The 245105-nt window shown below is 37.5% G+C and overlaps 1 protein-coding gene and 1 non-coding gene across 2 annotated transcripts; one reads left to right on the top strand and one right to left on the bottom strand.

The window, feature by feature from the left end:
* The first annotated feature begins 57253 nt into the window (after positions 1-57253).
* On the top strand, positions 57254-202511 carry SEMA3E (semaphorin 3E). Its single transcript, XM_037390243.1, has 17 exons — positions 57254-58075; positions 129647-129807; positions 139163-139222; positions 144181-144300; positions 162236-162329; positions 169607-169726; positions 171731-171873; positions 174588-174702; positions 175061-175130; positions 176410-176554; positions 181570-181792; positions 184490-184581; positions 185739-185780; positions 188939-189105; positions 194982-195049; positions 196571-196710; positions 199328-202511. Exons 1-17 carry the CDS (start codon positions 57961-57963, stop codon positions 199778-199780), a joined length of 2328 nt encoding a protein of 775 aa, XP_037246140.1. The 5' UTR covers positions 57254-57960; the 3' UTR covers positions 199781-202511.
* A 382-nt stretch (positions 202512-202893) lies between these two features.
* Positions 202894-203064, bottom strand: LOC119149488. Its single transcript, XR_005104721.1, has one exon. It is a non-coding gene; the product is annotated as a U1 spliceosomal RNA (small nuclear RNA).
* Between the last annotated feature and the right edge of the window lie 42041 nt (positions 203065-245105).

Raw genomic sequence — 245105 nt, forward strand, 5'->3', positions numbered from 1 at the left:
GTTTCCAAGAGGAAAAAGTAAAGATCAAATCCTTGACAAGACACAATTTTCTTCTTACACTGAGTGTTTAGAGAACTTTCTGATAGTGAAGCTGAGGCTGAAATCCTTTATTAAAGGGAAAACGCTCCCATGTATGTTATTTTTGTCACCTAACTTCACTAGCATCCCTAAGCAGCTTTTACTGGGAAAAAAAAGAATGAATCACATAAAGAACCTAGTTACATATTTACCCAGTTATTGATAGCAATTTTGCAATCTCTTTATGAGAAAAATCAAGCTCCTGAAAGAAAAATAACCCAAACCATGAGTGCTCTATCAAACAATACTCACTTAAATAATCCCTAGGACAAAATTTTAGTTCTCCATCAAACACGAGGCTTGACTTTTTTAGAACAAAGTAATTCAACAGAAGCTCAAGGTATCAGTCATGCTTTTTCTGTCAATCTAAACCCTATCACCAGAACCAGCCCACCTACTCACCACTCCCCCTCAGCCAACCTTCTAGGAGGATTTTATGAGGACCAGGTGATCATCAAGCTATGATTTGATCCCCTGTCTCACATGTACCATTGGGAGGCAGCTGATTAGTTGCAGATGGAGCCAGCTTAAATTTTAAGAACTTTTAAGGACTACCACCATTTATAGTACCTAATGCCAGATTTCAGCTAAGTGCCAGAGCTCTGATCATTTGTTTGATCTCCAGATGTGCACGCATTCAGAAACTGTTAATTTCATAGTTTCCAACTGTCTCATAAAGCTTTCCTGAACTTGGGCAGGGTCCAAAGCCCCATATAGCTTTCAGTTAGCTCAATTATGCCATGGTGACAAGAATCATGACGACAAAAGATAAAACAGACTCCAGCTTTGAATGTTACTGAATTTCAGGAATTTCAATTGTCAAACAAGATTCTCAGCAGAAGGAACTAATCACATAATTCTCTCACTGCAGCTTAGCACAAATAAGAAAGAAGAGGTTTTGTCTTGCTATTATCAGTGAACCGCTTTTAAAAGGAAAACTGAATGTATTAGAATTTGCAGATACCAAATTTCTGGCTGTGCCCAAAGAGAAGGATTGTATTAGGACTGCTTTAGACATGTATATTTGACAGGTGGCATCTGTTATTTTGTAAAAACAAGAAAGTAGTAAAACTGATGAAACCTGAATGTCTTCTTTCTTTCAAAAGGTTGGGGGTTTTGTTTTTGGTTTTATGTCTTTTTTTTTTTTTTTTTTTTTTCCAGAAATTGTGTTGCTGCAGCTAGAAATTATGTTGTTTGCTATAAATTAACAATTATATTTAAAGGATTCTCCTACATTTTTCATTCCTGGGAAACAAGAACAGAAATACTTATGAACAAGAATATACTGATAAATTCAAGCAGACATCTCAGTATTCTAAATAATTTATTGATGCTTAGAAAAGAACAGATAAATATGCAGGTGGCTAATTTTTAATGTGAGCCTCTCAATGATTTACTAAGAACATCTGCCAGTTGGTTTATGTGTGTTCTGTTCAGTACTCAGACTCTCATAAAGAAGTTGTCCTAAAGGAATGGGAACTGCTTCAGAGCAGGCGTGATGTATACAGCACAACGCACATGCCAGTGCTGATAGAGAGATTAAGTTTCTCTCAAGGATTGTCAAGTACAAATGGACTTTTTTTTTTTTTTTCCTTCTTCTTTTAGTCATGCTAAATTTTAGTCAGAGGGTGAAAAATACAAAGAAAGGATTCAGTGGAGATTTTGAGCAGGCATAAATTGTATGGCTCACCTTGAACACATGGATGAAAAGTTTTTTATGAGCTGGTAAAACTTTCTTCAAGAAGCTGTTACAATTTCAGCAAGGTAGCTTTAGTATAAGGTTTACTTTGACTGTATGTGTGGTTCCACTTTGGATGGACTTAAAAACTCATGAATGAATCTAATCTATGATGGAAATCAAATAAGATTGCAATGCTAAGTATATGTGGCAAGGATAGTTATTACCAAAATAACTTGTGCGCACTAATGTGAGTATAATAGAGGAGAACTGAGCCTTTGGCAAATTCATGTGTCAAAGTCTGTCTTCATCCTGAAACAGATGATCTTGCAGTGGATTACAGCTGTCACATGCCAATATCTCCAAACAGGACATTATTAAAGCTGAATCAGGGAGCAAGTGCTCCCTGAAATGCAGTTGCCTGATGGAGGAGCCCAGGAATACGAGCCGTACCCAGTACAATGGCAGGCCCTATAGCAACACACTCAAACACCTCTAACTAAAGCAAACAGTGCAGTCCCCCTAACTTTCAATGGCGTTCTCCCACACCTTAAAGGAAGCCCTGATTTCACCACTTTGGTGTTCCAGGCAAGAATACCCAAGTTTAAGCTTTGGATATTTAAAATAAATTAAGCTTCCCGCTTCCCCCGCCCCACCCCCCACCCCCCACCCCCACACTGTTACTATTCTTTGGATGATTATTTCCAACAGGCAGCCCATTACAAATCCAGGTACTGTACACAATTATTCAACTAATTCATTTGATATCTTTGCACAACTAAGAAATAACAGCATTTCTCTACTAATATTCCTGTGCTGAAACCCTCAAAGGATACTGCAGTAAAGAATGTATTTACACTTAAAATAACTGAAAAGTCCCAAATAAATGAGTTTATTACTACTTAATTACTTCAATAATTTCCATTAATTTGTTCTGAGCGAAAGAACATATCACTTGGCCTGGATACAAAATGAAGATTTTTATCTTGTGGTACCAAAACCACCAGTGTACCACTATTCTTTATAAAACTGCACACTAAACAAAAGAGTGCTTTTCTCGATGACTTACAAGGCAGGACTGAATTCATCTCACTCTTCTGTTTCTTTTGCCAAGCTAACATGAGTTAAAAAAAGATAGATTTATTTTTATCATTACATCAAGTAGATTTCTCTAGGTACAGACTGGGAATCTGAAATCTTTGAAACTGAAGATGAAGAACTTACGCAGTTCTCAGGATCCAGAGCATTGACCTCATCTGCGTAACTATCTCTTGCTTTAAAAAGTTGAGCTACCTCTCAACACCTTGAAAACAGCAGGGAAACCAAGTAAACAATAAACTAATCCACCCACCCACAAGATTCTTCTTCCCTCCTCCCTCAGAGAATCCTCCCCAAATCTCCCAAATAAAGAGGAACTACAGAAGTGGTAGGTTGGAAGAAAGAAAAAAACAATCAAAAAACTAACTAAACCCAAATGGAAGCTGTTTGTGCTTAGTATGTCTTTGTCAGTTAATCCTACAACTATTTATTTGACTAAAAGGAAGCAAAGCTACAATGTTTATCTTCCTATCTTCTCATAAGTGTTCTTTAGGAAGATATTCCAAGCAAAATCATTCACAGCTAACTGGGGCTGAAAGGTTGATATAAATAGGACATAGTGACCTTGCTTTTGCTCTATAAGATTCTGCGTATTCTATTCCATGTTCACTTAGTATCCACCTGGCCCATTGTCTTTAGATCTTTCACATTTTTTGGCCACATTTAAAGTCATCCTGAAAAAAAGAAAGCCATCTCAGGCATTATAGTCAGGATGGTGGAACAAAGGGAAAAATACAGTTTCAGTAATGGAAATCAACACTGACTAAAAATACTGTGACCCTGTATAAACAAACCAGGGCAAAAAAAGTTTAAGCTCTACATCTGCCCTGGACAGATATTTTTTGTCTGCAGCAGGTGTAACATTTTAAAAATTTCTTTAACATTCCTGGTAAGAAAGCCTTCAATAAAGCAGGCCTCTCCATCTCTCAAGCTGAGTTAAATAAATAAAAAGCCATTCAAAGGTAGTTCTTAATGCATGTTGACATAGTATGTAATGGCTGATTCAACATTAAGAACCTAATGAAAATCAATGTAAGGATGATGCATGATCTGGAAAATACACCTCTGACTTTCTACTGTATAACTTTGTATTACGAAAACCTGAGAAGCTCTTATCTGTCAATAATTTTTGGTGAAAAAAAAGATTAACGAGATTGTTTTGACTTTAATACTTTGTCATTTGTCTTTACTGTCTAGTTAGAGTTTGTGTCATCAAAGCACTTAGTCAAACCCTAACTTTAAGCATAACAGCGTTAAGCAGATGTTTCAAAGCAAGCCAGACTGCCATTGTGTTTTGTCAAATTGGAAATGGATTACCAGGTAGCATCATATGATATATCATGATCCTTTAGTTAAGGCACACAGTATGAGACACCTGTACCTTTGCTGTTGTGGTGGTAAACAGCTGTCCCAGACAGTCTTTGCAGCAGTTGCATCCCCTGGCAAAAGTGCCCATAGCTGGGGAGACAACTTACACACTCTGCTTCAGCCAAGGTCTTCCTTCATCTAAGTGACCTCTACAGATACAACCACCGGGTTGAGCCAAGCCTCAGCACTTTTGGCCTGTCCACCCTGCAGTCAAGGGGGTCATTTCAGCACATGGATCCATGTTGGAAGTGTTATAAACCAGCTGCCCCATGTACTAATAGCCATGACCCTGTAAGTGGCACAAAATGGCAAAAGCGTTGCATGGCACAAAACCAGCATTGCATAACTGAACAGATGCTGCAGGTGTCGGGGCGCAACATTCCACATCCTGGCTGTATGGTAAAAAAAAAATTAGAAGTAGTTTTACCTATGTTTCAGTACACATCCAAGCCACCGAGCAGACATACCCTAAGCATATAGCATTGAAAAAGATTAGGGAACAAAGTACTCCCAAGAAGGTGATAAACATGAGATGCAGTAATGAAAATCGTAGGTTAAATAAAACCAAGCTGCCCAGCATCCTTTCTCTACAAATAGCCCATGCCAAAGTCAGTGGGAGAGCTTGCCCTTACAAATATGGAAAGAGCATGTCAATTCCTTCCAATAATAGTCATTACTCTTCAAAAATATGTAAGGAGCAATAAAAAAGCAAACAGTGTTTGAAAGCTAGTGTTACTTTTACCTCCAGAGTAGGAAATTTGAATGTTGTCTATTTCTTCAAATAATAAAATTCATCATTTTCTCACTCTATAAAATAATCAAATCATTTGGTAAACTTTCATATTTGTTTTCTTTATTCTTGTTTCTAACCTGAAAATCTACAAGCCCTTTGATTGAAAAGCCCCACAACATTCTTTCACATATTCTTCCATTACTGTGAATCCAGGCACAACAACTTTGTGTTATTTCAACATCCAACAAGATGGATACATGTATGTGTCTGCCAGTGGGTCAGGGTACAGGTCCTGCCCAGGCTGTCACAGATGAAGATGGAAACATAACATGTACGGTAATCCCATTTCCCCAGGCCTTGAACCTCCACCTTATTTTCCACCTTTTAAAAGAAAAATGGTTTCTACTTCCTCATGTTTTTAATGGTCTCAGTTTTCTTTTATTAATATGTACCTAAAATCTACTGAGTACTTCAGACCTCTAAAGCTTTCCTAAAAGGGTTATTTTATTTAACTTTCCAATCCGTTTACATTTCTGTTCATAAAATTGTTAGGTCTAAATCTTGGACTTTTTCAAGACACTGTCAAAATTTGCAATGAGTACATTTACAGCTGGCACGTCAACCTATTCTAATATTTGAAAAATATTTCATGAATAACATTTTATTGAGCAAAAGTTGAGATATTCTAACATGTTGGTACATACTCTTGATCGTCCGTTTTTGGTTTTGACCACTTTGCCTTCCAGAGGTGCAAAGCTGCTATCTCAAACATGCGTTACAGCAGCTGATTCACATACTGTACACATTTCTAGCACTAGCAGGTATATGTGTTTCAACTTCCTCTTACTTGGATCCTTTCAGTCATGTTATATTTAGTAGTATAACTTCAAAGTATGATTGCAAATAAAAGTTGTGTACTACTGAAGTCTCATTCAAATTTGATTATCTGTGAAATGCCGACTGTGAAAAAGGTGGTTTTCATGATCTGTCGATATATACGGACTGTGCATCATAATATATGTCCCATGCTAATAGTCTTGAAATGTCATTTATGCATAGGTGACTATCAGAATGCTTTTTGAACATGTATCACTCAGATTGCATTTACCATTTTTTACAGTCACTGACAAGACAAGGTAGACAAATCTTACTGCCCGCTTTTCTGGCTTTAACAAATGAGGGGAGAAATGAATGTAAATATCATAATTTCATTACACAATGCCAGATGAAGGCATAAAATAATGATAACGTTAATTTCTTAACCTGAGCATCATAATTTAATTCTTTCCATAAACATTAAAAGAAGCAGAAAATTTTTATACACCAAAATTGCAGGGCCCCTGTACATTTCCTTTGGGTTTTTGTTGTTATTTTTTGTTTGGGTTGTTTCTTGGTTTTTTTTTGTAAGATGGCAATGCTTTATCCTTTACATCAGCGAGATTAGCCCCAGGTGTCTTCTAGATTTTGCTTGATCCTGAGTATCTGAACTGAAGCACTTAGTCTGGGACTGGAAAGTGGAGTGTCATATGGCCTCAGTAGTCTCTGCTTCCTTTTTTTGTTGTCTGGACCAAACAACCTAATGGAGTGAAACACTTCGGGATGAAGTTTTACTCTAATAAGGTTTTACTTAGCTTACATAGTTACTAGACCATTCCTAGTAATTGAAGAGTCAGTAAGTGTGACTGTCATCAATTCTGTGCTTTCACTTATGTTATTTTCCAGCTTTAAAGCTTGAGCTGCTATTGTCTGAGAAGTTTTAATAATTTGGCTTGCTGTATTTACTGCTATAAATGTTTTGATACAGTATGATAATTAAAATAATATTTTAGGTGCTATTATTGAACATAGTGAGAACAGAGAGGTTAATGTAAATAGTACTGCATAAAGCTAAACAGAATAAGAAGGGAAAAAAAGCTTCACTAGTGGTTGACACCTCAAGCATGGAATTTTCCTTATATATGTTATTATGAATCTTTTCCTCAATTAGTTTTTGCTTTCAGTCCGTCTGGAACTGTTACCAGACAAATAAAAAAATGTCCTTACGCACAGACTATACATAATTCTTTGCCAATGTGGAATTACTATGGTGTGGATTTATGCAGATTATTGTTTACTTTGTCACTTTTTCCCTTTTTGACATTTTCCCACTGCTTGTTGAATGTATCTTCTTTTTGACAACTACCATAACTTAGGTCCAAAGGTAAGAGATGCTCCAGCTCTGAAACTTAGAAGAGAAAAAATGACCAGGAGTTCATTATAATTTCATTAACTTGTTCCATACATGTGGGATGTTGGTGGCAGGTTAATATGCTTGGGTTCAGGTCTTTACTGTTGGATTAAATTAAAGATTATTTTTCTTATATTTTCTGCATCCCCTTTTTGACATTAGTATATATTTTCAAACTACATAAATAGAATATAACTCATTAAATACTATGTATATGTTCTTGTTGACCAAGGACACATCATTGCTTTAAAGAAGTTATGTTTAAAGAACTCTTGGAGAGCTCTATCAAATTGTGTGGCTTTAATTAAGAAATGGATCACCAGTAGTGGGTTTTGTCTTTCAATTTTTTTACAAGCTCAAACCTGAAACTTTAAAAATGGAGTTTATATATTCCCATATAGGTTTTCCTTTTACCAAAGTCAGGAAGTTCATAATGATGGTTTCCACAACAACTGTGGCTTGGCCTCAAACACATATTTAGTTAGGTTATTGGATATATTATTAAATTTCTATGCTCATACAAAGTAAAAGCTGTATATAAAAGATAATTTCCTGTAATTTCAGCCCAGTATTTTCAATCATATTGTTAGACTGTTAGATTCTTGCTATTTATTTCCCAGTAACTTTCAAGATATTGAATAAAAAAATGTACAAGATATGCTTACACATCTGTCTTTCCAGAGCCTTAGATATGGGGGTCACACCTATATCAATTAGCTTCAGCACCATAAAACTCAGTCTGGCTGAAAGAATATATTAAATGAGGTAATCATCCCCTCCCATATAACTCGTTATTCTCAGACATAAGAATATGGTTGATGCATATGTTGACTCTTTCCATTAGTGATAATCTTTTGTTAGCTAGTCGATTATTGATTATTGAGCATATGAAGGAAGATTTTGGTCCACAATGTTTAAGCATATTATGAATTCTAGCGAAAAAATCACAGCTTTTACATTGCCTAGGAAGCTGAAGAATGCTCTGTCTTGGTAAATCCATGGACAGAAAAAGCTGATGGCCTCATCCCTCTTTAGGCTACACAGTGAGGTATGGGCTATGATCTTTCTGGCACTACTAGCTGTTGAGTGACCTGCTGTCACCCAGTATAATTTTCAGGCAACCTTTGGGGATAACTGGATGTTTGCTGAGCCTGGATGTGAGGCTGAACACAGTTCAATGGAAACTTAAGAAATGGGGCCATCGTTTGCACCTAGATGGCACTGTATCAATCATAATCTGGTAAAAAACTGTGGGGCTAATGTCTATGATTAGGGATTTTCCCACTTCTCTGCCGAAAGTGTCATACAACAGCAAAAGTGCCATCATCTTCAGGTGAAACTTTGCATTCCCTATTTAAGTCTCAGGAATTTGATAAAGGTAAGAAATCAGAGTTGTTCAGTGTTTATGTAGGAACGTTTTTCAACGAATCCAAAGATTCCTTGTAGTAGTACATGAGCAAAATAAAACATCAGACCATTTGTATCAGTTTGGTAGGAATGGCCAACAGTAAACACAACATAACACAACATAACACCACCACCACCACCACCCAAAAAAAAAAAAAAAAAAAAAAAAAAAGGAAATGCTAAAGTGTTTTTTCCTCTCTCACATTTTGCATTTTGAGGCACCCTTTCTACTTCCAACAATCTTTGGGGATCACCAGCAACACAACACACTAACCCCTGATCCCTCTCCAACATTTCCCTCTCCAACATTTCTGTTCTACTATTACAACATACCAGCTTTACATCCTTTCAGGAAAATTGTGCAAGATAAAATTGACGACTTCTGATAGAAGATGTGTCATATTGCTCAGAGGATTTCCAAGGGATTCCTTTAATTATATTATGTGTGTGGAGGGCAAGAGTGGGTCTTGCTAAAATAAAATGGACTACATGATTCTTAATGTGGGGCCTGCTAGAAAAATAATGTGCTGGTGGGTCATTGTTTCAAGCTGTAAGGATTTAGGAATACTTTATTTTAAGAGGCTGCTGAATCCAATAGCTCAATGAATGCAAGGCTGTTGTGATTCCATGCTCCAAGGTTCAGCAAGGCTAAGCATGAATGTGTCCTTGGCTCTCAGTGGGCTTCTCACCTGGGACAAAGGTCTCACCATTCTCCTTGGATAGCCTCAAAGGAAGTGTTTCCAGGTGTCCAATTCACACTAATTTATACTGGGGTTTCTCAGCCTGACATTGTTCCTCTGCATGCTGCTGGGCCTCTGTGTTTATGGTGATTAGCTTTCAATCCTACAATCTAACATGCATTTTACACGCATTTTTTCCCTCATATCATAGTTAATTGAATTTACAAAGTAATAATTACCCTTCATGGTCAACAGCAGAATATAAATGCACATTTCATTGCAAACATTTAGAAGGTTTGATTTGTAGGGGTGTAAAAACTGTTCCAAGCATATCTGGCTACAGCTTTTATATCCAATAGTACGTTTTCTTGCCTGTTTAATCTTTTTCATTTCTATACTCCACTTATGAATAGTAGGGTTTATTTACATATAGTCATGCTGCAATACCTTTATGTAAAAAATAAAGATTTTTTTTCCTGTGGACTCAACATAAGAGATAATGAGAATGATGGTGAGTTATGTTCTGTAGGATTTGCTCCCAGATTTCTCTTTTATCCTTTGATAAACCCTGATGTTCTAAGGAGAAAATCGATACTTTTGTATGGATATACACTTACTTGAGTAATGGAAGTTTTTCCAACACATTAATCATCTGCCACCTTTTAGACTAATCTGACTGTTTTGAATGACATAAAAATAATGACTGGGGCCAAGAATATTATTTCCTAGTCTTTTAAGATGCCAGATTAAAAAGTCAACAGACGTAATATGCTCCTGATAGTCTGTTACTTAGGAAATACACTTCAGCTTTTAAGAGTATTTTGAACCTTGTGTACACTGAAGGTTTCATGTCCTGCTGATTTTCTGTTGTATCATTGTTACATCATGGCGTTTGTTTCTGACCTTTGGGATGATGAATTATATCCTGTTGAGACACTTATCTTAAGGTACCTTTGTTAGGAGACTCATATCCATCAAGAGAGGCATGGGGAGATTTAGTTTATACTGACCATAGTTCAGAAAATCAGTATCAGAAACCGAACACAAAGTTAAGTTTTTATATTCTTACTTCATTGCAGACTTTTTATTTATTTATTTATTTAAGTGTTAATAATAATTCTGAATCTTGAGGTTTAGGACAAAAACGCAAGGTTGGGTCTCATTTGTGTACTGCAGAATAGTTATCTGAATTGTTTTTTTCAAGAAGTCTCCTTCTGGTCCAAGGCAAGATAGAATTTAGTAGTAAGTTCAATGGGCCTCACAGGGGACTTACTGACCCTCGGGTCTTCTTTTCAACTGAAGACAAATCTTCAAACCACAAACCATACTGTCTGCAGCAATGAGTTAATTTCTCACAGAGAAATATTTCTCTTTCACCCCATACAATTAAGTTTTATGAAATGCTATGAAGCAGTATGATTAAAATCTAAGGGCAAGATCTTTATTTTACTTTGCATATGAATGAAGGATATAATTTAGTCTTCAGAGGATGAGATAGCTTCTAATATTTTTGTGGTTGGTTGTTGGGTTCTTTCCCCCTACATGAAATGACATTTTCTTGTGGTGAGACCCTATTGGTCTTAATAAACTCTGGAAGGAAAAAATCTTAATTAGGTAGGTAATATGGGACTCTCCCTCAAGCCTGAATGTAAGTTCACTGTCCTGTGACATAGGTACAATGGCAAGATTGTCAGCTTGTACAGTAAAATCCACTAACAGTAGCTTGTTAGCTTTCTCTTTGTATTTCAGCACTCATTACACATTTATTAAGCAGTAGACTTCCCGACATAGGTCATTTTGACATGGACTACAGCATTAACATTTTCATTACACAGTAATCTATAAAAATAGTGCATCACTATGTGTTGTTTTAAATACTTCATGAAGAACTTGTGCTTTGGGAACTTCCTTTATTTTTCACTGTGTAGCATTCAGTCTACATATTACTGTATAACATACATGTGTTTCATTTAAAGTGTATATGGATTCAGGGCACTTTGTGCCAGAACATGAATTATAAACCAAGTAGCACCTCATAAGTTTGAGAAACTGAAAATGTTGCAAAAGCTGTATGCTTTCTGGGGAGTATATAGGAACTTCTTTACGTGAATTCTTTTTTGTCCTTAAAAACACTTAAGAAGAGGACACAGTGATTTTCATTTGTAATTGTGTCCCTTTTTCTTGCAATAAACAGGCCAAAGTGAAAAAATCTGGTAAGGTCTGCTAGAATGAGAGTTTTCCGACTCAAGGGGATTCTATATTGATGTAACGGCTGCAGTGAGTCCTAATAACGACCTGCAAGAGAGGCAGAGAAGAAACTAAAAAAAAATAACACCTATAAACTTGTTCTAAAATATGAGCCGAAGCATATCAGTAAATAATTTCTGAGGAAGAGAGTATATAATGTAGAATATAGAGAGAATAGGAATGTCATCAGAGCAAAAGGGGAACCAGCAATTTTGTGATGTGAGAAACTAAGGGATTCCTGAAGCAAAGAAATGTGTGAAAAAAGGAAAGATCATAAAGCAACTGCCTATAGGAACGACTTGGAAAGCTATAGATAATTTAGAAGAGCAGGTGAATGTAGAAAATAAAATTAATTAAATGCAGAAAATAAACTATACCTAGACAAAGTATGAAAGAACAAGTTAATAGCTAAGCAAGAAATAACCTTGGAGGGGAGACTGATTAATCAGATAGATTTGAGTCCACCTGATTTTCCAGTATACAATAATACATGGACAGATTTGGAATGAAACAAGATGCTTCTTCTGAGCTTAAAATACTTCTTGCTTTTGAGAAGACTGAGATTAGTTTTTATCTGAGAGATGCAGCAATGCCCTTGCCTCCAATTGACACTGAGCATTGTCAAAATCTTGAAACCAATGATACAAAATTTGAGAAAAGATTAATTGTTGTGCAGGTGCCTTTTGTGGATTTTTTTCAGCTATAGAAAAAAACATACTGTTTTATTCTTGCTTATTTTCTTTAATATTTCCCCTGGAGAGCTGGCAAAAACAGCATTCCTAATTATCTTTTTTTGGCCAAAATGTTGAGACAGGCTTGCCCAGACTTAGAGAGCTGCAGAGAGGTGTGTAGAAACATAGAATAAATTAAAAATACTGCTAGTCAAAGAGTTTCAGCAGAAGCTGTGAAAACTGAATCAACAGCCAAAATTACGCAGGGTTTGAAAGACAAAAGGGTTGGGATCCACACTGCAGTGAGATTATTTAGAAAGTTTTATTTTCTATTCTTTCTGTAGAAAAGAGCAGAGTTTTGGAAAGGAAGGGGTTTTAATTTTCCTGTGTGTTTTCTTCCATCCTCAGTGATAAAGAATTCTCATCTGGGAAATTATACATCAAAAATACACATTTAAATAAAAGTATTAATAATCCTTGCAGCGATATTTGGTAGCCAACATTTCCTCATGAAAAGGAGACAGCAAAGAACAAACAAAGAAAACACTGATATAAGAATTACTACTACAGAGAAGTATTTTGGTTGAATGAGGAATTTAACTCAAGCACAAATTTTCAAAAGTATGTAATTCCTGAGTTTGGACGATTTATAAGCCTTTAGTACTTTAACTACATCTCTGTAGCAGGCTCTGAACGGGCTCTAAGATCAGTCAGATGTTAAAGACTAAAGAATTAGTGTCTTTCACAACTAGAGTTACTGACCCTTCATGTGCTGTATGCTCATCGTTAACATGAGAATAAGTGTGTTGAAAATATTTAAGTTAAAGTGCTTCCCCTCACACTTGTGAATGGATTTGTACTTTTCATCAGCACAGGGTTTGAGCCCTGTGTCTGTAAGGCAGTGTAGCACAGGATGCATCTCTAAGGGCAGCCATTGCATTGAAATCCACCGTTGAACATCCAAGACTGACTTGTCCCCTTCTGAAACAGGAGTCTTAGACTAGTGAAACCCATTGCAGCCTGCTGGTACGTTCTCCCTCACCCCTCGGTGCTGGGCGACCCTGGCCAATGATAATGAAAGCTCAGTGAGATTTATGTTACCATCAAGCATTTGCTGAATTCTTTGCATCATGTTTAGCATGGGGCTCTGGGAAAAGTAAAGAAAGAACTTCTGGTTTCTGCCCTTGGCCAGGTAGAATAGCTCACCGCCAGAGCTCGTGGCAGCAGACAGGACAGCTTGCTAAGTTCGGTGTGAAGCACCATCTGAAAAAGCACAGCAACTACTTTGCACTTGTGGGGGGATCACACAGCCACTCTTCCCTGACAGGCTTTCCGGACCTTCCATCCAGCGCAGAGCTGACCAAGCAGTGTCCTCTGGTGAGAACCAGTAAATGCAAATAAATTCGTAATATTTCAAGTCATTAAGGTAGTGGTCATTTCTGTATTGTATGGTTACTGAATACATAAGTCTATGTTAAAATAAGATTATTAAAACAGCCTCTGACAATTAAGGGGATATCAAGGTTAAATTTATTTGTGTAAAGATAAATAACCATCTTAGGCAAATATATATGTGATAGGCCCTTTGACAGAAGAAAAATTAGCTGTATGTTTAAAGACTACATCATATTTCAAATGAAAAAGAATGTCTTTTATTTCCTGATTTTGAGAGTTCATAATTTACAGAGATTTTTGGATGTGTAGCATCAACATTCCATAAACCAAACTTATTAAAATAGCAACTTTATTACATTATCACTCTCTCGGCCACTAACGAGTTTGAACTGTAGATTCATTGTTCAGCCATGTCTACCAGTGCAGGCAACCACCTATTAACTGTCTGCAATCGCAGGTTGTTATTCTTTGTGTGGGTGAGATAAATGAATGCTCATACATTTTGCCACTGGGTTCCGCTGCAGAAGATGACAAAGCACAAACACAGAGCTCAAGCCATGTTCATTTCTTCTCCAATCTTCTTATCTCCTTCAAGGTTCAAGTGGCACCATTCAGGTCCTGCTAATTCCGCTTTACCTTCTCCCAGTTTTTCTTCTCACCAGAGACCCCCTTGCCTCTTTCTCCCCTGCATTTAGGTGTGGTGGCTTTGCTCCCACAGCTCACTCAGCGCAAAATAACAAAGGCCATATTCCATTTTTTTTCCTACCACATAAAGCACTTAAGGCAAGACCTTCTCAAAGAAAGGGATAATAATAATTTAACAGAGTCACACAGTGTTATCCTCAGACTTAATCTCAGCTTGTTACAGGTTTTCCTTTTGCTTGGACATTTTGGTGTGGCTGAAAGCTTCAGAGAAAAGGCACAAGCTATAGCAGACTTGGGGAAGTTCACCCTAAGATACTAGTTTGGTCAAAACTGTAAATGACTAAATGCAGAGCTTTAGGATGGAAATTACTGGGGGCTCTTAATAACAAGAACTGATATGCCAGCCCCTGAATGTGAAAGGGTATGAACTGCTTTGCAAGCACACTTCCTGAGGGAGCTGTGAAACAAATCTGTTCCCAGGTCACCCAGCCCACCTCTGCTTTATTTGGTGCTGAAATTGCTCTGATGGGTTTCCAACACCCATGTTTCCCTTTCACCTGCCTTCCCAAAACATGCTAGTCTTGCAGCCAGGACTCTCTGGCCGCACAAGACTTGAGATTTACTGCTGTGAGATTTTGATGCCAAGGCCAGGAATGCGTTTTTCCACCAAGAATAGCACACGGCATGTGGCAAGCTGCCTGCCTGCTCTCACTGCTTTTGTCATTTTGGACAGGCATAAGAGGCCCCTGTAGAAAGGTTCTGCTCATGAGCTGTCTTTTGTCCTGCTGCCATTTTCCTTTGACTGACTTCCATCTGAAAAACTTGTTTCATTCTGAATGGTTTATTACCAACCAGGGTTTACAAAAATAGCATAAAGAGACTATTTTATGCAAGGAACATACACTTATGCTTCTAATGTGCTCTTGATCTACTTTTTAAGTCAATAAGCAGGTTGTGAAACTTGAATTTGTTATTGTAAATGGCAAAATTGTTGTTTCTTGAAACTATTCAGAGAACAAATAGATTCTTTTCACAAAAATTGCTGCAGCAATTTGTCTTCACATACCTAACATATAATGGTGCAGCAGACACTGTGCTACACAGAGAACTGGCCTGAAAATTTTACCTAGATCTTACTCTACCTTCAGGTTGCTAGATAACTTTAGAGAAGAAATTTTCCATTTCTGTGCTTTAATTTGTCTTCAGGGTCACCGTGAAGAAGCTTTAAACAAAACCTGAAAAAGTTGAATGGTCAAGCTGTGAGTTTCGAGTCCCACAGATGGTACGTCCCATGTTAAGTGTGTGATTTATCACATGATCATATTTGCAAATGGAAGCATCTTTAGCTGGCAACAGTCCTGTGTTTTTATCTGTGTGAGTGAGCCAAGAAAAATAGGTACTATTTATTTAACTTCCTTTATTCATATAGGAGAAGTAGTTTCAACAAAAAAGTCACTTATAATGAGACCTCCTTGGGCCTGATGAATTTACAATCATCTAAGATGAAAAAGAGAAAGAAGCACTGTTATCTCATCTCAAGAGGTAGACAGTTATGGGTCTAGACACATGGACAAGTTCCCACAGAGATAACAAGTTAGCGAAGAGGCAACCAACGTGTTGTAACTGTCCTTTGGTGTACTCTTTGTGGCAAATGGGAAGTAATTCAAATAAACCTTATCCTCTTTCATCACGTATTTTGTTGAGGACCAAAGAAATGTAAATCACTTCACACTTTTCACAGGCTAAGAGATTGAAGATGAACATTGTTGCAGATCAACTATATTGGGTAACTCATTATGGCACCGTGACTTTCCACGTGTCTGTGACTTGAGACCTAGATTGACTTTCTGTGCCAAACACTGAATCTACACTTTCATGAGCCTTACTCCCATGTCTAACCTAAAGACAAAATCAGTCCCACTTTTATTAATTTTGGTGCCAGCCATGACAACAGTAACTCAAGAAAGCCTGGCCCTAGAGTATAGCTGGCCTGACAGGGGAAACAGAAGATATCAAATGTTTTGAAAGAACTAGATTTCCAGCGGTCATTTGTACACTCAAGAAGCTTGGGTATTCAGATAAGCAACTAACGTTCAGAATACTTATTTAGTGAAAGTAACATTGAAACTTTTGGAGTCTAGCCGGTTCTCCAACACTATTCATGATTATTAACATGGTGTTATTCCAAACAACAACCCTTTAGTTGATGAGATTATGATGGCACCTAATAATGTATCTTGAGGACAAGAGAAAAATTCTAGCAATGCATCTGCAGCAGCTGCTCAGTTTTAGTATGGTCACTGTGATTTTTAAATCGTTACTCCCACATGCCTTGTGTTTATATTTTGATTGGTGGGGAATAAAGGTTTTAGTTTGTGGGGGTTTTTTTAGGGTGGTTTTTTTTTTCTTCATAAATATCAGAATGGAGTTTAACCGTGGGAAGAGAAACTGGAATCATTACTGCTCAGTCAGAACACTATAATGAATTACAATTTTTCTTTTTCCAACATACTACCAGTTGTTTGGGCTCAGAAGAAAGAGGTCATCAGCTGTTAATTTCTGTAGCATTTTGCCAGTAGTAATAGCATTTGCATTTCAAAAAAAGGGGTGGGATTTTTTGTTAAAAAAATATAATAAGCCAACTTTGATGAAAGTAAGTTCATAATTTATTCTTTCCTTAAAAATGTATCAGTGTCACTCAGTGAAAATCTTGCAGTCTGGTCCTTCCAGTTGCTTAAAAAATAGAGGAGTGTTAAAATCCATAGTGTCCATGACTAATCTGTTGCCCATTTTCTGCTAAAGTAAACTGGAAGTATATGTAACAGCATTAACAGCTCCTCATAAGGAATAAGGAGCCAACACAGACAGTCCACTGACTACAGAAGGTGTATTATGCAGTCTATCCACCACATTGTCTAATCTAAGCTAAACTCAGTGCCTGGAAATAACTCCATTTAATTGCCTCTGAAAAAACTGTCTGGAAGAAGATTTAATAGTGTGCGAGAGAGAATATCATCTTCTTATGGGTGAATAGAAGAGTTTATTTCAGCACTTGCTTGGTTGTGCTTCAGAACTTTCTGGAGTTATTTAAGGTCCTTTCCCCTCTTCCCCAAAAATCTATCCTCCAAACCACTATCTTTTACACATTTTAGTCTTTATGATGACTAAGATTTGTGCCATATTTGTTCTTGGTCATATATTTTCCTCTGTCAAGAAGATTAGGTGGGATGGAATTACCTGGGGGCAAAAAGAGAAAATATTAGAGACTTCAAGGGGTGACAGTCAAAAACTTGTAAATGTTGGACTGGGGAAATGCAGCTCAGCGGTGATGGAGGTGTTATGAAAAGCAGGAACTGATCAGCCAAGGTTTAGACGAAACAAAATGAGGTGCTCCCTAGGGATTAGAGTGCGTACAAAGTTTACTGCCTTTCAAAGATCATTGAGTTAACTATAACATCATATGAAAGCAAATTTCTGCCTGCAAGGATGCATGGGGAAAGGGGAAGTTGGTGCATAAATATTTCTTATTTGTTTTCTGTACTCCTTGGAGGAAAAGAGCTCTAAAATATTTTTCTGTACAAAAAACCCCACAATCTTACAGATTCTAGTTTTCTTTCCTATAAAAATGTAACTTTTATTGATTTTAATAAGCCTTGTGGTCTTCTTGAGGGAGCTCATTACAAGGGAAAGGTCCAGATAAGTTTACTTCAAAGTAACAGTTAACTTGGAATCCTATCAACACTTATCGAAGACAGTAATCTGAAGTCTGTGCACTATCACTTTTCTCTTTCTCTGTCATTCTCTCTGTATGTGTCTGCATGTGTACATATATATCTCAGAATTGCAACTGTACATTTGTGTGCATGTATATACATGTATATATGTGTAAACATACATGAAGATAATAAATATTCTTATATATCCTCATTCATCAGAAAGTTGCTTAAGAGAGCCTCATTTTAGTTAATTTATTATTTACAAAACATTAGTGAAAACACATTTCACATTTAAATGCATATCATGGTACCATAGAATCACAGACTGGTTTGGGTTGGAAGGGACCTTAAAGGTCACATAGTTCCACCCCCTCTGCCATGGCCAGGTGTACAGCAATGAAGGCAGGTTAATTAACATTGATAATATACAGCTGTGGGCTGGCTTCAGGGGCGGTGGGCTGGCTGATGTGGATAAGGTGCAGCTGTGGCTGGTTCCTGCTAAGTAGTTAAATAGCTCTAAGGCGCATGAAAGGGAAGCAGCTAATGAAGAGAAACCTGGAAGAAGCAGAGGGAGGAGAGTGTGTGCTCTGAAGGGAGGTAGGCGAAACAAGGAGCAGGGTAGACTGCTCTGAAGAGGATGAAGAAACAGCATGCATGGTAGATGAACTGTTGAAACCTTGTGGGGGGGTTGGTGGCTATGCTATGGCAAGGCACAGGAACTACTTACTGAAGTTAACCTGGTATGGTAAAAGCCTTGCTGCAGCCAACTAGTTTTGATAGTGTTGCAACAGGCAGGAACACCTTCCACCAGCTCAGGTGGCTCCCAGCCCCATCCAACCTGGCCTTGAGCATTGCTAGGGATGGAGTATCCACAGCTTCTCCAGGCAGCCTGTGCCAGTGCCGCACTGCCCTCGCAGCACAGAATTTCTTCCTAATATCTAATCTAAATCTCCCTTCTTTTGGGTCAAAGCGGTTCTCCCTTGCCCTATCGCTACATGCTTTTGTAAAATGTCCCTCCCCAGCTTTCTTGTTGCCCCTTTAGGTACTGGGAGCTGCCCTAAGGTCTCCCCAGAACCTTCTCTGCTCCAGGCTGAACCACCCCAACTCCCTCAGCCTATGTCCACCATAGGAGAGGTGTTCCAGCCCTCTGATCATCCTTGTGGCCTCCTCTGGACTCATTGCAACAGGTCCATGTCCTTTCTGTGTTGCAAGCTCCAGAGCTGGATGCTGGTGGGGGTCTTACAAGAGCAGAGTGAAGGGGAAGAATCCCCTCCCTCAACCTGCTGGCAACGCTTCTTGTGGTGTAGCCCAGGATATGGTTGGCTTTCTGGGCTGCAAGCGCACATTGCCAAGTCATGTTATATTTATTTAGGCAAAACAAAGCCAGTTAATTGATCCCAGTTGCAATAAATAGAATTTCTCTCCCACCATTCCATTCTTGCTTTTGGAGGCACCTTCTGAAGTTAAAACTGCACATGTGGCATAGACCTGTATTTCAGCAAACAAGTACTGTTAGCATAGCCGTTAGGGTTAAATTTATGTGAACAGGAGACCAGGAGCAGTCTACTAGTCCCAGTGGATTCCTTCAGTTTGGATTCACAATTTGTGTAAGTTATGATAACAGTCTAATTAGTGCTTTGGACATACAGTTTTCCACTTGGCAGATAGACTACAATAGCTCTTTCAGAAATTCTACTAATTATGTCTTATTAGTATCAGGCAAGACAATATAAATCTCATTTCACAAGAGATTTATAAGAACTCCTACTGGGAAGTGTTCCTTTTACAAATGACCCCTAGTTTCTTTTTCTGTGTGTCAGCTGGATATTTCCAGAATACAGTCTTTAATATACAGTATAGTACATAACTGTATTATGTCTGGGAAAGTAGGTAGCATTTCTTCAAGCTAAAACTGCTTTGGGGAAAAAAAAATGCTAATGTTAGTATTTCACCAAATGACCGTATGGAAATCAAAAAGGTTTTAGCATATATTTCCTAATCAAACTCTGAAAAATTCTAAAGGGCGTAACTAATTAATTTTCTTTCATACATGAAGCTGAACACTGATTCTGGATAGGAATTTGGGGTTTAGGTCAAAAGAATGTTTTTTGTCTCATTCAAAAAGGTTCTCAATATTATTTTTTTTAACTGGAAATTCATTAATCACCAAAGCTTTAGAAATCTGATCTGTTTAGAGAAGTGGTTTTTGACTTTTTACTTGTCCTAGAATTAATGGTATTCATTTTAATTGTTTTTTATAGGAATACAGCATGTCTAATTAAAACATTAAGAAAGTATTACAATTCTTAAGGTATCTCTGACTTGTATAGTGAAAAAAGAAGTTGGGAAATACTATTAATTCTGCTTCTTGTAGAGTCTGAGTAGTTGTCCTATAATCACAAGTTTCCCATCCCACAAAATAAGTCAGCTCCTTCCAAACCACAGCCAGAGGGCGACCCAGCATGGAGTTGATGTTCAGTGTCAGGAATTGGAACCTGAAATCGGAGACATGACTTGGTAGAAATCCCATAGCTAGATCTGGAATCCAACCAGTTGGATCTGGGATAAGCAGTATTGAGAGCAATTTCAGTATATGGTATGGTAATAGTTCATTTATTGCAATTTTCTACACCATTACTGTGTTTTTTGCCACCATAGATGAGCAAGTTGGCATTAATTACACTGTGTATGCTGCCATTTGAATGGGGCTTGTGTGAATAAGAACTCATGGCCCTCTGTGTCTTACACTGCACTGACAGCAAAGTGCACATGATTTGGCAAGTTTGGTATCCCATGACGCATATTCTATATTCAGTGAGAATTATACAAGTGTCCAAAGTTCCTATGCAGTTACAAATCCTGCAGAAAGTATCTGGTATTTGGTTTTTTTAGGAGCAAACACCATTCCTGTTGCACTGTCAAAGATTGTGTGTCTTGATTGTAGTTCACATTTTTGTCAGCTAAACAATATATTTCTCTGTATGGAAACAGAGAGGCTAAGATGCCTTCACTTACATCCGCGTGGGCCGATGACTCATGCTGTATTTCAGGAACAGGCCAATTTTCAGTCTTTGATCACTATCAGCTAAATAATGATTTGAAAAGCCAAAAAAAGTTTTAACACATGAAGTCACTTTTTTCTTCTAAGTACAGTGTACTTGGTAACAATGAAAAATAAATGTATGGAGCCAAATTCTAGCTACATGCAACAAACCTGAATTGTAAGAAACTCTTTGAATGTATTTATGGTAAAGTACATATAAGCAAATGCATTTCCCAGTTGCTCTGAAAGTAAAGTCTCTAAAGTTAATGGACTGTTCGTTTCACCTGAACATAGGTGATTCAAACCAAAGACCTCAATATTATATCTTGGATACCTTTTACCTACATCTTGCTTTTAGCTTCTTATTTGTTGAATCTGGTTGCTTTTTACTTTCCTGTTGTATATACAGGAATCACTCTGAGTCAATTCAAATACATGACTTTCTGTATCTTTTTCTAAAGGGATTGTCTTAGGTTACAAAACCTATCTTTCATATTTCTGTCATATGCTATGGAAGAGATAATAAAACAGTATGCATAAAGCAATTAAGTAAATCACCAATCTTGGATATTAGGTATTTTTATTTCCTACTTATTTTTATTCTTGCAACCTGTGAATGAATTATTTTGAACCTGATACAGCTTTATGTAAGATACATGAGAAATGCCTGTAATATATTTAAGTCTTTAGGCTTTATAAGGGAGATTTTTTCTTTCAAGTTAACAAAAAATAATCTATTTCTAGGGTCTTTCTTCTTCCCATCCCCCCAAGATCTTTTAGAACAAAGAAATCCAATGTAAATTCGATGTCAGTGTCCAAATCTGAACTAGTTATTTTGGGTTACGTGTAAGAGATCCTAGCCACAGTGAAATTGGAAAGCCATAGAGTCACAGACTGGTTTGGGTTGGAAGGGACCTTTAAAGGTCACCTAGTCCAACTCCCTCTGCAGTGAGCAGGGACATCTTCAACCAGGTCAGGTTGCTCGATGCTCTATCCAACCTGACCTTCCAAGGATGGGGCATCTACAACCTTTCTGGGCAACATGTCCCAATGTCTCAGCACCCTTATTGTAAAATGTTCTTCCTTCTGTCCAATTTAAATCTACTCTTTGCAGATTAAAACCGTTGCCCCTTGTCCTGCCACTACAGATCCCATCTCTGTCATTCTTATAAACTCCCTTTAAGTATTGACAGGCTGCAATAAGGTCTCCCCAGAGCTGCCTCCCTCTCCAGGCTGAACAACCCCAGCTCTCTCAGCTTGTTTCCATAGGAGACATGCTCCAGCCCTCTGACCATTTTTGTGCTGATTCCTCAAGACTTGGTTAAAAATCAACACACACACTTGCAAGGCACACATAAGGTACTTTCCTTATTTAACAGTAAACAGACTTAGCAATTGTAGAGGACCAGAGGCACCATGTTTTATGACAAAACAGATATAGTAATGTTTTTTTTGGGGGGGGGTGTAAGGGAACTTTCCAGTTTCAAAGCAAAACCCAGCTGAAAGCATTTCTTTGAAAATTAAAATTTCTTTTCATCTTAAAAAAATAGGTTGTATTTGGAACTTCTCCCAGCATAATTGCACTGATTCTCTGCAGAAACCATCACTGTTCACACCTTGGAGTTTTTCCTAGCCAGTCAGGTGGGTTATGAATTATAAGTACTATCACAGTAGTAGAGTAGAAAGTACAACAAAACACTCATGGGCTTGCAGCTTGCATTGCCCGGGCTTTGGGATGTCTGTGTCTGCAGTGACAGTCGCTCTGCAGGAAGAGAAGCTAAACAAATACTACTACCAGTCTACCTTACATTAAAAGGTAGGAGCATTCTACTCTGCTCCCAGGTCTTATCCTGAGTGCCCGCAGATTGTTGCCTGGCTCTGTACCCCAGCATTTCTGGATTTCCTTTCAAAGGAAGGGAAGGAAACCAGCACTCATTCCAATACATCTGCTGATGGGCACAACATGGTGGCCCGGTGCAGAGTATAGCTGTCCCACAGATGCATAGCTATGCATATTGTACAATGTGGCCTGATATTACTTGTGAGCAATAATGGAGACAGAAAACGGGCAATGTTTTTGCAGTGAGATTTTTATGACTGTACAGAGCTCTGTTGACTTTGGGGCTCTGTTTGGGTGCAGAAATCTGGCTTATAAGGGATCAAAGTCATATAGAGTTATAAAGGAAAGGGAAAAGATTTTCCCTTGTTTTTTCAACTGCCTGCAACGCCTGCTGATTCTATGCATACTGAACACAAAATGTCACCTTCTTTTTAATTGCAAAGCCAAGAATCAAACTATGCTTAGCAAAATATAAAAATAGAAATCTGTGCAGACAAGATACCATTACCCAATGTCTTGTTAGCAATTCATTTGTTTTAAAAGGAATTGCCAAGAACAAGTCAATGTTAATTGTACAGCAGGTTATATTTACCTTTCACAAGAATGTCAGATGGAACTGCATTTTCAGAGCACTTTCTATGAGTAAATCTCAAACTTTCCTGTCTTGTCTGCAAAGGGAAGTTAGTGTTCAGCAAGGTAGGATGTGGTTTTACAGAACGCTAGCTATACCACATTAACTCCCGATGTGAACAGTCCAACTCTAGAAGTAGGTCATGTGCCACATATTTCCATACTATCTTTACACACAAAAACTTTCCTGTGAAGACAAAGCCTCAGGCACCTTTTATTCAACAAACTCCTTCCGTTTTTTTTCAGCAAAGCCCTATTTTACTGAGACATAGCCTTATTTTACTGCAACATTACTATGTCTATGTGGTACAAACTCAATTTACTGGAGCAGTTGCAAAGAAAACCGTAATGAACAGGGAAGCATCTTAACTTTACATCTTGAACAGGTATTGGGAATGCAACACCTCAGCCCCCACTGGAGCCCAGTATGTGGCTCTCAAAATGGTATAGAGACAGGGAGAGCAAAGCAAGCCATCCTCAAGGAATTATATGCGCCACCATGAGATCTTACCTCTACCAACTATGGCAGCTTAGTTAATCCTCAGAGAGCACCCACCTTTCCAGGAATGACCAGCAACCTTAATCAAGGAACTAAAGCAGTTATGGTGGCAGCATGGGTGAGATGCTAATGCTACAGAGAAATATTGCACTTAAATAATCTCCATCACACTTCAAATGAATAAATACATAGTGTTATGTAACAATTAACATCACTCAATTTATTCATCCAAAATCAAATCCCCTTGAGGCACACACTGAACTTCCCCACCTTCCCACATTACCCACCAAGTACTCCCAGGCCCTTGAGCAAAAGCAATCCCACAAATGGGTTTGCCTTTGCCTGAGGCAGGAATGACCCAGACTGTTTCCCCAATTTACTTTTGCTCAGTAAATTCATTACAGTTGTGAATATGCCTCATCCTAATTATCTTCTGTGTATCCTTAGGCATTATAAGCATGCCTTCATACACCATTCATAGCAATTGTTGGGTTGCACAACATCATTGCACGTGTACTAAGTAAGGTACCCTAAGTTCTTTGAAACTGAAGGTTATGTTTACATATCAATATAACTCTCATTACAGCTACAATGAACTCCCCCCCCACCAGCCTAAAAAAAAACCCCAAACCATAAGTTTGAGACAAATCTACAAATTTTATGGTGACAACTCAGCCCTTTATGTACAGATTTGTAGTAGAGTAGATCTCAAAGACCTTTTTGATTTTTGTTAGTGTCATTATGCCCTCTTTAGGCATGGAAACTGAGACTCACGATTGAATTTTTTCCTCCAAATGTTGCCCAGCAGAAGTTGAAACTGCATTAGCTTATGTGATAAGCTAGTAAACCACGCTTATCTCAGAAACTTAGAGTTTTGTGGTCAAAAACTGCCTATTCAGTAAAATCGTTACTGACCCTGTGTAGTTCCCTCGAGTAGCAACTTCATATTTTCAAAGCATTCAACATGCACTGCTAATTTCTTCCTCTTGCAGCCCACAATATTATTTTTTTTATTATTATTTTTACTGGAGGAAGAAAGTGAGGCAAAGAAATGAGGACTTTTCTCCAAGCCTAAACAAAATTTTCTGGAAGAAACAGGATTACCCTTGAAGAGTTCTGGTTTCCTGGACTGTGCTCAGGCCACTTTCTCACTTCCATTCCTTCAAATAGTACAAATATAAGTGATCATCTCTCTGCTTAGTATATTTTTTCTAGGTTTTAATCTATGGTGTTAACATCACAGCATTACTAACCTTTTTTTCCCTTTTTTTATTTCAGCATTAAACTCCAAGACTTTACAGTAATGCTTCAGGACAGAAGGAGGCCATGTAGTCCATTCCAGTCATTCCCAGTAACACATCGCTAATGTTTTCATTTCTTCAAAGTGCTTGTCTAACACTTTTTGAATGATCACAGCTGTGGTTTTTGGTGCCATCTCAGATCATCCTTTCTCCGTGTTAATTACCCCTTTGCATTCTGCTGATTGTCATAGTGCCTGCTCTTCTCTTGTTTGACCTTGTGTCTGTCAGCACTAAAACTTCCAAAGTTTTATGTAACACTATCATATTTCTTCATTGTGTCTTTTCTCTTGAATATTTGCTGTGCACAGAGAAGCATGAAAAGGGGTAACACCCCTGTGTATTAAAGTCTGACTCTCTGCACATGAGCTTAAGATAGATGGAGATGAGAATCCTGGGTTCAGATCCTGTACCTTGTTACTTGACAATGCCTAGTAAGAACTGCTATTCTATATTTCTCTGCTGAGGCAAGGAAAAATTATTATCTTTTCCTGGGATACTAGAAGCCATATATTAAAATCCAGAAGCTAAATTCATGCTATATCTCTCACAGACTTTGAAACAAATTTCTTCTGAATGCAGAAAGCTGGTTGATAGAACATTTCTTTCCAGCCAGTTGCACCTCAGCAGTGACCCTTTCAATTATAATAATGCTCTAAGTTTAGGGCTCACACCCACATGTCATGTTTCACTTTACATGGTCAGTGAAGATAGTGGTTACGGCCAACCACTATACACTATAATTTGAGATGAGACCGTCTAGTGTAGGACCCCAGCAGGGCTGTACTGAAGTGCTGCAACACTACACTAAAGGACAGCAACACTTAACAGTTGATGGAAATTCTTACTGAAGTCTGGAGTACCAGTGACCCTAAGAATAAAAGAGCTCCCAGAGATGATTATAAGGATTGGGAAGGCACCCTGTGACCTTGCTCCACCAGTACTATGCAGATGTAATGAGGTGACTTGTGGCATATGAAGGCAAGGACCCCAAGTCAGTAAAGAAATGAGATCCTTTATTGCATACATAAATACTGATTATATACAATTGCTTATCCACCTAAGTTCTGCCCTGGAATGTACCTATGTGCAGCAAAGCACCTTGGCAGCCAGGTCACACCCCACCAAGCTGTTTACTCCCCCCTGCTCACCTGAGGAGGTCTCTTCTTCCCAGCTCAGGGTTTAAGCTGTGGGGACTTTGGGCAGCCCCTCATTGCAGACGGGTGAGAACAGAACTGATGTGCAGGTGAGCTCAGGGAGCCAGATTTAACACGAGTTGCTCCCTTACTACATTTTCAGACAGAATCACTCTGCAGCCCGGCACCCAGACAACGGGCAAAGCCTTTTCTCAGAAAGGGCCCTTACAGTGACTTGCGTTCACGTTTTCAGTATTTTTGATTCATGATGGTAATTTGGGAGAACAAGTCCAAATGTAGAAACTTCAGGAACTCAGCAGAATCCCATGTGAAAGTAAGCATCAGCCAATTACCTGCCCCTCCTGAGTCATCTGCTCTGGTTCCCAGTGCATTCCTATAAATACTATTGAGACGGCTATTTGGGGAAACATTGTCTGTCACACAGGCAAAACACCAGCAACCGTGTCTGTGGCTCCCTAGACTCTGGCTCCCAGATGCTCTCAGCCCTGAGCCAGGAGTTTACAACTCTTGTAGAGGCAGTATCTCTGTGAGAGGCAGTGGACATAAACCACAAACGCTTATATCATGAAAAGTATTTTCTGCATTCACTTCCTGTTCATTTTTCCTAAAGATTTAGTATTTACTATTCACTAAATATTAATAGCACAGCTATTACTCAAACATGTTTCTCTAGGTATTTTTAGAATACTTTGTGGTGTACTACATACATACTGTCCCAAAATTATTCTTTTTTCAGACTTCTTGAATCCTTTCTCCTTAATTTTCAATATCCTCCTTATCTGTTCTGTTCTTTTAAAATATATGTGTAAGATTCTCCCTTCTATTTCAACAGCTTTTCACTCTTTCCTTACTTGCATCTCTAGACGTTTTGTGTGCTTCAGAAATGAATTTCAATCTCTATGGACTGTCTTTTACTTTGGCTACTTAGTAGACCTTTGGCACCAGGGAAATTAATGAAGTTCAAGGAAAAATAAAATTCATTCAAGTATGTATTTCTTGCTCCTCTCCCTACTCAATTCTTTGTTCTAATTAGGATATAAAAAGACACCTTGTGAACTGAAAAGTACAGAACAGTTAGTCTAGTATTACGTCTCTGTTTTGCAACTTTCAGTATTGCCCTGTTGAGCTTCATAATCATGTTTTGTTGTTCCCTTGTTTGTAATCTGCAAACTGCAGAATTCTCTCCCAGCTGTGATCTAATCACTCAATCATAGTGAGATGACTTTGCCAGCTTCTGTTTGTTTTTCCTGATTAATGGTTTCTTCATCTCTCAGAGGTTTATGTGCTTTGCAGATGCTGTGGAACAGCTTTCAGATGACCTTTTTTTTGATCATGCAGTTTTCAAAATTTCTCCTTTCGTGGTTGGATTCAGCTTGGCTTCTAACATATCTTGCCCATGCCTTCAAAGGCCACAATGAGCACATTTAGATGGTATTTGACATACATGTCTAGATGGCATTTACCTCTAAATGGCAGAGGTAAGCAAGCTCAGCCTCTGGGGCTGTCCCTCCCTGTGCTCCAAGCTAGCCCACAGCCATGCAAAATCCAACAATCCAAAACGCAGGATTCAGGAGGTCAAGCTTGGGAGAATTTATCTACACTCCTATCGCTCCCCTCTTACTGTGTGTGTGGGCAGGCTTCTCTTTGCCTGCTCACAAAAGACCGTACTTGTAGGTCCTTTACGAACCAGGTCCTTGCTCTGCCACCATGCTCAAGACAATAGTGAGCCTGTGACACGGTACACCAACATTACTGATAGTTAACTTGGCAATGCATGATGGTGATCCCATTAAAAATGTGGAGGTCCCTCTGATCCCTCAGAAAATTAGCTCTTAATATTGCCTTCTATAACATATTCACATTCGCCTTTCTTTGAAGACTTTGACTCCAATGCATTTGAATATCCCTAACATGCTGGTTAGCTTCCAGGCAATGTTCAGTCATTCTCAAGAAGTTAGATTGCACAAATATCTGTTACTTCTTGACAAATAGTAAGTCTCTTAGCCATCTCTGACAAAACAGTAAATTGTGCCCTCCTGACTTAAGGCTGCAAGTGTGTCCAAAGATAACTTTTCCTGGTTTGTATCACATTCAGATAACCACTAAATTTTATATATATATATATATATGTATATATACACACACATACATATAACCAAGCAGTAGTTAACTATGTGTCAGTTTTGAGCAGTCTGATTTGTGTCTTTCCTATAACAACTATTACATCTCTTACAATTTATTCAATGTGGTTGTAGCTATTTATCTCTTTTAACTGTGGTTAAAAATTAGTGGCTTTATACAGGTCCACATTCTGTGCTTTATAATAGTCATTTACCAGTAGGTGAGCCTGAGTGTGACTCATTTTGATGAAAATGAAAATGCCTTCTTCCCCTTGGCAGTAGCTGTGGCTGGGGGATTGCGCTCTTCCTTCACTTTTTTTCATTAGTTAAGAGCTTTGAGTTGTGTTCAGCTTAGCTGGAAACCTCCATGAAAGGCATTCCTGTTCTCATTTTGCACTGTAACTCAGTAGAGCACTTGGTGTTCGTTCACCTTTTTTTAAAAAAAACTGTATAATTTGAACATGGTTCTCATTGCTGGTCTTTTACCCTGAGCCTGTTTCCACAGCATGCCTCTCTGTTGCTGCATAATGTAACTTTTCCCATGGACTCATAAGCAGCTGAAGAGTCAAAGATAAATAAAATGGAGAGAAAGGCTGTTACATATGATGTAAATAGATGTGACCTAGCAATTTAATATTGCCCTTTCATTTTTCCGTACTGTATAGGACTGTGAGAGACGAATCTGGCAGAAGCTATGCAGTGTTCACAACTAACAAGTAAGCCTTGAATTTGAACGTATTAAGTCATGTGGGTGCAAGTGGATGCCTGTGAGTGAGATTTAGTCTAATGGCAGCACAATCTCTGATTTGGATAAGTTTAAGACTCAGATTTGTAACCACTGAAATGCAAAGCAACATATGCTTCACCAATGGATTAATGAACTAAAATAAGCTTTAGCCAAAGATCTAGATAAAGTACTAGTAATATCCATACAGATATTCTCTGTTATAAATATTGTTTCAATGATAAAGTGAAACCACTGGTGAAAAATTAAAATGAGACCTGTACAGTTTTAAACTGCTCTTAAAATACAACATCCTGTTACTAGATGGTTTACAGACAAATTATTGGACTCAGTAGAGGGGAAATTCTTTTGCCTGTGTTATACAGGAGGTCAGGTTTGATGATCGAATGGTCCCTTTGGCCTTAAAAGTTATGAATCTACTCCTTTTCTACAATGTGCACATAAAAGGTCAAATTTCCAAGGCTGGAATATTTCACTGAAGGACCAGAAGCTCTCTAAGATATTTAAAGATATTTAAAATAACAAAAAGGGTAAAAAAAAAATGAAATAAGGGCAAGAAGAGGAGTACAAAATCAGCTAAACTAAGGAGTTTCTTTCTTTCACCCTCCAAATGGGAATAAAATATTACATATCAGAGCATGCCATGTGCTTCCAGAAGTACTTAAGTGGCGATGCTTAAAAACAGCTCTAGCACATAGCTCAGACTAGTCTGTTTTGCAAGGGGTGATTATGCATAATCTCTCACCTAACAAGAAACTGAAATTCTTTACGTGGGGGAAAAATATTTTGCAAACTGAACATGTACATGTCACCCCAGGTAAATACATGAACATAATTAAGGAGCTGCAGTGAGAAATACCAGGATTAAAACAGCTACTAACTACCTGACAACATTGCCACAGTCCTGGTATTAGCATCCACCCTCCCATACCATCCTGACAGTGACGTATGTACAGAACAATATTTTAATTGTTGGAGTTTATGCTCTGATTTCAGTAGGGATTTCAGTGTTTAGAAGTCTCAGTGATGGTCACTCAAAAAAAGGGGTACATGCTTTTGAGACACCTTTTAGACTTTGTTTCTAACTGTGCCTTATTTTATAAAGATATTGTACACTAAAAATGTTGTTCTACTATTTTAACTCTAAATAGTCATTTGGTGGCACTGTGGAAAACCACCCCCACTCAACAGCAAACAGTACAAGCCTATATTCTCTTAACAATCAGTACATAATTCAGGTTTCTCTAAATATTTGCATTTCTCATAGATGAGTTATCAAATACAAACAGTAATGAACATTCCTTTTCCTCCATCTTGATGAGCTCAGCTTCTTTGCAACGTTGACTCCTTTATAATGAAGTGTTTCTAAACTGTAATAAAAAAGGGATATATTAAAATAACACACATGCTACATTTTAATAACTTCCGTCCATATGATCTTTATTTTGCGTCCCATTAACATGCACCACCTAACAAGAGATTAATTTCTAATCCATACAACTGTTTTCTGACCAACTATGTCTGCAGATAAGGCAAAAGTAGTAAGACATGATATTTGGAAATAAAAATGCTGAGCTGGAGAGCACAGTGAAAGGTGTTTCATTTAACTGACAGTCTTGCATATAGCAGCTCTTATCCAAAGACCCAAGGGAACTCAGATTTTGCAGCCTATATGTTAGATCACTTTATCTATTACTGAAATTCAGCTATGGCTGGGAAAAGCACGGATCACCCTTGTGAACCTACATCAAGACAATAGAGAAGGATGGAGAGTAATAAGGAATCCTCATACCAGTGTAAGAAATATAGATAGAGGAGCAATTAGTTAAATGAAATTTAGTCAAGATCCAAGGATTATGGCTGTATGTCACTTAAATCTAGCTTCATTACATTTACATGTTACTCAAAGAATAATGTCTCAGAATTTCTGAAATAATACGATACGGTACTTCTATTTAGTATAATATACTTTGTGTTCCTATACTTTATAATTATTAATAGCAACTAATTACTGCAGATAAATTCCCTGATGTAAGTGGGTCAGTTTTACTTGCAGTGCAATGATTTCTGAAATTTTTTTGCAGGACTAGTAGTTTTATTTTTAAATCTAAAAAATAAGATTTTTTTTGTGAACTGCTTATACTCAGAAAGCAATCAGAAACAATACCTTAAATCTCCTTGTTTTCCAAGGTACCTGAGCTAAATCTGTTTGGGCTCCTTTTATGCAACGTTTCAAAAATAAGATGAAGAATGGAACTCTCATTCCGTTTGAATAGAATTCTTATTTTAGAACTAGCTGTGATAACATCATAAAATTTCTTGCTGAGTCCCTTTCTGTAAAAACACAAAGCAGGTTTTATACAACTTCTCTTCCCTATACGCCACACACATCCACCTCCCCCTGCCCCCCCCCCCCCCCCCCCCCCCCCCCCCCCCTCCGCTACTTAGGAAAGGGAAATTCTTGACAGCAAGCCCTGGCTGGCAATGACCATCTGTCTCTGTGTTCACTGGTAGGTGCTAATTGGCACGGGTGAAAGGAGGTGGTAATAAACACTTCGCCCAGTGTAGCCAGCCCTGTTTGGCTGAAAAAGAAAATTCTTTGAACTTTACCCGATCTTCAACAAGTAGAGCTTTTCAGAGTCACAAATGCTTAGATTTTTACCAATGTTAAGAACACAGGAGTTGTGTCTATAGTGATATGGAAAAACACACAGGCCTGACTCCATGATCGGTTTTATAGCAAAGTAAAAAGAATTTAACTACTGCTACATTTTCAGCCCCTAACACAGCTTTTGTTTCAACACTTGCTGCCCGTAGGAACAGTTTTGGTGCTTGTAGCCTACAAGCAGAATGACATCTTGGAGAACAGAGGCTTCGGTGTACCCTCCACCTTTGTGCCATGCCCTGATTTCACTGGAAGCTTCGGTTTAAGAGTAAGGTTGAAATGTGCAAAAGGAAGGGGAAAATCACAATGTCACTCTGCACATGTGTTTTGTATATGAATTTCACAACACGGCAGTTATGCTCAATGTATATGCTCGAGAGCACGTTTCTTTCCCCAGATTTGAAATGAGTATCACTGGATTCAAAAAACTAACTCAGAGCAGGGAGCAATTGGCAGAATCAAATTTATCTGATATGGTTCTGATGTTCAGATGTAATTGAAGGGAAGTTTCTAATTTCAAGTGTGCAAAGTTTAAACAGTGCATTTCTGCAACTATTTCACTGGTTTTATTCAAGAAGTCACATGTATCTTTAAATATTTTAATTTTGCCAAACTTGAAAGCTAATCTGTGCCTTTTTAGGTATGAGTTTTACAAAATAAATTTGAAAATCCTTCAAAAAAAGTCTCTGCAGTAAAATAGACTATGCTGAAAAATTGTAGTATGCTCTTTTGAAACTGTTAAATAACAGAGCTATATTGCAGCAGTATTTAGTACTGCTACATACTAAAGCCAACAAAAAATTTTAGAACTTAACAAAAAAAGAAATATTAACTCATTTTGACTGCTGATTGTCTTTGTGTCTGTGATTTTTAAGTTATCCTTGTTGGACTGATCAGTGTTCAGCAGACATGTTGGGATTTCAGATTAGAAGTCTAACTTTTACATGCAAAAACACAAATGAGACAAAATACATCTCTAGCTTCTGTTTGCAGTAATGCTGTTACTTCTCTATCCCTGATAAATCCATTCCCGCCTTATGCTTATCTTTCCCCATGCCAGTTCAAGCCATAAATAAATTAATAGATGAAAATTACCTTTTCCTTCTTTCAGTTCTTTTGCAAATTTCAGTCATTACTGGGACAGTATTTCACTAAATATCTGTGAAACACATAGCATAATTAGGACTATACCTTGGCTGGTAAATCAAGAAAAAAAGACTGTATCATTAATATCTTATGCCATGATGGATCTGATCCCAAACACCTAGAATTCTCAGCTACATCTTGGTTCTAGAAGATTAGAGAAAGAGAATAAATTTCTAAATTTGTATGTTTGCAGAGTGACACTTGCTAGTAAAGTTGTCAGAATCTTACTATATTTCTTCAGTTGGAAGGTTTATAAAACTGCTTCATCCATATTAAATTCTAAAGTGAAATAGATTTATGTGGGAGAGAACTTAATCTCAGTTTAACATCAGTACAGTACCCCAAAGGATCACAGTTCATGTCTAATTGAGCTTTTGCAGCACAGTCCCAATCACCTACATGAGGAGATAAAAAAGATGCCGTAACTCTAAAAGAAAAAATACTTTGTTCTGCTTACTCCTTCCCTCTTGCTTTTCTCTCCTTCCCCTTCCACCTCCTTTAGAGCAGTAACACACTGCATTTTAAACTTTCCCATAACAGATAATCATAGACACATTTTTCCTAGTGATGACCTTGTTTATCAGTACTTGAAAAATTTAAAATTATGTCTACCCTTAGTTTTATGACAAAAATGAGCCTGGATTTTCCTATTCTTAAGAAATTCTCAGTTCTGGAAGCTGGGAAGAGCACTATACACTGAATAGTTGGATAGTTACCACTGTGGCTGCCACAAAATTTAAAGACCTCTGTAGCTGAGCATATGGACTTCTCCAACTTTAAGTATGAAAATCTACCTCCACTGGTCAGTTCATAATACCCTCTTGTCTTCTCTGGAATGGATAAAGAATGAGGATCCTTAGCACCCAGTTTCTAGTACCCTGCTTTACATTGCCCTGCTACCAAAAATACTGCAGGACAACTTTTTTAGCATTGCTAGCTTACCAAGAATGAGCAGGGTTGTTGGAGGAGCTTCAGCATATTTTCTTTCCCTCTTGCACAGATCAATAGGAATATCTTATGGTAATGTGAAAGATATCTATTAAAAGATATCTATTATGCACTACGAAAATATGGTATAATGCTTTCCATTGAATTCCTGGAAACCGGGTGCTCACACTATCTCTGTCAAAAGCACTGCTTTCAGTCTCAGTGTAATAATTTCTCTCGACCTTCTCATCTGTTCCAAACTCCCTGCAGAAAACTGATCACATATAAAGCTGTCAAATGGAAACGATGGCTGTGTATTTTAGGTAGGAAATGTTTTGCAAGTCCATTTATTACAGTGTAGAAAAGTCAGTGGTGTGTGTTTTGCCCAAAAGCCTCACATTTCGTACCTGAAATTACTTGCTGTGTCTTTCTGCAATACAAGAAAAACCCACACTTGTTATTTCTCCTCATGTCTTCTTGCATCTTCTTTCAATGAATGTATTGAACCAATACGACTGTTATAGGGTGACGGAAGAAGTTCAATCAGATAGCTTTTGAGATGGAAACAACCAGGGATTAACACTGACAAGCAAGAATCAATGCCCAAAACCAAGAAGAGAGTTCAGATTAAGTAGGCACAAAGGGCACATTTTTTTGTCAGGTGTAATGCAGCATTTCCTTCCCAGATCCGGAGCTTAATTTTTTGGTAATAGTTTTACAAAGAATAACTGAACAGGCCTTATTATATAATATTTATGGATCTTGGCTCTCTACTTATTTTCATTAGTTTTTTTAACTCATTAAAAGATTATACTGGGGGACAGTGAATATCTTCCCATGCCAAGAACCGTAGCTAGTTTCCAGCTGATTTTATCAGTCACGAATAACTCGAATTAACCCAGTCAGTAAATCGCAGTCTTAATGCGAAGCTGGTACTTTTAAAACAAACATATAGTTTCTTAAATAGAGTGAAATATTTTCAGTTTTCTAACCCCACAATCAACCTTGACCATGATTATCACACTTATATGTCAACACTTTACTGACTGACTTGGCCTTAGTTTGTGAGCTAATGGTAGCATATAAAGATTTTACTTAATGCCTTTCATAGAGAATGTAAATGGGGCAAACCCAAGTCATCTGAATAGAAGGCGGCGGCTGCTACATGGCACTCCATAGAGTGTTGCCGTAATGCTTTCCTGCTAAAACCTTTTTTCATGTCAAAAGTAATCTAACTGATGCTGAACAGGGACATTGGGGAGCCTTCCTTCTACAGAGAGTGGTTATACACTAGTTTGATGGGACTTTGAGCAATTTGCAAGTGTGACAAAATATTTTTTTCCTAGATTTCGAGGGAGCTTTTAGAGAAACAAAGAGTACTACAACTGCTTGAGAAAGGAAATAAGAAAAATCTGAAACACCAATGTATTTACAAGGGGGAAAAAATCTTCCGGCTTTCAACTGCCACAACACTGGTAACTTTGTGATTGATATTCAGTAGGCATAGTCCTAAAAATAAATCAAAGCACATTTTGAATGCTATCTGTTTGGGTACACATCATTGTACATTTTTAAGCTTTTAAGTCCTGATAGCAGATCTTGTATTCTGATGTTACAATTATAATGTGATTCATAGCTATAAAGTCATTAGGATTAATACCAGTAAAACCAGTTAAGATGCATATTCTGAATCAAATAAAAAATAGGGGGGTGGAAAAAAAAGGAAAAAAAAAAGAAGTTTTGTCTGGAGTAGAGATGTGCCTTGAGTCTGTAATCATTTTTTTCTATTTTCCATCTGACTTACAGTCTATTATTACATGTTGCTGGTAGCAACCTTAAAGCCAAAGAATGGCTTTGTATTCCATAATCCTTTTGGAAGTTAAGCTCCTCAGAAGGATGGTTGACTGTTACATAAATCAGATTTTACATAAATTAGTCTTAATAAAAGGACCATTATAACTGTACTCTGTTTGGGGGTATGCTACCATTAGGAAACAAACGTTTTTTTCCAGCCACATGTAAGGAAGTGCCAGCCTGTCCCCAGAGCCTCAACAACTGTTTCTAGGGGATTGGGTAGTTATAATGCATGATGCTTGCCAAGTGCACCCAAGTCTCCTGGAAAGTAGCTACAGCAATGAAAAAATATGTCAGATAAGCCAAAGTCAACTGTCATTGCAAACATCAGGAATGTTGCACTGGATAATGGCCACTGTTAGACAGAGCAGAGCCTTAGCCGAAATCCTCTGGGGTGATTAAAGGAAAAAAACCCAGCCTAGAAGTAGGTTCAAATATTGATTTATATCTCATGGGCAGCATCAACAGGATTTAACATCCTGGATAATAGCTGAAGAATAAAAGCCTGACACCAGCCTCCATGCATGAAACTGCTTCCAGCTTGGTGAGTATTGACATGTTCCTGAAAGAGAACAAACGTATGCTGTATCAGACCCTGTTACAGGTCTCTGATGAGAATGTCACTCATAAATGCTGGATCATTAACTCATATAGTCTAACTCCTGCATAATTCAGAGTATGTTTAATTCAGGTGTAATCCAATATAAATGTGATCTAGTTTTTCCTATGTGGAAGCTAATAACTCCATGTGACTAAAGCACAGTTTCTAAAATGCACTTAGTTTTATTTTACGAGTTTAGAGGTGGGGAATACAACATGTTCTCCTAACCTGTAGCACAGTTGTGTTAAGAAAGAATAGGGACATTAGCTTTATTTAAATTTTTCTGCCAAATTTGTTGTCATGGATTCTCATTGTGCCTTTTACCACAAGATTAAAGTATCCTTGATACTTTTATTCTCATTTTGCAAAGGTTTGGTAATAACACTGGAAATTCTATTGATAAATGCCCATCATTTATATGAATCTGTCTTTTTATTCTGTTTTCATTCATTGCTTATGATGGTAGTAAAGAAATAACAACCTTTGCTGACATCTTAACTTTGGAAGTATAAGAGCAACCACTTGAAGTCTCTCCTTGCATTAATAGTACGTGATTCAACTTTCATAGTATAGGTCGAGGAACTGAAGGAACCATGCAGCCAATAGGACTCTTTTTTGAGACCTGTGTTTTCTAACATAAGATGTGTGCAATCATTAAATACCATTTCACGCTCACTTTATTTGGATTTTCTTAAAAACAGATGAATGACTTAAATTAGACTGAGTATCACCTGTGTCCAGGAATAGTCTCAGGGAAATAAATGAGACTACTTGTGAACTAAGGATCTAATTTAGCTCAGGGTGAGGTGACATAGCTTGATACTTTGCCAGTTTTAGCAGGCAATGTATTTTGGGACTGTTTATGGGAAAGTTTAAAAGTTTCTATCTACACCCAAAGGTTGTACAGTCCTTTTTAAGACTGATCAACAGACCAAAACTGCCTAAGAATGTAAATTCACAGTCAAGTACAATCATTAATATAATCAAAATAAATGCAAAGATCTTTCTTGTCAGCAGTTTATTAATCTTTTATTTCTTCTGCTGTCTGAAACATCCCTTTCCTGATCCTGACAGAATAGCAATATAGGTACCGATATATATCAGGAATATCAAGGAAATATCAGCACATTTGAGCTATCAGAAGATGCACTATAAGCCAAAAGCAATTTCAATCTTTTGCGTATAAGCAACATAGACAGGACTATCAGTTTCTGACTGACTTTTCCTCTTTGATAAGAGAATATAGATTTCTAGTAACTTTTTTTTCTGGCTGGTAATTCTCAGCAGAGAAGAAGCCAGGAATATTATCCTGTGAAAAGTTACTCCATGCTTCCTATTAGTTTTCTTATATCTTTCTCTGAATTATTTGTTTCCCACCACTGTAGAGGAAAAAATTGTAGACTTGACAAGTGTGATTCACTGTAATAGTTGCTGTGATTTTAGGAAGCGTATTAGTCATTGACAGAAAATAAAAATGTTCATGATCTTGCACAGCAATGCTCTTGCATTCTCTAGAAAGTAGTTATTTCTATGTAAGTTGAGGCTGCTGCTTAATCATTTTATCAGCAACTTTCTATAACTAGAGGGGCCATATTCACACCACTGTACCCTCTAGGGGCACCAATGTGATTCTGCCTTTTTCTAACTCTTTCCTTAAAAGGTCACTTCTTACTTCTGTACCTGAAACAAATGATCAGATTGTCCTGAAGACCCAAGTAATCCAACCATATTTTATTTCACTGTAAGTAATTTTAAAAACTGTATTTTTATTTTCTAAAAGTAAACAAGGGTCATTGTAAAGTATACAGGTCCTATTACCTCCAGTTTCCTCCACTATACTATTTACTATGCTAACTGTCTGCACAACCATTTTTCCTTTTTTTTTTTTTTTTTTTAAGTATTATTCTGAGCAACCATCTCTAATATCTATGCATAGAAATTAGAACATCATATTAGGCTGCTCCTTCTAACTCAAGACTGTAGGGAGAAAGATCTTGACAAATCAAGGCTCAACTGCCTCTAAATACCCAGTGATTATCAGCTGCAAATAGACACTCCTCCTGCTGCTTCCCTCTTTAACCTGTTCATCTAGTCTGCAAAGTTCTTGGGAGGGCTGGTTGAGAAGATTGGGGCTGGTGGTGGGGGATCTACACTGCAGAGGAAACGCCCTCTTCTGTTGGCAAGAACCACATGCAACTGCCAATCTTTTGTGCTGTTGATTAAATTGCTGGCCCAAGAAGAGAGACGGAAGGCAACAGGGCATTGCTGCTAGTGTTTTATACAGCATAAAAAGCAAAGAAACACAGTCCTATTAAATGATGCTGATGAAGCAGAAATAAAAAGCAGAAAATGTTGTGACACTGAATAAATAGCACAGTGGCATTTACAAAAAAACAAGGGTAAATATTCCATATAACTCTAAATACATTCTTAAAAAATTATTCCCATAGCCTAAGAAAATACTGGACTAAAATAAATATCAAAAGTTGACACACATAGACCAAAAATCTGGAGTCCACCTGAGCTAAAAGATGTGGTCCAGAAAGTTGGAAATTAAACTAGTCATTCTGCTTTTAAGGGTCTTCAACATGAAAGTTGAGAAATTTTGAATGACCATGTGGAAATTTTCCACCTGCTTAGAAACAGGTTTTCTGCTTTCTAAACATGGAAATGATCAGAAATAAAAGAAAGCTCTTTATGGTTTTTTTACTGTAAGCAGTGCTGATCCATAACAGAAAAAATTATTTTTTAACTTGATTGTTTCTCAGACTTTTCATCTTATTAACATCATGTTTCATTCCAAGGTAGATGGGTGTCTACTTCAGCGTGGTATAAGAAGAAAGAAAGTACAGAACTATTACTGAACTACGTTTGCCACACTCCTGGCTGCACGCTACAGATTGTGTGAAAAGGAGACAGCAACCTTGCCAAGCAGAGCTCTTGCTAGCTGAAGCTCCACAAGGCAATGTGATTTCACACTGTCTTTACAGAAAGGAGCTCTCAAAAGCCCTACCAAGTCAGCCCCTGGGTCGGGTGCGTGACTGTCATTAGGAAAGAGCCCAACACAAAATAATTTAAAGAAATTTGTCCCCAACCAGTTGATTACTCTCTTTACATTAAAAACAAAAAACAAACAAACAAAAAAACCCAAACCAAAACAAAACCAAAAAAACAAAACCACAAACCACCAAAAAACTCCTTCCCATGTTGCAGTTTCCTGTACAAAGAGTGTATGATATAGCTTAGGGAAACTGTAAATATAATGTTAACTCAGATACAGATTTTTTTAATTTTTTTCTTATTTTTCTTCTTATTTTTAAATGGAATTAGAGAGCACTGTGGTCTATCTATGTAACCAGGAAAAAGCAGGTTTCACATCTGCAAGGGAAAAAAATAGATTGAGAACAATATTTTTTTTTCTTTTAATTACAGGTAGGGCATTTGAAACCTGTGAAATTTCATCTGCAAGTCTGTAAAATTTGATGGGCTTATTGGATAAAAGGTCTATATTCCATCTCCTCCCTATTTAAATGCTTCTCAATTACTATAAATGTCTAACTTAAGTTGAATAGATATTTTATAAAATAATTTTTAAAGATTAAATAATTGATTTCTATTGCTCATTAGTTTCTTACCTATCTACATAAGGACAATAGAATCATTATTCCATGGACTATGTAACTAGAAGACTTATGTAAAGCCCAGATACAAGTGATTACATGAGCAAAGATTCATGTGAGCAATGTTAAATTGTGTGCAGTATTAAAGAAGTTAATGCATCTACTCATGTGGCTTATAATTTCTCATGCGATAATTTTAGATTTAAATCTTCAATTATAAATGCTGAAGATCATCTTTGAACTAAATGGTCTTGTAGGAAAAAAGTAAAGAGCTATATGAGGGAATCATTAAGAAAAATTAAAACATATGGTAATATAATTTATTCCAAATACGAGTAACTCTCAGCTAAAGAGTGAAAGTTTCCAATTTGGAAAAGTGAATTCTGTGAAAAATCAAAGGCAATGTCAGTAGCAAAAAAGCTGTATTAGTTTGACTTTAGTATTTAGCTGGTTGTATATTTTTTTCTCTGTATTTATCAGAAAATACTTGGTTTTCTATAGAAATTAATAAAAGAAGATCACAAAAGTTCTGTGCTGTGAAACATGGGTTATTATGACAGTTATTTTTCTGGTATACCTACAAAATTTTAAACCTTGCAGCATCCTTGTACTAAGGGTCAAAATCTAATACAAAAATAAGTGTCGAAGTCAAATTTATCCCATGATAAAGTCAAATTTATTCCATGATGTATTTGTACATTATGATGATTATATCCCTTGATTGCAAGTGTAAAGGAGTACTGGTTGGTTTCAGAAATGTATCTTCCTTTGTTTGTACAAGGCACTGGGAGAAGGGATAACACTATTTGATTTCAATACATTTGATATTTGGGGAGTCCTGGAGATAAATGAGTGCAAAAGAAAATAAGAAAAAATGGCTTCTGTCTACTTTTATGTCAGCATTTGAGGTTGGGGGCACTAGTCCACACTCAGGTGCATTGTAAAAAATGCTCTGCCAAACAGTTGAAAAAAGAGGGGAAAGAAGGATAAAATAGTGACCTTTTCAGGTCATTCAGATTAATGTAGGAAGCCAGTGAAGCAGAACCACATCACTTTGACTTCAACAAGTGCTACAATTTGTTACTCCATTCTAGCACAAACTTTATCGGTTTTGTTCTATTATAAAAGTAGAAATCAATGCAAAGGAAAAAGTCTTTCAGCTGAACAGTACCGACAGATTCACGCGGAGATTTCTCCTGTAACATTTTTTAAAGGAAAAAGCAACATTCCTTCCTACCAAATATGATGTTAGTTTCACCACCTCTAGCAAAAATAACACATTGTAATTTTATGGTTCACTTACAGTGCTACTACACTTTCTGTGCTGTTGTGCAATATGAGCGTGATCTCTACTTTGATAATTAATAACGTCTGCTTTCCTTACATGACAAACAATGTTTATTAACCCAAGTTGCCTCATTTCCACAAGTTTTGCATGAGACTTCTAGGAAAAGTTTTAAAATATTTAGTTTTGTGCAACTTTCTGAAGGGCTTCAAGCTGCTGGGAAAGCAGATTATCTTAGCTTTTGAATCTGAATAAGCACAGCTTATTTAAAATTCAACTTGTTTCTGTTGTGGATGCTTAAGTAGGGAATATACGGATAAGAAGGATTACTCTTACAGTGTGATGTGCAAAGTATTTTTAGGTTAAAAATGTATACGCTTTTATAAAGTGATTGAATATCTAAAAGATGTTTGTATTCCAGACTCTATATCTTTAGACTCCATCAATATTTGAAGAAATATCTTTGCTGTGTACTTTTGACATGAAAAGTAATACCTCTGTTTCTAATTATGGGGAATCTCAGACATGAAGAAATGAAGCAACCTGAAGAACTATCACAAAAGCAGAGCCAGGAATTGAATCTGGATCTCCTGAATGCTAATTCTGTGTGTTTTTATTTGCTGAATTAACCTTTTAGGAAAGAAATAATGTGTGTTGTTCAACATCTTTCATTTGACATTCTTACAGTCATTCTTTCAGCTCCCAATAAAGCAGCCATGTGATTTAGCAAGCAGCAAAAAGTTGCATATTCATTTCAGCAACTGTGAAAGAAAGCAGGTTAAATAAATTCAGTTTTTCTGGACCTTGAAACTAACTTTTATAGCCAGCTGATGAAATAAGAAAAAAGATGTGCATGATTCATGGTGCTGTGTAATGGTTGCCAATTGGAAGAAATGGGCTTGTAATTAAGAATCACATTTTCTGTTGAAAAATGCAATATGTTTTTTCAGTATTATAGGAAGACTGATTACATTCTTGATAAACCTGAGTGATTCAGGTAGGTTTTCACTCAGCTAGATTTACCTGCTTAAATATCATTAGACATCTAACCTATGTTATAGATCATAGATATCTAAACATCCTCTACAGTCAGTAAAGAGATGTATCTGCACTATAGCCCGAGATATAATGCAAGCAGTTGACTAATACTCAGGTGAAAAGAACTCTGTGTTTAGTGTTCGTGCAAGGGCTATTTAAGCTTCATGACCAAGACACCAGTTACAACCCAAGAACTCCAGAGGGGAGAGGAAGCCACAAGAGAAAGACGTGCCTTGTCACTGGGTGGAGCAAAGAGGTAAAAAATGAAAAGGATAAATAGAGAGATCTAAGACATAGCTGGTTTTCTATGTGTTACATTTCAGAGGCAGTTATTTTTGAAAAAATTGTGTCCCTGGAGAAAAAGACTGCTAAGCACTTATATTTGACCTCTAGGAATCATGTTGTTGTTGCTCTGTTTATCTACCTGCTATAGTATGCTCTTTTCTTCCTTGGATGAAAATTTTGGTTATTAAACAAGGTTTATTAAGCCTTGTTTTCTGTCGGGTTAGAAAATTACCTTATTGAGCAGCAGATGTGTTTGTATAATTTTTCCAGGTTTCTGGATGCAGCCAGTGTTTTTTCAGTGGTCCCTACAGAATTTAAACCCAGCTCTTGATGCTACCAGTCAGATTTTGGCAAAAGGAAATACTGTACCAATATCTCATGATCCTCACACCAAAGATTCAAAATCATAAGCCTGTTTTCCAAAACAGAAACAAACTGTACAAATAAAATCCCTTTCCTTTTTTCTTTTTTCCCAATTTGATGGTTATTTAACTGTAGAAATTATCTGTATGAATAAATGTTATAGAAAGGAAAGTAAATGGTGGGGAAGGTCTGAGGGAGACTGGAATGCATGCCTAAATGCAAGTCTGTAGCGAAAGGGAAATAATTATTAATTAGTCCAAAGACTTCACATTTTATTTTTATTATGCCTTTATTATAAGGAAATTTAAACCAAAATATCCAGTGAATGTTGGAATCACATTCCACTCTCTGGTGTTAATAAAAATATTATATTTAATGGAATGAACTGAGACCTAAATGTTATATGTTATTTATAAGGTGGAAAGAAATGAGGAATTTCAACCTGAAAAAGAATTGCATTTTGGTCAATGCAGCACCACAAGTGCTGCTATGAGCCTTTACAGTAAACTAAAGAGGAGGAAATGTAAATGACCTTTTTGCTATCAAGGGGTCAGTTAAATGTGGACAGCTGTAGAACCCCCTAGGGATGAAGGGCAGCCTGAGTTAAGGAGAAGATGCAAATTAAAACCAGTTCTCAAAACTGTTACTGATTATTATTTTTTATTCTTCCTAAATGCTTTATATTCTCCATGTTCTAACACAGTAAAATTACAAATTTATGAAGAACACAGTTCCAAAACTGATATAGTCCACAGAATAAAGCTTCTGATTCAAATTCATAACTTGCAGAGTACCGAGCATTTTAGGGTTTTGTTCCAGGCCAGATCCAGTCCGGAACATGAACAGCTACAACAGGCTACTTTTATTGTCCAGCAGTCAGTGTGAAATATTTGGGCTAAGCCCTATTTTCAGCTAGGTTTAATACCCTCAAATGACACGTGACAGCTTGTGGTGGCCTCAGCAAAAAGGGACAAAGATAGATCTGATTGTATAAAATCTAACAAACAAGATTGATAATGTGTTTTTTCCCTCATCAGTACTGAGGTACACTTGGACATGAACATGTACGCTGTCCCCCTCTGTGTGGTGTGGCTTCTAAAATTAAATGAAGATACTTAGGCCCAAAAGTTGACAAAGCAACTCCTTTTTGAACTGATGGCTTCTCCCACTGCTGTGGCTGTGCAGGCAAAGTTGAAGTCATCTGTAGACATGAACTATCTGTGCCCATCCTTTCCATAGCCATAGTCATTGGGACCTTCCTGCTGTGGCAGTTCCTATGTTCTTTATAGCTCCTTTGAAACCTCTTTTTGTAGTTTTGCCTTCATTTTTCTCACACACTATCCTAAAAACAAGTTATTGGAGGTATTTCTCAATTTCACTATACATCTATCTTCACCTCTTTGCATTGGCTCTCTTTTTCAGAGAGCCAGGTTTTGGTACCAAGGCTCTCTCTTTCCCTCCTTTGTCTAAAGGAATGTAGACTAATTTCTGCTGAATTCTATTTTCATTTCTTGTTTCTTTCAAATAGGACAGCACTCTTCCTAAGTACTAATTTCTCCCACCCCCCCAAAAAAACCAAAAACAAAAAACCCAAAACCAAATACAACAACTGAGAAAGATTAATAATGCTAGTGAAAAACTGCCTGATAAAAGTCTAAAATTACCAAATTGAGAAAACATAGTTGGTTAGTATATTTCTCAGATCATAGGTTTTAGGAGTCAAGACTGTGGGTCTTCTGCAGAAATTATAAGAGAAAAATCATAAGATCCTGAGAGCATTAAAATCTGGAGGGAAACATTCAAAGACATCTTTATGCTAAGACAAATTCCCGAGAATATCTGTGGAAAGAACTAGTTCAATGACACAAACTTAGAATTAAGTCTTTCCAAAAGTTAAGTGCCAGTGAAAGACGTGTGAGTATACAATTTTAATTTTAGGGAGATAATTTAAAGATATTTTAAAAGCAGGATATTAGCCGTGGAAAATTACTGTCCCTTGAACTGAAATAAATAAAATATGACCTTCAGTATAAAATAATTCCTCCCATCTTACAGCTATTCAAACAGTGAAGTCAATTGGTCATTTGTTGGGTGTTCAGCCCACAGGGAAATAAGCTCCCAGCTATGGCTGATCAAGATTTATGTATTTATAAATATGTACTTCTAGTTGGCAGACTTTCTTGATCAAGCACACCCCTTTTTTAGAAGAAGATGGCACATTTCCATAAAAGTGACAAGTAATAGTAATCTTTCTCAGACATGCTTCCATTCTGCTGAGTGTTTTAGTCTGATGATCTGAACATGGGAACCGAGTGCCAGATCTGCTGAGGTCCTGTGAATAGTGCTATGTGAGTAATGGTATTTCAGTAGTTTAAAACTGAAGATGAAGTTTCAAGGTGAATAGAATGTGAAAACATTTTCCTCTTTCTCTCAAAAGGAAAAAAATATGTTTCTTCTGAATGTACAATTACATTTATAGTGAACCTCAGAGGAAAGGTCCCAGTAGATCTACGTCAGATAATCTGGTCTGAGGTAGGCATGCAAAAATATTGGACTATGGGTCAACTTTATGCACTGCCTCATTAAAAAAAAAAAAAAAAAAAAAAAAAAAAAAAAGGACTTTACATTCATGGGTTTTAATCAAACTGTGACATAGCTTAAAATTGGATGTCTCACATCTGAATGTCTAATCGCTGCTCTATTTGATCAACATAGGTAAGATGCACACTCTTGTTTTAACAGTTTTATGAGACTAATCATTTCCTTGCTATTTCCATGAAAAGTATTTGTATCTGAAATTGTACAATCGATTCAATGTGAATTTGTCAGCAGCCAGGATACAACAGTCATTTTGATCAGTTCGTATGCGATTAACAAGACCTGACATCTATGCTATATGAGTTCCAGGAGTTTAATTTTGGATTAGTTCTAGTCTGATTCCCTGGACTGGTGCCCAGTAACAGTAGAAGCATGTTGGGTGCAATCCTGGAATGTATCTTCCAGTTTAGTTTCATCAGAAAGGAATCCAGTTTGCTTGCGTCTTCTCCCACTGCTCTGCAACACAGTCGAGGAGTGGTATGTGAATCAGATAATTCACTACAAAGCCATAGTCCTGACCAGAACAAAAGCATTCATGTAGGCAGAAGCACCCTTAGTCTGCTAACCTGTTTCTCCTCAGGCAAAGTGTTAGTGCAGTCAAAATGGGGTATAAATTCTGCAGGTTATCCTTCATTTCCTTCTATCACAAGTAATTCATACTACTCTTTTCTTTGGATTCATAACAACCACTTTAACATAGGCTGCAAGTGAATCTTCTCAAACTTGAGCATCCTTTGAACTTGATACCAACAATAACCTCTGGTGATTGTTTATTATGGCACCAAGTATGAAATAAGAAGGGGGGCAAATGAAGTCCCAAACATTTCCAAGGGGAAAGCAATAATTTCAGTTACAAACAAGTCATTTTGCTTCCACTGACACAGTTAGAAAAAGGGCAGAAAAGTCCCTTGAGTAAGGCATGTTCAAGAAACTTCAGAAGAGGTACAGAGAAACTGTACAGGTTACCAAGATTTCGTCAGAAATTGAAAAACAGCTAGAGCTGTGTGATGACAGAAAGGGCTAATCCAACCTCCTAAATTTCCTATTTATTTCCAGCAAGATGAAATAGCTGACAGGCGCTGATTAGAATTTGTTCTCGCAATACAGAATCTGACTGTTAAAAGCTTGCAGAGCATAAGCAGACGGGCAACTGCCTACCAGTGTGCCCTGAAAGAGGTAATAGGCAGTGCCCTTCACCTGCAGCTGGGATGGGAAGGAGACTTCGAGCTTGAATGTTTCATATTTATCGATTCATGCACAGGCCAGGGGAGAGAGGAACACTTCTTATGCAGCAGAAGTTTCTGGATCCATGCTGACCCTAACCTTATGAAGAGGAAGAAGCTGATCCGCCCTCATTCCATACAGAAGAAGCTCAGTCTTCATGTCAGCCTAAGATACATGGAAAGGTACATAGGAGGGATGTGAGTGGCAAGGGAAAAGGGAGGGTGCTTATCCAGCAGTAGGAGCATCGAGTGCCGCCAAAGGCTGCTGCAATAGGGAAGGTAGAGGGGTCTGCAGGTATGGGGACAAATGGGTCCTGTCCCACAGATGAAAAGAAACAACAAAGAGAAAGGCCCCTGCCCTCACTCCTGTCCCTCTAAAATTTCTTGGCGTCCATCTCAGTCTCCTTGCATTGAGCCAGCTCAGGACTAATTAATATTTAATTTGGTCCCTGACTCTTTCAGGCTCTCTCCATTCCAGGAGACAATTGGCTCCAGGGATACCTCTTGGTAGGTGGCACAGAAAGGTGGCACCCCTCTTTGTCCTACACAGCCCTTCAACACTATCTCTGTAGGCTTTGCATCCTCAGAAAACCTCGCAAGCCTTCATAACGCACCTGATGGCATGCAATCACAAAACCTTGATTTTGTTTCATAAAAATGTAAAATTAGTGAACTGTAATGCAACCTTTGAGGTGTTATTAGGCCGTTTGAAACTAATAAAATGCACAGGGTGATAATCACTCCTCAGAAGCTCAGGATCACAGGGAAAGAAACCTTTGGTCCATACTTTATGTAAGTGGATGTGGCCAGTCTGCGCTGCAGTGCATTAACCCTAAGCTGTATGGACACTGGTCACTTTGTGCCACTTGCTCCTGTAACCAGAAAGAAAAAATCCCCAAGCCCAGCACTGGAGAGGTACCCTCAGCCCCACTCCCACCCCTGGCACACTTTGCCTGCCCTCACTTCCCCGGAACCAGCTCTGCCCAACTTCACCTGTAAACCCTCACTTTTTCACCACCTCAGAACTGAATTATTTATTGTACAGATAAAAAGAATGTGATCTCTATCCAGAATCAGTTTCACAGAAATTATTACCTGTTTGGGGGCAATTCCTGAAATGGGAAAAACAAGTGTAAAACTAAGGAGTTGTTTGTCCTTTTCTAACACTGTTAATAGAAACATTTTTTTTTTTGTTTGCTTTATTTCCTATTTTTCTATTACTAAAATAAAATCAGGATTTTGAACCCTGACCCAGGAAATTGTTTAACTGCATGCTTAACTTAAAGCACACGAATGCCACTGGTGAAGTCAGTGGGACTGTTTATAATCTGAAGGATAACTCTGAGGTATTGCCCTGAATTACTGGAACAGATGTGCTTTTTGTTTATTGTGTTTTCAGTTCTCACAAATGGTGCTGCAGCTAACTTGATGCAAATCTGAAAATTCAGTTTTGGGAATTTAACTCATAAAATAGGGAGTTTTTTGAATTAATGTTTTTAGCATCTTCACATTTCTCACCAATAAAGTTATAATTTCAGGTTATTTGGTGTTCCTAGCTGTCCCTATTAATAGAATTTGAATCAAGTCATTTTGCACAACCAGAAAATGAAGCCAACCTGTTTCTGGCCTTTTTGGTGACGTAATAATTTGTCTGGGAAACCTTAGGAAAATATAACTGAAGGAATAAGACCTACACAGACTGCAGAAGTGATGCCCAGCAATACAAATGAGAGGGTTCTGCATTTCACAGACCACTTTTGTATTCCAGATGATTTAACAACTCCTTAATTTTTTAATTATTTTTATTTTTAAAACTTTATCATAGTAACTGCTATGGTAATTATGCTGAGCATCAACTAGCCCAGCAACAACAGACTGTATAACTTGCTGTACTGTAAATCAGGGCTTCCCCTGGGCAGCCATAATTTGTAAGTCATTCTGGTTTTGCCTGCTTTAACTTTTCTATTTTAGGGAATACACATGTGCTTTGTGTTAGAACAGGGAAGTCATAGCAGACTAAACTACAGTCTATGGTCACTTTGCCTTTTGGGTCATGCCCTCCTTTGCTGTTGGAGGAAGACGGTCACTTATATAAAAACAAATTATGATTCAAAGAATCCCTGCAGAGAGATTAACCAGAGACGTGTGGTTTTCACTGTGCCCTCACCAAGTGTACAAAGTCCCTGTATAAATAGTCTTGTACTCGCCCAATTAGTCATCTCTAATCCTTGCCTTGCCCATTACATACAGCTTGGTTTTGTAAATTCAAAATAGACATGGTCCTGAGCCACAACATTTATAAGATCATGGCATCTAGGGGTGGAAAACAACTGATACATCATCTGGTACACCTCCCCAGCAGGGCAGGGTGGCCTAGTTAAAAATGCCCCAAATAACATGAATTTGACCACATCCTGAGCCAGCTAGTCCGCTGCCTAAGTCATCCTGCTGCCACGATGCTTTCCTTGATTTTTTTTTCTTGATACCTTGTTTCATAGATCCAGCCTCTCCCTTTGAATTCAGCTCAGCTATGGCAAGGGAATGAACCTCCTTTGCCTGAGGACTGCTTCTCCCATTCGTACAATTGCTCGCCTCCTGTTTGTTTCTATCTCATTGCTGTTCTATTGAATAGGGAAATTTGTGTATGTGAAATTTCTGCATCAGCCAACACAGCCTTAGGATTTTATTTTTGTTGTTTTTCTCACACCTGGCAGCAACACTACTGCACTTTTGCCACACAGATGTAAAACTGGATTTCTGAGTAGTTATTTTGATGACTGTCACCATTGATTTTGTTACTGGAACAACATTAAATGACTATGGAGATGGCAGTATCTTAGCAGATGAGGGTAATAGTTGTGCATCCTTAATAATGATGCAAATGATCTTAACGTGCAGACAACAGACTTCACTGAGATAAAGTATTTACTTATCTAGCAAAACAGACCGGCACTCCTCTCTCATTTCCTCAAGGTTGTAATTTAAAGTATTAACTTAATGCTGTTTGATATGCTGTCCAGTGACCTTTTGAAACATGAAGGTGTTGGCTCTTCAATAAAGAAAATGTTTTAAAGCCTCTGGTTTAGGGTTTTGTGCGGGTTTTCTTTCTTTCTTTCCTTCTTTCTTTCCTTCTTTCTTTCCTTCTTTCTTTCCTTCTTTCTTTCCTTCTTTCTTTCCTTCTTTCTTTCCTTCTTTCTTTCCTTCTTTCTTTCCTTCTTTCTTTCCTTCTTTCTTTCCTTCTTTCCTTCTTTCTTTCCTTCTTTCTTTCCTTCTTTCCTTCTTTCTTTCCTTCTTTCTTTCTTTCTTTCCTTCTTTCTTTCTTTCTTTCTTTCTTTCTTTCTTTCTTTCTTTCTTTTTTTTTTCTTTAAGTGAGTTTGTTGATGGTTCCAAAAAGTATCTGCCTACATGGATGTCAAAAGTGAAATCCAATGATAACAACTTTCTTCCTGATAATAATAAAGCAGATAAAAAAAAAAAAAAAAAAAAAAAAAACACCAAAAAAACCCCAAACCAACCAAGAAAAGGTGTTTATGGTGTAAGGAACACCCAACTTCTGAACGCCAAGCCATACTTTTTGTTTCAACTACCACACAGCAAAGGGCAGTAAGTCAATCAGACAAGAAGTTCTCTTGCATAGGGACATCACTGGCTAGGAGGCAGTGCAGGTGCATGTGTGTGTGTGTGTGGGGGATAAAGCAGTTAGAAATATAGAAATGGATTTCTTTGGGTTTTCTCCTTTGCAAGTGATGATCTGGTTAGTGTTGAGGTTTCTAAAGACCTCAAAGGAAACAGACTGTTCAGTTCCCACCACAGTAGGCACCTCATTCCTTTGAGATGTTTGGACAGAACTGGAAATGTTCGAGATCTCCCACACTTCTTCAAGCTGTCTATGGCTACAGTGAGATCGGCCACTGCTCACTAGGAATTGCTGCAACATATTGGGGATTTGTGTGCTTCAGTACTCAGTGCCACAGTACCTAAATGCCTGACAACTCTAGAGGGGTTCAAAGCAGGATATATACCTAAAAACATCTTTACACCAAGGAGAGAGTCAATGATTTAACCACTGTGACGCAGAAGCATGTCAGCTAAGCTTCTTTCTGTATTGTGGTTGAATACAAACAGCGCACTTCCAAGCATGCTCCATTTTAAATGCCCAAAAGTGTGTCTTTAGATTTCCTTCATCTTTCCTTCAGTTTTTGGACCCACGTTGCTGTCACAAGAAATCTAATTCATTCCTGAAAGCAGATTATGTCCCACTGAAGCAAATCACAGCATATACCAGTTCCTGCTCTCTGCTTTTGAGATCTGTTATGGTGTATGTCTTCCACTAATAGGTATAAGTAAAAATACAAACTAAGTGTAGCCCAGGACTTGGGTTCGGACTGATGATGTCATCAACTTGCTCAAGTTGGAATGTGGAACCCATTAGTGGGTAATAAAACTGGAACTGATTTTCAAATATTTGCATCAAAATGCATTTACAGCTTTAAAACCTGCAATTGATTTTTGGTCAAAATGGTTTATTTTATTTGCAAATGCTTTCCATTTCACCTTTAAGACAATAATTACATTTTAAAATAGCCATAGGTTCCATATAGAAAACTTGTAGTTTATATCTTCATGTGTCTGATCAAGGAAAGTAAACTTCTGTTTACAGCTGTCTCTGGTGATGGCCAGACCACTTCATTCTTGTGTAGAGAAATTAACAGCGAGGAACCAAGGCAAGTAAATGATGCCTTTAAGGCATATAATATTGTTCTTATATAAGTGGTGTATTGTTTCTTTTTTAAATAGTGAAGGATCAAGAAGCAATCAGTTGGAAGCAAAATCATTTCAAGAGAGAACTACACAGTATTTACATTGTTCATTGGAAATTCAAAAGTGCATCATTAATTTATAATAAAATACATTCCTCATTCTGAGTTAATAGGAAATATCTGATAGCCATAATTACTTAATATTAGACTTTTGACCATTACATTTTTATTTCCCACTCAGTGATTAGTGGAAAATGTGACATGCCATATTTCATCTTGATCTTCAACAACTAACTGTTTTGGGTTTGGTTTCTTTTTTTTTAGACACTTCAGTAATTATTTAGTAGCAAAAATATCATCAAAAATACATTCCCCTAGAGAAAACAGTAATTTGATTTTCATCCATAACTAACCATACAGATTGCTGTGACCCATGTACTAATCATAAGTCAAGCACATGGAGTTGATTTCAGGAATAAGATACTCTGATATGCCATTTTTTTTTAGTACAACCTATAAAGAAATCCCTTTAGAGGTCTGCATTTGAAGAAAGAAACATTTATTCCACCTGGTTTTTATAGGTTAACTGAAGTATGTGACCTATGTCCTGAGTAGTATTTTCACCTGTAATTTAGTCATAGAAATGACGTTACTGCTAATAACAATGTTCCAAGGGCAGGATGTTTCCATATTTACCTGTCAAAACCCAATCTTTCTGGAATTAAGAGGAACGTAATTTAATTGAGATTTTTTTTTCTTCCTCCAGAGCATTAATCTACCATGTAATTATGTGGCTAGTTTGAAGTACAGGTTCATGTTCAGTCAAACTCTTTTGCTTAATGAATATTGTCTAAATTTGATCTTGGATCAAAGAGAGAGTGCACTGTGTATAAAACAAGAGAAATAACAGTTCCCCATCCTGGAGACATTACATATAAACATATCTACTTTCAGGCAGGGTTAGGATCCAGCTTTTGCAGACAAAAGTGAAGACCTAAAACATTTCTAATGTGAAAACTCCATAGGAGGACCAAGTTTTATTATTATTTCCTGTTATTTCCTTGTATCAAACCGGATCTAGCAACATTCTTCTGCTATCAGTCAGCGTATCCTCCCGAAGGTCAGTGGGGTCATCTGAGCTGTGGTTCTGCTCCTTTCATTGAGAGAGATCCCAGAAGATATTATTGAGCGATTACTCACCTGTTGAACTAGCTTTTTCATGTTCTCATTGTTTCTTGTCAGCACTCTTACTTAATGTGCCCACAGATTTTTTTATGGGTTGATGGGGAGTGACGAGGTTGCAGTACCTGCACCATGCTGATGGCACGCTGTTTTGTGCTACCATTTCTTCCAGTACTGCTGACACAAGACAGCCAGTCACCAGTTTGTAACGGAGACCGGAGACCGGAGCAGACACGAATTCCCACCTCAAAGGCAGAGATAAGACAGAGATAACAATTACATGATATATAGATCTTTCCTTCATCTTTTGCATCTGTTGTGAGGATTTCTGGATGGTAGAATTTGAAGGCTGATGTGTCAATAAGAACTACAATGCTCAGTGGATAAGTAGTGACATAAAAGAAGTTTTACAGATGAAGTACTGTAAGAGAAGTTCTGGAAGTGTCTTCTAAAACTTTGTCTACTAAATAAATGAAGATGCAATTACCTATGCAATACAGCTACCACAGGTTACAGTACCAATGCAGAAACAGGCACTGTCACCTGCACTGAAGGTCACACAGCAGCTCTCGGGGCTGCACACCTTCCTTCCATCTGCAGGCACAGTTCTGTAAAGAAAGAGGACTCCTGCCATGGCTCACCGTATTGTAATCAGAAGGAGGAGGCAGCCTTGTAACTTTTAAACCTGGTTTTAATCTATCTGTTACAGTAACACATGGACCACCCCAGCTTTAAATTTTCTAAACACTTCATTTTACTTTATAGTTATAATGTTTAGAATTTGTTACTGGTGGTAGTAGCTGCAGATCTACTTATTTATATTGTGCTCCTGCGTTTACATTTCACTCTATCAGTTAAACTTAAACCAGTTCACACAATATGTCAGAAGCATTTTAGATAGAGTGTTTAGATTTACAGGCTCAAGGACTTCATTAGAATTGCTCTGGATCTGCAGTGGCTGTAGCAAATCAAGACTATGGGTCACAGACTTTACATAGCAATTCACAATTAATTTGTAGTTCTTTTAATGGACTCCTTTACTGTACATCAAGAATGTAGATGTACACAAGAAACATTTTTTTTTTCCATTTCTATTAAGAAAACTTGTACTCCTCTTTAGGACAGTGTAACTATGGGGATTCTACCCCAGCCATCAAATACAGGGATTGCATCTGAATTTTCAAATACTCTTTACTTAAAAGTTTCCAGGTATATGTGGTTTTTTACTTATCTGTCAGCACTTACTTAACTGGAGATTTTACTACCGGAGTAAATTCAGGTTTGACAGAAATCTGTTGTATTTGCCTTATTAACAGAAAATAAGCAGCAAATCCACCTTTGTTTACTCTCCAGAGACCCAGCCCTCTGCTATATACAGGCTCCGCAGCCCTGGGGCATCTGTGTTTGTACTCATCTAAGACTGAATCCTAATATTTGAACGCCTTTGTTGCCATCCTTCCACCTACTGCTTAAAATCCTTTAGGAAGAAGCCTCTCAGAGCACCCCTTGAGGCGAGACCTATGCCTATTTAAATGAAAAGATGCTGAGGCAAAGAGCTTGACTGCCTTGCCTGAGGCCACACGTTTTTCATGACTTGAAATTGTTTGTACCTTTCCACTACTTGCTTTGCATCAAAACTTGTGTAAGGCTGCAAGGCTTGCAATCATTATACAGAAATTTGAGGAAAATAAAGTGAGGATTCACCCTGTGAGAACATTAATTTTTCTTAGGGGAAAAAACCCAAACAAATCAGCTTCCTGCATACACCAATACGTGAATGTGAATTTTCCCTTTCTCTTCTGTTCTGCTCCATCTCTTCCCAGCACAGGCGTCTTTCCCCATGCTCAGCAGCCTTTCCCAGCTTTCCCATGCTGGCACCTCTTGCTGACAGTCAAAGCCTTAACATCGAGTGGCAGCTCCAGCTTCTGCTTCTGTGCCTTTTGCTCCACCGCCCTTCCCTCTGCAGGCAGGGAAGGAGCCTGAGGCACCCACACAGCCCACCCTGCTTGAGAATCAGATTTCAGACAAAAAAGCTTTGTCCTTGGGCACAAATATGAAAATCATCTTGTTCGGGTATTTCTGACTCTACTGGAGCTCCAGCACTGGGTCACGTTGGGTTTGTGGGGAGCCAGGATCTGTGTAATGGCTGGGGATGTGTGGGATTAGAAATGCGTGTGAGTGCATGTAAGCTCACGTTGGCAGGGAATTTTACCCTTATTTGTGTGTCTGTCTTGTTTGAATAGGCCCGCTGCATCCTACATCTTACCTAAATACAAAATAAGGCCCTTAGTTTCCAGCAGCTCCCTTGTCCCTTCCACCCCCCCAGTTCCCATTCCCCAACCGGAAAATGAAAACAGAACTTTACAGTTGGGGAAACTGCGTTGAACTTGTCATGCTAACTTTGTGGTACCACCTCAGGATGCCTGAAGTCTAACTATTCCGTCTGTTGAGCATCTACAGTCTTAGCTGCAGGCTGGGAAAATTAATGAATAACACCCTACTACAGTCCGGAGGTGTGTTCTAGGGAGGCAAGATTTTGGGGTTTGCACCAATGTTTGCTTTATTCATTGAACATGGTTTTAGCTCACATTTGGATTTTTTTGTCCTTTTTGAAAATACATACATTCAATTAGGAGGAGTGTGAAGTTTTCCTTATCAGGATCCTCCAAAGAAAAAAGTCCATTTAGACTATCTCAGAATGGGAAGTGGTTTTAAGTTTTGCAGACTTATGTTGAGAAAGAATGAGTCTTTGACAATTGTAATAATTGTCAAATTAATATTAATAAAGAACTTTTTAAAATGGTGGTGGTTTTTTTTATATATAAAAATGCAAATATTTCATTTAGAACTCACAGAACCACACCCAAAGGGAAACTAAAATTTTCAGAGACTCTTCACTAAACCTCAACAGGCACCAGATCATGCTTGTTTACAGCAGATTTTAAGTCAAATGCAGAACATTTGTATGCCTCAGTACTACAGAGAGGTGCTAATAATAATAACCCCACTGGGTAGATGACAAACTCATCCACGCTGAGGTCAGTGCTTGGAGGCAGAGCCTTCTCCACTGACGATGGCTCAAGCACACATGCTGAGCCACTGCCAGGCAGCTGACACATCAGCATAAAATTCAGTGCAACCTGCAGTGGTGTGCAAGAAATGGAGCAAATATCTGTGTGATTTACCTCTTGCTCCTGTGGTTTAACTGCTGTTGGCACGGTTTCCAGCTGATTTAAAGCCAGCCCAGGTATGTGTATGTGACCTGCTGTTGGAGAACTAACAGGTAGACATGACCTCCTCCCCGCTCCTGGTTATACAGCCTGCAGGAATCCTCGGGCACTCCCATGATTTGCTTCTGTCTTTCCAGCAAAGCTGCCTTTTTTTTTTTTTTTTTTTTCCCTCTGTCCTAGCAGTTCATATGTTTTGTTCTTCTTGAACACATCTGTCTTCTCCCAGAAGACAGCTTCCTTCTGTCCTGCTATTACAGTTATTAGCATTTCACGATACTAATGTGCTGGGTTCTTTTCAATTTGATGACATTCAGAAAGTTTTTATTAAATCTTTCTCTCCAGATACCATTATCTTGTGTTGGCTACCAAATTTGTTTGAATGCATTATTGTCAAATGCATATATTTTCTTTTCTTTGTGGTTCTTTGTCTGGATAAAACAATGAGACGTATAAAGACTTAACATGACTTTAATGCTCCATTCCATTAAAAAAAGTGCAATTGTCAATGACTAAAGTGCACCTCACAAAATTCTAAATGATTCTGTGAAGTGTTAATTCTTTAATAAAGGTATTCCATACATAGTTTTATAGTCTTCATTTATAAAAATTCACTTCTTGCTACAGGTATATTTTTAAGTTACAAATGACCTGAAAAAGAGATGTATTTGGTATTTGTTAGTTGCAATATAAGAGGCAGCTGCTTGACACTTGTAAATCTGATGCTGTTTATCTTGCTATAACAGTGCTCAGTGCTTTGCTCAGGCTTTTTTTTTTTTTCTTTTCCTTTTTTTTTTCTTTTCCTTTTTTTTTGAAATACTGCCCAATCCTACAGGCATCTAGTCAAATAAGTAATTTTCCTGACGTGTATAGATGAGCTAACATTCCAGACTTACAGACAGTTAAAATGTAATGGGGAGAAGCCACTGTGTAAAACCACATTGGAAGGGGGGGGTGGGAGTCGTGGTGGACCAAAAAAAGCTGAACCTTTTCCTTTAAAGTAAGAAAGGCTATACAACTGGAATCTTTTTATTCTGATCCACTTAGTAGCATGCTGTTTAATAACTCTAAGTGATAATGCACTTAAACAGTTAATTCAGGGGTTGATCCTCCTCTAAAACTGAGCTGGGAACAAAAGCTGATATGACTTTTGGAAATGCAGGGAGGGGAGGAATTCTGACCCTTCTCCCGATGCTTTATGACGTGAAACCACCAAGCAATTGAGGAATCGGTGCACGGCACGTGGATCAAAACGCTTCCTACAAGCAGCCAGCACTGTACATTGCCTCAACCCTCCCTGAACTTTCTCAGTAAATACAGCAGCCTGACAGCCCGGCTTCCCCGCTGGGTGGATCCTGCAACTCCAGGAGGGAATGGCACTTCTTGTTTTTAATTAGCGAAGGTGAAAGGTGAATTAAAACTAGCTGTTTGGCAAGTCAGAGCAAGGGGCTGGGTTCTGAAGAGCACCAAAGAGGAGGGTGCTTTCTTCTTTTTTTTTTTTTTTCTCCCTCCTCTGAATGAATTGCCTTGCAGGAGGGACTGAAAATACAGCTTCTTCCTGAATCCACTGGCAGAGTTACTAAAGAGAGCTCAAGACACAACACTGCAGAGTAACGCCTCGGAATGTCCTCGCACTTTATAAACAATTGTCCTAGGGAGGGAATATTTTTACATGACATTTGCACAGCTTGAGAAATGGCTAGCCGAGGCTGTGTGCTTCTCTGATGAACATTGAATTTCCCGTAGAGATACCCCACAAAGTGACCAAAGACAGAGATCCAACTGCACTGGGAAAGTAGAAGTGGAACTTGGAGCCTTAAAAAAAAAACAAACAAACAACAAACCACCACCAAAACAAGAAACAAACAGCAGCAGTTAAGTGAAGAGAGCAAGAATTTGATCTTGGGCAGGATGGCATGTACCCAGGACCTTTTAATCCTGGCACTATATGGCTTGTTACTAGAGCTACCGACTGGATGTCATGCAACAGATACGAGGCAGCCAAGGTTACGTCTGTCACATAAAGGTAGGTCAGTGTGTCAGGTTTTTAAAGACTTTATGCTAATGCAAGTTCATTGGCTTCATTGAATGTATCACATCGGGATTCAATTATGGTCCTTTGACAGAGTAAAATATTCCTGTTCAGAAATATTGTAAATTGTTTCCTTGTACTAAACTACATCCATAATTAAATTTACTGAATTCAGAAAGATCCAAGGCACTTACAGGAATGATTTTGAGCTACTGAAATATTCTTCTACCTGAAAGTGTGTTAGATTAGCTTGTCATTCTGTTTTATCCTCCATGCTGTAAGAGGGATGTCTGGTCTCTAAGGGGGAAAGAAATGGAGCAGATAACCTGAAACTATTGCTGATTAAATACTTTTATGCATCAAGTAACCCTTAAACAATTAAATGTCTGTTTCACTTTTAGAATTCTTTCTGTCTATAAATATAGCTAAGGCAAAAAGACTGAATTCCTGTGCAACCATATGATTCATTTTCTAAACTAGCAAGTGTCATCACACTATAATTAAAATGACTAACTGCCAATGTAAGTCTGCTTGCAGTTGAACTGAGTTACCCAAAGAAAAAAAAATGTTATTTTTTCTGACATATGTTTGTAGAGCACTTATCACTTGTTTTCAGTTTTCTTTTAAATTTTTTAAGTTTCGGTTTACCTGAAGCCTGAACCATTCTTCCTTAGCTCCTTCAGAGTATCACCTTGTTCAGTTCCCAGTTGCATGTGATTTAAACTATTCCCTATGATTTGGCTTTTTTTAATCCTGTGTATATATAAAAAAAACCTGCACACAACCATGACACTTCAGTTCTCTGCAGCAGTACATACCACTGTAGATTGTGTACTTAAAAATATATGACAGGCAGTTTTTGCAGAAGGAGTGAAGAAAATCTAAGTGTGCAAGCTAAATTGATGATTGGCCAGTCAGTAATGTTTTCATATTACCTCTTATGCAAAGATGAAAAGAAAATGCTTTTTTGCTGACATAGTTGGGAATGAGCAAATGCTAATTTACCCAAGAATATTTCTATGGTTATGAAAGTGATAACTAAGCTGCATCAGTGTGAAGTACATTTGAATACCTATTTTAAGCATGGCTAAGATTTAAGAATTAGCATCAGGTACAGCTCCATGTGTAGACAGCTTTAGTCTAAACAAGGTATAATTGTGTTTTATACAGCAAGCTAAATTACCAATTATAAAGAAAGGAGAAGCTGAATAGAATAATTGGTCTGAATGTCTTGCTATTAAGCTATAAGAAGTGGGGTTTGCTTTTATAGGGCATTGAATCATGTTTTAAAGATAAAATGATGTGTCATGGAAAGATGTCTTGTAAGTAAACAACTAATTGCTCCCAATGAAATGAATTGTATCACCACTTTTAATATAGAAACCCCTTTCATTTTTAGCCCGTGGTTTCCGACTGCGGTAGGGATGAGTGACAAATGCTGATTATATAATCCTTTCACATCTCGTACTGTCGCAAATGTGCATTTGAACCTTGATTTATTGCTAGGTGTAATTACTCAGGCTATCATTATTACTGATATTTGTTTGCTTGTGGTGGGGTAAGGGAGATGAGAAAAGCACAGTACATGAGACAAACAGACCTACTGCTATGTTGGTTCAGGGCTCTGGCTTAGCTGCCAGTTTTGGCAGGCTCCCCACTACGGGGCTGCAACTATTAACTGCTTCTGTGCTCCCTTGCAGGAGTAATTGTTTTTCCGCCGGTTGGAGTCAGCGTGCGTTTCACTGTATACCACTTCCATTTTCAGCAGGGAGCCAGTAATTTGGCCATAACACATCATACTTCTGATATTTTCAAGGAGATTTTAAAACATCCCTTTCTCACAGAGGGCCAAACCTTTCCTGCCTGATGTCACTTGACTCGGCTCCAATGACACAGAAAGATCTGTCCCAAGTAAATTCCCCACCACGAACACACACATTACCAGCTTATATTTTGCCTTGCACAATGCCCTCTTGCATTTTTCACACTTATGAAATGTGACTGGTTTTACAAGCCTCGTTGCAGGCAGGCAGTTCCTGAGCACATATCCTGAGCCAAAGGTTAGGAAAGGCATACCTGCCTCTACCCTGGGAACAGCTACTGCCTCCTCCCAGCCAAAAGAATGTAGCGACCAAGCATGACGACAATGAGTAAATGTCGTTGCTGTTTTCACTAATCAAACAGGAACAGCAGGAGGGTCACTTGTCTTAATTGCATTTACCCCAGAAAAAGACTGCTGTGCCTACCAGCTAGGCATGGGGCAGTTACAAAGAGGCAGTCGTACACTCTCTTTACAAAGCTATGCCAGTGAGTTGCCGTGTAGTATAGATGATGGAGCCCGTATGTGTAAATTTTCAGTGTAGAGTAGCTGTAAATCCAGTTAAAAATTTCCCTGCAAAGACCCTGAAACTTGCAAGCAATCAGTCCTGCCCGCTGCCTCCCCTTGTAACCGCGGATGCTGGTGCTTGACTGGGATTCAGGCCACTGCAAGGTAGGCTGGCACCCACTGGTAAGTTAAACGCTTTTAAGACAAATATGGTGAGGTTTACAGACACGAGATCTTTTTTGTTATGGAAGAAGTATTTAAAACCAGCTTGTTTCAAAATCTTGTTACTTTAAAAAGCTAAGAGAAGGCTTCCACAAGTTAGAAACAGAGACTCTTTGATTTTTATAAATTCACAAATACTCTTCTTTTTTTTTTCTTTAAAAGTGATACCCAGTGGACGTGTAGCAAACTGACAGTGAATGAGAACCTTTTGCTCTCACAGCAAACCAGGGTTCACCTGCAGCGCACACATGCCTCCAAACCCACTGCAACAAGATCAGGTCCTAACCCTTGCGCAGACGGGTCACCTGATGAATAGGAATACCACAATCCCCTTGCCAATTAAGGGATATATTGTGCAACCCCTGTTTGACACTATGGCCATTTACTCAGCTTCAGTGGGAGTTAATGAAAGTCCTGCATTCTTGAACTACTGTTAAACCTGTCAAGTTAACGCAAACTGTAATGGTGATTTTTAGTAAGGTAGAGGATGGTGTTACTCACAGTAAACTCAAGCACAAGAATTCCGCCGTTCCTTTATATGGGATTAGAATAAATCCTATAACCACCTAACATCAGTTTAGGGTTCTAACTTCCTTTTTAGTAATCTGAACTATATTTATATCCAAGACTTGGTGTTTTCCTCCAACCGTCAGCTTGTGTCCATCAGAAAATTTACACTGCAATTAGTACCACTTATGGTATTAGCGGTACAGTTGCACTAAAGGTCAGTGTTTGATGATGACCAATGAAGATCTTGCTTGGGGTAAATAATCTCTTCCAACAGCTTCATGTTGATTTGTAGAGGTAAAAATGTGCTATAGGTTGCTCTGTATTACAGAGAAATATATTTCTACATTATTAAGTTATAGGTTGACAACTACATTTAAAAATCATTAGCTCATTTTACATACAGTACAGGCTCTGTCTAATGAGGTGTTAATGGAAGCCAAGCTTCAGCCCCTATTCTTTATAGGCTGCTGGTTAAATTCTTTCCCAGTATCCCAGAGTTTGAATTCTCGCAATGGGAAATATATAATTAAGGTGAAATCAGCACACACTACATGTTAAAAAGAAACTATTTACATTACAGATTGAAATGGATTGGGTTTCCAGGGGACAGGAGGGATATATTTATACAAGCCTAACAGAGCTACACTAGAAGCATGTAGGCCTGAAGAGCCCATGAAGGATGTAATTGTATAATTCAAGCACTACACATGGTTTACAGTGTATTTCTAACTGGGTTTTTTTCCCCCTAGTTTGTGAATATGGTAAAGAGCAAAGGTAATGTAGCATGAAACCGAGATGCAGAGCCCTTAGAGCAGTCTGTATGATTTTGTTGGTGCAATGGGATCTGGTATAGTCAGGTATGTGCAGACACTTGCAGATCTTGAGGGATCTGTTTTCTGTTTTAACCCGTTCATGTTGCTTTTGAGTGACTTTGGGGGATTTTGGCATTACCTGGTCTCAGGTTGCGTAGCTTGTCTGGAAAAGGTATGGTTAAGTAGCAGTTGTGCCTGCCTTATCCATCCAGATATCTCCCTTTTACCTGCCCTGGAACCACTTGCTACTTTCCATAGTAGAGTCGAGCTGCAGAAGGAGCAGAATGAATTTAGAAGGAAATAATCTGGATTAGAAAATTTATTCACCAAGCATAAATATTTCAAAAAACGGCAGCAGACAACTAAGAAAGGGAGAGCTGAAATGCTGCAGAAGAAAAGTGATGCTCTCCATGTTCATATACAGATTTTAGTATGTAGAATGTGTAATACAGAACATTTAATATATAAGGATTCATGTTTTTTAGGACTGGTTAATCATCTTTGAGGGCTGCTGAGGTCTGTTACAGCAGAAAAAAAATGTGTCATTGCCACTTGGAGCACACCTACTTCATGTTTCTTGATAACTAATTCAGAATTCATTTTAATTAACACTGAGAGTTTCATCATGCTTATCCATGATACCTTATTGTGTCTGTTCTCTAGCTAGGTGGCAGCAAAATTTACTCAGAGACTAATGACTAAATTGGATAACAAAAATGTAGGGAATCTTTACACAGATGGTTTTGAATTCTTGAGTAAGTAAATATATTTAATGCAAGTATAATATTTTCAGTTAGGAATTACCTGGCCACGTAAATCATAGCTAATTAATGACTAGTCACATAACCCATAACTGAATCATGACTGATTCAATTTCATGCACAAAAATGTTTTCTATTTTTAACAGCTTTCACTGTAATAAAATTTTGGCTTTGAATGACTAGGAAAATCTAATTTTCCTACCAAGGCAAATTCAAGTTTGAGAATGATATTAATTCATATTAGATATTAACCACTTTGAATTTGTACCAGAATAAGGATCTTGCTTGCGGTCTATGCTTACATATAGTCCAAAGAAATCTGTATAGAAAAAAGATAGATGATTATCTGTATGTATATACACATTTATATACATGTATCTATAAAACATATGTGTATATATAGCAGATGGAAGTATGGATTTTTCTTACAGTGAATTGAAGAGCAATATAATTTCAAGGGTTTAGGAACTGGAGACCTGTATTAATTGTCCTGTATCATAGCTCCACATCTAAATGTGTTTGGGTATAAAGGATGATAACCAGAATTACAAGTGTTTGGAAAAAACACGTGACATGCAATCTCTTCTTCTTACCCAAATTCTCAAGGCTGCATGGAACTCAATGGCAGCTTAGAATTGTCTTAGGGAAAGATACATGAAAATCTCTGGACCACTTGTGGGATAGAGAGGAGCACTAGAGAGCTTTTGTGCTGCTTCTCCCACTGGACAGACAACTGGTTCTTTACCAACCATTAGGACAAGCTTTACGTTTATTATTCATCCATATCACAAGAGGTGACTGGCAGCAAGTTCAGGAGTGTTTCCAAGTAATCCCAGAGGGACTTTCTCACTGAGACAGGATTTTTTTGGCAGACAATCCATGCTAGTTCCTTTCATAACTGCATTTTGTTGACAAAGGCTTCCGTAAGGATTGCTGTAGCAGAACTCTGAAGCGATAAACGCCACCACCAGGGATGCAAGCAGCAGACTGTTTGCTGCGTAACATCAATCATTTTCTTGCTTTTACTTGAACGAACTAAGTGCCATCTGAAGGTGCAAGACCAGAATATCCTGCATGCTGCTGCTTCTGTGCAGCTCCTTCTCTGCTTTCAAAGTGGTAACTCTATCCACTATTTTAGACTTTTCATCAAACATTGTGCTTGTCATTATTTCACTGAAAACAAGTGTTGCATTTTACTCACATGAAAACAGGATTAATGCTATTAGTATGATTTACAGGGTGTTGTGCAAGGGTGAGCATCTGTGTCAGGCCTTTGGAGAAACTTTCGGTCAATGAGTATTCTGAAAGTGTGCAACGGGAATACTGGATATTATTAAAACTGCTGCCTACATTTTCTTCATGTAGCCAGGCAAATATGATGAAGTTATAGCATGCAGCCAGTGTTAATTAGAAAAATCTTCATTTCTGAAAGAAATTCATAGCCTGCAGGAATACAGATAATAATCTTTGTTTTACAGAAAAAAAGCCTTCTTGAGTACACTATTTAAAATGTTTTGTGTTGGTTAGTTAATGTTTGGCATTTAAATAATCAGTTAAGGATTCATGATTAAACATGAAAATAAATGTTAAAAGAGAAAAAGAATGAAAATATCGCATTATGAAAAAATCCGTAGTGTAATTTAGTTATAATCCCAAACTCCTGTAAAGAAAGGACATTAATAACTTTGAAGAAACAATATTTGAGAAGCTTTTAAAAATAAACTCCATCTTTATATTGATGAAAAAAGTATTATGTCGTCACTGAGATTCAGTTTGAGGAACTGAATGAGTTTACTACATACATTAAACTAAACAAAATCATCATGATACTTTCAGAGCAGTTTCAAAACCAAACATTACCAGCCTATGGTTTCCCCACTTTTATTGTCTCACATTAGCAGATTCCTTTTCCCCTTGATCTTAGTTCTTCTGGTCATCCTCAGGGCTACAAATTCTTATTTTGGAAGAGAGATTTCACCTTGTTAATGAATTCAGTTGAAGGCTGACTTCACTGTGTTTCTCTTCTAAGCATCTTCTGTTAGTTTTGATGAAGCTATAAACTGATTCATTTTTACCCATGCTGCATCCCTTTGGCAAACTGTTTTATAGCAGTCTGAAGACTTTCATTTTTTCCCTTCAAAACAATGTAAAACAGGAATGTTTCATTATGTATTCAGTTTTTGCTTACCCTGTGCTGATTTTCATGCCTATAGAACTTAAGTAAAAGTGTTTTGAGATTTTATTTTTTTTTAAGAAACAACATTACAAACACAAAGGAGCATTTTTTTTTTCCCCCCCAAGGTTTCTCTGTGACGTTTCTTGATACTAGACCTCAGAGGATTTGTAAATTGCAGCACATTACCATCAGGCATCTGGATACCCTGTTTAACCATGCTGCTCTAGGTGCATACATCATCTTAGTGATGAATCCTTGTTTCTCTGGTAGTCTGCTCTCCTTATTTTACCTGTAATTTTCAGGACCTCCAGAATATAGTAGCATGTCAAAGGTTCCTTTTACAGTTTCTGTGCAAGTATCTACAGGAGGTCTGTAACCACAAAGATGTCAACAAAATTATGCCTGCCAAACATCTTGGACCTGGCATGACACACAGACGTTGTGTGTAGCCAATAGCTGCAAAACTTGGATCAGTCATTTAGCTGAAAAATAATTTTTGATGGAATAAAAGTTGAATCTCATCTTTAAATTACTTTTTATTAGTCTCAGGTGAAAGCAGATAATTGGTAGTTGTTTATGTCATGTCTTGTTACCCTGTCTCAATATAGTACTTGCTATGCTTTATTACCTCTTCTGTCAATCATGATCTGCTCAACTCTTATTAAAAGTCAACAAGAGTCTTTCAGTTATATATAATGACTTAAGATTTGTCCTTGAATGCAGTGCAACGTTTCAGACTGAAACTTCATTTGCCTGATGGAAGTACCATCCATTTACTTCCTACACTTCACAGTATGAAATCAGTGAAGTTTACCAGGGAACACCAATACTCTCTGAGATGTTGCCTTGCTGTCTTTCGTGAAGAATCTTGGTGCCACAGCACTTTCTGTAACTCTCCTGGCTGTTGCTAGTTGACTCTTGGTACTTAGATCTCCAGTATCAAGGGAAGGTTAAAACCTGAAGTTTTCAATGCTTTTGCAGGTTAAAAAGTCACCACAAAGGAAACCCTGTAACAGCCTAATGGCAAAGACTAATTTGCCTTACACATGCAACATCTAACTTCTACTATTATATTACTGCTTTTAGTTGCATTTGCTTGATACAAGCTTTCACAACAGTAACCTACTTGTGAAGAATATGTTCCAGTCAAGGAAGGTTGTATGACAGATGTGAGGCTCTTGTGCTTTCTGTGATCTATTACAATATTACAATATAGGATTCAAAGGATCACTATGAATATTAAATGTCAAAATACAAAAGAAATAATAGGCAAAAAAAAATCATGAAAAATAATAATAAAAAAAAACCAACATCAAACTCATCAAATTCTGATAGCCAAAAAGAGGGGAAAAAAATATCACTGACAGCTTCTCATATCCCTTTGGCCTGAGCAGATGATGTTCATTATTTATAAGAATTTGATGACAGGCAATATATAGCTCTCTTTAGACTGTGATTTGGCAGTTAATAATAATAAAAAAAAGTTTATTATCCTTGTGAAATCATGTTGTTAACATTCCTACTTCATTAGTACTGAAGAATTTCAGATTTTAGGAAATCCACTCCTTCAGTGCAGCATGTGAAGTTTATCCCCAAAAATATCTTTACTATCTTTACATACAAATTTAAAAGGTCCTCAACTTTGATCCCTCTAGTATGACTATGTGGGGGATTTTTTGCAAACTATTTGCAAAATAATTCTCTAAACCAAGGAACCAGTGCTTGGAAGACAGGCATTCAGCAAAAGAAAACTTCACTGCTCTTAACATCTTTAATGTATCTATTCTCTACTTCTTCTGTGTTTATTTTTATCTAAAGGATTCCTGACTTCATACTGTGAAGCAATTGAAGCTTCTGTGGGGAGTCAGACAATGGGCTTTTTACTGTTGCTAAGTTTGCTTTATAGGCTTTTTCTTACAACACATTTGTTTAATAGGCCTAGTAAAATAGCGAATGCAGCTGTAAATATATCTTTTATTTGTTGATGTGCAATAAACATCACAGGGATGCTGGCCTTTTCTTATTCTGATCTTCCTGACACTGGTGAAAGGAAATTGTACAAAATGAATGAAAAGTGCCCTGAACTGATTGCAGAAAACAACAGTCCCCAAATACTTAAGGGTCAGTACCTTGTTTCTCTTTTAACAAATGGTTCTTCCCAGCAGTGTTACTAAAACTTAATAATAGTAAAATAATAGGTTGCTCAATGTGAGGGAATTATTCCAGATAGCACTATTGGCTGGGGTCATCACTGAAGGTCATTTTTCAGCCAGAAAGCTAAAGGTTAGCAAGTGTTGCTCAATTCCATGAGCTCCCGCAACCCTTTATTTATGATTAAGCTGAGTGCTTTCCTGTGGGTGTGTGGTAAAAGCCAAGAGTAAAAGAAAATAAATCCATTTCTTTACGTATTAAATGTTTCATCTCAGTTGACTGAGAATGGTATGATGCAAAGCTTGAAAATGTATGTTGTCTGGGACCCCAGAAAGACGTAAGCTGTGTTAGAGATCTTGCTCTTACTAACCTTGTTGCTGAAAAAATGTCTTGTATTTATGTGCCTGTGTTTACATGCAGTAAGTAACTATTTTCCCTTCTCTGCTTATCTTAGGTATGCCCATGTCCTTCTGCATATTTACAGGTTACACAAGCACTGGGATAGGTGTAATTTCTAAACACACTGTTGAGGAGGCATTGAAGTATTCAGCAGGTTGAGCATTTATTATAGCTCAGGACCAGGCTGCAAACAGTCCCAAGCTCTTTATTGTTTCCACAGTATTCCTTCTTGAGTGACTGCAGCTTCTGTGGGTCAACAATCACTGCAATAGGTTATTTAATTTCTAAAATACTTCAATTCTTGTAAATAAAATGCTTCAAGTTTAGAAGATAAAATAAAGAGTTACAGTAAAGAGCGGTTCCAACAACAGCTTTGAAAGCAGCACACTGTCCTTTAAATTCTACTGCTAAATAGATGGAAACTTTAAGAAAAAAATATGAGAGGCCTTATTTCACTATTACTAAGGACAATGTCGAACATCCCAAAAACTTCTATGACTAAAGAGCTGACTTTACTTTTTGGAAGAGGTGATCCATTCAGTTGTTGCACTTAGCCTGGAAGTATTTCTGTCTCTCCTGAGTATAGAGGAGAATATCAGTCAGCTTAAACCAGAAGCCTAGTTGGCTTAGGGTCAGATAAAAGTAGGTGAGATGGCTTTGGGATGAATGTCTGATGGTAGATCTAGGATGCTACGCATCCAAGGGTAAAACCTTTGAAATGAGAATGACTTACTGCAGAGCTTACAAGCTGCAGTGCTAGTTTCTTGCCAAAGAGTAAGTGAAGATATTATTAATAAGTAGGGTTTCTTTGATCTAATAATGGTCAGGAAGATGAGGACAAAGATGTAGTCTGTTGAGTAGTGACTTGTGCAATATGTGGTTATCATAGTAGCTGGACACAGCTGTCTGTGGACCACGGTAATGACTCAGATGTGTTCTGCACCTGCTTCAGTGCACAATATACTTTGTTTTAGCACAATATGTTGATTTAGGTTAAGCATGATATGCGGACTTAGGTTCAGCAGCTCTCAAGTTTAAACTTGAAAAGTTTAAACTAAATTGATATACTATCATATCAAGACAGGTGAGCCTCTCGCAGCTGCCTGCCAGAGCTCAGCTACTCTCTAGCGAATAAACGGTAATAAACAGAGGTTACATACAAGCTGTTTACGTTATTTCCACTGCACGCAAAGTGGACTTATAGACTGTATCCTAAAAGTTTCATGCTGTACATACTGGATCAGGTGTGTCCCTTTAATCAGAAAAATGACTCCATTGATTAGAAGTTAAGTTGGGGGTTGTCTGCAAGATCAAACTCTAAGGCACAGATTCTTCGCGGACATCCCTGTAGTTGGGATGGTGGTTGATTAAAACCCGTCATGACAAAGGTTGTTCTATTTTGCTCATACCCTAGGCATTACAAAGCAACATGAAATTCTGACAATTTTGATTTATGTGTATAATTCCACTTTCCATTTTATTCTTTGGTTAAAACAGTTATGAAAATGCTTGAGAAAACTTGCCATGCTCCTTCGTTATAAGTAAAAAATTATTTTCAGAAAATATTACTGTGAGGATTTTATAGAGCACTGTAGTATGTATGGGTACTTGCCATTTAGAATTGTGAAATAGATGTTGCAAGTGCTATATGCAGTCTCTGTAATTCTCTTGACATGGAACAACCCTTTACTTTGTTAGAAAACACAACAAAGTACTTCATAATATCAGGTTAATGGATTGGATTTTTTTGTTGTTGTTGTGGTTTCACATTTACTACTTTAATGTGTAATAGCACTAAAACCCTTGAGCTGTAAAATTAGATCTGAGCTGTTGAAAACTCCTTGTACTCTTAATTCAAAAGTAAAACAAACCAAAAAACTTACAGCATGGAGATTTGAAAATTATAATAACTGATGTTTATACATTCTTGTGAAACAGCTCCTGAAGTGTGCTGTGAATTTGATAGCAGCTTAGAAATGCTCTACCTTGGGACTGCTGAAAGGTAACAGACATATTGACACATACAGATACCTGATACTATTGCCTGGGAGTATTGCAGGACCCACGGGGAATATCTGAGAGTTTGAGTTGTCATGTCTTGGCATGGTTTGTATTTTAAATGGTGTAAACTATAACTTAACACAAAGAAAGTAGATTTCTAATCTATGACAAAAAGACTCTTCAGAGTTTTTCTGAATTAGTCATACATTATATCCATGACTGTAGTCCTGCTACAGCCTTGTTGGCGTGGTTGGGCTTCTGTGTTTAACTGTTCACAACATGACGGTAAGTTTCTACAGATGTTGATTTCTGTGCACTCTTGTCCCAGTTCTTCTGCTTTATAAGTGCTTGGTCCTTCAGCCTGTAAGGTTTGCTCTTGTCAGACATTGTAATTTTGATGGCAGAGGTTAGCTGTTGCCTCATCCACCTGAGTCCCGTAATTATGGTTGTAACTGCGTTACAGTAGCACAGGGTAATAACGTGTTTCTGGTGGTATCTTGAAGTTCTGCGCTTGCTTTCACAGGGATTGTAATAAAGCTGATACTACTTAGTCACTGCAGGATTGTTTACAGGCTTATAGAAACACAAGAGAGCACTGAAGGGGGGGTAGATCCTGAGAGCTGCTAGCATAGTTGGATTAGAAAGCCTTTAGGCTGACCTTAAACAGACAAGACTTGGTTTTAACCGATCAGTTCCTATTCTAAGCAGTTACTGATGTTTACCCTTGTAAAGACTTCACACCTGCTGAAAACATTGATGGTGAACCTCAATAAAAGCCTCCCAACTGCTGGTAGCTATCTCAGATTGTGAACTCCAGAGATTTCAAGTTATGCCTATAGAAGCTGTAGTACCCATAAAACACTCTGTGTGCAATCTTAAACCAAATATTTTTATAATTAAACTATTATTTTGGGGAAAGTAGAGTTACAGTCCTTTTCTTTCATTGAGAGGTTTTGGGTGGGTTTGTTGTTCTTTTTTTTCTTTCTTGGCCTGATTGGATTACCAATAATGTGTTAATAATTATTAGATTTGAGAAATCTGGATTCACTTTGAAGTTCTATGAAAATCTTTCAACAAACTCCTGGGATCTTCAACTGTTTAAGTCTTGCTAAACCTCACTCTCCCCCCGCCCCCCCCCAGTAGAATTATCTAACCCACATGAGAGAATACAACTTCCTTCCAGCTACCTATTGTTTTGCCTAGTGAGACTGAGATACCTTTGAGCAGCTTGACACCAGCAATAAGAAATATTAACAAGGACATGCCTCAATAGCTGGTAATCATTAAAGCAGAAAATAAACAAGAAATGTGAAAGAAATTAATTCTGGTCTCCTATATGCTTATATTTCATGACCCTTGGACTTACTCTGTTCTTTCCCCTACTGAAATAGCCTGAATTCCGCTTCTATCACTAGCTTTTTTAGTAACTCCACTTCTTAACAAATCATTTAATCCTTCCAAAGCCATTCTCACCTTTCCTCATCCTTAATGTTTTCCTACTGCAGGGCACAAAATGCATTCCAGGCACTAAGGTCTCCCTTATAGCAACTGTCTCCTTCTTATATAACTTTCTGCAGTATGCCTGGAACTCTTTATATTCATTAACCGTTCTTTTGGCTCCCTAAGTGGACAAAGAGTTGCAGATGTACGATTGCTTCTGCATGTGCTTCTTGTCCATTCAGTTTGTATGTGCTAATTGACTGGTTGCTCACTAATTGGGTTAATTGGGTAATATTTTTTTCTCCTTTTTAGTTAAGGAACTAATGGAGTGCTTCCATTTCTTAACCACTGACTTTCATGAAACTTGAAAAAACTTCATGTTTCTTAGACTGCCCTTACTTGTCACCCTTTTCCCAAGAAAACTGAAATTGGTCAGGAGGATCTCATGCCATAGGCAACAAACTGATAAATAGATTGTGTCAGCAGTGAGCAGAGTGATCAAGAAAGCCTCATTTTCATAGGAAATCAGACTTGTTTTCATCACAAGAAAATCAAATAATCATTACCATGACAGATCATCATCCTTTCTTTTAGTTCTTCCAGACTGGTATTTGTGCAGTGAAGTCAGATAACCTACTGTCAGGTCAGTGGTACACAGGTATTTTTTCCAGTAGTTCCTGTGGAAATTTCAGTTTTCTGCTGTGTTGCTTCTTAGGAAATGCAGATGATCAACAAGCACAATTTGGGCTGAAGATATTTTCTTATTACATGAGTTAAAAGCACTAGGTCTACATTATTAAGGATTAAAATGATTAAAAATAGTACATATGTGGTATTTGGTTCTTAATTTCTTGTCCTATATCTGTCACTGGGGACAGTGCAATAAATGGGTATTTGGAAAAATTTTCTGTGATACCTCCTGCTTTCAGATGGGTTAGGATTATTATCCCAGCTCTTTCCTGTAGTATTTTGACATGATCTCATTCCCAGGGGAGTCTTGGAGATGTACACACTAGAGAGAGAATATTAAAGCAAGAAGCCAAGGAATGAAGACAACGGCTCAGGTCAATATAGTTAAAGAAAAAGAACTTATGGAAGAAAAGATCATGTAAGGTCTATATGATTGTGGAAGATTGAAGTGTCCCTACTAGAAAAAACATATGGACCTGGAATTTTAGAGAAGACTAGATAGCTACCTTGGTGAGACAGGGTTTTCTCTAACCTAAATCAAACCCACTATATCAGTATCAGCTGGTTTTCACAAAAAGACTTGGTAATATGAACAATTTTTTCTAAAAAAGAAAAACCAAACCAAAAAAAACCAACAACCAAAAACAAACAACCAAACCTTTATCAAGCTAGCTGCTGACAAATGTGTAGACAAGCAAGCTTAAAAATAAAATCTATGGCTATCTGAGCATATTCTAATTTGGGAATAATAACAAAAAATATTTCTGTGTTTACTTTGTATTATCTCAGTGTCACTCTCAGCTCCGAGTGATAAACCAGTAATAAATTGTTTAACGTTGTGCTAACAAGCTGTTTTATTTATCAGTAACCTCCAAAGTACTTAAGTAGAGCAGCATTTTAAAGCTTTGAGATACTAAGTCAGATAAATTAACCTTTTCCTTTGCATTGATTGTGCTGTAGATACATTCCAAAAATTCTAGTGTGCTGATGAAACCACATTTCTCCTTAAGCTGCTGCCATTTATTCTTTTGTAATGTTTATCTACATACTGTTAATTAACTTCAGTTTTGCAGGTAGGTTAGGAATGTTAAAACAAGCGTTGTTGTCTCTCAATTCCCAGGAACACTAGGAACACTTCTAAAGAGAAAATGACAGGTGTTGTGATTTAATCCTAGTCTCCACAAGAATACAAGATTTTTGCTAGCAGTTAAGTATTTAATTCAAAAATTCCATATGAACTGTCTTAGCAGTGCTGAGAGCCATGTTACTAAACTGAGGTACAGCATTTTTCTTTGACGTCCTAGGTTCTAAAATTTAAAGATTTTTAAGAATAATCATTATTTTTGTAAAAAATTAGTCTTCAACATTGCAAAGAAATCTCGGAAATAATATTTTTCCAGTAAATGCTCTGTAAATTGGAAGAGGTTTGCATTTATTCTTTGAAATGCTACATGCTTTTTTGGAAAGTCTGATCCTCATTTTAAGAGTGCCCAAGTCTGGCAAAATTGTTACTTTATGAATGTCAGAAATTGCTAATAACTCCTTAATACATTATCAGTGAGTTTAAGTGTACTTTTTCTCTAGGACAGAGTCTTATCATTATTACTTGAAACAAGTATGTCTGAAACAGCTATTGCTTAAATTATTGTGGTGAAGAACAACTGCAAGGAAACATTCAGTTGCTCGTGTATTCCAAGGTGGTCCAAGTGACACATATCGTTCTGATGATTATTTGTCTTTCCGAAGTTTGAGTACTCATTCTTCAGAATTCACTGTAGCTTTGCAATTGGCAAAAGCAGAGCTCAGGAACACAGTTTGCAATGGTTTAGCAAGTCATGTGGCATCTGGGTGCACATTCACAGCCTGCTGCAAATATAAATTAAAGCAAATTCACAGAACCATTTGGAGCCAAAATTACTTTGATACTGAGGTATCCATTTTCATGTCAGCTGCTGCATGTTAACTTGTCATCTCATCCCAACTTGGTCATGTATCAAATCCCCATCAGTTCCTGTGTCATGATTGGTCTTTTCTGCTGGCCTCAGTGGGCTGTTCTTTATTTCGAATGGTTTCTGCTTGATGCAAAAAACCCCACAACCTTCTAAGACTTACTGCTTTGCTTTGTGGGTTTTTAAAAATTCATTTTCCTGATTCTTCGTGGTGCAGAAATACATATGATTGGTTTCATATGTGTATGTAACTGCCAGCTAGTAATACAAGGATTTAAATTAACTTTAAATTATTTTGGTCCTTTCCATTTTATTTTTGTATATGTTTTGGTTTTGAATCTTTTCTGAAATTTCATATCATAAGGTTGATTTTTCTCTTTTTTTAATATTATTCCCCCTCTAAGAGAGCTAAATTTAATTCTGATGTGGTCATTGTTATTTAATGGCTCAAGTATAACTATTTTCAATTTTTGACCAACATTTCCTTTGATAGGTTCCAAAACAAGCCATTCTAAGAAAGAATCATTTAACATGCAAAACAAAACTTCCTTAAATGTTTTCTTTATTATGCCAGATAATCTGTTTACAAAAAGGATGTCCAAAACATTTTCTAATGTAATATTATTCCTTTGTGTGGCCTCATAGATCTCAGCCAAGACTGTGTCATTAACATTCTCTCCAGTAGAAGTGGTACCACATCTTTATGGTACTCTCCATGCTCTCTACAGACATCAGTTTAAGAAAGAAATAAACTTCTCATATTTTAGAATAAATTTACTTTGTTTCCGCAGTTGTATTTATTATGTACAGTTCTTGTTTGTAGACTATACAATACTATACTACGTTACACTATAGTGTTTCTACCCATTCTTTTGTGGTATACATCTCTTGCTCAGTTTTGGGACAGAGAATGATGGATGCCTGGATGAAGAAAAGCTTCTAACTTTTTATAAACAGAGGAATTTATGCCCTGCCTGACTTTCTTGAATGGACCTTCCTTTCACTATATTTGAATATTAATTTGAGAATGTGGAAAGCAACCATTAAATTTTCAACTCAAAATAGTGGATTTACTTTGGCTTACTAAACCCCTTTAGTGCAAAAGTAATCAGTTAATTGCAATGAATTATCATGTTTTAATTGCAGATGCTTAAAATTTCTAGGAACTAGCACATTTGATTTAGGGTAACTTTTATTTAAAGTCTAGATAAGGAGCAGGTTTACAAAAATGAGTTGTTTAGTTTTAGAAAATGTTGGTTGTTGACAGTGCAATGACTGAAGCCCAGCACTGAGGAGGTGCTGGATAAGTATTCCTGGTATCTTGACTGACAAAACCTATCAGTATTTAAAGACCTTTTATTTCTGTACAGTATTAAACATTTTGTTTCCCTGTAGAGATTTTTTAAGGAAGATTACAGAAGATAATTATGTTGTTTTTAAATAGAACTGGATTGGTTTTGAAAAATATTTATGCAACCAAAGAGAAGATAACAGTGGAAATAAGTAATTATGGTTTTGATTACTAGTCCTTGCACATCTTATGTAGTGATACATAGGCAGCGTTGCGGGCTGGGGGCAGGGGGCTGGGAACTGCCCGGGGGAAAGGGCCGGGGGGGCTGGGCACAGCCGCTGGGCAGGAGCCCCCAGCGTGCCCAGGTGGCCAAGGGGGCCAGCAGCGCCCTGGCCGCTGTCAGAAGCGCTGTGGCCGGCAGGGCCGGGGCAGTGCCCGTCCCCCTGTGCTGGGCACCGGTGCGGCCGCCCCTCGGGGCCTGGGCTCAGGGTCGGGCCCCTCAGGGCAGGGGGGACGCAGAGGGGCTGGAGCGTGTCCAGAGCCGGGCTGGGGCTGGGGCAGGGGCTGGGGCAGGGGCTGGGGCAGGGGCTGGGGGGGGGCGGCGGGGGGAGCTGGGGGGGTCAGCCTGCAGAGGGGGGGCTCAGGGGCACCTGGTGGCTCCCTACAGCTGCCTGGCAGGGGCTGTAGGCAGGGGGGGTCGGTCTCTGCTCCCAGGGAACAAGCGCCAGGGCACGGGGAACCGGCCTCACCTTGTGCCGGGGGAGGCTTAAATTGAATATTAGGAAACATTTCTTCACTGGAAGGGTGGTCAATCATTGGGACATTCTGCCCAGGGAGGTGGTGGAATCACCATCCCTGGAGGTGTTTGAAGAACATGTAGAAGTGGCACTTAGGGACATAATTTAGTGGTGGGCTTGGCAGTATTACATTAACAGTTGGACTCAATGTTCTTAGGAGTCTTTTCCAACCTAATGGGTTCTATGGGTCTGTATTTTGTGGCGTCTGAAAAGACACAGAAGACACAGGGCCACCCTATGTTTCAGCCCTTTCTGCATGGCCCTAATCCCATGCTTCAGACCCTAGACTACAATGCATAGGTGAGAAAAGATTTGGCATTTTTATCTCTTGATTGATAATTTTGATTAGAGTTTTAAGGTTTTGGTTGTTTTGGGGTTTTTTTTCCTTCTAAAAAGCACTGGGGAACAGCAACAAATAGAGGCAGGTTTCATGCTCTTATTGGCATGAAATTTTCAGGTACCTGTTTATGTCCTCCTGAGATAATCAGGATTAAACTGACAACCAGATTTGGTATCAAAACGTATACTCTCTTCCCCAATTTTCTCCTCCTCCTTTGTGATGCTGCCAGCTCTTCAGATCAGCTATAAGTTTAATTTAACAAAGTCTGCTAAGGCAATCATAGGTAGTATGCTTGGAGTACCTTCCTTTGACACTTTTTATTTACAGCTTTGTCTGTGGTGTTCAGATTGTTATATAGGAAGTTGGAATTTGTGTTGTGTTCTGGAGCCCGTACTGGTATTAGTAACTCTTGGGAGTCCTCCTAAACAGCACACTTGCTTCAGGGTTACCTTTAGATGCGTGGAGTTGGACTTCATAGCCCTCATACCTCTTTCCAAATTTTCATGACATTAATTGTTAAGATTTGTCAATGGCAATGAGAACAGACATCAAATTGTTGGTCAAATGTAGAAGATATCAATAACTGTATCTGGTGCACATTTCAGACCAGTAGTAGTTATAATGCTGTTAACCTAGTCAGATAAGGATAAACCCCTACAGCTTTTCTGACAAATTACTTATTGTTTTAAACATTTAATCTGGGAATAGAGTATATTTGTTGGTAGTGGTTTTGACTAAGTTTTGGCTCCCAAAAGCTGTTGACTTTTTTCAGAAATAAGCTTTATTTTGTATTTGTTCCTTTAAACTCCCACTGCAACCTGAAAACAGTCTACAGAATTCCAGTAGCAGTAAGTCCCATTTTGACTCTGAGACATGGACAAACACAAAGTGAAATCGTAGTTAAAATGATTAAACTTTTGAACCAAGACAAATATAAGCTCTCAATCTGCAAAAAATTCCTGGGTAAAATTTATATGGCTAAATTAATGCACTTTATTTATGATGTACTTTCCAAGCAATCCAGAGTGTTACAGCAGATGAAAACTTTTTTCTGTCCTTGGACAGTCTGAAAAGAAAGTGGCATAGTTGAACAGAACAATAGATCATTCATTACTACTGAATAAGTGGCATGTTTTTGTTGTGGCAAGCTGAGAATTTTTAAGTTGAATACTCTTTTGTGTCTGTTTCTGTGATAAAAGCATACATGCCTTTGGATAAGGATTTTGTAATGATGACCAATGATATAAGAATATGTGGGATTTGTTCTGAGTTGTAAAATACAGTGTTCATAAAAATAAATTCAGAATTATCTGATGAATAATGCATTGCATTCTATGTAATTTCAAGATTGTCTTTCAGCAGATGACCAGATAGTTCTAGAAAAAATATTCTGTAAGGAAAGAGGAAAAGAAAAGGACAAGATCTCCCTACTTCATATACATCACATTTGTATTAATTTTTGTATGCATTAAGGTCAGTTGGACAAGATTTGAGCTATATATCACATGCTGAAGCTCAAGTTCAGCATATCCTCTGAACATGTGTTTGGGACTTCTGTGAACATACCCTCTGACTTTTCTGTGCTTTCGTTGGCCGAGTCTTTTCTGATCTTTTCCAAATTTTGAGGAAACTTGTGGTTTTGGAAGATTAACTAATTTTGTTTTCACCGCATCCTTACTGCAAAATCAGAACAGAACTGGCTCATATATCACAGCCCAAGCTGGGCTTTTTACTTTGTTTGAAGTGCTCCTAAGCTTAGCCTGAGGTTTCTTATAAGAATGAGAACTGAGTAAAAGCCCAAATTAAGAGTGTAGTGGAGAAGTGTGAAGATGTGTGATCCTTTCAAACATTACTTCTTTCTTTCCATTCATAGCTAACTAAATCTCCTTGAGGTATTAGAAACACTGATGAATTTGTACTGTTGGCAAAGTAACATTGAGTCTAGGCCCTTGTGGTTACTAACCATATTCAGGCAGAGTATTCCCTTCTGATTCATGAAATAGTATGACTAAGTAATTTCTCTGGATTTTTGTGAATCCACACCCAGTTTCTGGTTGTTTATGATTCTACAACCCATATGAGCTATCCCTGTAGTTACGTGCGCTTGGGATTCTCTGGTTGGACCTGTACTAGAAAATAAATAGTCTGTGAGCATCCTGTGGAACAATTTCAGGGGGGCAGAAGGGAAGAAAAGGGAGGAAGTAATTCCTTGATGCCTCTTCCACCTCCAACCCTCCTCTCTGCCCCCCCCCCCCAAAAAAAAAAAAAAAAAAAAAAAAGGGCAAACCAAAAAGCCCCAAACCATCCACATCTAAAAAACCACTGGAGCTGGCTTCGTGATGATACGGATTTATGTATTGGAATTGGGTAAGGCTGTGCCACTCTGACACATTTCCTCTGGCATGATTTCTTAAAATTGCCTCAGCAGGCTTTGTGCCTATACATACATACTCCTATTGCCCGCATGCTACAACCAGAAGCATAATGGCTATATTATTCACATCTTGTCGTGAGAGTCCACAGCCTTCTCATTATGGGGTCCAGGTCATCACATCAGAAAGTCAGAGACTAGCTACTGAAGAGTTTCATCTGAACTGATAGATCAATATCAGCTTAACCTTGCCTTCTGTTAGTTGCATTTTAAAATGCTGTCCCATGTTGCAGAGTTAAACACACATATCCACTGAAAAAATGGGAGGTCTTCTAATCTTTCAGATCTGTAATCAGTGGGGCAGCTGGGTCATCTTCCTCAGGAGGGCACTCTTAATCTAACTAAAATGCCAATTGTCATTCTGTGAGATCACAATCCTACATTTGAGGTGGGAATAGAATCATAGAATTGTTTAAGCTGGAAAAAACCTTAATGCTTGGACTTGACGATGTAACGTCTGAGGGACCTGCAGAAAAGAACTCGTGTCCGAAAGCTTGTTGCTTTTTCCAGCTGTTTTCGCCTTAACAGCTGTAGCCTCTTTGTTTTCCTTACCAACATTCTAGGAAAATCATAAACACACTTTACAGCTTAAACATAGGAAGTGATTGATTTATTTTAAAACTAGTCATTAGCAAGTTTCATGTAATGGCACACTCCAAAATAATTACTTTGTTTAAATGAAAACCAAAACAACGAAGAGCAATGTTGTGGGATATTAAATATTTAGGCAATTTATCTAAATATCCCTGGTAATTCCCTTGTGCTTTGTTTCTATCCTTTGTGGTTATAACTAGGATCAGAAATGGAAGTGTGACAATATTCTAGGGGAAGATATAGAATTACAAATAGGTCCCTGAGATATTATTTCCTTTGTATATTCATCCCATCTTAAAACAGGTTAATAACTCTGAACTTCTTACATTGCTAGTTCTGCACTGGGAATACCATATGAGGTAAGCAATTTTAGGACAAATAGGCTGTTTGGAACTGCTGAAATGAAAATCAGTGTCACCTTTCTCCATCTACTGTTGGTCATCTCAGGCTGGTGTGCACAAGCACATTGAAAACATATTTGAACTGAAGAACTATGTTGCATTATCCTGCATTATGCTTTGACAGGATCTGACACAACCCTCAATGCCAAGTTCTCATTTGTCATGATAAATACAAAATAGCTCTTTTTACTGCTTCACATTTGATAAGGAAAGGAGGGTTTCTCTTTGCTTGAAATATTGTGATATTATTGTTCTACTTATTATTATCTCAAATAATAGCAATAGTGCAGAAAATTTTCAGTCTGGTCCCAGGCAGATATAAAGTGGATGAAGTGGATTGTATGTATGTTTATATATCTGCACATTTTTTCTCCTTATACATATACAGCTCAGCCTATGGAAAATAACTGTGAACAACAAGGTAGATCTCATTAACTTTTTACACATAATATTGCAAAAGTTATACCCTTGCTCAAATGAAAACATAAATTTTGGTATAAATTAATACTGCTTCTTTTTGAAAGATGTAAAAATAATAAATACAGATAAAAATAATCTTATCATAATAACCAGTCTCACTTTTCAGTTTATGTGAATGATCTTTAGAGACAAAGTCATATCCTGCCTATGTCCTGATTCAAATACGGGGTCATTTATTATTTGGTTCTTGTCGTGCTTTGGATTTCATAATTAATTAAATACAATGTTTCCTGTCTTTATTAAATATTGTATTTGCAGTGTGTTATTTTGCTACTTATACAGCTGATTTCCTGTTCTTCCCAGTAAGTAGCTTTATAAATGGCTTGCCGATTTTGTGACTGTGCTCTGAGATGCAACACTTGACTATTTGTAGTCCTTGTATGGCTAAATACAGTATTTCAATACCGTACCTTGGTGTTTAAAGAAGGCTTCCTTGTCATTTTAATACCACTTGAAGTTCTAAATGCAGATTCCCTAATCCCATGGGACTGTCTGGAAAATAGATGAAGTGTTATAGTATGAAGGTTAGCATATCTTAGCGGAGTAACCTTTGTAGTTCACCCTGGCAGGAAGAACCATTAACCACTTTGTCCTTCTCCCATCACTAAATCCAGGCTTTTAAAAGATGCTGCAGACCACTCTGCAACTTAAGCAACAAATCTCATGTTTTCAATTTTCTCTTCAAGACTTCAATTTTGAGTAGCCTGCGGGACACTGAAATCTTGCACGGGGTGTAACAATTGCCTTTCACCACATGTAATTGAGAAGCAGAGATCCCTGGTGTTTCAGCTTACTAGCAAGTAGATCCATGGAGTATAGCCAGTTTCCTGGACTATTAATTAAGTCAAGGATAGAGTTTTCTGCTTCACTATGGATCAGTCAGACAGTTTATCATTCCTACGTATAAAAAAAACCCCACATCTGTCCACATCTCATGGAGCAATATTTTTTTCACCCTATATATTGAAATAACATGTCTTTCACCAGCAGGATGTCCTGTTGTTCCCTTGCAGCAATAAGTAGCTGCACTTATTCAGAGAGAATGTGATGTTCACAGTTTAAAAAAGCTGTCCATTTTCCTTTCTCCTACTCAGCAAATGCAGTTGTGTAGCTGAATTGTGGTTTAACAAAAGGAAATGTAATGCCTGCAATCTCCAAAACAGTCATCCAAAAGTGGGGCCTCCACAGCAGAAAGGCAGTATCAGTGTTGGAAGAGTTTGCTTAGGAGATTGCACAACTTGGTTTGCAGCAGTATGTCTCGCCTCAACCTGTACATCTTGAAGGGACTGATTGTAAAAAGATGTTTGGACAACTGTGCAATGATAACCCCTGAGTTAATTTTGTCACACCTGGCTGTTTCTAACCTTTCTACATAAGAGAAACCTGAAGAGTCTGAGACAAATTGTGTGATCTGGCTTAACTATTTGTGTTAAGTATTGGTACAAACACAATTTCACAACTTTTGTGTGATAAATCAATGTAAAGCTTGTCGCTGTACAGTAGGAGTGAGGGCTGACGATGACAATGATGATAATTTTATTTTTTAATGAATGCTATTATGTAAAATTACTCTAGTCTACACCTGGCATTTCAATCATCATACTTCCAACACCTTTTTTCCTGGAGTCATTACACACTTATTTATGAAACAAATATTTCAACAGCACCATACTTTTCTTGTTTCTGAAAGAATAGTTTTCGAGCTTGAGATACTGAGTAATCCAGGAATTAATATTTTGCTTGTTATGCTACATGTGCATAAGTTTCTACTTATACTTTCTCTGCTTATGCCAGGTACTGGGATTTCACAGTACTCAGTTTTAATATAATCAGACTAACTACCATTGCCACTCAGCACAAATTAAATTGCATCCAAATTGCAAATCCATTGCAATTTCCATTACATTTAATGCAAATGAACGTATCATCCATGACATTAGTGGATCTACATTGATTTTACAGTTTTACATCAGTGCAGGTTCAGTATACCTATTGCTTCCCTAGATTTACAGAGATGTGCTAGGCCAGCCCACATGTGCAGTGGTGGATGATAATTGTGGAAGACCATTTGCAAATAAAAGCAAAACCATTACAGTATTTTGTTTTAAAAAGAAGATCTTCATAAATAATCAACTGAACGTGGGTGCGGCAGGTGGTGGTTTTTTTCTGTATCAAAGTGAAAATAGTTCTTATAAAAAATGCCTGACTTTTACAAGACCAGTTGGAAGAAAAAACAGTTGGAAGCAAGCTCCCATTCACATTAATTCCTCTTGAGATTTAATTCCTAGAGAAAGTTCTAGTCACTCTCTCTTTAACTACAAAACAGGTGTACAAAGGAAGGGCTGCAATAAAGCAAGTCATCCTACATGTGACAGTATGGATTAATAACCTTTTTTTTTTTTTTTTTTTTACCCCAGCAAAGCATATATCTATCTGGAAAGTTGGAAGGGAATAGGGTGGTAGGTATACAATACTGATACTCTGGATTAGCTAAGTAGGCTCTAACGAGGTTTTGCAAGAGCCAGTGGAGGCCTTTGTTCTCTCTGGGACATGGTATACTATTAAGAGCAACCTCTCTTAATGGTTGGTATCAGCTTGGCATTTTCAGACTCTTGCACCAAGGTAATCATCGTAACTGGCTACCAAGTGCAGTGGGGTGCTTAGAATTTCCTCTGAATCTTTGGCCTCACTCATGAATCCAACAGGGAATGATTTATTCGCTAAGTTTACTAATAACTTGAGTCAGCAAAGTTAAACTCCCCATTGTGAGAGATATTGCACACATATGTATTTTAAAAAAGGAATAAAATAAAAGAAAGGGTTGTAAACTCCCCTTTCTCCCAGTTTAGATGAAAGTGCCTAAATATCAGTTAGGAAATTCTACTATCTACCCGGAAGATCATTTTAACAGCTACTGGAGCCAAATTAAAGGCATAAATATTAAAAGCCTCATAACCTAGACTTTCCTGTTGTCTCCCTAGTTATTGATGTGTAATTTTACATGGCTGTCTGTGTCTAGGTAGATGTTGAAAATTGACTTCACTAACCGATATATGTGGAAGTATTATATGTCTATTCAGCTGTTAGTTAATCTTTGTTAACTGCTAAGATAACATCATTCTGTCTTTGGGGTTTCATTATATATATTGGTTAAATAATATTATGTACATATATATTATATATGTAGGTTAAATAACATTAAAGTTTTCTCAATAAACATATATGCCTAAATACAAGTATTTGTTTAGCAGCACCTATAATGTGGCATTTCCTATGAGATTATCTCCAGTACAAGAAAGGGTCTTTTCATATCTCTGACTATTGAAACAGGACAGCCTGTACTGTGCATACAGGGTCTGAATAGATTGTTATAATGTTCTTTTATATCCTTCAGATTTCTGGGACATTTCTTATTTGGCATCATTCAGTCCAGCTCTGTTGAATGCATAGGCATGTGCAGGCTTAGTACAATTTCACTGTCAATAGCGTCCTAATTTATAAGGGCAGTTCTGATACCCTTTCATCATTAATGTTTGGCTTTCATCTAATGTACTTTTTTTTTTCCATTAGACTTTGAGAAAACATATAAAATATATCACTTTAGCTGCTACCACATGCCTGAATTTAAAAAGAAAGAAGAAAATGTAGGAAGTTTTATCCTGTTTAACCACAGCATATTTTTTCCATCCTTAGGGAAAAAACATAATTCTGGTTGAAAAGGATACTCTGTTATGTATATCATAATGTTTTCTCTGACTTTAATGGATTTCACTGTTTTAGAAATGGAAACCTTTAGACACTAACAAAAAAAATCACATCTCATTGCTTTTATTAAAAGCAAAAAAGCATTAGAGAGTAGAGAGTATTATAGATTCAGCAGTGTTCCTTTCTTTGAAAAGAAACTTCCAGGATATGCTTTCTTTAGAAACATACGTAAGTATGCTTAGTTAACATACTCAGACAGAGATATTTAATAACAAACAATTGGTTTTTTAATTGAGAGAAGCAACTGTCACTTTAATATTAGTTTGGATAAAACTAGGGACTCTGCACACATTCTGTTTTCATAAAGAATTAATGTGACTTAGTATTTGATATAGCAACTGAAGAACTTTCAGGGATCCATCCAGCTAGGCTTTAAGATTTTTAGCACCATTCCCGATTATGTTCTAAACAAATGTCTTACATATACAGACACACAACTGCAAGTACAATGGTTAAGATGCCATGTCTAGAATATCACAGAATTTTAACAAGAGATTCCACTCAATCCATTTGCATTACTGATAACAGTAACAGAGGCATCCCTACTGATTTACTGCTTCTTAAAAAGTAAATATGAATGTGAATTTATTTTGGAATTATTTGTGGAAAAGATTTTTTGATGGAAGTACCTGAGAAGTGGAACTCTTCAGAGAAATTTTTTACTTCATAAAAGATCAAAAATGTCATTTCCACAAAGAAACTGAATCAACCTGTTACTTTTCAGGCAAAAGCAACCTGAAAACCAAGTATACTATTCTTTAACTTAGCCATTATATTTTCAGTTAGACACTGGGTTACTCCTATTGCTGACTTGCATTTTTAAAGAAGTTTCTGTTCAAATGCTCAGATTCTTGTTTGGCTCGAGTACATTACAACTATATACAACATAACCATAAATCAGTGACTGTGCATGTGTGACTTTATTACTGAAACATTCATGTTAGCTGACATTTTCAATGAACGTTGTGGATTTCAATGACCAAGTCCTTATCTAATCCACTTAAAACCCTTTGAAAATCCTACCATTAACTACTGAATTGTCCTAATGAATAATTTCTGAAAGTACCCATGTACTTCTCAAATAGTATGCAATGTAGCCCTTTGAAATGCACTTGTCTTTGAGAAGATGATTTTGAAGTGATAATTAACTATTCAAATCAGCTAGTTGATCATTTTATTAAAGTACAATTCTAACTTTTTGCTACACATGTAACAGTTTAATAACATATTGAATGATCATCTTTTGAGAAATTTTTTTTAAAATTCTTTATAAGAAAAATGAATTCTTGAAAGACAGCTATAAAAATGTCTGTACTTATATCTGGCAATATCATCTAGCACAGCTTCTTTTTATCATTCTTCCTATAATGTTTAATATCTATTTAAAATTATATATTATATTTTTTATTCATAAACATACCAATTTAAAGAACAACCAATTCTTTTCTAAGATTAGTTGAATTATAATGGTCCCACATATCTATATGTCTTCAGTTATTAACATTTTTAATGTCCGTATTGCCTTTATCTATTATGGATGTAAGCGAGATTAGGGTGACATTTGTACACATCTGTAGCAAGATTATTCTGTTCCCAGGGAGCACAATGTGGCTTTTGTCTAAAAATATCTGGAGTATCAAGCTCAGTTTTGGTTGCATATCCATATACTGCCTGTTCTTGCTGGAAAAATAAGCATTAGAGCAATTTACTACTGTTCTGGCAACATCCCTAGGATTTAATGAGATAGCTCTCATTTATGTAATCCCTGTAATCTAGTAAAACCTGACTTTAAAATATTATTCTTCTGAGCATTTAATTCAGTTTTTATATGCATAGATCAAATTCCTTACTTATATTGGTCTAATCATACTGAAAAAAAATTATTTGTCTGCAGCGTATACTATCGCACAGACATGAATGATAGCGTATGTGATTTGCACAGACAAAATAGGGTTCAAAATCTATCCTATGAATTTATAATTTCACAGCACAGAAGGCCAAACACAATCACTTGTATGGTTGTCTACAATTTCTTGGAGGCAGCCATTTGACATCACCCACATTGACTTCTGAGCGATTCATTTTTAACAAGATATATCCTGTTTTCTCATTACCTTTGTAATCAGATCTGTAAAGTTACTTTTTCTGTTTGACTGAAAATGAGCATGGGGACCCCACATCCAGTCAGCAACTAACTCTTAAAGCTTTTCTTGCTACCAAGAAACACAATCTAATTTTAGAAGCAGTTCATAATCTGATTTTACAACCCCTAATCATGATGTTATTGTTGGGTGGTCAAAACCATACATAGTTTGTTAGTGTTTAACTGAACTGAGTTTAATTTCCATGGAAACCAGAATGATATGGAAGCAAAGCTAGCAGATTATTCACTTAGTTTGAACATAGCGAATTATAACATTTCTAAGGGAAGTTGTCATATTCTTGCTTGGTTCTCAAATATAACATCATTTTTTTTGTAAATAAGAATCTCGTTTAAATTTTATTTCACTGTTTGCAACAGAATCATGGATTGGCAAGGGTACTAGAAATGTATGTTTTTTACATCAGTCTATATATTAATCTGATGAATCTATTCCTACATTTTATCCTTCAATTCCCTTCAGACATTTTCTGATGTCTTGTAAAGCAAAAGACATTTAAACTTGCACTTTCAAAAGAAGAAAGAGAAACATTCTCTAGAGGTGAGAAAATGGTCTGGCTACCCACTATTCATTTTTTGGTTTTCTCTTGGTCTTTTAGCATAACCAGAACACTATGATTTATGAAAATGGGAATATGTGTATTCTTTTCCTAGATAATTCAATCTTCATCTTATCTGAGGCCTAACTTTACCTGAGGGTTTGGTTTTGCAAGTGTCAGAAACTCTTCACAACATGTTAATGAGTGTGGTGAGTTGTTCATAGCAGTGAAGAATTCTTGACAACTTTTCAGTTATTGTTTTTTTTATATGCTGACTTTATGCCTGTGTTAAACACTGATTTCTGTGAGATCTCTGAATAATGACATTTAAGTGTAGCCCTGGAGTCAAATGGCTCCATGTAAGGTCTTGGACTTAGGAGTTCTTGTCATCAATTTAAAAATATCTTCTTGCTTTGTTTAAAATTTAATTTAAAAAAAATTGTCATAATTTAAAAATATTAATTTAGAGAACTGCTCATCTGACTAATGAGTACATTGGAAAAGATCACCTACATTCAACATTGGAAAGATCACCAACATGTAATTTCTCTTTTATTGATCTTCTCTCTAATTGTTGCAGCATTCTAGCTACCAACCTTACCTAGTTTTGGAGATCTTTGGGTTCCTTAGAACTAGAAATTCCATTTTGGTAGCAGCCACAATAAAAGATTTCATTTTTTCACTGTACTGATAAAGGCACCTGCTGTTGAAAGTGTTATTAACAAATAACTGTGAGTGCAGTTCTTCTCAGGTATTCATTACTGTTTGGTGTTCTCCTAAGGAAAACAGGTACTCTATTCAGTGCACTCTATGCATCATCTGCTGAAATTTTTTTGACTTTCCATAGACAGATCGCTTCCATTACTTTTTCCTAACTTATTTTTATATTGTTGTGAGCTCTGACGGGGTTTTTTCTTGCTCTTGAGCCTTGCTTTAGCTTTACTTTAGACCTTTAACTTCAGTACCTGGCCATTAACTACTGGGAAGTACTTCACCAGGTGAGCATCATTGCTAAATATTCACACAGCTTCAGAGGGCAAAGCTAAGATCATTGAGGTGAATACAAGAAGCCAGGTTAAAGATATACAATGATCAGAAAACATAAGGGGGAAAAAAACAATCCAAGAAATGAAAAGAATCCAGACTTTTAGCCATTAAGATGTTACCTGGATACCTACCATGCAATCCACTGAACACTCATGGGAATTACTCTCCTCAGTGAAATAGGTATGCTAATTCATCAGATTCAGGTAATATCTTTATTATCTCTTCTATATCAATTAATTTTAATTATAAAAAGCTTTTCAAAGGTAAAATAGGCCCCTTTTAATTTTCTTGGGGGTGGGTGGTATTTTAAATATTGGTTTCACAAGACATCGTGAACATGGAACATGGAAAATACAGAAGGGAATAAAACTTGTCTACTGATTGGAAAATATTTCAAGCTCCTTTGCTTATCTCCTAAAGAAACACAGCATATTAGAAATATCATAAAAAAGGAGTAAAATATTTAAAATACTGAAGGGTTTTAGACTTTATTATATGCTGTGTTTAAAAGCTAGTTAGAATGGAAATACAGTTGGTATGAAAAGTGAAGATACAAAATGAATGTTTAAAGTAATACATAAATAGCCTTTTTCAAGCAAGAGAAAAATTTGCAGTTCTGTTGTCAGAAAGACAACATGACATGAAAGTATATCAGCAATTTAACATAAAAATGAACATGGAAAATATTTGGAAAAATTATATTTTATTTGTATATTTATTTATTTTGTTTATTTATGTAGCTTACCTTCTCATCAGCTTCGTATAAGAATCAGACAGAATTTACAGTTGAGGAGAGATAAACTGTGGAAAAATTTGTCGTAATAGGCATAATCTTGGAATGCAACTGGCTAGAAAGTAATAAAGTGGAAATATTCTACAGTAAGGAGCACTTTCACTAAATAACTACATGATTATTTTTCTTCTGTCTATCCTCTCTTGCATGAGCAAATGTCTCATTAATGTCAGCAACCACTAGAAGCCTGATTTTAGAAGGTATTTAGACAAATATGAGACAATATGAGAAGAACAGAGAAATTAAATCCTGCTTCTCTGTTTTATTCCATTTTTGTTTGATTTAGATTAAATTATGTATACTGCTATCTCCCCAGTGTGAGATATGAGAATGAACCAGAATAAAAAAGAGGAAATCTCAAGATATTGGCTTATTCAATACAAATACTACTTAATTGAAGCTCTTGTCCTCTCCAGTGAAGACTAAGGCCCTGCATCAGCACACACTCTCCCTTTACAGATGTAAATTATGTACCTCTGTAGACTGAAAACAGCTGGCACACTGCCAAACATACTATTTAAAGTCAGAAACGAACCAAGGAATTGCACTCTGCTAGTCAATAGGGAAAAAAGGCCCACAATATAGTATTAGTCCTGCAGTATCAAATCAAAATAGTATCAAAAATAATAGTATCAATAGTAAAAATTATAGTATCAAAATCATTTTGTTGACAAATGAAAAAAAAAAAACCCAACCCCCAACCAAAAAGCCACCAGCAATGCATAAATGTATTAAATAAAACAATGTCTGGACTCTAAATTTTTCTTCAGTCTGCATCCCTATTAGCCAATGTCAGTCCCTAGGAGACTTGCTGCCAGTAGCTAGCTATATTTTTTTTATTTATATATCAGTATAGTTTTTACTTCTTGAATGACTGAAAAGCATGTGCAGTTTTCTTCTGGACTCTCTATCTCGGGCCTTAATGAGAATGGTTAGATTAAAAATAAGAATTAAATGCCCACGCAAAAGGGTGAAAAAGAGGACAACTCACAACTTGTTGTATTCCTTTGTGAGCATCCCAGGCTGGCAGGGCTGCCTGGAGCGCTGAGCTGGCTCTGCTGCCTGCCCAGGCCAGGTAACAAGGTACAGACAGGGCATTACTACCACCTTTGGCTCGGTTTTTCCACTTGCTGGCCAATGTAGCTGAGCTGGCGTGGACCTGGGACAGCGATTCATTGCTGGAAAAGGCCATAAGCAAATGGAAACGCTGTGGATGCAAAGAGGAAGCAAGGGAGGAATTATGACTCAGAGGGATGTCTGTGAGTCACAGTGTTTCCCGGGGCTGCCCAGGAGTTATAGGCAGCCTCCTATTTGGCATGAACTTAAAGGTATGGTTGAGTTCAACAGCAAAGCAAGCATGAGAACTTGAGTGTAGAAGTACGGGTTTACAAACAGTGGAGGGCATCTGAAGTAACCCTGGTGAGGTCATTAGCAAATCTGAGGTCATGTTTCTGCTTCATCCCTTCCACTGTGTTCATTATGGATCTCGCAGTGAGAAGCACAACTGTACGCATCACAAATAGAAACATAAATATGTGGTTTCCCGCTCTAGAAGGTGTAGAGCCTTACTGATGGACTCCTGCCAGCTGAGACTGAGTTTTAAACACCCGTTTAGGGATGGTGCAGCTAGGTGTTCCTGAGGAGCAGGGATACCTCATTTTGCAGCTTCACCCTGCTCTAGTGGAGACTGTCAAGAGTCGCTGTATTTCAGGGTATGTTGAAATGCATTCATGCTCAAAAGTTAACTAAACTGTGAATGTTAAGAACCAAAATGTTAATGCTTCTGTGAATATAGTTACAGCAGAAATACACTTTTCTCCCACAGTTATCTGTGATAAATCTCTTCAGCTCAATATTAATCCATTCCTCCTTAGGATGGTAATTATGCTTAACTACTGTTCTGAATAAGGATGCTCGTATGAATCAGAGCATACACCTACAAAAGACCAGTGGCAACCTTTTTCTTTCCCTTAGATGCCTTGGTAAAAGAAGCAAAATATGGAACAGCTTGTGCCTCTCAGTTCCAGTGCCTTATTCTTAAAATCCGAAAAAGAATTTGTTCTTTCGTACACCTGATTTCCTGCTTTTACCTCAAGACAGGGGAAAGGCATCTTGCCCTTTGCTCTCTCCATAACCAGTTTGAGCAGCACAAGAACTGGACCTAGCAGACTTTCAAGCATTAAAACTTGAGTAATTTTCTGGAAGAATCTCTATAGCTTCTATTGTTTCTAGTAAAATAGGAGAAAGTGTATCCTTGAACTGATAAAATCCAGCATTAGTTAATAATTTGGTGTTCTTGAAGTTCAGTGAGAACTTTGCCAGCACCAAGTGAGATGCTGGGCTCCAGGTGCACGTTAAAAAAACATATCTTGGCATTAGATAAAGGTGAAAGACTTGGCAGCTTAATTTTTCTGTTTTCTTATCTTTTTCTGATACAGTGTGATGAAGATATTAGTGTGTGCATTTGTTTATGTGTTTGTATGTATATTGATGTAGTGTATTATATATTTAAGTGTATATATACACAAATTTCTTTAATGTGTGTATATATACATAGATACACACGTAGATATTAATACACACATATCTCCATACTTCTGGTTTACAAAATTTCTTTCTTGTTCAAACATCATAAAAGCCCCTGCAGTAATTTTTCCCATGCTGTGGGTTAGCATTGTACTGTATTTGCTTAGAGTTTTAATCCTGTGCACAAGTTTTACAGTTTTTAATTCACTAATAAGCGCACAGTAGGTATTCAGTATTTAATACCTTTTCTATCTACTTTATTATAAATGTATATTTTTATAATCCACTGAAGAAAAGTAGCAACTATGTGGCAAAATTCTTATTCACATATGGAACAGAAATCTAACATCAGTTATTTCTTTATATATGTTATTTAAATTATGTATGTTTCCCATATCTTTAAGTATCAGAACTTCATAGCAAGAAATTTACATTTCTATAAGGAAGTTTTCCATTAAACCACAGTTCTGTTGCCCAGCACTGAGGTTTCAGCCAGCTTTGCTGTGTAAGTGACCATACTCTTCCAAGAGAGAAAATTCCTCTTTAGGGAATTAATACATGCATTCATAGTCTAAAGTCTGTGTTGTATGCTTCAGGTTTAACTTTCAGTTTCCTTAATAAAGTAGAAAGACACTTCTGTTTGTGATATAAATACACATTAAAATATTTCCAAAAGAGAAAGGCTTTCCACCCTGCCTGAAACTAGAGCAGATGTGATCCCATGCATTTAGGAACAGTTTCTGAATCTCTTTTGTATTATGATTTACTAGGACAAAATTGCCAGGTTTACATTTTTCATTTACATTAATGCAAAGATAAATTTTTATCAACCTTCAAGATGTAAAATGAAAAACAACTTTTTTTTTTAACTTTTTTTTCCCTTTATTTTGGTGTAAGAAAGAATCTGACCCACACTGACACTAACAGGAGAAAAGCATCAGGAGTTATTGTGTAGCAAAACTTGACATAATCTTTTCATCTCTTCCCCACATTTTGCTGTAGTCAGGTACCAGCCATAGCCCATGTAAGTCAGTGTCCCTGTAGTGTGGGCTACACATGCCAGTGCTGCAAACTATTAAAACTTTTGAAAAACCTTTGTTTTAAGGAATTTTAATTACGGCTCACAAGGTCATTCATGTTGAGACTTTATATCATGGGCCAAACTTCAGATCTTCGTGAATGAGGCAAGAGGTTAGTATGTGTAACTTTATCCCCACTATAGAGTTCATATGCTGCTGATTATAAGCTTGTAAACAAATCCTTCATATCTCTCCTGTCTGAAACAGCTTTATAAGGAATTTATTTTTTAGAAAATAAGGACAGGTGACAAGAAAAAATTGTCCTGAAGTATGTGCAAGAAAGTTAAGCCCCCAGTTTCTAATGAAAAAGATATTATAATCAGAAATATCAGGTCTCTTTAGACTATTCTGGGTGTACTTAAGTTATGTCACGGTTTTACTCTCAAGGAACACTAGTACTTGGCTCCAGTGAGATACAGGATGACTTCCCTTTTCATTTCTTTCAGCATCTGGTTTCCTATTTTACCCTCTCTCTCCATGCAGACATACTTTTTATAGACTAGAGTTGAAAGCCCTGAATTAAAGTCCTTGCTCACCAATGTATTTGTGCATAACTCCTAAATGCATTTGGCAATTTGAGCAAAACATTTGTGAATGCTACCATCTTTCAAGGGATTTAAGCAAGGTATAGAAAAAATTTAATCCAGGTTCTCCTTTGGATATTATTAATTTGCATGCAGTAGAAATCACAGTGATGTTTCTGCTACGTATTCTACCCTTTATATTTTATAGGCATCCATGCGTGAAGTTTGTTTGGTCAGTGCAGCAGTACCAGATTTATCTTGTGTGGTGCTTTTATAGTTGAAAAGACACAGTTCTTTTTTCTTTCTTTTCCTGAAAAGAGCCACTCTGGCTTGTCTGCCTCTTTCTTTATTTGAAATACACGACTTGTCTTATGCCTTAAGAATTAATTCGTCTCACTTGTGTAATTTGCTCTTTTAGCCTGCTTTTATCATCTTTGCTTCAGAAAGCAGTTATGTCTTCAACTGAGACTGAATTGCATTAATTAGGAAAATATCTAATGGCATCTTGCCCATCACCATGCCTGAATGGCCATGTAAAATTACAAGAAAACCCTACAAAAAAACCCTGCAAAAAAACCCATCCAGTGTTTCTCTTGAATTTATATGAACTTCTTCCAAACTGAGTATTGAGTAATTTATCCCTTTTAGACACAGGCAATATAATAGACACATAATAAGACAGATTTGGCTGGGAAATTATGTAGGCACTTTTTCTTTTTTTTAATGATGAGAATAATTAATTGTTGGGAGAATTTTCTAGCCAAAGTGATAGAGTAGCTATAGCTGAGTGTCTTTCTAAGTCATGTACTTGAGCTCATTCTAAATCATGTACTTGAGGAAGTTATTAGGCTTGATGCAGAAACTACTTCATTAAATTTTATGCCCTGTGTAATGAAAGAGGTCAAAATAAATACTCATAATAATGCTTTTTGGTCCTCACCTGCAGGTGAAATTATAACCAAGTGAATCCAGGGCCTAACTCCTATTGAGATCAATAAGAAAATTACTTCATCCAATAAACTTATGAAAAAAACTTTCACTTACGTTAGGTGAAGACAGAAACAGAAAGTATTTTAGGTAATTTATTTTTAATCTATTGTGTTATGTAATCAAGCACTATGAAGAGTATGAGATGTAGATACAATGATATACACCTATTTATGTTTTTGCCATGGCAATAAGAAGTTATATTCTTATTTCTCCTTTGTACCAAAGGATTTGGAAGTGCTTCGTAAACTGATAAACCAAGTTCATAATTTCACTCAGTAATGAAATGAAGCTGCCGCTTCAGTAAAACCGCATTGTATGGCTATTTTGATAGATTTGTGCACTGCTGTTTCTGTCATAGTGGCAGGGTCATGTTGTAGTAATTGGAAAATGGAATGTTGCCTGATAGCTTAAAAGGAAAAGTTCTGCTTGTAAGATATCTACTCATAGATATTTCTTTTTAATCATATGAATTTGATATGAAATTAAAGCCCTTCAGGGTAAAACGTGGAGCATGGCAGCAGTAGTTGTGAAACATTCAGAAAAGCCCCAAAATTTACTTGCATGTCTTCTGCTGATCTGTTACTGTCAGCAACAGTTCTGGATGCGGGGCAGTTCTGCACCTACACAGAAAAAATTGAAAGTAAAACAAAGAGGCATCCCAGTGGGAACTGCAGCAGCTTTAATACAGAGGGAACAACTCAGTTTTCTTGTGATAGCAATGAGGTGTCTCCAGAAGTTTCAGATAAACTATGTGCTCCTGCTGACTGTAGCAGCCTCTGTTTCAGCTTATTTTGGTTTGGCTTTAGTTTTTCCACTTTACAGAACTGTTTTTCTTGGTATAAGTACCCTGTTTTCAACTATGATTAATGATTTGGGATGGTTTAGTTTAGACCCAGGTAACATTTGCACAACTGGAAGGATATCTGTTTCCCAGGCTGTATGCTAAGAGTTTCATGGAGTTATAAATCATTATATCAATATATATCATTATAAATCATTAAATCAGTAATTTACCCCCCAAAATGGGTATTGAACTAGGGGAGAGGGGAGAGGGAGAGGGGAGAGGGAGAGGAGAGACTTCAGTTGGCAGGGATCTGCAACAACCATCTAGTCCAACTACCTGACCACTTCAGGGCTGATCAACAGTGACTAAGTGTTAATATCTTCATAGTAATATATTTTGTAATTTGTTCGGCCATTAGCTTCATTCTCACTGAATTAATTACATAAGCTTTTAGGTACAGTGTTAGTGTTAGCTGTGTACTGAGTTAATGTGCAGTTGTACTCTGAGGAGATGGACTCAATGATGTAAAATATTTTATTATCATTATGTTGTGTGCCTTTACCAAGGGACAAAAATGATAGAGTATCCCCTTTATCGTGTTCAGAAAACAGCTGAATGACCTTATGGAAGTTTAGCATCATTCCATCTGCCTTAGAGCATTATGACTAAGAAAACTTCCAATTAATATTGGGCTATGATATTTACTATATTGGATACTATGGTTGTGTGTTAGACACACACACATTGTATATGTTATGTGCTGAGAAGCAGGTCTTAAACCCCTTCTAGTCAATTAAAGAGCTTTTTGACTTCCCTGAGACACAGGTTTAGCTCCCTGCTGCTTTTTTCTTTTACAAGTTAATGCCTGTATTTTTAGCTCCTTCATATAATGTAGTAGAGAGACCCATGTAATTTAGAATCTAAAGGGGGTCAGTCTGCTTTTGTGACCCCCAATTGCTTCTGTCTTAAAACATTTCAGTATTTCTAAGACATGGGTTTTTTTTTTTTCCCTTTCAGTGCACATGAAAAGGGATAATGTTAGCATTTTGCAGTTAATTCAATTACTTTCCACTTGTGAAAATGCTGACAGGATTTCCGACCACTGGAAGAAGTGCCCTGACTGTTAGATGTGATTGGCAGCCCAGACATAACTTATAAATTGCAGCTAAAATTAAAGCATTTTATCTTCGCTCATATATATCCTTCATGACAAGCCGTTCAGCAATATTTTTAAGCCATTATTTCAGTGAATTGATTTTCAACAGCAATTAATGACCAATTTGTTAGATAATGTTCTCAGTCAAATCACAGAAGACTCAGGATCTGCTTCAGTAATGGACAAGACTTTTATGCACTTGTGATCATAAGTGTTGGTTTTTAAATGATATAGATTTTTTTTTTCAGATTACACCATCTGCAATGTCACTGTTATTAGAAAACTGCCCTGTGAGTTTCATATTAACTAAAAATATGAAAGAAAGAAATCTTATTTAAAAAGAAAAGTGCCATTGTCTGCATGCTGGAGAAAATGTCTTTCCGTATTATAAAACATTATTTAAAAAAAATATTACTCAAAGATAATAGTAAAAATTTGCCAATAGTATAATGATAAAGTAATTTAGAAAATAAAGCATGCCAAAAGCGATTCTGAAACACATATAAGAAAAAAAGACCTACTTTAAAATATGCTTAAGTAAGGTTTATAGTCATCACATGTAACTTCACTTAGAGTCTGGTTACCACAGATTTTCTCTATGATCTGTGGAAAGAAAGAGGTGTTTCCAAAGACAATTCATGTAGTAGGTGGGCTGCATTTCCTTCTCCAAGTGGCCACCGTTTGTGCTTACGCATACAGAGCTGCAGAATCCTTCTGTACCTGTTTAGACTGGACACCAGATTTTTGGACAGCTATCGTTAAGGGACATGAGCCTCTATTAACTCACCAGCTGATTATATTAGCATGAGTTTATTACTAAAAAATGCACAAGAACAGAGAAGAAACTAGGAAGAGTGAAAATGCCATGATGGCAAATCAAAGATGTAAACCCTTACGGAGTTTGCAGACATGTGCATGAACCCTACGTTAAAACCTAGTAGAATAAATAATAGCCACTTATTGGAGTCATATTTAAAATTTTTACAAAGACATAAAAGGGAGGAAACTTAAAGGATAGGAGAAAATTTTAAAAGTATGAAGACAAGTAATGGCCTAAAGGAGAAAATGATACATTCTAGTATTATGGGGAAGAATATTTATTTTTCTTTTATTTCAGTTGTTGTGGGGGTTTTGGTTGGTTTTGTTTTGTTTGTTTTTAATTTGACGTATCCATCCTGAGCAGCCAGAATAGCAAAAATTAATCTTCTGTACATCAGCCAATGGTGAGGGCTTTCTTAAAGATCTGTCTGGGCTCTGTTGGTGCAGCCAGCTGCATGCACAAAGGGTCTGTCTGGGACCATCCTGACCTCTCCTGAGCTATAGTGTTTCATGGTTTGCAGAGCAGATTTTTCCATCTATTCATTCTCCGAGTCTCTGTGCAGGAGAAATGAACAGTTGCTTCTCCAATCAACTGAGGTCTCCTTGTTGACTTATTCCTCCTCAAGGAAGACCGATGTATGTCCCAAAATTTGGAAAGCATGGATGTGGTTGAGTTGCCAGTCCCCTTGCCTTGACACAGTACGAATATTGGTTGAAATACCTTAGATATGTAGGAGGTAGATTTATGTTTTCAGCAGTGACCATCCAAAATATTATTACAACTGATTTTGAAGTAAAAAATAGTGGCCTAAAGATGTGAAAAGAATGATTAAATCATATTAAATCTATATACAGTTAAACATAGTCAATGCACATGCTGTTCTAATTTGCTTGTTTGGGTTTTTTTAAACATAAATAGAACCTCAGTTGTATTCAAATACAAGTTAATTAGAGATATGAGGATTAAAAGTTATTAGGGACAATTAAGGGAAAGAACTATGTTCATAGGTAATTTAAACCTCCCTTGGTATCATGAAAAATGAGATGTTTTTTGTACATTTTTAACCAAATTCACTTTTGCACTCTGCTTCACTTAATAATTTGGCGGGGGGGGGGGGCGGGGGGGGTTGCTGTTTGGTGGGGGGGGGGTTCAGTTTCTTAACTTGTAGAATGATAATCAAACATACAGAATAGTCATCCCCTTAGAAAGGAATCAAAATATTTCATTCCTTTGAGAAAAATCTTAATTGTTAAAGAACCATTTGTAGTCCAATAGCTAATATGCTCTTAAGACATAAAGTCGAACATTTGTTACATATCTTGCCGGGTTATTTTGCAATATCCACTTTAACTAGCAAACAGTTGCCAAGTATATAATGTAATTGCTTTTGTCATTTTAGTGCCTACAAGCCAATAAAAGTAAGTATTTTTATAAATGTTTCTTTGTTATGTCTGTATTTAATTAAATTTAGAGATATGATTTTCCCCATCATCATGTGCTTCTGATTACAGTGATACCTCCATTAGCCTTTATTTTGGAGGATTTAAGTCTTAAATATTCACCATCTGTTAATAAAAGAGATTATCTCACTGCATTTTCTAACAGGTATAGACTAATTAGAACCAATTGGTGGTTTTGGTTTTTTTCTTCCTTGTAAAAGAACTCTTCAACATAGGAGTTACACAGTCAGAAATGCATCTTCTGCCTGAGTGTGGTTTTATTGGATCATTACTTAATCCATCAAAGATGTCAATTTATCTTTTAATAACTAGAACAGTCAAGACCCAAAGAAGAGATTGATTTAATGATATGGCAGTTTGAGCACAAAGCAGGCATTTTAAAGCTAAGATGTTGCCTGAAAGAGGAGAAAGAAATTGCCTGAAGGCTTTGGAGAAAGCATTATGGTATTTCAGTGACATATTTCCTTACTGCTACTTCAGCACAGTTTACAGCTGGTTGCTTCTGTTTGTGCTTGCAGAATCTTATAAGAATTATGACATTATTTATGTTGGCTAAAATAAAAAAAAAGAGAAGCTTGAGATTTATGTACAAACTTAGTATTGCTAAAATTACATAGATTATTCCTATGACTATGTCTATACCAGTAATTAGTGGATTCCACTGCCTTAGTGATACTAGTTTTGAAATGAAGATAATGATATAAAAAGACTGTGTGAAGCAGCCCCAAAACAAACCTGTCTGAAATAAAGGCATTCTGCCAGGAAGAACAGGAAAATATCAATATAAATTTTGATGAAGAAGTTATGGAGACAATTTATAATTACTAATCTCTTGGTCACATCTAAACAATTATAAAGTCCACTCAAAAAGTCCTTTTCAAATGTTACTAGACAGCCAGATAAATTTTGTGAATTTATCATAATCTCTTTGGTGTAAACTAATAAGGTGTTTGGTGGAAACCAGCTAGTACATAGAAGTTAGCACTTGTAGAGTAAAATTACATTGGCCATAAATCCAAAAATTACCATGATACCATAAATACAGATTTGCTTTGATTGAAAAAGAAATAAAATAAATTTATTTCAGGGACAAACAGTTCAATAAAAGGAATGGTTAGAACTGATATTTTAACTTTTCTTGTGGAACAGTTGAAAGCATTCTGCATTAAGAGGCCATAACGTCTTAGATGAGAATGGGTGTGGTGTGGTTATTTGCTTGCTTATTTCTTAAGATTCCACGTACAAGAATTTATTTTTTTCCAAGGCAGGTTTCATTATTTTAAACCAGGCACAGACATATAGGGTGCCTCAGTACAGAATATGCAGTTTCATCTGGACTTTTCTCATAGATAATTGTAGATTATTTAATAAGGCTAGGTAAAAGAAAAGTCTTGTGAAATCCGCCAGATGGCTCAGAAGTGATGGTTTTCATTCTGAATGATGTGAGAACATTTTTATACATTGACTAATTTCTGAAGCTTTGGGAAATTGTAATCTAAGACCATAAGAGTTGCATGAATTTTTGCGATCTGTTCCTCTTTGATATTAGGGTTTCCACAGGCTTTGGGTGAAAGTGGAGTTTTAACCAATTATTTTCTATAAGCAGCCAAACTTAAAAGTTTTAATAACATTTCCTTTGCTGTCTGTGCACCAGTTATGGGCAGACCTCAAGACACTGTGATTTTGGCAGGAGCTGTGGCTGTCAGATGAATTTCACTATTCAGTGTGACAGGCTTAGCTTTGGCCTCAATGATTTCTTTCACCCCTAGTAACTGCTGAACCAAGAGAATGTTATATTATTTACCCTGATGAGATCTGAGATGCTGAAGGTGATCTGAAGAGCCAACAACAACTGGATTTTTAAGATCACAACATGAAGTCATCAGACATGTTTGTTATGTTCACTAGTGTATTTTTAACATGAATATTGTGCCCTGGGAATTTTGAAATACACTCTATAGAAAATGATCTGCAATAGCCTTTCAAACACTTTCTTGGAATATTAACCTATAATCAGAGAAAGAGCTGAGAAATACTGAACAAAAAAAAGTTTTCAGCTCAGCTTTAACAAGGAGGTTGTCCCTCTTCGCATTGTTTTCTTGGATAAAAAAACTGAAAAGACAACTGAAGACTGAAAGTATGAATGTTAAATTTTGCCTCCTAAGGCTCTGGTTCTAGTACCAGCAGATTGATATTTATTGTTTTATTTCAGTCTCCTTGTTTTCAGACCTTTTGATGACCTGATAACCTAATTAAACTTAACTTCCAGGAAAACATGGAAGTAAAACATCGTTCTTAGAGAGATTGTGCCAAATATTTTAACGGAGTAACTGAAAGGCATCTGGACATTCTGCTTTAAATGCTGCAGAGGAGGTGGTACTGGAGCTCAGCTATGCACGAATAGGTGATAGCGGACATTTAGGTAAAACTTCAAATTTAATCTATATGTAGCAGGGCAACATACTTCTCATCACAGAATCATACTGGAGATATTTCAGATGCTTTATAGCTTTTTTTATATGTTGACTTGATGATGTAAGCAATCTGAAAGGACTAGAGAGAAAAACCTATATGCTAACAGACAGTTCCCAGGAGAAAAAATGTCAAAAATATAGTCTGTGTACCAGAATGACAATGGTTCTATCCACGAGTTGTGAGCAGATTCTGAAATCCAAAGATATTAAAGACAGGTGGACCAACACTATTAGATAAAGAGTCTTTAAAAGTCAGTTTTTTGTAGAATCAATCATAGAATTAATTAACTAATTAATTAATTTAACTTTGGAACTACAAGTGAATTGGATGGATGGGGATAATGAAATCTATCACATCAATAATACGCTTATAAATAGGACTACCAAATTCTTGTGCCAACAGCTATACCTGAGTTTGACATACAAGCATCCTTTATAACCAATGAAGAGAAATAAGCACTTTCTAGAATGACTGACTTCTCTGTTGTAGAGAGATTGGGCAGAACATACCTACTTGCCAGAGTTCTGTAGCTGGATGTCCTACCTTTAACATCAGATTTTGTAAGGTGTTAGACATATATCTACATCTTTAGGGAAAAAAAATATGTTTCTAGGCCCAAATGATTTTAGGCTGTGGTGCAATGACAATGTCATTAACCTGTCCTCTAAATGTGGTTCTGAGATCTAATTTGAGAAGTGCTGTGAATGAAAGTATTATGTAAATGCAAAAGTGAAAGCAGAGCCTAGTCTTCTGAGTTCTTTGGCTGTGGAAGTATTGCCAAATGCCTGCTCCCCAGGAACCCCTAACAGCAACCCTTAGGGTTTTTAATGCACTTGACTGAAAACAATTGAAATTGCAAGTGAATTGCAATTGCTACAAAGCTTGAGTTACCACTGCAATTTCTTATGGCAATTTCCTTGGCACTTAGTGAGGTTTTGAAAAGTACTTTAGTTGCAATTAATAGAAATAATGGTGTATCTGTAATTTCCTTTGGACTAAAACCAAAATAGTTGTGACTGTGATTGGCATATATTCTAATAACATTCTCATGAATGTTAACTACTGCTTTTTTCTTTTTTTTTTTTTTTCTCTTTTTAAATTAAGTAGATAGGGTTGACTGTCTTTATTAGTACAAGACATGAAGCATGCAATTATTTGGTTAGCGAGTAAGTAGTAACTGGCAAACTGTGTAGACAATCTGGAGCTCAGATATTTGGACCTTCCTGGTGATCCCAGCGTCTGCAGTGAAGACTGCATGGCATAGGGACTGAACTATTCTTGCAGCCGAGTAGGTGGTTCTCTGCAGTTCAGAGCTAAGACAAAATATTTACTGCCACTACCCACTGCACATACTGCTACCATACATAATGTACTGGGATTATGACTGAAAATAACTTCCCTGGCTCAAAGACTATCAAAGTATAACATTCTCAACCAATAATACGAGATGTTTGTAGACCAAACAGCATGGAAACATCTCATATAACATCATAGACACATCTGTGTCACCACATTCATTGTAGGAGTCAGAGCATAAGTTCATCTTATCTAAATTCAGGCACCTGTAATGCCTCAATTACTATTATGGTCTTATTAAGCTGCTCATGCAGTCAGTGGAAAAGCATGGCAATGCTGATCTTAAGTAGGCTAAATTACTCTTTGGAGGGGCACGTTTCTCTCCATTAACTATTAGGGAAATTAGTTACTGGGTAGGTAGCTTGGTGTCTCTGATAAGTTCTTACTTGGGGTGGAATGACTCTGAAGCCACATGACTCAAGAAATTATTGAGAAGGGTGTAAGTGAAATGAAAAAACATCCAGGATCTGGAGGACTGAATTGGTCTGCTATATTCAGGTTATTGAAGAGAAGCGGTCAGAAAAAATTACTTTTCTTTTTTTTTTTCTCCTTGAGGTACCTCTGAAATTCAATCCAGTATTAGCGCTGAGTATGACAAACTTGAGCCAGCAAAACATGCCATGTTTATCCTACAGCACCTGATTTTTCCTAGTAACTGAATTATTAAATTTTATCATTAAACAACCATTTTTCTGTTATAGGTGATCGTATGTGAAATAATAATTAGTGTCTAATCTACAGAAACAATCCAAATCAAGCAATATTCAACCAATCTTCACTGTCTTCCTTTCTGATGGAAAAAATATCTCAGTGGACATAGCAAGTCAGACAATAGTGTTTAGCCATTCCTGTTTTTCCTTCTGACCTTTTAAAATGATATCAAGTCTGTCTCAATCATACATATATTGGCCTTTAGAAGCCCTGTAACTCATCTAAATTCCAAACAATGAATCAGTGATTATTCAGTTATCAAGAAATGTCATCAGATCCTATACCTGAAAGTTATGTGCAATCTTTGGATTTAAAAAGTCAAAATTGTCCTGGGAAGCAGGAACCAGAACCTTAGCCTTCTCTCCAGAACAATGAACTAACTGTTTAGGGTCAAACGTATTTGTTTGTTGGGCTGCAGAAACCCTCTCCGCCTTCACAGATGTACCTTTTTAAGCCTACTGAATTGCACCCTGCCTCATAAAAAAACTTCACACTGATTTCACCGAAGCCTCTTAATAAACAGCTAATGATAGATAAGGATGACAGTCCAAATAAGGGAAAATAAGAGCTGAATTTTAGGTATGTGTCTTCATTTTATAAATATATATAAAAATAATACAATTCTAAAATTATAGAATAGTTTTGATGAAGACCACTGCTAAAGGTTCCAAATCTCCTGTGCTGGAGCATCCGACTAGCTGCTACAGTTACTGACATTTAAGGACTTTGTGGTCTTCATTTTGAAACACAAGTATATATTTATGTATTTACACCCTTGAGCTACACTATCAAAGGCATCTTTGTAAGCTACAATTTTTAGTAAAAATAAATTAAAATTGTTCTGAATGCTACTGAAATAACAAACTGGGGCATCCATCTGGAATTCATTTTACTTCATGTTACAGGCTTTGTGTCACTGCTGTCCAATTTGACATCGAAAAGCACAAAAAATAACATTGACATAAGGATATAGTTATGTTTATACATACAGAAGCGGGGTTTTTTTCAGTTATTTTCAGAGTAGTATCCTTAGAATTGGCACTCTCCGCTGGCTTTCAGGAAAAAATATCTGTAGCAGGCATGTTAAAAAGCAGCAGCAAAAGCCTATGAAATGAAAAATCTGTCAGTTCAGCTACTGTTCTTAGTCAAGTACTTCCGTTGCACCCAATAGGAGGCTGAGAGGCTGGAACTGAGAGACATACTTTCCCAGACGTGCTTTGAGCAAAAAGGTAGAATATCTGCCTGCTGGCTGTGTCAATGCTTTTTTTCTTAGGCTCTGTTAAGTCGTGCCCATTCAAGTCAGTAGAGACTTTTTCCTTTAATATGATTGTCTCCATCAAAGCAGAATAAAATATGGTTTTTTTCTATTTTATTTCCTGACACCACTTTCAATATGCTTATACAATACACATTTTTAAGAACATCTAGGAGACTTAGCCTCCACAGTGGCTGCAGCTGTAAGATCTTCTGTAAGCTGTAAGGTATGTGAAGGAAAGAACTTAAAGGAGAAGCCAATTAGATCACTTTCCAGTAAGGTTTGGGCAGAACTTAGAGATGATCTGAGTGTAACCCAAAGCTAAATGGAAATTTGCTTTCAGTAAAGATAATAATATTGAATATGGGAATAAAAGATTATTAATAACAATAGATTTGTACAGGGAAGTGTGTTTTACTTGATTTAGGAAAAAAAAACACATGAGTTTGATAGCCTTAAATCAGAAAACACAATCTTCTTCAACCCAAACTATAGACTTATCCAGCTATCTAAAAGTATGGCTCCCAGTTTGTTCAAGAGAGAAAATAATTATCTCATTTAATTCCAAAGATGTCTGTGTATATATATGAGTATGTAAGTATGTAGTGTTTTACTCTTTACATATGCTTGTGTCTTCCTACTGATTATTTGGAATATAAAAGGCTACTTTAAACTAGGTGCTTACGTTATGTTTTGCTAAATTTAGGTGGGGAATTTTTTCAACTTAAAGGAAAAAAAACAGTCCTTAAAACATGGAATTAAATCAACAGCATGATGACACTGAAGACTGCTTCATCAAATATAAATGCATTTACTTGTACTAATTTATTGTTATTTAATATATGATTCATTTCTTCAGACAGATGAAATGTAGTAGAGCAAATGTGTCTAGACTTCAGTAAAATATTTAATATAGTGCTATAAGATGCTATTAGTCAGCTAAAGGGTTAGGGCTGGATGGGTATTATAGCATCATAGAAATATAGAACATTTTTGGTTGGAAGGGATCTTTAAAGGCCATCTAGATCCACCACGCTGCCATGGGCAGGGACACCTCCCACCAGCCCAGGTTGCTCACAGCCCCGTCCAACCTGGCCTTGAGCACCCCCAGGGATGGGGCACCCACAGCTGCTCTGGGCAGCCTCTGCCAGCGCCTCACCACCATCACAGTAAACAATTCCTTCCTCATCTGTAATCTAATTCTATCCTCTTCCGTCTTAAAGCCATTACCTCTTATAAAATAAATGAAGAAAGGAGACTAACTGGGCTTGAGGAAGGGCTTTTTCTCAAATTCAAGAAAAGTTATTCATGTAATGCAGCTTATTTAATAGATTCATTTATGGACTTGGCATAAAAACAAGCAATATGCTAATGAAATTAGCAGATAATGCACAAAATAGATGACCTTAACAAAAAAGTGTTAAACTGAAATAAATTGAATGACATTTTAATAGTACTGAATGCTTGGTTGTGAAGATAAAGGTCCATAAGAAATTACTCCATTAAAATCTTCAGCCAAGATTTCTGGGACCCACAGGGAAGGAGAAAACAGAAGTCACCCTTTAGGGTGATCATGGAAAGATTATTAGCTAGACTATTAGCCACGAAAAGAAAAAGAGGCTCCTAAAATCTATTAAGCAAATTATTTCCAGTTTAATTGGGAAATACTGTTAAATGGGTAAGACCTCTAATGGATGCCAGCCCAAGGCCAGTGAGGATGCTGGGCACTGCTTTCCCATACCAAGCATTAAGACAAGCTTCTTCATTACCCACCATGGACTGGGACTCCAAGTGACAAGGCAGAAATTTTGTGCAGCTCTAAAACTTCTCCAGCTTCCTACTTCTGATGCCAGAACCTACAGTAAAGCTCCGTGAACGCATGGTGTCCCTGCTGCAGCTCAGGGGCCACAGTTACTGATTTTTGCTTGGGGAAAAAAGCCAAGGCAGCATGATGTGAAAGAAGTCTCAGGCTGGTGGTGCGCCTGGCTCATGGAGCTCAGCACAAGTGCGTGGGGTGATGTCCTCTCCTTCCATACAGGTATCTCCCACTCATCACAGCTCATGCCATAGAGAAGTCCTGTTTGAGTTGCATAGTAGTAGCCAGACAGTAGTAAGCAGCTGCAAAAATGTAAATGTAGAAATATGGCCTCAGCTAAACAGCATAAGCAGCAAGAGAAAATGAACTTGGGTGGGCAAAGATACGATTTTTGTACAAATGTATCCAGGAATAAGGCAAGGAGGAAAGCAAAACAGCAAACGTTCTATTACAACAGCATTTCCCCTGAATAAACTTGGCTACAGAGCTTTCCATGTGACATCAGCAGGTCTCACAAATGGAACAGACTGAACATGCCACTAAAGTGTGACCAGAATGGAATACAGCCACATTTCTGCTGATAGAACATATTTCTGTGCAAACTACGGTTAGGTATGAACAGCAGGGAGTCCATTTATATGTTTATCTAGTTTGTGAGTTACTGTGCACTAATGAGCAGCACATGAGATAGATTCTTTGTATTCTTTATTTGTTGTTGTTGGTTGTTCTCTGTGGCTTTTTTTTTTTTTTTAAGTGTCTTTTGCCTCTAGAGAGACTTCTCTTGTATAATTTACCTGGTTTGATGTGTAATAAGTTTAAAGTGTCTTAACATATGCTTTCCTATGTATCTACAATTTCTTTTCTGCTTTATAGAATTGCATGAATGCATTCTTAAGGGGAAATGTTAGTGTAAAGGAGTATGTATAGCAGCCTTAGATGAGTATTCCACACCCCGCCTCTTTGTTTGCACTTCGAGCAAGGTTAGAGTTTAATGCAATGAAGGGCAGGTGAAGATAATAAAAGGCAAACAACAGACCTCTACAGAATACTATCTTATTTACATTCTAAATATTGTATTTTTGTGATTAATTTCTTTGATATGTTTTTCCTCAGAGAATGGTCTTCAATTATATTAAAGTAAATAAAAGAAACACTAGTTTAAGGTTTCTAGGTTATTTACACCTTTCCCTGAGAGGTATAACAATTTTTCAGCCTTCTGACAAGTTTCAGTGATGAGGAAGTGGGACTGTTACAATATATGGAGACAATTTTATTTGTCAAATGATACTTATCATTTTTATAAAGTTCTAATCCAAGAATGTTGAATAATGAAAAAAATATGAATTTTTAAATTCTGCATTTAGAAACAAAGTAAATGCTATATTAACATGTCTAATCCATACATATATCTGTACTTACCATCGACAGGAAAAGAAAAAAAGCATTTGAAAAAAAGAAAGTTGGATATGTCTTATGTCCTTACATTGAGCTTCTTGTAAACACAAGAGAACGTGCCCAGAGGTCAGTGACAGTGTTTTCCACCACAAATAGTTGTATTTTCAAAGGTATTTAGGTGCTTGAAAATAGATCAAAGTGATTTTCTGAGGTAGGTAGATTGGAAATAATGGGACTCATTGTTGCTTAGTGTGTATAGGCACTTTTGAAAACTTCAGTAAACTCTCAGTTTCTAAATAATTCTGAAAAAAATTACCATGCTCTGTCTTTTTCAACAAAAACTGTGTTACTTAGCACTGAACAGAAACATCATGCTTTATTAATTTAAATATCTTCATAAGCTAATTGCTTAAAGTTTTATATTGTTGGTATTCAGGTCATTTTTATGTTTTATGCTTTGATACTGCTAATGAAAAGCTGATTCTAGTGTCACATATTTCACAATACTAGTAAATTGAGAAAAAGGCAAATATTTTCTCGAAGAGGAGTATTCAATCTTTAACTGCTGGAAGTGTGCAGTGGGAATATGTGTGGTTTATTAATAGTTAAGAATATTGAAGAAAATGCTATCTTGGAGCTAATATTCAGCCCAGACCACTAATGTCATCTTCTTACTTGAGTTTAATTACTGTGGCTTTTTATTTGTCCTAATCTTATCTGAATGAATTTAAATGTGATCTAGTTATCAAAGACGTAATTGAATGTAACACTTAACAGAGTTGGGGAAGATTTTGTGTTCTCAAATGCTATGAGTAAGTGAATATGAAGACAAATATACAATATTGTTTAAAATTATGTCCATATAAGTTGAAAGCACATTAAAAGATTATGTGCTTTCAGCAACCTACAGGACTGAATGTTTTACTAACACAACTGAATACATTAACAGAATTAGCTACAAGCTATTAATGTTATTGGCATTAGTACTTATTAATGAATGATAATAACAATCTATTTTCATGCTTCTAGATGTGTGTTATATACCAGAAGACTCTGGGGAACACATGTACTATGTCACCTGGTCAGTATTAGAATTATTCATAGTTCCAAAAGCATCAGATATTTCCCAGGGTTGGCAGAAAAATTCCAGTCAAAATAAGCAAATTATTTAACTTAAACCTGATCTTGCATTCTCTTTTTAGTATCAGAAAGATGTTTCAGAACAATTAGCTAAATGGACTCGAGGCAGTAAAAAACATATCTGCAATCCTCTCGTGGGGCTAATTAACTCTTTTGTGATACTTTGATGTGATTTTGTAGTTTAGATTGTTTAATTTTGGATTATGCATTTCAGCATGTCTACATTATAAAGTGGAAAATGTAGCACTGTGCCTACAGCAAAAAGTGAGCGAGGATATATTGTCACGTCAGGCTTGATCCCATAGTGCACTCAAGCTTATTATTAATTTCTTAAATGAGAAAGGTTGGCTTTTGTAGAGACGATGGTGATTTATCACATAGTTGAAATGAGAAGGCAAAGGTTAGCAGAGGCGTATGAAAAAGAATCTCTGTAAGTAAGAGGTCAGCAAAGCTATACTATTATGGTTTATAATGTATATTAAATTAATATAAACAAAAAAGAGAGAAGCTTGAAATTCTAAATAATTAATTAATAATCACAGCAATCAATTGTAGATTACTCCTTAAGGTGACATAGTGTACAGCTCCCTCCCTACGCTGAGTAGTGTATCTGAAGGTCTACTCTAAGCTGGAATCCCCACATTAGTTGTACATAACCCTAACAATTCTGAGTGTGAGGGGCACTGATGACAGAAGGAAAAAAACATTGAAGCAAAATTCTGACTGCAGCCTTAAGATTCTGTTCCTGTCTCTAGAACAAGTCACGGTTGCTAAGTTACTTATAAAAAATAACATATTTTTCATGCAACTGTACTGTTTTCCCTAAGGACCAGAGTTTGTGCCCATGCACAATATCATACGTTTTATGAATATATACCTACTGTAGAATATGCATTAATCGGATGAGGAGACCATGCTGGGTAAAAGCGACCTATATGATTTTGCTGTCTTCACTGTAATTACAATTGCCATGATATGAAGCAATCATTTCACGTATCATCGCTGTAAATTAGCCTGTTTTGTTAGATCCTAGAACCTTTCCCATGATACATATTTTGGGGACTGGACATGCCCTTGTAATGAGATTTGGATTAATTCAAAGAATAGACATTTCTTAATTCTGCATTTCGTACTGCAGTGCTTCCTGGATTAAACAAGATTATTATTGAATTATGCGATCAGCCCAGGTATGTCAAAGCATATAGCAGTGAACAGATTACAGGTATGCTTTTCTTAAGCTGTTGCTGATGATAACTGAAGTTACCACTGTTTATTAACATCACTGTGGTAGTATAACTTGTTTGAAGAAGTAGTAGGGAAACATTCACTTGCTGCAAACTCAAAGGCAAAGAACTGGGCCCTTGATTGTACACGAGATGCTTAGGATAACTGAAACTCTTCTCAGTTCCCTCACGTCTGCTGTAATATATCAGCTAAATAATAATTATTCTTTTCTGGAATAGAGCAGACTTACAATAAAAGAAGAAAGTATCCAAATTAAAACAAACCTAGCAGGGATAGATTTGGTAAAGGTTACATACACTTTTAAGAAGCAAATCCAGAGCACAAGCACCCACTGAATCACTGACCTGTGATTATCCTAGTATTTAAATTTTTGATGTTTTTCTTGGCAACTGTGAAAACTAGCACTCTTCCAAATAATATTTGGACATGGTTCAGGAGACAGTACAACAAGGATCGTTCCACATAGGTAGGCTGGATGACATTATGTTGCTTGGAGATTAAGGCAGTGGAACAGTTTAGCTTTATGGATGTATGCCACATGGCCTCTGAGCCATGAAATGGTTTTATTTTACTAAATAGATACTCATGCATCCAAGGGAATCATAGTCTTTCACACTATCAATCATACTTTTTCACACTATCAAGGCCTATGACAGCATTAATACTTTTCAAATAAAAAAGGTGGCCACACTTTCACAGCTGTCCAGGTTGTATTTTAAATACATCAGCTACAGCTTTGTTGTAGATGATGTTATCTTATTTGAGAAAAAAGAGTGGCTAAATGCAATTTAGATAAAACTGACAAGTGCAAATATAATTTGTTAGTTTTCTTCTATAATGACTGCTAACATAGAGTTGTTCACTATGCTCACTTTTTAGTACAAATGAATTTTGATTCAGTCTCTGAAAACTATCTCTTGGTTTGTTAATTTGTTTCATAATTTAATGGGATACAGAATAGAGAAAACATTATTCAGAGTGACTTTCTTACATAAATTTCTGTTAAATATCATAAACATTTTTGCCAAGAGGATTAAAGTCATCCTTGATTCTATACATTGCATTTTATTGTGCTATAGTTTCTTGCATTCATCAGCCTGCAACAGAAATAACACCATTTTGAGCTTTTTGATCATGTGAAAACATTTGTCAAGCTGACATTGTGGCTACTTCACAAAAATGCATCAAGTCCATCAACAGTGCATGAATAAAGGTATAAAGTAAAACTCTTTTTATGCCAGTTTGAGATATATGATTAATGGGATATAGCCTCATTTGATTAATCTGTGCATTCATAGTATCTCATATTTGACATTTGTAGCTAGTTACTTCTCTTATGAGAATTTTTCTTACAGCATTTGTATACAAAAGGGAATTATGCATCCTCCCAGTTGAATCACCTTTTCTGTCACTCACCCACCAAAAAGCCTTGGCTTTCCAGGGGAGTGTTTCCACTAAACAGTCTTGCTGCCATAATATTTGGTTTCTCCACCACACACTCAGTTTTCATCTCTCTTGGTCAAACTGTTTTCATTCTATCAGCTTCTATGGAGTGTAATGTTAACAAAGTATTTGAAGAGAAAAAGCCATTACTACTCTTATTTTCCATTTCACATGTAATGAAAACAATCTGAATTTGAGTTAACACATATGTGCTAACAGTGTTTGTGCAAGGGAAAAAATAAATAGAAACAAGCATCAGCAGTGCTGGAATCCTGTACTGCCAACAACTTCAGTGTTTAGTGACAGAGTATATGGCTTGAGTTTATGCCTGGAAGCAGCAAAGAGTGAAAGAAGTGAATTAAACTAGAGTGAGTGAGAGTATCAACTTATACAGAAGCCAAATGGTCACCTTTAAACTGTTATTTTACTTCTCCATTAACTGTGCATAATCTCACACACACCCCAAAAAACAAAAAAGTGCTCACAAGGAAGAGTAGGGGCAAAAGAACCAGCAAAGACCTGTGACCCCCTCTGAAGCTCTCACTGAGACTTCTTCAGCTTCTGACTCTGCTCCTACTCCGGTACTGCAAGTTATGCTCTTTGCACTCTATCAACTATCGCTGGTGTTGGCTCACATGGAAGAACAATGAGAAGCTGCTGCATGGTGTGCAGTGGGCCACATTCATAGAATGAAAGAAAAAAGGCAGATTTTTTCAAAATCTCTTATAAAACTGAGCTGAGAAAATTAATATGTAGCTCACTACCTAGTTCAGAGGGAAAGAGATCTTTACAGAAACAGTAAGCAAATTAACTGTTAGTTTTAAGTTTCATGAGAAAAGACATTAAACACCTGAGTGTTGTGGGGGAGCAAGAGTATTTGTAACTATGAAGTGAGCTCATTAAAAATCTGCCACTGAATCTGTCTCTTAAAACGTGACCTCGTAGCTATAAGTGAGGATGCTTGTTAGTAATAGCAATTATTGCTCACAGCACTAATAATTGATGCTTTCCCAGTAGTCAGTGCATGTTCTTTTCCAATGTTTAAAAAGTTCTAGTCTCAGTCATCTTCTCGCCTCGTTCTCCTTGCTTTTTCAAAGGCAACTTCCCTCTCCCTGCCTTCAAGCTCAGAGCCTCATATCTTTTGAACTTGTAGGGGAATAAAATACCTGGCAAGCAATGTGCCAACCATAGATCAGCCTCCAGTTTAAAGGCAGATGTTTAAATAAGCTGGAATCACTTTTCAGAGTTTGTTAGCTCACCAAGTCTAAACGACAGATTCCTGTGTGCTGAGCACTGTCAGCCTGTGTAATTATCTAGCACAGCAACCTTATTGTTGCCATATTATTAATTTATTTTATAGGCAGTGCTGCTGGCACCCATTTAACATATTTCTGCTACTTGTCTGAAATAAATATTATCAATTTTTTTTATTATTTTAGTGCTTTTTCCTCAAGTAAGTCAGTGGAAAACTGGAGATTCTCAGCAGCTCTGAAAGTACAACCTGCTACCCCCCCCCCCCCAAGTATAGACTGAACTGCCAAAACGTGAAAGATCAGTTTTAAAATGCCAGAGGTTTTGCAGCTCAGGTGCCACTGTCCACACCATTAGCGACTATATCATTCCCTGTTCACACATAATCAAGCAAACCCGAATAAGCTCTTAACAGTAACAGAAAAGAGACCTTACTGAAGCTATGGCAGTGTGTATTTTAATGCTATTATTGAATTTTTCACTGAAATTGGTTTTCCCTTAACATGCCACGCTTAACCTCTAGGTGCAGTGTACAAGAGATTTGAGGTGGTTGCACATTAAAGGTGTGTAGTTAGGCACAAAGCCAAAGCTAAGTGCTCCTATCTCCTGTGGAGAAGAATATCCTCCAAGGAATGCAAATATTTATATTCAGAAGGTATCCTTGGTAGCAAGTGATTCAGCCTTCAACAATTTCCAATTCTTCAGAAGAATGAAGTAGATTATTTTATAATGTTAATGAACTGTTTGTATTCAATTTTACAAATTTGTGTGCACAAGTAAATAAATAATCACTCTAGAAGCACTGTCTTTCCTGGTCTATAATACATTAAACTATATGAAACTGGTATTTAGAAATCCTTGGGCTTGACATGGATTTCCTATTACCTAATTTGTGCTCCAAACCATGTGATGTGTATAGATCTGTTTGTTGTTCACTATTTGCCATTTAAAAAAGTGATAAACGACAAAAAAAAAGGAAATCCCAGTTTTCACACTTTCTTAGCAATGGTGGAAGCAACCAAAAAATGTACTCTCTTTCAACAGTTCAAAAATTTTGTTTGATTGAGGTTTGCTGGTCATCAACAAGCTTCCAGATGTCTCCAGCCTCTTCTATGTAAGTTTTCCTTCTGTCAGAAACAAACTTTGCATATAAATAATCATAACTTTAGTTGCTTATGTCAAAATCAATTTATGAAAGGAACAAAAACTAATATACTGTGTAACTAAGCACTGCCTAACTTAAATAGTCAAATGTATGTGTCAAATCATGGAGTCAGCTTAAAAATCAGAAGCACTTACCTAGAAGTATTTTGGAAATAATGAAATGAAATGAAATGAAATTAAATTGGATTGTTTATTTTTCAATATTTTTTTTATTCAAGGTCTTCATGCTTCTGTCACATGTTCTACACAATCTGCTGGTCAGCATTTTCTCCACAATCACAAGAGAAACTAGGAGTTTAAAAACATTAGCTTCTCACATACACTCAACACTCCAGTTGTAAGGGCTTTCAGTAAAGTCCTTGCTGTAACAGGCACCTCAAAATGATGGAAGCTGATGAAGTTGTAAAACAGATTATAAACTGTGTATAAGAAATATATTGCACCTGTATTGGGACTTTTAGTCTGTGTGCATTCAACAACTCATAAGACTTTCCTAACATAAGGTTCATAAAATTATGAATGTCTGGTTTTATGGAAAGAATAAGACAGCCTTCACGTCACTTTATAAATTGTGACTAGTCCCTGGTTACATAAAATAAGAGATACAACCATTAAAAAAAAAAAAAAGGTTAAATATATTTCTTGTTCAATTAAAGAATTTTTGCATTATAAACATTCCATTAGGTCCTTCTAAAAATGAAAATACAGATATCCTATATCTGGCTGGTTGTCTTAACAGCTGCAAAACAACAGAAATTTTCGGTTTTGAAAAGAAACTGAAGTATTGACACACCCAAATATATTATTTTTCTAATCCATATGTATCAGAAATGTATTGAAATAACATGGAGTAAATCATTACAGTTCCATTACACCATGAGTCACAACTTAGTGCTATGCCTTAATATAACTATTTACGTTAATTCTCTGACTAGACATACTTCAAAGTGAAATGTATTCTTTAATATTACTGTCCTTCTTTGCATCTTTCTTGTTCTGAATGCTACGTGGCTGGTTTGTCAAGGAATTAAAGGTATTTAACAGGAGTGATGATAAGGATAGGTAAAAACCAATTCTATTATGTCAGAAATAATTTTAACAGTGGTGCTGATGGTGTATTCAACCAATGCTTCTATTGAACCATTATTTAAATTTGTAAGATACTGTTCACTATTAAGGACACAAAGAAAAATCCCGTACATCTACAGCAGAAAAGCTTCAGCAATTAATAAGGAAAGACATAAAGCAGGCATTGTTTTTCTCTTAGTTCTGTATGTCATTTTTAATAACGATTGAATAATGAAATCCATGCTAAAACTAATCTTTTCTTTACAATAAGAAGGCTCTATAGTGCAGGAAAAATTAAAAACTTTTTCAGTCTGGCTGCTTCTCAATCAAAGGACATATCAGTTACTGTATATTACTGCAACATTCCAAGCATTAAATTAAATTATAGACAATAGAATCAAATACAGTTTGCATCTGTGGGGCATTAAAAAATGAGGCACGTTCAGCAGTTTATTCCCAGTAGAAATATCCCTGCTGAAATAGTGCTTCTTAAAACATTCTTTCCTTCCAGACTCGGCTGTTTCAAATGCATTCCTCAGGCGATATACATATTTGGTTTTTAAATGTGACATGTAGAAATCAACCTTGATTTTCTTGGATGCCTTGACTTTCTTTAGTTGATTTACGCTTTGGGTAACCTTATCGCTCCCAAGTTCTAACCCTGCTACTGGACCTGTACAAACAGCCCCAAGCGTGCTTATTCAGCAGGGCTGCAAGCAAGCACCAAAGGTCCACCTGTTTTAATATGTTTTGAGGGCTTCTGCCGCTCATTACACATGATTAATGTGTAAGGAGAGGCCAGATAACTGCAGAGACTGAACCTGTGCTCTTTAGTCCAAACACATGGATCTGTGCCATCTGAATTGAAAATTAGTTAGTTCAGTGTCATTAGAGCTCACTGCAGTCATAAAAGAAAGGTCTGCAGACATTACCGGTAAGTTTGGATGCATATGTTATAATTTATCTTAAAATTGTTTGGTAAATCAGAAGTATTTTGGACTTTGATAGTAGCCATCGTATCTTCTTGTTCTTACCACAGGAAAATTCTTTCTAATTTAGATCAGCAGAGTGTATAAAACAGAAACAGAAATATGGTGCATCAAGGGTCAGATTCTACACAGGTATAAGTAAGTGAAACTTTATTCATGCCAGTTAAAATAACTGAAATAAGCTTCACCCCTACATCTCTGGCCCTCAGCATCTGCTTCAGCAGTGCAAAACTACTTGTGATTTATGTTATCTTTTGCACAATATTCATGGCATCTTCTTTGGCTGCTATGGCCTTTTGCTTGGAGACAGTAAGGCTGAATGGCACGTTTAAGTTGAATCCCTAACTACATTGGATCCATCCATTTCAGGAGTTGTTACAGTACACTCTAACTACATACATTTCTGTTCCTTTTTTTTTTTTCCCCAAAGACTCACTGGATCTCAAGAAAAAAGTGTTGGTACCTGCACAGAGTTTGTACCCTGATGTGAAATTTAGTGTTTATAACTGTGTGTTGAGTTCTGTGACTAAAAGCCCAAACTGGCTGATACTGGAAGACAAATGAAGGTGATTAAGCATAATTTAATCTAATTTTCCTAGAACTCTTGTCTAGTAAAACTTCTGAATGTTTACAATAATATTCTGGAGACTTCTCTACTTGATTTTTCAATTAAAGCTCTCTGACAAGAATGTAAAAAGGAGGTAGAGTAAATATTTAACCTGAAGGGATTCCTTAGATGTCTTTAGTACAACTTATTTAAAGCAGAGGGTGGTATTTCAAGACACATAAATTCTGTTAAGGGGCTGAGGCTTGTATTTTTTGTGTGAATGCAAGAACAGGGGCAGTTGGACTTACCACTTGACACTATCATAGCCTTGACACGATCAATGCACCTATGCAAACCATGGCTTCTAGATTTCAGCATAGACAGCATTTATCTTGCTGCCTTACTATAACAGCACATGCATATCCTTATCATAGTAAACCACCAACAGATACACGGCGAAACTAAATCCTTCTAAAGGAGTTGCCTTCTGATCTTTATAACCCTTCGCAAAAGAGCAAGAAAGAAAGCAGTGCAAATTCCACTGACAACCGAGCTGTGAATTACCAAAATACTAAATTTTAGAGGGAAGAAAAAGTAATTGTTTTCAATAGCTATTTAGCATTTTTTAAAGCTATTCACGTAATGCTAGTGGCCATGGACAAAAGAACTGATAACCATAGAGAAAATAATTATTGCCAAATGGCATTAATCGCAGCACCAGGCTAGACTTGCATAGAAGATGTGTAGATATAGATTAGCTCTGTGACAATTTTTAGAGATGACCTTTTTTTTCTGTAGTGGTGTCACTGAGACTAGTTTCAAAGGGGGAAAAAAAAAAAGTTGCAACAGCGAAAAAAACCAACCCAGATGGACTGCTGCGTATTTTTAACAAATTTACATTTGACCCGCAATCTTTTGAAAATGCAAGTACTCATTATAGCTATCATATTTGTACCTTTGTTATTAATTTGTTGATACTGCTTTTAATAGCATAGTTTGAGATGGCAAGAAGCCTTGCTTATAAAATGAGATCTTTGTGGGTTATGAGAAATAACATCTTATGTATGCATATAAACATACATACACTCATGCACACAAACACACATTCTGTGGGTCACAGAATATTTTCCTCAGATGCCTGTACTCCCAAGGAGATGGATGTAAATATTCCTTTTTATCTTACTGTTACGTAGAAATATTTTCCTTGGAAGGGTTACACATCCAGCTAATGATCTGGTATCAATATTCTCTGCATATAGAAAACTTTGTTTAGTGTAAATTGTATAATGGAAAATGTAGATGGGGAAATAACCAAGAAAATAGCTAATCTTTTTCCAACTAGTGCATGGCTATTAAGTAGAATAGATAGCCAAATTCTGCCTCCTATCTTTTTTTAATTGGCTTATCTAATAACAGTTTTGGTGCTTGCCTTTGCAGATTATTCTGAAGCTAATAGATCTGACTGTCACATTATTTGTATCCTTATTGTTAAATGACCCAATGCAATTCCTTGTCTTGTCCTTGCAGTATTTGCTGTTTTCTTTCTTTCCTGATATTTTCCCCCTTTTTTCTTTCAAAAGCAAAGTGTTGTGCTTTAAAAGCTTTATTTTCCATTGCTTCCAACAGTGGGAGATGGGGAGATAATGTTTTATAAGTATCTTGCACTCAACTTGAACAAGTCTATGAGATTACAAAGGATGCAATTAAGACCATTTTCGTTTGCTTTTCTTGTGATACAAACGTAACACACATCATAGCCCATGCGGTTTCCTAGTGCCAGCCATCCAATGGTACTTAAGGGTTGTTTATGCAACTCTTACACTGAGAAATATATCCCCCCCACAAGACAGCCAGGTCAAATCAGAAACTTTTTATATAGTTGATATTTATGTGAATAAAGCTGGCATAAATAACTAGACACATTGCATTTACATCTACACAAATGAGCATTTCCTAATGCTTTTCCTACTTCTTTATTTTTCTCTTTAAAGAAAGCAGTCTCGCTGCCTTCAGAACAGACACTATTTTATAATATCCTACAAGGGTCAGAATAGAATAAAATATTCCCAATTCTTTAAGAATTAAAGAGAAAAAAATCCCTTGAACTTCAGTTAAGCTTATATAGTAAGTGGTAGAACTACTTAAGTGTAACATTTTCCTCTAAAGTATTAATGAAATATAATATAAACAATTCAATAGCTTTCAGTTAAATAATATATGTTTAGGACCTATTCATTCCTAAGTGTACTTACTTATGACAGTTTGAAAAATATATTACTCTGTGACAAGCTATTTCATACAGTTCATTATGTTCTTTGTACATATTTTCCATAGTATTAGGAATGGAGAATTGTATCCTGATGGATAAATGCTGGTGCAATATGCAGCATGTATTGCAAAATTAACTTGTCCTCGGATAGTCCCATGCTCATAAATAATGTGCAGAATATGAATTTCTGTTTCTATTGTATTCTAAAGAAAAACATTGCTGTCAGATTCAGTAATATGGTACTTGGAATATACCATTCTAATATAATCTTTTCAAAATTTTTCAAATTTATACTGAAGATAATTTTGGAACCTTCATATCTCAAAAGTCAATATCTAGAAATTGTCTTGCAATCCTGTAAAAGGTTTCTCAGTGTGGTCTCCTACATGTCTTTTTTCCTCTACATCTTTCCATGTCTACGTACTCCTATGAAAAATCCATAGCAGTTACACAAATGAAATATTCTATTTTCAAAAGCTCTTTTGGTTTTAGAGGTAGCTAAATTTTATTAAAGACTAAAATTTTTTATAGAAGAAATTACTAGGTGCTTCAAAAGTATGCAGAAGTTCTTTGTTGACTACATGGATCCTGGTTTGGCTTCAGGGTTTGATTAGGCTTTTTTGGGTTTTTTCCCTTTATATGAAACATTATGAAGTCATGGAAATTGAATATTTGCATTGATTAATATTTTGTCAAAAAATAGGATATTAACATGTTTTAAATTAAGACTTCTAGTTTATTCAAACTTTAACAATTGAAATTATTTACAATAAAAAGATGACACTGCTTTAATCAAAATATAATATGTAAAATTATCAAAATAGTTCCATCACATCAGTGCGAAAATAATGTCTATTTCAATGTTTTAAAATGTTCTGTATTGGAAGATTTTCTTCCAGTTTGGGTTGGAAACATTTTTCAAAGTCTTTAAAAATTCTTTCAGTGCCAGAAAAATGTTCCTTCCCAGTTTTAATACCTCGGGTGTGTTCTGCTCCCTTTTTTCTGAGGGAAAATTCTCATCACAGGACAGTGGCTTTCTGAGTCACCCAGTGCACTCACATTCCAAATAGGAAGTGTCCAAGAGTTGCATTCAGACTTGCTGAATGATTGTTGCAAACCATGTAGAGCTAAATCCAAACCCTACAGCATTTTTTGAAAACTGAAACTATTATTTTCTCATTTTACCCATCTTCATAGTGGAAAACTTTTCCTTTTGATTTCTGTTTTGGCTGTGCCTTCCAGTTAGCTTGCAAGTTCCTAGAGAAAAGGATTGTCCAGGGCTGTATATTTTTGCAGTGTTGAGCTGTACATGATCTTAATCAGATTGGACAGGGCTTTGAGCAACTGGTCTAGTGAAAGATGTTCCTGCACACCCATGGCAAGGGGGTTGGACTCTCCATCATTCTGGTCTAATCCCTAGATCACTATGGGCTTCTGCACAACGTTCTAGTATACAAGAATGAATCTGTTGTATCAATCCCTTGCTTCCATAGTACCTTTATAATTCTGATCATCAATAGCCCTTATGAGGAATAAAGCCTGTTAATAAAACTGTCTTGTTCTACCCACTGTAAAGTCAACTTTAAGAAAAGACAGCAGGTTGACCTCAAAACATCTGAAGTTAAGCACCAATGCTAAATGAACATCAAGATAAAGGTGAATTTCTAAAGGTACAATGGAGTAAGTACTAATGGAGGAACACCCCGCAAGCGTATGGTGTTTATACATGCTATGCAAAACGGATGAGGACAGAGTCATACCGAGATGTTCCATTTTGAAGGGAGAAAGGTGGTGGGGTTTTTTGTCTGTTTGGTTGGTTTGTTTTTTTGTTACCATCAGGTCAAGAGAGGATATAGAGATGTTACTTGTAGCTTGGGGAGATTTTTTCTTCCCTCTACATGTAGATTTCTCTGCTGTCTGATAGGGCTTTTATTACCACTGAGTATTTTTCTAAAAACATCTGAAGGATTTAGGAGCACAAATTACATGTAAAATTCAGTAGGGTTTATTGCCTGACTCTGTTAGATGCTCAAATTTACCATAAGAAAAGATAATGTTACATCAAATGCGCAGTAAAAGTCTAAACCAGAACTATGATTTCCCTCGTCTTTCAAAATCTGCCAGAAACAAATGAAGAGTATGAAGCGGGGGGGGGGGGGGAGGGGGGGGAAGAAAAAAAGGAAGAGGGGGAAGATGGCTGCATATATCTGTGAAGGTTTAAAGATAATATGCAATGGTTTGTAATGCAATTCATAATGGCTATGTGACCATTAATAGCTTCCTAATATTGACTTTTATTCTCCGGTTACACCACTTAAGATCAGCTCTATTGAATTCTGCTGGCTCAAAGTCAAATGGCAGAAGCCTGTCTCTGGTTTTGACTGCTAATATTTGCAAAGCGTTATTGATTCTGAAAGGTTTCAAATGTGTCCCAAGTTATTCAAATAAAGCTTTTCTCTGTCTCTTTCTTCCAAGGCATTTAACTTAACCAGCACTTTACAGATGATTAGGCGTACTGGGGGAGAAACAGTAGAGACAACAAAGATCCTTAAAGACAGTTATTTCTCTGTATTGCCCTTCAGTGCAGTGCTAAAAATTGCAACGGCTGACAAAGTACAACCCTTGATTATGTATAGAATCCATTTTGGGGTGGAATTCGTCTACATGTAATCATGTATCTAAACCTTAATAGACTTTCTTAAAATTTGGTGTATAAAAATGACTACATTTAGATCGTCTGTTTATATTCTTTTATAAAGGAATTTTAAAATGTCCTTTGGGAATCTCTCTCTCTCTTCTTCTGATAAAAGACAGCTGGTTAAATACCTTAAACCAGACACCTGACTTTTAACAAAACAAAAGCTGAATATGACATATCCCACCTACAATATAAGATCTTGGATTCTAACATAAAAACCTGTCTCATAATAAAGAAAGATGATATAATAAAAATAAAGCCAACAAAAAGACCTTTCATGTATTCACTTTTCATTAACTTTTAAAAGTATTTGGGACATATCAGGAAAAGCAGGATCAAATAATGGATAAATTAGCACTAGATAACTCAAATTAGGCAGGTCTTCTGAAGACACTGATGTTTAGCAGATGAATACTTGTCTCTTTTTTGTTAATGAAATCCTTCCAGAGAAGCTATTCTGTTCAATTAAAATGAACAGACTCCAGCATAACAATATTTCTATATAAATCCATGCACTGCTTTTTAGAGTGCTGTGCTCAGTAAAACTTGGGATTATTCCACTGTGTGAGGTGGAGCAAATCTTTCTAAACTCACCTATGGAATATTATCTCAAATTCTGCATCTGTTGTAATTGATTTGGCAGAAAAAAATACTTTGAAAGTTTCCTTTCATCTTCTCAGTTATTTCCATCTCAATTTTCCCTCTGCCTTTTGCTTTTCTTACAATGCCTCCTTTCTCCTCCTTTCTGGTTTTTATCATGTTGATGATTCCAGATAGCCTTACGTATACTGTCAATCACATGCCATCCTGCCCAAGAGTATATGCCCCCAAAAATCACATGGGATAGCTCATTTTTATCCATCTTTTTCAAAGGAAATTCAATTTAACAGTCATTTTGAATAGCATAAACCCCTGACTTCTGGCATCTTCATTTTAAATGAAAGCACCACATTCTCTTTCTGTCAAAACACTGGATTTCTCCATAGTAAGAATTCTACCCTTCTCAGACTGGTGTGGTAATAAGCATGTAGTAAATGGTACACCTTAATAAATCAAGCCCTCAAGAGACTGGACTGTCTGTGTTTCATCAGAAGGTGGCTGTGATTATTTGAACCATATGTATCTTCTAAAACTTGAGTTTTAGAAATCAATTCTTTCGCTTGTTAACACTATTAAGATATTAAACATGATGTAAAACATCTTCTGTGAGTATAATCTAAAGAGAACATTTCTTTTGCATGCTTACTTTCTTAGGGCTATATTGGATGAAGTGGATAATGTGCTCAAAGACCATTTCATGGATTCTTGTGTCATCCTTAGACTGGAATAATTTCATATTAAAAGTTTCTAATTTATAGCTCTGCTGGAATATTTTTATAGACAAACACATTTCTGAAGTATTCTATCATGCATCCTACATTTATGAATGTTTGAAGAAATTCTAACATTTATAAATATTTTTATTATTCACTCTGTTATCACTTCTTATCACCTACTAAAAATGCTTTATGAAAGAGGTAAAGATCATCAGGTTTTGAAAGTCACTAGAGAATTTTAGGCAGCCGCATTATAGGGATTTAGTATTGGCCACATGAGTAAACATCTACTCTGGACTAAGATGTGGGGACTTGTAACAGCAATGGTATTATGTCATTTTGCATAAGCAAGGACTACGGTTTAATATAGATTCCCTGTCTGATGTTTCTCAGGTTCAGATAAAATAAGGAAAAAAACACTATTGTTCATATGCTGTTTCATCCATATATAATTCATTATGCATCTATTTCATCCATATTGGTGTGATTACTTAGCTCACAATTAATGAACTTGATCGGGAAAAATGGCAGATGAGCTCTGGATTAGGACTTAGTAGCTTACTACTAAGTAGAAGCCATAGTAGCTTACTACTGCTATAAGGAAAATCAACAAGAAGATCCAGAAATTGGTAGGTTCACGTATACTACTGTCAGAAATCAAAAAGCACTTCGATATACACTACTGTTATGAAGGTGTTGTAAAAGTTTTCAGCTGATTTACAAAGAAAGTTTCTTCTAAGGCAATCTGTGAATCGGCCATCATTAGGAGGTAGGTTTGACTACATAACAAAAATACCAAGATTTTATTACACTGAATTGAGTTTCTTTTTAACGATTGCTAACATTAAATTGAATATCAGATAATTTTTATTGGACTGACATGTAGCTCTAGGGATGCATCTTAAAATTGAAGTAAATCCAGCTTGTATGCAGATTATGTGTGATTATTTTCAACTTGATGTACACTCTAGAAGTTTCCAGCAAGAGCTAGAAGTATGATGAAACACTGTGTAAGCATACACTTTGCTTTTTCAGTAGCATGTAGCATAGCGATACTGTAAACCCCTGTAGGTTTCTAATGGTTATATTTCTGTTGTTTAATAACTAAAACCAGATCAGTTCTAGTGAAACTAACTCAATATGTTATTTTGCCAGCAGGGAAGAAAAAAACAAATATTTGCTAGATGTGGCAGAGTATATTTCTATGTCACAGTATATACATGACATATAATAATCTGAAATGAAAATATCAAGGATTAGACAGGAGCTAACATGATTAGCTGTGTTGAGGACTTTCAAGTTCCACTGAAATTTTTCTGCCATAAACTGAGCAGATTTAGAGGAAACAAAAATATACCCTGTGATTTATTACATAATACAGTTATAGGTTTTTCCAATATTCTTAGAAAAGAAAAAGGGAAGAGAGTTTTGTATTGCATACCAATTGAAAATATTCTTGCCTCCCCAAACTGTGTCTTTTAATTTCAGAAACTTTTGCCTCTGTAACTTGAACAAACTCACAGGGAAAGTTCTTTGTTTGAATTTTTCACTATAATTTTCATCACTAGATCCACACATTCTGAGGAAAAGCACCAAACAAACAAAATTATTCATGGACTTTGCTGGACCAGCTCCCTTCATGAAATCAATTACGTTCTCCAAATACAGCTAGATAGCCAAACTCACCTGCTGTTAAGAGCAGAGGCTGAACCACATGAGAGTATTTATGGACTAATGGGTTTTTGCTTGTCATTACTAGGCTTTGCTTTCCGTCTCCTACCCTGCCAAGTTTCTGAGGCCACTGCCTGGCTGCCACATAGATAAAACCTCAAGCAGTGAAAGTTCATACTTCAGCCTCCCTCACAGACTTTCATCTCCTACTGATTCATGTTCCCCAAACAAGATACTGAAAGAACTGCGTTTTAAAGTATCGGGGCAACTTCCAGCATTATTACTACCAACATTTTTTTTTTATTAGTGTGCTCTTTGCAATTGATTCTGCCATTACTGTCCTTGGCTCAGATTTTGCTAGCACATCTCATGCAGCAGCACTGATTTCAGCCACCTCTGGCCAGTTTACTCTGTCCCATTTTCTGTTGCTCGACAGGTTGAGCTGGTCACTGGTTCACCTGGGATAATGTATCCCTCCACTACCTGGCAATCACTATTATGACTCCATAATTATTTTTGCAGTGATAAAGATGACTGATGGCTGTGAGAACAGGAAAGTAAAAATTGCTAACACATTATCTCATATTCAGCAGCATAGGTTTTGGGGGGTGAGTTTTGGTCTCTATTTTTTTTCCTGGGGAAGAAAACTTCTGCCTCCTGTTACCAATTCTATATAGAATATTGCCAGTTAGAGTTCTTGACCTTGTAAGAAAGATCCAGCCACCTGTAAGATTATATTTTTGCCCTTGTGATGGATGACTCTTTAAAGTACCCTTGAATGGTTATCTGCCTTGAAGTACTGGTGGCTTAAAACTGAAGGAGACTTCCATTGCCTGATCTCACTATTAACCTGTACTTCGCAAACTGCATCACAGATATTTCAAGCTCTCCTCTATGTCTCTTTTTTGGGTTTCCTCCTTTTTGTTTCTGTCCCTTTCTTGTCACATGTCAGCAGATTTTGGTTATCACTTGTTCAGCTATATAGCAAAAAGCTGAACAAACTCAAATCACATCAGGCTCACCAAATTCTTATAAAACTAGTTCCACTGTAAAAATTATCTTCCAGGACTAGGCTGATAATTGGAAGCATAAGATGTTATTCAGATGTTCACATTACATAGACTTTATATCTGGGGCCTTTTACATTATTGATGTGGACAGGAGGCAACCCCTGTCGCTGCCCCCTCCTGTAAAGCCGCTCTGAGATGTCCACCTCATGTACTCAGCCTGCTCAAAGCGCCAGAGTCATTTGTCAGTGTCCTGCATCTGGAAAACATCTTTGCTGTAAGAATGTTCTGCAGCACGAAGTAGTGTGGGAGGTGAGACCATATTTCTCCAGAATTTAAAAGGGGAACCAAAGATTTTTATGAGGGCAAAAAAGGGCAAAAGCAATAGACTTGCACAGTTGTGAGGATACCGTGCTATGAAAAACAGAGCAGGGAAACAGCAGCTTTGTCATACCATGAGGAAAAAAAATAATAGTGATATTTGCTTATATTCAAGGTTCAAAGTTATGTGTTACTGTGTGCTTAATTTCTGAGTACCTGTTATAAATGCAGTCTTACTGTACGCTGGCTGCTGTGGAGCAGCAGTGAGATTTTTGCATTTAATGTCATAAGCATATTTTAGTTATCCAACATTTCTATTTTAAAAATATCAACATAACATAATAAAAAGGTGACAATTTTTTTTATTTTTTTTTTTTTGGTAATAGAAGAAATTGTTGTTTTAACACAATCTTCAGAGTTAGAAAGGATTGCATACTGATCATTAAAACGTTTAAGAAATTAGCAATTACAAATACAATTAACATTGCTTGACATATGGCTAATAGAATCCACCTTGTCAGAGAGCATATAATATGAATATGTTCACCAAAGTAGATGTGCTTCAGGAGGAAGTGTGGTAGGCGAGATCAGCCTGAGTATTTGCCAGCAAGCTCTGGAAGAGAGATAGCAAACCTTCAGCAAGAAATAAGATTTGTTCTCTTATGAAATGTAATCTAGCAGCCCAGGCTTGCTTTAAGGCTTTCACAGGTAAGTGCCGTATAGGGATATGTAAATATTGAAGCAGTCTTTCCTTTGTTGAGTAAAATATCATTTGTACTGTAATGGTGTGGGTTTAGTTATGGTGCTGAGCTTTTAGATTAAAATGGCAAAATACTATAGTACAAAAGCTAAATAGCATTTTCTCAAATTTGGAGATCAGTACACGGAGGAGACTTGAAGCTTGGTTTTTACCAGAAGATAGGAGTAGGAAAGATCTTGCCTCTTTTCTGTGTGTTGAGCACTAACAATATATTCTCCCTGAACAAGTCATCCTCTTTTTTCTTTTGCTTTTTATTTCTTTCCACAAAATCCTTATAGAGAAAGGGCTGTTTGTCACAGAAATCTATAGAAACTCAATAAAAGGAAGGGTTTCACTCAGCTGAAATCTTTTCCCACTCCCATGTGAGAGAAGAGCCATGTGCTGGAACAGTTTATATAGTTTATCCACTAACTGTTTAATATAAAATGCATAGACTACATTGAGCACTACAGCCCGAACTTCTTTCTCAGAAAAGCAATTTAGCTACTAAATTAGAGTCATACTGCTGCTTGTTCACTCTTCCTGGAGCTTGAATGTTTTGTTGCACAGCTTCAACAGGAAATGGAGAAAGCATCCATCCTTCCCTACCAATCTAGTGGCTAATAGTTTGTGATCAGACCTCTTTATGGAAAAAGGAATATCTGAGTTTCAATCCATTTAGAAAAGGAAATTGAACTCATGTCTGTTATTGCTCAGGTGACCGATTTAGCCACTAAGGTGTTTTAAAAATGTTAGGCACCACTATTTTTTCTCTGGCCAGGTTCTCAAAGAAAATTGCAGTTGCACCTGATCTTGTAAATGTGCTAGATGTGCTCAGCATATATGTAGCTATTATATGCTAGTACTAGGTAGAAGAACAACTTCTTTTTAAATTATGCTGAAGTTTAGGCATGTTCTAAATCGAATTTTTCAAATGAAGGGTGTTGGCATGACCAGGAGCACAACTCCTGACACCTTGAGGACTCTAGTCCCAAGGTGACCCTTGCTTCTTCAAGGTAACAGGGTAGATTTGGGGAAAAGTTGCCTTAAGCTTTATGTTTAAGTGTCTCACTCCCAACTGGGCCTTGATTTCAATGACTGAGGCTATCTCAACACTGCAAAGTACAACAATCCATGAACTAACAACTCACTAGGTGACTGTGAAGGTTGTGCAACCTGTGGCTGCAGCAGCTCAGGTCTGGAAGCAGTGCAGCTGCCTTCCTGCAGTGCTCCATCAAAGCCAACCAGCTTTTCTGAAGGGGTGTAGCGCTACATGAATGACATTGTACTGCTTCAAAACCTGGGTCATTTACATCCAGCCACATCATGGTGAGATCAACTTGCCTAGAAATGACAAGCATCTGGTGCCATTTTAGACTCCCAGATATCCCACCCATTTTCCTGGCATTCAGAAGGTGCTGTATCCTATTTGTCTACACTATCCTAATATCTCAGATAATCTACAATGTCCAGAAATCTTAGTACCTTTCAAAGGAACTACATAATACCGCTACATTTGTGTTTCAATAACAAAATCATTCTCCAGGTCCCACTGCTTGGTGTTTTCCAGCCTTTCCAGATGTCAGGTTCACCTCTGTGCTTGTCTCCACACCCACGGCAAAAACATGCCTGTATAGCTTTACTGGAGGTACACCTAGAAATATCTCTTTTTACAAGTCTGATCTTGAAAGGTGTTTAATATTCTCAAATTTATTTAAGACAATAAGTGTTGCAGGTGTACTTCACGGGAATGAGTCTTATAGGAGTAGTTACCAGTTTATACAATTAGGTAGAGGATGGTTCGCCTTGTGTTCTCCCTGAGAACATGAGCGATATCTCTGATCTATGTAAAGAAATGTTGTCTCATCTATGAAAAATTTGCCTTCAGGACAACGTGGAAATAAATCAGGGGAAGCTATCACAGTATCTTTTGGTGGCTTGTACATAACTAGAATTTAAAATGCCATTCTTTTCACTTCAAACTGACTCAAAAATAAAATATATCGGATATTTTATATTCTTGCAGATAAAAAATGGCTTTATTTAGGACCAAAAGAATATTTCTAGGTCCTCTTTCATTTCACTTCTAATCTGTTCAGAAGCAAGCAATGTTCTTCTGAAGCAGCAGTCTGTGGGATTTGCTTGGCAAGAGAAGTTTGTTTTGAAAGTGCCATGTCCTCATTGCTACGCAATCCTGTGCTGAGTGTATCACTGTCAAAAGATGTGTATATGTCCACTGCTCAAGTATGCAACACTTAGGCAAAAAAGACTCTTGTTCTGCTCATCATGATCTTCCTGTCACTTAGTTTTTCCACTTGTGAAATGAGGCCAATCACACCCACGTACAAAGTGATTTGATCTCTACTGATACAAAAAATAATTATGGAAACCCTAGATATTAAAATTATTCTCCACAACTATTTAATATATTCTTTTTGAAGATCACTCAAGAAAGACATCAATGGTGAGGCTGAATTTTTAGTATGACTCTTTTGATATAAATTTTATCATCTAGGAAAGCAGCTTTCAAAAACAAGTTGCTTTCAGCCTCTGTTGATCTGAACCAAACCTACCTAAGAAATGGAGCAAAACATATTTAGCATATTACCTAATTCCCTTGTTTTCACACAGGCAATTTAAGCAATAATTTAAATTGAACAGAATTTGTGGCAATTTGTTGGATTAAATTATATATTCTTATTGAGTGTTAGATTTCTTGCTTTGGCTCAAGATATTTCTTCTCTTTTCTATGACTTGGAATGCAAGTAAGGTATTTCATGAAGAAAATTGATCACGCTAATCTTTTTGTGGATAAAATAAATTCAAATTCAAATACAGATTTAAAACCTCATTGGTTTGGAACACATTTTTTTCGGGGAACATAAGGAAAATTTTTAATAGTGATTATGAATTTTGGTGGTATATTATTTGGGTACCTTATTGGTACTTATTGATGGCTGCATTCTTAGGTTAAAGGTGCACATCAGTTTCTGCAAATGACAGCATATATGGATGGTGTGCATACATGGCATCCAAGTGGATGCGTGAGGACTTTCGCTGACATGTAGAACCAGTGCTCTTGCAGGAGATCAGCTGTGGCCTCTGTCTGGCTGAGAAGGTGCAGCATGGATGAATGAACATAACTGCTGGTGTGGCACATGAGCAGAAACCTCTACCCCAAACAGAATGAGGGCCCATTTGTTGTCTTCATTAGCTCTGGGACAACCCCACTTCTTCCAACAACAGCTTCTGGGCCACATCCAAACAATTGGAAAACTTATGCTTAAGGATAGCTGTAAGGATAAGCTAATTTAGTGGCTTTTACCAAGAGTTTTCTTCAAAATGAAGCAATTTGGCACAATATAGACATAGAAACAGAGTTATTTTCCCCCAGCCCTGGATCTGCTGTTTCAGAGGCAGTCTCAGGCTACTCTCCAGTGACTTCTTTAGAGGTTTCTCAATGGCAAAATGGTTTCCAGCTTTTCTGACCTGCTGTGAGCTGGGCTGTGCTCTGCACCATCTACTCAAGAGTGCAGAAAGACCACTGTGCTTGACTCTTCCTTCCTTCCTGATGCCTGATTCCAAGTTTCTGCAACATTATCCAGGATTAATTTCCCTTTCACTGTGGACTTGACTTTAGCCTGGATCACATGAAGCTAAGCCCCAGCTCCCCTTACCTAGTCAGTGTATTTCTTGACAAAATCACTAACTGCTTGGAAAATTATGAATGCACATTTCACAGATTCCATACTGTTCTCACTGAAGTCAGAGGCAATATTTTCAGTGAACTGAGTGGAGATAGCACTGGGCTTAAAAAATGCAACCTCGTTCCCCCCAAAACCAAAACCAGAACGTTGTGCATACAGTAAAAAGCTGCAGTTTGACATACCTGAAGGAAAGAAAAGGAGACAATTTCCAGTAATTTTTTTCAGTTTCCATCAATTCATTCATTTTTTTCCCATTTGCAGTTAATGTCCTAAGCAGTGTTTTTTCCCTTTCAGAAAATGTTAAGGAGAAAAATTATTTCACCCTTCCCCATCTCATGATACTTTGAGCATGAAAATGATGTAAAGATTCATACACAATGTCCTGGATAGCTGGCTTGTTCTAAAAATTGTTCCCAGGTGCTTTGTGTCTCTTTCTTACTCGAAGATTATACAATTAGCATTTTAACGTCCCACACTTCTTGTCTAGTTTCCTAGGAGGATATGAAAATGAAGCCATGGAAGCTAAGCTGTTTGGTATTTATCACACACACTCTGATTGTATTTCAGAGCTCTGGGATTTAAACAGGACGTCAGTCTTTCGTAGCCCATTTGGATATCTTGGTCTTCACATAATGCTGCTGGATGAGTATCAAGAGCGACTGTTCGTGGGAGGAAGAGACCTCTTGTATTCCCTCAGTTTGGATCGAGTCAGCGACAACTACCGAGAGGTGGAGTAAAAAGCTATATATATTAGTCCCTTCATATTATAATGTGTAGCACAGAATAACAGTTTGCATGACTGGAAATGAGATAATGGAGTTTTTGTGGATGTTTTGTGCATGAACTTTAAGGTCATGTTTATATTTAAGAAAAATACACTAATTACCATTTTCTCCCCAGTAATAACCCATAAGTCTCACTCTAGGTAAAGAGATCTGGGGGTCGTATAACTATTTCTCACTGTTTTTCAGTGTGTTTACAGATTTTAGAGCATCTCACACTTTGTGCATACCTGATTACTGTATCTCTGCTATATTATCAAGGAATAATTTCTCCCTGGTATTTGTGGGGGACTTTCCTACAGCTGAAAAGAAAAAATAAAAAAAAGAAAAAGAAAAGAAATTAAAAAATTAATTAGTACATAAACTATAAGAAGTTTTCAACAGCAGCACAAACCATGCAGCTAACTTTTAGCCTTCTTTGGAAACTGGATTTTGCATTGGTTTGAGCCAGAGGTGCTATTAAGTAGTGCCTGAAAGTGGCATTTGAACTCTACTCAGTGGTCTGTGGGAGAAAGGTGATTTAAGTCATAAGCCTACCAGAGACCTCGGTACATCGTAGAAGAAGAAATTGATCAGCAAACTGGTAATAGAAGTGGAGAGGCTGGAGTCTAAGCTGGTGTGAGCCTTGGCTTCCTTACTCACTTCTGCCCTTGGCAGCTAGGATCGGAAGCATACAGTGGCAAAGGAAGCTGGTTGGAGCATTGCTCCTCTCTCAACCATCTTGACTGTGGATAAACAATGTCTTGAAATATTTCAGTGGTTTCATTACCTACTTTTTATTTTTTTTCCAACATGTTTTGATGTAATTTCATTCATTCTCAAATCAGTAAATGAATGAGAAAGTGAATAACAAAACAAAGCTCTCTGGTGAAATATGATTTTTGTTGATGTCTATGCTGCGTTGATCACTAATGTTTCAAACTCTTTTCTTTCTGCCCCCTTGTTGTGAGTATCACTGTTCTCATGCCAACACTCTGGTCAACTTTACCCTAAGCAACCATGCTTATCTGCAAGTGTAATTAGCAAGTTCCACTACTGCAAGCAGATATAATACACTTTATCCTTTTTATAAATGTTTGGGAAAGACAATCCTAGATATGGGGAAATTAATATACTCAGAGAGGCCATTCGAGAATTTATTTATTTTTTAAAAAGAAAAAGAAAAAAAATCAACAAATTAACTCCCCAGAGAGCAATATTACATACTGAGCCTTGTTCCTCCACAGTGAGATATGAGTTAACTCCTTTTCCATGTGATAATATTTATTAATATCCTGTGACAAGATATTAGAGCTCAGGGATATGAAAACATTTAGGAAGCAATTGTTTCTGTAAAATAAGCTTTCCCCCCGCCCCCCATTCTTCTTCCCCGTTTGGCAGTAAATCTTTATGAGGAAAGATGACAAGATAGAGCACTTGATGCTTCTGTCCACCCACCATTGACCTGTCTGAACACACTCTTGAAGTTTGTCGTTCTCCTTGTGTCAGATGGAAAATCAGCCATTTACTCTGAAACCATACTCTCTGTCTTGAGACCTGTGTGCAGAGTATGACAAACTAATGGAAGCCTTTCTTGCCTGCTTTTATGATGTGCAAAAGATGAGAAACTGGAATAAGTGAAGCTTGACTTAGCATGCTTAGAAACATGACCTCGCTGGGACTTAGCTCCCTTCAATACAAATGTCAAGATACTTTTCCCTTTTCCCAGTGTTCAATCGGTGCAGATGTCATTCAGTAATAGCTAAAGGGAAAACTTGATCATCTTACAGTGCGAGCAGCAAAAGTGTGGAATGAGACATTTATGTTATATATGAGAGCTTAATTACTGAGATACACTGGGGGAAGTTCCTGGAATTGAGCGACTGGTTGATTCATTATTACCAAAGTTCTTCATTAATCTGTCTTTAACTGTGTGTTGGTTAGCCTTTGGCCTTTTTCTTTCACGTTGAGGACTTTAGCTTAATTAATCTAAAACACCAGTTACAATCTAGTGAAAGTATAGGAGTGGAGGCAAGCTCTTGGGTTTTATTCTCTCTCTGGTAACCAGGGTGACTACCTGCAAAAGAGATGGTTCATAAAGTTGGTAGTTTGGGGCATATTCACATAATTTTTTTTCATCTTCTGTGTTCTAGAAAACAGTTTATGCATTTTATTTCATTGCCATCCCTTTCTCCACAGTTTGGACTATGAATGTGCTTTCTAAAAACCAAACTAAAACCCAGTGCCAGTTAGAGATATATCCCTTCTGCTGTAAAACACCTAGTCATTCAGTTCTAGCAGGCATATTAGAAGTCCCCCAAAAGAAAAACAACAAATGCTGAGTGGACATAAAATTCTTTTTCATTGAGACCCATTGACTGCCAAAGTAATCCAGCATTTCCAAAAAACTCAACTTGTGATGCATATGAGGTATGCATCCTATAAATCTGCATTTAATTAGCTACATTTTTTCTTAAGGTTCAATTCCCTTCAGTTTTCAAATACAAAGCAGCACACTGAAGTGTAGATTATAGCTTTTTCACAGAAGCTATTAGATGTTTATGTATAAATCTACCAAAATTACTTTAGGCATGTATTATCTTGACAACTTTTCATATCCAGTAAAGACAAGATACACACAAAATGGGGGTAAAAAAATCAGGGAACAAAACTACTACTGTTGTTCTTGCATTGACTGAGGAATCCAGAGATTCAGGTTCAGCTCTCAACTGTGGCATAGACCTTCCATGTCATCTTGGACAAAGAGATTCTCACTTCTCCATTGGTCAAATTATATTTCTTTTGCTTACTTTACATTTTTTTGTACTCTTTGTATCTCTCCTTTCTTATAATACACCCTTGCTTACAGTGTTTAACATATCTTAAGTTTTTGAAACAAGTTACTCATGCACCTTGGTTTCTACATGAAGAATGCCCTAACACTAATAGTAGCAAGAATGAGGAAGATGATGAAATGTGGATATCAATATTTACAGAGAATTAAAGCTGTAGAAGTACTTGAAACCTGATGTAAAGCCAAAGCTTCAGAGATACCCTCCACATGACCTTTGCTTTCCCTAAGTTCTCATTCCCTTTCACATCACCTTTGGAATCAAACTTTACACATATTTGGGATTTGTTCCAAAGTCTTTAAGGCTTGTAATGTTCTAACACACTGATAGAAAATTTTCTTTGATATCTGGTGCCAAATTTATTGTAAAAAGCATTTCACTTCATTGTAATTGGTGCCAGAGCAGATCTTTGTTAAGAGCAGGCTTGAATCAATGCCAGTAGTTCATCACCGCTGATCTAATAGCTCTTAGAACTAAGGACGACCTTTGTTTCTACTTTTCATCTTTTGTTGGAATGAAAATAAACTACACTTCCTATTTGTCCACAAACTCCTTACAGATATTCTTTCTTCCTAGCTTCTGGTTCAAAGTGCTTATGAAGGCCTTGCTCGGAAAAGAAGCCTTCCAACTTCTGTAAATCGGTTTGTGCAGGTAGATCTCCATGGGCTGTTTCTGACCTAGTATGACATGCCTCCGGGTTAAGACTTGTGTCTCTGCCGTAATGAACGATACAGCCCCTATAATACACCCAGCTTCTAGCAAAGCTAGCTATATTTCCTCTTCAGAGCTGGCTGAACACAAGTCTGCAAGAGCAGGGCTTGCTTGTATCTCCTTTGAATACTGGGTAGGAATGTATGTATATTCAAACCGAAATACAAAGCACACAATTTAGCAGTGAGGTGGGTTATCCATTGGAATTACCTCCCAGGAGGCAAGGTGGTTATGAATTTGTTGACAAATGTATATAGTACCCAGTCGTAACCAGATATTTTTGCAGAATTTATGCTTCAGCCAAGCACAAGTTATGTGTTAATTAAGCACTATTCATTGGCTTAAACCAGGGATGGGATAGCTGAATTGCTCAATTGCTCTGTCATATACTGGAGTTCAGTCTAGCTTACAGAGTAGTCTAAATTGCCCTGAAGCATTATAAAGCTCATGTAATTTCTTGAAATTAGTTTTCATTAGATACACACTATCTTGTTTTTTGAGGCTAGTGACTGAACAAGGAAGCTATTTGGAGACACTTATTAGCATTCCAGCTTCAATTAAAGTTTTCCCTGTATCTGAATTTGCACAGTAGCTGTTGTATGTACTGCCTTATAATTTCATTTTTTCCCATGAGAAGTGCATTTAAAAGTAGGTTTTCTGTCTTTTACAGCACTAAAATTACATCATCCAGGTCTCAAGGATGATAACGTTATAGTGCGAGATGAGAAAATATCACTAAAGGAGCAATTTAAAAATTTACTTCACAGTAACCTGCAGGGTGAAAAGTTTTGGAAAATTATGTCCAAGCCAATAATTATGGCAAGCATGCAGCCCAGTGAAATGTGTGTTAGTGTGATGTTATTCCAGTCCAGATGCACAGGAAAAATTCCCAACAATGCTTATTGACAGCTTGCCAAAAGATTGTAATCCTGGCAAAGTATCAATTCAAAGTTAAAGCTGGAAGTTGTCATAACTCTAAAGCATAAACATCAGGAAAAATAATGGCAGGTTAAAGGCTACCATTGCAGATAATTAATATCAGAACTTCCATGCAATGCAAACACAGCTTATGTTATGCTAGTTAAGTAAAACAGCAATAATTACACAAATATATTTAAGTAGAGTAAATACACCTTGGTAAATATTACTTGAGACACTTACTGTAGATTTCTTTGCAAATGATTGTAACAGACTGAGCAGCTCTTCTCAGTCATTTCAACTGAGCTACGAAATCCTCATGAAGTTTTCCAAATTAAAAACAATAAAATATTGGAGTTTTGTTTTGCAGAACATTTTTTACTATACACGTTTTTGACTACTGTGTTTAGACCCAAGAAGCATGTAAAATCAAATTTTGAAATTTTGTAAGATAGCAAATCTGATATGCAGAGGTTTTTTTAGTCTCCAAACTAATCTTGAAGAGATTAAAATCTCAGTGCTCATTTATGTTAAGACTTACAAGTTTTGTAAGAATTATGAGTCTTAAAAAATGATTCCTGGATAGAAAATCCTCTTCAGGAGACTCACATACATTACTGAAGTCATAATTCAGACCTATCTACTCTACTTCAGGCAATTAACATGAACTTGTCTTAGAGGTATGCAATTCACTACGAGCATCCAAGATTCCTACACCTCTGTACAACCTGCAGAAAAGGTACAGAGATGTCTGCCTTTCTTACTCCTTCTGTTAGGCATCTTTTGCTGAGTCCCATTATACGTATCCCAATAGGGAATATGCATATGGCTGAACCCATACAGAACCAGGGCTTTGTTGGTTGAAGGATTTGTGCAAGAGTCACTTTGGAAAACAGGTGCCTAGTGGCAGTGGTAGATAAAGGGACAGAGGGTAGCTCCTGTTACACATCAGCCTTTTGATTAGAGCAAAGCCCTCCATCTCCTCTGCAAGAGGTTTGTACACACACCCCACATCACAGAACAGATCCTCCTGGAAGATTTATCAAAACTTATGGAAGACAGGGAGGTCATTAGAGACAACCAACACAGCTTCACCAAGGACAAATCTTGTCTGACTAAACTAGTGGCCTTCTACAATGGAGTGGAAAAGGAAATAGCTACACATCATCTGCCTGGACTTCTGTAAGGTCTTTGATATGATACTCTACACCATTCTTACCTCTAAATTAGAGAGATATGGATTTCATGGATGGATTATTAGATGGATAAGGAGTTGGCTGGGTGGCCATGTCCAAAGAGTTACAGTAAATAGCTTAACATCCAAGTGGAAACCAGTAACAATTTGTGTCCCTCAGGGGTCTGTACTGAGACCAATGCTATTTAATATCTTCACCACCAACAGAGACAGTGGGATTGAGTGCACCCTCAGCAACTTTGCGGATGACACCAAGCTGAGCGGTGAAATTGTTTCACTAGAGGAAAGGGGTGCCATCCAGAGGGACCTTGTCAGGCTTGAGGAGTAGGCCCATGACAACCTCATGGGGTCCAGTAAAGCCAGGTGCAAGGTCCTGCACTTGGGCTGGGGCAATTACCAGCATCAGTGCAGACTTGGGGATGAATGCATTGAGAGCAGCCCTGCAGAGAAGGACTTGGGGATCTTGGTGGACAAAAAAGTAGACAATGAGCTGGCAACGTGCACTTGCAGCCCAGAAAGCCAACCATATGCTGTGCTGCATCACAAGAAGCGTAGCCAGCAGGTTGAGGGAGGTGATTCTGCCCCTTCGCTCTGCTGTCATGAGACCCTGCCTGGAGCACTGCACCCAGCCCTGGGGTCTCCAGTATAAAGACACAGACCTGTTAGAGGGGGTCCAGAGGAAGGTCATAAAAATAGTCAGAGCTGGAACACTTCTTTTATGAAGAAAGACTCAGAGAGTTGGGGTTTTTCAGCTCTGGAGACACCTTATTATGGCCTTTCAATAATTTGTGAATGGGGCTTATAAGAAAAAGAGAGACTTTTTAGCAGGGCCTGTAATGACAGGACAAGAGACAAAGATTTTAAACTGAAAGAGGGCAGATTTAGATTAGATATAAAAAAGAAAATTTTTATGATAAAGCTGGTGGGACAGTGGAACAGGTTGCCCAGAGAAGTTTCGGCTGTCCTGTCATTGGGATTTTTCAAGGTCAGGCTGGATGGGGTTTTGAGTAACCTGATCTGACAAAAGGTGTCCCTGCTCCTGGCAGAGGGGTAGGAACTTGTTGATCTTTAAAGGTCTCTTCCAACCCAAACTCCATGACTAAACCCCAAATTCTATGACTCTATGATTCATTCCATAACTGTGCTAAGGTCCAAATCCTTATTACTTACACTGCAGCTTTTCTTCAACATTCCAGGCAAAGCAGGGGCATTGGGTTACCTCTTTGGCTTTTTTTCTCGATTCTGTGTATGCATTTGATTCAGTATGTCTTAAGTGGAAAATGAGCATATAAAATATTTTCAATAGCACTGGGACTAAGTATCCAAATGCAAAAATAATCACCTACACACAATGTATTTAATATTAGGTTACAGAGTCAAGTGTTTTATTCCCTCTGTGGTTTCTGTGTTCTTAGAAGCCACCTACACCTTATATGAGCAAAAGTCCCTGCTTTAGCCTGCTAGTTAGAACATTTCTTTGGGAAGCAGGGGCTGTGACTTCAAACTTTTAGGCTCAGGAGATCCTAGAGTTCATATCCCCTATCTTCTAGGCTTTCGAGTTAAGGACAGACTTTTGTCTGTTTAACCTTAACCAGTGAGTAAAATAAATGACTGCGGACCCTGAATTTTGCACTGAACGAACCAGGAATGGTCTGACCAGGGGACTGGATGAGTGCCCTCATGGGAGTTCAGCAGAGTCCAGGTACCTCCCCAGACTACCCAGCAGCAATGGGAAGACTCGATGAGAGTTCATACACAGATGACTATAAGACCACCTGACTGAAAACAAATGTTCTGAATGAATTTTAGGTCCCTTGTAGTATTTAGATGGTGTCTCAGCACAGGTGGCCTGATTTGTGCATTGAGACCTAAACACTGACATACTGCTGAAGCTGACAAGAATAACATATAGCCGACCTCCTGCATTTAAGTACTAGGCCTCTAGGATTTTAATTTATCCCCACTTCTCTTGCAATTTACTTTTCTTATGATTTATCCCTAGATTTTCCCTGGGTTAGAATTATTTCAAGAAAAATAAGTTTACTCAATTACAAAAAAAGGAAGAAAAAAGCCTAGCAGAAGAACTGTAATATGTTTTCCAGATAGAAAAATAATTTGTGTGTGGAGTATTGACAAAAATGTCTTAATCATTACATCAATTTTTTGATACTTAGCTGGTTTCAGCCAAGCCTGATATCACTGACATGAACATGTTTCTGTTTTAATTTTTAAAAGTTCTAAGAAATGAAGTAATCATTCCAGTCTGCTCAGTCATTGTTTAACATTGTTTTCATCTACACAAATCACACATCTGGAATGAAACATAAATTTTATACAGTGGGTAGTTGAAACAAATCTTGCATGTGTAATTTGGCTTCACTTCTAGTAATTGACTGTGAAGAGCCAATCCTTCTCCCATGATGTTAATTGCTGACCTTCATTAACTTCACTGTAAACATTTACTGTCACTTGAAGCAGCGTATCAGTACTTCAAAATTAATATTCTGTGTTGAAAGTCACTGACAATTTAGCAGAGATGTTTCTACTGGATTTATATAAAATGTTCCATATATTAACTTCCTTTAAATTCTGTTGACTGGTATTAAGTTTGGTGAGTTTTCCTAAGCCAAGCAGTTATAGTTCAACAAAAAAAATATCCTTACCTCATTGTAAACTTTTATAGCTATTTAAAACTAAAACTGGAATATGTTACTTTAAAAATGTCCAAATGCTAACAGAAACTTGATTAAACTTTATAACATACCATGAAAAGTGTGTATATAGTATGATGAGTCAAGTATAAAGACAAGTTCTAAGTCTGGCACCTGGGACAACATAACCAAAGAGCCCAGTACAGGCTGGGATCTCTGTGGCTGGGGAGCTGCCTTGCTGGATGGGACCCAGGGGTCTCGGTGGACAAACTGGACACTAGTCATCAGTGCACCGCTGCACCAGTGAAGGCAAATTGGGTCCTGGGCTGCACCTGCAGGGGCATTACTTGCAGATATATAGACATGATCATCCCATTCAGCGCTTGTCAGCCCTCACCTCGCATACTGTGGCTGGTTCTGGTCCCCAGAATTTAATAAAGTTGTGGATAAATAGGGAAGGGTCCAAAGGAGGGCTACAAAGATGATCAAAATGCTGAAAAATGTGCCTTACAAGGCAAGACTGAAGGAATCTGGTTTTTTCTGCTTGGAGATGAGAAGGTTCACGGGAACTCATCACAGTATTCCAGTACTTTCAGGGCAGCTACAATGAGGACAGAAGCTCTCTCTTCACAAGGAACCGCAAGAAGACGACAAGGGGCAACAGGTACAAGTTGCACTAGGAGATTATCAAGGAATTTTTTTACAGTGATAACAATCAATTACTGAAACAGCCTCCCCAGGGACATGGTGGAGCCTCTGTCACTGGATGTTTTAAAGATATGATAGGACAGAATGCTAGATAATCTCATCTAGGCTCCCTTTCCCATGAAAGGTTGGACCAGATGATCTTTTGAGTCCCTTCCAACCTGGACTCTTCTATAGTTCTGTGATTCAGTTCTATGAGTCTTTCACATGAAAAGTAGAGGGAAAGCTGGATGGAGACAATCAGATTGCTGATTGAATTAATTTCTGTGTTTGTTTTCATTTTTCCTCAGATCCATTGGCCTAGTACACCTCTGCAGGCAGAAGAATGCATAATTAAAGGAAGAGATGCTGTGAGTATCATTAATTACAAATCAAATATACTTTATTATACCAGTGGCTGGTCCAGAACAAGGATTCAGGCATCCCTAAACTTCAGAGAGATGAAAGCACAGATATGATTCTAAGTGTTGCAGCTTAAAAAACATGTAAACTACTGTGACCACAATAAATTATTAGTTTAATTTGTTTTCAAACCAGCTCACAAATGGACAATAAGCACTTTCGATAATCTGAACCATCTCCTAATTCTTTTCCTGGTGATATCAAAGCAGGTACCTTATTAATTCTCCATCACCATTTCTATTTCCCCTTCTTTTCATACATATAGAATAAATTTTCCTTTCAAACTTTATCACATTCTGATTTATCTTTAAAATACACATTCTCTAGAATAGATCCAGAAAAGCAGTTAAATTATTAGTAATTACAAAATATACTCTAAATTGTCTTGCCCTAAAGTTTTTATGGTATATTAATACAAATATTCTGTTTTAATGAGCCCCAAAACTGTTTTATTCTTATGATTCAGTGTCTTGGCTGTAATCAGCTCCCAGGGAAAAACCTGAAAGCTCACTGACACACAGCAGCTGATATCATTCGCACCACAGGATGGAAGTTCTTCTGGATGGGAGCTCTCTAATTTTGCAGTGCACCAAGCTCATTATCTGCACCTCATAAACAAACAGCAAGTACAACACCTAATAAATCCCACCGCTGAGAGAGCTTACACTGTACCAAAGGATTTGAAAATGATGATAGTTTTACAGTGACAGTGACAGGAATGTAGGACGCAGAAAGGCACATAGGAGGTTTTCTCAGAAACAGCAAACAGGCAGCCTTGATGATAGCCACAACATAGACCCAGTGAAGATCAGGAAGCTATAAAGATTCTGGTGGAAGTACAAGCATGACAACTGTCCACAACAAAGGAATCAGTGAACCAGATTGGAAATTAATAATTATCATCATAATCATCAATAATATTACTAATAACAACAGTAATAATAACAACAGTAACAATAACAACAACAACAACAACAACAACAATAATAATAATAATAATGGATGATAATACTAAATGATGATAATAATAATAATAAATTATAATAATAAATACATGATACTTTGTTCCTTACACTCACCCAGCCTAGAACTGATCCTTTTTGATGTGTCTTAAAAGTTCATTGCATTTTTATGGATGCTTTTATAGCCTTGAGAATTTCAGGTGTCTTTTGTCGGCAGTGGTGTTCTACATTATCCAGGGTTTGTGGTCATATTAAATGAATGCAAAACCTAAAGTCTCTGAGCTTTATTTAATACCACATCTCAGCATAGACTGTTATTAGTTAAAGCTCTGTCATCTTTCCTTCGCCACAACATGATGCGATTTATTTTCTGATGCTTTGACAATATCCTTTGGGTTAAATAAATACAGAAATAGATACAGTTATTCCAATGTAATGTAAAGATATACCTCTCACACTTACAAGATTCCCTAAAAATCAAAATCTTTTACAATCTATTTTGTTATTATAAGTCTTCAAATTCGCATTATAATGAATGTGATCATTTAAAGAAGTTCATGTTTCCCACATCTCTCTGGACTGTGAAATTTTGGTGGGGGTTTTTTGTGGTTTTTTTTTAAGAAAACCACAGAATTTTTCAATAATCACAAGACTCCAAAACTAAAATCTTTAAGAAAAAGATCCTAAAATTGTGAAGTCTGGAAATACTGTAATACCAAACAATATTTAATCCTCACCTGAGACCTAATTATATACGGGACTTTGTGAATGAGTCAGACTAATTAATGCCAGGAAAACCTTAGTAATTTTCATTAGCATGCTTAGTATTCAAAACTAAATTGCTCAACCTGAAAGGAATCTAAATTAGAATAAAAAACTTTCCTATTGCTTTTCTTTTCACCTTAATTTTTGTAGCCATAAGCCAATGACTTAATGGCATAATGTCTTAAAATTTGCCTTTGCCATTTCTAAGTACTGAATGTTATTTTTCACAGTGTACAGTCTCAGAAAAAAATCACTCATCAGTGTTCTTTCAGACCTTTTTGCTTATTCCCATGCTGTTCCTTTCTTTATTTTCCGTTGCAAAAGATTGATACTCAAGGCATAATTAACATTAAGTAGAGCTGAAAATGTTGTAATAAACACCTCGGTGTTGAGGTACTTCATGTGTTCTCTGCTACCTCTTTCTATGTAACTGAACAGGCTGCTTTTACAAGCTTTTACAACCTTTAAAAGTTATTAGTTCATCCTGCAGCAGTAAAACTGCAAGTATTGTAGTCATACACACAGTTTCAGAGAGTTTGTAACAGACTTGATAGGACACTTAGAAAAGCCTTGTCTTAATAACATGTGCATCGTCTTAAACTCAGGCCACACTTTTCTGACCTGGGTTAAGTCAAGGAAAAAATCCTCCTGCTCTCGTCCAGCGTGCCAGGAAACACACCTGTTAGCCCGTGGTGTGAAAGCTTTTGATCCTTGCAATTATTTTATCAGAATTGGACATCGTTCAGATACAGAAATCAAATACTGTAGTGATGACTAGATCTTTCACACTAGAAGCTTTGAATGAATAGAATTCCACACATGTATTAATGTCTATGGAGCCTCCTAAACACAACCACAACATTTAATTAATTAATATAGTAGGAAGAAAAGTTATTTTAATGTTCCCTTGGCTGATGCATCCCTTCCTTGTTATGTATACAGGGGATATTATTAGTAGGGTCAGAAGTGATGCCTAGTTGCCTGACACTTCCCAGCATAGCACCATTTTTTGTTGTTTATAGATGATAAAGTCTAGCCATTTGAAATGACTTTCTTCTGTATTTGACATCTGCCTCATCCTGTTTTTTCTGCAGAAATTTTCAGGCATTTCTATGAAGGCGCATGGGAGAAAAAATGTGTTATTTTTACCCATAAAAAAAAAATCCTATGAACTGTCTTCATCCACAGTGTTTTTGAGACAAAGATCAAAAGCTGCAAACATGTAGGTAAAAAGGGAAACTATGGAGTAAAAAGACCAGAGCACCACTGAGAGAGAACAGAGGGGGTAAATAAAGAAGGTCATAGTTGTAGGGGAGGGAGAATGACAAACAACATCAGTGCCCAGCAAAGCATCTATTTAAAAACTGAAAAGCATCATAAAATTCCTCTGTATTACCATTCTGCTACCACCAATCAGCAAATGTTTGTGAAGTACACATACGAAGTGGGGCCCTCTGTCTTTGTTTGCTGATCTGTGTAGAGAGGATCACACCCTACTAATCTCAACTCATTCTCCTCTCAATTTGTCTGACAATTCAAGGAGCAGGGTGTTTTCGGGTCTGAAAAATTTTGTCCAGGTGAGAAACCATGTGGATGCCATGTGAAGAAAAACCTCTGTTTTTTTCATTTACTTTTGAAAAAGGAATAAATTAGTTAGGAATTAAGAAATTCCAAAAGTAAGATATTGCATGGTTGATTTGTCCTTTGCATATACATAATATTTAATTGCAAAAAGGTTACCTGCCTGTGTAGGTTACCCCCTTCTTTCAGTTAGCATGATGTACCTTCAAGGTGAACAGTTAAGGAGAATCGTGTAACAAAGGAGAATTTTTCCTTATGATCCTTATTTATTTGCTGGAGCTGCTGGAAGACTTTCACTGAATGACACAAGGATTTGAAGAAAGATGGTTTCTTAGTTTTGAACCCAATGTGGATTTGCAAGAGCTGAATTCTGCCCGCAGCCCTGCCTCAGACTCATCTCTGTGACAATGGCTTCTGGCAGATGGTTAATAAGACCCAGGACTGATCTCAGATAAACATAGCACTCTGAAAACTAGAGTAGTTACCAGTGAAAGACAGCCAATTTTAAAAAAGGGAATTCCTCCACTCTCTTTTACACATCCATTTTAGGATAGAATTAATTGCCCTTTGGAGATGTCTGGCATTCTTCATCGCCTATTGAAAAAGCCTAGAACAGCAGCATAAATTACATGTCTAAGCTTTAGAATAGATGAAGTTAGCTAAAATCCCACCGTAATTGTCTTCTTAAACTTAGTGTGACTGGCTAAAAATCCAGGGTCTGAGTTACAGAAATGTTGAGCGGCAAATGGAAATGAATAGGAAATTTGCTCCAAACATAGAAAACATTGCAAAATGTTAAATACTCTGTAAAACCATGTCCCAGGAGTACCAAAATCAATGGATACTTTTATCTTACTGTCTCCATTTCTAGTTTAGCAGAGGAAGGATAATGAATGACACCACATCTCAAAGGGATGTTTGAAATTTTTTTTAATTGTAATATTTATGAAGCTGCAAATACACTAATGAGTCCCAGAGGGGACTGGGGGGAATAAATAATTTCTTCTTCAAAGGAGGGTTTGAACAATAGGAACAGATAGAGTATGAGGTTATACAATATTAGAAAATATTGATTAGCAATTAATTATACAGGAAATAAATGGTGAAGTGGTCTTATGGATAAATGTAAGAAAAAAAGTGTTATTTTTCCTTAGATAAAGTTTATTTAACTTGACAGAGAAGCCATTTGCTGACTATTCACATCTCATGCTCTGAGTCTAATGTCTAGGGCATCCAATAATGCTTAGTAAAACAAATATTAAAAGATTTGCAAAATATCTCTGTGATTAAAGAAGTGGAAAAGTGTGTTTTATAACTTTGTAAATCCTAACTGGTTAAGTGTCTAAAATAAATGGTGATAAATCAGTGCTCTAAACTTGCTTTTTTCCATGTCAAAAGTGTCCGTCCATGAAATCAGTGGCACTGAGGTACTGGCATGAAGTGGGAGAACTAAGATGTTACATTTAACAGAAATTTAACAGAAAATTTCATATAAGGGCACTCAAGATAATAAAATAAAACTATAAAATCAAAACAACACAAACCTTTTTTTTAAAAAAAGCTAATATTTTCCTATATTTATTTTTTATCATAACTAGGATGAATGTGCAAATTACATCCGTGTTCTTCATCGATACAACAGAACGCATCTTCTGGCCTGTGGAACAGGAGCTTTTGATCCACTTTGTACTTTTATTAGAGCTGGGCATCCATCAGAGGTAAGAAATTTCTTTTACAGTAGCGACTCTTTTGGTCTGGATTCCAGCAAACTCTCTATGGTTAAAAATAAATATCTAAATTCAAGTGCTCATACAAACCATACAAGAGATATTTTCCCTGATGAAATGTAGTGCGGGTCTAAAATTCAGTTTGTGAGTAGAGAAATTAATTAAAGCTTGAATGTATATTTTGGGAAATTATGCAAAGATCTCAAAACCATCTTCATCTTTTATTCAGTTATTTTATTACTAGATAAGTAATAAAATAACTTATCTATTCAATAAGGAATTCTTACCAAAAAATATTAAATTGGGGGGGGGGGGGTAGCTATTTTTTTTTATGAAATAATACACCATATAATAAAATACCTATCAGTTAGATGAGAGATGGAATACCTTAATAATTCTTTTGTTAAATTCAGCTTCTTAGCGTTGATCATATTGAGCAAGTGTGTATTAGCTTTTTAATGACACTTGTAGCTGAGTGAAATAGTATGGCAAAGAAGATCATTAAGTGCAGCATATAATCAATATTGTCAAGATATTTCTTATGCAAAAAATAGAATTTGTCTGGATTTTTCAGAAATCTGGATCCTTTCTGACACAGATATTTAAGATCAGGATTAAAGAATCAGCAAAAGTACCAATTTCTCATTTAAAATGGGTGTATAATCCTCCTTAAGCATTCAACCTAATCCTGATTACATGCAACCTATGTGTTGCTACATGGAGGAAAAAATGCTGACTGGTTGATCCTGCTGACATCTTGCTTCCTTGCATCCTTGTTTCATTGCACTCCCATTGCCAGTCTTAAAAAACATATGGAGTTTATGGATCTATTTTGAAATTCCTGACATAAAAAAGCCTTCTCAAAGGGATGATTTTCTACAACAGTTATCAGATTGAATTTGTGGACAAGTTACAAATGACTTTACTAGATCTGGACCTTGGAAGTCCATACTTAATGCAAATTGGCCATGCAAAGTTATCTTTTATCATATACTTAGTAATTCTGAAGGACTCATATACCCAGATACAACATAAAACAACTGGTAAGGGATCCCACTGTTTATCTGAGCTGCCCTGCAGTCAGAGGAGGATTTCACTAGGCTGCTAGAGGCACATGTGATGACCACTTAGGCAGCTGACCATAGATTCTTGGTCCTGCACTTTGTGAAGTGGGACCTGATAGATGGAGAAGATCTGCAGCCCAAAGGTAAGATTGGCTTTTACTGGCAAATGTCAGGAAAAGACACTGGACGATGGTCTTGCTTAGTTGTATCATATTTAATGATGTCTTCTGGTAAAGCTGAGCACTTGTCATGGAGCTGATGCTAAAGCCCCATCCAAGAGAGTTCTTGCTTCCCTTTATGCCCAGGAGTGGGATTTTCAAGGTGATTGCAATTACATGAGTCCACATTAAAAGCAAGCTAAACTTTGTGGATATAATTCATAAAATAATACAGAGTGAACCATAAAGACCAACCTTACTAATGACCATGAGAAAAAGTAAATCTTCAAAATCAAGTTGCAAGTTCTTTCCTTTCCATTTCCAAATATTTGCAAAAAACTTTAAGCTATATTATAAATAGCCAGTTGATGTATATACATATATAGATATAAAAGAAATCACGGAAGTGTTGTGTTTAAAGTTTTATGCAGCTGAGCTTGGATAAAACAGAAGAACTCTCCTACATCCTAGAAAATTAAAGCTAAATTTTGAATTATGTTTGATTTTTCCCCTCAGTTATTCCACATCAGAATTAGTCAGTTTATCAGTTTATAAATAATATGTTTCCCCTGATTCTTTTTCTCACAAATTTCAGCATTAAACTCTCAATAACAAAATGGTTTAATTCTGTCTCTTACATCACTTTAATTGTTGTACTCCACACTTAACAGACAGTTTTGTACCTAATGAGTTAAAGCAGCTCTTCAGACTTGTCCCATGCCTACAGTATTGTTTACCGGTCAGAACAATAGGAAAACAGAGGGCAGGGGCTGGAGCTGACGTAAAATAAGCACTTGGATTGAAAAAATATTAATTGCAGATATAAAGGTTTTTAAAGTGTACTCATTTAAATCAACTCAGGGTGGGTTTACTCAAGGGTTATTTTAGTAAAATCTTTTTGGTTAGGTTTTTCTCAGTAAATGTTTGGTTTGACAAACCAAACTAGAACCACATCACCAGAAATAATCTCCAAGGGTCCAACCCATGCCATGCACCTCAAACTGCTGTCAGAATCAGAAGCATCTAGCACAGCACTTAGATTTGAGGTTATCTGAATTGCAGAAACACACCGCCTTCTGAAACTGAGGAAGGAATTAAATAATACGTAATTTTAAAATAAGGCAATTTTGCATGTCGTCTTTGCTCCTCTCATGAACTTCCTGTCAGGCTTCCTGGTCCAGTTTGTATTAATCAATGTCTGTATATTTAGGAACACTAAGATAGCATAAGCAACAGGCTAATAAAAATAGAAACCAGAAAAACAAAAAATGAGAAACAAGACTCCTATATAAGAATGTGTGGCCCATGATCATCCCCTTATGTATCACTGCACTTCCTTTCCTTCTTTTTGTTTATTATTCTCCCTTGTCAAACAGGTTCTAAAATTTTACCCACACTGAAGTCATGGGAAAATCACCATTTTTCTATTTGTGTAGACCAACAGGAAATATATTTGCTACACTACTAAGTAGCTATATTAGTTTCCATTATCTGAAAAGCTGACCATCAGGATTAAAAAAGACAGGTGCCATGTGTATGGTAGGTTAAAAATAACCCATGGTATGTGACTGAGTAGACAAATTGGTATTCTTGCTTTCTTTGACTGATAAGAACATCATGAAACTGCAGGAAGGGAAGGGAAGGGACATGTTCCTTAGAAAATTGCAGTGCAGTCTCTGCTGATCTCTGTTTGGTCAGAGTATCCTGATCCGACAACTTCTGGTTACTGTTCCCCATTTCTTCCATCTCAGCATCTCAGCTCCTCTTTCTCACCGTCTGACTGTTATGGAAAGATGATAATAAATGAAACAATCTTAAAAATATAATGATGCTATTCCATTTATAAATAAGACCCAAACACCTTTATTAAAAAAAAAAAAAAAAGTAAAACAGACTTTTCATTTGAAGGATAAATGCTGGTTTATAATATGCAGTTACATGCAGTTAAATACAGTTCATAATATGCTGCTATCTGAAAAGAACATTTTTTAGATATTGTTGACATTTTGTAATAAATATATTGAACTTCAATTTCAGTAAAATATGACTTTGATCACAAACTGTGTCACTTCTGAACAGAATCTCTTTAAGTAGCATAAGGTGTATTTAAGGCTTATATACACATGGACAATGACACTTCGCAGATGCGTAAAGGTATAAAGTGTTGGAGGTAAATAGGGAGCCCTTAGAGCAGACTCCTGTGTAACCAGATAGCTAGCTAACACAGCATATGAAACTAGACTCACTCTTCTATATGGAACTATGAATCAGCAGTATCAACAAGGAGAAAATACTTGTCCTGTCATCAGGGTCCTTAACCACAAGTTTCATCCTGAGCTGATGATGAAGGGAAGATGCAACCCTCTCAGTAAAAACTGCAGGGTTCTTAAATTACAAAATGAATATAAATACAAATTAGCGATACAGGCTTTTTGCAACATGATAGAATAGCAGGATTATATTTTCTATAACCTTATCTCCAGCAATTTATTGAGCACACCAAAGAGAAATAATTTGTTGGAACAAAACATCCAGTCAAGATTCTTGTTCCTGGTGCTCAGTAGTCCCATGCTGGCTTGCCACAAAAGTTTACGTAAAGTCTTCTGTTTCTGAATAGCCATTTGATAATAAAATGGAGCATTACGGTTTTTCCTCTGAACAGTGAGAGTATCCCAAAGCCATAATCATGGTCATTCTGTATGGCATCCTGATCTTGTGTTTAGCACATTTTTGTAAGGTGTAATCCAGCTTGTGGAAAGGAACCTTCTGCCTCCTGTATAAAGCCTTACATTCTTGAGCAGCTGTGAGTCCATGTTTTCTTATCAAAAACAGGTTTGAGCTGTGTCTTGGATAACACTGAGCTCTTATCCATGATCAGTGAAGCCAAAAGGGGAGCTGTTTCCAGAAATGCACAGAACTTGATTGCCTCATTGGCAGATCATTACTCCTTGGAACTTACTGAAAAACAGAACCTCTAGGTTTCTCAAAAAACACAGTAAAAATGTCCATTCCCCTAACCAGTCTGTCTAGAAAATAATCGTATAACTTACTATGTAGTAATTGAAACATGCTTTGAAAACTTTCAAAACCAAATTGTACTACTATACATTACAAATGTTTAAAGGCTTCTGTCATGCTTTTAATGGCTTATAGAAATCTAATGATAGTATGTATTTTGTCTTAATATAAAGTATTATATTTGAATATGTTGATCCTATAAACCAACAAGCAATAAATATTGGCTTCATTGAATTCTACCTTGAACGTGTGTTATGCTAACAGCATCTAGCCAAATATATTTTTCTAAAAAAATATTTATAAATTATATGACAAACTATATATCCATTTGAAAGATTAAATATATAATGGTTTACTGCAGTCTTTCTATTGTAATACTTGTTCAATTGATATTGCTTTGGAATTCCAGACTGTTCACTTTAGTAAAGCTGTTGCCAGATATTATCTTTCTAAAAATATACAAGTGCAGTCACTAACAGTAACATGCAGCTTTTCATCTTTTTCTCTCTTTCTAATTACCCTGACTCTGATGAATGTTGCTTTCCCAAATTTAAACATTTCAGCAAATTACCCAATGTTTTTCTTCCATTTAGAAATAAATTACATATTAGGAAAAAACAGAGTGCTGACTTTGCAGACAGAACAACTATTGGTGTCTGCAGAACAACATATTACAAAATCTTGGCCAAAAAATCCATAAGAAAATTAATTTTCAGCCAGTAAGTGAGTTCATTATCACTGACTTCATGAAATGCCTCCAAATGTCAAAAATCCATGCAGGTCAGAAAAGGTTGGGTTCCTTCTGTTTCTATTTTTCTGTCATTGAGAAATGCAGGAGAGTTCATTTTTTTTCTGGGGAATGCAAGAGTCAGAGACCCTCCACCCCAAATTTCCCATGATGAATTTAATTTAATATGCATTCTTCCCATGCACTCTGTGAGAAAAACATCTGAGATAAGTCTTCAAACAAATATAGAAGAAGAAAAGTGCAGGGAAAAAGAGATTTTACTCTTCTTCCATTCTCACTAAATCAACATTTGTCTCTCCTGTTGCTTTTAATGCCAATGCAGAAAGTGGGGAAGCATCTGCACCCATTCCCTTCCTTTTGTATTTATATAAACTTTTCAGTGTTGGTAGTAGAAAATAAGTACTGCAGGAAGTGCTTTCTGTCTCAGTCTGTGGTCCTGCAAATCTAGCCGCTAGTAAAACAGTACTCCACTACTGTTCCGTATAGCTCAAAATATCCTAGGTGGATTATGATAAACCTGAGATAAATTAGATGTGCTACCTGCAGTTAGGCAATGATTTTTTTCTTAATGAGTTATCTGTTCAGCAGAGCAACAGGTTTTAGGGATGCTCCAGAGGCCTTCCAATGATCCAGACTGCCTTATTAAATACCTCACAAAGCACCTTTAACAAGCCCACATGAGGGTTCCAACAGATACAGCTAAAGAGATTACTCTGCCTCCATAGGACCGGCAAAATGAGTGGCAATTTGAAAACAATGTGCAGAAGTAATATCCTAAGTTTTTGCAAACTGTGTGATGACAAGATAGAGCTGATTCCTGGAAGAGGAAGGCATCTCTGCATGACAAAACTTGTTGGGGGAATAAAAGTTGTGGGAAAGAACAGTGCATGAAGAATTTCTCTTCTAGAACACGCTGTAAATTTTTAATATGTACACTGAGCTGGCAAAGTACCATTTTCAATGCCTCATTTAACTCAGTAAACTGCCTACAGCTGTGTTTCTCCAACCTCAAAAGGCTGATGGACCTAGTCACCCTTTCCACAAAATACACTGGTGGTTTCTGGGGGTCTCCCCCTTGGTGTTCCTAATCTGATGTATTTTTTATTATGCTATTTCCTCTGCAATTAGCCAGATGAGATTCTGCTTATCAGGGAACAATAGCTCTAAATTCTCAGTCTTTAAGGCCTGTTAGAAAGGAATTGCCTTTAGTGAAACAGCAAGTGTATTTGTTTGGAGAACACTTCGGTCAAGTTGGAATTTCTTCTTTCTAATCTATGTTGCCCTTAATATCTCGTTGGATGTAGGGAGGGGCAGTGCCTTTTCTACATATTCTGTGCTTCATAGCAAAACCAGGCTAAAGTTCAACAGTGCAATAAGCTTTCCATTTGCCTCTACACCAAACAAATGCAGGCAGCACAAGCTCTTCAGCTTGCTCTTTAGCAAAATGAAGTGAATTGATGTGGAAGTTAAAAGAGAATGTTCCAGTCATACCTCAGGCTAGTTTTTACAGGGCATAATTCTTCTGCTTGTGACCAGCATTTGGTAATGTCATCATTCTTTCACCTTTGTTATGAAATGAAATTGTACACATATTTATAGGTATTATTTTAGGATATTGTTTCTGACGTATATTTATAATCAAAACAAACAATGATCTGCCCAGTTACTCCCTTTCCATGCTTTTTCCTATTACCTCATCTGTGCTCTCAGTTTGCAGAGGATTAGGGAGGAGGAACATCTGGTTTCACTGACCAAACAGAAGTGGGTGTTGGTCAGTCCTTCATTAGATAGAATGTGTGACAGATTCTTGCCCTGAAAATATTTGCTTAGAAGTACAGTGCCCCTAGGCATGAGCGCAAAGCCACCAGTTAGAATGCCACCCACCAAATCTTAGCAGGTTTTTCAGCTCACTATTTATGCATTTGAATCTGCAATCCTAAATACTAGGAAATTGCTTATTTCTTGCAGTCCTCTGCATCTATAGTTCATGTGAAATTAGTCTTTAAGTTGGATGATGTTTAAACCAGTATCAAATGTTCATATACATAAAGTGCTGCCAAGTAGGCAGCACAAGGTCCTAGAATCTTTAACCAGAGGGGTTCATTACATCATCTAGTCTGAATGTCCACATCACAGCTTGTCAAATTGCACCAAAACATCCAAAAGTCCCAAATTTCAATTAGATTAAGGTATTTCAGGTTTTGGAAGTGAAATGTGTGTGCATTTCAAGACAGATTAAATGGTACCGACACTCATAATAGGCAGGAAATTGTTAGCTGATGATTACCCCTATGCTCACAGCATACAAGAAAGGTGCTGTGCTACAAAAGGGAAAAAGCTGAAGACCCACTTCAACCCTGACTTGAAGAAGTATTTCTCACTGAAACCAGGGTTTACCTGTGTACTCCTAAAATGAGAAAGTACTAGCCAACAAAATATAAAATAATAAAAAAAAAAATTCTGCACCAACTGAAGTAACAATCCAACTTCTGCAACAGGCCAATCTCCAAACCTTTCAAAAGAAAAGACAAACATCCTCTTGTGAAATGGTGAAAAGGTTCCTTCTGAACCAATGCCTATGGTTATGTGAGAAATTAAAGTTCATGTGTTTTGGATATAATAATTACCTTAATGAACAGCTGTGTATGTGAAGTGTGGTAAGGATAATGAAGAAAGGACAATTCTGTTCTTCCCATGCTTTGCTGGGAAAGGGGTAGTAGGTATTGCATAAATAGGTATTGCATAAATAGAAACAAAGGCCAAAGCCCATCCATTTCATGTGATCAGTCACACACCGCATGGATAATTTCTCCCAGATATTGAATTAAAATATTTTCAGGAAAATATGTATTGTCATTTCAAAGAATCCAGATAATGGTAACACCGCTATTTCTCTGGCAAGCTGTCCTAACATTTAATTACTTTCAACATTAGGAAATAGCCACTTATAAAAGGTTAAATTTATCTAACTTCAACTTCCTGTCATTTAACCTTGATACCCCTTTGACAGTAAAGTTGAAAAGTCTCCCACTATCTATTCCACATCTTTTCCACATATAAGTACCTATGCACAAAGACCAAGCCACCTCTTCACTTTTTTTTGATAAGCTGAATAAATATAGCTCTTTAAACCTCCTGTCACAAGGATTCCTCAATCTTACTTGTGTCCTTCCTGTGAACTCTGTGCAGTATTTTCACGTGTTCTGGAAGTGCAGACACTAGAACCAGACATGCTGTTCGATGGTGTGTGTACAGGCAAGGTCACTTCCCTACCTCTGTTTGAGATCCCTCTTTCCATAGACTCAAGTGCTGAGTCCTTGGCACAGCATCACAATGAGAAATCTCTTTTTAGTATTTTGCACTTGGGACCCAAAGTTCTTCTCTGGAGCACAGACTTATCCCAGGTTACACACTTAGATGAGGCACCTAATTAATAGTCTCACATGACAAAGTCAATGAAGAGATTTCTAGAGGTGTCTGTCACTGTCAGCTGTAACAAGGCACCTGGGATAGGATCTTGGGATCCTAAATGAGGCACCTCAGCCTGATACGTGAAAGTAATCTGAACAAAATCTGAACCTCCACCTTCTAGGGCATTCTGATGTACTTCAGATAACAGACTGTGTTTCCTACTCTAAAACACACCACTCTGGATACAGTTATATTAAAATCTACTTTGTTAGCTTCTGACCTTTAGCTTAGTGTTCAGAGCACCCCATAACCTGAGTGCACCCAGGGCTCTCATTAACCTTTTCTCTTCATTACTTATGCCTCCCCATTGCCACTCAATTAAAAAATCATCTTTCTATCAAAAACAAAATGTAGGGAAACCTCCAGTAAAAAAAGATTCATTGATGCGTACCTAGTAACAACTATACTTTGATATTTGTCAGCAGTTTTTATTTCTTAATAATTCTACAATGCACATTGTTTCATCAAACAGCTACCTACTAAGTGAAATATCAAGTATTTCAAGTGGTATTTCAAATAATACCAATTACCTGAAACTAAGAGAAAACCAAGTATTCTGTATCAGCACAGTTGTACTTGTCATTCTTACCCATTGTAACAGACAACAGGTTTGTTTGACAGGACTCTCCATCCATAAAATGAGGTGAATGACATTCACCACTTTTGAATATTGTTTAAATATGGCCATATGTGAAGTTTAAGTTCAATTTGGCAGATTGGTAGAGAACTGATCAGCCATATGAAATGAATTTTCCATCATATTAGATCTGCCCTTTGCAAGATTAAACAGGTCAGGACAGAACAAATCAATACAGAGGAATAATATTATTAGCCCAAAGAGAAAGAAATACTCCCCCTGGTTGGTAATTTGATGGGGGTAGGTAAAATATTCCAGCTCTACTCACAGTGATTTTTAGATTCTGACACCTTTATTTATGAGAAAAAGTTTTTTTCTAAGTGAGGGCACCTGCTGAAGTCTATGGCATTGTTTGAGGAGTCGAGGTACTGCTCAATAACGTGTTAGTCATCATAAATAAAACCAGCAAAAACTTAACAATGACAGGGTTCAGTTAATATTTTCCCAAATTATAAAGTGCATCCTTAATATTCTATAATTCCTGTATACTTTATTACTGGTTATTATTCTTATTTGACTTAGATCTATCCAGGAAAATTGATCCAGGTGAAAAAGTGAACTAAAAAGTAGTGCTGCTTGCAGTTCGTGCGTGTCATCAAGAGGCAGTAGATCCGCTTCTCTGCCCTTTCTTCCAGAATGTCCCATTTTGGGACGCCCTGCTGAAGCTCTGCAAGAGGACTGCTGGCTGTCTAAGGCTCCAGTCCACGGAGGCAGAACTTCTCCAGGGTATCTGCTTTCCTTCTGAAAGCCATTCTTGGTTGAATGTAGCTGTTGTCCTCTCCACACCCGAGCCACCTGTTGCTCCATCCACCACCAAAGCCTAGACTGTAAACTCGACCACAGAGCTGTGTCCTCCCTTTGTCCCAGTTGTTAGGACAGCAATCGTTAGGTGAGAGTTTTTATTTGGTATTTGCTCTGATGTGACCCTCAAAACCTCAACACCAGTTTAGCCTGCCAAAATCAAGGAAAAGGAGAGTCTTGGCCAGCGAGGCTCTGTGTAAAGACTGCACTTCACAGAAATCCCTTTGCTTTTGTAGAGCAATTTGGAGCTATCTTTAGCTCCTCTTTCACCTGGCCATAAAAATGTATCTCTGTATACAGCCATCCAAGCATTTTAGTTCCAGAGATCCTTTATGTGGTCCCTGGAAGTTTCATATATACTACCTATCACACTAGTGCGATATGATCATAATTTATTTTTTAATGGTCCTATTCTATGCCATAGGACCCTAATGAGTTTATGTATCCAGTTTAAGGTCATGCAAAGACGTGCCTCCTAAAATTCTGACTTATTCACTCACTTCTGCTTAAACATTCTGAACTGCTAAGGGTAAATGCCTATGATTTCTATATGCTGGGTAGCTGGGAGGGGTTGGCTTTTTTTTTTTTTTTTTCCTATTGCTGGAGTATTTCACACACATTAAATCAGGGAAATATATTCTTTCTGTCACTTTAGGCCAGATATTTTGACACAAGTCACAAATTGCTAATCCTTTAGCAAACTCAGACAGCAGTCTGACATAACTCCAGATTTTAAACATGTTTTCAGATTGGAGCCCAATGTGTCTTAATCATTTAACTGTGGAATAAAATGCATAGACCTGAAAAATACATCTGAAGTTTTAGGGAGGATTTAATGTCTGTAACATTTTATGCACTCTCATCCCATAGGACGATTGATCTTTTCAGTATGTCACTGGATAGTAAAGAGGATTGAAAACAGATCCTCAGAAGAAATACTATGTCCCAAATAATCTTAATTATGTTAAATAGCAGAGACCTGACTATTTCAGCCAGTTCTTTGAGGACTCTTTCCTAATATTGTTTCCCCATTTGGCTTGGAAAATAAAGTTGAGTGAACATGGAAGGTGTAATTTTAAATGTTAGTTATCCTCTGACAACAAGCAGAGAAACTTTTTGCCAGTGCTCAGAAACTTTGGAAAATTATTGTTTGGATTTTTTGAAGAAGATAGTACGTCATGAAATTAAAATTTCTTCAACTGTTGGAGCATCCTTGTGTTACTCACCCTGCATGCTAATATCTGCATGCCTGTGTTACATTGACTTAAATAGGCCAGTAAGTTGCAATAGAAACTTATTAGTATTATTATAAAAATTTGGAAGACAGATTCCTTTATATAAACCTCATCATATTGATTCATTTTCTATTGGGTTTAGATTTTTAATTTCTTGAATGAGTTAGTTGGATTGACATTAGTTATGCACCTACCTAATATTTGGGACTATAGCTATCAGATACTGTTAATACACATTTTTCTTAGCACCAGAATTTAGTCTGCTTAAATACAAAAGGCTATGTGACATGAGACGACTTTTCAGGCCTGACCCAGTATGTTATATTCTGTTTGGTTTTTGCAAAACCAAAACTTTTTACTGCATATCTCTTTTAACCTGTGCCTTTTTCATGAGGCAAATGTACAGATTAAGACAGGTCATGGAGTTGAGAGTTAAGTTTAGAGACTTATATTTGAATTATATTTTCTGCTGATTTACAGACATGTTCTGTGATTTTTCAGATTTATTTTTTTTTTAATGAGGAAGTCAAGGTTCATTCTTCCTAAAAGAGGGCTCTGCGTAGTGTATTCAGTGTGTCTTTCTATGTCATAATAAAAACGTAAGAATAAGTGAGTCTACAAGAAAGAATAAAAGTGAAAAAAGTGTTTTAAGAATATACAGAACTAAAGAATATTTGCAAGAAAATGTCATGTGAATTTATACTAAAAACATAGTGCAAAGGAAAATGGAAATCAAGATGAGATTTATCCTATGCATTGCATTTCACTTTCTATTGTGGTCACAGAATTTCTCTGGATTGAGTCAGCATTCAATTTCTCACATGAGAAAAAAAATCCAGTTACACTAGTAAAATGCTTTACAAAACTTATGTTTGATTCATTTTGGAAAAAAGTTCTTTGTTCCTCATGTTAGGCTGTGTGAGTACACATGGGTACATATGTATGTACAAAACGCCAGACTTTAAAGGCGTTATGTTAATATTAAATCAGACTTTAAAATTATTTTAATAAATGGGAAAGTACATATGGGCAATAATTGTTTTCTTTCTTTAGAAACAGGACAACTGCTATGTTAAATTTTATAAATTTTATTTTCTACTGAATAAATTCTGTTTACTGTCTTGGAGATTGCATAAGTTACTTTCATTTTCAGGGCACTGAAGACTGTTGATAAAACCACAACTGTGTGTCACTGTGTACCTAACTTGATGAAGTTTTAAAATCACAGTTTTTCCCATCTGTTACTTTATTGTTTTGTTACTGCGGTTTTAAGATAGTATTAGGAAAAAAAAAAAAAAAAGGGAGTACCTGGAACCAGTGAATCCAAGTACAATATCCCTAGTTTTGGGATAAGGGTCTCAGTGTTGTTCTCATAAAGAAGGGCGGCAACATTGTAATGGACTTCAATGGAAGCGCTCTGTGAGAAGGAAACCCTGCAAGTGAAAATTAACCTGACAGCTTTTGTTCAGAGGCTTAAGGAAAGCTTCTGAACATACTGGCTTGAGAACAGGGATGTGAACATCCCTTTGGCAGCCCTCTCTCTTCCATACCATCTCCATTTGCAGTTCTCTCTCTTTCTCTGGGCTTCAGCCTCTGACTCTGATGACCCTTCTTTAAACCCCACTTTACCAGGTCACTCAGCTCACCAGTTCTTTGGAATGTCCTTACCTTGAGGAGTCAGTCCCATCCCTTCCCAATAGTCTTCTTCCTCAGACAGGGCACTATGATCAAATAAGGTGACTCTTTGGCATTTACATTCCCTTTTTTGATGCCTTAGGAATTATTTGAACAGAAAAAAGAGCAGATCATATCACACTAGCACACACAGTTTTATCAAGGTAACAAACACTTCTCATGGCTTGGTATAAGCAATGCATCTCTATTTTAGATTTTCCCATTCCATGTCCTTTGCACATGAACCTTCTTATTCAAGGTTCTCTTTAAGAGGGTCTCAAATATATGACCCCTAGTAAATGAAATGCAACAAATAACTCTCACAATTCTTAATTAAGGGTGAATAACTATGAGATCATTAATGCTAAGAACGAATTTTGAACAGTGAGTTACATCGACAGTGAGTAGTATAGCCAGTGTTAAAAACTTATGAAAACCTGCACAGTCTCTCCCTACAACACTCTAAATACGATTTACTATCCTGCAATATAAGTAACATGGACTTCTTAAAAAAGCCCACCAAAACAACACCAGCCCCACTTTCAAAAACTCCCCAAACAACCAAAAAATGTACCAACCACAAAAAGGCACAGGTCTCCTGGAGAGCAGGCTTTGGTTCTACTGTTGGAGCATATACATACACAGTTAAGTGTGTAATTAAAGGTTCTGAAGTGGTTTAAATTTCCTTTTAAAAAATGCTAGTATGATACATTTGACTTTTTTGTTACCTGGAAAATAATAAAAATGTAAAGTGGAAAAAAAATCCCTTTACAGAAAATCAGATTATGTTTCCTTATAAAAATAATATTGGAGGGAAAATCCAACCAAAGCTTCTATATTTTTAAGTACCTGGTTTAGTGAAAAGATACAGCCATTGTATTAACACTGAGAATAGGCTTAGGTTCTTTGCTGAATAGGAATGGAAGTAAACATATGTTTTAAATTAATCACAGGCATAAACGCTGTCTTGAACCAGAGCAAAGCAGCACTTGGCACTAGAGAAAGCAATTTTTTGCCACAAAAGTTAAATGCAGTCTTTAAATTTTAATGGTTCTGACTGACCTTTTCTTTCATTATTATTTATAGCCTACATTTTTCTTCATTGTCTAAAATTATCAATTCACATCAAGGTAATGACAAAATGCTTGATGCCTTGGAAATATCTTATATTTTTTTTTAAAGAACATTATTATTTTAATAGAACTTGAAAGTGTATTATGTTTCCTAAGTCATAGGTATCATAAATCAAACCCAGACCCCATTCCTTTTCCCAAACTACATGTAGAAATTTGTAATTCCACTCCCAGCCCTCCATATGTGTTTTTGCATAATTTTTACCCTAAACCCCTGAAAAGTGCCTGTAAAATAAATTGCAATGTTGAATTGCTGTGTTGGATAATCTGTGAGGAAAATGTCAGTTTTCTTCTGATGTTTCTCAAGGGATTCCAATGTCACAAACAGCAAGGAGGGTTAGAATTATGGTATTAGCCTTCCAAGCTGATTATTAATGTGTCACACTCATTTCATTTAAACTGGCATCCCGTGGAAGCTGACATATCTAACACCAGATCTTCAGTTACTTGCCCCAGTGATGGGAATGACTTACTGCAACCATGGAATATTTGGTATGCTGTCCTAAAAGGTGAAGGGTGAAAATCTTTCATGGAGGAGTCATTGTTTACATGTTTAGTGACTTTTCAGAGAGTTACATGTATCTGCAAAAATTTATGAGATACATATCCTGCTTTATATCAAACCCGGTGAAATCCACTTAAAAACTCCAAATTGCACTGAAATCCAAATTTTTGTCTACCTTCACTATTAGCATTAGATGATGTATTTGGACTACAATCCTTGCTCAGAAATTCCAGCTGTTAAAATGCAGATAATGAAAGGATAATATGCATTCTGCTTAACGTTTTCATTCTGTGGTCATATAGTTGGATGTTTTAAACGTATTCATGTCATGAATGTTAAAAGAGGTAGGTTTGTCTTTACCATTTATTTCATCTGGATTCTCAGGGGAATGGTTAACTCCATTAGTAGCTTTTTCATTATGATATTATAATTTGGTGTACAATGATGCAAAATCTTTCCACATCATCTGGAAGCCTCCCACACCAGCCAAGACTCCCTGATCTGAATATCGGTGGCATTTTATCAGCGGAAAACATGAATATGAAGTGTGGTCTGTGATGCCCTGGTGGGATTATGCCTTGTCCTACAGCACAAAAAATCCAGTTTGTATTTCCTATGTAGGACGAACTATGATCCATGCACTAGAAACCATGAAGTACGGATAGTACAACTTCTTCAAGTACTGTTTCAAAACAATTTTGTTTCCACACCTGATCACTTTATCTGAGTATGTTTTTTCTACAATCAGTTTTAAATCTGTTACTTTTTCCTTTCATAGAAAAGTTTATTTTACAGTGGGGAAAAATGAACAGAAAGTATTAAGATCAGAAAAAATTATTAAATTTTAACCCTCAGTTTATCTCTTCCCTTACTTCTGTGTATTTCTCTCTAAAAACTGTGTGTGTGTTTATTGAACTGATTGACAAATAGTTTAGTTGAGATCTCAGAAGAGAAACTTTTTCCTGGGTAACTTTATTTTTATTACCTGATTAAAGAATGAATAACATCATGCAGTCAGATTGCTTTTAGAAGTATTTCCTTTTCATCATATTTTATGACAATTATGACTCTCTAGTCCTTTTGTGCAGTTTCAGAAGTTTTTTCTTTCCCTTCCTGAGTTCACCTTATTTATTATTTTTTTTCTACTGTTGATACAAAATACTTTGGTATTGTTGATACAAAATACTTTGGTATTTAGTTTTGAAAAATACCTGGTGTGTGATGTTCGAAAAGTATGTAATGGGGCTGAAATTTCCACACACAGGTAAATATTTCTTCATTGTTTGACATTTACCCAACAGCAGAGGGGAAATAGTTACTACTGATGTGCAACTGAGGCTGATACAGCAGAAAATAATATTCCTGCACCACCAGTCTCTACCCTGCATGATTATTTTCTGCTGCATCAGCTCCAACACAGGAGCTTCTGGAGAGGTGAGATTCTGAATTCTTCATTATCTTGTGAGTTTTAGGACTACTACTTACATTTGTATGGTATTTGCTTGCTATCTTTATTTGGAGTGGCTTTTTCACTTCAAGTAGACATGAAACAGATGTCTTATTTTTCCAGAATTGAATTCTGAGTTGCATCCCATTTTTATAGAAACTCTCAAACTAATGAGAATCTTTTTGATCAGAAGTTGCAGGAAAATGGCATGTATTATTTGGACGGATGGGAATGGGAGATAGGTACATCAGCTTGGCTTATCTGGGGATTAAGCAGTCAATAATGTTCTGAAGTGGAGGGGTTTGTGACAAATTTACAATTAACTCTTTTTAATGAAACACATACAAATATTCAGTTATTTACCAGTGAATGAGAACTAACAGATCTACAACTTCCCCACTTTCCTTGCATTCTTTTCTTTTTCTTTCTGCCCTTTAAAAAATAAATCATTTTTTATTGTTATTACCTTGCCAGTTTTCCGTCCTATGCAATGGTCTCTTCTGCTTCTTTGCTCCTTCTCTTTTCATGTTTGTTTGTTTTTTTTTTCAGGAAAGCGTAACTGTCATGAATGGAGCTACCTGAAGAGAACATTAGTTTTGCTGTGGGGCAATTGCACTTGCTTAGGCAGAAAGAGATCTGTAGGTGGTAGGGTGGGATAGGTGGACATAGGTGAGTGGGGAATACAGCATTGCAGAAGGCAGACACATTATCAGGTTTCTGTATCTCTCTACAGCACAATTTTTTAGGGACCAAGCTGCATATGCTGCAAACCCCCCAAATTACATGAATGTAACCAACAGCAGAAAAAAAGTATCTGCTATAACGGCATAAGGACTAAAAGGACTACATACACTTGAATAATGACCACCAGGGTACTATTTGTCCAGTCCAGATATATCAAACTTTTTTCTGTGCAAATACTGAGTTATCTGAATAAATACCTGAAAAATTAGGTCTAATAAAATAGGTTTTTTATTGTTGAAAACCTCTTGTACCTCTTTGAGAACATTCGCTTTAAGGGAGAAATCCAGGCAGATACTCCTTAAAATTCTGGGGGATTTGGGGTCCTGTCACATGTAATTTAATGCCTCACAAAACACTTGCATTAGCATTTTAGCAACATGAACCTGAGATTAGTTTAACAAACAGGTAGGCTGCATTTATCCAATATGTTGATATAATCTGCATTTCAGTAGACTTTTGAGTAAAACTGTTACACAGAACTGGAACCGCTAGACTGTCAAAATATTTACTAGTCACATGCTTGATGGCTGGGTGTCATATATTTTAAGAAGCTTTCATAGCTTTCTCCCTATTCGCCTCTTTATTCTCCCCCACCCATGTGTTCTGTGCATGGTTTTTTGTTAATATAAAAATTTAAAAAAATATTGTGCTCTCACTTAATATTTTAATCAGGCATTAATAGGCTATTTTGAGAAAGCTGGGAGAAACAGCATTGCAAATGAAATTAAACTGTAAATTTTTTCTCAGCCTTTAAAGCCTTACACAGACAAATTAAACTAAGTTGCCGATGTTCTTTTTATGCTGATATTCTGTTAAATTTGCTCTGAAAACCATAAATGGGGATTCATTCCTAAACATAACTGTTATGAGGAAGATCTATAAACATCTCAAAGCTACCAAGGGAAGATAACAGAGCATGATATATTTAACAACTACTGAAAAAAAATGTTTTAAGAGGGGGAACACATTCCATGGCTAGATATCTATTAAATGTTTAGATACTTTGGAGAAAAGATAGAGGAATCTTCACTCCCTACTCCCACAGAAATAAAATAAGTGCAATTTCAGTGCATATTTTACTCATTTTTTGGGGTAGTGCACACACAAAGGTGGTTTGAAGAAACCCAGAGAATTTTTACTAGTACATCAGTGAGCAACCGTAATTTTGTTTTCTACCTAATGAAGTCAATCCATTATAAAGGTATAACAAAGTTAAAGCTCATCTCTAAGGACTTTTTTGTCTTTGCCTGTAGGGTTTATGCTCTTTTCTGTGATTTTTCTGTTTTTAAAGGATCATCTGTTTCAACTGGAATCGTACAAATTTGAGAGAGGACGAGGCAGGTGCCCTTTTGACCCCAGTTCTTCCTTCACCTCCATCTTAATTGGTAATGATCTTTATGTCACAAGCTTCACGGTCCTGTCAATCTGTCATTCTGAGTGTCTTTCTTCAGCACACCAAAGTGTTGTCAGTCTTCCACTGCAGCCTTCAACGTGTCAGACTTAATCCTCATGGTGCTGCCCACATTAATATTACATCCCAGGCAGTGGTAACTCCAGCAAGGGTGTCTCACTGAAGTGAGTAGATGTTATATGACACATGCCATCCTGAAGAGGTAATTGATTGTTGTACAATTTTGGAAATAATCTCTTGCTTTCCTTCAAATTGAAGCAATATGTCTGGCTTAGTCTTCTGCACAGCCGAGGCAAATACACAAAATTTACGATTTTTCATACACTGAGATGTAATCTGAGTAATAAGCATCTTGTAAAAATGTGAATTTACCTGGTTTTATATCAACCATTTATTATTTATATTTATATTATATTTATATTATACAGATTTTGACATTAAAATAGATTTTTTCCAACGCTGCCTTCTAACAGAACTATCCAAAACTGGTGATTTTCTGTTAGGAGACTTGATCTTATCCTTGACAGTTATAAAAATAGAAATCAGCCTAAGTCCTGCAGTGCCAGAAAGCTGTGCTGAGATAGTGCTCCTCTGTGCCTTGCTGGTAAGTATATCACAGTAGGGCTGGGACCTTTGAAGTCATAGTATAGCAAACCATATGTTTTTTCTTTTATAATGTTTTCCTGAAAACATTTTGTGAGATCAAGCAAACAAATCTTGGCAATATTATAGTACATTGACTAAAAATAGACTGCAACAGCAGGTAAAGGGTGGAATCCAGATGCACTTAGGGACTAACACAGTCATTTTGGGTTTTAGAAAATGTAAGATGAAAACTGAACCTTAAGAAGTAATAGTCATTAAAAGAAAGGGCTAGAAAGAAAAGGCTAAAGATCAAATAATTTTTCAACTTTTAAGGGACAGAAAAGTTAGACCTTTTTAGGGCCCTTTGATATTTACATTTGACTTCATAGTTTACAAATAGACAGTTAAAGCCTTTGATTATTAACTACAATGATAAAGCTCACCCATGGTGGTAAGGAAGTATTGGTCATGAGTGACAGATGTATGTTTACATGCTTACAAGAAAAATCTTCATCAGTAATGCCAAATCTTTCAAATTACAGCAATTCATCAAAATATTGTTCATTCCCAATAAAAAAAAATAAAAAAAGACACCTCAAATTCTTAAGTTGGTGCATTAAAGAAGTCATGAAAAAAATCACCAAAAAAATTGCTGTGTTTTGACTGACCTTCCAAAATCCATGAAGTGTGGATTGTTACGCTTTTCTTCCACCCTTATGACTAAATTGTTTCTACAGTTTTTAACAGATTCCAGTCTTAGTTCAGCCTGGGAAAAAAGGCTCATCCTATGGAATTTGCTGTAGGCCTGAAACCTCATGGTCTAATCTTGAAGTCCTTCTCAACCTTTCCTCAGACAGAACTAAGTAAATAAATTAACCTGATCATGTTCCTACTGTGGGATCAATGTGAATTTTATTTGCTTAAATGGAAGCCAGATTGTGCCACTGAGCACTTCAAGACTAATGGTTAGTCCTTGTGCTTCTGGCCTATTCATTACTTTGCCTGGATAATGGAAAGTCCTACAGATCCTCACAGTTTTATTGAAAAGATAAATCCATTACATAAACCCTTCCCTGATCAATGTCGATCAGAGTCTTGGATGTCCACCACCAAAGACTTATAAAGTCAGTTTTACAAAGCTAACATTTCCATAATGTGCCAAGATTGATGGGAAAAAATAATAATTTTTTCTTGGATCACTGACAGAACACCAAAAAACAGACACACTTTTAACCCTTCATCAAAACTGATATGACCTGAGAAAGGTATTTGAGGCTGCCTTTCTAGGCCTTCACTGGGAATTCTGTAATTTTCAGTGATCATAAAATGATATTTTAAAACCAAAATAAAAGTCTTCAAAGATATTAATATTTTATTTATTATTTTATATTGTATTCAAATTAAACACTTCTGACACTTAGGAAAAATATCCTAAAGAATTTTTTCTTTCGATGTATTCTACTATACTAACTTCTACTAATCAGAGGCACACAGCTTACAGAATAAACAGAATTAGTTCCTCCCTAGACTTCAGAATGTATATCCTTTATCTCTGTAGGTATCAATTTGAAAAGGGTAGAAGACGTAGATGTAAACATGGTGAATAACAAAGAATCTTTTAACTGACATTTGAAAATGAGGCTGAGACCTCTAATGCCATTGAACTCTGAAGGAAGGGATGTTCCTTCAGTCAGCTGAGCCTTGATTCCAGCTCATGGTGGCCATGACCCTATAACAGGAGATGACAGCTACACCACATACCCTCCAGGACTGGTCTTCCAGTCTTTCCTCCAATGCCTGGAGGTTCCCTTCTTCTTCAGGGACTCCAGTCTTCTTAGAAAGCTAAACCAGCTGCTGGTATGGAAACAGTATGCCCCCAGTGTTGCCTACATTCCCCCATGTAGGTTGAGCCAGGGTGCACGTCCTTGAAATTGTTTCATGCAAACCTGTTAGCAAAGGCTTTCACATCCCAGCATCCTCTTCTTCCCAACTAAACATTTAAAAACCTGCTTCCACCTCTGCAACTCACATTAACACAGCAGCCTATAACAGTGTGGCTGTTGATTAGAGTAACAAGGAAATTTTATATACCTCTGATAAAAGTTTAAAAACTTCTAAAATCATGACCTTGAAAGATCACTTGCACCATCACTAATTAGAACCAAATTTATCTGGATTAAATTAGGAAAAAAGAGAATCTTTTGTTCTGTATCTCTTCATGTATTTTAACACATCAGTTAAAATACCCACTTCAAGAAAATAATAGTGCGTGACTTGGCTTTAAAACTAAATGTCCATGCTATCGTAGTTTTATTACAGGTTATCTGACCCAGTGGTAATATAGCTTGTGATGAATTCCTCAATTTATGAACAATTAAATTTTAGCAATGTATTGTTAGCATCAGGAAACAGAATAGATGTTGGATGGCAAACAGGCTGAATAAAATGTATATGTTTCGATAAATGGCATATAAAACTTTTTGACTTCTATTTCTAATGAACTCACCCATCTGCTTTCAATAGCCAAAACTATTTTTGGTATCAGATCATGCACACTGATTAACTTAGACCACACTAGCTCTTGAAAGTTGAGAAATTAGTTTATGTCTATGTTCTGTTACCTGCATTCTATCACAAGCAAGTGGTGAAAAAACCAAACTACATTTGAATATGTTTCTCTATCCAGGGAATCAATTTCAACAATATTTTTGGGTTTTACAGTTTTAAAACAGCTTCACGTATCTGTGTTTTTTTCTTTTAGTCCAGGCAATAAACTAAAATAAATATTTTTTCCTCTCAAACCAGAACACAGAATACTTGACTGACAGACAGAAAATACAAACATACAGAGGAAGTTTACCAGCTAAGCAATAGATAATTTCTTTTGAATTTGTTTTTTTTTTTACTTCTGTGAAAAGTGTCACTTGCTAAAAATGTGAATTGGTTGTCATGTGAGTAATAACTGGCTGACAGTCAAAGAAATGCATGAAAGGTGCTGCTTATTTTCTACTCATTATGTTCTACTCCTTTATTCATAACATGAATTTTATATTTTACACAGAAAGGACTGTTGATGAATAATAGGTTAAGTTTGCAGTACCTTCCAGTTTGAAGCGAGTACACAAAACATGCCAATAACAAATGAAGGAAACCCACTTCTAAGGCAGAAGCAGCCTATTTATAGAAATCCCTTGCATTAAGTTTTTTAAATTGAATCACATGCTTCAGTCTGTTTTACTTTAAGAGTTTTTATCTAGGAATTCTTTGTTTTAGAAGGAGTTTGTATTTGGTTTTGCTAATACTTTGCTTTTAACAAAAGGGCAAAAAAAATAAAGGTATCTTTCAAGTGGTCCCAATTGAACTTTGATGTATTTTTCTTGAAAAAAATGCTAGCTAAAAAGTATGCATGTATCACTTGAGTTAAAAATTATTTTTGAGGTCCATGGGGGTGGATGGGTGTTGTTCATTTAAATAAAGGAAGAATAAAGTTTCTATTCTTGTTTTAGCAGAATTAACCAGGCTGTGTTAAAATTTAAATTTTAGCAATTATTTTGCAAATGCATGTTAAGCTGAGGTTAGACTGGAAGATGGGAGGGGTGGTGAAAGTCTGTGAAATTGCTGAGTTGACTTTCACTGGAAGATACTGGTTTATCAGTACATGTACAGCAGCATAAAACCCTGCAACGAAGACAGGGATGAGTTGACATGTAGTAGTAGTAGTAGTAGTAGTAGTAGTAGTAGTAGTAGTAGTAGTAGTAGTAGTAGTAGTAGTAGAAGCTTTTCAACAGAGGAGAAAAGAGTAGAAATATTGCCAGGATTTGTCAAACTGCAACTTCAGGTTGTCTTTAAATCTAGAATTAGTCAGCATCTGTAAAAATCCAGTGGTGTTCAAAATATATAACATGGATTTAGAGGATATGCAAAAGACCATTGAAGAGTAAAAGAGAAGATCCTTTTAATGTCAAAAGTGTGAAAAATCTCAGAATTATGCCAAATGTTCTTGTGCTGGGATCTTTGCCAGTCCCACTCATCAGTATTTGTCTCACCACTCTCCTTAGGCTAGGTGACCTGTCTGCTCATGCTTGATACTTGTCTTATGTTTAGTTTAGTAACACTTCAGGGTAAAAATCAGATTTAATTCCTGTATCTGTACACTATCTTTCATGAAGCAATATCCATCCAAGACCGGAACTTCCATTTTCTGCCCCCAGGATCTCACAGATAAAATCAGTGATAATTTCCCCAGTATATGGTAGAATGCCATACCAGCAGGTTAGTTATCTATACTAACATTTTATACCTGTGTCAGACAGAAGGAAAAGGCTTCATAGCCAAACTTCTGAACATTTAGGACTTTTAAATGTCAATCCTGATCAACCGCAACATGTAACAAAGCATTTACTCCACACTGATGGATTTTCCAAGGTTCACTACAGTTGGAAAGGATAAAAGCATCACATTTTGGATTAGCCATCACCATAATTAAAAAGAAAACCAGCCACTCTGAGACATTTTCCCAATGGAATTCTTAACGGGGGATTTACGACTAATGTAACTCGTTAGTTAGGGTTGTGAAGATTGTTTGGAGCATTACTGAGACACTGGCAAATTCTGTTGTTTAATCAGCCCTGTGTTATTTAAAAAATAAAGCTCACTACTAGTGTTGGGTAACTTTAACTTCTACCAATGCTGTAATTTATTCTGACTTTTCATTTCACTTGCCAATATTTTACCCTAAATCATGACCATGTATTTTAACGAGGCAATAGCCATGCTTTATATGATGAAGGCAAAACTATGCCCAGCTCTGAACCAGCAGAGGTTCCTGCATCAGCCCCAGCTGCCAAACTATAAATTTTTAAGAATCATTTTTCAGAGTTACGGTACCATTCAATTTATATCTATCTCTTAAGCGGAACAAAATTTGCACTTTGAGGGAGACTAACAAGCAAAATTCTTGCTTTTGCTATAATCCTTTATAAATGCCAGCGAATGTCATTTGAATGGATCAGTCCCGTTTATTTTGATGAGGGGGTAGGAAGCCCTGTCACTGAAACCTCCACTCAGATTAGCCACAAATTGCAAATTATTTCCCTCTTGAACAGTTTAATTCTTGCTGTGTTATTTCCTAATATAAGGATGCCACCTAGTGACAATGTCTGCTTCTGAAATTGGACCTAAACAATTTCTAATCTATGTCCACAAGGGAGTGAAATATATTTTTCTTAATGTTTAGTCAGTTAGGGGGAGTTGCACCCATGCATAACTAAAAGGTATAATTATTGCTGGGATTTCATAGATAGAATGTCATAGATACCTGATATCAAAATTTTACATAGGTCAGATAGAGATAGGCTGGATTTTTGAACATATGCATGATCTAGTTGAGCCTAACTACATATAGATTTTCAACAGTTATGATCAATCAGCCTATTATTTTTAGTATTTTCCTATGCTTGATTGATTTGTGAATGCCACCTAAAGCCTTTGAAAATGGGACCCAGTCTCTGTTCCCATCAATTTTTCAGGAAAATATTCATCACCAGTTGTGCAGGATGGATGAGATCTCAGGTTCTGTCCGTACTCTGGTGAATATTTTAAGGATAAGAAAACAAGTTACTGCTGGACCTGGGGAAAATAGGCTCTTTTTCTCTCTCCAGTGAAAACCTAAGCCCCTCAGCCAGCAAGTTATACCCACACTGCAGTTATTTCAGGTAAAGCGGAACAGCTCCAGTAGGCTGGCTGGAAAAAACACTCAGCCTAATAAAACAAACAACAAAAAAAAATTACTTCTAAGATAGCAGGTACTGCTTCTCTCTCCAGCTGGGGAGATAACTGCACCCAGCCCTCCGGTATTTTCAGTATGTGCTTCACTAGTGAATCTTTTTTTCAGCCATGTCTTGCCCAGAGCCAAATGTGATAACCATGCTCAGGAAAGGCTTCCTGTCTGAGGTCCACTCTGTGGATTCAGTCATGGTTTAGTCTTGAACCCTATCCCCAGCCCAAATCAGTGGGTTGGTGCAGCTATCACTATTCTTCTCCTTAGCACTGCATGCTCTGAAACCTACTGCTGCCTTTTCATTCCTTTCTCTGGCTCCTGTTATTCCTGGCTCCTCATAAACCCAGCATGTCCCTCCCAGTTCTGGGACCCAGCAATGTGCTGCTTCTCATTAGCAAGACCAGAGCATGTCTAGAAGTGCTTGAAAGCAAACCGCTGGTCAGAGTCTTGGCACTGGTGAAAATTTAGGTACTGAGAAGGGGTAGGTGTCTCTAGGGCCAGGCATTAACTGCACAGCAGTGAGGGCTTTGACCTTAGGTGCCTGACGTGGCAAACGTGGTTAGATGTTAATTGAATGCCTTCATGTTGCGTGTGTGAATCTATCGCAAAGTTATTAAGTCAGATTTGAAAATGTGGCCATGTCGATGAATGAGATTTAAGATTCTTGTCCTTGTGCTGTTCCAACTGTAAATGTTGCCGTGCTGGTAGGAAAAATGTCCATATGCTGTTTAGACTATATGTCACTTAGTGACCCCTTACCTGAATTTGATCGAATATTAATGAGCCATCTTAATAATGCCATTCCTAGCATATGCATTCAAACGACTACATAGAGTGTTACCAAACTGTTTTGTTTTGGGTTTGTTTCTTTAACGCGTGGCCTGTAGGTGGCGAGCTTTTTACTGGTCTCTACAGTGACTACTGGGGAAGGGATGCTGCTTTATTTCGCACCATGAATCGCTTGGCCCATCTCCGAACCGAACCTGATAGCGAGCGCCTATTGAAAGGTATGGGAAGGAGGAACCAGAGGTGTTTTCGATGACTAGCCCATTTCTGTTTAACCAGAAATAAAAGTTATCGTTCATGCCTATGTACATACATTTGGAGGTGAATTTGTTTGAACTATCTTTTTAGCATGAAACGTTTCATGAAGCCCCTGCCAGGATGAACAAATTGAAATCTTTACTTCAATTACATATTGGATTTAACAAGTGGAACTTTTAAATCCTTCATTTCTCACTTTTAAAATTGCTTTTAATTTCTACTTTGAATATTCTGTATTATTTCATGATATGCCAGATATAATTAAAATAACATGTAAAAATTATCTATTTAACTAATGGGTGCTTCTAATTAGAACAATACTCTCTTTTTGTAGATGAGATCATTTTGTCTTCATGTTGCAATAAAACAACTGAATCTTTGCCAGTTTGTGTAGGAAAGAGATGTCATGCAATAATGGACAATAATAAACATATAATGATCATGCAATTAAATTGAATAAAAAGTTAAAGCAGGTAATTTAAAAGAAGAAAATTAAAATATGCCACAAGAAAAATAATGAAAAAAATCATGTGCTGGGAAATTTAAAAATTGTTTCATACTCTTAAATGTGAAATGTAACTGACAGAAAGCCAGTGTTGAAATTTTTGTGAAATGGAGAGTCAGGATCTTGATTTGTTTAGCTCCAAAAGTATTGCAATGTTTCATCATAACCGTGATGTAATTACCGCTGATGTTTGGCAAGGACACTCAATAATTGCCTTTTGTGGTGATTCATATGGTGGTCATCATCTTTTCACTTAAAGGACAGACACCGAAGAATTTTCTCCCAAATTTCAAGGCGGTCTTCTCTCAAATCAGAAGAGAGAAAATAGTTCTGCTGCATACTTTTTCCAAACACAAATATGACCTAAGACTTGAATTAAATACTTTTTTATTGTTGTTTAGATCATTTTTACATCTGCTTTACCTCCTGTACTTAGAGCCTTGCTAAACTGAGTGTTTAAACTGGCTGCATAACGGTAGCAACAATCAGGTGGATGTTTACAATACGCAAGTGAAGTTTCTCTTCTCTTCCCACTGGAAGATTTCATTGTGTTAAATATAGAATTCTCTAAATTATGGCCTCAAACTTTGTTCTTCATTTTGACATTTCAAATTTACAGAAAGGGAATATTTTAAAATTTATATTAAAAACACTTCAGAAAATCAGAAAGTTGTATCAATGTCTTAAAATGCAATGTCTGTTTTCATAGAGGACAGGAAGTTAGAAAATATTTACATTACTCACTGCTTAAGAAATCTTACTAATTGTATGAATGACATTGTCATTTAAAGAACTTGTGAAAATTTTGCTACAATTCAGTGAGATGAAATCACAGCTCTGCTTGGTGTGAGATTAAAAGGTATACAGACACGGACTGAAGTCTGAACTTAGGTTTCAACTTTTTAGCAAAATGCCAAAACAGGAAAAAATTGGGAGGTTTTTGTTTCATGACAAAGATACACAATGTATCTTCTGTCTATGAAGATATATGTTCATATAACATCTTTTAGCAGAACTACCAGAGCTTTTCCTTTATCTAAAAGGCTATTTGTCCAAAGTTGACATTCCTACACCTGGTTTGTATGGGTTCAGAAATTGTTATGTGAATATTAGTGCCAGCTTTCAGCTTAATCCAAATTAAAATATATAAGCCCCAGAGAACAGGACAGGAAAAAGGTCTTTTTCTTGCACACATACAAAGGAATATTGATTTGTGAATTTGAGCTATAAAATCGGTTTGACATTAATGTATTCCACATGTTCTATAGATACCCACCCACAAAAAAATGTATCTTTTTCCTATTTCTATCAGCCTATTCCCCCTAGGTAGCTCTCTGACAGATAGATCCCTGATTCTTTAATTTAATTTATTTCTTTGCTACCAGATGATTTTAAGGATTGAAAAAAATAAAAGAATGTTTTAATAAACTGGAATTGAAATATTTTTTGTTTTCTTTTAAAGAACCCAAATTCGTTAGCTCATACATGATTCCCGATAATGAAGACCATGATGATAACAAAGTATATTTCTTCTTTACTGAAAAAGCATTAGAAGCCGAGACAAGCACTCATGCCATATATACCAGAGTGGGACGCGTATGTGCGGTAAGATTTTTTTTCTGATTCCCCAGCTAAATTAAAAAAAAAAAAATATTCCTTTCTTTCTCTCTTTCTCTCTCTATGGCAAATATGGCATCTGTTAACATATGTGAAAGTAAGTTATAGGTCTGAATGAAAACCCTACATCTAAACAGCCTCAAACATTAGAAAATTCAGAAGTGATCTGAAATCTGGGCTCGAAGACAGCTTTTGCTGAGAGAAGAGCAAAGCCCAGAAATCTTATACAGCTCCATCTCTCTTTGTGCTGATAAATGGTACCAGCAATAGCAGCTGCCCACAGGGCTTTTGTACCATCCATACTCTCAATTCAGATCAAGGCTCCATCGCCCTTAGTATTGGTTGTGGGTCCTGGGCCTCTTGCAGCTCTCACCGCTGACATAAACTGATGTCACCTTACATTCCTGGTGACAGGACCAACCCAGCCACCAGTCCTTTCATTCCCTTTTGCCTTCCTATTCTGTCTGCAAGGAGCAGACTTAACTCGCCTGTATTTGTGCCGGCTATCCTACCACACAGCTGGATAGGACAAGAGGAGATGGGCACAGATTGAAACACATGGAATTCCATCTGAATGTAAAAAACTATTTTCTTGCTGCCAGGGTAGTTGAACACTGACACAGGTTGCCTAGAGTTCCCATCCTTGGAGAAAGTCAAAACTTCACTGGACATGGGCCTGAGCAATTTGCTAAGCAACTTGCTTAAAGCAACTTACTTGGAGCAGGCAGTTGGATTAGACGGTCTCCAAAGTCCCTGCCAAATTCAGCTATTTTGTGATTCTGTAAATTTTTTAAACCTCTTTCTGATGTATGAATGACAGGAGGGGTGCAATCCTAACCGCCTACAAAGTGCTTTATAAATAGTAGCCAATTCATGTTTTCATTTCATATCCCATTTCTCTTCTCAATGGTAACTAAGGCAAACTGTGCAGGCAGGAAAGTAGAACTGAACTGTCCAGCAAATTATTATTGAATCCAGGCATAAGGTTTACCAGAACGAGCCATAAAAGGCCCAAGGAAAGACATCGCTTCCCTCCACTGCCCTGTACGATTATTCCTTTCCCACTCAGGCCACGCTCCTGGTGTGTTGATCCTATCCCTTTTTGGCACCCTGGCCCCACAGACAGGACGGAGAGTTCGGCCATTGCTGGAGAGAGGCACTGTTAACAGATGATCTCCCAAATCAAGCTACCCATAATTGCTCCTTTTCTGAACAACTGAAGAAGTCTGGGTGCATCCCTTTTCTATTAATTGAACTATGGTAAGGCTGATGAGAGGAGCTCTCTCTTTCCCATTGGGACTGCTTGGTTAGAAGAAGGAATGAGACATTTATTTCTTAGCATCTGATTTTATTTCTGAAAAAAGAATTGCATTCCCCCTCCTAACTGTAGGGGATATACTCCTAAAACTATTGGGCAAAGAGCAAAATACAAGTTAAAAATCTTCTGTCACTTCAAGGTATAGTATATATCGCATATGCTCACCAGCATACTACATCTTAACATTTCTTAAGGAGTGCCCATGTATAACTTAAACCACCTGAAATATGCAAAGTACCAAATTGCAGCCTAAGACATTAACGTTAACAAAGCCAGTTGGCTCTCAGAATTCAAGCCTGCATCAAGATCTAAAGTATAATTCTTTGGCCTATGTTCTGTAGATGTCTGAATAGATTATTTTAATAGTTCCCTCTAGTCTGAAATGTATTGACCTGAATGTCTTATCTCTAGCCATGGATTAAACCAAAATCCCACAGAGCTTTCTCTTCCACTTGTCCAAAACTCCAAATCCTTCAGCATCTGGGCATTAGCTTCACAGCCATGTGCTATAACTCAAATTTGATTTATTGAATACAAAAAATAGCTTTGATTCAAGAAGTGGCTTTTTCCCCCAGCTCTTACATTTTCCTCTGAGCTGTAACAGATTTCGCAACACAGAGGCACCTACTCTGTAAATTTCTACTTTTCTAAGTAAAACAGATCTCTGTTTTTGTAAGATCTCAGTGTGAAGCTGAGGAAATACATTAATTTCAGTAGTTTAGAATGAAGTTGTGAGAGGAGTTTTGCAAACCTAATACAGAGCCTGCAATAATCCATTAGACAGTCAGCCTGAACATGAGGACATAGCTTTGAGGATGCCGCCCAAAGATTACAAATTGATTACTATGTAGCATCAAATGCCTCTTTTTCTTGACAGGCTGACAGTCACAATAGCAAGACAAAGATGAGACAGGCATAGAAAAGCAGGTCTTATGTAAAGTTGTTGAGAAATTTTTAGAACATCATGTAGATACTCACCTCAGACTTGCCCCGGCTGTACCAGCTCTATGGATTCAGGGCTTCAGTTTCCACTCAGCTCCTAAAGCAAAGTTAAACTTTGCTAAAAGTTCTCAGTACATCCAGTTAACAAAAATGAGAAATAAAAAAAGCTTTACAACAGCTGTATAGTTAAAACTATCCACAGATGCAGCACAGAATTAAAGATTTCTTATAAACCCACAGCTCTTAATGAGACCTGGATTTGATCAGCACAATCCTACTTGAAAACTGACTCCAGAGAAATAATACTAGTAACAGACGTGTGGTTTGAAAATGCATGCTTTTGGCATTAAAAGATACAATGAGTAGCAAATTTTGCAAGGATGTTTGTGCTTCTAGACTTACTCATTCAAATTACCATCAGCATTTGTTTCTTTCCATGCAGAATGACATGGGAGGCCAGCGAATGCTCGTGAATAAATGGAGCACTTTCCTCAAAACCAGGCTAGTTTGTTCTGTGCCTGGGAGAAACGGGATTGATACACATTTTGATGAATTAGGTAAATATCCTAGACTGCAACAAACTTAAAATCATCATATAAAACATATCCTTTCATGATAACACATCTTACTGCCAAATCTTGTGCTTGTATTCATTAACAGGGAATGGTTGTTAGCATTTTGTATCCAGCGTCTGTGAAGTTCTATACACACATTAACTATCTATACATAAGTTGACTATCATCAATTATGCTTTTAAGTATTGCATTGTTCTTCAAGATTGTTTTTAAAATCTGCAAAAAATTAAATTGCTTATACAAGTAAAATGAGATTACACTCTTAACAAGCGATGAAGTTTCTCTTTTGGGGCTGAGAAAAGTAATTTTCTACCAATAACATTGCATTTAAATTTTACAGAGGATGTGTTTTTGCTGCAAACTCGTGATAACAAAAATCCAGTGATATTTGGCCTCTTCAACACTACAAGGTAAACAATTGGAAGAAATAATAGCAGCAATAAAAGAATGTTTGAACAGCCTGTTGGAGAGATAGAAGTTGCATGATAAATATCCCTTGGCAAATATGTAGTAAACAGTTTAATCCCTGTTCTATTCACAGTGGGCTTCCGTGTTAATGTAAAAACTGCTCTGTGACACTCAGGGGCTTGAAGTCTCATTCAGTGATCCAGTCTATCTGGATCATATATTAATTAAAGTTTTCCCTGCTTGAAAATTTCCTGGTGTCAAAGTATATGCACTCCTGCCTGCTTATAATAGCAGCCTAACCAGAGGCACCTGTCTTCCTTCAAAGCTCGACTGTAATTCAGGTTTAAGGAGGTAGCAGCTTAAACTCCTACTAACTTCTTAGTGAAGCCCAAAACACCAGCTGTAGTGCTGCTGGTGGCCTCCTTTTCCACTCAGCCTGGTTCAAGGGCAAACACGAGGTACCTATTTCTTGGCAATCCAGCTGTTTAGGATGTAACTTGTAGAGAAGAGCAGCTGTGCTTTTCAGTCTCCTGATTTTTTTTATTTTTATTTTTATTAATAAAGCAAGGCAGATCTGGTCCTCTAGGGATGCAGGCACCTAGCACGTCCTACTGCCTCCCTACACCAGTACAGAAAGGTGGGCACACAATTGAAATTATCTTGATCACCTTTTGGAGTCTTTGGAGAGAGTTTTTTTGTAGAGCACCAACGCTTCTTTAAAAAGTAATGAATCACTTCTCTGGAACAAAGTGAATAAAATTTAAAAGTGAAAAAAGATACTTTTATATGATTGATCTACATAAAGTGATCAACATTTCAACTAACCAACATTTCCACTCAATGTAAACAGACTCCTGCTCATTTCAGTCAGCACTGGATGATTCCCATCTTTCCAAAGTAACAACAGGGGAAAACTTAGAGAAGAAAATTCGTTAACTGCTTAAGTCACGGATCAAAGACATATAAGACCTAAGTACAGTTCATTGGGCTTCCTCTGCATTTATAAACAAGCAATTTAAAGCTTGTGTTCACCATCTTCAAATTTTGGGATAACAACACCGATCTTCTCAGAGAAATGTTATAAATATAAATCCATTGAAAACTTGGTAAAGAACATTGGACACAGCAGATATAAGAAAAGCATACAGGAAAGAATAAGTAGGTTTTTCTCCCTGGATACTGTTGAAATGTGATTTAGTTTTAATTACACAATAATATCAGTGTTACATGTACAGAATGTGACACACTGCTTTAATAATGTCTTTGAATTTTTCTTCGTAGCAATATATTTAGAGGATATGCTATATGTGTTTACCACATGGCAAGTGTCCGAGCAGCTTTCAATGGACCATATGCTCATAAAGAAGGACCTGAATATCACTGGGCTCTATATGAAGGAAAAGTACCTTACCCTAGACCTGGTTCAGTAAGTACGATCTGTTTTCCATTGCTTTGCCATGTAAATGAATTTGGGAAGGAAAGCCAGGCTGCTGCTAATGTACAAATCTGCCTGGCTTCATGGTCCAGGATATAGTAATTTGGATGCATACATACTTTAGCATTTCTGGAAAAGTGTGGAGTGGTTCAGCAATAAGTTTAATCAAGTACTAGAACCACACATTTCCCATAGGAAAATAGCGGAATTAAGCACATAATGTTTTCCAAAATCCTGTTAACAAAATTCTGTTCAGATCCTAAGGTCCCAAAGTCAGGACCCCAGGCAACAAGGATAGAAACAGAACTTCTAGAAAGTGAATCAGATGCTGCATTCAGAAGCAGTAAGTGCATTAGCTGGGAAGGAACCTCACTTTCTATTGAGCCTAGAATAACAGTTCTTCTAAATTTGGCTGCTATCATACTATTTTGCATCTGAACCTTGATAACTTTAATCTAAATGCCAAAGAAATACATGAAAAATCAAAATTTATTTAAGTGCCTTGAGGCAAGTGTGAGGTTTTTTCCTTATGGCACTTTCTGGGGACAAACTGTCCCTATAGACTTGACATGGGAAAATAAAGCCAGGCTGGACTGGAAACATATACCTATAGTTACATTGTAAAAAATATGTACTTAAGATACATGCAATTTTTTCCAATGTAAATAAGATTATTACTAGAAATAACAAGCTTACACAAGGGAATTAATTTTCTTCCTGTTGCCTGCTGAAATCAAGACACTTAACAAGTGTTAAAGGAAATATATTTAAATATATATATATACAGTATTTCAAGATCAGTTGGTTCTGATTCCTTTTATTCATCTCTTTTTCAAAAAGATCAAATTTACATATTTCTATGATTTAGAAAGTGAGCAGGTTAGAAATGAGACATAGATTTTAACAAAAGTAACTAATCAGAATAAATATGTTTGTAAATAAGAAGTAAATCCTCCAGAAGACCTGAGGTCTTTCTTTCAAGATTGGTTCTTTCTAGAAGCAATGGTCTAGCAGTCTCACAGTTCGTTAGCTTCCTTTCAGACAACACAAAGTGATATTTATTACCCTTAGATCATGTTTCTGAGCTTATTAACATTCTTGTTCTGTACCCTTTAAAAAGAAGATAGAAATACTAAAACTACATTGCAAAGACTCAAATTCAGCAAAATTGCTCATGCTTTTTGCCAATTTTCACACAAGTTTCTTTACAAACTTCTTTTTCTTTCAATGGACATTAATTAAAAATAAGAAAAAAGGCATATTTTGAAAATGCATTTAATCTGGCAACTATTGTCACATGCTCCGCAACTACAGGTGCTGTCACATAGAGAGTTGCTCCTGCTTGGCACTTAGATTTTTCATTTGGTAAACAGAAATTCTGGAAGAAATCATAAACTTATTACTTAGAGTCAGGTAATTAATTTCTACAAGGAATTCCTTGATTTCTGCAAGGCATCACAAGTCATATTCATCTCAAACTCTTTTCCTTTCTTCTCAGGTGTTTCAGAAGCTTGTGCCCCTGTAGGGTCTTAGTCTGGGACTCTCACATCCCAGCTCAGGGGGTGAGGACACTGGTCCTGCCTTCAGTGCCTGTCGGTGGGGTTGGAGGGTGCCCTTTGCATTGCAGGGGCCGGTCAGCATCTCACAGAAGGGGCACAACCAGGGCCCCCCTCACCTTTCCCTTCCTTCTGCGAGTCAGCAGGAGCCCCAAGGGCCAGGCTAACCCAGACAGCATCACAGCCAGGATTTCTTCTTTGCCCCACACCTTTTGGGAATACAGCTCCTTAGCCACCCACCCATGGCAATTTTGCTATCTGTTGCAAAGCTGCTTTTATTTACACTCCCTGAAGGTCTGCCCCTTATCATGTCAGCATCGTGCAGATTTTTGACTTTGTGAGATGCAAAGACATTTCTAACAACTGTGTGGCTAAAATCGCCCCCCCCCCCCAGTATTCAAACTTCACCTCTTTATCTTCTGGCAGGCTGGGGGCTCACTCTCTTAGCGGAACAAAGAGTTGCTGGAGCATTACTTCCAGTGTTGTTTTCCCTTTGATAACTGAATCAATATTCCGTTTTATACTAAAAGCAATCATTTGCAGAAATAAACATTGCATACAATTCATTTATCACTGAATCGCAGGAATGAGATGTGGAAAGGCCTATTACCTTATCTGGTCTGTGCCAGTACAGCCTTTCTCCCTGTAGTACGATTTCAAATGTGTGTTCTCTCACATTTTAAATTAATGTTTTTCTCTGCTTCTCTTGGGGTTAGAGACAGAAGTTAAAATGCAGAAGTGGATGCTCCAAAAGAGAGATTATCTAGGCTTTAAACAATATGAATATGGTTTGACCATCTTGGCCAATAAACTACCACTGTAACAGTGCTGACATTAATACTATTTTTTATTTTGTTTGTTTGTTTGATTGATATAGAACAAAGTCATTCGTATTGAGTCAAGATAGAAAATCAGATAAGTAAACGGTCACATTTTTAGCAAAATTATTCAAAGGAATTATTGGGGGTTTATTTGACATTTTATACAGCAGATTTACATCTTTTTGCAGTCTTACCAAATACTGAGACAGTACCATGCACAGATTGCAGAGTGGCTGTGTATTTTACAAAGATGATATGGCCCAAGTTATTTAAGTGGCATTATTTCCAGGCAGTAAAACACCTCACATACATTATTTGGACTAGCGTTAAACACGGGCATGAATTCAGTATTAATGACTACAATCATTACATTGATATCTCCTAGCACTGAAGATTAAATTGTGATTTTTTGGCAAGAAGCAGAGAACACTGAGCCAGCGCTTCAGCAAAGCTGATGATGATGTACAGAAAGGCTGCCCTAAGCTCCACTCAAAGTGCTTCCCTGCTTTGGCTCCGAGTGGCTGCCTTTGGGTCAGGCTGGGCTGTAGCCTCCCCAGCAGGCAAGGCATGGGACCTGAAACGGATATAGGAGATCGCAAGTAATCTTCCCAATGTCATAGAACAAGTTAGTGGAGGAACCAGATCCTTCTTCTGTGTTAATTGATTTAATCATGTTTGTCTCTATATGTTGCAGAGCACACCTGAGGATGAAGTAGCTGGCTCTGCCAGCTAACTGGGGATTAATTGGTTCATTTTTGGCTGCTCATTTAGAGCACAGTTTAGAGGTCTTTCAGGAGCATGAAGAAAAAACATGGTTTGGTCTGTAGCCCACAGTGTTAGGTTTCACACTCCAAGAAAAAGTCAGCATATTGGTAAACCGAATCCCACTACCTATCTTATTAGAGGAGTGACAGTGAGAAGATGCCCAAAACGACCTGCCATTAGGCATCTCTGAGAGTCAGCACTCTTTGATCTTAGCTATTGAGTGGGTAAAGATGGAGTTTATAAGGAACGAGAGTAGAGCTTAAATAAACAGAAAAGCACCATGAAAGAGCTTACAGCTAAATAAACAGAAAAGCACAAGCTCTGCAATCTGCTGCTCTCCAGCCTGCCTGGAGCACAGCTTCTGCTGTAGTCCCAGCTCGTGTTCTGCTGATTCTTTTAGTGCATTTAGACTGCGCTGCTTCTGGGAATGACATCAGTTACCCCAAAAATGGTGTTGATAGACTTCAGAGATGGCTGCGTCTACTGTTTCCTTTCTAGACTGCTTGATTTTATTCAATTAAAAATTAAAAGCCTGTGAAGTATTATTTTTATTAAAGCTCTCCAGGGCTAGAACTTACCAAAAGGAACCTGGCAATGCCTATTCACTTGGTATGCAGTGCACTGAAAGCAGAGGCTTAGCCTGTCTTCATGCTCTAGCTCTGTCTCTTTATTGCAAACAGCCAGTGATATTCCATCACTAGGTTGATTAGACAATTACTTTAAAGTCAACACTGAACAAATACTTTCCTGTAGCTAAGCCCCAAAAGTGGAAACAAACATTGCCCCACTTGACAAGTGCAGGAGTTTGTTATTGTCAATTACAGTTGACCACAAGTTTAAAATCACTGTTTCCAGTAAACATGAAGAGTATTTTATTTCATTTTATTGACTGAAAAATCCAGTTTGAATAGGGAAAGGCTGCTACTGTGGCTTTGCTTAAAATGCTTCTTAAAACCACACTGTCTTATGAATATTTGGAGAAAGTAAATGATTACTGAGATAATTTCCAGCTTGATCATAAATGGTTTCAATTAGACATCATAAAGTAAATTGGAAATCTAGAATCTATGTTCAGTTAGGGAACACTATATCCCTCACAAAGCATCCTAAAATTAACTTCTCTGTTTAATGCATTAAATTATCCCTAATTGCACATTTGACCGTAGGAGTAAGCCTCTTTTAATCAATCATTGACGTAAAGTCTATTTGCTTTGCAAAACGGTAGATAGATCAATACAAACATTGGTATTTCAAGCTGAAATGTGATATATAATACTGTCATCGTGAGTTAGGAATTAGAATCAAATATAATACTGTTACAATGCCCAAGATCAAGAATTACTGTTTCTGCTGGCATCATTTTTAAGTGTGCTTAGTTTCTTACGGTAATACATTTTGCAATCAAAACTAATAAGACTAGAGATTAATTTCATGCATTAGTATTCTGCTGACTTCACATGTTTGTGTCTCCACTGGGACAGAAAACCCCTTTCACCTGACTCTGTCAGTGGCCATTTTGATTACACCCTCAATATGAATTTGGGGATGAACTAAGCACTACAATTTTTGTCAAAATCTAAAAATGTCATTATTTATTCTGCTCTCAGTATGCCAGAGGGGAAGGAGCTCCCTCTTTCTAAATGTGACAATGCCAAGGCTCTGTTTAGCATTCCCTTTCCTGTCTTCTCACGATTAATAATCCACACATGCATAGGGTTCACCATCCCAATTCCTGCTGTGGTCTTCTGTGCCTGTTTTTACGCCAGGTTTTCTGTAGGCTTGTCATAACCCCTGAAAACAAGACCAGTCTCTGACAATTTATTTGGCAAACCTTCGGGATAATCTATGTTTTATGTTTTTGCAGTGTGCGAGCAAGGTGAATGGCGGTCTGTACACTACCACTAAAGACTATCCTGATGAAGCTGTCCATTTTGCCAGGAGTCATCCACTGATGTATCAGCCCATCAAGCCTGTTCATAAGAGGCCAATACTAGTTAAAACAGATGGGAAGTACAATCTTAAACAAATAGCAGTGGACAGAGTGGAAGCTGAAGATGGGCAATATGATGTTTTGTTTATTGGCACAGGTAAATTAAAGAAAACAAGACAGACATTGTTTTAAGTTTTGGGTTGGTTTTTTTTTTTACCTCCAGGATGAATTAAATTATGTATAGTCCAAAAATAAAAAAAAAAATACAACATCTCTTTATAACAATCATTCTTTGCGTGGCTGTGCCAGCCTTCACCTTACAGAGGGGGTTAATCATTCTAGACATGTTTCATTGTGCTGATAAAATTATATAGAAAAATAATGGTAGGGAAGCACTTAAAGACTAGGAAGAGAAACTTAAGTACAGGATTCCATTTTTCTTTCTTTCTTTCCAAACAAGAACTTTAAATTAAAAATCCTGAACAACTGGCCTTATTTTTAAAACTTCAGAACAAAATCATGTATCTCAGCATAGCTCTGAGCTGAGCCCTGGAGACCTGAGAAAAACAAAAGTGATACAATTTTCAAAAATAACAGTTCAAGTTACTGGCTTTATTCCATGGTTTATTTTACCCAATTTTGGAGACCACAAGTCTAGCTGATACCATTAAAAAGAAACTGCCAGCTTCCAGATTTGGGTTACAACACAGCTCAAGGAAGGAAGAAGGAAATACCCAAGTTTCTTAAAAAGAAACTCTTAGAAGTTTTCTGCCAAGTTTTCTTTTCTTTCTTTTGTGCCATTTTCGTAGGGAGCTTGTTTAAAGAGGATTTTTAAAGAGGATTTTTAAACGTCTACCAAACAAATATGGCTAAGGTAAAATATATCATAGACCTGCCCTAACTTCATGCAACCAGACAAAAAAAAAACCCCACATTCTAATGACATTTGAAAAAATAAAAAAACTCAAGAAAATAAGAGGAAAGCCTGGAACTAGACAAGACTTTGGTCACAACTAATCTGTCTGGAAAGATTCCAAGGATTCATATGTTCGTATTTTATCAATTTAACAACAGGAGTGGTATCACAAATCATTTTGACCATTTTTTCTAGGAAAGCGGTTACAGTGAATTATTCTCTACTAATGAAATTCCTCTGATAAACGCATTTCAGTGTTCAGAACATTCAAAAGAAATGTTTGTACAATAGCAAAGGCTTATTTATATTAGGGCTTTCTAATGTTTTCTAATGTTTTCTAAGCATTTTTTAATGGCCTCAGTATGGTCACAGTACTGGACTTAGTGTTGTCTAAAAAACATTGTGTCTTTTGTCATGTATTTCTGTACATCAGCTTTTATAATGGTGCCTAGATTTTTTCAGATTTTCCATTTGCATATGTGATTGAAATCTTGTATCAAATACTCTTGTAGACAAGTTCTCTGCTCAGTGAAGTTGAATCTAAGGGGACTTAAAGAGTATGCTTTAGACCTGTGCTGAACTGGCATCTAACACCTGCTTAGCCTTCTTGAAATGTCTAATCTCAGGTGACAAAAAGTTCCAGCATAGGAATTTGGGCTTTAGAAACTCTAAAACAAGTCCTGCAATCTCTGCTCTGGCAAAGGTCCCATCAAAAAACTCACTATTTCTCTTGGCAATATAATGTTAGAAAGGGTTAATTTCTTTTTTGTCCGAGTCCAACACCTGCTGTGTAAGACAAGTAAAGAGTCTTACCAATGAGCAGAAGTTTTCTAAGGGTAGCAGTGCAGGTTAGAATGGTTCATCAAAGATGAAGCCTGAACGTCAAGGCTTTCACATGTCTGTTAGCAGGATACGAAGAGGGACTTACTTAGGAAAATCAGAGCTCAGAATGCAATTTCTTTTTGCTGTTCCATCACAAAATGGATGCCTTTGGTTAGGTATTCTCTTTTAGAAGTGGTGTAGGACCCCATTTTAATGGTTCCTCTTTATGTTTGCCCCTTTGATCTTTTGCTGAATATTTTCCCCAGTGCTTGTCTGCTTAATATTTCCCCTGTAAATCAAAGGTGACTAAAAGTAACAGAAGAAAGAAAGCGATATTTGCCACTGTTGATGAGTGAGTTTTGGATTAAGAAAGGCAAGACTATTCTAATAATAGTCAGCAAGACAATACTGAAGTGGTGGAAGACCATACGCCCTTTGCGTGTTTTAATTTCCTGCAAGAGTCATAGTGACAGAGAGGCTGATAAATCTAGACTCCAATGTGCCTTAGACTTTTTGAACGTGCAGCTTTCTCTTGGTTCATCTTCCTTTGATTAACAACTTCAGACCAACAGCAGCTCAGTGCTTCCCTGGAGCAGGGTGAGAACTGTGGGCAATGAGCCCCTAAAGGTTTTGTGTACTCTTGCCTGGAGGAACGGAGCTGCTGCTACCAACTAAGGAGAGTTAGTCACTTCCTAACTAGTGTAAAAACTCACAACTTATAATTAAAGCTATTTTACACTCCCTTGCCTTGATGGACTCAGCTCCTGCCTATTCTCATTTCTTTTTCTGAAATATAGTCACCCTTTTCGATCCTTTTACAGCTCACGAAGGGGTTATGACCCAGAATTTGAAAAACACAAGTCAATTAATCATATAGCTTGGGATGTCACAGTTGACTTTTATTTGCCAGGGACAAATTGTCATATGTGTTTATTTTCTAAGAATAGGAGTCCTTAACAATAAAAGCAATATGCAGTTACCTGTACATATTTGGAAATTTCTATGCATTATCACTTTGAAGAAGTCATTTAATGTATTTGAAGGCCATATAAATGTTTCCACCAATTATAACCTTTAGTTCTGTTTTGTTTGTTTTCTGTTTAAATTTATTCCCAGATAATGGAATTGTACTGAAAGTCATTACAATTTACAATCAAGAGACAGAATCAATGGAAGAAGTGATTCTTGAAGAGCTGCAAGTATTCAAGGTGAACTGTGCTGTATATGAAGCATATATGAGAGTCTTGAATTTTCTGCAGAACTAAAATTTCTAAAAATATGAGGATAGTCAATTATGTAACAATTACATGCAAGAAATTTTCCAACGATCTAGTTATTTTATGACTAATCTTCATTTTCAGCTGAAGTTTTCCTGAGGTGGAGGTACATAGCCCAAGTACTGAAGCACATTGCAGCAAACCAGGGCTACTGTATTTCTATTTACATGTTTGGAGGTTGTAGTGTGGCTTTTAATTGGAAACATTGCAATTACCCCTCATATCCAATTAAGTATTTAAAAGGGTAAAATTGCATGTGCAAAGTAAGCTTCAGTGAGGTCCAGATAAAAAAAAAAAGAGCAATCCTCAGAAAGAGTGAATCAGTTAATCTGTCTTTACAGTGGGCAAATCTGAGTCCTACTGAGGCAAAATGCCATTTTGTTCAAGAATAGCCCATGACTAAAGCTCAGTATTTGGTACATGGCAAACTAATATACTGAAATCCTCTTAGCGAGTATTCAGTTCCTATCATGTTAGCCACATAAAGTAAGAGGCTAATCTACTTGGATCCATAAGGAGAATCCAACATCCAAATTTAGATGTTTAAACCTGGTACCCACATTTAAGGCCTGTGACTATTGACCTGTTGCCTGGGGGAAAATCACAGAAATCGCCCCTCTTGATAAAGCTCCTTTTAAATACACCTATTAGGGGCTATGTCTTGCCATTGCTCTAGGAAATCTGAGCAGAGGGCAGGGAGGACAATGGTAAAAGAAGGAATTCCTGCTATTTTTATCTTATCTTCAGTGAATGTTTTGTTATAAAGAACACTCCACTTATCACTTTCAAGTAGGACAAAAGAGATTCAGTGGTCCAAGATCTGATGTCATGTTTGACAGGGAAATTGTAGTGTTCCTGTGGCTCTGATAATCCTGAATTAAGTGTTGACTGGTTTTAGACTCTTTTAAAGCAATACTTCTGAAAGTCACAGTTTCCTCACATCTTTCTGTAATATCAGAACTTAAAGAAAATCAAAGTATCAAGCAAAGCTGAGTATAATAAGTAAAGATCAACATTATTTTATTCAATTTATTGTCATAATAAGATACATTTTTTTTCTAAGTAAGGAAATATTTCCTATTTTCTAGGTGCCAGTTCCTATTATTTCTATGGAAATCTCTTCAAAAAGGGTAAGTATTAGACAAGTTTGAAATGTGAAGATTGTGACTCAAATGTAACAAAGCTATAAACTGTATAGAGATAGATAGATAGATACATATATACATACATATATACATACATAGATAAACAGAGGTATGTACATCGTCTATAGTGAGATCTGTTCTGACACATGTAATCCTTTTGTAATATAAACTTATGGTGATATGATCTGTTCCTTTATGAAGCATTCATATTTTCCAATTCTAATGGTATATCTCCTTAGTTCACGCTATCATGCATATCAAAGCAAGTAAAACCCAATCTGTTTCATGAATTACTGGTGTAGTAATCACAGTGGGGATTAGCCTGGTGTATGTGGCATCTCACAGAAAAGTTCCTTGCTGATAAATGCAGACAGACTTCAGCCCCACGGGGCTATCAGTGCAAAAAAAGCCTTGCTGGCTCTCCCACATGTTCAGTTGCCCATGAAAGGCAGGGCTGTTTGGATCCAACTGCCTTTTGAGTTTCTGCTAGTTTCTGCCAATATAAACACCCAATTTATTGCTCTTGTAGGTAGATTCTCATTTGTACCATATCATCATATCATCTCAGGATGAAGCCATTACAAACATCCCAGGATAGTTATATTTTAATAGATATTAAACATCCAGCACAATATAGGTGAACATAAATGTAGTGATACGCAAGTAACAAAGAGTGAACTTGCATTAATTGGAGCTGTGAGTGTGCCCCAAAAGATCAGTTAGTCTGGGTGTCTAGTCAACTTGCATTCTTTCTGTAGGTAATGCAGAAAGACAAACTCACTCTGATGGTGATTCAGAGGAGGATCTTAGGTGTAGTGTATTCTGAATTATTTCCTGGATCAATCTGGGTTTTTGCCCATGGACTATGAAAGCAGCCCTCGAGACTAGATTGTCTAACAACGCACCTGAGTGATTATTTCGAGAAAGACTTCAGTGTCATTTCAGATATTTGCCTTACCTTTAGCTCTCAATGAAATGTCATGGTGAAAGGGTTGTGCTGGAAGAGTAAAAAGGAGATACTCTATAAAAAATGAAGTAGTCTTTCTCCATCACATCCAGCTCCCAAGTGCTTCTAACTCTGCTAATTCAAGAAGTATCTTGAAAATCTGGAGAGAACCGTAAAAATGCCACCAAAGCAATCCAGTGCTTGAAGAATAAACCTGATTGTGAAAAGTGAAAGTAGCTTAACTTTTTCAAGATATCAAAGAGGAGACAGAGAGAAGAGGACAGGTATAAAATTTTACCAGAGTGACTTCCTATTGTATGAGTGTAAGGCTTTTTAAACATTGATGGCAAAGCAATGTCAGATTAAATAACCAAGCTCACCTTGTTTGATATAGATAAACTTAATCTGGAAATAGGATAGTTTTCTGATACTGAGGACAAGTAAATGTTGGAATATGTGTTAGGGACAGGTTTAGCACTAATTTTGTCTTTAAAATAAACATAAATATAACTTAGTTGAGTTTATGTGAAAAAAGTTATGTAGCTTGAGCATTTTGGCTGGCCTCTTTTGAACTTGGAGTTAGTGAGCCTGTGGAGACCTCCTTGATAGTTTTGTCTCATTACCCTAATAACACTAACCAGTCTTCACCAAGTCAGTGGTACAACAAAATAACATGTTTCATGGCTGAGCTAGTTATCTGCAGAGACTGGGAAGGAATGTTCTTCTTTGATGTTCAGTTGGCTAGATATCGGATGCTTTTTGCCCTCCCCTGATGAACCAAGACTTAGAGCAGTCTTTACCCCTGCTAAAAGATGAAAGAGAAAATCCCATGTCATATGTCTCATTGAAAGTGTTCATGTCTTCTGGGACATGCACACTGCAGCCTTTACAGACAAGAAAGAATTCCCCTCAAACAAGGTTCCCAGGTTTCTTCTTCATTCCAGTTGGCAGATTGAGTTCCTGCTACTGTCATCTGGTTTATCTCAGCCGAAAAACTCTTCAAGTACTGCTGTTACCAGATCTCCTAGTCTTCTCCCCTGACGTTTCTGAAAGCTAAATTTCTGTGATCTAAACAGATATAGAAGGTCTAATTAGGAAAAAGAATGAATTATCTGTATTAAATTTTGTGGTTTGTGACAGATAAGTGACAGTAAACCAGATTAAATGAGCTGCCAGTGTGTTCCAGCTTTAAACAATTTTAAAATGTCAGATTTTGAAAGCTTGGTCTAGGAGCAGGAATATGGACTAAGTTAGGCCATTAGGATAAGCACAGCTTAAATGTTCATAGGGAATCCTTTTTCTGACTGGTAAAACCATGGAAGAGAGCTGTGCATAAGCAGTTCCTATTGCAGTGCACACTGTGCTCAGACCGTTTACCTTTACCAGCAACAAGACTTTTTCTAAAATACCTGTAAATCCAAGCTGTTCTCTCCTGAATTTGTTATACCAGCATGTCAAGAATTAGATTGATCATCTTTAATTTATTTGAAAAGGACATTTATGTGAACTCAGAAGATTTAAACAGTCTTAGCACTAATGATGAAAAAAACCCCAAACCCTACAAATAAGTATTAAAGAAGAAGATTGTGAGCAGTTAATTTGTAAGGAAAGGCTGCACAGCACCAGGAGACAAAAAAAAAATATATCTATCTCCTGTGCATGGAGGGATTATACAAATCATAGTATGACTATGCACGTGTATATGTGACCGTATTGTAAGCAGCCACATCAAGAGTTAAATTTACTCGGGAGCTCCCATTTTAAGATTGAGGTGGCTTATAACTTTTGCAAATTCGAACTTCTTTGTTTAAAGCTTTTCATGTCAAGATTTTTTTGCAGGTCAGTTAGGTGACAGGGAAGTGTAAAGAGGGAGGCACTGGAAACTATCTTGAGGAAGAAAAAGAAACCTAAACTGCCTATTCAAAAATAAAGCTTACAAAGCTGAAACTCCAGAAGCGAGGAAATGCCAAAATAAATTGTTTATTTTACCTTCTTTCTGTTCCTCTGTGCTCATGCAGGAGTTTAGTCTGTAATTAGATATTTTGCTACAGAGCAACTCTGCCTCCCTCAGGGCACAGGCTGGATGCACAACTGGCGAGCAACGATAAAGCTAACATTTGTTTAGTAACTCCATTGGTAACAGAAGTTTTAGCAGAAATTCTAGGAATTTAGTTGTATGTGATGCATTTTTTTTCAGCAACAGCTTTACGTTGGATCTGAGTCAGTCATAGCCCAAGTGAAGTTCCACCAGTGTGACATGTACGGCACTGCCTGTGCTGACTGCTGCCTCGCGCGAGATCCCTACTGTGCGTGGGATGGGATCTCCTGCTCCCGATACTACCCCACAGGAATGCAAGCAAAGAGGTGAGAACTGCTGCTTTCCCTCACAACCCTTTTTGCAAAATACCTACGTGAAGAGTTCCTACCACAACACAAAGATATTCATATCTCCCCCTCATAAAAATAACTGAGCAGTGAGAAAATGTGTCAGATATTTATTAAGTGCAACCTTAGGGGACTGCAAAGGAGCCGTATTAACAGGATGGCATAATCTGCAGCACCAGGAATATTTTTATGAATGAAGCAAAGTCACTTAGCCATTATTTGCAGTAAGTATTAAACAAACTTCTGTTTCCTTATGCCTCTTTTGGTATGCAGAGGAAAGATTCTTTACAACATCAGAGACCTATTTTGGTAGTATTATACAGCAGACATATCATTCTGCAGTAACATACACAACCGAATTTCCCAGAAGAGCGAAGAAGATTCTGTGTTAATAGTCAAATACCTTCACAAGCCAAAATGAAACCAGAGCATCTGCAAAAGCTAAGGTTAGGCTTAGCCTTTCTTATTTATATATTTATAAAAAGAAGTTTCTCTAGAGGTCAGTTCAAAGCACAAACCTAATTCAGGTGCTTTAGGTCTTGCCTTGGGCAGAGGACTTCTCCCTGTCACCATTCACTTATTCATGGTTCTTGGCCTTCATTCTTTTGTGCAGTAATTTCCCACATACCTGTCCTCCTTCATTCCCTCTCGAACCCAGTGCCTGCCATTCGGCTACACAGATACTAGAACATACATATTTTATTCCAGACCTTTAAACAAGACTTTAAGTGAGCTTTGCCACTAAAAAGGGTAATTTCTAGCCTTAGTCAGCAAAATTTGGGTCATGCATAATTCAAATCCTTTTGGTGGCTTTTTTTGCAATTACTGTTTCTGCAAATATGTGCTTATATATATTAGACCTACATGGCCTGCAAGGATTAGAATGAATTGAGTGACTTCTGGAGACAGTCCTGAAAACCAGAGGAGATGGTTCATTCAAAACCAAATCATAGTATCCCAGTTTATTATTGTTTCTTAAGGAAAGCCAGGATAGTGTGTGTGTGGGGGGGTTATTTATTTGTTTTTTGTTCTACACAACTTATCTTTCCATGAACCTGGATGAGCTCTAGCAAATGCACTGCTGACTGTAGCCAGGCACAACAGGCGTTTCTGTGGATATTTTCTACAAGATAATGAGCACAGCCATGTTACACTGGGTAGTACAACTTTTGGTGTAAGGCACATTAAAAAGTAAAAATGAGAAATACAGCCAATGACTCAGCATAATTAAGAATCTCTTGGACTTCTTACACTAAGGCATATAGGTTAAACCAAGTAGGGAGTTTACACCACTTTTACAAGCAGGATTGCGTAATTTTCTCATGCTTCTTACAATCAGACCTAAGGGAAGAAGTGGGCTCTGGTTGTCTGCTCAATGTGAGAAGACTTTGACTAAAACACTCAGGCCCCAGATTAAGAAAGATGAGCAGCTATGTAGTGGGTCAGACAGATTAATTTCCTACAGTAAATAGAAATTGGATTATTGTAATTATAAAGCATATGGGTTACTCATCTAATGTCATAAAAATAATTTGGGGAAGGGAGGGGTTTAAGATATTTCCCAGCAGCTTGCTAAGACTGTAGGAGCAGTTATGTTGTTCTGCAGGCTACTTATTGTATAAGAAAAGATAAGAGAAACTCACTCAGTCCCAAACTCTGTTGTACATTTTTAGCATATTTCTCACCTAAGACAATTTCCAGAGTAGCAGCCTTTAAGTCCCCTGACATAGGCATTTATCCAGGGTTGAGTGATACCGGCAGCCCCCCAGGCACCTTCCTGTGCCTTACCTCCCCACCATTCAGCAGGTCAGTCTCTAAAAGAAGCAAATACTGCTGTTATCATCATCCTTCTCTTAAGATAAGCACTGCAGCAGTGGAGAAGGGATTTGCACTCATTTGAATGTTCTTGACGTCTACAAAACTTTTTGCGTATAAGAGTTTGGGGAACAGCCAGCAAGAGCTAACACATTGAGAGGGACAGATGGCATTTGCTTTGTTCACTTTAGCGCATAGTTGAGGCTCAGAGCATTTTAAACTTAGGAGCTCACATTGTGTGGTACCTGAAGAGGCAGGGAGAGCTACACAGGACATGTATGGAAGTCATTTTAAGTTGCCTCCTCCTAGGTAGCAGGTGGAGAGCACTGCTGGAAAAGGCAGGCCTCAGTAGACAACATGAAGTTTTCTGGTACAAAGTGACCCTGCGCAGGTGATAACCCTGCCATGGCAACCTTGGGCTCCAGACAGAATTAATGTCATATCCCAGAGAATACACATCTTAATTTACCCTTGTCTCAGAGCTCCAGATTTCTGCTCACGCTGCACAGGATAGTACAAGTGATGTGAGCACAAGGGGTATTGGAGAGCACTTGTTTCCCCTGTTCCTGGCAGCCCTCCCTTCATCGCGACTCATGGAGCTGTGCCTTACGTTACAGCACACATGAGCAGGCTTTAATACCACCTCAGTCTGCTCAAATGTGACCCTCGTACGGTACATTTAGGTGGGCTTTTGATTTGTAAGAGCAGCCTTGCTAGTGCAGTAAGAAAGAGCACTGCCAAGCGATCTCTTTTTAATTCCAGTTCTACTGGTGAAGAGTTGAACAGAGGCAGAGATGTACAATGAACGTGCTCTCCCTGCTTCAATTCAAATGCTCTCATCTGCTTTAGAGCCTAATGCCCCCAAGGTGTGACAAGTGTTTGCAGAAACATGAAACAGAACAACTGTTAATTAAGGCATGTACAGGATTAAGAGGGAAATTATATTGCATTCCATTTCCATGAAGTATGCTTGAGAAAGCAGAGGTCCAGGACTTAAATGCTTTAGTTCACTATTACCTCTGCAGTCTGATTTAGGCAGGTTCAATTTTTATCTAAACAAGCACAAAATTCTACAAGTGAGGTTCTTTGCTGTGCCAGCTCACCATCCAGGCTGAAAAACAGCTGAAGTCATTTTAAAATGTCTTTCAGCTTGAGTAGGTCTGGTGACCTGTGGTTCTTCAGCTAACTATAAGAAGCTGACGGTCGCCCTCCTGCCTCCTTTCCCTCTCTGGCTTCTTTCCCTACCACGCGCTCCACCAGCAAGTACACAAACATGCTCTTCATCTCTCATGGTTAGCAAGGGAGCACCAAACAGGGTTTTTTTCCCCAAAAATTATTTTCAACCCCCTGAAGCCTCCTGGCCCTCCTTGCGGCCTGCCCACCATAGGGTGTCCAGGCTGGAGGGGGCAGTGACAGCCGCCCCCGGCTGGGGGCACCCCGGAGAGGCGCTTCGGGGCAGGGCGGGGCAGGGCGTGGTGGATAAGGGGTGTGGCCATTGAGGGGATGCTGCCACCTTGCAGCTAAATCCGGGTGTGAACCCAGATGTCCCCCAGTTTGCACATTCGGTTTGGCAAACCAAGCTCATCCTGCTGGTTTCTTTCACAAACCTCAATGATCTGTGTGAGTCCCTGAGACTCTTCAACTTTGCCTCATCTATGCCTTGAAAAATAATACAGAAACATGGAGATGATGGTGATGGTGATGATGATGATCACTGTGTTGCTTTCTTGCAGATCATTTTTACTAAGTTCCTGAAAGCGTAGAGTTACAGACTGAAATCTAAATTCATGAAGTTATAGATTGCAAAAGACACTTTCATTGTTCAGTACATTTGCTACTCACTGAACATTGTTCCTTACAGTGGTTTATCTCAGGAGTTTTCTGTTACTCTATAATTCATGGAATTCTGAATGAAATGATTACTAAGAAAAAAAAAAAAAACAAAAAAAACCAAACAAAACAAAAAACAAACAAACAAACAAAAAAAACCCACAAACCCAAAAAAACATGAACACAAGGCTCACTATTTCAGTATTTGTGAAATAAGTTTATTTCCCAGCATGTCTCTCTCTTTCAGCACCTCTCCCCATTTTTTCCTTCTCTTCAAAAAAGTAGCAAGTGAAGGCACTGGTAAAAATATCTTTCTCAGCCTTCACACAACAGAAAAAATCCATCAAACAAACATCTCTTTTTCTCAAATGGTTCAAACAACTGGAGAAATATCCTGTTTTACAGGACAAGGATTTTTTTAGCTCTACAATGATCTTCAGGAACTGAAGAGTAAATAGTACATGCCTACTAACTGTCCTGTTCCTGCTTCATAGGGCTGCTGTGCCTGACAGCAGTAAAAACTTTTTTTTTTTCCTTTTCCCCCAAGGCTTATGTCTATAGTATTTATGTATATTTGTGGAAGATAATAACTGTATACACAGATATGCAAAGCTGGTGGCAGCATTATTCAGCACTGACACTTAGCAGAGTTATCAGTAAACAAATCTGCAGCATCTATACATTACAATGAGAACTCCCAGGGCATGATAAAGCCCTATTACTATCTCAGCATCTCATTTTTTGCTTGATAATATACATGCATTTTCAGCGCTTCTGCCTAAATGGCCCAACACAGTCCCCACTGAATTTGCAGATTCCGCTGAAAAAACACTGGCAAAACATTGGTTCTGCTGAATATTAGTAAAGGTAAAAGCTGTCCCCTTGGCCCACCAGCACCACTGGATCAAAAGTCCATATGGGTGACAGAACTCAGAAAATAATCACCGTCTACTGGCAGTTTAGAAATATGAATAACACCCATGGGCAAGATCTTTTAATAGTGTAAATTTAAATAGTGTCAGTAAATTCAGGTTGTGCCAAATAAAAATTGTCTTTTGTGTTCAAATAGCATTGGAGAAAAGCTTTAAGTAGTAATTGCAAAGAATAACAAAACTGCTTGGCTTTGCTTGTTTCTATCATGTATGATTTATGCAGTATGCATACCTGCTGTGTAAGATTTTCTACACTGCATATTTCTGTTAATCTGTTATGTATGGCACTGGTAATACTGTGTAGAATTACTCCTTATGAATATATAGGAAAACTATCCTTAGTGTAATTAAACTTCAGATTGCTGGAAGTACTACATCTAGCAAGATAAGACATTCCAACCAGCTCTTTTGTTTTCCTAGTAAGCAATCTCTGATTTTGTATATCAAGGTACTCAGAGGAAAAAATTGCCATATAAAAGCACTGTTCTTCTGGGAATGCACCATAGGATTACAGTTTTCATTCCTTTTCTGTAAATGTATTTGAAGAATTTGAAGCCCAGATCTCACAACACTTCTTTCTTTCAAAAATAATTGCATTATTTCCAGAACACAGCCAGGGCTTACAGGTTCTGACCACAGTTCTGCTACTAGCTGCCTTTCTAGGCATGGGAAAGTCATGACTGCATTTGTTTCCCTGTTGAGAAAAATGAGCTTAACAACTGTCATTTGTTTCCCTATTGAGAAAAATTAGCTTAACAACTGTCTGCTACACAGAGGTAATAAAAGAAAGTATTTCCTCTGCGTGTTGATATTCCCAAGTGAAAAAAAAGTAGCATGAGAAGGATATAAGAACTACCTTTGACATACATGGCAAACTGTTCTAAACTGAAGCAGGGCAATTTCCTTGGCTTCCAAAAAAAAAAAGAACCCAAAGACAGGCTAAAGGTCCCTTTGAATCTTCCTAGCACTGAATGTTGCCCAGTTCATTCAGAAGATCTTGGTTTAGTATTTATAAAAATAGTGTCGTTATGTATAAACTGGACACACAATTATGCCTCTTCCCCAGACAAGTGTGTGTCTTTTTTTCAGACATGATTCCCAATAGGTTGAGTAGAGCAAAAATACCAAGGCATAAATGAGCATTTCTCACAAAAATGCTAAATTTTTAGGAATCAAGATTTAGCTCCTTATGTTTTTAATGAATGCCACTTCAGCATAAACCCAACAATCTGTAAGCTAAACTTGTTATCTCAAACAACCCCATTTTTTTCCCTCCAGACGTTTCCGCAGACAAGATGTTCGACATGGAAATGCAGCGCAGCAGTGCTTTGGCCAGCAGTTCATTGGTAAACTACTCACACATTTATGAATTGTTAGCAAATACGTGGAGCAGAAAGCACAGACTTTGCCAAGAGTATGAGCCAGACCATGATCTCACCTGAGGTTTTTTACTGGCATATTCCCATAATAAGTTATAAGAGACATAGAGATGAGCCCATGTCACCCAGGTGTAAGAATGACTTTGTTTCGATGGCAGGTTGGGTGCATCCCATAGTGTTCATGCAGCCCTGCCATTCAGACTAGGGATGTGGTTAATGCATCGTAAGGGCTTCCAACACACATGCAAGCGGAAAAATGGGACAGGGATAAGAAATAACAGGGCTGAATCCTGAAATGAATATGAAATACTGCCAGAGCACTCAGCCAGAACTGAAGGAGCTCTGTAGCATAGACACGGGCAATGACATGTCAGAACACAAATGTTTCTTTGTGATCATTATCAAGATTTGTCCTAAAAAAAAATATAATTAAAAAAAAAATACTGTGTCTTATGCTTTTGTCCAGACCGTGGAAAGTGATGATTTCAAACACTGGTATTGGCAATGGCAAAACAGACAGAAAACAGTTGCCTGGACATCCTCAGTATTTTGTAGGATAACACCCAATGCACTTACAGAAGAAAAAAAATCAAATATAAAAGGTTATTTTAGATAGATAACCAGAGAAAAATTATTTAGGTATATATTAGTTATTTAACCAGAGAAAGCATCATTAAAATTGATGTCCATTGTAATATACAGTAGATTTTGGAAAAGTATATTCCAATATGAAATACTAATTACACAGTAAGTTTAAAATACCATAAGAAATCACAGTGATATCAACCCCTGTATTTTTAAGGGTGTAAAATTGATTGGTCTCAAGAATATTTCTCACTACTATGGAATAAGATGATTTCATTAATAAGGGCAATTGATCACTAGTGTAATATCTAGCTTATCTTCCTCCAGATATTTTGTTGGATGGAAAATCAGAATTGAGTTTTGATTAATTTCATTCACCTTGGTTTTATTAGCACCCTTGAGCCAAAACTATACATTCATTTTCCAGGTGTATAACGTGGACATGTATAATATTGGTTAGGGCAGTAGAGTTTTTAAGAGTTTCATTCTGCAAAAGGTGTGTGCTCTCATTTTTATCCCTAAAAATATTTCATTATTTATTATATTTAAGCATTCATCGAATCCTCCTGTTTCACTGAGTGAAAATGAAATAGATGAACTATTCATAAGAACCATGCACAAGCAATTAGCAGTGTGAAACACTGAAATTTGTTTCTCTGTGCATAATCTTAGCTGAATCATGGCACAGTTTGGTCCCTTTATCTCAGGAACAGATCCTGTGAGAGTCTGAGATGATGGAAAAATTCATTTCGCAGGTCAGACCTTAACCAGACACTACTTTTCAGTCACTATCTGGTTGGATCTGAATTGAACTTCACTCTTAAAAGTAAATACACCCTGCATATGGGGACTAACAAGTATTGGCAGTAGCACATACTTTTAAAACTTTTGTTTTCCTTCCAGGCGAAGTCCTAGAGAAGACTGAGGAGCGCCTTGTTTATGGGATAGAGTACAACAGCACCCTTCTGGAGTGCACCCCTCGGACCTTACAAGCAAAAGTAATCTGGCTTGTCCAGCGAGCACATGACACCAAGAAGGAAGAGGTAAATATGCTTATATACTAACATTTTAAGTAAAAGAGCCCACTGTTAGGAATATTACATCTTCACTGAAAGGCCTGTCATCAACTGCTGAAAGGTACACGCGTGTCAGGGAAAATCATTATGTTCATTTGCTCTGTTGAATTAACAGACCTGAGAATTTCATCTGGTGATTGCATTCAGCATCTTGATTGCAGATGTTAGAAATCTAGTGAAGCCCGATTTAAGGTCTCAAAACAAAAGAGAATCCATCACTTCTCTTGGTACGTTATTGCAGAGGTGAAATGTGCACATATCACTCCGAGTGTTAGTCTAGTTTAACATCTATTCATTCCTGCTGCCTCACCCATTACATTACAGAATGTTCTGAAAAGAGGTGTTGGTAGATTCTTTGCCTCTTTCACATATATTTCGCTATTATAAAAGTGCTTTGTAAGCGTTACTATATTTACCCCTCAATACCTCTTTGATGCACATCAGTGTAGCTGTCTCCACTTAGTATGTGGAAAGATGTAGGGAGACAAGCCTCAGACTGCCAAAGGATAAGGATGGTTGCCTTACTGCCTAGCAGCTAGGCTCTACTGCAAATGTGAGACCCCAGCTCAGACACAGACATCTGCACATCTCAGGAGTGGGACTCATCTGATTGTTAGAAAATGTGCCTACTTACAATAAAGAGATCTACCCAGGAGCTTCTCAATGTAGGCTGCCTTTGAAGTCAGACTAGATGGTGGTGCAGTTATAGCCAGTGGTATCACCTCATGCTAAACTAGACAGCTTCATTTGGTAAAGTAAAAAAATTACTAGTAAACCACCGCATACAAAAATATACAAAGTAACCAAGGATGCCACACTGTGCTTTAAATATCTAAAATCAAGCAAGAAGAATGTCATCCCTATTTCAGGCACATTTTTTGCCTGAAGTGTTGTCCAAGTGCCAGATCTTTGCACGGTTTTTCACACTTGGTATTTCCTCATGTATTTAGCTGGAAGTTCCCTATCTATGCATAATCATTCTTACAATAGAACTATTAATCAGGTCTTTCACAGAAGGTAGTGAACTGTGAGGTGGGGAGGATGTCCTACTATATACACATTTTATTGGATACAGCAGCTCAGATACTGGACGCCAGGAGCGTAAATTTGAACAGACTCTAACCTTCCAGTATGTCTCTATACTATTAAGACAGATTTGTTTTCATATTTCCTGCTGAAAGTTATTCAATTTTTCATGAATAATAATACAGTCATTAGAAAATGACAAATAAAAGCAGAAAGAAATAGAATCATGGAGTCATAGAATCACAGAATAGTTTAGGTTGGAAGGGACCTTTAAAGATCATCTAGTCCACCCCCCACCACTACCATGGGCAGGGACGTCTTTCACTAGATCAGGTTTCTCAAAGTCCTGTCCTTGAACACTTCCAATGATGGGGCATCCACAGCCTCTGGGCCATCTATGCCAGTGTCTCACTGGCAAAATTTCTTCTTTATATTCAAACTAGACCTACTGTCTTTCAGGTTAAAACCATTTCCCCCCATCCTATTGCTACAGCCCCTGGCAAAATGTCTCTCTCCATCTTTCTTAGAAGCCATCTTCATAGCTTGAAAGGCCACAACAAGGTTTCCCCAGTTCCTTCTCTTCTCCAGGCTGAACAACCCCAACTTTCTCAGCCTTTCTTCATGAAAGAAGCGTTCCAGCCTTCTGGTCATTTTCATGGCCCTCCTCTGGACCTGCTCCAACAGGTCCATGTCTTTCCTGTATTGAGGACCCCAGAGCTGGATGCGGCATTGCAGGGGAGGGGGGTCTCACAAAAGCAGAGTGGCAGATTTCCCCCCCCCTCACCCTTCTGGCCACGCTGCTGGTGATGCAGCCCAGGATACAGTTGGCTTTCTGGGCTGTGAGTGGACATGTCTGGCTCTCATCCAGTTCTTCATCCACCAGTATCCCCAAGTCCTTCTCTGCAGGGCTGCTCTCAGTATTTCTCTTCTGCTTAATATTCAGCACTTTACCATTGAATAGAAAGATGAGGATTCCGTTGTCCTGGGTGCTTCTGATGGTTGGATTAGAGAGCTCAGTGCTCCCTGCTTGCGAGCATCTGTGAATGCCTCTCTCAGGAGCTGTAGGGGGAACTCGAACACCAAACTCAGAACTGAGGCTGTAAGTTCTCCATGGTCCTGCAGTTATACAGATACCCATGAATGTTGCCTGAAAGGCATTTGTCAATGTACAAGAAAGTTCACAGGGATACTTACTACAGGTAAGCTGGCAAATGCACATTTGTTTTCCATCCAGTATTTTATCGGAATGTTTCAAGCTTACTCACCTCTGTGATTTAGCCCCAAGTGACTAACCCATCATGGGAAAACAGGAGACTGTCTGCTCCACTCTGTCCTCCCATGCTGGCCAGATACTCCAGAGTGCTTTCCTTTCACAGCTCCATTTCTTCTTTACTTCAAGTAAAATTTTTTGTTACTTAGAAACTGTGAATCTTGGATCTCTAATCTTCCTCTCAAAATTAAATATTGTATTCATGAATGTACAGTTCAGAAGTAATTGCTGTGATTGAATGTAATAGCAGAGGGCTGTGCTTTGTAACTGCATCAATTTGTTTTTCAGGTGAAGACTGATGATAGAATAATCAAAATGGATCTTGGCCTCTTATTCCTGAAGCTGCATCGGTTGGATGCAGGGACTTATTTTTGTCAGACGGTGGAACACAGCATTGTTCACACTGTCAGGAAAATCACCCTGGAAATAGTCGAGGAAGAACGTGTAGATGAGATGTTCAATAAAGACTATGAGGAGGAGATACCTCACAAAATGCCATGCCCGATGCAGAGCAGTATACCTCAGGCATCAAAGCCATGGTACAAAGAATTTCTTCAACTGATAGGTTACAGCAACTTCCAGAGGGTGGAAGAATACTGTGAAAAAGTGTGGTGTACAGATAAGAAGAGAAAAAAGCTGAAAATGTCTCCATCCAAGTGGAAATACGCCAACCCTCAGGAGAAGAAGGCAAGGATCAGGCCAGAGCATTACCGATTGCCCAGGAACATAGCTGACTCTTGATGGACAAATTCCATCGACTGTTTCTGAGCAAAATTTCAGTTGGACTTATGTAAGTGGGAGAAATCAGTCTTGGGTTTGGTAAATGACACAGGTTTATATATATAAAATATTGGGACTGAAAACAAAATTGCTATGGTAAGTTATACTGCACACTCGTGATGACTGTTTAGAAGCATTTTAAACAAAATCTTCTCAACTATCTGATTCAAAGTAGGTCAAAGCAGAGTTTTGCATTAGGGAGGACGTGACAATCTTCAAACTTCGAGTGCTTGAATCATTTTCCTGTGTGGACCATGCTTGCGCTGTATATTGTTGCACATGACAGCATATTTAACAAATTCAAATAGGTAAGCATTCACAAGTGGATGAAAAATATCTCTTTTCTTTGTTTCACAAATTTCTCCTGCTTCTGAAAGTTGCACATCTTGAGGTCTTTCCTTTTGATTGTGACCTGTCTGAGTTTATCACTGAGAACAATGAGTTGTGTTAATACAGTGTGCTGCTATCTCTAAAGGTAACAAAGGGAAATCCTATTTACTTCCCACCATTTTTTGCCTGATCCGTTATTTATGAAGCGCAGTGTGCTCTCACAGCTAAATAATATTGCCTAGTAACTTGGTGTAAGTAAAATGCATGCTGAGAACACAAACAATGAAATTATTCAACTTACCTATATAAAAACTTGGAATAAGGGTTTAGATAGAAAACGAGCCTATCTTGCCTCTAGTAAGGGACATTGAGTTGGTAATGACAGGAATTAAGGGAGTGCCCTCTTGTGGCAAAACAGAGCAAAAGCCAATATTATCATCGATTTTCTGAAGAAATGTGTATAGCAAAGAAGTATTACCCGGATCCACACCTGGTTTATTTTCATCACACACTTCTAGTCTCTATGTGCTAAATCCACAGGTTTAGAAGGCAGTGCTGGAAGTCATTTATACTGGAAAGACAGCATTTAAAGTAAGTAATGTTTTATATTGTTGATGTGCTTTTGGGGTAAAATGCAGTCATAAAAAGTTAGGGTGCAGATTAGAAACAAGAGCAGCTATATGCAGCTGTGTTTCTATAGGTTAAGGCTCTGCTCCAGGTAAATCTTTTCCTGATATGTGATCTCTGGCCAAAAGGGCTGCTTTGCTGCTTTTGTGAATGATACCAGGAAAGATCAAAGAACAAAATCACTTACAATCAAAGTCTTTCAAGACTGACTTAAAAAAAAAAATATTATATTTCTTTGAGTATAAGAGATGAGATGAAGAAAATGCAGAAAAAATAGCATTCCACTACTTAAGAAATCTGATATTACATTATGAACTGATCTTTTTAAAAATTGGAAATAATAATAAAAAAAAGATAGGGAGGTTAATAAACACAAATGAGTCACAAATGAGTTAACTCCAAATAAGACCCTGATGCCAACAGGGAAAATAACCAAGCTGATACAGATTTTGATGCCACCAAGAAACTATAGGAGGGACTCATCAGCCATGAAGAGGTTCACGTTTAGCTTCAACTTCTAATCAGGAAACAGGATATGGACTTAGCGGGAATTAACAGCCTGGGTAACAGAGATTTGCTAGGTTTGCTGTGTTAACAAATGCAGCAATCGATGCTAACCCAGTGTTTTCTAAACAGGCTGTGTGTGAGAGGATCTCTCAGCTGCTGGCAGGACCAGCAAGCCTTGCTGTGCTCCTCTGGGAACAGTCTGTCCCAGTGTTTGAAAGGAGCCCATGGGCACCCTCTGTCAGCAGCTGCAGTATGAGGAAAACAGGGATTCACCTTGTGTCACTATAATAGCAGATACATCTTTCGGCCAGGCAGTGTCAAGTAAATCAATTTATCTGAGGGTTTGCTTTGTTTAGCTAGAATGCCTGTCTAAGAGATGGGACTGGACACTGTGCACAGCCTTGCATGGATCTACGCAGTTGTTGACTTTGATCTTATGCAGGTGACTGGATAAACACACTTTTTTGTGACAGTTTAATGGAACTTAGTTGGAGTTAGGATTCTTTGTTGTGTGGAAAGTGCTAGCACTAAAGGCTGTGTCAGAGAGAACATGCACAGAACAAGTATCCCAGATTTATACCTAATCCCGATACAATCCTCACTGGCATCCTTGATGGAAAACTGTTAAAACACCACTGAAATCCATTTCTGATGAATTATGGAGTCTGCTTCCTCTCAACAGTAATGGGAGCTATATTTTACTTTTTCTGATTCATTTGCTACTATCTAGTGCCAAATGTACTATTAACGGACTATTAGAAACGAATAACCGCATCTCAGCCTGACAGAACAACTTTGTGTCCCATTCTCTGAGATTTCAGATGGAAATCATGTGATACGCAAACCAGGAATCCTGATTTAATATGACAGTATGTATTTTTAGCTCCCCATCTCCTTAGCGGTTACATGTGGAGAATTGCATTAAATCTTTACTTACCTTTTAAAATTTAAATTTCTAGCTCACACTTTGCTACTTTCATGGTTGCAATGCCTGTGAGAATTCAGAACTACAAGGTCTTGTTCAAAGAGTGCTATGACATCTATGGAAGAAGAGAAAGAGCGACAATGTATTTTGGAAGGATACGCACAAATGTGCTCATACACAGACAATGTTATTTAAAATGCTTCTTTGTATATTTGGGGGGCATTGTCTGCTTCTTTTCATTATGAGTTTGATGTATTTTGTATGTGCATGAAGTGGTCAAATTATAAATATAATTAAGAACCATATTTGGCTGAAATAATCTGTATTATTCCTCATAATTTATTTTCACCAGACAATATGACTATGTGCAGATCAGTAGTCACACATTATTTACAGATGCCCTTTACTGTGCATTTTATGAGCAGAGATCTCAGATCAGGACAGAGGGATGTTAGTATACAGTAACCAAGTGGGAAACTGTGGCACAGGATAATGAGTAACTTTAGTCTATTAATGTCAGGTAGATTTGAGAAAGCCATGATTAGAGCATCATCTGCTGCATGAATGTATTTTGAGAGTGGAACATGGTCACTTAAACACAGAATCAAAGAATCACAGAATGGGCACAATTGGAAAGGACCTCTGGAGATTATCTAGTCCAACTCCCCTTTTTAAAAATAAATAAATAAAAAAAACCCCCATCACAAACACAGTCCCCAACTACCACAAATTATGCACTTGAGTTTCTTGCATTTGGGGAAATGGCAGGGGTCAGCACACCTGGAGTTTAGGGGATGAGCCTCACCCTGGGAAAAAACCCTGCCTGATCATGGTGTCTCCCCTGCCAGGTAGGAAGATTCTAACTAATGGAATTCACAGAGAAACAACAATTTAGATAACTCTTTGAGCTCTGCCCTGTGTCCTGATGAGGGACAAGCCAGATCGCTTGGACTAAATACTTTGCTCTTGCTTTTGCTCTTTTGCTGTCAATGAGATGTAAATGCACCACCTTGTACAAACTACTGCAACTCTCAGATTCTGTTTGGACATGAAGCCAGAAGACTGCTAGCCTGCCATGAAATTCCTGGCTCAAAACAGGCTTTTAGGTTCTACACAACTTTTCTGTAGCACAAAAGAGATCTCTTTACGTAAGCAAGAAAGAAAAATAACTGCCCTACATCAAGTACCTGAATAGCAGAGTTAACAGAAGAAGCGCTTGCATTAACATAACTAGCGTAGTTACAGAGTTTATCTTGTTCTTTAATTTTCTTCTAATTTTGGGGGAGGGGGGGAAATCAGTTTTCTTTTCCCCTAAAAAAGCAGTCTGTCAGTTTCCCTAAAAAGTCCATTAATCTCCTTATCCTACCTTGGAGCAGTGAAGCTGAAGTTATTTATGCAACTTTATGTCTCTGGGTCCAGAAGGCACAAATGTCTCTGAAAGCTGCACTGTCCAGATAAGAGGCACTGAAAGTGAGCTTTTCTACATCTGTAACCTAGCAGGGTGCCCGCAATTCCTATCAGCCCAGGAATCCTGTTCAATTCACCAAACTACTGCTTTTAAAGGAGAATTCATGTCCAGTTAACACAAGTATTTATCATAAATGAAGACATGATTGACAAGTCCTGCCTTTGGGTAAAATTTACTTCTCCACCAGTAATGAGTGATTTTTATTTTTTTTTTTAAATTTTAATTTCTTGAAGAAATAAGCTATCTGACTAGCAGTGCAAAGAGAAAAATGGCAGGGCTGGCAATGTCAAGTAAAGCTACCGGTAGCTATGAGTTAATCAACATTTTACAGTGATGCACACATTTCCAAACAAATTTACCAAACATCAATCTAATCCATCACTGTAATCTCATTTCACAAAACAACTTTGCCCCCTTGAGCTATGACCCTCCTGTAATGTTGAACCAGGAAACAGATTGTTAAACCTTTTTACACATGTGCTCATAATTTGCCGAAATGAGAAGTGCAGGACTGAGCATAGTTGAATGTAGTTGGGGCAGGAGAGCCTTAGCTGCCCAGTTCCTAGCTTTCCTGAGATTCTTATCCATATCTGGAAAGAGCAGATTTAATTGCAGGAGGAGAAGCCTGGATTCAGATCCTGTTTCAGAACATCTGTGAGCTAAAGAGCCATTGTGAATAACTTGTTTCAGTAGACTTCCCCAATTGCAACACCCAGAAAACTCCATTGAAACAACCCATCTCTTTACTTGCACTGTCAGTTAATACAACTGCAGAATTTAATGCCTGTGACAGTGGGTTTTTCACATCTTTGAAAAGCCACATTTGAAGAAGTACAGTCTAGGATTACATTTAATGTGGATGCATTTGTATTTAAATTATGAACTCTCAGAACAACTCTAGCAAGTTTGAAATTCAGCATATCCAACAAAATCACACATACAGCCCATGATGATTTTTTCTCAGTCTGAAAAATTGCACTCACCCAGTGCCCTCACCATGGACTTCAAGCATGTCTGTGAAGGCACACAATAATGTCAATAACCATCATCATCATCATGATGCTGCAACAGCTGAAGCTTACTGTCTTCTCTTCCCATTAATAAGAGATGAAATTTACAGACCAATAGGCATGAGTAATGCACCATGAGCATTTTCTGCATTTGATTTTGTTATATGTTATTAATGATTAGAATTTGAAGAATGCACTGTGGACCTTGTCAGAATCAAGGTAATGAAAATATTCCACTTGTAGCTTTAACTCAGGCACACAGAACATTAGTACTTCATTAACTGCATTTTTTTCTGCTTAAATGTGTTAGTTACTACATTATTATTTTACAATCCTTAAAAAGAATGGATATTTTATAGTGCTTTTTATGTTCAAAATGTGTTTAGTTTCACAACAGCCACCAGAGAGATGAAAATACATTTTATCATCCCTTACTCTGTTGTTTACTGGAGCAGAAGCCTGTGGCCAGGCAAAGCTCCCCCACTACCCGATGCCGTGTCATGCTGCAGCAATGTAGGGTAGTGCCAGGTGAGTGGGCAAGTTAAATCAACACATGCAGTGCCACACTGAGACCCCAGCCTGGGCTCCAAAAGCAGCGTGTAAGGGCATGTTTGTATGAATCTTTTGGGTTGGTTTTTTTTTTCTGGCAGCTTAGGTTTATGGTAGTATCAGTAACACATCCTGTTCAGTCATTCCTGCTATAGGGTAGAAACTTTTGGAAGAGTATCAAAGTGAAAATTCAGAGGTTAGTAAGTCTATCAAGGAATATAAAGCCTCCTTACAGCAATGCCCATTCATGTTCTTGTCAGACTGAGTCTAGGGTACAGTCCATATCAATATTTAAAGCACAAGAGCCTGTGGTTGTTCAGGCTTCTTTGATTCAGTTTGGGTTTCTTGTTGTTTGTTTGGGTTTGTTTTTTTGTTGTCGTATTTTTTTGAGGGGGGGATAAGGTGTTGGGTTTTATTCATTTGTATGTTGTTTCTTTTTTTATTATTTTTCCTCATAATTGTTGGAGAAAAATACAATTTTTTAGATTACTATCTATCAGGTCCTTCTAAGATATGTTCATTAGGATGAGATGATTCACCAGTTTAACTCCACCACAATGCTTTAAGGTAATCAGAAAGAACATTTCAAGCTAATTTTTGGCACAAAGTAAATACTCTAAAGCATCAGAGCTACCAATATAGCTGGTAGTATGGTAACTACTTCTAAGCAGTTTTGTCTTAGAGAGCTAGCAATTAAAGCTAGTGGGGAGGATGAAGTTGACAGCATTCATCAAGAAATGTATTGGGGAACAGTTTTTTAAAAGCAGAAAGTGATTATTCAGAGGTCATATTTCATCAGATACTAAGTTTAATAAGAAATCATTGTTATTTAGATTTGCTTGGAAGCTAGGGGAATTAAGTGCTCACTCACTTGTATACCACATTTCTGTGAAAAAAGATATTCATAAACCTGAAGTATAACTTCCAAAGAATACCTGCTTTTCTATGTTCCTGCATTTTAATAATTTTGAAAAAAAGCAGAGATATTTTTTTAACACCTAAAAAATTTAATAATTTTTCAAAGTGCACTGACCTTTTAATAGTATGTTCATTGTAACAATTCATTTAACCTCCAGAATGTAAAATATTATCTTGAAATAATGAATGTTCCAGCCTAGAACATTACCATTTCTGTTCTGCATTCTGGCTTTTTGCCTATTTTCCATACTTCTGTGGCATTGTTTTCCGAGTTTCATTAAGTGTTACACTGGGCAAAGAGAACTGTGAACTGGCAGATGAATATTCGGCTGTTGGTGTAGGATTATATAATGATATGAGAACTGCTCACCCCCAGAAGCTTTTAGAAAAGACCTTGAACTGTAATTTGTTATCATAGTTCCTGTGCCTGGGTAGATTATGAATTGGTGAATTGTGGGGGGATTTTTGATTGCATAGAGAATATGCTCCAGAAAGGCAGAAATAACCTTTTGTTGCCTTAGAACAAAAGAAGAAAAGAAAAAAGAAAAAAACATATTTCAAAATGTTTTCCATCCCATTCATTCTTTTCAAAGCACTTAAAATGCACAAATTAGGAATCCACAGAGAAGAAATAGTTACAAGGGTGGCCTTTTGGGGGCTTCCTCAGTGCTTCGTGACTGGTTAACATGGCCACCTGCTGCATCTTTCGTGGCAAACACATGGCCAGTATGAACTCAAGGTCTCCATGTCCTCTTCTGTAACTGTCAATGGGGCTGAAGCTGCCAAGAGGATTGCCCTTCTACAGCTTGTGCCAGGGAGCATGTCCCAGTAGAGATGATTTTTACCACTGTTTGTCTTCAGTGTTTTTAAGCGCAGCTCTGCTCTGATCCAGGGAACCAGGCAACACATGGATTGTGAAGTCCTGTAGGGGACATTGCAAAAGCTACATGGTGAGAGCCAAGCATCCCGGATTAGAGGACCTGTTGGTGAGAGAGAGTTGGATGTAGGATGACTGGTAGGGAAGCGGGTGGACAATGCAGGGAACCATTTCTCACTCACAACGACTATTTGCAATTCACTGCATTTGGTATAGTACAATGCAGGAGAAGGCGGCAGGAAAAAGAAGTATTTGTTAGTAACTTCTGTAGTTTGAATTTTCCTTCTTGGAGAGCTGGTGTCACAGAATTAAAATTAAGCAAATGCACCATTTGGTCAGCAGATGCCATATGCTCCACAGAGCTCTCAATTGTAAAGCAGTCTGCACAGAGGGCCATCATGACTACAATTATGCAAAGCCCACAAAAAAAAAAATATCTATTAACCTGGTGGGAGCTGAATATGCATGCAGGTTACACTTTCAAAGGCTACAGAGGGATCATATTTATCCCCTATTGTATTTAGGCTACAGGGGAGGTGGGCTTTCTTCCCTCTCACTAGGCATAAGGCTGTAAAAGACTTTCAAAGGTAGGAGAGCTGAAAAATGGACTGTGATCTCTTTCTGGTCCCATATTCAGTCCATCCCCTACACAAGAATGGGGTCTTTTAAGCCACATTAAAACCAGTATCAAATGAAGCAATTAGTCTATTTTTGTAATCATGAACAAAAGCCATGTTGTGGGAAATCTCTTCTAACCTGAAACTGAACCTTCCTGTCATCAGCACAACAAAGGCCCTTCTCCTCACACAAGGTTTAGACAGGCAAATAGACCAAGGTCTGGTTAATCAAGGACATAGTCAAGGGAGTGATTTGTGCAGCACAGATGGTGTGTCTTTCTTTAATGCATACAAGACATTTACCTTAAGTCAGTAAAACTAACCTGCTGAATCTACAACCAGTAGATATTTTGTACCAGATTTAAAATAAGTTGCTTCTAGCTTTGCTTTCTTTGGAGACAAACTATTTTGTTTCTTCCAGCAAGAGCTGGTTATCTCCTAACACGACAAGTCCAGGGGGCACACAACAAGAGGCATTTGTACAGATCGTAGTCCTAAGAAGAGGTTTACCTCTCACATGTTGTCTGTTCATACTGGATGTACCACACGAGTGCTGCAGGAACAGAAACCAACGTCTTATTATCATGTGCGTTTTGTGATGAGACTTTTTTGTAAGGCGTGCAATGTAAGGATTATCAAATACATGGCAAAAGAAGAAACAGTTCCAAGAACATATTTCGGGCAATTAAACTAGGTCCTTGTGGCAATGCCTTCAAGCTATTCTGCAATATTGTGCAAAGCAGCAATTTATTTCCAGCCTCTTCTTTAATTACAGTAGCAGATAGCTACCACAGAGATCTCTATGCTAAGCAATCTCTCCATATTTTCATTTATGCTACTCCAAGGACCAGATTTCTGTTCAAAGGAAGACTGATTTTAAATCAGAGGCAGGATCTCATAGAGACTGAACATCTTCACCACCACAAGGAACACTTTGCTTTCCATTCTACTCGGAATTCTTTGGGACTTTCTACCACAAGCAAATAGCATAATCTCATCTGGGCTCCTTTTCTCATGAAAGGTTGGACCAGATAGTCTTTCCAGATCCCCTCCAATCTGGGCTGGTCTGTGATTTTGTGATCCTGTGAATATCACAGTTCAATTAATTACACCACATTTAGTATGTGTTGAACACAAAGTAAAGATGCTTATGTCTTTCTCCGGCTTCAGATTTGTGTGCCAGTCATTTGTAAAATCTTTCTATTACTTGGTCCTCAAAGAGAGATGTCACAGCTCGGCAGGGTGTGACATTATCTTTAAGAGGAAGCACTAGGTGAAAACAACATTTTCTTTGGTACCTCTTAATATCCAGGTTGAAAACTGAAGATGACTTCTCTGCTGCATGTTTTTTGCACATATAATGCCTTGTTTCTCCAATTTCTTACATCACTACAGTACTAGGTACTGAGGAAAAAAGTGAATGCAGATTTATTTGTTGACTGAATGAAGTTCCAGCTTTCAAAAAGATGAAGTTAGAAGGAAATACTTCACACGCCTTAGTAATAGCAATGACAGCTGCTGAGAAACCCATATGATCCAGCTAGGCCTTAGCCATGTATCACTTTCCCACTCCTCTGTGAGATATACTTGGAGAGCTGCTCCTGATCTGTTAGCTCCACTGTTAATTCTTCTGAGTTCAGAAGATGTCCAGAATAGAAAAAAACTCACCTCCTGGTAGGCCTGAGTCACAATGATGAAAAGCTGATACTGTTGGTAGCCCTGGCATACATACTTACTACAAGACTTGAAAGCAAGCCCTGGAGCTACTGCAATTATCAGAGCTTCCCAGGCATCAAACACCTGATGGATCTGCCAAACAATAACATAAACAAGTCAGAATTTCATCATTAAAGAACAACATTACTCTGAGTTCAAAATGCCTGCTGTTTAACATGTAATGCAATTAAGCAAAGTTCACCCAATGGATGAATAGGAAATTTGATGATCAGATTAGCTGATGCCCATGGGGTATGCTGAAGGCTTATCAGATTTCACGTGAGGAATCAGAAAGAAAGTTCTTCCCATGCAACTCTATGCAGGCTTAGTTCTGTCCCGCTTTTCTTCATTTTGTTTTCCCTGCAGAAGGGGATTATTTCTGCTTTCCATCATTACATTATCTGAAGATAAAATTAAAAGCTTTAAGAACTTCATAAAGCTCATAACTCCCTGAGTAATCTGGTAGCCTTTTACAATGGACTGACTATGTTGGTGGATAAGGGAAGAGCAAGTGATGTCACCTCTCTTGACTTCTGTAAGGTCTTTGATATGGTACTCTACACCATTCTTACCTCTAAATTAGAGAGATATGGATTTCATGGATGGATTATTAGATGGATAAGGAGTTGGCTGGGTGGCCATGTCCAAAGAGTTACAGTAAATGGCTTAACATCCAAGTGGAAACCAGTAACAATTTGTGTCCCTCAAGGGTCTGTACTGAGATCAATGCTATTTAATATCTTCACCACCAACAGAGACAGTGGGATTGAGTGCACCCTCAGCAACTTTGCGGATGACACCAAGCTGAGCGGTGAAATTGATTCACTAGAGGAAAGGGGTGCCATCCAGAGGGACCTTGTCAGGCTTGAGGAGTAGGCCCATGACAACCTCATGGGGTCCAGTAAAGCCAGGTGCAAGGTCCTGCACTTGGGTTGGGGCAATTACCAGCATCAGTGCAGACTTGGGGATGAATGCATTGAGAGCAGCCCTGCAGAGAAGGACTTGGGGATCTTGGTGGACAAAAAAGTAGACAATGAGCTGGCAACATGCACTTGCAGCCCGGAAAGCCAACCATATGCTGTGCTGCATCACAAGAAGCGTAGCCAGCAGGTTGAGGGAGGTGATTCTGCCCCTCCACTCTGCTCTCATGAGACTCTGCAAGCTGCCTGGAGCACTGCACCCAGCCCTGGGGTCCCCAGTATAAGACATGGACCTGTTAGAGGGCGTCCAGAGGAAGGCCATAAAAATGACTAGAAGGCTGGAATGCTTCTCTTATGAAGTTGGGGTTTTTCAGCCTGGTGAAGAGAAGGTTGTAAGGACACCTTTCATGGTGGCCTTTCAAGCTATACAGACAGCTTCTAAGAAAGATGGAGAAAGACTTTTTACCAAGTGCTGCAGCGACAGGAGATGGGGCAACAGTTTTAAACTGAAAGAGGGCAAGTTTAGACTGGACATAAGGAAGAAATCCTTTTTTTCGTGAGACACTGGTACAGGTAGCCCGGAGAGGTTGGTAGATGTTCCAGCATTGGAAGAATTCAAGGTCAGGTTTGACAGGACTTTGAGCAACCTGATCTAGTGGAATGTGTCCCTGGCCACTGTAGGGGCAGTTGGACTAGATGATCTTTAATAGTCCCTTCCAAGCCAAACCATTCAGTGATCCTGTGATTCTATGACTCATAGTCCTACTGTATGTGTAAGCCGCATACGTGAGTTGTTCTTGTAACAGAGATGATATGAATCTGCTTCAGACAGTATGAGCTGAAGCTTTTAGTTAGGAGTTGCCCATCCAGTTCTAATGAAGGTAGTTAAAAGTTGTAATTATATATATGAACTCCCAGGGAACTGCTGAATTAGCTGATAATTACTACATATGGTACAATAACCTTGCCTGTAAACATCTGATATTTCTGTTAGTACCTTGATATTTTCCTACTCCTGCCATTTCTGTTTATATCATCAGTTTAAAACACTTTAAAGTTATCTGCAAAACTAGTCTATATTTTGGGTGTTCAGTGTGAAAGCCTTCATTCTGTTCCCAGAAAATGAGGATTTTACACTAGGAATTTTCTGCCTAGAATCTTCTATCTCTGCTATGACTGTATTCTCAAATCTCTTATTATCTCTATAAGGCTTTTCTTGCATCAGCAGTCTCTTGAATTCCCCTTATTTCTCCAGTGAACTTTTTTGAATTTTTATATTTAAAAATGTCATTTAGATGCAAACACCATACTAAGTAATTTACAGAAATCAGCTACAGACTTTCTTTTTAGCAGGGAGTGAGTCTTCTTCAGATCAGGGATTTAGCTTGAGGAACTTGAAGCTGATCTTTTAGCACACTTAGCATGTTTAGTATTCTTAAAAAAGAAATATCAACAGCTGATTAGATTTGCACAGCAATGTGTTTGGACATGTACAAACACAAACTGTGAACCAGTTTTGGAAAAACTCATTGTGGATTCTGAAAGGTAGCTTATACGCTTAAGCCGTCATCTTTATTAAATGATACTGCATGGTAATAGGCTACATACATACATCATTTGGTATTTAACTAGACTGCAGGGTTAAAATAAACCCAACAAACATTTAAATATCTATAGAACTATACAGAAAAGTAATGCAGACAAACACATTCAGAGAAAATTTTTTTTACTGTATAGTTTCTCCAGAGTCTCATTTCTGAGGCACAGCTTAATTCCTTTGGATATACCTGAAAGATAACCAGTGAAAATGCAATTACGTTACTCAGTAAATAAGCGCCACTTACTTCCTTAAAAGAACTAAGAATGTCACTTTTGCTACTTGACGTTGCAAACCAGGACAGCTGTAACACATAACACTCTTGCAACAGCTACATGCATCAGAGAGAGGGAGCAAATGAGCAGCATAATCTATCAAGTGTGCTATTTTAATTAGGAAATTAATTTGTCCCCATTTCCATCCATAATCATGTTCTTAGCTTAAATTAGTTTTTGCCTTCCCACTAAACTAGCCCTGGCCCCTCACTACTTCCCCTACATACCTTTCTCAGCTGTATCTAATCAAGGGGTTGTGGGGTTAGCACCCAAGGATACTGAGGGAGCTGGCAGAGGAGCTCGCTGAGCCACTGTCCATCACTTATCAACAGTCCCAGCTCACCGGGGAGGCCGCAGCAGAAGGGGGGTCACCCTGTGTGACACCCTTCTACAAGAAGGGCTTGAAGGAGGATCTGGGGAGCTACAGACCTGTCAGCCTGACCTCAGTGCCAGGGAAGGTGATGGAGCAGGTCACCCGGAGTGCCATTATGCGGCATGTGCAAGACAACTGGGGGATCAGGCCCCGCCAGCGTGGGGCTGTGAGAGGCAGGTCCTGCGTGAGGAGCCCCATCTCCTGCTGGGACAAGGGGACCCGCTGGGTGGCTGAGGGAAAGGCTGTGGCTGGCGCCTGCCTGGGCCTTAGCGAAGCCTTTGGCACCGTCTCGCCCAGCATCTCCTGGAGAAGCCGGCTGCTCCCGGCCGGGCCGGGGGGGCTCTGCGCTGGGCACAGCCGCTGGGCAGGAGCCCCCAGCGTGCCCAGGTGGCCAGGGGGGCCAGCAGCGCCCTGGCCGCTGTCAGAAGCGCTGTGGCCGGCAGGGCCGGGGCAGTGCCCGTCCCCCTGTGCTGGGCACCGGTGCGGCCGCCCCTCGGGGCCTGGGCTCAGGGTCGGGCCCCTCAGGGCAGGGGGGACGCAGAGGGGCTGGAGCGTGTCCAGAGCCGGGCAGGGGCTGGGGCAGGGGCTGGGGCAGGGGCTGGGGGGGGGGCGGCGGGGGGAGCTGGGGGGGTCAGCCTGCAGAGGGGGGGCTCAGGGGCACCTGGTGGCTCCCTACAGCTGCCTGGCAGGGGCTGTAGGCAGGGGGGGTCGGTCTCTGCTCCCAGGGAACAAGCGCCAGGACAAGGGGAACCGGCCTCACGTTGCACCAGAGGAGGCTTAAATTGAATATTAGGAAACATTTCTTCACTGGAAGGGTGGTCAATCATTGGGACAGGCTGCCCAGGGAGGTGGTGGAATCACCAACCCTGGAGGTGTTTCAACATGTAGAAGCAGTACTTAGGGACATGTTTTAGTGGTGGACTTGGTAGTCCCAGGTTACTGGTGCCACTTGATCTTAAAGGTCTTTTCCAACCTGACTGATTCTATGATTCTGTGAATTCAACAACTGATACAACTGGACAGGAGGCACAAGAGGGGCAAAGGACAGTAAGACAAAAAAAACCCCAACACACCAGAACAATGGGCAGCTGACGTGTAAGCTGAATTTGCAAAAAGTATCCATGACCATTTTACATATTCAGTTGCAATAGAAACAATTTGTTTTTTAAAACTCTTAGATTTCTTTGAGACCTATTTGTTTTCCAGAATTATTTCAATTATTTCCATGTGTTCCTTCCGTTTATGAATTAGGGACATAACTGAGGCTTTGTAGTCACATAAACATGTGTAACGTACATAAAAAATACACCTCAGAAAATGGTGGTGTGGAATATATATGTGGTTTGCCTAAATGTAAACACTTCATAAAAACTAAAGTAGTTGGGTACCCATTCACTCAGGTCCTGATTCTGACAACCAGAACCTACGTGGTGTTCCCTCCAGTACAAACTAAGCCTAAGAAATTATAACTGCTTTAAGTAAGTAGAAATAGCTAACACTCGGTGGAACTGGCCTGGCTGCTCTCATTGGTGCATTAACTGGTCATTGTAAATAGCTTTATTAAGATGATTAAGTCCAGAAACTGAGAATTCAGAAAGTCTTCTGACATATAGCCCCTTTACACTATAATTGTATAGGTAAAATGTAACCAATCTGAGTAAGAATCAGATTGCACAGCTTTCAAATAACTTTTTATCATACAAATACTTAAAGATCTAAAGATGTTGCATGAAAATTCTACCTGTGTCTGTCAGGAATAGCTGAAATTTATGAGCAATTAAGCACAAGTGAATGTGTTTCCAGTTTGGACTGGAAGTTGAGGAAGACACAGGAATCAAATATTCAGAACTAGAACTTTACACAAATAAAGTTAAAATACAATATACCACAAATCTAGGCTCAGTAAACAGGGCACAGGTCTACCCTTACCCCACCAGCTGAAAATCCACAAAATGGGACACTTGGGCTGCCAGTTTTCACCTCCTTTTACCAAAGCTCAAGGTCCTCTGGTGTGATTCTTACACAGCCTGCTCCAAAAATCTTTTACCTCTGATAATTAGTCTACAGTCATCTCACCTCCCCAGTGAAATAATTTGTTGTCTTAGAGTTATTTACAATCTCTTGCTAAGGCATGAAAAATGGTACTTGCAGCTGACCAACTGCAGGAACAGCTGGAACCCATAGATGATTTCAGGTTAAGTACTGTTTACCCTCTACTCTCTCAGCAAACCGCAATGTGTACATGCAGATATTTGCAGTGTTTGAAATGTGAGCATGAATTGTGGGAATGTACACAAGGTCCCATCCAGCATTCATATGAAAAGGGAGAAACATGAACTAAAGGTGCCAAAGAACAGGCTACATCTATGTTCCTGCTGTGTCTATTCAGGTCTGTGTTTGAGAGGTTCAAGATTAAGAAAAGACAGGATGTCAAAGTTACAAAACATATACATGGGCGAATTCTGCTTCTAAAGTCCATTGAATGCAAAGCAGCCACAAGATAGTGAAGCAAATTTGTAAAGAGTGCTGCAGAGGAGCCAGTGGTCAGTGGTCCATGAGGATACCGACAAGGCACATAGCAGTGGGAGAGAGGGTCCTGATGGCAGATGTAGATTTTTGGCTGGAGGCTTTGGCTCAGAACTTCTTGGACAGCTTTCTCTGAAATATCTCTAGTTCTAAGCACAGGGATATATATACAGGCTGGCAGAAAGACAGAAGCCATTCACATCAAGAGAAATGGTTTGGACTTAAAAAAGTGAAAGCTCTTCATGAAATATGGAATCTGAAGAAAAATATGTTAAGTTGTCTGGCACTTAATTTTTTTTTCAAGAGGATTTAAAAAAAAAAAAAAGAAAGAAAGAAAAAGTTTGAGATCATGCATTCCCTAGGCAAATCCTTAGAAAAAAGGATGTAACAGCAGTAAATACACTTTAGACAAGAGAAGTAAATGTTAAAAATACAAAATTCAGTTAAATGGGGAAATGAAAATAAACAGCTAGATTTAGATTATCTGTACTGATACTTTTACATTAATTTATTTTTCATATAATACTTCTATTTAGTTATGCTTTTACTAAATTTTGGAAGATGACAATACCCAGTTCTGAGTAATACATATTTATGATAAATAATATGTATTTATAATACATAAGACAAATATATATTTAATATGCCAGTTAAAAACTTGATAGAAGATAATCATCATACTGTCGACTATTACAGTGCAGTTATTTAGGAATGAGAGAGTATATTGCACTTGTAAAAGGGAGGTAGGTTTATGTTAAAAAAAATAGAATCAAGTAAACCATCTCTGTCACATTACGTCACATAGTCTTCATAGACTGAAATTCCTGTTTAAATTAGAAAGAATGTAATAGCTGAGTTATATATGGACCAAATTATAAAAGGACTATGCTCTAAAAATGATGAAAACCAATACAAAAATTGCAAAGAAAAACAAGAATAGAGTAAATCCTCAGTTAACCCTCCATAATCAAAATGAAGATGTGGAACATGGTGTATAAGCTATACCTTTAAAACACCTTTGATAACTATTTATTGGAGTAGTTAGTGGTTCAGGACAGAGGACTGAAGTGTCAATAACATATTCAGTAATTTCATATTTGAGTTATGGGAGCCATATGGCAGTGAAATCAGACAGCCTTGTGGAGGATACACCTTCTTTAAAAGGAGACTCCACACATACAGGGTGAAGAAAGTCAGAACAAAATAAAAAGAGCTGCTGACAGGATAAAGCACTTCCAAGAAAAGAGTGGTTAAAATTGTCTTATTAGATGCTTAAATATAAAAATATACCACTAATCAGAAGGAAAGAAACAAAATCTATGAGAAACATACCCACCCACACCCACCCCAGCTATTGTGGCTAAATGGCAAAGAAATAAGTATTAGAAACAAAAAAGCCATCCTTCCAAAAAGGGAGGCTTTCTAAATCAAAAACACAGAAGAGGTTAAAATGTGAAGTTAAATATAAAACTGCAATAAAATAAGCTAGAATACGGGGGAAAAAAATAAGGAGAATCCAGCTAGAGGCATGAAAACTAATAATGAAAATTTTCAAATACATCAGAAGGAAACCTGCTAGAGAATTTGCACGGCTGATAGATGATAACCATAAAAGAAACATCCAAGTAGGATAAAGAAAACAGCTAAATCAAATGCATTTTATGTGCTGTTCACTAAACAGGGGTCAGAGAATTTCATAAACAAGGCTCATACATATTCCTCATAGGATGAGCTGAAGAACTGTCCCTAACAGAAGTGTTAGTAGAACAACGGAATGGAACGGAACGGAACAGAATAGAATAGAATAGAATAGAATAGAATAGAATAGAATAGAATAGAATAGAATAGAATAGAATAGAATAGAATAGAATAGAAATTTCAGTTGGAAGGGACCTACAACAATCCTCTAGTCCAACTGCCTGACTAATTCAGGGCTGACCTGTGTTAAAGCACATTATTAAGGGCATTGTCCAAAAGTGTCCAAACACCGACAGGCTTTGGGCATCAACCGCCTCTCTAGGAAGCCTGTTCCAGTGTTTGACCACCCTCTCAGTAAAGAAATGCTTCCCAATGCCCAGTCCAAATCTCACCTCATACAGCTTTCCCACATGTCCTGTCACTGGATCCCAGGGAGAAGGGATCTGTACCTCCCTCTTCACTTTCCTTTTTCGGAGAAACCAACCTTATTTTTAAGAAGGGCTGTAAAATTCTGCATAGTCCATTTGGAAATGATTTTTATATAGTGAAGAGTATACAAGATGTAGCAAATATTATCTTTCATTGGAAAAAAAAAGAAAGAATCTGGTTTAACCTTTTCAGTTCACAATCTGAGTTTTCAAAACTGTCGCTGGTTAAATTCAATAATGTTGTAAATGGAATGCCAGACCAAAAATTGTCTTGGTAAGTAGCAATGGCCATACAAGCTCAAAGCAGCTGTCTGTCAAGGAAAGAATATACTAGCACCCTAGCAACACGTATTGCTTGGTAAATAAAAGGTACAAAAAAAAAATCCATTTCTTTCCCATCTTCTACAATTTCATAAATTTTCAATGCTCTGAAATACAAAATATATCTCTTTCTTTAAACTGCAAAGTTACCAGAAGTCAAAATTTCATGTACTAGGCAAAGAAGAATCTTTTGCCTTCCAGTAGAGTACTCTAAGCAAACGGATGTTGGGAACAGGAAGTAAGCAAAATGAAGTCTGTACTCTTACATTTTTTACCTAAATTGGGGGATTTAAAACTAATTAGTAACCTTAATGTGAAAGGATATGCTTTTGAGTTATTAGCACTTCAGCAACTAGAACTATGAAAGAGTAAAGGGAGGGACTTAAATTCATGCTATAAACATCACCTTAATAATTTTTCAGAAGCAAGGTGAGGAGAAGCTGCCATGAAATGATGCAGTAAGACTTTTCTTCAGTCTACACGGCCTAAGGAATATTGCAGATATTAAAGAAAAAGACATACATAACACAGACATTGTATGTAAGTAAGATTATTCAAGGAAAACAATATATATACTAAGACATATTTATATATGTATAAATACATAAATATAGTCTTACCTATAATTATGTGATATATATATATGTATGTAATGTGTATATATATATTGTAGGAGGGTCCTAATAAATGTCCACAATGTGTCTGAAGAATGGCAGTAATTTTTATGGGTAACTGCAGAATATGTATTATTCTTATTGGCCATTAAAAAAAAGCAAACCAAAAAGAGAACTGACAGTAGTTTAAAGTAATCTGAATGTGAAATACATACATTAGGTTCTATCTTCTGTACTGAGGATAGTTATTTTATATGAAAGTCACGACTAAATGATAAATGGCAATTTTTTTTTATTATTATTTAAAAAGCCTCCAACACCCTGTGCATTGAAAGATGAAAATGGCATGTAAAATATTGGGTTAGTTTATGTCTATAATCCATATCAAAATTTTAAAAAATATCTTGGAAGCTACTGCTCCAAAGAAGGAAGCTTCCCCATGATCAAAATCCTGGCAGGTTTTTTTTGTTTGGTTTTTTGTTTGTTTGGTTGGTTTTTAATCTGCTATCAAACACCAAAAGGCAGCAAGAACCCTAGAAGCCTGGTAACTAAATAGCAAAAATCAACCCAATGGTGTTCCTACTTTTGCTCAGAATTAAGACGGAAGGTAGGATATTCATTCCAGACTCTGGCTGGATGCTATATGCTAGTGATCCTTAGTGTGCAACTGCTGAGGCACAGCTTAGAGTGGTTATTAATGAGTGGAAATGCTAAGATCCTTGTGCAGGGATGTGATATATGAAGACCATAGTTCCCTTAAATGAATGAAAAACTCTTCCACTTCATGTGGAGGTCCCTGCCTTGTGGATGAGAAATAGAGGCATGCATGTTCTGCAGATCATCTGGCCTCCCTTTGACCTTCTCTCAGAGGGCCCGTGTATTATGGGAAGACACTTACCTTTAACCATGCCTCTTCCTGTATTGCCTCTTTACATTTACCATTCATAGGGATGAGTATCTGAACTTCAGGCCTGGAAGTGGTCCAAATTCAAGTATCCAAATGCAGGCACTCTTGTAGGAAGACAAGAAGTTAAACCCATCCATTTCAGACAGGAAAAACAAAAAAAAAAAACCAACAAAAAAAAGGAGTTGAAAGAAAGCATAGTCTGCGTGATGCATAGGGGTACACATTTTTGGTGTATAGTGCTGTGATCAGGGCTCATGACCTAACAGATATTTAGGTCAAAGAATAAACAGCAATTCCTTGCCAAACCCACCAGTCATGCTGCAATAAAGCATTAATATTCATTGCCATCTCTCTCAGCAATTAGAAAGGAATCCATCTTACCCTGAGTTCCTGAAAATGCCAAACTCCTTGTCAGATAGACAGGCTCTATTCCCTCCATGCAACTGCAGGGAGGCATACTTAATCCTTGAATTGGAAATCACTGCACCACTGATCATAGTAATAAACTTATTTCTCAGTTCACTTACTTCTGTGCCTGGCTGAGCCTAACTGGGTTGGAGGATTTCTGCCGAATAAGTCTTTGAAGCTTCTCCATCCAGGTCAAGGTAAAAAAAAAAAAAAAAAAAAATAAAAAAAGAAAAGACGTGTTAAGAAGCTGTGCTGACATTCCTTGATATACTAATGAGCAGTTTGGTCCCTTTTGCTGTGAGTTAGTAATTTCCCCAGGTGAGTGATGGACAGTAAGAGAAGCCTGCCATCCCAGGTATGTAGTAAAATAGGGGAAGTTATTAAATGCTTTACAGATGCCTTATCTGACCCTTGAACACAGCCTATTTGCCAACTTCTCAGCTCCCTGCTCTCAGAGGCGTTTTCTTATATCATCAAAATGAAATATATGGTGACTTCTTTACCAAGTAACAATGCATCTGTCCTTGGGGGGAGGTCTCAGGCTACTCTCTTCTCCATTTCTCACTTGGTGCTTAAGGTGCACTGCTGTTCATTGCTCTCTGGCTTCCTCTGCTCTAACCCTCTGTGCACTGTGATTTATTGAGCCTGGACATTGATGCCAAAATGGCACAGAGTAACTGCTCAGAGATGAATTTTGTCTTTAAGCAGCAAAAGTATTTATTTCGTGCAATGTTGGGGAGCTAGCCTATTCACACCGGACAAACTAGCTCCAAAGTTTTCAGTGAAAAGTTAGGTATTTTATACAGTTTTCGTGAGAGGTTACACAACATCTTTACATACATACATAGTCATTTTTGATTTTGACACCTAATCATTCCATTCACAATAGGTGGGATCTAGGTGGAGCAGACCTTTCAATTTTCTTTGTTCAATGATTTCCTGACTTGACTTGATGGTCTCCTTATCTCCTTCAGATGCCCACTTTATCTTTTCTAATTATTCAGGGTACATTCCTTTCTCAACACAAGCACAGCATCACCCAGAGCATTGTACCAAACTCATCCTGACTAATCTTTTTATTTTAAGACATTGTTCTGTTTCACCATCTGGCCGAAACCTCTGGCAGGGTCCTTGTCGGATTAGATCTCCTGAAAAAGAGTCTAGGATTTAGCTACCACAATGTAACCCATGACCTGCAGTGCTGACACTCTGAGCATCCACGCTTCCCTCCTAGGACCTATACCCGGGTTTATTTGAAAGGCATTGCATAGGACCGGCACGTGCCCCTATCATATACAGATGTTGCCATGGCACACATGCAGACCTGTGAAGTCAAATGTATGTAGTCTGTTGCAGTCTGGTATAGCCTGTTCTACACATACCTATTTGTAAAGGAAGTAAATAAATAAATAAGTCTGTACTTTGGCTCTTTTGTGCCTTGAGAGATATGGTGACATGAATCATTTAGGATTTATTATGCACTCAGAGGCCAGAACATCAAAGAAATGAAAAATTCTCTTGTTGGAGGTGTATTCAAATAATACACAATTCAAGGCATCAGGAATGACTGGTACAAGCACAAAGCAAGATATTGAATAGCTTCATATTGTTCATTTGGTGCCCTGAATAAGGCAGGAATCCTATTGAAAGAGCTATGATTTCTTTTTGTTACAGATTTTAAAGAGTGTATATACATTAAAGGATGAAAATAAACCTACAGAGATAATTAATTGAGATGTTTCTTAACTTTGGAATTATTTATTTGCCAGACTTCACTAATTATTTTTTACTAATTTTTTGTATTTGCTTATGTATAAAATATGCTGTGGTGCAACTGCCCATCTCTGCTAGACTGCCTTTCAAAACAGATTTTAAACCATTGATTTTTCAGATTGATGTGATTGATTTTTTTTTTTACTTTAAGTTGTATTTGATTGATTGTAATAGTAAGAATAAGAATAGCAATAGAGTATGAATGTTAACGCATAAGCTGTTAGAATAATTTGAAATATTCGTGGAACCTAAAACTATACATAGCCATCTGACAGTCAGATTTAGTTTCCACAGTTTTATTCTATAGTCAGTGTAAAGAATAAGTCTTCTTTTTGATCTTGGCAAAAAGACTCTTATTCTCAGAATCAAGTTCATGATGGGTTAAATAGTTATAAAAAAATCAGTTATACAAGTGTTAACTTTTACATACAAAATGCTAACTTTTACATTAAAAAGTAGCACAAATAAATAATAAAAAAAAGATTGTTATTAATGAGAAAAAGTTGATATCTGTATGTGTGTACACTCATGCGTTACTGCTTATCATAATCATTCTTCTGATTTTTTTGGGGGGGAAAGTCCTATTTTTTTGCATCAGATTGGGAGCAGAAATTCAGCTTTCACCTTCTAAGTCAATGCTGGTTCTGGAAATGCTTCAAAGTATTTCAAATGATAACAATATTATCACTTCATAGCAAGACTTCTGTTATGTCATTAATACTTTTAATCAATCAATCAATCAATCAATCAATCAATCAATTCATTAATATGTCAAAGTCACTCTTTTTCTAAAGAATAGCATAATGAAAACCTTGAATATATATATAGTATTTTTTTATCTGTTCCTGATAATTTTGGGACATTTACCAGAAGGTGTCCTTACCACAAACATACTCCATGACCTCTGAGCATTCGTTAATAAATCAGCATGGGGCAGGAAAAAGACAGATAGATAGATAGATAGATAGATAGATAGTTAGATAGATAGATAGAAAGAAAGAAAGAAAGAAAGAAAGAAAGAAAGAAAGAAAGAAAGAAAGAAAAGAAAGAAAGAAAGAAAGAAAGAAAGAAAGAAAGAAAGAAAGAAAGAAAGAAAGAAAGAAAGAAAGAAAGAAAGAAAGAAAGAAAGAAAGAAAGAAAGAAAGAAAGAAAGAAAGAAAGAAAGAAAGGAGGATTTAAGATACTTGGTTTTATGCAGTTATTTGCTACCTTGAACAAACAGCATAGCACAGTGGGACCTCAGTCCTAATTTCAGGTCCCTGTTACTTCCAATTACCTCCAATACAGATAGTTTGGTGTGTAATTTTGAAAGATTTTTTTTCTCCATTTTTGAACAGTATGTGGAAGGGGGCAGACCGTCAGGAGCAGCAAGGGCTAGGGACATGCTACCTTTGCCAGCAGGGCAGTGGTCTCAGCAACCAAGGCCAGTCCCACTGCCGCTGGGTGAGGTGAGCAGCACAGGCTAGGGATAGCAGCCGGGCTCAGCCCAGAGTCCAGATGATCAGACAAGTCCCTAGCAATAAGGGAAGTCCATGTCTGGCTGGGAAGTCAAGCCTGTGGACCAGGGTCAAGTTCAGCAAGTCCAAGGCATGTTTGTGGTGTAGCTCAGGCAAGGACCAGGCAAGTGTCTGAACTTAAACGCAGCTCCCGAGCAAAGGGCAAAAAGACATCTTCCTTAGACAAGTCAGCATGGTTGCACAGCTACACCACATCAAAGGTCACCTCTGACACCAGCAACTAAACTTCTGGCAGGTGACAGGGTGCAGAGATGGTCACTGCACTTAGGCCCCTGACACAGACTTGCTACACACGTCACCCACTTTCATGTGACATTGTGTCATGATCTGTTATGACTGGCACAGCCGTGTGCCACGTTAAAAGCCCCGCCAGGTAGCTCTGTGTACCATATGAGCACAGAACAGCCCTGCAGCTGGGCAGGGTGAAAACCTGATTTTTGTCCCCTGGCTGTTACCGTTTTTCTCACTCCAGCTGTGTTGGGGTGGTGAGTCATCCTCAGAGCTAAAGGTGTAAGAAGCACACACAGGAACATAAGGAACAGACATCACACAGCTGAATTGTCAAAACTTTCATGAGTCTCTGGGATTTTTGTGAAGCAAGAATCACAAGTCTCATATTTAATGCATGAAGTGAAATAGCTTTGAATTCCTTCTGCGCAAAAGCCTTTGAATAAATGTGTGACATACTGAAGAATTGTGCTCTACAGGGAGATCCTATAAAAAGTTCCTACATCCATATAATGTGTGGAGTTGGTAGGGCTGTGAGGTAGGGCTGAGAGAAAAACCCAGCAGCTCTCTATAGTGGCAATGAGCCCTTGGAGCACCTAGTTCCTGGCAGTGGGCAGCAGCGCCCTGACCACACATGCTTCAGAGACTCACTGGAAGTGAACAGATTTAAGCTGCTATGCTATTTTGCTACTTCTGAGTTGGTAAAAGATAATAAAATGCAACTTTTGGAAACAAACAAACAAACTTAAACCACCACGTCATTCCTGATGGTTAGTATTTGATAAGCCTGACTACCTTTTCTTGTTCTGTGGCATCTGAAAAGTTCAAGGCGACTATTTGTTTGAAAGAATTGTTATGTGCTGCTGATACGGCACAAATGGGGATGAAAACAAAACAGATGCCCAAAATGCTTAGCGTGGTCTGGTATTGCTGGTATGTTTATGGACAGTCTTCTGTTTATACCACTGTAGAGGCCCATACATAATCTTGTCTAATGGGAAAATTACTTTTCTATGTTTTAAAAGGTCTAAGCAATTTAATAATACAGTTTCCTTTCAAAAGAAGCCTTGGTTCTCCATCCAGTCTAGACGAAAATCAATGAGTGTAGTTTTCTGTAACAGGAAACCACTTCTGTTATTGGAACATCTGTGTTTACTGCATTGTATTTTAAGCAGTAGTACCAACCTATTACAGGGGCTCTTGAAAGTCTAAAGAATTGTGTTCCTGTTTTATCAACAACCACAAAAAGACAAAGTTGCTGAAAAGTAACTCAAAAGCTGTGGTGCAACATTTTGTCACAGGTGAGAACCCCATTGGAGGGCTTGGTTATGTGTAGTGATTTTGCTGAAAACTTTAATCTTTCCAGGGTTAATTTCTTCTGCCCTGAAAGTCTGATAAACTTTTAAAGAATAGCCTCTTTTCATGCACTTATACTGCTTGCACTTCAGCTTGTTAAGTATTTTTAAATGGTTTTAATTATATTTTGTCAGAGCATTTTTTGGTTTTGAGTTGTTGGAATAATGAGAAGTGTTTAAATGTCAATTGCTGTATTTTCTAGAATAGGAGATCATTTTTAATTGATCGCATATTACAGCCTACTTTGTTCCTACATGCATCTGGAAAAAATACAGTTGTTTGTGAATTCTTCCAATACTGAGAAAATACCAAGATGGCGCAGCATTCTTGTACTCTGATGGTGGTTCTACTCCTTGTAGTCCCTGATTTTTGGGACAGAGGAGTAAGACAAAAAAGAGAGATTTGTTGGGTGCAGTCCTGGATTATTTGTGCTTCCGGTTTCTTGAGTTGCACCTTGTAAAGTCAAGCATAATTTAAACAGAATCAGAACAGCTTGGATGTATTTTAGGAGCTGGTCTGATCTGAGGACACACATGGCAGAAAGTACCATTCCTTATAAGAGGTTAGAGGAGCTGCTTGGTTTTCAGCTAAGCACTTTTTCAGTCTAGCACTGAGAACACTGTCCTTTGCAGCAGCAGCAGCGTGCTCCAGTTTCAAGAGGCAATGCTAAAGCATTTCAATACTGCAAATGGGAGTGTAGGGGGAGAGAGCTATAAGCCATTTCTTCTGTTCTCTGCTATTACACTGCATTCATCATCATGTCATCTGAAGTTTTGTTTGCTTTCTTTTGCAGGTTTTGTGAACTAATCAGGTTATTTTACTTCTATGATTTAATATTGATTTCCTCCATTCTGTTTTTGGTACTAGCCCATTAATCGTTAACTCAGTGTAGAGAAGTATTAACAATTATAAATACAACAACAAAAAAAATGAGAATGCTATCACATCGCTACTGTGAAAAATAAACAGATGACAGTTTTAATAATCTTCAGAAAACAAGGCATCAAGGAATTCTGAGCAAAGACATGGTGATGGTAAAAAAAATTAATCCTTCTACAAAATTTATGAAAAGCACAGCACTAAAAAAGCAAATTTTGAAATTAAAATTATATAGCAGCCTATAGAATGTTACAGCATATTTTATTTAGTTACATAGACCACAGATCAAATTAGACACCAGACTGTCATGGTTCTGCATTAAGGTGTGAGACAGCATGTCCTAAGCTATAGTCCCCTGGTGTGAGAGGGCCCTCAGATGGGCCAGGTAACTTCTTGTTCTATAACTTTCCAAACCTGCCCTCCACTCAGGCTTCACAGTTGGAAATCTCCGGGAACTATAGACTATAGGCTACAGTTACAAAACCAAGTTACTATGAATATTCAGATGTACCTAGCAAGCCTCTTTGTAGATATACCTCCGTGGCTGTTGCAGTGGTTGTAAAAGATTAAACAAATGTAGTTGTTGATATTTGCTGTAGTTTTTCTGGTAGCCAAGTGAAGGAATTCTTAATGGTTGAAGCTGTTGCCCCATATCAGTTGAAATGCCACAGCTAACAGTGCTTGCTTCCAATTTCTTCCAGGTGTGGGGCAAAACAGATTAGTTTATACAGCTGTCATAAAGTCTAAACACATCCTGCTTCATAAATGAGAGATCTAAAAGCATGTACAAAAGGCCAGAAAGGCAGCACAGCTGTGATGAGATAAGTTGCTAAGCTGCTATAAGTCACACTCAGTCGCATAACCATAGCCTAAGAGCAAATGGTTGGTAAGTCACCTCTTCACAACACTGCTGTTGGTGGCTTTTAAGAGCTTTATTAAACATAATGTGGTACCTCTTGTTGCTCATTCTGCTCATGGGGTTGTCATGGGATCTTTCAGACTATTTTTGGCCTCCTGCTACCCAACACATTGTGAAAACAATGGGAAGACAATGTGTTTTCCTGTTCTCATTCCTATTGTTATAATGCAAATGAATTAATATAGCGCCATTCTCTAGTCTCATTATGATCATTCTTAGAGAAACAGTGTAATGGGAAATACACCACTCAGTAAAACCTTCTGTGACAACTCAGCATTGTGATGAAACATGCTGCAGAATGACAAGTAATAGGTATGTGATGTTTTTGAGGAAATGGAAGATGGGAAGAAAAGGATGGAGTACAAATTAACCTGTTCTGGTAACTGAAGTTCATAACCCTCTGGAAGCTTGTCTGTTTGTCTTTGTCATAAGACATGACAGTATAGGGCACAATCTGTACTGATCCCCAGGGGATATTTTTCCCCTTTGTAGCAAAGCAATCTATTAGGTAAACAGAGCTTTTTTGTCCATAGTAACAGAAAGTTACAACGTATTTTAGTTTTGCTTATTTCTTTCAAAGACAAAAATGAGGATCAGCAGGAAAACAGAAGCACAATTACAATTATGGCTCTCAAGAAAGACTGGACATCTACAAGGAGAAAGAACAAAATTCATGAACAGAATGCTGAAAAATATAGTGTAATTTTGTAGTATTTACCTGCTGTTTATTTTACTTAAAGCAGTGACAGCGTGGCTCTCAGTTATTTCTACCAGTGCCAGGCAGCTTGCCACAAAGAAGCTGACATTGTTTATATTATGTTTTCAGATGTTGCCTGACTTAGCTTACATGAGAATATATTCCAAAATATATGCTATAGCATAGGATGTGTACTTTCCTTTCAGTGCTGTCCCAAGGAAATTAAATTACAAATTAAACTAATGAAAGAAGGAAACACCGTGTACCTGATGCTAGAAGTGTGTGGGGGTAGCTAGAAAGAGCTACAAGAATTCATTAAAGTGCCCTAAACAGGCAATCTGAACCAGACCTGGTTGCCCAAGTTCTATGTTATGCAGTATAAATGGAGTTATTAAAACAATGTTAACACTATTTTACTGACATCTAAAGGAAGGAGTAAAGGCTGAGCTCTCATAATGTAGGGAAATCACCAGCGGGGTTCCCCAGGGATCCCTGATATGACCTGTGCTGTTCAACAAAATAATGAAAAGAAATGGGAAAAGTAATGGGATGAAGAATTTTCCCAGTATTAATAATTTATTCAGTGTAATAAGAAAAAAGGCAGACCAAAACCAATATGAGACTAAGGGACAGGTAAAACAGTGAAAAAAAACCCACACTGGAAATCAATGTGAAGTAATGAATGGGAGTGAAAAAAAATAATCTTAGAATCATAGAATAGTTTGGGTTGGAAGGGACCTTAAAGATCATCTAGTTCCAACTCCCCAGCCATGGTCAGAGACACCTCCCACCAGCCCAGGTTGCTCCCAGCCCCATCCAACCTGGCCTTGAGCACCCCCAGGGATGGGGCACCCACAGCTGCTCTGGGCAGCCTCTGCAGGCGTCTCACCACCCTCACATTCTTCCTAATGTCTAATCTAAATCTACCTTCTTTCAAGTTTAAAGCTCTTACCTCTTGTTCTATCGCTACAGGCCCTTGTAAAACATCCCTCTCTAGCTTTCCTGTACACCTGTTTAGGTACTGGAAGGCCGCAATAAGGTCTCCCTGGAGCCTTCTCTTCTTCAGGCTGAACAACCCCAACTCTCCCAGCCTGCCCTCACAGGAGAGGTGTTCCAGCCCTCTAAGCATCTTCACGGCCTCCTCTGGACTCACTCCAACAGGTCCCCAGCCTTTTTGTGTTGGGGGCTCCAGAGCCGGATGTAGTACTCCAGGTGGGGTCTCATGAGAGCCGAATAGAGGGACAGAATCACCTTCCTTAACCTGCCGGTCGTGCAGCCCAAGATATGGTTGGCTTTCTGTGTTGCAAACAGACATTGCCGGGTCATGTCAAGCCAACATATCCAAGTCCTTTTTGTCATGACTGCTCTCAATTCATTCTCTGCCAGACTGTGTTTGTGTTTGGCACTGCCCTGACCCAGGTGCAGAACCTTGCACTTCACTGGGCAATGTTGAACTTCATGAGGTTAGCACGGGCCTACCTCTCAAGCCTGTCAAGGTCCCTCTGGTTGGCATCCCTTCTCTCCAGTGTGTTGACTGCACCACACAGCTTGGTGTCAGCAGCAAACTTGCTGAAAGTACACTCAATCCCACTGTCTGTCACCAGCAAAGATGCTGAACAGCACTGGTCCCAGTACAGGCCCCTGAGGAATGTCGCTTGTCACTGGTCTCCACTTGGACATTGAGCAATTGACTGCAACTCTTTGAGTGCAACCACCCAGCCAGTTCCTTATCCAGCAAGCGGTGCACCCATCAAATCCATGTCTCTCCAATTTAGAGACAAGGGTGTAATGAAGGACAGTGCCAAATGCTTTGCACAAGTCCAGGTAGGTGATGTCAGTTCCTCTTCCCTCACCCACCAATGCTGTAACACCATTGTAGAAGGCCACCAACCTTGTCAGGCACAACTTGGCCTTAGTGAAGCCATGCTGGCTGTCATCAATCACTTCTTTTTCCACATGCCTTAGCATAGTTTACAGGAGGATATGCTCCGTGATCTTGTCAGGCAGAGGTGAGACTGACCAGCCTGTAGTTTCTTGGGTCTTCCTTATTTCTCTTTTTAAAAATGGGTGTCATGTTTCCCCTTTTCCAGTCCATGGGAACTTCACCAGACTGCCATGACTTCTCAACTGTGATGCACAGTGGCTTAGCCACTTCATCTGCCAGTTCCCTCAGGACCTGTGGGTGTATCTCATCAGATCCCATGGACTTTGCACCTTCAGGTTCCTTAGATGGTCTTGAACCTGGTCTTCTCCTACAGTGAGCAGCTCTTAATTCTCCCAGTCCCTACCTTTGCCTCTTGCAACTTGGACAGTGTGGCTGGGGCACTTGCTGGTGAAAACTGAGGGAAAAAAAGTCATTGAGTACCTCAGCCTTTTCCATGTCCGGTTTCCTTCTGGAGAGGGCCCACATTTTCCCTAGTCTTCCTTTTATCACCAAGGTACTTACAGGAGCTCTTTTCATGTTGCCTTCGACATCCCTGGAGAGATTTAGTTCTGTCAGGGTTTTAGCTTTCCTAACCTGATCCCTGGCTGCTTAGACACTTTCTCTGCATTCCTCCCAGGCTACCTCTCCTTCCTTCCACCCCCTGTAGGCTTCCTTTCTGTGTCTGAGTTTGTCCACGTTCTCCTTGCTCATCCAGGCTGGCCTCCTGGTGTTTTTGTCTGGCTTCCTTTTTGTTGGGATGCATCATTCCTGAGCATGGAGGAGGTGATCCTTGAATATTAACCAGCTTTCTTGGGCCTCTCTTTCCTCCAGGGCTTTATCCCATGGTTATATATTACGTATCCCAGGGCTTTATATTATGTATCAAATTATAGTCCCTGGACATTTTGCTGCTATACAAATAAATGGTTTATCCACATGTTAAATATTCTTTCAACCTTTTCCAAACCTATTGTATCTTTTTTTAAGAAGGGTGGCCCAGCAATGTATAACCTCAAAGGGAGAGATAAAAGGTATGGAAGCCATTCCATTCCAGGAAGAAGAAATCAGTAAATAAAGCCTTTTCATCCAGGAAAAAGCTGAGTGAGAGTTGTATAATGAAGAACTGCAGAATTGTGAGTAGCATGGAGAAGGCAGGTAGCAAATGAATAGTCACTGTCTGTACCAACACAGAATCTGAGGGGAGTCAAGTGAAGCTAGTAGGCTCCTCCTTCAAAATGAATCAAAGGAGGTGATTCATCATACAACAGGTGAATACCTGTGAAAGCTTACAGAGGTTTAAGAGCAAACCAGACAAGTACAGGGAACATAGATTTGTTGAATTCTGTGAAATACACATCTGGATCAGTAAGTTCCTATAGATGGACAAGTTGGAGGATGGTACCATGACTGTTCTAATTACTTAAGCTATGGTTAGACTCAAAGAGGCACTATTTATTGTATGCAAACTCTTTGTGTCAGAAAACTTTAGTTCTGAAACTTGTCTTCCAAGTTAGTTGTAAGCACACCTCCTGCATTTAGGAAGGGGTATATGACCCTTTGGGTTTGGGTACCTGGTAGATTTAATGAGGTGCAAGAGAAGAAAGGGGTGAAGCTCTAAATTTTCTAACTTTGCTTTTACTTCCTTTAGAAAAGGCTTTGGAAACTTACCATTTTGTCCACACATCTTACTTTTCTTTCTAACTGTCTGTATTCCTTGGCTGTCAGATTTGTTGGTTTTTGTTTGGTTTTTTTTTTGAGGGAATATGGATAGCATTGGTTGAAATATGACTACAAAGAAAATACTGCACTGAAAGAGAAATAATATGAGATTTTATCTAAAGGAGTGAATTGGGGATACTTTTTAATCGTCTGAGGGTTTTTTCAGTTTTTATTATGGCCAAGGTACAAGGTTTTACTTTACAGTGGGGAATACACCTCGTATTTTTTTTTAAAAAGCTACAGACATGTTTACATGGATGGTAGGTAGCAACACAAATTGAGATACATTAAGACCACTATGGGGAGAAAGTCTAATCATTCATAAGTCATGAGGGAATTAGAGGCAGTTTCTCATACTCAGTTTAGCAGTAACAACAGGCCTGAGAATGTTTTGGTATTTTTATAAAAATATATACAAATAAATTATAGGAAGTTACAGAATAATTATTGATCTGTTTTGTTTGTGAGAAGTTCAGAGAATCTTTAAAAGTATACACAGATCTGGTAAGTGTTGCAAGGACTACTATTTGTCATTTTTAAGATGCAAGCTCATGCAATCAAGTTATTATTTTAGACTGTAACTTTTTAATATTCTTTTCAAAATATACATTTATAGTCCATATGACTCTGAAACAGTATGAAAATCTGGGACTCAAAGACTTTTTAGAAAGCACAAGGCAAATGTAGGCAACCAATATTTAAATATTTATGTATTTCAAGCAATTCATTATTTTAAGGATAAGCTTACGATTTCCTGATACTTTACATTATTTGAATGCCTAGTTTTATTTTCCTTGATTGGATATTACAATATAACTTCCAGAGTCACATTTCTAGGATAAATGCTAGTGCTTATTAATTCAAAATGTGCTGTCTGTGAATATTCTGCAATAATAGCTTAAAAATTAATACTTCATTGCAGTCTTTGCCAACTAGAAACCATGTCAATGTGTATGGTGCAGGAGAAATGGAGGGTGAAATTAACTGGAAACTGATGAGACTGTTTTCAGCTAAGAAATGCAAAAATCACACCTAGTGGAAAAGTAAAACCCCTAAAACATACAATTGCCTCTAAACTGACTTTAAGGTCATTTTGGTCAGGACCCCCACATGCACTATCAAAAGCATCTGAAGAGCCTTTGTATGACACAGGTATTAAAAAAGCTGCTCTGAAACAAAAAGATCTGTAATCCTATAATTTCTCAATAATTTCCTGGTTTGTGATGGCATCTAATTAATGCAGTCTCTTCCATACATTTTCATTTATTTCCCAACTTTTTCTTGACTGATCACAGAATTTTTCTCAGTACTCAACTTACAGATCTTGCAACAGCCAAAGCACAGAAATACCTTTTTTAATATTTTCAAGGATTTATATTTCTTAGACACCAAAGGTTTGGTTACATATGAGCTTGATTTATTCAAATCTGCTTGTGATTCCTTTCATATTATACAATCCCATCAGCTACAGAATGTTTTTTGTAGTCAAAGCACTCCTCACATAAAACACATACTAATAATTTCTCCCCATTCTTAACTGATTTACCCCAGGGAAGTGGGGAGAACAGCACTTTTGAATTAGTAGCCATTAACTCAATCGCAGGCAATTTACCTGCTAAGAGTTAGTATCAGGACTGGCACACAGGAATTTCTGGTTGCTGGCCTTGTATCTAACTGCTGATGGAAACTCTGGGAGTACTTGTGTTAAACAAAGTTTAGCTAAATGAACGTGATACAATGATTTTGCCCATGTTTTCCCCGTGTCCAAAAATATTCCATATATTCAGTAGTATTTTTATTAATGAGTTAGGCAGTACAATTCAGCTATATTCTTTCCTGCTTAAGTAGAACATTTCACTTAGTTGTGACTTACTTGTGAAAGGCTACATTCAACTATTATTAGAATTCATAAAATATCTCTGCTGGCCTGATACTCTCCCCAAAACAAAATCTGAATTTGTTTAGAACATGTTCCTTTCATGTTCATTCTCTAAATGCTTCTGTTCACAGGCAAGAATCTTTTATCCACACAAATCACAGTGCCAGATCAAAATCTTTGCAGATAAACATTCATGGCTTCTCTGAACATGGCAGAAGCAGGAACTTGTTTGGAGCTACTATGAAAAAATGATAAAAAAAGGGATTTAACCAGAGTTCAGGAAAGAGCTGTTGTGATTGCAGTGTGATCCTTTAAAAAACAGTAATCCTTCCTCTCCACTAAAGACAAGTATGGGTCAGCAAAAAACCAAACAAACCATAAAGAAATTGAGGGGTTTTTTCCACCCTGGAAGGTGGAAAAAAGCCCTAAAGGTCAAAGTGTGTGTGAGTAGCAGGAAGACATTGGGCAAAAGAGTAAGAATCAGTCCCCAGATGATTAAATGGTGACAACTGAACATAAAGATTATTAAAGTTTAGCTTACAATCTTTCTGAGATGGGTTTTTCTCTCTTGGGTCTCTGTAATAATCATAATTTGTCGCCATAGTTAATGATGTACTTTTGACCTAAGAAGTCGATAGCTGGTATGATTAATAAAGATACAGTACAGCTAATAGTCAAGAATGACCAGGCTTGCAAAACAGAGGCCAGATGCAGAGGTGGAAGTGATGGATTGTAATGCCTGGAAAATGCAAAGGACCTATCATTTAGCATGTAGAGGCAGTCACATCTGAAATCTGGTAGAAACCTAGTGAGGCGTGAGCATACACATTAACCTTGGTGGTGGGCTAGAACACTGTATTTCAAACAGAGTTTTGTGCCAGATGACTGAGAGCAAATGCAAGCACTGCCAGTTGTATTCAAATGTATTTTTACACAGCTTTTGGTTTTCATATTTTACAGTACTGTAACACACTTCTGGGTTAACTGTATTTTTTGCTATAAGGTATAGATGCTCTTGAATTTTAAAGTGAAAAACATCACTGGATGAATGGACACAAGTTAGCCTTGATCCCTGTAGTATACATGTAATGATTATAGAACTGACAATTAAATTATCATAAACTGATTAAATATCATATGATGATGATCTATAATTTTAACTATTCAGCCCAATCTGCTTTTTGAACCCAGTTCCTTGAAATCAAACCTCATGAAGCTGGTGAAGTTTCTTTCACTAATTTCAGCAAAACTTGAAGCAGCCCCAAGGGTATTGCTGTGACCATCTTCTCCTATATTGGTACATGACTTATGGCTGAGACTTCCAAACACAGATGAGGTATTAGGATCTAGTATATGTTGTTTAGTCTAACGGTATGTGCACAAGATTATGGCAGATTTTCCTTCAGGCAGCTATACAAGCAGTTAGTAACATGCTCAGATAAAACCACTGCAGGCACGTACCATATAATTTTGTAAATTATCTACCTTTCTTCTGACAGTAAGAGGTCAACCCCAAGTTTCTAACTGTTAAATAATTCATATTAATTTCACTGCTTCCTTATCTAGAATTTGAAGCAGAGCCCCCTATTTAATCCTTCAGGTACTGTGACTGCACAAAACCATTCAGTATTACTTGAATAGGTAAATTGTAAAAAAAAAATACCAAATACACAAGAATCATAAAATGAATCACAGGGAAAACATTATGAAATGCTGCCCATTTCATATAACTGTGTTTCCAGGTTCTCCTATTAATTATCAATTAACTTACTATTATTTATGCTACAGCTAGATGTGAGATTTTCTTTTTTTTTAAATGTCTTTTTTGAACTGTACTTTGTATATTTACACATGAAAGCTGCTTAAGAAGAAACATGGGGTTTTGTCTTCAACATATATCATCTTTTAAAATAAAAAAGAACAAATTCTTCTTGCACAGCTTAATATCCAGAAAAAGTTCTAAGAATTTAAAAAAAAGGACAGATATTTTTATTCAAATACAGTAAAGGTACAATTTGCACATGAAGCATTTCAACAGATGCCTATTCTGCCAACAACTTTTCTTCACCAAGGTAAGCCAAGTTTTATACTAAAATCTAATAAACTCCTCCTAATCTTCTAACTTTATCACACTCCTGTTTGACAGCTCTTGTCAGTTTAGTTTGCCAAAGGTGAAGACCTTCAGTTTTCCCCCAAAAAATGTATATTCCTGGCAAGCCTGGGACTCACACTGTTCCCTGTGAAAGAAAAATCATCTAAGTGGTATGTACTCCTGCAGACCAAGAGGAACTAACAACCAATAACTGGGGCAGGGCAAGGTGGTTCTCTGCTTAATAATGGGCTGCACTGGCTTTAATTGGGCCAAAATGCCTGCCAATTTTTGGCCATAAGGACAGAGCACAAAACAAGTTATATACTAGCTTTAATTGATAGTTAAACATTCTCTCTCTCCCTCTCCTCTCACTCTCTCTCATCTGATCTTGATGTGTTAAACTATGTGGAAAGGGGAGAATGTCACACGACACTGGTAGAGAACAGGGCACCTACCTTCCAGTGGGCTCCGCTGCCCAAAGGATCTCAAAGGCCGCACTCCTCCTCCCCAGCTGGTGACCAGCATCCCACCCAGGAGCAACCCTAAGACAATGGCAGACAGAGCTGCTTAGCAGAGCACGAACCTGGTTGTAACTGCAGTTTGGGGTCATAGGCTGTGCTGGTTTTGGCTGGGATAGAGTTAATTTTCTTCATAGTAGCTACTATGGGGGTATGTTCTGGATTTGTGCTGAAAACAGGGTTGATAATACAGGGATGTTTTCCTTACTGCCAAGCAGCGCTTACACAGGGCCAAAGGCTCTTCTGCTTCTCACCCCACCCCATCAACAAGAGGGGTGGGAGGGGCACAACGGGTTGGGAGGGGACACAGCTGACCCCAACTGACCCGAGGAAAACCCCATACTATGTGACATCATGCTCAGCAATAAAACTGGGGGTGGTGGTTGGTTGGGGGGGGGTGACACTGCTTGGGGACTCTCTGGGCAACAGTTGGTTGGTGGTGAGCAACTGGTTTCCTTTGCATCAATTGTCTTTCTTGGGGTTTATTCCTTCCCCCCCCCCCCTTTTAAAAATAATATGATTATATATTTTTAATTATTAAACCATTTTTATCTCAACCCATGAGTTTCTTTCTCACTTTTTACCCTTCTAATTCTTCCCTCATCCCACCAAGGACGGGGGCAGGAGATGCGGGGCATGGACAGCTAGGTGGTGCCAACCGGGGTTAAGCCCCAACACAGCCTAAGCAGAAAGCCGGTGCTGCAGTGCTTATCAAGCAATGCACAAACATGGCATGTGAGTTTTGCACCCCGAGTATGAGACGTCATGCCTGCTTACATGGAATTTTGGAGAAGTGTTGGGGGAAGGTGACTGTCAGAAAGGCAAGGCACATAAAATGAGTTGGATGTGACAATCATGTTGTCTATAACTACCTGATCGGCGTATGCCAAACCAAGGTGTAAGTGCTGGAGCTTGCAGAAAGACAAAGCTTTGGCTGTCTTAAATTCAAAAGTAAATGTTAGCTTTATAATGTGTATAGGTAGGCTCGGGACACTTTCAGTTGTCACCTCTAGTTGGAACTGCTGTTAATGTTAATTTATAATCCTCTATGATGCACCTATTACGTATAGTCCTGTTGTCAGTCCCTGCCTGGCTATACTGCCAGGCTACCATGAGTCTGAGTTTTGCAACATCTGTTGTCTGGAAAGAGAATGAGCCTAGATCTCCTGAGCAGCGGATAGCTCTAAAGCATCACTGTACACAGGGTTGTGCAAAACTCGTATTTGTACATGGTGCTCTTTTGCCACCTTATAAATTCAATGCATTTGAAAGTGGTAGCACTAAAATATTTCTTCTAAAAAAGTTAGGTTTGGAAAAATAAGCTGAGAATGTGAGATGTGCAGTGTAGAAGTAGGAAAATGCAGAAAGAGAAAAATTACCAAGCTATGAATTTAGAATTACTAAGGGGTGATGGAAAGTAATGGTTTTTGGTTACTTAAATGGAGCAAGGAACTGTCCTCCAATGCTAATGAACTGTTGACAAAGCAGTGCCAATATGAAACAATATATGGGATATGAATATTGGTTAAGTAAGAGGTATAATGTAAAGCAAAACTGTTTAAGTTCATCCTGTCTCTTTAGTACTAAGTCTAAGCAAGCTCCATAAATATGGGTTAATTCTCCTTTACATTCCATCTGGCTGCTGTTTCTTTCCTATCTAGCCTACCCTCTGGTTGGTACAGCATCCAGGTTACAGCCTTGTTTGCTGTTTTGTTTTGCGAAAAAAAAAGCTGTACTGCAAACAACCAAATCCATGAAGTTTATGTTCAGCAGTAAAAATGTCCTTGTCGAGAATGTCATTTTTCTAATCCAAGACTGTCAGGAAAATATATGGGCTGTTCTAGCATTTTCAGACTTTAATACCTGCAATAACAAATAGTTTGCTTCACAGAAAAATGATACATTTACATCTCCTCACATTTCATTTACTACCGCTAAGTATTTCCCAATTTACATGTTAAAGCAAGTTAGCCAATAAAGTTTGTAAGATCACCTGGGAAAATTTCCACTACATAGGTGGTCACAGCAACGTTGGAAACCCACAGTTCTGCTGAGTACTTTTACTCATTCCTGTTTTAAATAATTTAAATAATTAAATTATTTTGTTGATGTCAAATACAAATTTGACAAATAATGTCAAAAACAGAGTTGTGAGTTCAGTCCAGAATCCAGGAACATCTTAGTGAGCTCCCAACAGAATGTAGTCACGCTTCCAGGGTTTGGGTTCTTTTTAGCCCAATAAATACCGCAAGGCCCTGTTTGAGCACTGGACTCATTGAAAACTATGACATTATGAGATTTTAAGATGAATATACTTTTCACTTCGAGATTTTCAGGTTACTTTGGGTAGTTTAAGTTCAAGTTTTCTTTCAAGAAACTACTTTTTCACTCTCAATGTTTGGAAAGAAAGATATGAAAGGTCATTCATTTTGTGGGAAATGTGAAAACTGTCCAGGTGATTTTTAAAATACCCTGTTATTCTCAGTAAGAGTAGCAAAAGCAGAACATACAGGTACTTTTTCCTGTTAACAGCTTCTTTAATCTTTTCTTCTGCATTTCAAAGCTATAGTACAGCTTAAGAGTTGCAGAGAAAACAGTCCCTTTTTGCAGCTCAAACCAGGTAAGTCACAGCGCGTGATGGTGACATGTCCTTCTTGCCCAAGAAGCCAGTGCAAACCCTCTCACACAGAGAGGTGATGCCAACTGACTGAAACAGCCAGTTCACTGCAATATGCCCAGTATATTTGGATGGCAACCTGTTCATCCAAGCATGTCCTTTTGCTGTTCTTTCACAGAAGTCTATAGAATATATTTTTAGCAAAAATTAGAGACTGAAAAGAATAGTCAGGTCACTCAGCCTGTTTCCTAAACACAGCATTCTCTCCTGGGGCATATTCTCCAGCAACGCCTAATTCTGCAGGATGGCTTTGATGTTTTCCCTCTCACTCCTCCCCTTTTCCATGCTGCAAAAGGCAGGTATTTCCTGTGGTTTGAACCAGACATGTCTAGCCCTAATTTTCTTCTGCATTTCTGTCCCCACATAACTAGATGGATGGCTGTTCTTTGGTCTGATAATCTATCCTTTCCTAGGTATGCCAAGGGTTGAAATACTCACTGCAAGAATATGCCCAGGAGCATTACTTCCACACATACACCTCCAGTGATCCCCAGTGTGCTCTGCTTTCCCACCAGCGCTGCCATCCTGCCACATTGCTGTGATTCATTAAATATGTAGGCAAGCATTACACTGACGGTGACTCCGCAGCAATAGGGAGATTATTCCCTTTTCTGCATGTCTACAACATAAGCGTCTGTGAGGTCACAGCAGGGAGAAAAATACATTATTTGTGTCACTAGGACGATGGAAGCTGGAACTCTAATTTACAGTAAAGTGGTTTTGGACACATTTGCATCTACTTTTTATGTTTTAATGTGACAAAACAGCTGTAAGTTGAGGATGCCACAGTGTGTGTGTCTGTGTCTCTGTGTGGTGCAAATGCTTTGCCCAGACAAAGGGGTCATTTGAAGGGGTGTCTGTTTCCATCAGCGAAAGCGTAGACACCACCAGTGCCAACATCAGGCCACTGAGGCCATCTTTATGTCCATATAATCTTCTGTCCTAGAAAAAGTCTGACAGGGACAGCGAGAAAATAGTCTTCTGATCTGTTGGTCTACTACCAATTTTCCACATGGCTTTGGGCATCTCTTGTTATTTCATAACTAGTTTTATTGGCTCTTCAGGGTAGCACTTTCCCTGTCTGCTTGTTTACACAGTGGATAGTCTAAGTGGGGCCCTGCCCTCAGTTTCAGCCTTTGAACTCTACCATGGAACAAAGACTGTAATAAATATATTTACTGGCCTCTCCATAAAGGTGCCTTTTGTAAAATCTGTTTGATGGAATTGTTTCACAATTACTTCACAATAAAAACCCTGGGCTTTTAGGGAAGGAAACAAGCCGACATACAAATGCGTTCATCTGTATTTATTTTAAAAATACAAGCACTTCGACTGCCTTCACACATTTTCCTACACTGTTCTCACTAATTAATGCTTTCAGTACTGGTAACAGCTACAATTAAAAGTTGTTTTAGTGTCTAAAATCAAAACACCAATCTAGCACTGAAATGAGAACTCCTAAATGAAATGTGATAGAAACAGACTCAGCTGTAAAATCATCCTATTTGTTTGGCTTTGTGGGGTTTTCTGGGGGAGAGAAAACGAGGGGTTTTGTTTCTTTCTTGAAGTAACAAAAAATAGATGAAACTAGAGTAAGAATCAGACTCTAATGTTAGCTGCAGTGAAGGTGCTGGTACATAATTCATCACTCCACTAATGCATTCTGGCAGACGATTATTTCACATGTACGGCAGGATGTGTCAGACACTTTGATTTAGAGTCTTCTCTAACTGACTCCATTTTCAAAGAAGTGCATGAGGGTTTTGCTTCCTCCCCCATAACCACTATTATATCCACATTGAGAAATCTGACTTGAATTATACTTAAAGTTCCTGATACATGAAAGCAACCTAATGTAGAAAAAGCATGTAAGTTCACACTTGTATCCTCCTGAAGATGGTGAAATTTGGGATGACAAAATGTCACCACCTGCCTAGTAGTGAGTCAGGACTCAAAGTACCTTTGTTGGAGATTTCTGTATCAGGTGATGGCCTGGGACAGATGAAATGTTACCTGGCAAACTCCCAGTGTGGTGTGGAAAAAAATGTAACGCAAGACAGCAAAGGCAACTAAATGTTAAGGTCCATTAGCCTCCACCTTCTAATCAACGCAGCTGTGTATGTACTTGAATAATTTCATAAATATGCAACATTAATTTGACTTTGCAATCCCTTACCTGAGATTAACACCTACTTCATAAATACATTTAAATTTTTTTTTCTGTCTTTATCATTCTGATGTTTCTCATGATACAATGTTTATGAAATGTAATTAGGCATATAGCAGTAGTAAAAATTGGCAATACATATGGGAAAGGTGATGTAACTGTAGGTTACTCAAGAAACTCATGATGGCAACCACTCTTTATGTTTTGGGTTGTTTGAAAGGCTGCAGTGATGGGCCTCCAGCAATGTACTAAATGGTTTACTCCACCCAAGAAATATCACCCAAGGATCAGTGAGGTGCAGATCAAGCAAATCCTATACACCCGATATAAATCAATAGAGTTCTTTGAACCAAAAAGGTACCTTCAAGAAAATTTGGTAAACCTGCTCCTTAGCATTCTTTCTGAGAAGTCCAAGTGTGGGTCTTTCTATTTATATATTGTAATTTACCACTCCGCATTCTCATACTGGAAGTTTAGTTGAGTAACAGTTGTTAAAAGGAATAAAATTCCCTGTGAGTTAAGTCTAGCTAACTGAAAAAACATTTGGATTGGCAATGCATGTGATTTACATTCACTGTGTCTTCTGAATTGCAGTCTTCAACCTAAGTCTGAAGGGCTTTCATTCCTTTCATGACATTTATGACTTGAGCTGAACATGCAACTCTTGTACTCCCCGCAGATCCATCAGCTGACCAAGAACCAAACTCTGAGAGCCAAAGTTGTCTAAATAAACAAATATGTAGTTTTTCTAGGTTTTTTTGATATTTCCATTTTCATAGTTAAGCCACATTAGGAAAATTGGAAAAGACAAAAGAGACTTTGAAAAGTATGCCCATTGGCAGTTCATCTAATTATTATTAACTTCATTATTAATGATTAGGTTGGTTACAAAAATGCTGTCAATAAGGCCTTCATTCACCCCTTAACTGGCAGCTAAGACAAACAGCTGATTCCCCTGAGTTCCAGCACAGTCTAAAGTCTTTTCTCTCCAGAGGTTACATACGGGTTGTAAGACAGAAAATCTCCCACTTAAAACCCCGAAGTTGCTTCTTAAATGAAAGGGTAGGAATAGCTTCCTCTCTCTCCCCTGATGCAGAACATATTCATAAATAATGTGTGTTTACTTAAAGTATAAAATATTTTAAGAGTGCTTTTAAAGCATACTGGTTTAAACCCTGGGGTAAGAACAAGTCTGCTTGAAAGTTTATGACAGCCTATGGGGGGGTGTAAGGCAGCGTAATTTAATGACCTTCTCTAATATTGAAATCTGTCTGTATGAAAGGTGTGTTGAGGAAGGAGAAGGTATTCCTTGCATCTTGATTGGATTTCCAGACCTGAGTACAATTTATTTTCCTCAAAGGTTCTGAAAACTATCTTTTATTTATAGGATATACATCTCCTCATGCTCCATTTCTGAGGAGATTCTCTGGACATGCTGGCCAGAATTTTCAGAATGACTTGGGTTTGATCCGTTCAGTCTTCAAAATTCATTGCTGTTGCATCTGTCTTTAAGATCTCCCAGATTTTCCATTTCCTATTTTCACTTTTCATTGACAAGCATCTGGAGGTTTTTGCAAGCCAAGTGCACATACTGTATCCTATAACATTAGAAGCTGAGATTCTCCATCTTGCTCTAGTTTCTAATTCCCACTCTCACTTTCCTCTTTTCACATTTTGTAACCAATTACAATAATCATAATTACCACAGCCTATCTTGCATAACATCAATTTACATTTTGTGTAAGAGCAACCATACAAAAGATGTAAATGTCCTGAAAGCAGATCAAAGCTCATTCTTCCATTGCAGAATGTTTAAAATTAATCAGGAAACACAACTTACAAATTGTACTGTGGGGCTGAATCAAACTCAGAAAAGAAAGAAATTTTGGATCGAGGCTGTCCATCTGTTCTTAAACCATTGGGAAAAAAAAAAATGCCAGGTGACTTAAGGACAGCATTTTCAGCCTGAATTAACTTCCCTGGGCTCTTGCAGTGAAGATCGGAAGCTAAGGTACCCAGACTTACTGTGTATATTTTGTAGCACTTCTCTGCCATTAATTTTTTTTTATTTTCCCAAAATAGTGAACAAGCTTGTCGATAGTATTTAAGAGTATTACCCCCAGAGATCCGCAGTCTGAAAAACATAGATTGACAGCCAACCAAAGGGATGATTTCATAACTGTATTTGGGTTATTTTTAATTATGAACTACATTTGGTGGTGGGAGAGTTGGGAGTGTGTACTTGATGAAGACAGGGAAACACTGTAACTAATTGGGCTCCCTTCATTCCAGTGAATGCAGTTAGAAGACGATGGATATGAAAGGGCAAATTTAATTGCACTGAGCCTCAAGAAATTTAAAGAAAAGTAGTAGTAGTAAGAATTAAGATACATACATTTTGTAAAGTCAAGGGACAGGTAAAGTATAGGTTATATTATAATTCAGCTCCCTCAGAACTGTTTAAAGCTGGAGGCCTGCATTTAAGGAAATGTTTCTTGTGCTGAAAATCATACATAAGGAAACTGGTCAGGTGCACTGTGCTAGCTCATGAATACTGATGCAAATGTTTACTGTGGACTTGGGTGCATACCCATCTGAATTTTGTCTTAATTTCTGTTAAATAAAAAGATGCTTTTTTGCACTCAGAGTTGTTATATTCAGTACCTCAATGTTAAGCTAGTAACATTTTTAGAATAATTTATTAATAGGTTTTTCCATAATAATGACTGTTCTTGTATCCTGTTTCCTCTGGTGGCCACAAGCAGATGTCCAGGGAAGAGTGTAAGAACAGTGGAAGCATATAGGATTTCCTCTCTTTAAGTCCTGGAAGCTCCATCTGTTTTCAGATGCCCAGGTTCTCCATCTGTTTTCTTAGACTGCCCAAGACATATGGGGTTTCTCTGTGTTTTGTAACCCTCAGTGGTTGAGTTTCTCCAGTCTCATCTTGAATCCAAAACAACCTTTGTTAATGAGCTCTACAAATACACTACATGTTTTGTTAAAAATCACCTCCATTTGCTTATTTTAAGCCTGTCTGATATGCCATGATTTAATCCCAGCCAGCAACTAAGCACCACAGAGCAGCCTGCTCACTTCCCACAGCTGGATGGAAGGAGCGAATTGGAATGGCAAAAGTAAGAAAACTCATGATTGAGATAAAACAGTTTAATAATTGAAACAAAATAAAATAATAATAAAAAATTGTAATGAAAAGGTAAATAACAAAGAGTGAGAAATAAACCCCAAGAAAGACAATTGATGCAAAGGAAACCAATTGCTCACCACCAACCAACTGTTGCCCAGAGAGTCCCCAAGCAGTGTCACCCCCCCCCAACCAACCACCACCCCCAGTTTTATTGCTGAGCATGATGTCACATAGTATGGGGTTTTCCTCGGGTCAGTTGGGGTCAGCTGTGTCCCCTCCCAACCCGTTGTGCCCCTCCCACCCCTCTTGTTGATGGGGTGGGGTGAGAAGCAGAAGAGCCTTTGGCCCTGTGTAAGCGCTGCTTGGCAGTAAGGAAAACATCCCTGTATTATCAACCCTGTTTTCAGCACAAATCCAGAACATACCCCCATAGTAGCTACTATGAAGAAAATTAACTCTATTCCAGCCAAAACCAGCACATGCCACTAACTTCACATGATGATCTTTGGTTTTTGTTGTGGAAGAGACAGCAAATACCTACCTGTCTTCACTATGCCACTGAAGACTCTATGGTTGTCTATCATATACCTCTCATTCATAAAGTTCAAGAATCCTAGCATAATTAGACACTCCTATCTGGAATCCACTGTGTATTTTAGAGAAATGTTAAAGATTTCTATCTCTTGGCCAAGAAAAATAACAGAAAGGGATAAATAAAAAATGTGAAGATAACAGTAAAATAAATTAATGATTGTAATTGCCTGCTGTTTAAGACAAAGTTTCTGCATTGTCTCTCTCACTGATTTCATCCATGAAAATCATGAATACACTTCTGTGCTCCCTAAGGGTTCACTTGGATTAGTAAGAAACACTGAAGTTTTCACTCTCATGCATTTTGACATATTTCCCAATCCCAGAATGGCTCAAGCTTGCCAAGGACCTCTGGACATCATCTGGTCCAACTGCCCTGCAAAGAGAAGGTTCATCTAGAGCAGGTTGCTCAGAGCTGTGTCCAGTTGGGGAAGTTGTCTTCAACTCCAAGGATAAAGACTCAATAACCTCTCTGGGCAAGCATGTAGCATAATGTTTACACCAGAACTGTAGAACTGACTGCCAGTATAGTAGATGGCACTAAAAATCCAAGACACATTTTGCAGTAGAGTCCTTTTGCAGCTTTTGAATACCTTAATCTTCCATTTTTTGGCTTAATTGCTGCATACTACTCTTTGCCAAAGCTTTTGACTGACCCTGTTACCATTTCATTTTTCCTTACCATCTTCTAAATGTGGTCACAGAAAATAGATCACTTCACACTGTTTCACATTTGTAGCCCAATTTCAAAATTTATCTTTGAAGCTCTCTTTGAGTTTTGTGGTGGGAGTTAGGAGTAATACATTTGGCTTGAATTCCTTCAAGGCATTTTCTTTTTGGGCTTCTTGATTATCTTTAAAATAAATACAGTTTGAGATTGTGCTGAACTAAGTCCCAGCTGTGACTATTTGCTAGAGTACTCTTAATGAATAAGCTATTGAGTTACCGTTTCTTGCCAGATAATTGCCTCGTTAATTTTATTAGATACCAAGGGTATGGGGCTTGATCATGAACAAAACAAAAAAGAGCTTAATAACGCATTCCTAGAAAGGGAGAGGAAAAGTATGATGGCTAGTGAATATAATCTTTCAATGCTAATTTGAAATGATGCCCTCAAATTAATCCTCCTCCTCACTCTATTTACATTATGATATTGCTAGCAGGTAAGTTTGCACAATTATCCTGCTTTGACTGTGTGTTAGTGGATGTGTGAAGAGTGTACTGTATATGTGCAAACAGTCACACTCCATTTGGCAGCTAAATGGGCAAAAGAAAGATGTGCTTTGTGGTCTGTGTCCAATTGACACAGCTTGAAAATGGAAACGTATTATTTATGAGCAGCTACTCATAACAACTCCACTTACAGGATGAGAATTATTGCCATGCTCTGGCCAGAGTCCTGTAAATGCTAATTCAGATGCATATGGACGGATTAATTGTTTTCAGTTCATTTGAGCAGTTTACTGATGTAAGCAAAGGAAGCTGTTCAGAGCTCTGCAGCCTTAGAGTATGTTTTACGTGAGCTGCAAACATCAGTGACTAAATGCTGTCTCCATAAGGTCCTCCTAAGGGAGTTCACCTCCGCTGCGAAGCA

Source organism: Falco rusticolus, chromosome 5, assembly GCF_015220075.1.
Source record: "Falco rusticolus isolate bFalRus1 chromosome 5, bFalRus1.pri, whole genome shotgun sequence".
Classification (NCBI taxonomy): Eukaryota; Metazoa; Chordata; class Aves; order Falconiformes; family Falconidae; genus Falco; species Falco rusticolus.

What these genes read in the sequence shown, in the direction of transcription:
- SEMA3E (XM_037390243.1), top strand. Translation starts at nt 57,961, where the DNA reads ATGGCATGTACCCAGGACCTTTTAATCCTGGCACTATATGGCTTGTTA. An exon ending in TCAGCGACAACTACCGAGAG is followed by an intron (nt 129,808 to 139,162) that starts GTGGAGTAAAAA and finishes ATTTTTCCTCAG; the next exon opens with ATCCATTGGCCTAGTACACC. An exon ending in ATGACACCAAGAAGGAAGAG is followed by an intron (nt 196,711 to 199,327) that starts GTAAATATGCTT and finishes TTTGTTTTTCAG; the next exon opens with GTGAAGACTGATGATAGAAT.